This window comes from Lissotriton helveticus, chromosome 3_1 (assembly GCF_964261635.1).
Source record: "Lissotriton helveticus chromosome 3_1, aLisHel1.1, whole genome shotgun sequence".
NCBI lineage: Eukaryota > Metazoa > Chordata > Amphibia > Caudata > Salamandridae > Lissotriton > Lissotriton helveticus.
In genome coordinates, this window is record NC_136061.1 from 914,676,026 (window position 1) to 914,964,383 (window position 288,358).

The window sequence follows — 288,358 nt, forward strand, 5'->3', positions numbered from 1 at the left end:
AGCCGTCCAACCTCCCTTACAAATAGGCTGGCTGCATAGGCTATGGGCGATCATGGGGATGGAGAAACTATCACTGGCGAAGGCAGGGAAGGGAGAAGAATTTGCAGCACTTTGGCGGCCGTTCTTGACCCTGCTAACAGGAGAATTCCGAGAACTGAGTTGCCCCCGATACCTGCGATTTCTACGCCTCGCAGACACCCCGCTAACAGAACCTAAAGGGCAGCCACGCAAGCGCAAGACTCCGGGCGGATCTGCAACCTATGGAACCTATTAGAGAGGTGACGCCTTATAGTCTATTTCTTTGCTCTGTGGACAAGGAGGGGGGTGGTTGTGGGAGGAGGGTGGGGGGGCAGGGTTTTTATTTTTCTTTTTTCTTTTTTTCCTTTTTTCTTCATGTTATATAATCAATACAGCATGCACCCGCTTTTTAGCCTTTAAGACGCGGCCGGCCCGGATGGGTTGTAGGCGGCTTGCTGTGTTAACGCTCACAGTTGGAGCATCTCTTGGCCGTGTTTACGCTACAGAATTGTTCTCGACCGACTTGTGCCTATGGAAATACCATATTACCAGGTAGATCTACAGCTTGTTCTGCCTGGAGTGCTTTTCCTTAGGTTGGAGTCTCAACATGCAGATCCGAGCGAGCCACAGGTCATGTCATGGAGCTAAGGAAAAACACAAGCTTACACCTGCCAAAAGATCTACTTGAGAATGGCATATTGATTTGACTATGATGCATGCCACTTTGCCTTAGATTTTTACTTCTTGTGAAAGCCAGTGGAGTTCTCTGAAGACAAGGGGGATATAATACAACTGTTGAGTTCCTAATGTAAGCCTCACTTAAAAATGTTGGACTGCAGATGTCCGTGTGGACTTAGACATGCCCATGACCGTGGCCTTGTTTGTTGCAAATCAAACCTGACATCTGATAATTATCACACACCCTGTTATAAGAGCGGAAGTCTTCGTTTAATTTTTTTAAATTAAATATACGACTGGTGATATCATCTCCAAAACAGTGAGTTACATATATACAAAAGGTTCCAGTTTTACACCATGACTAAGTTCTATCGCAAGGAAGTCTTCATTTGAGAAGGATGAGGGAACAATCCTAAGACTAAAACAATATAAAATACACTCAAAAATATAGAGATGTACTGCCAAGACAAAACCATTTAAAAATAATAAGAACTTATTTTAAATCTACTATTTAGGGAAAAGGAAGGGTATCTGATGGATGAGTTCATTAATAGAGACAGAAAACAATGGATATAGTGGTTTAAATTTGGAGTGGGGCAAAAAAATAAGCATATCCATTTTGCACCATTTTGTTTACATCTGAAATAAGAAATGAACTGAACAGATTGGACTGTACTCCATATATCACATAATGATTTCTGCAACAGTGCAAACATTAGAGCATGTGAAAGTGAGCAAACTGGTATTGCCATTGCCTTGCGCATGGTCCAGTCGTTCACATTTAGAAAGATCAGCAACAGTTATAATGTAAACAGCCTCAAATGTGTGAAGTCAGCTTGCTCCAATTGTTGGCCTATTGCAACATTTTAAGGCATATAGTCCAGTTTGGTTATCCAGGTAAAACTGGGCTGAGCAGAAAGAAAATTACCACAAAAAGATGAGGGGAAGAGGATAAATCCCTACTCCAGCCTCCCTGTTCAGTCACTGATTAACACAGAGTGTGTTCGAGCATTTTAGGATCCAAGCGTAATTTACCGATTTATGCCCTTATATAAGTACAATTCACATTACCCTTATATAGGCATAGAAATCCTGCCCACGTTTAGACATAACCAATCCAATCCAAATACAGGCATGGCTATTTCCACTAGTACCAAAAAGCCACAATGATTTCTTGGAAAACTTGGCTTCAGCAGTCAGGGACATCCCCTTACTTGAATATTGATTTGTCCTAGAAATCATGGCATTTTCAAAGGACTACCATTCCCTTGGGGTTCTTTAGTGACGTTATTTTGTCCGACTTCACATCAAACTAGGCACCTTCAAGGTATAAATATGCCTACACTTGCCCTAGCAGACACATGGTGGTTCGGAGCAGCTAGACTATCTACTTGCCAGAGAAGCTGTCCTTTCTCTCGCTGAGAATTCAGCTCCAGTGTTTCCAAGCTCCCCTTGCGGGGTGTTGGGAAATCGAGTCCCAAGACAGAGATACCAGACCTCCGACATTCTAAAACCAAGGTATGGAGCTGATTAGACCCCAAGAGAAATCTTGGTTAGATTCTTGGCAAAGACTAACTAAACCTATGCTACACCTCACTTACTTCTTCCCTCATACTAGACTTAGGTTAGGTACATTGGGATAGACGTATTTTAGAAGCACCAGTTGAGTACTTTTAGCATTTGTTATTTATGTATGTATTTGTCTATGGCCTAGGAACCATACAATGCTTTTACAGTATTATTTTATAGTACTCTTCTAACTGTACACATTATACTTTGCAACCAGTATTACGATTGTAGCAGTTCACTTTACTTGCATGAGAAAGAAGACTGTTCAATAAATCCTTTTATTGAAAACGCCCGTCTCTCTATTTCTCTGCACCTCTGATGAAACGAAGCTTGCACGATTGACTGAGTGAAATATCTATCTATTGTTTCCACGACTCTGAAGATCAGTTTTATTCTTGGGGTAACAAAGTTGTCATGTTTATGCGGTTGTCAGAAACTAATCCCTTCTTGTTTATTCAAGAAAGTTTCTAGTGACCTCTGAGCTTACTGGCACTCACAATTAAGTCTAATATATTCGATAGAGACCTAGTAGACATAAGTCCTACGTCAAATCTATAGGATATATTATTCCAATGCGCAGAGCCTATTGGGAATATAGGAACTACACTACACGGCGCCCAATGTTTTGTAAGGCACTAAGTTAACGCTAGATACTAGAGTAACTCAGTCGTGCTTTTCACAGAGACCCCTATTTCCCATAAAATACTCCAATAGTTTTTTTTAATAACGGACAGGAGGGAGGAGAGGCAGTTAAAATGGGAGTTGGCAAGGTTAGTGAAGGAGAGGGAGGAGAAGAGGCTGGCTCACGAACTGAGTTTCAGAGAGTTAGACCTTAAGGCCCTGCAAATAGGGACTCTCAGTACTCCTAATGGTGGCAGCGAATCCAAAGACACAACCAGGGAACCCAGACCCTATCTACCCAAGGACGTAGTCGCCAGCTACAGCGCAGGGGATGACATTGCAAAGTGGCTGGCTTCCTATGAGGTCTCCTTAAGAGCCCATGGGATATTGGAAAAACACTGCGGGGTGGTTTGTACAAATACATGCCTCCTGCAGGAAGGGATACCGTTTTGGCCCTAGAGCAGGGAGAGCAGACCCACTACCCCACCATGAAAGTGGCGCTGATAAAACAGTTTGGGCTGACTCCGGAAAAATACCGACAGAAGTTTAGGAGTAGTCACAAACTAGGCACAAAGAATTGGGTGGATTTCCTAGACTATGCAAAGAAGGCCCTAGAGGGTTGGGTGCAAGGCAGCGAGGTGGGGGACTACGTGGGGTTGTATGACCTCATACTCAAGGAGCACCTACTCGAGAAATGTTTTCCCGAGCTGCGACAACACCTGGTGGACAGCAAGCTGACCAACCCCCGGAAGCTTGCTGAGGAGGCAGACATCTGGGCTAGTACCCGGGTGTCCTCAAAGGGGACTGGAGTGGATTCCCAAAGTACCAGACAGGGCGCTCCCCAGAAGAAAGAGGGGGGAGATAAAAAGAGGGAGTTCTCAAAAGGCCCCCAATACAATTTCCAGGGAAAAGGAACAGCATACAGTCCCAAGGCTAACCCGCCAAGAAACCCTCATCCTGGCCAAAGTCAGCAGCCAAGGGTTGTCCACTGCTATGAGTGTGGTGGAGTTGGGCACTATAAGGGAGATGTTAAGTGCCCAAAGAAATCACCCCCTCCCACTGGAGGAAAAGCCCCGGGAGTAGCTAGTGTTGTGCTCGGGGTGGAGTTGCCCTTAGATAAGGAGGGGGAGTGGGCGGGTGTCACCTTAGTGTCGCTGGGAGATCGGGAGATGGTTCCTAAGATCCAGGTGCCCCCAAATACTACCAAGTATGGGCAGTGGGTCACCATCAATGGCCAAAGAGGGGAAGCTCTGAGAGACACAGGAGCCAGTATGACCATGGTAAGGAGTCATCTGGTGTCTCCAGAGCAGGTGATTCCACATGTACTCCACCCTGCCGCGATGGCTGACGGCAGAATGGGTCACTACCCTGTGGCCGAGGTTCCATTTGAATGGGAAAGGGTTACAGGTCTACTTCGAGTTGCCGTAAGCCCTGCCGTGCCAGTTGATTGTCTGTTGGGGATTGATATGGAACACAATGCTTGGAAGGAGGTGGAATACCGGACTCCTTCTGAGATGCTGGGTACACCTGACTGGGCCTGTGCCAGCACAAGGTCCGTGACTACCCGGAGGGGGAGTTCGCTCATGCTGGAGCCTGGAACAAAGGCACAGCCACCTGCCAAAAAGGGAACGAACCGGGGACAGGAGGAGCCTGCCTCGACATCCCAGCCTTGTGAGATAGATAGGCCACCTGCGGTGGTGGACCTGAAGTCCACAGGGGGGGATGTTGTCTCACTGGAGAACCTACCCATCCCTGCTGAATGGCATGTGGAGGGAGGGCCTACCAGGGAGGAGTTTGTAAGGGCCAGAAGGAGTGCCCTACCCTTGAGGGACTAAGGCGACAGGCCGAAGCCCAGGCATCAGGTAACGTTATTGGGAACTACCACATTTACTGGGAGGATGGACTCCTCTACAGTGAACCCAAGGCACCAGTGCACGGTTCGTCACGGGCCTTGGTTGTCCCACAACGTTACCGAGCCTTTCCTTTGGAACTGGCTCATGAGATACCCTAGGCAGGACACTTGGGTCAGGACAAGACCTTTGCCCGGCTTGTCCCCCACTTTTATTGGCCTCAGATGAAGGTGGCATCTGACACTTACTGTAGGACATGTGGGTCTTGCCAAGCCAGTGGGAAAACAGGGGTGAAGCTGAAAGCTCCCCTGGAACCACTTCCTGTCGTTAGCACCCCCTTTGAAAGGGTGGGCATCGACATTGTGGGGCCATTGGATCCACCAACTTCCGCTGGTCACAGGTTTATCCTGGTTCTGGTGGATCGCGCCACACTGTACCCAGAGGCAATTCCTCTGAGAACCATTACTGCACCTGCAGTGGCTAGGGCCCTGATGGGGATCTTTACCCGAGTGGGTTTCCCCAAGGAAGTTGTGTCCGACAGGGGGACCAACTTCATGTCAGCTTACATGCGGGCTATGTGGAAGGAGTGTGGGGTTACCTACCGGTTCACCACTCCTTATCACCCACAGACCAATGGTCTAGTGGAAAGGTTCAACAAAACCATGAAAGGCATGATCAGAAGTCTGCCTGAGAGCCTGCGGAGGAAATGGGACGTCCTCCTACCCTGTCTGTTGTTTTCCTACAGGGAAGTGCCACAGAAGGGAGTGGGCTTCTGCCCCTTCGAACTTCTGTATGGGCACCCTGTGCGTGGACCTCTCAGCCTGGTGAAGGACGGATGGGAAAAGACTCCCAGGAAGCTTCCCCAGGATGTGGTGAGCTATATGCTGGCCTTCCGGAGCCAAATGGCTAAGTTGTGGAAGCAAGCTTCTGACAACTTGGAAGCCAGCCAAGCAGTGATGAAGGAGTGGTATGACCACAATGCTCACCCTGTGGAATTGGAGCCTGGCCAGAGAGTGTGGGTGATGGAACCTGGAGAGCTCAGTGCCCTTCAGGATCGCTGGACAGGCCCCTTTGAGGTGATTGAGAAAAAGGGTAAGGCCACTTATCTAGTGGATCTTAAGACCCCCCCGGCAGCCCCATCGGGTGCTCCATTCCAATCGCCTCAAACCCCACCATGAGAGGCCAGAGGGCATCTTAATAATGATGACTGATGGAGCAGAGGAAGAGTAAAGCGAGCCTCTCCCTGATCTTTTTTCGTCTCAGGAAAAGGATGGGTCGGTGGAGGGAGTGATTCTCTCACCATCCCTGACTCCTGAACAGCAGAGGGACTGCCGCCAGGTCCTGGAGCAATATTCCTCGCTGTTCTCCCTTGTCCCAGGAAGGACCCACCTGTGTACCCATGATGTGGACACAGGAGACAGCCCACCTGTGAAGTCTAAGATCTACTGGCTGTCAGACAAGGTGAAGGCCAGCATCCACAGTGAAGTCACTAAGATGCTGGAGCTAGGAGTAATTGAACCTTCAAGTAGCCCCTGGTCCAGTCCGGTGGTTCTGGTACCAAAAGCTTCCCCACCGGGCACCACTCCAGAACTGAGGTTCTGTGTGGATTACCGGGGACTGAATTCAGTGACCAAAACTGATGCTCATCCGATCCCTAGGGCGGATGAACTCATTGACCGGCTGGGAGCTGCCCAATACTTGAGTACCTTTGACCTCACTTCAGGGTACTGGCAGATCTCACTTACAGATGGAGCAAAGGAGAGGTCAGCCTTCTCCACACCTGAGGGCCACTACCAGTTCTGTGTAATGCCCTTTGGGCTTAAGAACGCCCCTGCCACCTTTCAGCGGCTGGTGAACGAGGTCCTCTCCAGGATGGAGGCCTTCTCTGCTGCTTATCTAGATGACTTTGCCGTCTTCAGCAGCAGCTGGGAAGACCATTTGTGTCATCTACAAGCTGTTCTCCAGGCCCTGAAACAGGCTGGCTTGACAATCAAGGCCAGCAAATGTCAGATCGGGCAGGGGTCGGTGGTGTACCTTGGCCACTTGGTGGGCAGGGGAACGGTGCAGCCCCTCCAGGCGAAGATTGAGGCTATCATGGCCTGGGAGCCCCCAAGACCCAAACAGAGGTTCGAGCTTTCCTGGGTCTCACAGGATACTAGCGTCGCTTTGTGAAGGGGTATGGCACCATTGAGGCACCCCTAACTGAACTTACATCCAAGAAGCAACCCCGACGGGTAGTCTGGACGGAGGCGTGTCAGCACGCCTTCGACACCTTGAAGCAAGCAATGTGTACGGCTCCGGTCCTAAGAGCCCCTGATTTTTCCAAGGAATTCATTTTCCAAACAGATGCATCAGAACATGGCATTGGGCAGTGTTATCGCAACTCAATGAAGAGGGTCTGGATCAACCTGTTGTCTTCTAGTCCAGAAGACTGCTTCTCCAGGAACAGAGGTGGAGTGCCATTGAGCGGGAAGCCTTTGCGGTGGTTTGGGCGCTGAAGAAGCTGCGGCCATATCTGTTTGGCTCGCACTTCCTGGTTCAGACTGACCACCGGCCCCTTCGTTGGCTGATGCAAATGAAGGGAGAGAATCCTAAGTTGTTGAGAGGGCCTATCTCCCTACAGGGAATGGACTTCCGGGTGGAACATCGGCCTGGAGCGGACCACACCAATGCAGACGGTCTTTCTAGGTATTTCCGCCTTAGTGAAGAGAACTCCCAAGGGGTTGGGTAGCTCTCCCCACTTTCAGCTGGGGGGGACGCGTGTTAGACCTGTCGGCCCTTTGGGTGGTTCCTCCTATTTATTATTTTTTTTCCTTTTTCTGCCTCCTAACCTTTGTTTTTTTTTCATGTCCACTGGAATTTTTGGTGTTACCTTTTTGGGGCTGGGTGCCATTTTATCCTTAAGGATTATTTTTCCGAGGCCTAGGTGCCTTTCTGACTGAATCCACAGGACCCACAAAATGGTGGCTTACAACTGCCACCTTTCTGGTTACCTCAGGATCTAGGGCCATAGGACTCTATTAGGAAGTTCCAGAACCTTCTGGCTGGTTCTAGTAGCCAGAGGCCAGCCTATAAAAGACCAGATCCAGGGCGGCCATTTTAGGAGAGGAGAACAGCTAGGAGTGGTCAGGAGTGGAGGCTACCTGTAGGGAGAGAGGTGCGCTGAAAAAGGAGAGTTGTCTAGTACTGAATGCTCTTGCCTTTTCCCCTGATGCTACCCCCTACTAGTTGACCGAGCCCTGAATCCTCTAACCTGTTTGGGAACACTCATTCCCATTGAGCTTTTTGAGGGAAACCCCGTAACAGACCTGATGTGAGGGACCTCTGACCCGAGAGAAAAGGAGGGTGGAAAATAGCCGGATTGCTGTGGGCTAAAGTTTTTACGATTCCCACCCGGGCTCACCGTCACTCGGTTGCTGCTCGGAGTTAGAGGACTTTAAGTCTGTCAAGATGTCCCCTATGTTATAACCTGAATTGAACTGCTGACATCGAACGAGGCAAGGAAAGGTGAGAGCTAAGTAATCACCACCAATGCCCCGGGACTGTGCTTGTCAAAACCCGGAGAAGGTGTAACCCTACCTTAGGACGATTGACCCGCTGAGATCTCCTCTGCTAGGCTGTGCCTCCGGTGTGGACTGGCAGCGTCCCCGGGCCCCGCTGAGAAGAGCTGGCGATAGATGAGGGGGCCTGGTTCTAGTGAGCAAAGTGTCAGTTCCCCCTGAGAACGCATCGCGGGAGTCCGTGTGTTCTGTCACCCAGCGAGCGCCGGAAGAAGGGGGCAGGAAGCTGAGGAGGCCGGACCGTGTCGCACCCACCCTCTCTGACGAGCGAGAGGAGGGCGGGACACCAGGCCAAGAGAAGTGCTGAGTGAGGCGGTGCAACTTCGGCCCGGTCAGCTGCTGGAATTCCGCAGCGTGTGGGCTGGAGACGAAGCATCGCTACAGAAGTACGAGTGGAGCTAGCGGACAGAGAGTTACCTGGCCGAACTCAGGTAAGACTGTGAAAGAGTGGGAGGGAGCCCCAGGCGCTGAGAGGGTCTCGCTGCCACCATCAGAGTTGAAAGGTTCAGCTGGAAAACACGGAGGAGCGTAACAGAGACTGGGGGAAGGTGTTATTAATTGTACTCCTTTTGCCCCGGTTCCTTACAGGAGGGAAGTCATTCGTCAGGGTAACACCCATTATGTGAGAACTGCCGAGTACATCAGGCTTGTTGGCGTAACTGAGAATAACTGTCCGTTGGAGTTAAAGTCCTGAAGAAAGCAATTTCTAAAACACCATAGTAACTTGAACTGAGCTACTTTAGTGTGTGTAGAACTTGTGCATGTTAATGTTAGAAGACTAGGCATGGTAACAGAGTTCAACAGAGCTGTCTAGAGTTTAACTTTACTTCAGATAAACAGAGGGGGACTTGCGAAGTGAGTTTGAATATATCATTCATCTGTAAATGAAATGTGTTGAACCAGCAAGGTTATTCAGAGAACTAAAAATTAATGAAGCTGGGAAAAATGACAAAAACAAATACCTCAAATGTACTGTCTGAATTGTACGCAGGATATTGATTTTGCAACCAAGAAAGATACAGGAAACTAACTAAAAAGGAAATATAAAGATTTTCTACTTTTCTAAACATGGTGTGGTGACTCCTTTTTGAGTGAACGGTCATTGGGTTACTACATGGGTTTGATGCAAGTGTAACACTATTGCCTTAGAGAAGGCCTTGTCCACTTAGTGCCAGGCTACCCTATGTGGACTGGGAACCCCCGGTCTAACAGAGGCTTATTGCGATTGCACTAGGAGCAGCTATAAAAAATATAGTAGCGCATTGGAGAGCCGTCCAACCTCCCTTACAAATAGGCTGGCTGCATAGGCTATGGGCGATCATGGGGATGGAGAAACTATCACTGGCGAAGGCAGGGAAGGGAGAAGAATTTGCAGCACTTTGGCGGCCGTTCTTGACCCTGCTAACAGGAGAATTCCGAGAACTGAGTTGCCCCCGATACCTGCAATTTCTACGCCTCGCAGACACCCCGCTAACGGAACCTAAAGGGCAGCCACGCAAGCGCAAGACTCCGGGCGGATCTGCAACCTATGGAACCTATTAGAGAGGTGACGCCTTATAGTCTATTTCTTTGCTCTGTGGACAAGGAGGGGGGTGGTTGTGGGAGGAGGGTGGGGGGCAGGGTTTTTATTTTTCTTTTTTCTTTTTTTCCTTTTTTCTTCATGTTATATAATCAATACAGCATGCACCCGCTTTTTAGCCTTTAAGACGCGGCCGGCCCGGATGGGTTGTAGGCGGCTTGCTGTGTTAACGCTCACAGTTGGAGCATCTCTTGGCCGTGTTTACGCTACAGAATTGTTCTCGACCGACTTGTGCCTATGGAAATACCATATTACCAGGTAGATCTACAGCTTGTTCTGCCTGGAGTGCTTTTCCTTAGGTTGGAGTCTCAACATGCAGATCCGAGCGAGCCACAGGTCATGTCATGGAGCTAAGGAAAAACACAAGCTTACACCTGCCAAAAGATCTACTTGAGAATGGCATATTGATTTGACTATGATGCATGCCACTTTGCCTTAGATTTTTACTTCTTGTGAAAGCCAGTGGAGTTCTCTGAAGACAAGGGGGATATAATACAACTGTTGAGTTCCTAATGTAAGCCTCACTTAAAAATGTTGGACTGCAGATGTCCGTGTGGACTTAGACATGCCCATGACCGTGGCCTTGTTTGTTGCAAATCAAACCTGACATCTGATAATTATCACACACCCTGTTATAAGAGCGGAAGTCTTCGTTTAATTTTTTTAAATTAAATATACGACTGGTGATATCATCTCCAAAACAGTGAGTTACATATATACAAAAGGTTCCAGTTTTACACCATGACTAAGTTCTATCGCAAGGAAGTCTTCATTTGAGAAGGATGAGGGAACAATCCTAAGACTAAAACAATATAAAATACACTCAAAAATATAGAGATGTACTGCCAAGACAAAACCATTTAAAAATAATAAGAACTTATTTTAAATCTACTATTTAGGGAAAAGGAAGGGTATCTGATGGATGAGTTCATTAATAGAGACAGAAAACAATGGATATAGTGGTTTAAATTTGGAGTGGGGCAAAAAAATAAGCATATCCATTTTGCACCATTTTGTTTACATCTGAAATAAGAAATGAACTGAACAGATTGGACTGTACTCCATATATCACATAATGATTTCTGCAACAGTGCAAACATTAGAGCATGTGAAAGTGAGCAAACTGGTATTGCCATTGCCTTGCGCATGGTCCAGTCGTTCACATTTAGAAAGATCAGCAACAGTTATAATGTAAACAGCCTCAAATGTGTGAAGTCAGCTTGCTCCAATTGTTGGCCTATTGCAACATTTTAAGGCATATAGTCCAGTTTGGTTATCCAGGTAAAACTGGGCTGAGCAGAAAGAAAATTACCACAAAAAGATGAGGGGAAGAGGATAAATCCCTACTCCAGCCTCCCTGTTCAGTCACTGATTAACACAGAGTGTGTTCGAGCATTTTAGGATCCAAGCGTAATTTACCGATTTATGCCCTTATATAAGTACAATTCACATTACCCTTATATAGGCATAGAAATCCTGCCCACGTTTAGACATAACCAATCCAATCCAAATACAGGCATGGCTATTTCCACTAGTACCAAAAAGCCACAATGATTTCTTGGAAAACTTGGCTTCAGCAGTCAGGGACATCCCCTTACTTGAATATTGATTTGTCCTAGAAATCATGGCATTTTCAAAGGACTACCATTCCCTTGGGGTTCTTTAGTGACGTTATTTTGTCCGACTTCACATCAAACTAGGCACCTTCAAGGTATAAATATGCCTACACTTGCCCTAGCAGACACATGGTGGTTCGGAGCAGCTAGACTATCTACTTGCCAGAGAAGCTGTCCTTTCTCTCGCTGAGAATTCAGCTCCAGTGTTTCCAAGCTCCCCTTGCGGGGTGTTGGGAAATCGAGTCCCGAGACAGAGATACCAGACCTCCGACATTCTAAAACCAAGGTATGGAGCTGATTAGACCCCAAGAGAAATCTTGGTTAGATTCTTGGCAAAGACTAACTAAACCTATGCTACACCTCACTTACTTCTTCCCTCATACTAGACTTAGGTTAGGTACATTGGGATAGACGTATTTTAGAAGCACCAGTTGAGTACTTTTAGCATTTGTTATTTATGTATGTATTTGTCTATGGCCTAGGAACCATACAATGCTTTTACAGTATTATTTTATAGTACTCTTCTAACTGTACACATTATACTTTGCAACCAGTATTACGATTGTAGCAGTTCACTTTACTTGCATGAGAAAGAAGACTGTTCAATAAATCCTTTTATTGAAAACGCCTGTCTCTCTATTTCTCTGCACCTCTGATGAAACGAAGCTTGCACGATTGACTGAGTGAAATATCTATCTATTGTTTCCACGACTCTGAAGATCAGTTTTATTCTTGGGGAAACAAAGTTGTCATGTTTATGCAGAAACTAATCCCTTCTTGTTTATTCAAGAAAGTTTCTAGTGACCTCTGAGCTTACTGGCACTCACAATTAAGTCTAATATATTCGATAGAGACCTAGTAGACATAAGTCCTACGTCAAATCTATAGGATATATTATTCCAATGCGCAGAGCCTATTGGGAATATAGGAACTACACTACATGGCGCCCAATGTTTTGTAAGGCACTAAGTTAACGCTAGATACTAGAGTAACTCAGTCGTGCTTTTCACAGAGACCCCTATTTCCCGTAAAATACTCCAATAGTTTTTTTTAATAACGGACAGGAGGGAGGAGAGGCAGTTAAAATGGGAGTTGGCAAGGTTAGAGAAGGAGAGGGAGGAGAAGAGGCTGGCTCACGAACTGAGTTTCAGAGAGTTAGACCTTAAGGCCCTGCAAATAGGGACTCTCAGTACTCCTAATGGTGGCAGCGAATCCAAAGACACAACCAGGGAACCCAGACCCTATCTACCCAAGGACGTAGTCGCCAGCTACAGCGCAGGGGATGACATTGAAAAGTGGCTGGCTTCCTATGAGGTCTCCTTAAGAGACCATGGGATATTGGAAAAACACTGGGGGGTGGTTTGTACAAATACATGCCTCCTGCAGGAAGGGATACCGTTTTGGCCCTAGAGCAGGGAGAGCAGACCCACTACCCCACCATGAAAGTGGCGCTGATAAAACAGTTTGGGCTGACTCCGGAAAAATACTGACAGAAGTTTAGGAGTAGTCACAAACTAGGCACAAAGAATTGGGTGGATTTCCTAGACTATGCAAAGAAGGCCCTAGAGGGTTGGGTGCAAGGCAGCGAGGTGGGGGACTACGTGGGGTTGTATGACCTCATACTCAAGGAGTACCTACTCGAGAAATGTTTTCCCGAGCTGCGACAACACCTGGTGGACAGCAAGCTGACCAACCCCTGGAAGCTTGCTGAGGAGGCAGACATCTGGGCTAGTACCCGGGTGTCCTCAAAGGGGACTGGAGTGGATTCCCAAAGTACCAGACAGGGCGCTCCCCAGAAGAAAGAGGGGGGAGATAAAAAGAGGGAGTTCTCAAAAGGCCCCCAATACAATTTCCAGGGAAAAGGAACAGGATACAGTCCCAAGGCTAACCCGCCAAGAAACCCTCATCCTGGCCAAAGTCAGCAGCCAAGGGTTGTCCACTGCTATGAGTGTGGTGGAGTTGGGCACTATAAGGGAGATGTTAAGTGCCCAAAGAAATCACCCTCTCCCACTGGAGGAAAAGCCCCGGGAGTAGCTAGTGTTGTGCTCGGGGTGGAGTTGCCCTTAGATAAGGAGGGGGAGTGGGCGGGTGTCACCTTAGTGTCGCTGGGAGATCGGGAGATGGTTCCTAAGATCCAGGTGCCCCCAAATACTACCAAGTATGGGCAGTGGGTCACCATCAATGGCCAAAGAGGGGAAGCTCTGAGAGACACAGGAGCCAGTATGACCATGGTAAGGAGTCATCTGGTGTCTCCAGAGCAGGTGATTCCACATGTACTCCACCCTGCCGCGATGGCTGACGGCAGAATGGGTCACTACCCGGTGGCCGAGGTTCCATTTGAATGGGAAAGGGTTACAGGTCTACTTCGAGTTGCCGTAAGCCCTGCCGTGCCAGTTGATTGTCTGTTGGGGAATGATATGGAACACAATGCTTGGAAGGAGGTGGAATACCGGACTCCTTCTGAGATGCTGGGTACACCTGACTGGGCCTGTGCCAGCACAAGGTCCGTGACTACCCGGAGGGGGAGTTCGCTCATGCTGGAGCCTGGAACAAAGGCACAGCCACCTGCCAAAAAGGGAACGAACCGGGGACAGGAGGAGCCTGCCTCGACATCCCAGCCTTGTGAGATAGATAGGCCACCTGCGGTGGTGGACCTGGAGTCCACAGGGGGGGATGTTGTCTCACTGGAGAACCTACCCATCCCTGCTGAATGGCATGTGGAGGGAGGGCCTACCAGGGAGGAGTTTGTAAGGGCCAGAAGGAGTGCCCTACCCTTGAGGGACTAAGGCGACAGGTGGAAGCAAGCTTCTGACAACTTGGAAGCCAGCCAAGCAGTGATGAAGGAGTGGTATGACCACAATGCTCACCCTGTGGAATTGGAGCCTGGCCAGAGAGTGTGGGTGATGGAACCTGGAGAGCTCAGTGCCCTTCAGGATCGCTGGACAGGCCCCTTTGAGGTGATTGAGAAAAAGGCTAAGGCCACTTATCTAGTGGATCTTAAGACCCCCCCGGCAGCCCCATCGGGTGCTCCATTCCAATCGCCTCAAACCCCACCATGAGAGGCCAGAGGGCATCTTAATAATGATGACTGATGGAGCAGAGGAAGAGTAAAGCGAGCCTCTCCCTGATCTTTTTTCGTCTCAGGAAAAGGATGGGTCGGTGGAGGGAGTGATTCTCTCACCATCCCTTACTCCTGAACAGCAGAGGGACTGCCGCCAGGTCCTGGAGCAATATTCCTCGCTGTTCTCCCTTGTCCCAGGAAGGACCCACCTGTGTACCCATGATGTGGACACAGGAGACAGCCCACCTGTGAAGTCTAAGATCTACTGGTTGTCAGACAAGGTGAAGGCCAGCATCCACAGTGAAGTCACTAAGATGCTGGAGCTAGGAGTAATTGAACCTTCAAGTAGCCCCTGGTCCAGTCCGGTGGTTCTGGTACCAAAAGCTTCCCCATCGGGCACCACTCCAGAACTGAGGTTCTGTGTGGATTACCGGGGACTGAATTCAGTGACCAAAACTGATGCTCATCCGATCCCTAGGGCAGATGAACTCATTGACCGGCTGGGAGCTGCCCAATACTTGAGTACCTTTGACCTCACTTCAGGGTACTGGCAGATCTCCCTTACAGATGGAGCAAAGGAGAGGTCAGCCTTCTCCACACCTGAGGGCCACTACCAGTTCTGTGTAATGCCCTTTGGGCTTAAGAACGCCCCTGCCACCTTTCAGCGGCTGGTGAACGAGGACCTCTCCAGGATGGAGGCCTTCTCTGCTGCTTATCTAGATGACTTTGCCGTCTTCAGCAGCAGCTGGGAAGACCATTTGTGTCATCTACAAGCTGTTCTCCAGGCCCTGAAACAGGCTGGCTTGACAATCAAGGCCAGCAAATGTCAGATCGGGCAGGGGTCGGTGGTGTACCTTGGCCACTTGGTGGGCAGGGGAACGGTGCAGCCCCTCCAGGCGAAGATTGAGGCTATCATGGCCTGGGAGCCCCCAAGACCCAAACAGAGGTTCGAGCTTTCCTGGGTCTCACAGGATACTACCGTCGCTTTGTGAAGGGGTATGGCACCATTGAGGCACCCCTAACTGAACTTACATCCAAGAAGCAACCCCGACGGGTAGTCTGGACGGAGGCGTGTCAGCACGCCTTCGACACCTTGAAGCAAGCAATGTGTACGGCTCCGGTCCTAAGAGCCCCTGATTTTTCCAAGGAATTCATTTTCCAAACAGATGCATCAGAACATGGCATTGGGCAGTGTTATCGCAACTCAATGAAGAGGGTCTGGATCAACCTGTTGTCTTCTAGTCCAGAAGACTGCTTCTCCAGGAACAGAGGTGGAGTGCCATTGAGCGGGAAGCCTTTGCGGTGGTTTGGGCGCTGAAGAAGCTGCGGCCATATCTGTTTGGCTCGCACTTCCTGGTTCAGACTGACCACCGGCCCCTTCGTTGGCTGATGCAAATGAAGGGAGAGAATCCTAAGTTGTTGAGAGGGCCTATCTCCCTACAGGGAATGGACTTCCGGGTGGAACATCGGCCTGGAGCGGACCACACCAATGCAGACGGTCTTTCTAGGTATTTCCGCCTTAGTGAAGAGAACTCCCAAGGGGTTGGGTAGCTCTCCCCACTTTCAGCTGGGGGGGACGCGTGTTAGACCTGTCGGCCCTTTGGGTGGTTCCTCCTATTTATTATTTTTTTTCCTTTTTCTGCCTCCTAACCTTTGTTTTTTTTTCATGTCCACTGGAATTTTTGGTGTTACCTTTTTGGGGCTGGGTGCCATTTTATCCTTAAGGATTATTTTTCCGAGGCCTAGGTGCCTTTCTGACTGAATCCACAGGACCCACAAAATGGTGGCTTACAACTGCCACCTTTCTGGTTACCTCAGGATCTAGGGCCATAGGACTCTATTAGGAAGTTCCAGAACCTTCTGGCTGGTTCTAGTAGCCAGAGGCCAGCCTATAAAAGACCAGATCCAGGGCGGCCATTTTAGGAGAGGAGAACAGCTAGGAGTGGTCAGGAGTGGAGGCTACCTGTAGGGAGAGAGGTGCGCTGAAAAAGGAGAGTTGTCTAGTACTGAATGCTCTTGCCTTTTCCCCTGATGCTACCCCCTACTAGTTGACCGAGCCCTGAATCCTCTAACCTGTTTGGGAACACTCATTCCCATTGAGCTTTTTGAGGGAAACCCCGTAACAGACCTGATGTGAGGGACCTCTGACCCGAGAGAAAAGGAGGGTGGAAAATAGCCGGATTGCTGTGGGCTAAAGTTTTTACGATTCCCACCCGGGCTCACCGTCACTCGGTTGCTGCTCGGAGTTAGAGGACTTTAAGTCTGTCAAGATGTCCCCTATGTTATAACCTGAATTGAACTGCTGACATCGAACGAGGCAAGGAAAGGTGAGAGCTAAGTAATCACCACCAATGCCCCGGGACTGTGCTTGTCAAAACCCGGAGAAGGTGTAACCCTACCTTAGGACGATTGACCCGCTGAAATCTCCTCTGCTAGGCTGTGCCTCCGGTGTGGACTGGCAGCGTCCCCGGGCCCCGCTGAGAAGAGCTGGCGATAGATGAGGGGGCCTGGTTCTAGTGAGCAAAGTGTCAGTTCCCCCTGAGAACGCATCGCGGGAGTCCGTGTGTTCTGTCACCCAGCGAGCGCCGGAAGAAGGGGGCAGGAAGCTGAGGAGGCCGGACCGTGTCGCACCCACCCTCTCTGACGAGCGAGAGGAGGGCGGGACACCAGGCCAAGAGAAGTGCTGAGTGAGGCGGTGCAACTTCGGCCCGGTCAGCTGCTGGAATTCCGCAGCGTGTGGGCTGGAGACGAAGCATCGCTACAGAAGTACGAGTGGAGCTAGCGGACAGAGAGTTACCTGGCCGAACTCAGGTAAGACTGTGAAAGAGTGGGAGGGAGCCCCAGGCGCTGAGAGGGTCTCGCTGCCACCATCAGAGTTGAAAGGTTCAGCTGGAAAACACGGAGGAGCGTAACAGAGACTGGGGGAAGGTGTTATTAATTGTACTCCTTTTGCCCCGGTTCCTTACAGGAGGGAAGTCATTCGTCAGGGTAACACCCATTATGTGAGAACTGCTGAGTACATCAGGCTTGTTGGCGTAACTGAGAATAACTGTCCGTTGGAGTTAAAGTCCTGAAGAAAGCAATTTCTAAAACACCATAGTAACTTGAACTGAGCTACTTTAGTGTGTGTAGAACTTGTGCATGTTAATGTTAGAAGACTAGGCATGGTAACAGAGTTCAACAGAGCTGTCTAGAGTTTAACTTTACTTCAGATAAACAGAGGGGGACTTGCGAAGTGAGTTTGAATATATCATTCATCTGTAAATGAAATGTGTTGAACCAGCAAGGTTATTCAGAGAACTAAAAATTAATGAAGCTGGGAAAAATGACAAAAACAAATACCTCAAATGTACTGTCTGAATTGTACGCAGGATATTGATTTTGCAACCAAGAAAGATACAGGAAACTAACTAAAAAGGAAATATAAAGATTTTCTACTTTTCTAAACATGGTGTGGTGACTCCTTTTTGAGTGAACGGTCATTGGGTTACTACATGGGTGTGATGCAAGTGTAACACTATTGCCTTAGAGAAGGCCTTGTCCACTTAGTGCCAGGCTACCCTATGTGGACTGGGAACCCCCGGTCTAACAGAGGCTTATTGCGATTGCACTAGGAGCAGCTATAAAAAATATAGTAGCGCATTGGAGAGCCGTCCAACCTCCCTTACAAATAGGCTGGCTGCATAGGCTATGGGCGATCATGGGGATGGAGAAACTATCACTGGCGAAGGCAGGGAAGGGAGAAGAATTTGCAGCACTTTGGCGGCCGTTCTTGACCCTGCTAACAGGAGAATTCCGAGAACTGAGTTGCCCCCGATACCTGCAATTTCTACGCCTCGCAGACACCCCGCTAACGGAACCTAAAGGGCAGCCACGCAAGCGCAAGACTCCGGGCGGATCTGCAACCTATGGAACCTATTAGAGAGGTGACGCCTTATAGTCTATTTCTTTGCTCTGTGGACAAGGAGGGGGGTGGTTGTGGGAGGAGGGTGGGGGGGCAGGGTTTTTATTTTTCTTTTTTCTTTTTTTCCTTTTTTCTTCATGTTATATAATCAATACAGCATGCACCCGCTTTTTAGCCTTTAAGACGCGGCCGGCCCGGATGGGTTGTAGGCGGCTTGCTGTGTTAACGCTCACAGTTGGAGCATCTCTTGGCCGTGTTTACGCTACAGAATTGTTCTCGACCGACTTGTGCCTATGGAAATACCATATTACCAGGTAGATCTACAGCTTGTTCTGCCTGGAGTGCTTTTCCTTAGGTTGGAGTCTCAACATGCAGATCCGAGCGAGCCACAGGTCATGTCATGGAGCTAAGGAAAAACACAAGCTTACACCTGCCAAAAGATCTACTTGAGAATGGCATATTGATTTGACTATGATGCATGCCACTTTGCCTTAGATTTTTACTTCTTGTGAAAGCCAGTGGAGTTCTCTGAAGACAAGGGGGATATAATACAACTGTTGAGTTCCTAATGTAAGCCTCACTTAAAAATGTTGGACTGCAGATGTCCGTGTGGACTTAGACATGCCCATGACCGTGGCCTTGTTTGTTGCAAATCAAACCTGACATCTGATAATTATCACACACCCTGTTATAAGAGCGGAAGTCTTCGTTTAATTTTTTTAAATTAAATATACGACTGGTGATATCATCTCCAAAACAGTGAGTTACATTTTTTTTTTTTTTTTTTTAATTTATTTTATTAGGAAAAAGCACCTCACAAAGTACAGAAAAAGCTCGCCTACATCCCATCTCGGGCCGGCATTAGGTCTCCGTGCAACAACAATGGCATATACCAGTATACTTTAACATCATAGAGTCCAATACAAGCGCTAGCCGGAGGTCGATGGATGGCAATTCTCCTCTGTAGGCTAGTACCATCTGCTGAGTAGCGTGCATTTGGAATAAATGTACAAAGCAGTAAATTTTTACGTTTTCTCCCAACCAAACTCTAACCCCGTGAACACCCCCCCTCCCCATAACTGGTCCCTCAGTTGTGCTCCCCGAGTAAGTCCTCAGGCGTCACTAACACCTGTTGTGTCTAGTGCGGCCTACCACTTTTCCTCCATCTAAGGTGTAGCCCTCCCACCTCACACTTCTATGGATGGGGTGATTCCTAACGCCTAAAGCGCGCTAGGTGTGCGGGGGAACACACCGGGCAGGTAAATCAGGTGGCTCTTGCAGGGCACTCTCCAGTTCCTCTCCCTCCCCTTCCTCCGAGACATCTCCGTCCGTCCTAGAGGACAAGTGGGTCTGGTACAGCCCCCAAAAGTTCTTGGGGCGGCTTCTGGGCGGAAGGAGCTCACTGTATGTATCCGCCTGTGTGTTGCAGTACTTCATATCGCTAGCCCATCGCTTGAGTGTAGGTAATGGCCCCCTCATCCAACATAGTGCAACTACTCGCTTCGCAAGGAGCATCCCCATGCCCACCAGCTTCCTAATCGAGACGGGCATCGATTTCGTATAGCCCATTAGGGCGAGGGCTGGGTCCATGGCCAGGTCCACCTCCACTATAGTGCTCATTTCAGCGAATACGCCTGCCCAGTATCTCTCGACCCCCGGGCAGGACCAGGCTAAGTGCAAGAAGTCCGCAACCTGTGCCCGACACCTCTCGCAGTGTGGGGAGTCGCGGAGGCCGTACCTGTGGAGTCGTTCCGGTGTGTGGTATACCCTTTGCAAAAATTTAAAGTGGACCAAACGGTGCCTCCCGTTCAGGGAGATGCGCCTTGTGGCCGCAGAGCAGTATGCCCACATGTCATCGTCGACGTGGGTGCCCAGGTCAGCCTGCCAAGCCAATCGCGCCCTCGTGTAGAGCAGTGCCGTGTGATCGTGTCCTATCCTGTAGAGCCTAGTGAGCAGCTTCTTTGGCGATTCGCTGTCTATAACATACACCAGTTCCGGGACCGCAGGGGGTTCCTCCATATCCGGGCCCAGTAGTTCCGACAGGGCACTACGGACTCGATGGTACTGAAAGCGTTGGAGTAACGTGGAACTCTCCCTCCGATGCGAGATCTGCGCCCACGTCTTCACCCTGCCATTCTCAAAGAGGTCCCCCATAGTGTGTGCACCTAGTTCGTGTAGGGCCCTGTGGACACCCGGTTCCGCCAAGGTCGGCAGCCAGAGCGCCCATTGTATAGGCATGTTGGGAGCGTACATCAGCTCCTTGTTTTGCCCCTGCACAATAGAATGCCAGGCGTGGTTGGTGGATAGCAAGGAGTCTAGAACGCCAACCCTACGGTCTCTGGGGCCGCATATGGTAGCGGGAAGTGGGGTAGGGTCTGCGAACAGTCGTTCCAGGATCACATGCGGAGTGGCTTGGTTGCCATGTATCCAAGTGTGGAGGTGGGAGGCCTGTGCGATCCTGTAATAGCGCTCCAGATCTGGGGCCGCCAATCCCCCCTGCTCGTACGGTAATTGCAGTACCCGCCATTGCACCCTAGGTTGTTTCCCGGCCCACGCCAATCTCACCAGGAGTTTGTTTAGAGTGGCAAAGAAGGCCTTCGAGAGGACAATCGGGAGATTGTTGAATAGGAATAGGAACCTCGGGAGAATGACCATTTTCATTAAGGCGATCCGTCCCATCAGGGACAGCGGGAGCTTAATCCAGAGTTCAACGTTATCCACGAGTTTGCTGTAGGCAACCCCGTAGTTCTCCCTCAGCAGGACGTCCGGGTCCGTGTGCAGCATAATGCCCAGATATCTTATCGGCTCAGAGGACCATTGGAGCGGGTAGTCCATCTCGAAGGGGACAGTAATTGGGGTCAGTGGGAAGGCGACTGACTTCTCCCAGTTAACCTTCAGCCCGGACAACGCGCCAAACCTCACAACCTCCCTCAGTACCGACGCAATGTTGTTGGCCGGGTCCCTGACGTAAAGAAGGGTGTCGTCCGCATACGTGGAAATACCCAACTTATAGGTGGGGTAATTGATGGCCTCGAACGAGTGGTATTCCCGAATTGCACACGCCAGTGGCTCCGCCACTAGGGCGTAGAGCAGCGGGGAAAGAGGGCACCCCTGTCTCGTGCCTCTGCTGATGGAGATCGGCTCCGAGACTGCATCCCCCAGTCTGACTCTGGCCGTGGGCTGGTGATAAAGGGCGCCTAGCAGTTGGAGGAAGGTCTCTCCCAGCCCCAGCTTCTGCAGTACTTTGCGCATGAAGGGCCACTCCACAGAGTCAAAGGCCTTCTCCATGTCCAGAAAGACCGCGATGGCTTTGGTATCGTGCCTGGTGTGTTGCATGGCTCCCATGACCGTGCGTATATTGTAAGTGAGGTTCCTAGCCGGGATGAACCCAGCCTGCTCCGGGGCCACCAATTGGGGCGCCACCAGGGCCAGTCTGGTCGCCAGTACTTTTGCATATAGTTTAGCGTCCACATTGAGAAGGGACAAAGGGCGGTATGAGCCCGGCAAGTCGCTGGGCTTGCCAGGCTTAAGTATAGTGACGATTAGCGCCTCCCGCATAGAGGGGGGCATAGCGCCATTTTTGCAAATTTCGTTAAAGAGGGTGGAGAAGTGGGGGAGTAGCTTATCTTTGTACACCTTGTAAAAGGCCACCGTCAGACCATCTATCCCGGGGGCACTGTCCGCTCTCATGGTGGCCAACGCGTCAGATATCTCCTCGCAGTGGATAGGGGCCATTAGGAATTCCCTCTGCCAGTTCTCCAGGAATGGCATCTTAATGTAGCTAAGGTAATTATCAATTTGGTCCTCCACCCCCGTAATTTTAGTGGTGTATAGCTCCTCATAGAAGCTCCTGAATTCCGCCAGTATATGTGTCTCCTCTGTGAGTAACACTCCTCCAGTGGAGCGCAGTTCCGCTACAGACTGTTTGCGTCTAGTGCCTTTCATAATCCTGGCAAGCAGTGCACCCGGGCGGTCACTCTCCCCATACGCGCGGGCCGTCGCATACTTTCCTAAATGTCGTACCTCCCTGTCCGCCTCCTCGTGGAATTCTTTCAAAAGTTCTTGCAGGGTGTCATCCCCAGGCAGGCTCGGGTCTAGGAGCTGGCGGCGTTCGTAGTCTGCTATCTGCCCCTCCAAGAATTTCAGTCTGTTTCTAATTGCCTTGAGGACCCCGGAGTGCTTAGCTATGACCACCCCCCGTACATACACCTTGAATGTCTCCCAGATTGTCCCGAAGGTGTCCACTGAGCCCAGATTGGTGGTAAAGAAGTTATCTATGTCCTCTCCTAGGTCCGCCCTGAATGCCTCGTCCAGCAGCGAGTAAGGTGGGAATCGCCACGTGAATGGCAGGATTCTCTGCAGGGGAGTGTGCAACTCCAGGAGCACCGGGGAGTGGTCCGACAGAGTGCGGGGAAGCACACTGCAGCCCCTGACCATGGAAAACAGGGAGTGTGATGCCAGCCAGTAGTCAATCCTGGTATGGATGTTGTGGTATGCTGAGTAGTGCGTGTACCCCCCCTTGGCGCTATGTCTTTCTCTCCACACATCTACTAGGCCCAGCCTCAACATTTCCGCCTGCATGCGCTGCGCCGCCGCAGCAGGGCGCCTGGCAGGGCCCGTGGACCGATCTAGATCCGGGCTGAAGGTGAAATTGAAGTCCCCTCCCCACATCATATTCCCAGCAGACCATTCATTACAATGTTCCGCTACCGCTGCGTAAAAGTCAGGGGAGTCATAGTTCGGGCCATAGACATTCACGATCAATAGGTTGTGTCCCTTGCCCGTGCACTTGCTTAACACAAACCTCCCCTCCGGGTCCGCCTTCACCAGGGCGAGGGATAGCTTAGATTTCGGGTTAACCCAGGTGAGGACCCCTCTGGCGTGTGTGGTGAAACCTGCAAAAGTGGAGTGCCCCTGGAGCCCCCTGTGTGTTAGCATCCTGCTGGTGTTAGGGAGGTGTGTTTCCTGCAGCAGTGCCAAGTCTATGTGGTGTCTCTGCAGGTAGTGTAGCACCTTGCGGAGTTTCCTGTAATCATTTAAGCCCCTTACATTCCAGGTGACAGCCCGTAAGGGTTCCGACTCCCGCAGGGAGTCTGCTCGAGCCGTGTCAGCCATTACCATTAAAAGAGGTCACCAATTGTAGCGTGGTGGCAGGGGCCACCCCCTTCCAGTATCGGCAGCCGCTCACCCACCTCGCATAGCTTAACCTGTGAGAGCACATGTCGGACCGTACCCCAAACATCCCAAACAACCCTGAATTCAGAACCCCCATTACCCCCCTCCGCCCACAGTCAACCAACCCCAACCTGGTGTGACCGAGATCCCTGCATCCACCCCCCCCACCCGTCTTCAAACTTCCCCAAACAGTCTCAAATAGAGCCGCAAGCACTGTAAGCGCCAGGGCAGAGGTAGCGCACACTATTTCCAAACCGACCTCAGTCCGGTCGTTCCTCCTGCGCAGTATAAGTAGGCCGCCCCCACGCCAGCGCCCCCAATCGCAAGTGCGGCTGTAGGATATATGAGCAGTATAGTGCTCGCCTTAAGGGGCGTCCCCCCCCCCCCCCCCCCCCCCCCCGGCCCCGTGTGGCTGGGCCCCAGCAACGCCACCTCAGGGCAGTCTAACAGAGTCATAGCAATCGCCGCCCCCCACCACAACCCGTGAGGCTTGTGCAGATCTCACCCGCAGCTGCTCGTGCAGAAGTCCGTTTGCCGCAGTGGTGCGCCCCGAGTGGGCTTCTCTCGGTTCCACCTGCAAGGAGCCTCGCAGGGGACAGTGTAGCCGATCCGCTTGAGGAAGCCACTGCATCCCCTCTCCTCGCTAGTCCTGCTCATCCAGTTCGCCATTGCCAGCACTCTCCTCCGCAGGCGCAGGTCGGGCTTCTCGATGTTCCTTGATCCATTGCTTCAGGGACTTCTGTAGTTCCTTGGGATCAGTGAAAAAATGTGAGTGGCCCTGCCTGTTGATGCGCAGCCGCGCCGGGTACAACATGGCATAGTCCAAGCCCAGGTCTCTGAGTTGCTGCTTGTAGGGGACAAATCGCCGCCTCTCTTCCTGTACCTTGGAGGTGAAGTCAGGGTATAACGAAATGTTCATCCCCTCATACTGCAGGTCTCCCTTCTCTCTAGCAGCACGGAGGGCGGCGTCCCTGTCCCTGTAGTTGAGGAGCTTTGCTATTATGGGCCTAGGGTTCGCACCCGGTGGAGGCCTCGGTCCCAGGGTGCGGTGCGCACGTTCCACTATAAACATAGGGGAGAAGGTATCGTCCCCCAGCAGAGATTTCAGTAGTTTCTCGACAAATAGCTCCATTTTCCCCGTCTGGGTCGACTCCGCCACACCCGTGACGCGGATGTTGGAGCGCCTGGAGCGGGCCTCTAAATCTTCGGATTTATCCTGTATCACCTGGAGCAGCCTTCCCAACTGCTTGCGGTCAGCGTCCCATGTTGTTTGCGCCTCCTCCGCCTCCGTCAGCCTGCGCTCCGCCATGTCCAGCCTCTCTGCGTGCTTATCCACCCTCTCCGTCATTCGATCCATCCGGTATGCCAGGGCGTCTATCTTGGTGCCAATGGCCGCCATGCCCTCCTGTAGGCCCTTCTCCATCGTGTTGAGCATACCTTTAATTTCTGCGCACAGTGCGGAGCTCGGGCCTGCAGCTGCTCCCGGGGTCTGGTCTGCCGGAGGGTCCGGCACCTTCTGTCTTCTCTGGTCAAACGACAGCTTAGTTTGAGTCCTGTCGCTCTTGCCCATCACCGCGGCGGAGAGCGAGGTCAGCGCCCTCAGTCCTTATTGAGCCGGTGGTCCCCCAAGGTCCCAGTCGTATGTAGGCCTGCCTGCCCAGCACCGCTGCCGGCCAAGACAGGCGCCCGCAGCTTTCACTCCCCCACTGGGCGCCTCGGTGTCAGGGGACCCCCAGCCAGATCAGGGGCGCAGGGCGCGTGCAGCGGGTGCACTATCTCGAAGTCGCCCGCCGCTCCTCAGGGCCTCCTCCAAGCGGACAGGCTGCCGGGTAGGCCACTCCGGTAGGAGATAATGTCGCCCGCGGCGAAGCAGAGTCCCGTCTGCGCCACGTGTGTCCCCCCGGCGGGTCCGCCTCACCGCCGGCGCTCGCTCTGGTCCCCCAAAGCCTTCAGGGTGTGCATTCGATGAAGCGGGAGTCCGCTGTGTGGGCTTGGGGCACCTCAGTGGTCGTGGCCGCCGCCGGTCACTGTGCGCGCGGGACGTCTCCACCCAGGGGCCGCACGTCGGGTGACGCAGCCCGGCCCCGCGTCTCAGGACAGCGCGGGGATCCCGGCCTGGTTTGCAGCTCTCCGGTCAGTGGCGTCGCCGGGGGAACCCGCAGTCGCAGCCCCACCAAAGTCGCGCCGGAGGTCCACGGGGGGGAGTAGGGACAGCCCCCGCCGGAATTCCACTATAATCGCCGCTCTGTGAGGATTATTGATGAATTGTTGGCGGCACTAGCGCGGAGCTACGCGCTTATGCGTCCGCCATGAACGCCGGCTAGCTCCGCCCAACAGTGAGTTACATATATACAAAAGGTTCCAGTTTTACACCATGACTAAGTTCTATCGCAAGGAAGTCTTCATTTGAGAAGGATGAGGGAACAATCCTAAGACTAAAACAATATAAAATACACTCAAAAATATAGAGATGTACTGCCAAGACAAAACCATTTAAAAATAATAAGAACTTATTTTAAATCTACTATTTAGGGAAAAGGAAGGGTATCTGATGGATGAGTTCATTAATAGAGACAGAAAACAATGGATATAGTGGTTTAAATTTGGAGTGGGGCAAAAAAATAAGCATATCCATTTTGCACCATTTTGTTTACATCTGAAATAAGAAATGAACTGAACAGATTGGACTGTACTCCATATATCACATAATGATTTCTGCAACAGTGCAAACATTAGAGCATGTGAAAGTGAGCAAACTGGTATTGCCATTGCCTTGCGCATGGTCCAGTCGTTCACATTTAGAAAGATCAGCAACAGTTATAATGTAAACAGCCTCAAATGTGTGAAGTCAGCTTGCTCCAATTGTTGGCCTATTGCAACATTTTAAGGCATATAGTCCAGTTTGGTTATCCAGGTAAAACTGGGCTGAGCAGAAAGAAAATTACCACAAAAAGATGAGGGGAAGAGGATAAATCCCTACTCCAGCCTCCCTGTTCAGTCACTGATTAACACAGAGTGTGTTCGAGCATTTTAGGATCCAAGCGTAATTTACCGATTTATGCCCTTATATAAGTACAATTCACATTACCCTTATATAGGCATAGAAATCCTGCCCACGTTTAGACATAACCAATCCAATCCAAATACAGGCATGGCTATTTCCACTAGTACCAAAAAGCCACAATGATTTCTTGGAAAACTTGGCTTCAGCAGTCAGGGACATCCCCTTACTTGAATATTGATTTGTCCTAGAAATCATGGCATTTTCAAAGGACTACCATTCCCTTGGGGTTCTTTAGTGACGTTATTTTGTCCGACTTCACATCAAACTAGGCACCTTCAAGGTATAAATATGCCTACACTTGCCCTAGCAGACACATGGTGGTTCGGAGCAGCTAGACTATCTACTTGCCAGAGAAGCTGTCCTTTCTCTCGCTGAGAATTCAGCTCCAGTGTTTCCAAGCTCCCCTTGCGGGGTGTTGGGAAATCGAGTCCCGAGACAGAGATACCAGACCTCCGACATTCTAAAACCAAGGTATGGAGCTGATTAGACCCCAAGAGAAATCTTGGTTAGATTCTTGGCAAAGACTAACTAAACCTATGCTACACCTCACTTACTTCTTCCCTCATACTAGACTTAGGTTAGGTACATTGGGATAGACGTATTTTAGAAGCACCAGTTGAGTACTTTTAGCATTTGTTATTTATGTATGTATTTGTCTATGGCCTAGGAACCATACAATGCTTTTACAGTATTATTTTATAGTACTCTTCTAACTGTACACATTATACTTTGCAACCAGTATTACGATTGTAGCAGTTCACTTTACTTGCATGAGAAAGAAGACTGTTCAATAAATCCTTTTATTGAAAACGCCCGTCTCTCTATTTCTCTGCACCTCTGATGAAACGAAGCTTGCACGATTGACTGAGTGAAATATCTATCTATTGTTTCCACGACTCTGAAGATCAGTTTTATTCTTGGGGAAACAAAGTTGTCATGTTTATGCGGTTGTCAGAAACTAATCCCTTCTTGTTTATTCAAGAAAGTTTCTAGTGACCTCTGAGCTTACTGGCACTCACAATTAAGTCTAATATATTCGATAGAGACCTAGTAGACATAAGTCCTACGTCAAATCTATAGGATATATTATTCCAATGCGCAGAGCCTATTGGGAATATAGGAACTACACTACATGGCGCCCAATGTTTTGTAAGGCACTAAGTTAACGCTAGATACTAGAGTAACTCAGTCGTGCTTTTCACAGAGACCCCTATTTCCCGTAAAATACTCCAATAGTTTTTTTTAATAACGGACAGGAGGGAGGAGAGGCAGTTAAAATGGGAGTTGGCAAGGTTAGAGAAGGAGAGGGAGGAGAAGAGGCTGGCTCACGAACTGAGTTTCAGAGAGTTAGACCTTAAGGCCCTGCAAATAGGGACTCTCAGTACTCCTAATGGTGGCAGCGAATCCAAAGACACAACCAGGGAACCCAGACCCTATCTACCCAAGGACGTAGTCGCCAGCTACAGCGCAGGGGATGACATTGCAAAGTGGCTGGCTTCCTATGAGGTCTCCTTAAGAGACCATGGGATATTGGAAAAACACTGGGGGGTGGTTTGTACAAATACATGCCTCCTGCAGGAAGGGATACCGTTTTGGCCCTAGAGCAGGGAGAGCAGACCCACTACCCCACCATGAAAGTGGCGCTGATAAAACAGTTTGGGCTGACTCCGGAAAAATACTGACAGAAGTTTAGGAGTAGTCACAAACTAGGCACAAAGAATTGGGTGGATTTCCTAGACTATGCAAAGAAGGCCCTAGAGGGTTGGGTGCAAGGCAGCGAGGTGGGGGACTACGTGGGGTTGTATGACCTCATACTCAAGGAGTACCTACTCGAGAAATGTTTTCCCGAGCTGCGACAACACCTGGTGGACAGCAAGCTGACCAACCCCTGGAAGCTTGCTGAGGAGGCAGACATCTGGGCTAGTACCCGGGTGTCCTCAAAGGGGACTGGAGTGGATTCCCAAAGTACCAGACAGGGCGCTCCCCAGAAGAAAGAGGGGGGAGATAAAAAGAGGGAGTTCTCAAAAGGCCCCCAATACAATTTCCAGGGAAAAGGAACAGGATACAGTCCCAAGGCTAACCCGCCAAGAAACCCTCATCCTGGCCAAAGTCAGCAGCCAAGGGTTGTCCACTGCTATGAGTGTGGTGGAGTTGGGCACTATAAGGGAGATGTTAAGTGCCCAAAGAAATCACCCTCTCCCACTGGAGGAAAAGCCCCGGGAGTAGCTAGTGTTGTGCTCGGGGTGGAGTTGCCCTTAGATAAGGAGGGGGAGTGGGCGGGTGTCACCTTAGTGTCGCTGGGAGATCGGGAGATGGTTCCTAAGATCCAGGTGCCCCCAAATACTACCAAGTATGGGCAGTGGGTCACCATCAATGGCCAAAGAGGGGAAGCTCTGAGAGACACAGGAGCCAGTATGACCATGGTAAGGAGTCATCTGGTGTCTCCAGAGCAGGTGATTCCACATGTACTCCACCCTGCCGCGATGGCTGACGGCAGAATGGGTCACTACCCGGTGGCCGAGGTTCCATTTGAATGGGAAAGGGTTACAGGTCTACTTCGAGTTGCCGTAAGCCCTGCCGTGCCAGTTGATTGTCTGTTGGGGAATGATATGGAACACAATGCTTGGAAGGAGGTGGAATACCGGACTCCTTCTGAGATGCTGGGTACACCTGACTGGGCCTGTGCCAGCACAAGGTCCGTGACTACCCGGAGGGGGAGTTCGCTCATGCTGGAGCCTGGAACAAAGGCACAGCCACCTGCCAAAAAGGGAACGAACCGGGGACAGGAGGAGCCTGCCTCGACATCCCAGCCTTGTGAGATAGATAGGCCACCTGCGGTGGTGGACCTGGAGTCCACAGGGGGGGATGTTGTCTCACTGGAGAACCTACCCATCCCTGCTGAATGGCATGTGGAGGGAGGGCCTACCAGGGAGGAGTTTGTAAGGGCCAGAAGGAGTGCCCTACCCTTGAGGGACTAAGGCGACAGGTGGAAGCAAGCTTCTGACAACTTGGAAGCCAGCCAAGCAGTGATGAAGGAGTGGTATGACCACAATGCTCACCCTGTGGAATTGGAGCCTGGCCAGAGAGTGTGGGTGATGGAACCTGGAGAGCTCAGTGCCCTTCAGGATCGCTGGACAGGCCCCTTTGAGGTGATTGAGAAAAAGGCTAAGGCCACTTATCTAGTGGATCTTAAGACCCCCCCGGCAGCCCCATCGGGTGCTCCATTCCAATCGCCTCAAACCCCACCATGAGAGGCCAGAGGGCATCTTAATAATGATGACTGATGGAGCAGAGGAAGAGTAAAGCGAGCCTCTCCCTGATCTTTTTTCGTCTCAGGAAAAGGATGGGTCGGTGGAGGGAGTGATTCTCTCACCATCCCTTACTCCTGAACAGCAGAGGGACTGCCGCCAGGTCCTGGAGCAATATTCCTCGCTGTTCTCCCTTGTCCCAGGAAGGACCCACCTGTGTACCCATGATGTGGACACAGGAGACAGCCCACCTGTGAAGTCTAAGATCTACTGGTTGTCAGACAAGGTGAAGGCCAGCATCCACAGTGAAGTCACTAAGATTCTGGAGCTAGGAGTAATTGAACCTTCAAGTAGCCCCTGGTCCAGTCCGGTGGTTCTGGTACCAAAAGCTTCCCCATCGGGCACCACTCCAGAACTGAGGTTCTGTGTGGATTACCGGGGACTGAATTCAGTGACCAAAACTGATGCTCATCCGATCCCTAGGGCAGATGAACTCATTGACCGGCTGGGAGCTGCCCAATACTTGAGTACCTTTGACCTCACTTCAGGGTACTGGCAGATCTCCCTTACAGATGGAGCAAAGGAGAGGTCAGCCTTCTCCACACCTGAGGGCCACTACCAGTTCTGTGTAATGCCCTTTGGGCTTAAGAACGCCCCTGCCACCTTTCAGCGGCTGGTGAACGAGGTCCTCTCCAGGATGGAGGCCTTCTCTGCTGCTTATCTAGATGACTTTGCCGTCTTCAGCAGCAGCTGGGAAGACCATTTGTGTCATCTACAAGCTGTTCTCCAGGCCCTGAAACAGGCTGGCTTGACAATCAAGGCCAGCAAATGTCAGATCGGGCAGGGGTCGGTGGTGTACCTTGGCCACTTGGTGGGCAGGGGAACGGTGCAGCCCCTCCAGGCGAAGATTGAGGCTATCATGGCCTGGGAGCCCCCAAGACCCAAACAGAGGTTCGAGCTTTCCTGGGTCTCACAGGATACTACCGTCGCTTTGTGAAGGGGTATGGCACCATTGAGGCACCCCTAACTGAACTTACATCCAAGAAGCAACCCCGACGGGTTGTCTGGACGGAGGCGTGTCAGCACGCCTTCGACACCTTGAAGCAAGCAATGTGTACGGCTCCGGTCCTAAGAGCCCCTGATTTTTCCAAGGAATTCATTTTCCAAACAGATGCATCAGAACATGGCATTGGGCAGTGTTATCGCAACTCAATGAAGAGGGTCTGGATCAACCTGTTGTCTTCTAGTCCAGAAGACTGCTTCTCCAGGAACAGAGGTGGAGTGCCATTGAGCGGGAAGCCTTTGCGATGGTTTGGGCGCTGAAGAAGCTGCGGCCATATCTGTTTGGCTCGCACTTCCTGGTTCAGACTGACCACCGGCCCCTTCGTTGGCTGATGCAAATGAAGGGAGAGAATCCTAAGTTGTTGAGAGGGCCTATCTCCCTACAGGGAATGGACTTCCGGGTGGAACATCGGCCTGGAGCGGACCACACCAATGCAGACGGTCTTTCTAGGTATTTCCGCCTTAGTGAAGAGAACTCCCAAGGGGTTGGGTAGCTCTCCCCACTTTCAGCTGGGGGGGACGCGTGTTAGACCTGTCGGCCCTTTGGGTGGTTCCTCCTATTTATTATTTTTTTTCCTTTTTCTGCCTCCTAACCTTTGTTTTTTTTTCATGTCCACTGGAATTTTTGGTGTTACCTTTTTGGGGCTGGGTGCCATTTTATCCTTAAGGATTATTTTTCCGAGGCCTAGGTGCCTTTCTGACTGAATCCACAGGACCCACAAAATGGTGGCTTACAACTGCCACCTTTCTGGTTACCTCAGGATCTAGGGCCATAGGACTCTATTAGGAAGTTCCAGAACCTTCTGGCTGGTTCTAGTAGCCAGAGGCCAGCCTATAAAAGACCAGATCCAGGGCGGCCATTTTAGGAGAGGAGAACAGCTAGGAGTGGTCAGGAGTGGAGGCTACCTGTAGGGAGAGAGGTGCGCTGAAAAAGGAGAGTTGTCTAGTACTGAATGCTCTTGCCTTTTCCCCTGATGCTACCCCCTACTAGTTGACCGAGCCCTGAATCCTCTAACCTGTTTGGGAACACTCATTCCCATTGAGCTTTTTGAGGGAAACCCCGTAACAGACCTGATGTGAGGGACCTCTGACCCGAGAGAAAAGGAGGGTGGAAAATAGCCGGATTGCTGTGGGCTAAAGTTTTTACGATTCCCACCCGGGCTCACCGTCACTCGGTTGCTGCTCGGAGTTAGAGGACTTTAAGTCTGTCAAGATGTCCCCTATGTTATAACCTGAATTGAACTGCTGACATCGAACGAGGCAAGGAAAGGTGAGAGCTAAGTAATCACCACCAATGCCCCGGGACTGTGCTTGTCAAAACCCGGAGAAGGTGTAACCCTACCTTAGGACGATTGACCCGCTGAAATCTCCTCTGCTAGGCTGTGCCTCCGGTGTGGACTGGCAGCGTCCCCGGGCCCCGTTGAGAAGAGCTGGCGATAGATGAGGGGTCCTGGTTCTAGTGAGCAAAGTGTCAGTTCCCCCTGAGAACGCATCGCGGGAGTCCGTGTGTTCTGTCACCCAGCGAGCGCCGGAAGAAGGGGGCAGGAAGCTGAGGAGGCCGGGCCGTGTCGCACCCACCCTCTCTGACGAGCGAGAGGAGGGCGGGACACCAGGCCAAGAGAAGTGCTGAGTGAGGCGGTGCAACTTCGGCCCGGTCAGCTGCTGGAATTCCGCAGCGTGTGGGCTGGAGACGAAGCATCGCTACAGAAGTACGAGTGGAGCTAGCGGACAGAGAGTTACCTGGCCGAACTCAGGTAAGACTGTGAAAGAGTGGGAGGGAGCCCCAGGCGCTGAGAGGGTCTCGCTGCCACCATCAGAGTTGAAAGGTTCAGCTGGAAAACACGGAGGAGCGTAACAGAGACTGGGGGAAGGTGTTATTAATTGTACTCCTTTTGCCCCGGTTCCTTACAGGAGGGAAGTCATTCGTCAGGGTAACACCCATTATGTGAGAACTGCCGAGTACATCAGGCTTGTTGGCGTAGCTGAGAATAACTGTCCGTTGGAGTTAAAGTCCTGAAGGAAGCAATTTCTAAAACACCATAGTAACTTGAACTGAGCTACTTTAGTGTGTGTAGAACTTGTGCATGTTAATGTTAGAAGACTAGGCATGGTAACAGAGTTCAACAGAGCTGTCTAGAGTTTAACTTTACTTCAGATAAACAGAGGGGGACTTGCGAAGTGAGTTTGAATATATCATTCATCTGTAAATGAAATGTGTTGAACCAGCAAGGTTATTCAGAGAACTAAAAATTAATGAAGCTGGGAAAAATGACAAAAACAAATACCTCAAATGTACTGTCTGAATTGTACGCAGGATATTGATTTTGCAACCAAGAAAGATACAGGAAACTAACTATAAAGGAAATATAAAGATTTTCTACTTTTCTAAACATGGTGTGGTGACTCCTTTTTGAGTGAACGGTCATTGGGTTACTACATGGGTGTGATGCAAGTGTAACACTATTGCCTTAGAGAAGGCCTTGTCCACTTAGTGCCAGGCTACCCTATGTGGACTGGGAACCCCCGGTCTAACAGAGGCTTATTGCGATTGCACTAGGGGCAGCTATAAAAAATATAGTAGCGCATTGGAGAGCCGTTCAACCTCCCTTACAAATAGGCTGGCTGCATAGGCTATGGGCGATCATGGGGATGGAGAAACTATCACTGGCGAAGGCAGGGAAGGGAGAAGAATTTGCAGCACTTTGGCAGCCGTTCTTGACCCTGCTAACAGGAGAATTCCGAGAACTGAGTTGCCCCCGATACCTGCGATTTCTACGCCTCGCAGACACCCCGCTAACGGAACCTAAAGGGCAGCCACGCAAGCGCAAGACTCCGGGCGGATCTGCAACCTATGGAACCTATTAGAGAGGTGACGCCTTATAGTCTATTTCTTTGCTCTGTGGACAAGGAGGGGGGTGGTTGTGGGAGGAGGGTGGGGGGGCAGGGTTTTTATTTTTCTTTTTTCTTTTTTTCCTTTTTTCTTCATGTTATATAATCAATACAGCATGCACCCGCTTTTTAGCCTTTAAGACGCGGCCGGCCCGGATGGGTTGTAGGCGGCTTGCTGTGTTAACGCTCACAGTTGGAGCATCTCTTGGCCGTGTTTACGCTACTGAATTGTTCTCGACCGACTTGTGCCTATGGAAATACCATATTACCAGGTAGATCTACAGCTTGTTCTGCCTGGAGTGCTTTTCCTTAGGTTGGAGTCTCAACATGCAGATCCGAGCGAGCCACAGGTCATGTCATGGAGCTAAGGAAAAACACAAGCTTACACCTGCCAAAAGATCTACTTGAGAATGGCATATTGATTTGACTATGATGCATGCCACTTTGCCTTAGATTTTTACTTCTTGTGAAAGCCAGTGGAGTTCTCTGAAGACAAGGGGGATATAATACAACTGTTGAGTTCCTAATGTAAGCCTCACTTAAAAATGTTGGACTGCAGATGTCCGTGTGGACTTAGACATGCCCATGACCGTGGCCTTGTTTGTTGCAAATCAAACCTGACATCTGATAATTATCACACACCCTGTTATAAGAGCGGAAGTCTTCGTTTAATTTTTTTAAATTAAATATACGACTGGTGATATCATCTCCAAAACAGTGAGTTACATATATACAAAAGGTTCCAGTTTTACACCATGACTAAGTTCTATCGCAAGGAAGTCTTCATTTGAGAAGGATGAGGGAACAATCCTAAGACTAAAACAATATAAAATATACTCAAAAATATAGAGATGTACTGCCAAGACAAAACCATTTAAAAATAATAAGAACTTATTTTAAATCTACTATTTAGGGAAAAGGAAGGGTATCTGATGGATGAGTTCATTAATAGAGACAGAAAACAATGGATATAGTGGTTTAAATTTGGAGTGGGGCAAAAAAATAAGCATATCCATTTTGCACCATTTTGTTTACATCTGAAATAAGAAATGAACTGAACAGATTGGACTGTACTCCATATATCACATAATGATTTCTGCAACAGTGCAAACATTAGAGCATGTGAAAGTGAGCAAACTGGTATTGCCATTGCCTTGCGCATGGTCCAGTCGTTCACATTTAGAAAGATCAGCAACAGTTATAATGTAAACAGCCTCAAATGTGTGAAGTCAGCTTGCTCCAATTGTTGGCCTATTGCAACATTTTAAGGCATATAGTCCAGTTTGGTTATCCAGGTAAAACTGGGCTGAGCAGAAAGAAAATTACCACAAAAAGATGAGGGGAAGAGGATAAATCCCTACTCCAGCCTCCCTGTTCAGTCACTGATTAACACAGAGTGTGTTCGAGCATTTTAGGATCCAAGCGTAATTTACCGATTTATGCCCTTATATAAGTACAATTCACATTACCCTTATATAGGCATAGAAATGCTGCCCACGTTTAGACATAACCAATCCAATCCAAATACAGGCATGGCTATTTCCACTAGTACCAAAAAGCCACAATGATTTCTTGGAAAACTTGGCTTCAGCAGTCAGGGACATCCCCTTACTTGAATATTGATTTGTCCTAGAAATCATGGCATTTTCAAAGGACTACCATTCCCTTGGGGTTCTTTAGTGACGTTATTTTGTCCGACTTCACATCAAACTAGGCACCTTCAAGGTATAAATATGCCTACACTTGCCCTAGCAGACACATGGTGGTTCGGAGCAGCTAGACTATCTACTTGCCAGAGAAGCTGTCCTTTCTATCGCTGAGAATTCAGCTCCAGTGTTTCCAAGCTCCCCTTGCGGGGTGTTGGGAAATCGAGTCCCGAGACAGAGATACCAGACCTCCGACATTCTAAAATAAAGGTATGGAGCTGATTAGACCCCAAGAGAAATCTTGGTTAGATTCTTGGCAAAGACTAACTAAACCTATGCTACACCTCACTTACTTCTTCCCTCATACTAGACTTAGGTTAGGTACATTGGGATAGACGTATTTTAGAAGCACCAGTTGAGTACTTTTAGCATTTGTTATTTATGTATGTATTTGTCTATGGCCTAGGAACCATACAATGCTTTTACAGTATTATTTTATAGTACTCTTCTAACTGTACACATTATACTTTGCAACCAATATTACGATTGTAGCAGTTCACTTTACTTGCATGAGAAAGAAGACTGTTCAATAAATCCTTTTATTGAAAACGCCCGTCTCTCTATTTCTCTGCACCTCTGATGAAACGAAGCTTGCACGATTGACTAAGTGAAATATCTATCTATTGTTTCCACGACTCTGAAGATCAGTTTTATTCTTGGGGAAACAAAGTTGTCATGTTTATGCGGTTGTCAGAAACTAATCCCTTCTTGTTTATTCAAGAAAGTTTCTAGTGACCTCTGAGCTTACTGGCACTCACAATTAAGTCTAATATATTAGATAGAGACCTAGTAGACATAAGTCCTACGTCAAATCTATAGGATATATTATTCCAATGCGCAGAGCCTATTGGGAATATAGGAACTACACTACATGGCGCCCAATGTTTTGTAAGGCACTAAGTTAACGCTAGATACTAGAGTAACTCAGTCGTGCTTTTCACAGAGACCCCTATTTCCCGTAAAATACTCCAATAGTTTTTGGTTTGATTCAACATTAAAGGATACAGTGTTCCAAAACATTGTGCACCTTATCTTTGTTTCCTTGAAACTTGCTCTGCAAACTTTCAGCCAACAAAATGGCTGAAAGCGAGAGCGGTGGGGCTGAAGCCCAACCGGGTTTAAACATTACAGGTTTCCAAGAAACCGACACGGATGCAATAATCATCCCGGAAAACCTAAGGAAAACCATCGCCATAAAGCTTATAATGAATGGCCTATCAACTAGAGGTGGTAGGGTAATTTTTGTCATAGAGGCACATGAATATCGGCAGACAGAGGTATTCTATTCATGGATAGTCTTCCCTGAAGCAAATGCAGTATCGCTTGTGTTTCACTTCTACAAAGTAGAGGATAATCCAACGGAATACGTTCCTTTCAAGGACATTGAAATTCCACTAACTTACCGAGAGCATCAGCTATGGTTTAAAGGCGCCCTACAACATCAAAATCACATTACCAGGCTCGGTCCACTAGGTAGACCAGGAGCAACATGGCCGGTACTAGCCAGCTATACACCTCATTCTGACATTGAAGAAATGTCAAGTGAAGAACTATTAGTTCAACTAAAACAACTAATTAAAATACATAGATAATTGGTTCAATATATCATGCGGACTCTAACAGTCCAACCTCCTATAAGGATTCCACAACAAACCCCTCACCAGGGGAACACAAATAAAATTACACCACAGACTATACAATCAGTCATTGGTAAATTGCCTGCAAAAAGGGAACAAATTCCATTCTGGATAGCTAAAAAAATTACCAACATCGAGGCAGTATTTCCTGACAGTACACCTCATGAGAAACACAGGATTTTAACAATCTGTTTACCAATGGAAATCGCACCACACCTGCAGGACTGCGACACTTGGGGAACAGTCTTTGCTGCAATATACACAAAAACACATGGTGTTCCGTCCATGGCAGTGATACCATACATCCTGAAACAGATTCAAAATAAATACGGGGCAGAGCCTGCTTTAAATCTGGGTATGAAATTACTGAAAGATTTCAGGTAGGTCTCAGCTATAATATCAGCTAATATTAAAGGTGAAGCAGCATCCGTGGCAATCCGCCAAAAAAATAAAAGAAATTGATATAACTGAGCAACCATATGAACTGGCCAGAATAATTGAAAAATCCTATGAAGAACTAGGAAGAGAGAGTTTGGGTGGGAAACCAGTAAAGCCCCAACTAACAGAAAATCCTAAAAAGGTATTTTTTAAAAACACTCACTACTCCTAAAAAGAAGTGGGAAAATACTAAACAAACTTCTAATGAGAAGCGTTCTCAGTCCCGAGGAAGGTATCCTCAAAAGGAGCCCTCTGAAAATAGGTATAACCTCAGCAATAGGGATAATTTGAGAAAACCTCGTAGATATCAAGATACTGATACACGTTCCTCTCGTACCTTTCAGAAGAAGAAGAGGATGGTCAGAACACAAGGAAGAACGCGTGAAGTCCAAAGACGATCAAGACGTTCCAAAAAGTAAGAAAACCCAATTCACTGAAAAGAAGGTAGCAGGTCTAAAAATCAGACATGCCGAGGATCTTGAGGGCACAACTCAAGAACGGGGAGTGGGCCCAGACAATGCTGGACAGCGCAGCAGAAGTCACCGTAGCTCGCAAGAACTTGAAGGATCATCTGGAGACAGTGGACTTGATTGAGTACATTCAAGTTGAAACTGCCGACACCAGGGTTAGTGTACCCCGTAAGTTATATGAAGTAACGCTCTGGATGGAGGGGGACATAACTAGGAAAATAATAGCACTCTTTTGGGAGAAGCTCTCTAAGGGTTATGAAATACTTCTAGCTGAAAAAGACTGGCCACCAAAATGTCAGGGCGTGCCCACACGGTGAAGACATCATTATGCCAGCCTTCTCGAATCATATTCCAATTCACTTAAAATACATGTATGCCAGAAAATGGGCTGTAGCCCAGGCTCCAGCATTATGTAAAAATCATGTGAGATGGGATGAGGATTCTCCTCACCACAAAATCCAGTTAAAATCACAACCAACCGCACAGAGACAGTATCCAGTTAAGCAAGAAGCTAAAAAACAGGTCAAGGAGATCTTAGATCAACTTGAATACCAAGGGGTGATTGAAACATGCACCCCGTCAATGAACAATCCTTTGTTTCCGGTCTCCCAACCAGACAATACATATTGTCTTGTTTTGGACAACAGACATTTAAACTCTTGTTGCAAAACCTTTGCAGTACAAAATGCACACAGTGCAGCACTGATGAATAACATTGTGCGCAAAAAATATAAAACCACATTAGATATTTCTAACCGTTTCTTCTGTCAAAACATTGCACCTGAAAGCAGGAACTTGACCACTTTCTCAATTATGGGGACACAGCGTCACTTCTGTCGTCTCCACCAAGGATTCTATAATAGTCCGGGGTTATTTTCAGCCAGAGTAACAGAGTTACTACAAACGTATGATGATGAGGCATTATCTTATGTCGAAGACATCTATCTAACAGAAGATGATTTGGACAGGCACTTGAACAGGGTGAACACCATAATACTTGGCTTCTTTAAAAAATCAAGACTTGCCACCTCAACGTCCTATTCTTGAGATACGAGTTATCAAGTGAAGGCAAAAGCCTGGCAGCCAACTTTTTAGAAAAGTGTGCGCTGCTCCAACCTCCAAAAATGCTGAAAAACTTAGTAAATTCTAGGTTTCCTGAATTTCGGAAGAACTTACATTCTAAACTACGCAGAAAGGGTTCAACCTCTCTACGAATTAATAAAACCTGATTTCAAAACTACTAATTGGACTCAAAAATACACAGAAATTTTGGGTTCAGTGCAAACAGACATGTTAGCAACATCACATTTACAGACACGCGTAAACATACGCAATCTTGTAATCAGAATAATCCCAGGAAGATGCGGATTTAGGTACTTAACCTTTAACCCCTTCGACGCTCATGACGAGCTCACGTCATGAGGTACACCTCTCGTATGCTCATGACGAGCTGAGCTCGTCATGAACCGCGGGATTTGCGAATCTTTAGCGCACAGCGGGAAAATGCGCAGCGCCGATGGTGTTAATGAAGGTTAAAAGGTACAGATTGCTTACAAATCACACTTGTACATACAAGCTGAAATGAAATTCACTTCAACAGAAAAAAATCTGACAGCTGTTTAAACTGCAGTAGCAAAAGAGAGACCTCTAGCACAGGGTAAACGCATAATGGTCGTTACTCCTGTACCTGCCTTAGAGGCAGTGACAAGAGCAAGCATTCCGAATGCTAAGGTTTTACATCCAAGATGGATACAACGGGTTAACTCTCTTGCTGCAACAGACGTTGAATACATTTTTGACCCCTACTTGAAAACACAAGAATTTCTACAATATGAACAAGAATGTCCTCTGTCCAATGAGATTCTACCTCTAGAATAGTACAAATGTATAATTTATACAGACGGATCACACAACCCGCAATTGAGGGTAAACAAGCTTATAGTGCTGCGTGCGCAATTGTTAAAGGTCGCAGGCGAGATGGTAAATTCCGAACTATGGTCACAAAAACATAATCTCTCGGAGACCGTACAGCTCAGCGAGCTGAACTACAGGATTTAAGATTGCGCTTGAAAATACCGATCGCGAATTCCCCACACTCAGTGTGCGATTCGTATTACTGTGTCCAGTCTTACAATGAATACTTGCAGAACTGGGTTCAAAACGGCTTCAAAGATGCAAAAGGTGGCACAATCAAGCATAAGTTGCTTTGGGAACAAGTAGTTCAATTACAGAAAGAACTACAAAAGACTCATGTGATCCACACACTGAGTCATCAGAGTGATGGCGTTCAGTTGCAGGAATTCATTGGCAGATGAAGCCGCGAAGGCAGCTGTACAAATGGCTTCCGTAGCTGAAATCACTCGTCAAAAAACAAAAATAGACAGCTAAACAATGCTAGCTGTCAAAACCACAAGCAAAGGCAGGGGAGCGGCGTTAACTCTAAACTAGCCACTCGAAAATGCATACAAAATTGATGCCAACTCAGTCCCTTTTGCTCGAATCCCTGGAGTGGAGGATAGAGGAATACCAAACAGGAGACGTAGAGGAGCTTTGATACAAGAAGCACATATGGGAGAGGGTCTGATACATCAAGGGATCTCTAAATCCATTCTGGAATTAAAAGAGACATACTGGTGGCCAGGGATGAATGCCCACATTCACGGGTTTGCAATTAATTGCCATGACTGCAACAGAGAACGCAGGAGAGAACGCCACAAGATACCAGACTACAGTATAGCCAGCCCAGTAAACACACCATTGTTAGACAACATTAGGCTTTCTACCCACAGACGTCACTACGGACGAATGCGGTCCCACAACTATTAGGACAAATTAATTTGGATGTGGCCTCAGGGCTCGGCTGACACCCGAACTGTTATAAAAGAATTGCAAGTCTTTATCGGCTCATACGCAATCGTTACGCTACATTCTGACCAGGGTCCTGCGTTTAGCTCCAAAGCTTACAAAGAGGCCATGGCCAATCTAGGTGTTGCATTGTGGTATTCAAGTCCATTCCATCCTGAGGGAAATTCAGTAGTGGAAAGAAAAAAACGGGACATAACGCAATCTATAACAGCTAGGGTATTAGGCTTGGGTGACGGGTGGGTCAAACATCTAATAAGTGTCCAACTTAGTTTAAATAATCAGCCAATAAATTCTCTGGGTGGAATCACTCCATATGAAATCCTTTTTGGTACTAGAATGCTTGTCCAGGACCTCGATCATCACACTTCAGTGGTGGAACAAAAACCCTTTGATATCAAATACCGTTTGGCTGTTTTGCAGGACTTAAACAAGAAAAGGAGAAGTCAAAGCAACACAATACATGCATTTTGTGGGGTAAGCCTCACCTCGCCCGGCTATTGCTCGGTGCTGGAGGTCCCACTCTTTCCGTCGGTACCTCGTCGCAGTCTGCGAGCAACACAATACAGAAGCCAACGACCACTGAAGGAGAACCACCCGTCGCAGCAAGGCCTGTCTGGATTCCAAATATTGGGGTTCTAGTCAGAGAAAAGATTGCTGATAAGAAGGAATTTGGGCCTTCTTACAGAAAACCAGTACCTGTGCTAGCAATCCACGGATCAAGAACAGTGTTACTGCCGCCCATTGCTGGAAGGAAAGAGAACAGGTTTGTATCCATCGACCTGGTCAAACCACATGATGTGACCGATAATAAGTAGTAGGCCCAATGGACTACAACGATGTAGCAGAAGATCAAATCTTGCTACTATCCAAGAGGCTCAGACAGAGACTAATAACATTTGAAGACTCTGCAGCACAGAACAAAGGACTAAGCAATAAAGCTATGGAACTTGTGCCTCTTGAAACCCAAATTACAGTTCGTCAAGACACTCCCGTCTACAATGATATAGCATCGGACTACACTAATATGGCAAAGGATCCGGTAGCCCCAGCGATTTCAGACTTTGGGGATGCTGATAAATGGAAAATATAGTAAAATGGACACAGCAAGTAAGTACATCAACTTGCTCCTGAAGCCACACAAATCATCTCATCGTGAACAAAGAGACTTGACATCAGTAAACATCACAGCCGTTCCTATACCTTGTGGTATAGCATGGGATAGAACTGGTTATGACATTTATGGTCCGGCAGAGCTGCTGAAGATTCTACATCAATTTAAGGTTTCCTTGAGTGACTTTGTTTAACAAAGCATGTTTTCTGATGATTGGGCTTTGAGACTGTTCATAATATGATGTCAGATTTAGAGAGGTCTGCTAAATTTTCAAAACATGAATACTTGGAAGGTGCATCAGATTATGCACAAATGTATTGTTATAATCACTATGGTCTTCGTTACTTGCACAAATCTGCAAACCCTAGAAATGTTTATACTTTCAATCAATGGGAACATTGTCCAACGCCACCAAAAGGTAGCTCAAAAACATTCTATGAAAAATGTCCATACTTCTCAGGTTTTAATAACACAAATCCCGAAGCATTTTACTTTAGAATTATTAATAAGACAGGAATGAAAAATATGTTAACCAATACAAAGCAAATGTATTCAGCAGCCTTTTATTCCCAGCTGTCCTCATTAGTTTTCGACTTTTGGAGAGACAACATAGAAACAAAAACTGTCTGGGGCTCAAAAGACTGGCAGGTACAGGGAATAGAAGCTTTATTTCGAGCCTGCATTATCCCTGAACAAATAATGTTTTTGAATGACACTGTTCAACAGACATCCTTCCTTGGCCTAGCCAAGATAAAAGACTTGAACAAACAGTCTATACCTGCACCTACATCTGATAGCAAAAACACTTCAGATGGAGGGGTCGACGTAAAAACTATTTTACTTAAAAACAGAACTGATCCGGATTGGAAAAAATGGTTAACCTGGCCCACAGACACGAATAACTGTCAAGATAGATTCCTGAACAAGACACAAGAGTTTACAGTAACTAGGCCAGATCCAAGATATGTCCAGATATAACATCCACGGATAGTAACAACATACAATGTAGGAAAACTATGCCTTGAGTGGCTATAAAAATCTAGGTTGTGCGAATTGACGTCATAAACGTTTCATATACACAGGTATATTTGCCATTTATAATGAAACTTGGAAAGAGACACAGGCAGAGACTGCAGAAAGAATACGAGAAATTGATTGTATTAATTTAGAGAAAGCACTCTCTGTAGTTGACAATGGGTTAACGACCCTGTCATCCAGAATTTATTCTTTGGACAGCATAGTATCCTCTTCCATTGACATAATGGTACAGGACTTGCTCATGCTACAGCATGGACAGTCACAATTACATTCTATAATACTTTTAGGCTGGATGTTACAAAATCTTCGTTCTGGATATGTGCCACGGCGTCTAATCAACACCACGTCATTGGGCACAGAAAGGAGCAGACTATACGGTGCTGGGCATTGAAAAACTGGAAAGATTACCATTAACTGTTTCGGAAAAGCCTGCAACAGAATGGATAATAAACGGGATAATCACTCTGCCTGCCACAATTTTCAACTTTCAATACTGTTTGAAACATATACCAGCTGCCGTGTATGAAAGGTTGGGTAAGGAATACATTAAGTCAAACTGGGAATTACCATATACACAGATGTTGGAGTGGGGGAAAAGAGGTATTTCTTAGTGGTACACAATGCAAAAGTGCACTAAGTGGTACACTCTTACGTCAGGGTATTAATTTACACGGGGCCTGTGAAGGTTCTTCGAACAACTTATCCTGCCACCTGCAAGGTTCTCCAGCAGCTGTGATAGATCCAATTTTTCCTAAAGCTAAGACATACGGAGAGTCGCCGCTATGGCCTTCACTGAACATCTCTTCTATTCGAATTGAGACTTTAAGCAGAATGAAAGCCATTCTTTTACATAAAACTGTGCCACGGACCTCATCCAAAGAGACATATGAACTACAAGTTGCAAGGTCCTCTGCAGAGATACATGCACTTTTATCTACAAACTGTCCAATACATTTCGTAGAAATATTAGGTTGTATCTTGTACATGTCTGATACCAATGGTATTGTACATGTTTTTAAGAAAGTTTTTTCGGGACTGTTAGCACCTTTTGAAGCAGTCCTCTGCATTTTTCCAAACTTCGTGCACTCTGTGTTCGGCGGCCTGCCTCTCATTTTGGGACTCGTAGCAGGAATACTATTCTTGTTTCTTCTACTCCGATATGGCAAGTCCGGTCAGCAACGACACCCAGATTACCATCGAGAACACTCTCCTGGCAATGAAGTGTCGTGAGCGCATGATACAGATCCTGGGCCTGGCTCGGTTAAGAGACCTGAATACCACGTGATTTCTATCATTCCAACCAATCTGGCAAGACTGCATCTTACCTGTTCTACGATGCCTGCTATGTGAACAAGAATGCATGCTGGATGTCTGTCTAACACTTCCATCAGCACTGCCAACGGATGTTGATACCCTGCCTGGTTCGGTAACGGCCCATGCATCGTGTGGTCCCCAGCGGCTACCAATCCGGATGACGGCATTCAGGGAGATCTCACAGACGCAATCTGCTGACGGTGAGATACGTGGATCGACAGGCACAAGGGTACCACCTTCATCTCCATCTCCGACGAACATTGCTAATGCAGCTAACGCTTAGCCGCATTAGCGATGCTTCCCATTTTTGTGCTATCGGTTTACTTAATGAAGTGGTCCAACTTTCACCTACTGTGGTAGACGATTTGTTTGCCAGCTTAGAAGATTTGATGTTTTCTCCTAACAACGAGAATGATTTTTGAAGTTAGCACACAGCGTTCTATGGGACTCTGTATTCGACCTTCACTTTTCAAAACAAAACTTCCAACTTTAAGAACTTTTTTTTTCTACGATTAGACTTTTCCAAAATGTAACTTTTTTTGGCACAAAGTAATCTGCTTATAGTAGAACTATTCTTCGAGAACAAGAAGTCTTTGAAACACTTCCAAGAGACAATATTTAACCTTGCCCACAACCTAAACAGTATATTCTGTCATTGAATGGTCTCGAATTTTTTTCTTCTGTATTTAAGAGCCATTTCATAAATGTTATTTCATGACTCATTCTGATAAGCATTTTTCAATGTCACACTAAATGCTTTGAATGAAAATATTGCTTTTTTTAAAGGGGACAGCACAAATGCTCATCTTTCATGTACAGCCATTTCAAATGCATTTTATGTAGTTTGGGAGGGATTTCTCACACATCATGCTTTAGATAAGTTTAAAAATGCTTAGAATTTAGTAATATCGAACATAATAAAGTGGAGTGGGTGTTGTGGAGCATTTTAGGATCCAAGTGTAAATTACCAATTCATGCCCTTATATAGGTACAATTCACATTGCCCTTATATAGGCATAGAAATCCTGCCCATATTTAGACATAACCAATCCAGTTTAAATACAGCCATGGCTACTTACACTAGTTCCAAAAAGCCACAACAATTTCTTGGAAAACTTGCCTGACGCAGATCGCTACAGCCAGTGCCGAAGGAAGCAGACCCTGACGCACTGACAGAGAAGCTGTCCTTTCTCTTGCTGAGAAACCAGCTCCAGTGTTTCCAAGCTCGCCTCGCGGGGTGTTGGGAAATCGAGTCCCGAGACAGAGATACCAGACCTCTGACATTCTAAAACCAAGGTACAGAGCTGATTAGACCCTAAAAGAAATCTTGGTTAGATTCTTGGCAAAGAGAAGCTAAACCTATGCTACACCTCGCTTACTTCTTCCCTCGTACTACACTTATGTTATGTACATTGGGGTAGGCATATTTTAGAAGCACCAGTTGAGTACTTTTAGCCTTTGTTATTTATGTATGTATTTATCTATGGTAAAGGAACCATACAATGCTTTTACAGTATTATTTTATAATACTCTTCTTACTGTACGCATTATACGTTGCAACCAGTATTACGATTGTAGAAGTTCACTTTACTTGCATGAGAAAGAAGACTCTCCAATAAATCCTTTTATTGAAAACGCCCTTCTCTCCATTTCTCTGCACCTCTGATGAAACGAAGCATGCACAATTGACTGAGTGAAATATCTATCTATTGTTTCCACGACTCTGAAGATCAGTTTTTTTCTTGGGAAAACAAAGTTGTCATGTTTATGCAGTTGTCAGAAACGAATCCCTTCTTGTTTATTCGAGAAAGTTTTAGTGACCTCTGAGCTAGCTGGCACTCACAATTAAGTCTAATATATTCGATAGAGACCTAGTAGACATAAGTCCTATGTCAAATCGATAGGATATATTATTCCAATGCGCAGAGCCTATTGGGAATATAGGAACTACACTACAAGAGGAGTAGGAAAGAGGAGAAGCATATACATTGTGTACATAAGGAACAAAGGCATGTGTTCCGTGTAAAAAAAACTGCCCTCACTCACAGAATTGTGACATGCTTCATCATAGGGAGTGCCACAGACACACCCACGCAGACCAATGCCTGGGGTGGGGAAATAGGGAGGGGAAGACAATATAAACAAATACACAGTATTGGGATCACCAAAGGAAAATTGCAGCTAGGGAGGATTAAAACTAGCTCAGATGTATACCCACTGCCAAATTTATTCCGGGCCATCTGGCTAGATTAAAAACATGAAGGCGAGAGGAGAAAATTAGGATTTCTTCACCCCTCCTTTACTACCAAAGTGTCGAAATGTTTCTGCAGTTGGAAGTGTGCCCACAAGAAAGGGTCACTCGGTATTCATCAGGACTCTTTGGGACCCAAAACGGGAGGACCCCTCCAATTCTACCTCCAGTATCTATGGAGAATGCTCCCAGTGAAGCAGAGATACCTTGATCAATACACTAATTGTGTTCGAGTTTCATAGAATAATTCTCTAGAACTGGCGAGGTGTGGGGGTGACCACCTGTAGTAACACTTACATCAAGGTTGGTGTACCACCTTGGAGAGTTTCCAGGTCCTCACCACGTAGGTTCTTATGTATACACAATTTATATACTTCTCATCTCCACTACTCCTCTGTGTGTTGAAGAAAAAGAAAACCTGTGGATTGTGTTTTGATACTATATGAACCTTGAGAATCTATCAATCTGCTGTAGAGTAAAATCCTGTTGAAATTGGTTATTGATGTCTAATGGCATCTATAGGTTTCAATCAGTTCTCTTTTTTTACTTCAATTCTGTTGAGCTCCATATGGATTATAAGCAGTAGAACATCCTCCATTCATTCTGCTGGACCTTATGTTGACCACTGTCTGAAAACCAATATTCTGTAAAAGCATCTAACACATGCCATTGGTAACTGCTCAACTGGAAATAGCATGTACAAATGAGAAATACATGCTGATATTTTTATTCATATTGGCTTGGAAAATTACAATCTATACTTTAGGATTTAATCCCACAAGAAATGAGATGCAATAATTATAAGAGAAGACAATGCTGTATACATGTTGGGATGAAAGCAGTACATACATTCTATAAAAGGAATACGTTTGATATGTTTATCAGAATGCGAAGAAAACAAACTGGGAAAGATTAACAAATAAGTACATTTCCATATTAACCATGTCCAAATTGTGCACAGCAGAAAATTAGCATAGAAATGTATGTGGAGAAGTGTGGCTCAATGGTTAGAGCGGCAGACCCTGATGCAGAGGTCTAGCCCGGGACCAGGGTTCAATTCCCCGCCTCGGCGGGTCTTGGGCTCAAAATTCCACGGACCTGATAATTCTCGCCTCGTGCCTATTCCAATCATGGAGTCCCACTCTGCAACTCTGGGCAATAGCTTGCTTAATCTCCACAACAACCCCCACAACACCAAGGATGCCTGGCCTCCACCTTGGGGGTTCCCAGGAGTGGACACCTCACAGGGAAAGCCAGGATGGGTTCCACAGCGGTATTCGTACAAGCGCCTTGAGACCCTTGCGGGTGAGTAGTGCGCTATACAAGTATCAATTTACATATTTACATTTATGTGAATCACATAATTTGACATTTTACTCACAACTGTCCTTGATCCACAGGCTGGAGAGTACTCAAAATTAAAAATATTTTTAAGAAGTTAATTGACAATTTCTTGACAAATATTTGTTGCTGTGACTGGAGGAGGGGAGTACATTTTTGTAAGGTTCACTCGTTTTTTTTTTTACTGAATAGGTGGTATTTTTGGTACAAATGGAGAGTGCTTTCTGGAATGCCGGAGCATAAAGCGAGGGAAGTGCTGAAAATTAAGTGCAGTGACAGATGGTGAACTTAATAGTAATATGGGCTAATGTAGACACCAAATACTACTCAATCACTTTATGAAGTAGTCTGTCTACCACTTGGGAAACAGAATGCTTCTTCAATTTGAAGAAAACCATAGGAAACTGTTGAAGGGTGCAGAGACACAATATTGAATAAAAAAATACTGACAAATATCGTGGGTCAGAAATATCGACAACAAGAATATTGTGGTCAAGAATATCGACTGGAAGTAAGTAATATACATTTTAAATCATTGAGGTGTTCAATATCATTTACAAAAATAGTTGTTAAAAATATTGTTTGTTTATTTGTTTAAGTGATGTTGTCAGTAGCCTGCAGGCTCTACCACTGTGATTCGAGTTGGACACTAAGTCATCTTGTTTACTCCCACAGACTCCCCTGAGATCTCTCATGGGATTAATGGTGATCTAAAGACCCAGTTTTTCAACCCTGAAACTCCAGTTTAAGCCTTTTCAAGTAACGACTGCTTTGGCCATATACCAGTGTTTCAATCCAATATTTATGTTTATCAGAACAGACCCTGATTGCGATATTACTTTTTCAGGAATTACCTGTGATAAATTAAATCCTCTGATCATGACAGTTGGTTTAAACAGTTCATCCTCTTTAAGTAAGTCAGACTTGGTGCATATTTAACCATAAAGACAACAAAGAGGTCCCATTGTTTCCATCTCAGTTTCAATGGTAATCATATGATTGTTCATTTGCAAATTTACTCAATGTGCGGATATTATAGATTAATAGCTGTCTCTTCAATTCCCTTGTTAAAATACAAATCGAAATATTGCTGAGAAATATCTTTGTCTTTAATATGAAAAAATATGGACGCCACACCACCCTTGACAATTCTGAATGTGGAGCTGCAGCCCCATGTCCCCTTGTTTTAATCATAGGTGTTAATAGAATCAGTATTACAAATGAATGCTCAATTTATGAACTATTTTGCAACACGGAATAAACACTACCATTGATTGTTGATTATGTTACTTTTTAGGGGTCATCGGTACATATGTAATAAATTCGTCCTGATGATGGTCACTTTGATTTGTCTTGATAAGACCGAAACATCGACCTTCACGTCCACTTCTGTCACTACCGACATCCTGCGTTCAGTTACTTACTTCGAGTTTAGCAGTAGTCACTGCATCAATTGTAACAGTTTGGACTTTTTCTATTGTACTGTTGGATAGATTGATATATTCCTTGTACATTAGAACTGTATAACATGTTTTAAGAACTGATGAAGAACCCTGATAATTGTTTTAAAATATTAACAATTTTGATACATAAATATCCTGTGTTGCGCTTTTTTGTTCTGGCTAGTGTGGTAGCTGATATTGAGACCTTTGTGCTTTGGTCTAAAATAATTAGACATTTGAATAGAATACAGCAACTGATGCTCACAGTTATGGTCTAAAAACTCTTTTTAATAGAGATTCCTGGTGCTGTTGAAAAGATTGTTAAACAAATCCCTTGCTGGCAATTTAGTTTTTTAAACGTATGGCTGCAGGTAGATTTAACTACCTTTTGTCCTGTGCTAATGTCACCCATCAATGAAACGATGGACAGCATGTTGGGGATGGTTAAACATAGCGCTACTAGCTTTACATCATGACTTTCTCGTGACCTAAAATAGCTTCTACAATTTAAGATGCCTGGAGTAATCCTGCCAACTCTTGCTTAACTGTGTGTATTACAGGCAAACACTTAGGGGCAGATTTATGAGGCCCTTGCGCCTCTTTGCGCCGCAATTACGTCACTTAATTTGACGCAACGGCGGCGCAAACTATGTGCCCTATTTACAACGTGACGCATCTAGGAGATGCGTCAGGTTGGAAAGCCCTGCGCCATAAGGAGGCGTTCCTGCGCAGGGGGGGGGGGGCGTTCCTGCGCAGAAACGCCTCCTAAAATTGGCTGAGTGAAATCTATGAGATTTCACTCAGTCACTTTCTACGTCAATTCCTTACGCCTGCTTGAAGCAGGCGTAAGGGTGATGCACCATGCATTGTAGGGGTAGCCCCTGTGCATTGCAGGAGTCATGTCGCACTTGCGACATGACTCCAGCAATGCGCCGCCCATACGCCGAAAGATGGGTCACGCATCTTGCCTGCCTTGCACCATGGTGCGCCGCATTGTAAATGCGGCGCACCATGGGTGGCGGAGCTGTGGCGCACTGTGGCGCACATTAACTGGCGCATCCCTGGGGATGCGCCAGTTAACATAAATCTGCCCCCCAGAATGCAAATCTGGTGCAATGGTATTTGTCAATACTTGTTTGCTTTTAACCAAACTATGAGGATATGCTGTGTTAGTTTGTTGACGTGTGTAGAGGAATTTTCAAATCGCATAACAGAGCTTTCTTCTGTAATCTAGACATTATCATACTGAATAGCAAATTGTCCAATATAAATCATCTTCACCAAAATATATGCAACTGAAGAATAATTATATGAATCGAGATTTAAAAAAATACCCTAAATGGAATTTAAAATAATGAACAAAAATATCTATGAAACGGTTAGTGATGTTTTTTCTATTCTTCTCTTGTGAAGCTGTAATTGACGAAGATAAGTAAGCCCAGCCTAAACTGTGATTTGTCCCTTGTTCGTATTGTTATTACCCCACATTGTGTCACTCTACATTATTTTAAGAACCACCGAAGAGCCCCGGGATCTGAGGCATGTAATTTTGTTTTGCCTCCTGTGAGTCTGTTCTACGGAACATGATCTTTGTCCTACGAAAGACTCAAATAGGTAGACTGTATGTCAGAAAACGATCGTCAGAAATAGTCTTACATAAATATCGCATCATAAATTCACAAAAATATTGCACCAATAGGTGTAGCTTTCCTATTATTTATGTAAGAAGGTATTCTGGGAACTTTTTTTATATCAGAATATTACATACAGAAGCATAGGTTGCCATATAATCGTTTCTGAAATATGGTTTCCAAAAATATTGTCCTATTTCGTGTAGATGTTCTATTAACTCCAATTGAGCTATGCTTTAGGACACAATATTTGGACAACACATTTATGTCAGATGATAGTCTAATAGCAAAACAAAATTCTGGCACCACAGCTCGAGAATTATATTCTGGTACGACACCAAATAGGAGTGACATGGACCAAACCAGGCAGAGTGATGTGTAGTTGTGGATGTATTGGTACTACAAGTGAACAGCAAAAGTGCTTACCTTTGTATGAGGCAACCTCCCCAGCCAGCTTATAGTCTCTGCTTTTCACCCATTTCCCCTCAGGGACATTTTGTCCTCCTTTGGGGTTTGTGACTCTAGATTCCTTTAAGAGCTACCTTGACATTTAAATTAATGGTTATAGTGTGTTAGGCTAGTTATCCAGCTCCAGTATTTCACTACCTAGCCAGAAGGTTTCTTATGTCCTTGGCTTCCTCTTCTGGGACATCCTTATGGGTGCACTTAATCATTGTTTAAGTGATGGCATGCAAAGTTGCTACCTAGAGGAGCTGTCCCCTTGTCAAATAAAATACTAATAATATAGAGCAACCAGAGTCGAGCCCCAGAGACTCAGAAGTCTGCAAAATATTCACACTAGTCAACTAAGAAGTCAGTCTGTAACAACTCCATTCAACACAGTTTGATGTAATGAGACACATTTCTCTTTAACACCATTACCTTTTAAAAACGCCTACATTTTCTCCGACTATAAGCATTCCTTTTACTGGGAGGAATTTTGTTGCATTACCTTCACGCCATGAAGGCATTTAAAGTACCATCTGACAATCTTTTCCAAAATGTTATTCATCCCTTGCCATTGGTAATCAAATCTCAATTTTCAGTTCATCTTGGCGATTTCTTCAGTGCGTCATTGCAACCACTTTTTGATGGCAAAGCATGGAGTGGTAGCAACTCCAGTCAAAACAGATTTTTCAAACACAGCTTCTCTTGCAGTGCCAACTACCTTTCGAGCTCTTCTCTAAACTCACTCCTGTCCGACAAACCTTTCACACCCACTCTCCAATCGCTCATAATACCAAATATGTTTCTGACCTCCTTTATCGAATCACCTTTCGCCAGAAAACCCATTATGTCAATGCAAACTCTTTCCAACGTCTCCTCACTATCTCCATCTCTTTGACCACTGGAAAACGCAATTCACAGTGAGTGATTCACTGGGTAAACTCCACCCAGAATCTATGATCCTTTGCTTTTAGATATTTATGCTATCTCATTCACATTTCGTTACTTTTGTGTGCCGTTTACACATGTTCACAATGATGATGCCAACATCCTTTACAATGTGGTGTAATGACCCCTCAAGCTTATGATCAGGAGTAGTTGCGTTTAACTCTCTGGTGTTTGGGAACTCACTGACAAAGCAACTAAACCTTGCTTTGAATTGATGCTTTCTCTTTAACCTTTTTCTCTTTTCTTTCAATGGAAGACCCCATCCTGAAATTTGGCCAAAACACTGTTAAAGTGTTCCTTACATTCCTGCATATTCTTGCCAGAAACAAAAACATGATTTTGAGAAGGTTGAATTTCTAGAGGGCATACAAACATATGTTCCAGAATCCTTTGAAACACCAGGTGCTGAGTACTCTGGACCACTAAATCAAACTCGAGGTATGGAAAAATGGGTGTGAACATCCACAACCATATGTTTGTAGGCATTCCCAAACTCCTCTCCTTCCCCTTTCCATCCTAGAAAGGGTCAGATTTTTACACCGAACAAGGACTGGTATAAATCCCTTTCCATTGTGGGAAGGGGGTTCTCCATGAGAAAGACATTTCTTATGTACAGAAAAAAAATGTGCATTTGCACAAGAGATCTTCATTCTCTGTGTGAGAAGGTAATCAAAAGTGAGTATGTATAATAAAACCGATTCAATATCTTTATTCGGCAAATTAATCACCATAAAAGAATACATATGCAATATACAGTTCCAATTCTCCATAAAAATTATTAAAATACGAATAAAAGAAAGAGGTGCACCACAGTCACTAGTTTGCTACCAGCGGGTACAGCATCAGACCGTAGGTCCCCCCGAATGCAATTTCAGTAAACGTGAGCGCGTCATCCACGCACTACCCAAGAATTTTGCCACCCCGCAAATCATGATGGAAGTTGAAGAGTCCGTAGAAAGTACACGTAGTGCCTGGCTATGGCACCTCAGCCCCAGTTCCCTGCAAACAGGTTTCAACCAAAATTTCCGAGCCCCTTTGTAAGCTGGACAGGCAAAAAATAGATGGGCCACAGACTCCTTTGGTGCTACACAACCAGGACATGAACGCAAGGGGGCACCAGGGTTTGACCACCTCACCGTGAAATCATGCACCGGAAGCGTCCCATATCGCAGTTTTAAATATAGCGCTCGATCTAAAGGTTTGGTTATCAGGTCAAGGAAGGGCTCCAATTTTCTCACACATTTAAATAACAAAAATTGGTCCGTGAGTGAGCCCTTATCCGTAACCCTCAGCGCGTTACTCTGTACCCAGTCCCAATATAGCTTTTTGATCACTTCCTTGGGTGGCGGCGATTGTGACTCCCATGCATCTCTTAGCCCCAGGTTAAGAGCCAGGTCTTTCAATTTGTTCAACCATCCTATTTTTTTACCCGTATCCAGTAGAAGGAGATCGTCCAACCCTTCAGCATATTTTGCAAGCTCCTCAGTTCTTCTTAAACGAGTCCAAAAGAGCAACGGGCGTAACCTTACCAAGTCCTTTAGTGCTCTTCTGCCCAGATCTAGTCTCAGGGGGATCAGTGGGGTGGAAGTAGGAAGAGCCACCACCTTCCTTAGGAAATTGTTTTCCGCTGTCGATAGTTCTGAGACATTTTCAAACCCCCAAAGTTCGGAGCCATATAGTGCCGCAGGGAGAATCTGACCCTCATAGATGGCCATAGCCGGGGAGACAGGTTTACTACATGATTCGCGGAGCTCCCTCAAAGTCACCCCAGATACTCTTTGGTGACTGAGTAACATTTTGGCCAAATGGTCCTTCCAGGTCATGCGACTATTTATCCGAACACCAAGATAGTCAAAGGACTCGACCAACTCCAGAGGAACACCATTGAGCAAGAAGTTATTTTTGAATCTTTTAGAGGGGGAGAGTGCCATCAATTTAGTTTTCGAGGTATTGATGGTTAAGCCTCGGATGGTACAGAAGGAGCTAAACCAGTTCAAGAGTTTTTGCAAACCCACTGGGGATTTGGAGATTAATATGGTGTCGTCGGCGAAGAGTAAAGTGGGGATTCTTTCCCCGCCAGGGATGGGGCATCCGCCTCCTCCCCCTTCAGATGGTCCACCACTCCATTCACGAATAGGGAAAAAAGGGTCGGAGCCATAACACAGCCCTGGCGTACTCCTCTCCTCACAGGGACCCTATCTGTTAACTGTCCCTGGGATCCCCATCTGACCCTCGCGTAATTCCCCTCGTGGAGCTTTACGATTAGGTTCAGGAGTCCACTGGGAAATCCCATCTCACCTAGGATTTCCCATAATTTTGCGCGGGGGACCAGGTCGAAAGCCGTTTTGAGATCTATGAAGGCCATATATAAACTGCCTTTCTTGATGGTAACTGCCTTCCAATAGATAACAAAAAAGCGAAAGACCTGGTCCATCGTGCCTACCTTTCTTCTAAAACCCGCTTGTAGGTGGGAAAGAATACTGGCCTCCTCCATCCAATCTCCTACTCTTGAAATGATGACCCTGCCAACCACTTTCTGAATTATATCTATCAGACTGATAGGTCTGTAGTTCGCAGGGTCATCTCTTGCCCCCTTCTTGAACACGGTTACTACCTCTGCCCCCTTCCAAGAATCTGGCACCTGGTGACCCCTGGTAATCAAATTCATTATTATAGCTATTAATTTGGCCCAAACTTGTGGCTCCGCTATCAACAGATCTCCAGGAATCCCATCCTGCCCGGCTGCTTTCTTGGGGGTCAGATGATTGATCGCCATCACAACCTCTGTGGTCGTAAAAGGAAGGTCGTCCACCCCTAGGGAATCCCCGTTACCCAAACTATCTGCCCCAGGGCTGGCTGTTTCCTCAATGCCTCCATATAGGGATGAGAAGTGATCAAACCATTGCTGACTAGTTATGTGTACAGCCAATGGTTGCGATTTCCCCTGCCTAGTTCTATTGATCAGATCCCAAAAAAGGTTCGGGTTCCTACTACTCACAGCATTGGATAGGTCCTGCCAATGCTGTTCCTCCCACTTGCGTTTGGCCAGTGATAATGCTTTGAATTGATGCTTTCTCTTTAACCTTTTTCTCTTTTCTTTCAATGGAAGACCCCATCCTGAAATTTGGCCAAAACACTGTTAAAGTGTTCCTTACATTCCTGCATATTCTTGCCAGAAACAAAAACATGATTTTTAGAAGGTTGAATTTCTAGAGGGCATACAAACATATGTTCCAGAATCCTTTGAAACACCAGGTGCTGAGTACTCTGGACCACTAAATCAAACTCGAGGTATGGAAAAATGGGTGTGAACATCCACAACCATATGTTTGTAGGCATTCCCAAACTCCTCTCCTTCCCTTTTCCATCCTAGAAAGGGTCAGATTTTTACACCGAACAAGGACTGGTATAAATCCCTTTCCATTGTGGGAAGGGGGTTCTCCATGAGAAAGACATTTCTTATGTACAGAAAAAAAATGTGCATTTGCACAAGAGATCTTCATTCTCTGTGTGAGAAGGTAATCAAAAGTGAGTATGTATAATAAAACCAATTGCACATTCTTTTCGTATTGTTCTCCTCCTGCGAATACGGTAATCAAGCTTATGCGAATATATTTGTGGTATTTAATCACAGAAGTTGGTCATTTCAAGTGTAGTTATTATTATAAAACCAAAGAGTATTTAGACGGTTGATAATTGTGTGTTTCATTTTGTTGCCTCTTCAAAGGGACACTGTCTAATGCAATGAAAATAGCTGGAAATAGCTGAAAGTCCACGATACCACGCATTTTTAAAATATTTACACGGAAAGTCTTCAACAAGCTTCCAAATAATCTTATAAAAACTGTATACAAAGAGCGATGAGCGAGTGACGATCTTCATGTCTGGCTATAATGGGGACAGGCATAACTGAGGGCTGCTGGAAGCCAACAGCCTTCACTGGGTGTCTAGCTGGCTGCTTTGGCGATTGGCTAGCTATCTGACTTGGGTTGGCACACTGATGGAGTCATTAAAGCCAGGGGGTCTAGAAAACCAAACTCTGCGACTCAAGAAAATCTACAAAATGTATCAATGGTATGATACCTATAACTCTAGTCCAGCTAGAATTGAATAAACATACAACCATTGCGGTATGGCCCAAGTGGCGTTCTTCTGATCCTCTGCCATCTGTTTGGGATACAGGGGAACTTTGGGAAGGTTAGGAAAGCAGAGGGTGAACAAGCTGAGACATCAGCAATGGAGAACAGAGCTGGCAATGACAAAATATGGGATAAATAAATCCGGGTAGATGAAAGGGGATGGAGGTAAGAGAAAAGTATAGCCTGAAAGAATAGGGAGGAGTAACGTGAATGGGTAGAGGGTGGGGAAATCGCCTGAGAAGGTGAAGAGAGAAACATCCATTGTGGACGAAGAAAGTGTAGAGATATTAGAATGGGGTCCACAAAATGTACTACAATTCATATGCCAACAACAAAAGGGAAGAGTGCATTAACCCCTTCGCTGCGGGGGATATTCCCCCGCTGTGCTGGGGGGGAGGGGGCGCGCACAGCGCTCACATGCTCATGACGAGCTCAGCTCGTCATGAGGCACGGTGCTCCTGTGCTCATGACGAGCTCAGCTCGTCACGGCCACACCCGTTCCCGTGGAACGCTCAGCACAACAGGGGAATTATCCCCGCATGCGAGCGTTCCATGATGAGCTCAGCTCGTCATGAGCATTCAAGGGGTTAAAGGAGTGCAGTCGAACAATACCAGAGCAACTGTGGCAAAATAGTCAATGTCAGTCCTGTCACATAGTATCAGTCACTAACCACCAGATGCAGACAAATGTGTTCTCCGCAGACAGATAGTTGACGTGAAATGAATAAAGGAGGCTCCTCATCAGCTCCAGTTGAGGGGAGGAGATCGATCAGAATCGCTTAATTGGATGTCGAGTATTCTTGGAGTCCACCAAGAAGTCAATATTGACAAAAGGGGCTGACCTGAGGTGAAGATCAGTGGGTGCTGTTCAGAGTAGGTTTTCCCACATATGCAAGCTGGCGTTTGCAAGTCAATTATTCGATTTGGTCATTTGACCTTCAAAAAATGTAAAATCTACTGTGTTTATAAATGTAAGTATGTATACAGCTACGCAGTTGGAGCCACAAATACAATAAGGAAGTCACCAGGAGCATACTGTTAGGTTCTCTTCTTTTGTCAGTCATACACGTGCCCATTTTCTTTTGGGACGGGCTACACTACTGAGATATTGTGTTTCGGAACAAAGTTCTGAGAGGAACAATCCATCAATGTACTTCCAGGGCACAAGGGGTCGAATCAGAAACGATACCAGCTTCCGAGTTATTCTGATCATTGGCCCCTTCTCGGTTACAGCCTGGAATCCAAAGGTGAATACGGAGGCACGACAGGCCCTTCTTCAGCCTATGCCACATGTCCCTGCTCCTCAGTGAGTAGACAATGGGATTGACCAGGCAGCTCAAGAGACAAAGGTTGCTACAGAAAGCAAAAGCACTCATTATGCCTTCAGTAAGGTTATCAAACAAACTGTACATCATAAGAAGCAAAACCGGGGCCCAGCATAACATGATTACTGCGAGAACCAGGACTAAGGTTTTTGCAAGCAGGACGTTTATTTGCATTTTGACCTGCTCAGGCGTCTGCCCGGCTTGCTGCCTGTGGTGGTTCATGCACACAACCTGCTTGTGGGCTTTCAACAAGATGTGGCTGTAGCTATAGACAATAAAAGCGAGCAGTAACATGACCAGGGAGATCCAAAATGTCAAGTAATTGTTATCAATCAGGGGAAACAGTTCTGAACATCGAGAGTTTAATCTACAACAATTCCACCCCATTAAAGGCAAGTAGGCTATAAGGACAGCGAGACACCACGTCACAGCGAGAGCCACCAATGCTCGTTTCTTTGTGACCACGGACTTGTATGCAAAAGGCTTGTGTAGGCAGATGTAGCGATCGAAGGCGGTGAGCAGCAGGCTGCCAAGCGACACTGTGAAAGAAGCAGTGACACCGCCAAGTTTCAGTAGGAAGACGTTAGGCGAGCCCGCTCCTCCAAAAACATGAAAATCCACAAAGCTGTAGGTGAAGCAGATGCTGGCCAGGAGGTCTGCCAGGGCCACGCTGGCAAGGAACAGGTAAGAAGGCTTTCTCCTGAGGTAGGCGGATGAGAGGATGACGCACAGCACTACAGAATTTTCTATAATACACAAGGATCCGACAGTGCAGCTGAGCAGAGCGAGAACGGTTTTCTGCCAGGTGGTGTTCAACACCATGTAGTTTTCCAGGTGCTTGATCCTTGAGGCGCAGTCTGTGGCATTTTCCACCCTCCGTTCATCCATTCTCTTTTGTGGGGTAGGGGTTCTCTTACACAGTCCCTTCACTTCAGAGTTTACATTCAGAGCTGGAAAAAAATAAATATAAAATATTAGTAATATCTGCTAATTCATAGCTAAATCATCCTGAATGAAAACACCAAATCCCTGAAAAAGTGAATGGAAAATAATATAAAAAATTAACATCTTGTTGCTTACATATACGTTTCTACATTGAAATACTACTGTGTTACTTCTGTGGATTGGTAGTGTGCAATATTTGGTGCATAATCAGGCGCACTGGGGTTATGAGATTCTGCAACTGTGTGTTCTTCAAAGGTATGAATTCACTGTCTTTGCCACTAAATCCACATTCTGCTGCATAACTAGCAAATTGTTTCCAACTGAATGGAACAAATGTTACAAAAAAAGGACCACAGGTGGTTCTGCACAGTGACAGTCCCTTTGCAAATGTTAACTGTTAACCCTTCAGCTGCTGACTGTTCTATTCAGATGTTAAATCGGTACTAATGGGATGAGACGTTTGCCCAGACAACATTGTGTTGTAAATTGTCAAAACTGTCAGCTAATACGGCAACAAAATATACGGTAATATGTTGTATAATTTGACTTTACTTTGTGCATAATGTAGTCACCATTGCAACATAATTTGGCTCTCCATTGCTGCATGATTCTAGTGGCCCAGTGCATAAATCAAAAGGCTGGAGGTGTCGTAAATCGCGGACCCTAGGCCCATATAGAAATAATGGCACAGACACTGTGGTGATGCTTAGTGAACTGGCCACAAGCACGTCACTCAGGCCCTTTTATTAGCAGGCCCACGTCGCTCTGTCTACTCACTGCCTGTGGTTGATGGGCGTGGGGTGTACGTGTCTGGCCCTCAAGAGTGTGGCTGGTAAACTTGTGCCTGCTGGGACACTAGCAAACACAACAGTTGATGGACAGAATGCAGAACAATGTCATACATTCACCCCAGTACAGAGATCTGGGCCTAAATCCATCGTTGTTTTGCACTCTACACCACGCCAGTTCAGACATGGCCATATGCAAATCAGCCTTGACCCTGTGCATCATGGGAACAGTCCAGCCCGAACTGCCAAGCCATGTCTTCCCTGGACCGGAATGAAGCATCCTAGGACCGGTTTCTGGCTATCAGCCGTCATCAACCAGGATAGCTTAAATCCAGTGGTGTGGAGAGCACGGGACTCACATCTGAGCATACCCATCCCACTCGGGATGACAAATGCAAAAACAGTTGATGGACAGAATGCAGACATTAGAACATGTCCAGCAGGACACAACAGTGTCCATCACTGGCTTATGAAAGCCAGATTATACAATATTTTAAACATAACAACTATGTAAATGATTTGCATTTCGAGGTAATGAATACAAATTTAGCCCATGGTAATAGCATGAGTTTTTGCACTGATCTGGCCCTCTTGGACGAACGTTGTAAAGACGAAAGCCAAGTGTTGTAAACCACCAAAGGCCCTGTATTTTTTTTAAATCAAATTCATCCATCAGTTTATTACATATTTGTACATTATGTTTGTTATTCATCTCAATTTACAGAAATACAAGAATTCGAAGGTGCCCAGCCTGTATTTTAATCAGCTGTGGCCCAAGAGTAATTTATGATGACCTCATCACTAAGCTTCGGAAGGAGCATGTGCGCCCTAAACATGGACGGATTGCAAGTAGGATCACTGGAACTAACATTTAATTCGGGCATCGAGGCCATTGACGGTTGTTTGGCGGCCTTCTCTTCCACCCCTAACTATTTTCTCTACTGATGAGGGAAGTTATCCCGAAACCCGAGCCATGTCTCGGGCGATATCCAAAAACCCGGGACATGTATCGGGTCTAGAGATCATCAGTTTTACAAGTACCTACTTGCACCCACATGGGTGAACCACTCAAGAACTCCATGTACCAGATTCCCGAGGGGCGATCCGGAGGAGGGGCTAGCGGTGTGCGCTCCATTGCGATTGCTTATTTAACAATATAGTTTATGTTCTCCAGAATAAGGCTCGTGATCTTGGAACAATCAGACTACAACCAGAGTCTTGGGCCATAAAGTTTTGAATGTAAAAATCAAAATTTTAAACAAGTCTTGAATAACAAACCATTTTGATAATGGGACACATCCAATTCCAGCCAAAAACACACACCTGCAAAGTAGCAGAAACTAAAATCCTTTTGCTCCTAAGGCCTCCTTACAAAAGTGTGCTCTTGTTTGTGTTTTGAGTGATGTGGATGTATGTGTTGAGGGTCTTAAAATTACCTTTGGAGCTGTGATATTTAGCTTTAAGTGTGTATGGTTGGCAGTGGTCTTGACATTTTTTACCAATGGTGCCACTATATATATCAGATGGTATTTGTCATTTTTATCAAAGACTATAGACTGCAGTGTCTTGTCTATGTCGTAGTAGATATAGCAGAAAGTAGTATTTTGCTATGTTCATTACGAACAGTGTAGCAAGTTGCAAGCAATGGTTGTAAAATAAATAAAAAAATCCCTGTACTGCCCAGCGGGCGCCTACCCTCTGATAAGTACTTGAAATCTCCCATCACACTTTTTCAGTATTTGAGTACCCAAACAGGTTCGCAAATCTCTTCAAATCATAATGCCAAAGCTCCCAGCACTACTGCCCGTCTCCACTTCCTCTTCTAGCGCCAGTGCCACCCACAGACCAAGCCTTAGCTTCTAAGTTCACCTATTTAGTAAAACATGTAATTTAGTGATGGAACAGGTCCAAAAATGGTCCGTAGATACGAGGCAAAGCGGAGGAGTCACTTCTGCATTATTTCATGGACGCTACTCATTTGTACCACAAGTCGGCAATCTGTACTAAAACATTTTATATCACGTTAATTGGTGACAAGAGATTAGTGTGGATGATGCAGAGGTGGATCTATATTCAGGACCCCATTCACGAAGGTTCTTCGGTATAGTAAAGTTACGGAGTCTCTGTACTACAGTCATTAGCATGGGAGTAGCTTTAGGACAGGGGGTGTTACACCCTCCTTATAAATGTATTTTCTGATAAATATTTGAGTAGAGGTACTTTCAGACAGGTATTGTGAGAAGTCAGCCGTATTTCACCAAGATTTTGTACATACACAGAAAAAAAACCACTACCTCTCTGTTTTGAAAGTCCTCAAACATATTGGTTATGTTACATATTATTTTGTTTTCTCTTAGTACTCCTATCAATCCGCTATCCTCTCCCTTTCCACTGTCCAAAAGGCCCCTCTCATGCACCCTGCTGGTGGTATAATATATTTAAACATGATATGATAAGACTGAATATCGGAAAATCTGAAGCACACAACCCAACCCTTACTAGCTACACCCTTGGTCCTCAGTGCAGAGATTCCGCCACAAGTATGGAGATTTGCCAGGAGTATGGAGTCTCTGCACTCATAACTTTACTACAGGTAAATACCTTCATGAATCGGGCCCCAAGTGCGTAAATTGAGTGAGTACTACCAGCACTCTTTTTTGGGGGACTGAAACTTATTTTTGAATCATCAGACCTTGTCTGAGAACAAGCGAGAATGGCAGCAAAGTTGGAAAGGAGAAAGAGGAAAAGAGTCATAGAAAAACAGTGACGAAGAGAGAATGTAAGGATGAAAAACTGTCTGTATACTGGTAGAAGAAAGAGACATGAGGAGAAATACAGGGGGGGTGTAGCTTGGTCATTCAGATTGGGGCTTGTGAGCTTCAGATTTTCCGACAATCACGGTGGCATATAATGTTAAAATGCACTATACGACAATCAGAGCACATGAGAGGGTTAAAGAAGCAGTGGAAAGGGAGATGAATGAGTTCTGGTAGAGGTAATAAGTGAGAGTAAGCACAATATTTTGTATAATAAGCATTTTTAAAGACTTAAAAGCGCACACACACACACACACACACTCTCTTCCCCCTCTTTGCTTTCAGTTTGTTTTGCCTTGGTATTTGGCAATACAGTCGCTCGGCAGCGGCGCCTGCGGGCTGTTGATAAAAATTACAGACTGCCAGAGCTTTAAGTGGGCCCGGTCCTGCCGGTGCTGACCATGAGCAGTTTTTAAACGGGGGACCTCAAAACGGGTGCCTGTTGGGCTCTGTTTTATGGCCTACCACTAGCGGTCCGTTTTTTTTGCAGACTGCAGTGAGAGCATGCACAGCAATGTGCACATGCTCATTTTGTGGAAAAGTGGAAAAGTCACAGCATGACATCATGCCAGGTGATCATTGTAGCCGGAAGGAAAATCCCTTAAAGAGGAGCTTTTTCTCTATGGATTTCCCTTCTCTTTTTGCAACACTTGAGCAACAACTTTGTCGTGGTGCCAGCCATTGGAGTGGGGAAATCGCAAGAAGAACCACCGACGACTGGACCAGCACTTGCTTTAAAAACTAGAGTCAGACAACCAGCGCAGTCAGCCACCAGCAGGAGCCTTGTCTAACCTTTTAAAGTGAGCGAAGAGCATGGAGCCTGCAGTGTAATCCAGCCACAAGTGAATCATTTCTCCCTCCTCTTCTAAAGGGGTTTGCAGAAGAATTGGTCTGCTTGATCCTGCCCCAGTCCTAACGGCACCAGCAAGTTTAAAGCCTGCTGAACGTGAAATCCACCTAAACTTAACGTTTTGGAAGCTGTATTTTCTGAAGGTGGGATAATTGGAGGGGAGATAATTGGTTTTGTTTTACTCCCTTGCTAACTCCAGCACAACAAAACAGGCTCCATGGTTTGTTTCCTAGCTAAACACCAAGCCAGCAGTAGCTTGTTTACCAAAAACGTCTGATTACATAGAGGGATGGGGTTGGGGGGATGAGGGTGAGAGGGACTGGTCCTCATATCACCTCTATGCTTTACAATGTTGGTGCAGACAGGAAGTGTGAAATGTTGCAGGTAGCGAACTTGAGCGATGAAACTTTTATATTTGCGAATGAGTTTGTTCAAAGTCCATCGCAAAGAAATAAATTATCAGAAGTAAGGGCCTTCTACTCTTGAACAAAAGTGGGCATTAAATGATGAAATCAGGTGTGAATTGTGAATCGATTGTAGCACATTCACTGTGGTCAGAAGTAAACAGAGTTTGCAGTTTAATTGTTTGTCATTCCCAGAGCTACTGCTTATCAGACATAATGCTGGCCAGGACAAGGGAGTCATTGTTGGACCTGTGATTATCCACTACCCCATACTGCATGAATGGTGAGCTGCTGTTCATGAGCAGTGGAGGGTCAGTGTACTGCAATTAAACTAATGTATAGCAATCACTGTTCAGTCTTGCTTTGGCTGTAGTGTAGTTCCTATATTCCCAATAGGCTCTGCGCATTGGAATAATATATCCTGTAGTTTGGACGTAGGACTGACGTCGACTAGGTCTCTACCGAATATATTAAACTTAATTGTGAGTGCCAGCTAGCTCAGAGGTCACTAGAAACTCTCGAATTCACAAGAAGGGATTAGTTTCTGACAACCGCATAAACATGACTACTTTGTTTCCCAAGAATAAGAAATCAATCTCTAGAGTCGCGCAAACAATAGATAACTATTTTACTCAGTCAATCGTGCATGCTTCGTTTCACCATAGGTGCTGAGAAAATAGAGAGACGGGCGTTTTCAATAAAAAGTATTTATTGAACAGTCTTCTTTCTCAAGCATAATAAATGTACTGCTACAATCGTAATACTGGTTATAAAGTACAGGTCATATAATACGAAAAGTATTATAAAGTAGTACTGTAAAAGCATGATATGGGTTCTAAGCCATAAGTTGCCTAAAACGCATAAAATACATACAGTGATAAAATAATGACTAAAAAGTACTCAACTGGTGCTTCTAAAAATACGCCTACCCCGGTGTATCTAACCTAAGTCTAGTACAAGGGAAGAAGTAAGTGAGGAGTAGCTTAAGTTTAGTATTTCTCTGCCGAGAATCTGTCCAAGAATTCTCTACGGGTCTAGTCAGCTCCGTACCTTGGTTTAGAATGAAGGAGGTATTGTATCTCTCTCAGGACTCGATTTCCCAGCAACCCGCAAGTGTAGCCTGGAAACACTGGAGCTGGATTTCTTGGCAGAAGAAAAGACAGCGTCTCTCAGTGAGTCAGCTGGAGGGTCGGCTTTCTTCGGCACTTGCTGCTGCAGGGCGTCAGGCAAGTAGTTAGTCGATCTGCTCCAAACCACCATGTGTTTGGGCATATCTAGGCATATTTATACTTTGAAGGTGCAGAGTTTGATGTGTGATTGGACTTAACGTCATCAAGGACTCAGTTGTTCAAAAACTCCATGATTTCCTAGATAAATTAGTATTCAGGCAAGGAGAAGTCCCTAGCTGCTGAAGGCGGGTTTCTCTAAGAAATCGTTGTTGATTCTTGGAACTTAGTGGAAGTAGCCATGCCGTATTTGGGCTGCATAGGCTCAGTCTAAATATGGTAATGATTTCTATGCCTATATAAGGATTGGATAATCTATACCTATATAAGGGCATGAATCGGGAAAAATTACACTAGGGTCCTAGATTCATTTACAACATGGCAATTTATGAAATCGTTAAAGACACAAAGTGATATCACCCCCACTAATAGTGATAAGCTATGGAGGAATATATGATTATACATATTGACACTTAGCCCTACTCTATCTATAGGATGTTCCCAGTTTCAGTAGTACAATTTTATAAATTGAATTATTGCAATACGGATCGGTGCTGACTATTTTGGCATTTGTAAAACTGAGCAAATACTGTTAAACTCCACATCTCTACTGTGTGCATTGTTTACTAATGTCAGCGACCTATTTTAGCCTGTTTGTCGTTATTTTAGGTTCTAGTCAATGCAGAGATGGAAAAAAGTACTCCTGTTACCATGCTGTAAAGAATTGAGCCATTATACTGAGGCGGTTGGAAAGACTCTGAACATTTGGAAATGTTTTCTGTTTTAGGAGATAGGGCAAATATAGTTCCTTATTTCTTGTCTTTTTTTATAAACAGATTTTATAACCGCCTATTTTGTTGTTTGTTTGAATGTCGGTGAATAATTTAAATAAGAAAAGAATGCTACCTGTTTTTTTGTTCCTCCTCAAGAGGTGGATGTTGCTTTTTGGTTTCTAACACCATTAACTAGCAGTCTGTACGTAGGTCTATGTAATTTAGTTCTGTAGTTTATATAAACAAAGGGTTTAGTGGTGAAAAATAATGGGACAATGTTCTTGTTGAAATGCATTAGGACAATTGTCAAACTAAAATGCTGCTTCCTTAGTTAACCAGGCAGAAAGACAACTACTAGCAACAGACTTCTTTTTCTGCTGCTCTTTGCAATGAGTGACCAATAAAGACTATTTAAAGATAAAATAAAATTTCAATCAAACTTCATTCAAGTGCTAGGTTCAGCAAAGAACCCAGACCATTTCCAGCACAGCGGATTTCCAGCTCCCCAGGATCAGACAGTGGTACACCGTCCTCACTCACCTCAAACCGCGACTCCACCAAAGACTGCCCAAGGCTCAGCTCCATCCTGCACCAAGGCTCAGCAACGCCAGACTTGCAATCCTCCAAACCAGGTATGATGCAGGAGAAAGCCTCAGTAATATTTATTCATAGAGTTGTGTCCGAATAACCAGCATGCCCTGTAAAAATAAAATGAGGCTCTCAGCTCCTTTGGCCTTTTGGAGAGATCTGGACAATAGAATTGGAGGGCTCGGTCAGAGCCAATCTCATCTTGGGAAACTGTATAAAACCATGTGCAAACCAGACCACTGAGGGGCTGGTCCCCCCCAACATGGGAATACTAAATTACTAAGATGTGTGCAGGCTGAACTGGCAAATATCGATCGTGATCTGCAGTTTGGGAAACACTTATTTAGAGTGAAGTTATGAAACTATACATGTCCATTTGTTTTAAGTGCCATTGTGTGACGAGTCTGGTTACAAGTATTGGCATATGGACTTTTAGAGCACCGGACAACACATGTTTTAGGCCTTCAAGATCAGGAAATCCTTACAAATTTGGTCAATAAAACAAAATGCTAAAGCTGCCTGGCGTTCCTCAGCCAAAAAAGAACAAAATAAAGATTGAACATGCCATTTCTTTTTTAACTTGCTATTTTTCATCTTGTATCACCAGTGTATTAAGTTGAATTGTTTGATCAGACTGCTTTTCCTTAGACCATTAAATTAATTATTTCAACCTTAACTATTAAACGAACAAAACTGAGCAATAGCGACACTGCTAAATGCTTGTTCAAATGATCAACTCAGTTCCTAAGGTGGCAACAATTAACTGCATTGAGGTATTTGACACAAACTCCAGATGGCAGGTATAATCACATAACTGGCAAACAAGTAAAAAAAAAAAAAAAGTTCTGGGATTGTCCATTTAGGTTTTATCCACAAAGTTGAAAAAATTAGCTGCAAGGGTTTTGCAAAGCTGAATAGTTTTCTCCTGAAATGTTTGAGGTCATATGCACCGTTTAGTCCCTGAAACTTCATTAAAGATATTTTAAAAGAAATATGTGTTTTGTGTAAAAATTGTACCAGTACTTCAAAAGCTACACTCTGTAAACTGAACAAAAAAAATGTTCTGAGTCTGTTGATGTAAATTAGCAGGGACTCCAAACTACTAGTAAGACTAACTAGCTTTCCTTGCCATTGACAGGGTGCTAAAACTGTTGAAAGAATTTTGTAAGAAACTCCACTACACAATGAGATCCTTTTAGGAGCAGCACAAAATGAAGAGGAACATTTGCTTGCCAGATGGCACTTCAATGTTTAATTGATCACTGGAGTAAACTATAAACATTTTGTTGCAGATAAGAAGCCAAATATTCTTATCACCTGGAAACAAAAACCAGTGGAGTATGATTTTCTTTTCCGGATACACCAGTCCAGCCTTCAAGCAGGAAGTTCTAAATTTAACATGGCTAGTAGTGGCTTGTCTGCTTCCTCTTTGAAGCACAAGTCTCTGCAATCTAAAATGTGTGACTTCCTACCATCACTGAAGTGGCAGCGTATTACAGGGGAGGCATGTCCAGAGAAACCAACTAGCGAAGAGGCAAGTAAAGCTCTGCAAGAGTCTGCCAAGGACTGTTCACCTTTACAAGGACTTCAACGTGTGCCAGAGACAGACACTGCCAAACACCCTGACTGCTGGACCACTAATCAGTGGTATTACTTTCAAGATGAATATAAATGGTTGCATCTGAAGTCAGGTTGTTCTTCGTGCAAACAGGCTAAATCAACACGTCTTTCAGTACACAATACCCAGGGCATGTGCATAAGTCAAGTGCATGTGGATGGCAATGTTGGTTCTTCTGGTGATAGAAAAGCTTTTTAGGCAGAAACAGGTCACAAATAAGATTACGGAGCAAAAAGCGAGTGCTGCTCATTTGGCATTCTTGTACTTTCATCACCAATTTATTCTGCTTAGCTGTAAGAATGTAATGCAAAACACATGAAGAGCACATGCAGGGTATCTGATAATGCCTACTACTTGGCAACAAAAGATCGCCCTTTCGCAGACCACCCTGAACTAATTATCAGTCATACAAAGATCGGCAGTGCAATGGGCCGTGTATTGCACAGCAATGTGGTAGCAACTGAAATATTCAAACATATTGCACTGGAAATACAACATAGGTTGGGTTGGTCTGTCATATCAGAAAACACAAACCAAATATCATGGTATGAATTGATGAGAGCACAACTATTAACACTACTTCTACCTTAATCATCTACCTCTGTAGGATTTTTGGAGATGAAAGTACCCCAGTGACCATCTATTTCAGATAATGGGAGCTGGCGGAAAAAAATGCCCTTGGCATAAAGGCAGCTCTCCTAAAGCTACTTCGAAAAGGTTGGACTCATAAAACGTCTGTTACATGACATCTTGATTGTGGTATGTTCTGATAGAGCAGCATTAATGTTTGGAACAGGAGAAGTAGTAGCATTGCTGAAATCACAATTTCCAAATCATGTACGGAAATGGCACTGTCTGGCTCACAGTCTAGAACTTGCTGTGACAGATACAGTTGATGAGATGGTGGGGCTTAATCACATCAAGAATTTCATGAACTTGTATGCCATATTCAGCAGGTCATCAAAAATAGCAGAGCTCTAATTTTGGCCGCCAGTGAGCTAGATAAACAGCTTCAGAAAATTGGGAAAAGGCTCGATACTAGATGGGTAGCATTCAGCTACAGATCAGTGAAAGCAGTTTGGAACTGCTTCCCTGCCTTATGTAAACATTTTGAGGATGCTTCTAAAGACCCATCCAGATCCATAGGAGACTGGATTAAGTGTGGAGGTCTCATAAAAAAAGCTTACATTCTATTCTTTTATCGGAGATTTGGGGGTAATGTGTGATGCACTCCAGGAACTCAAAGATTTTTCACTCTCCTTACAGAGGAGGGACATTGCAATTGTTCATGCCCACAGACTTTTGGTGAGTCAAGTATGTATATTTAGAGCAATGAAGGACTCACCAGGTGCGTTTGCTTCTGCGGCTCAGTGAGCAGTTGTCAAGGGCAAATTCAAGAATATTTCTTTTTTCTCTGTTGCTCTTAAAATCAGTTTTACCAAAGTCAGTCTGTAAATATCAATAAACAATGTGCCCCGGATTCTAAAGAAAGAACTTACAGCCAGCTTCAGTGTGATAGATACAGGCAACTTGCCTGCTGGTAATGAATGCATTCTTTATGGTGAAACAGATATACAGATGCGGTGTTCAGAGTTTCAGCTGCCTGCAAGAAAGACTATCCAAGCTTTTAGACTTGGAAAAGATTTTGGTGGGAAAAAAACCCTGAAGCATTAAAAAACAATTAGTTGCTTGCATGGAAGCCCTGCCAGTAAGTAAAGCAGATTGTGAAAAAGGTTTTAGTGCAATGAAATTAATTGCTTCTCCAACTAGTGCCTCTCTTCTTGTAGAGACCATTTCTTCATGCTTATGGGTAAAGCTCAATGGTCCTCTATTTGAAACAAAGCTGTATGTAAAGAGTTTGCTGGCAAAAAGTAGAAGGTCTGCTGAAGAAAATTGTTGTGAGAAACCCCATCAAAATATGCAGAATGAATATCTTCAAGCGTTTTGGGAAATCCTGCAATAGATTTCTTTGTAGTGTAAATATTGGCTGGAATCACCCACTTTGAAGATCAACTGTAAGTAGTGCTATGCAGCACCAGCACAAGTGGCCATGTGCAGGCACCAGAATACAGCATGCATTGGCCAATCCAATAAGCCTGGTGTGTGAAGGTTAATTTAATTTTTATTGCAAGAATGTGCACAAAAAAGAAAAGTAGAAAATATGTGCCCATCTAAATATGGCTGCTATGTGCGGTCATTAAACCTTTTAAATTTAAAATGAATTCATTGTTGTGGCCGTTTTACTAGTTATTTTACATAGCAAACTTTCTATTGTGCCATGCACTTTTATTATTATTTGTGAAAACGACAAGAATAAATCACCAGCTAACTTAGCACTCAAATTGCAGTCAGGTACAATGTCACCTAAACACTTTATAGCTTGGGAAACAGTGACAAAAAAAAATCCATATTTAACTGGGGACCCAAAGTGCAGGCAAACTAAATAACTGCTATTTAAAGTTAAGATTGAAAAGAAATACAAGGAAAAAGCACACTTTCAACCCGGCTTATCTCTGACGAGATAGGAACTATTTTAGGTGGATGTGAACAATGTACACAGATTTTGTGCAGTCACTCAAAGTGAATGGAGCCAGCAGGTAAAGTGGACTAACTGGTGGGCGGAAGCATAATGAGGACAACAATTTAACAGACCAATTGGCGATAGGGGAAGCCTGCTGACCAAAAGCCCCACTATGTATGTATATTTTTTAACAGTTTTTGGGAAAACAATAGTCCAACGAGACAGCTAAAGGTAACCCAAAGACCAGACCTAACAATGTAGAATTAGTCACTCATAGCGAAAAGGGTAATCAAAAGAGAAGCAGATAGAAACCTGGGGGGAAAGGGACAACGAAGGGAGAGGAAGAGCACTATTTTGAAATTTGAAATTTAAACTTTATTGTTCAGTTAATTAAAACCATAACAATTTAATAGATAAAAACACATCCATTATATAAAAAGAAAATGTTTTGTTTTGTTTTGTAAAATTACGTTAAAATTAGCAATAAAACGTCTATTATAAGGCAAAAAGTAAAACTCAAAGATTTCCGATCAATATTTACATCATTGTGCAATAGTTCAAATCGTTAGCATTAGATATCTTCATGGTGTTTAATGCGTTTCTCAAATGCCTGCAAGAACTTCACCAGCTTACAATGTAACCGAGGAGCAATTGTGTCCAGGCATCCAATAATAGCAGATCTACATGTTCGCAACCTCTTAATCTGAAAACTACTCTTTAAATAATATGTCCGTTCCTTAGACAGCGTCTTACAATGGCAAATTATGTGTATAAGATCCTCTTTGGAGCTGCCACACAAACGACATGAGACAGCTACCTGCTGTTTCCAGGCTGGTTCATCAGCTAATGTTGGAAAGTTACCAAATCTCAATGACATCAGCTTTCCTTTAATAAAAATGGAGTAAGTTGTTTCCAAATACAGTGCCGGTGTCAGTGTCTTATAGCCATTTATTACAGTCCAAGAGTGCGAATGATGAGAAAAAATTTCTTTATCCAAAACAAGTGAATGAAGTTTAGCTGCTTTATTTAAAATCTGTTTTAATAAAGCAAATGACAAATTTGTATCCCATAAAGTTTTTGAGCTTGTGGCCTCCAAAGCATACATAAGGAATTGATTGGCTTTGGATTTTTTTTGGGATTGAAGTTCTTGCCATAAATAGGTATTGAGATTGCTATTAACTGCTTTTTGCTTTATTTTATACCACATCTTAATGTATGAGTATAGTCTGCCCAGGGCTTCATTTTTTAATCCAAATTTGAGTCGCATTTGCGCTGGTGATGTCATACTGGGTAATCGTAAAACCTTTTTATAAATTTTGGTTGTTAAACTATTCAATAGGTCCGCATCCGTTCCGTGCATTGCCACACTTGCATAGGTCAGGGTTGGGAGAACTTTATTGGCCATCACAGTTAATAAGGGTTTGAGTGATGGACCTTCCAGTTTTTTTGTCAACGTACTTAAACCAAATATCAAGGCTCCCGCTCTTTGAGTCAGATATTTCTTCTGTTCTTTTAAATTAAGCTTATCGTCAAGGTAGAAGCCCAGGTATTTGTATGCTGGAACTTTCTCTAATGGTTTTCCTTTTAACCAAATAGCGTGATGTGATCCGCGGCGATTGGTTATCAGCATAGTTTTTGTTTTTGCGATGTTTAAGGCCAGTTTATTTGCCAGCAGGTAAACCGAAAGTTTGTTTATTAGTCTGGTTAGACCCACCTTCGTTAAACTCATAAGCACTATGTCATCGGCATAGGCCAGATGGTTGAGCTGTAAATCACCTAGTTTCGGCGGATGAGCATTGCAACTATTCAATAGCCCCGATAGATCCGAGATGAAGAGATTAAATAAATGAGGCGCAAGAACACATCCCTGTTTGAGACCAATCGTTGTAGGGACTTTTCTCGATAGCCGGGTGCCATCACCTATTTTCACTTGCGACCATGTATCCGAATAAAATAGGAGCAAACCCCTTAAAATACTTTCCGGAATGGCCCATGCTCTCAATTTCATCCACAATAAATTACGATCGACACTGTCAAACGCCGCCTGAAGATCGACGTAACACATGTTTAGATCCTGCTTTTTTCTCATACACTTCTCCGCAATCATGGTGATGGATAGGATGTTGGCAATAGTTCCAATCCCCTTCCTGAACCCCGTTTGATTAATGGGGATCAGCTCTTTTTCATTTGACCAGGTAACCAGATCGTTTAGAAGTAGTGTTGCAAAATATTTTGCCTCAACATCCTGCAACGCTATTAGACGATAGTTGTTTGGTTTGGATCTTTCACCACCTTTATAAATTGGCATGAATATTGATCCTTGCCAGCTTTCTGGGACTTGGTTTAAATTTTGGACATCTGAGTACAGTTCGGCCAGGCAAGGCCCCCAAAATTCCGGTGAATATTTGTACACAGCTTGTGGAATGCCATTCGGACCTGGCGTCCCATTTGATTTTGCTCTTTTAATAATTTTAATTATCTCTTCCGCTGTGTATAGATTGGTCTGAAAGTCTGTACTCAGTTCATTACTGTTTTTATTAGTCCTCGATTGGCTCACTTGATATTCTGCGGGGCATATTGTTTTTAGACTTTTTGGACAAAGTTCACTACAGTAGCTTTTTAACGTGGTGTCCGTAAATTTTGAAGCAAGGAACGATGCCCGCTCTGATTCCTGCACATTTGAAGTTAAGACGTTACGGGGTCTTGTTAATTGATTTATAGTTTGCCAAAATGTATTTGTGTTCTGTAATTTTGAACTATAAATTATTTGTGACCAAAAACTATCATTTGTTGACCTTTTAAGTTTCCAGATCATATTTTTATATTCCTTTCGCTGAGCACGGAAGCTGGCCCATTGGTTTGTACCATGGTCTGCCGACTTTAACGTCTTTTGGGCTTTTCGAAGTTGTTTTCTCAGATCTTGTAGCTCTTTCGGGAGCTTACTCCGTGGACCTTCATTGCTGGATTTTATGACAGGCAATTTCATTTTTTGTTTTAATTTTAACAGAAAAAGAGACCATCCTTGGATCGCATTTGGGACATTCCCAATCTTTGTCAATGTTTCCTTCATTGTTGAATCCCACTCTTGATCATTTGTGTTGGACCAATTTATACGTTTCAAGTTAACAGAGTTCAACTGACCTTTCAATATATATGACGATTGCAATCTTTCCTTGTTAAGGTTAAATATGATGTGTTGCATTGCATGGTCACTCAGCACTGTAAACTCGATTTGAAAGCTAGTTACCAAAGGAAAGATTGAAAGACTAACCATTGTAAAGTCCAAGGTGGATTGTGAGAAAGGACCAACGTATGTTTTGCTGGGGGGTTGATCTTCCGGGAACCTCCCGTTCAGTACACGCAGCCCAAGGAACTCTAACTCGGTCACTAGTTGGATTGCCTGTTTGTCCTTTCGTGTTCCTACACTACTTTGTATCTGTTCGGGAACACCCCAGTATGCATTATCAATTGTTAGTTTATCATCCTCTACCGGAGTTAGGATCAGGTTGGAAGTAAAGTCACCAGTGATTATTATATCAGCTAATGGTTCAATCGAGCGTAAGTTCGTGATGACTTTTCACAATATCTCGTTCTTTAACTTTTGTTTCTTAATTTTCGGTTGTGTGTAATAATTTACAAGGACTATTGGATTGGTTTTATTGTAATCTGTTAGTTTGATTAACTGAATACTTGAATCTGGTGACTGTAATTGTTCTGAATTAATCTTTAGGGATGAAGACACGTATACTGAAAGTCCACCTATGGCCCGGCCATAGATCTTACATTTTTCCGCTGCTACACTATGGTGTGTAAACCCGGCAAGGGCAATTTCTTCTCGTAGCCAGGTTTCTTGTAGAGCAATTATATCACAACCTTGCCATTCATCCAATGGAAAGCCTCCCTCCAGTAAACGTTTTGCACCAGCAATATTCCAGGATACCACATGTATATCCTTTTTTGTGTCTTGTTTCAGTTTCCATTCAATTGGTCAGACCTTTCTTTTTTCATTTAACATACCAGGGAGCCATTTCCAATTATCTGTGGAATTGTCTGATTCCCCATTTCCCATTTTATTTCTTCATGTTCTGACATGGGTTCACTTCTACCCTTAGCATTAAATAATATTGAATATACTGTTTTTTTTTAATTTTATTTAAAGATACATCGTCCATTTTCTGGGAATGTTGAACTCCACCCTGCCTCTCCAATGGAGCAGGGTAGCGTGGGGAAATTTGATGCGATATCTGGATGCCCCATGATTGAAAGATATCGACTTTCCCCATAATTGCTTCTGCTATTTGTGTTGATTTCCAGGTTGTCAAGGTTTGTTTTGCTGAAGTATCAATCGTGCCTTTAAGAAATTGAACCCGCTCAAGATCATCTGTACAAATAACCTTTAGGTCTTCAAATTCCGTCAATAGCTTCAAAATGTTGCTCCTATTTAATATGTCATGTGCCCCCTGAGACTTGTACTCTGGTATCCAGATTATTTTGTGCAGCTCCAATCCAGCTTTGTGATTGACTGACTGCTTAGGGATGCCTGATTCCATATTTACCTGAGTACTCTCTGGATTCTTTACATGGTATTTCCATGTTTTCTCGGCCAGGGCACTATGCTCCCAATCCAGTCTTTGACGCTCATGGATCGATCGATCCTCTCTAGTTACAGTCACAAGCTCTATTGATTGTATGGAGGAAGCTGGAGTTGCCCTTTGACATTCGTCACTATCCACTGACATTTGTACGAGTTTATTTGAACCTTCTAGAGGAGTAATTTTGTCTGTTGAGTGACCATCAGGAAGAGCACTAGTTAAGGCACTGAAATGAGGGACTTAGACCCAGTGACAGAGTGAGAGACACGGAAGAGTCTGAAACGCCCTTGTAGCATAGGTAAAGGCAGGCAGAGACCAAGTTACCTAACATCGGGCAGCAGACAGACTACACACACCCAGTAATATCAGAAGAGCTTTGAGAAGGAAGACAGATACACCTGTTGACAAAGGTACGGGGAGAAGAGGGTCAAATAGAAAGCTTCATACAAAACCTAAGAAAGGTGGGTGCCCACCAACAGACAGAGAGAGAGCAAGCCATGGGATGGCAGAAAATGACAAGATATCAAGGAGTAGGGACAGCACTATATCGAGACAGCTAGTTAGTCATGGATAAAGTAGCAGAGGGCAGTATAAAAGATATTCACTTGCATAGGAAGAGACAGGGAGGGTCAGACGGATTCCACCGGAGAAAGGAAAAGGCAAATGAATAATAGCTATGAACTGAAATAAACATGTATGGGGCATATTGACACCTAAACACAGAGAGCCAGGGGAGAGACAGATTTACACACATTAACACAACGATGAAGAAAGAAATAGATGTGCCAACCGACACAGAGTGGTTCCTGGAAGAAGAGGGAGGTAGAAAACAGGCACAGATGGTGACAGGAGAGAGAGATAGCCTGGCACGCAAAGGCAAGAGGAGAGAAAAGAAAGAGAAAGATAGGCATCCCAAAAAGTGTGAGACAGTGAAGAGACAGCCAGACAGCAGAGGGCATCCAAAGAGATAGAAACAGACATAAAGACAGTCAGGCATATGCACACGTTGAGAAATGGAGAGACCGAGACAACTATTGACTGCTTAGAAACAGTGAGAGGCAGACACCATACAAGACCATGGGAGACGGTGAGAAACAAAGACTAAGTTAAAACCATAGATGGGAAACCGATATACAGGGACACGGTGAAACATGAGTGAAGGATATATGAACATTTCTTACAAGAATCGGAGGAAAACTGAGAAGTTTCCAGAAAAAAGGAGAGACTTACAACAAGGACAAGGGGATCAATGAGAAGGGTGGAGACAGAAATAAAGGCAGCAACATTTGAGAAGAAACAGGCAGACAACCTGGGATACAAATATGGCTGGTGATGAGATAAATGCATTGTTTCAGTGCTTCTTGGATAGCTTTGGGGACATAGAACAAGAGGGGTTACACAGGATGAAAAAAAAGAGAGATTAGCGTTTGCCTCCTTAAAAAGGTTTCTTTCAAAATGGCAAATGGAAATCTCATTGAAAAATAATTACTCCTCATTCTTGTTTGTGGAGTAGTGTGGCTCAGTGAAGTTGTGTGGCTCACTGGTTAGAGGCGGCAGACCCGAGAGCAGAAGTCAGCCCGGGACCAGGGTTCAATTCCCAACGCGGCAGGGTAGTGGACCTTGGTCAGCGGACTCGATAATTCTCGCTTCGGTGCTTACTCTAATCTGGGGTTCCACCTGGCAACTCTGGCCATTAGCTTGCTTAATCTCCACAACGGCCCCATCAATTCTGGGGATGCCTAGCTCCACCTTGGGGACTCCCAGCAGGGACCATCCCACAGGGAAAGCCAGGATGGGTTCCCCAGAGTTATACAGCGCCAGGAGACCTATGGACGGGTAGCAGTGCGCTTTACAAGCTCAAATACATTTACATTTACATTTGACCGCAGCATTCCGTTAAGTGAAGTAAAGTGAAACAAAATTGGAATTCCGCAATTCTGACAATATTGGGAAATGTTTGTTTTAAAGATGGCCACCACGTTTCCTCACTCATAAGGCAGCTTCTTGGGCGTCAAACCACTGCATCTGGAAAGTGTCACTATTCGAGCAGCTAAAGGTCTCTTGCCTCCTGTGGCTCACAGCCTGCAGCTTGTGCAAATACCAGGAAGTTTATCCTGATTGTGATCCGGCTTCAAATATGCTAAAATATCCAAAAAGCATAAGCACAATCCCTGACACACAGATGATTAATGCCACCACTCACAGTGATGGAAACCAATGGCTCAAAGTGGGTTGACCAACTGCCTCATACTCTATGTTGTGTTGGGCGGAAGCAAAAAGGAAATGAGATATCAACGGATCAATGGATTAAGAGAGCTAGCTGAAGTCCACTGTAGGGAAGAATATTATAGATCATTTTTTAGTAAAATCAAAAGGTCTTGACCATCACCAGGTCTAAAAATATGTCTCAAAATGGCCTTGTTTCCATGGGAAGTAGAGTACCAAAAGAGCAAAAAGTTTATATTGCCTGTAGCTCTGACAATCCTTGCTCCACAGCTGAGTTGAAGACCTTTCTACAAACTCCTGCTTTTGACAGAGGCGGTCTCCCAAAACTTTCTTTTCACACCTAGATATGGTTTTCCCTTTCCTTAGTGGTGGCTAAGGCAGGAATACTACAACACTAAGATTCTTCAGCTGCACACAATGGATGATGATGTTATCAAGGATAATTTGTGCATTGTAAGATGAGTATGTGGATATGCTTGCCATTCTGCTTAGTATTATCGATCTCAATAAAATAAATATTTTAAATGAATCTCCTACCTTTGCCTTGAATAGGTTATATTTCGCATTTTGTTTTCTGGAGAGGATTAATGTAAATTATTTTGTGGTATATACACAGGTTCTCCCCCCCAAAAAACATTTAATCGCTGTACCAATCCATCACATTTGATGTGGTAGAGCATGAAGCGTGGTAGCAAGCATCCCCAAGCCATTGCCAATATGGTTAAGCATTTTGGGTAGCCCTACAGCTAATAGCTTTGTGGATTCCTCAGCATGTCAGGAGCAAGAGTCTGGCTTTACTGCCCGCTGACTGTCAGCCTGGCAGTATCAAGAAAAGAGGAGAGGTCTCTCTTGTAGAGCACACAGGGCCTGAAGGAATGCATTTAACTATTGTTTGGCAACTAGGTAGCATCGTTTGCAACATGCAGTCAAGGGAAATATAACATCTATGTTGAATGTTTAGTGTAAACATGACATTTTGCACTGGTCGATTATTTCTCATGCCATTTATGCTCCAGTTATTTGGTGCAAATGGCGGGGCACAATTTCCCAGCACATGTACAATCTATGTAATCAACTATCTAATTAGGGACAGTGCTTGGATCGCTCTTTTGCCTTGAAAGGCATTTTGCTACCTCCTTCAATTATAGAACAAAATATGCTGCTAAATGGCTCTCAGGAGCCCTCCACTGTTAGTATATTAGACAACTGCTTGTCATTGCTTTGCCTGTGAACCCCATTGTGTCAGTGGATCCAGGTGGTGAACACTAGCGCTCATTTCTGGGGATCAGGGCATGTTTTACATTATCAGACCAGTGGCAGTTCGTGTTCAGCATCTTCAAGGCACAGCCCTGCCACCTTTGTGGCACCACAATGTGATGTTTCACTTGCACTGCTGATTAGGCTTAGCAGTGTTCACGAAAACATGGCTTGTGTTTTCATGAACACTGCCAGTGAGCCTCTGCTCCAAGCCCCCGATCACAGTAGTAGGAGGAGGGGGCTGAGGTAACTGAGCAAGGATCCATTTGCATACCGTTTAAAAACAGCACTCTGTAGATGAATATCTGGATTGCACATGCGAGGGGTGTTGTTCAACTACATACTCTCACACAGGCACACTCCATTTTATTTACCAGACATACTCCGCTTGCCTAAGGTAGCAGAGTATATCTGCTAGAATGAGGATATCAGGGACAGATGAGTGCATCCCTGAGGCCAATGAGTGGACACAGAAAACAGCAGTGGCTGGATCCTCAGCCTTGTCCCTGCTTCTGACAGGGCTGGGCTTCGAGTCCTTTTCAAAGAGCTGGGAAAGTGCTCAACGCGGCCCCTCCTTAATCCTTGGCCCTGCTGCGCTATGTGCCTCCCTTGTTGGGAATCATGGCTTGTTGGTTCCGATGGCTAGCACTAGACTACTGCTCTGCTACGGCCATGAATGAAATGAAATGAAATCGTACTTGTATAGTGCACTTATACCCTGAGGTGTCTTGGCGCTGTACGCATACCGCTGTGGAACCCTTCCTGGCTTTTCCCTGTGAAATGCCCTCTCCTTGGCACCCCCAAGGTGAAGCCAGGCATCCCAGCGCTGATGGGGCTGTGAGTTGCTGTGAGTTGCCAGCAAAAGCAGAAAGTTAAGCAAATAACAGTGCTGTTTTTCTGTGCATGTGAGTGAGAACTGTGTTTGTGAGTGATTGAGAGAGTGTGTGTTAAGTTAGCATGTTTGTGAGTGTCAAGGAGAGTTAAAGAGCATCAGAATCAATGTGAGTGAATGTGAATAAGTGAGAGGGAGTGTGTGGGAGTTAAATAGTGTGAGTATGTTAGAATGAGTAAGTGAGGAAGATTGTGAGTGCAAGTGAGTCAGGGATGCTACTAATAATAGTGCAGCAGGTATAGTGACACCAGGGTCCAGAGTCCTGAGGAGCCTGCTGAAACATATTTATTAAAGCAGAACACATGCACCCCAGAAGTTAAAGTCCGAGCCTCTATACAGCAGTAGTTGTGAGTGAGGGTCACTGATTGTGAAAGAGTGAGTGTGTGCAAGGGTGTTTGTGAATGAGTGAGGATATGGGTACATTTGTGTGAGTGACAGTAGGTGGAAGGGAGTATGAATCAAAAAGCAAATGAGTGCCTGAGGGAGTGAGGGAGGAAAGGGAATAGGAGTAATATTGAGTAAGTGTGTGGACGTTAGCATATTTTATGCTTGTGAGTCTGCTGCTGATCTTAGCATAATTAAGATATTTCTTGGCTCAGGGGTCACAAAAGAAAACTTACTGTCGCTGGCATTCAAAAGTCATTCTTGGCATAAGAGATGCTACCCATCGGAAAATGTAGGCCCTGGTATAATATTTGTAATTCGTGTCATTATGGAGGAATCTATGGTAATATGATGGTGCCGACATGCTTGGGGTAATCTTCAGCTGCCATGGCACATTTGGGGATTGAGGTCTCTTCAGGGCCAAAAAAACTTTGTCTGAGAGATTTGGGATAATTTATGACAGATGGGTCACCCACAGAATATAGGTGATATCAATGACAAAAATGTGGTGTTGTCATAGTAAAACAGCGGGGGTTGGAGAGAGGTTCACTGCTCATGATGGCTTGGCTGTAATGAGACGGACGGCCAAACCATCATGCGCAGTCAAGGGAGTGCACCACCCCTCCCCTCAGTGCCATCACCTTCTAGGTCCCACCCCCAAGACTCAGCAGGAAAGGAGAAACAATTGTTTTTTTAATCCTATCATTTCTCCACCTCAGGATTTACTGGGATTAATGACTGGAAAGTCCTAGATGGAGCATAGTGGGAAAACCCCTATTACAGAAAAAAATGATCTTTTACCATTAACTACTTTGCAGCATGTGCAGAACAGTGAGTGTTTCACAATATGCAATCAGTGCAATGTCGCTATGTGCCTAGGAACGGGGACACACCACAGAAGTTCACGCACTAAGCGAGCTGCAACATTTTGGTTAAATTGAAACTAAGTGTTCTTTTTTTCATGATATATGAATAAATAAATATATGTCTATAAAAGCATGCATTATTATTTAAACTTAGGTGGCACTATAGCTAAAAATAGTCACTGCTTGGAATTCACAGTAGATTTATGTCTGGTTTAAAAACAAATGCATGCATTATATAAATATACTAGCAGCCCGTCCCGACCTTGTCCGGGTGCAACAGGCTTCCCCGGCCCTCGCCCGCCCCGACATTGTGCAGCAGCCCGGGCCCCCGCCCAGCCCGTCCCCTGCCTGCCCGACTCCCGCCTGCCCCGACCCCCGCCTGCCCCGAGATGGGTCCCCTTACCTGAGCCGCCGCTCCTCCCGCCTATCCGCTGCTCGCACCGCCGCTGGCCTGTCCGCTGCTCCTCACGTCACTGCTCCTCACCCGCGCCATGTCCGCCGCTCCCTTACCTCAGCCGCCGCTCCTCCAGCCTGTCCGCTGCTCGCACCGCCGCTGGCCTGTCCGCTGCTCCTCTCGTCACCGCTCCTCCCCGGCGCCATGTCCACCGCTCCTCGTCGCGCTCCTGGACGCCGTTCCTCCTCAAGCTCCTGATGTGAGCACGCACGTCGCGGCCGGCGCTACTTCGGAGGGACTACCTTTTTTTTTACTGTAAATTTTTTAAATCACGTTTTTTTTTTACATTTATATAACCTATAACCATCTACACACCCTAAAGATTCCAACGGTGTATCGAGTGTGTGGATTGGCGCTGTGGTTCCCGAGTTTACCCGCCTCAAAGACTGAAAGTTCTTCCTTTATTATAGTAGTATAGATTTATATTCAAATGGCATGCACAGCCAACAGTGCATCTCAACTTTGACTTTAAAATAGGTCCATTTCCATTAAAGCGAGGGGTATGATGGGACAGTAGGATTATTTCCTGCGACATCACTTCCTCGGATGTCACTCAATGTGACATTATTGTGTATTGATTATGCTAATTAGCCCCACCTGCACTACTTTTTTATGGCTTGGGCCCTGGGAGCAGGGTGATATTAGCTCAAAGTATTTCTGAGCATTTTTAGTGCATGTACGTATTGTTAAGTGTGCTGAATTTGCATGTAGATTTACTACTTGCAGTTTAACCACATTTCAATTTCGCATTTTGATTTTGTCCATTTCCGCAAATGAGGTGGTACAAATTTTACCTGTGTTACCTACAACAGTATTTTATCATTACTTCCACTACCTGAATGAGATTTTCAATGAATTTATAACAAAGTGCTGTAGGTCAAAAATGGCCTAATGTTGTGACAGTCAAAAGTACGACAGGGCTAGGTAATTGTTAATCCATTATAAAACTGTGTACTGCGCCTGGAATTAAAGGCTATTTCAATTAGGCTAATTATCTGTTGATTATATCTCGACCATATCAGGATGTAACAGAGTGCTTGTATTCTTGGCTTGCTATGCCCAGCTATGAAGAGCAAATTACTACACCACTCAAAGCCATCAATGTCCAATACATTGAATCATTAATAAAAACGTTGGTATCCCTCTGTGGGGCCTATTCACAATCTGCATTTTGTTGTACATAGAGTAGTACTATGGTAATACTACCCTCGTATTACAAAATGCTATTCACAAACCTATATGCAGAGACGTCTGAATCCAACTTTACGATCTTTTTTTGTGGGTATCTGTCAAAGTGGAGTCGATTTTTGCACACAAGTCTAAAATGTAGGTGTAAATGTAGGTGTAAATAAGGGCAGAACAAGGGGGAGCCGTTGGAAAAAGTTGAAAACGTACTACTAAATGTGAGGTGAGGTGATTAGGTAGGAGTTAGGAGGGGTAATGAGATGTTAGGGAGGGACATATTAATTCAAACATCCATCCACAAAAAAGTAGGAGCATTTCTATTCACAAAATAGACTTCCAAGGGTACAATAGCCCAAAATGTCACATAACCGTAGTAAATGTACGCCTTCCCGGCCTTAGAGTAAGTCTAGAACACATGACCGCTCAGATACTGCAACTCACTTCCATAGAAAATAATGGAGGCACATGTAAATCTACTTTTGTGAGAAGGGTCATAATTTGAAGCTATTACCAATTTGAACATTCGTTGTTGTGAAACAACCCCACAACCAGAGCTGGGTGCACACCCTAGCATTCTCTGATTCACAAAGTACAGTTAATTACGACAAAAACATTTCATGAACAACATTTTTGAGGTAGAAAATCTGCTCGTAATGTGTTCAGTCCTACAATTCAAGTACCCTTCTGGCTTTCTGGGTGTTCACAAAAATCTATAGGAAGTCTCATGGAAATCTACTCAGGTCAAGTACTTCTTCAGGTGCTCCTACTGCCATACTGTTACCGCCATGGATTGTTGTCTGGGTAGACAATCTTCAATTGTAAGAATGGCACAAAATGTACATTAGTACCCGTGTGGCAGCCTTTTGTGTCACTACTTGTATGTTGAGTGTGATAACCACTGTGAAGGTCTGTGAAAAGCAGTAGTTATGCCTTTGTGAATATTCACCACCTTCCCTGTGAATACCCCCACTGTTGCCTGGGAGTACCCATGTTCCTACTCCACCCTTCAAAACGTAATAGAATGGAAAATTCCATCTGCTCCCAGATATTCATTCTGTGAATAAGGATCAGCCATGTGTGCAGGCAGATCATTTTTGTTGCACCCGTGTTGCATTAAGGTGTACAAAAAATGGACTTGGACCTAAGAGAGTGGCTCCTAATCTTACCTGCTGCTGTAAAAACTGTTCTGGCTCCTTAAAGCAAGACCAGAATCTCGCCAGTCACTTTCCTGCTTGACGGTCCCCCCTGCCGCCGCTAGGAACATCGCGGCCGCAGAGCGGGGACCACAATCCCCAGGAACCTCCACGGCACGACCCCGCCCACTGACGCCCCCGGAAGGCGCTTGAAAAGAACGTTGATCCTTCGGTGGAGCGGGTGGCTCCTAATCTTACCTGGTGCTGTAAAAACTGTTCTGGGTCCTTAAAGCAAGACCAGAATCTCACCAGTCACTTTCCTGCTTGACGGGCCCCCCTGCCGCCGCTAGGAACATCGCGGCCGCAGAGCGGGGGGACCACAATCCCCAGGAACCTCCACGGCACGACCCCGCCCACTGACGCGCCCGGAAGGCGCTTGAAAAGAACGTTGATCCTTCGGTGGAGCGGGTGGTTCCTAATCTTACCTGCTGCTGTAAAAACTGTTCTGGGTCCTTAAAGCAAGACCAGAATCTCGCCAGTCACTTTCCTGCTTGACGGGTCCCCCCCGCCGCCGCTAGGAACATCGCGGCTGCGAAGCGGGGGGGACCACAATCCCCAGGAACCTCCACGGCATGACCCCTCCCACTGACGCGCTCGAAAGGCGCTTGAATAGAACGTTGATCCTCCTGCGTCGCGGGACGCGCGCGGGCAGTTGCCGGGCTGAGCCCAGACAGAGGGCGGGCCATCTGTGGCCGTCAGGGGCCGGCCAGGGCTGGGCTGGGCCTACTCTCTGTCTCGGACTCCTTCGGATACATGATCGGGACTCCATAGTAAGATAAGACATTTATAATTTGGTGCTATTTTGTACTTATCATCATTGTATCTATAAGCACAGTTTAGTCAGAAAGTCTGTTAGTCCTTGGAGTGTTTGTTTGTGCTTACTGACTCGATAACCAATATGCCCTCTCGCCTTCCTAGGGGTAGACCCTCCCTAGTGGGAGGGTCAGTTAGAGGGACTCTGGATAGTTTTATTACCAGAGCAACCTCAGTCCAAAAAGGGAGATAGTTCTAGCGGAACGACGCTTGTCTGCAGAACATCTCAGTAACAAGCGTTCGTCCCTGGGCCCTATACAGCAGGCAATTACACCAGATACCATCAGGCAAGCAGATTGCTCAGCTCATAACTCATCAAGTGACATTAGCATTCCCCGACTTTTGCAAGACAGATCACCTTCAATTAACCAAAGCATGGACCCATCTAGCCCCCTCTCCAACTTTACCCCAGCTGTGGTTGTTTTATCAGGAGATTCCATGCAAAAGGTAAAGACCCCACAACCCGAGGTCCAGGAGACCAAAAACAAAAAATCAGACCAAGGACCTCCGTCGAAAAAAAGGAAGAGGGGGTCGGGGGGGAGTTTTCACAGTAACTCTGGTAAAACACCACAAAACCAGAAGGGCCCATTAAAAGACTTACGTGTAACACCCAGACCTGCTCAATCTGAACAATATTCGGAGACAGACACGTTAACTAAGAACTTACTGGGAAACATTGAGAAATTGCTGAGATCTTTATTAATGCCACTAGTAGAGAGAATGAAGAGGGTAGCGGAACACCTGGGGACACTAGAGAAAGCGATTGGAAATAATACTTGCCTAATTAAGAATCTTCCAACATCTAGCACAACACACACACCAAGTTCGATTCCTACTAAATCAAACACAAACACGGAAGCCCCCCAAACTAAGAAAGTCCATGAAAGAGATCCTTCCCCAGTTAATTCTAAGACACAGAGGCAGAAAGAGACAACAGGGACAATGAATAAAGAGACAGAAGCTAGAGTACAATCTTGTGCTCCAAAGCCCCATCATATTAATACGCCTATAACCCCTTTCTCGGGTTCGATCACTGGGGGGAAAAGGTTTGTGTAGATCTACCACCAGAAGCAGCTCCATTAGTCGTGATACTAGCAGGGGTACCAGTTTTAGAGAATGGGGTGAAAAAAGGATTCCACCAACTAAAGAACAAAGTCGTATTCTGGTTATGACAAAACAGACTACTACCCCTAAATATTAATGGAGAAATCCTTAACGTACGACGGATAGACTGAGTGGGACGTAGACCCAAAAACACTCAGGGAGATCTCATTATCATTAATTTTAGGGACCACAGGGCAGTTTCTCACATCACTGACTGGTTTCAAGAAAAAGGTACCAATGGTATTACACCGTATGATTTGACATACTTTTACCCTAGGGCCCACCTGAGTAATCCCCACACCCCCCGAGTTCTGCCTTTACTTAACATACAAGGGCATACCTACAACATCCCCACCTATAATCGTTATCTTCCCCTCTCGGGGTTGGAGGGAGTAGATTGACTCCCTTCAACAAAGGATATGAAGAGAGCCATAGACACCAATCTTAGGGGAACACACACTAGTAACTCTCCCAAAGTCCCTTTTGAAAAAAACATAGGACACCCTAAGCCCGTACAAACATCAGAGTATGACTTAAACCTATCTGATGGGGCAACGGTACTCAGTACAAAAGAAGCCAACGCCCCTTTAAAATCGAGTACGGGTGATACAGGCCATCATTAGTTGACCCCTCCTTCGGGGTTACCAAATTCATTTAATACAGAACTAGCTCAAATATTATCTACAGCTTCCGAGGGGTGTAACAGCAAAGGAAATAATTCTCAATTGGATTTTCTATTTTGGAATATTGCAGGACAGCGTTCTAAAATAACAAACGATGTTTGGCTTGACTTTACCTGCAGGTTTATAATATTATGCTTCCAGGAGACCTGGGCCGTAGAAGAGCTCCATATGGAAGGCTACAAAACGTACTTCTCGCCAGCTCAAAGAAGTCCATCAGGAAGAGCAAGGGGAGGCTTAACGATTTACATATCACATTTACTACAAGCACTTGAAATAAAACCCATTAAATTGGAACTTAACTTCCAGGTCATTGAGATCTGTTTAAATAAAACAGATACCTTCCTCTTGGTAAATTTATATAATAATCTATCGGAGGGAGAATCAGCTAGTTTAATAACCCTTATTGGCTCATTACTATTATCCAAAATAATGAGGATACCAACAAAAGCTATAATCATCTGGGGTGGAGATTTTAACTTGGGCCCCTGTCAGGACAGTATTAGAAACACCTGTGGCATCCATGATGAGAGCAATAACCCAATTCTACATTTTAAACATACAACTTTAGGCAGCCGCCTAAATGAAACTATGTTTGAATTAGACCTGGCAATACCAAATAAACCCACCACCACAGATACAGTGATGGCTGCTACTTTTCATGGGCGGGGCTTTCAAAGTTCCATTGACCACATCCTTGTTTCCAATGGACCTAGGAACACAGATACACTACTAACTGTACATACAACTGCGCTGGGCGACCACTATCCCCTTAGCGTTGGTTTACCGATGGCACAAAACTTTAACTTTAGCCTCGCTAGAACCCTAACACAAAACAACCTGACATTGGCGAAGCTTATCAGATACTCGCTAAAATGGACAAAGATTGACCCTGTAGAAATTACAAAAACAGTGATAGCAAATACAATCCTTCCCATCCAGAAATGCTTGGATTTGGACACACCAGATGTCGAGGTTATTGCTAATTTCGATGAGGTGATAAAAGCAATAAATAAAGCACTGTGGGTAAAAGGTAAACAATCGGCAAGGAAGAGGAAGGGTTGGTTGGACCACAGTTGCACGGTAGCCTATTCAAAGTTGAAACAGGCCTTGCGGAAGTCACACAGGGTCCCTCATGAGATCACTAGCCTAAGAAAAAAAATACAATTCCGCAATAAAGACTAGAAAACCGAGTTAAAACAGCAACTCTGTGACCAACTCCATGATAGCTGCACATACAAGAACAGTGCCGCCTTCTAGTTAGTAGTTAAGTCCCCTTTTTTGAATAATGACGCAGATTTACCAAGACTAGAGGTAGCCATTGATAAAAAAGAATGGATAGAGCACTTTTCCAAGATTTTTTCTAGGGCGACTGAGGTCGTAAACACCCATGAAGCAAAACCTAACGATCAGGTTTCTACCCCGTACGCCATCAATTTGGTAATAACAGTAGATCAGTTGACCCAAGCTTAGTAAGTAATAAGAGCGGGAAGGCCCCAGGCCCAGATGGGGTGCCCGTAGACTTTCAAAGCTCAGATGGAACTCTGGGCTCCTCTTTTGACTAGGGTCTTGAATGCATCATGTGCGGTGGGTCTCATGGAGTCATGGTCTAAGTCAATCTTGGTCCCTATTTTTAAAAAAGGGGATCGGGGGTCGGTAACTTGTTACCGTCCCATCTCCCTTTTAGACACCCTTGGCAAAGTGGCGGGCCGTATAATCCTTGAGCACCTACAAGATTGGGCGGAGGAGGACAGGGTCATATCAGATCTCCAATATGGGTTTCGTGAGGGAATGGGGACTAACGATCAAGCCCTTAACCTATCACTTTTGATAGATAAATATGTAAATATTAAAGGAGGAGATCTCTATATGATTTACATGGACTTATCAGCAGCGTTTGACTGAGTTTGTCACGCTAAATTGTGGTCCGCCCTTGTTTAGAATCGAACCTGGTAACCTTCTTAAGGGAATTGTATTCAGATGCGACTGCAAGGGTGAGGTATGGCCTTAGGTGAGAGCTAACCGCGTCGTTCAAAGTGGAGCGGGGTGTCAGGCAAGGTTGTGTCCTGGCCCCCTTCCTCTTCACACTTTATACCAACGGTCTGGAGAAGGAAATGATTAACAGGTGCCAGGACCTTCAGATAGTAAACAACCGCCTGATCCCCGCATTGCTCTCCGCGGACGACGCGGTGATACTAGCCCATACTCCCCTTGAACTTCAAAGGGCACTGAATAGATATTCCGCCTTCATGGCAAGTCTGGGCCTAAATATTAACATCGGAAAAACATTTGTCATGAAGGCAGGGATAAGACATAAACGCAAAACTAGGAGTATATATCTAAACCAGGAAAAACTAGCGACCACACAAAAATACCCCTACTTATTAGTAATGATTGATGAAAAACTTACTTGGAAACCCGCAATAGAAGCAAGGAAACTCAGTTTTATGAGAACTACAGCAGCCCTTGTTAACTTCACATGGAAATTGGGGAAGAGACCTCCCATGGAATTGGCTAAGATTTACAAAGCCAAATGTCTCTCGGTGGCACTGTATGGGGCAGGTGTCTGGGGTCACGTAATAACAGACGCCTTACAGAGGGTGGAAAACACTTTTCTAAGGTACCTCTCATCGGTCTCAAAGAGTACGTCCACTTTCTCATGCCACATAGAGCTGGGACCTTCCCACGTGTCTTATATAGTGAGAATTCAACCACTGTTATTGTGGCGCTGTATCTGGACATCAGACAAAGCCACACTCTCACAAACGATAATTTCAGACTGTATGGCCATGGAGAATGCTCATAAATCTAGGTGGTACAAAAGGGTGTGGCTATTACACATAAAGAAGTCTTTGGCTGACATAGGATGGGAAAAATTCTATCACGAACCTCTTTTAGTTCGTGAGGTAACAAGAAAAGATTTCCAGGCAAAATGCCTTAACCACCTTGAAGAACTTCGCACTACGAGTGAAGTCATGAAACTAGCGGGTAGACATATTTTGGGCATTCAAACCACATTTGAAATTTAGCCTTATCTTACCTATAACACCACCAGCTATGAACGCTTTCTTTTGGTAAGGTTTAGGCTGAATTTTTTTAATCGATTAATTACCTTCCCAACAAAAAACAACTGGGCAAGAGATCTCCCCCCTGCCCGTTTGACGACACATCTAACCAAACCAAAATTCAAACCATTCTTTTTTGTAAGTTTTACAGCGAGTTCTGGAAAAAAGGGCTTCTATTATTGTTAAAGTCAATGGGGTTCAGAAAATGTCGCCCTGCATTCCTCTTTTTACAATTTCTGGAGGGCGAAAGACTTGTTATTATGATTGCCAGTCTTCTGAAATGTATTGTCAGTCACAGAAATAATTTAGAATGAGCAAGAGGGTCTAAGAATTTTAAGGCATCTATATATCTGTGGATTACTATGTCTTTCCCTTGTTTTTTTTTTTTTGTTTTTTTTTCCAAAACCTTTATTGCACTTAGCATATTACACAGCGGATCGCCTACAACCCCACGGGCCGGCCGCTATATCGTGTAAGTTAGACATGATTCAAATTTGCAATGTAATGAAGAAAGCAAAATTGTTGTCAAGTGTCCAGTAGAGCATATTACACAGTAAAAGTGCATTCGATACAGCATTATCAATGTTAGAAGTGGTTTTGGTGGCATTTTGTCTTTTTTGAAAAACAACAAACTCCAAACCTAAAACAGTAGGAATGATAGTACGATCCGACTTAGGTCAACGCAGTTCCTCTCGGGAGAGGTATATTCCCTCCCCTTGCTCCAGTGTGCTAGTGCCCCAGTTCACCCCCCATTTCCGTCCACCCTCCTCCCCATTCAGCATGTCGAAAGAGGGGACGCATGCAATAGCCCCGCTCGCTCTCCTGCCCATCCACTGCAACCCAGGTCACCCCCCCTCTTCCTCATCGCCAGAGTCCTCTGGTTCGTCGTCTTCTAAAGGATCACAAATGTCCCCCCTGTAACCATTCCATTTCAGCCACACTTTGTTCCATTTCCTCGGGCAGGCTCGACCGGAGTACACCGCCCTCTCGGTCACCATCACCGCATCCATGTGTAGACACCATTGGGATTTGGACGGGAGGTCTGCCACCCCCCATCGCTGTGCTATGTCTCGCTTTGCCATCATTAACCCCACCGTGACCCAGAGTTGTTCATACCTAGACAGGTCAGTGGGTTCCCAAATGTTAAGTAAGCACCTCCGCGGGTCGGGCAGCAGGGACCGATTCAGTGTTTGGGAGATCGTACGTAGTATTTGTTTCCAATATTCCTGTATCCTGGGACATTCCCATATAGTGTGGAAAAAGGTGCCCTCCTCCCCACACCCACGGAGGCAATATGGATGTGGCGCCCTATGTATGCGGTGTAGCATGTACCTCGTGTAATAAACCCTGTGCAGTACCTTGAACTGCACCAGGCGCATACGCGCTGAGATGCCCACCTCTTTGGGGGAGCCAAGAGCTGCATTCCATTCATGTTCATCCATGTCCCCTACGTCCTCTTCCCATTTCCCTTTGAGTTGGAGTGTTGGATCCGGGGAGTTATTAAGCAATTTACGGTACGTGAGCGACGTCGCCCTTTCTAGCATGTAGTCAGTGAGGAGGCGGTCCTCCAGAGGCGAGGATTCGGGCAGAGATGTGTCGGGGGGTAGGGCCGCGAGCAATGCATGTCGTATTTGAATGTATCTATAAAGCTCCCTGTCACCCAAACCATACAATTCTTTTAAGCGGTCGAAGGGTATCACAGTATTCCTCTCCCATAAGTCACCCACCGTGGAAATGCCTATCGTGTCCCAGTGCTCAAAACCCTTAGTGTTCCTCATATTACCTAGTGCCCGCGAGTCCCATAGCGGAGTCAACCTGGTGAGCCTCCCCTTCCAACCCAGTGCCGCTGTCGCCGTGTGCCATAATTGAACAGTTAATTTAGTGGGGCCCACTAAGGCCCGTACCTTACGGCGGTCGTACAACGGACCCAGCAAGGTATCCATGCCCAACTGATCCCTATCCAACTGGAAGGCAGGTTCGGTATGCGGGGCGTGAATCCATTGGTTTATTGGCTTCAGGTGTGCAGCCCAGTAGTGCAACTTAAGATTTGGCAGTGCAATACCTCCATCGTACCAATCCCTATGCAGCTTCGATTGCGCCACGCGCGCAGGGAGGTTACCCCACAGAAGGGTCGAGACTAGAGCAGCTACTTTCTGGAAGAATCGTGGTGTCACGGGATAGGGTGTATTTTCGAGGACATACAAGAAACGCGGCAGTGCCATCATCTTATAGAGCGCTGCCCTGCCCAAGAGTGTCAGCGGCAGGTCAGACCAGAATTTGACATCTCGTTTCAGCCTGTCCAGGTGGGGTTTCAAGTTTTTATCTACAAATTCAACCGGATCTCTGGTGACGTGGATCCCTAGGTATTTAAAGGAAGAACCCGCCTGCTTCAGCGGGCACGTGTCGGACAGAATCGGGGCCGGGCCCCGCAAGACGTACAGCTCAGATTTGGTCCAATTCAACGCATAGCCAGAAACGCTGCCATACGTATCACAGATATTTAGCAACGCCGGCACCCCATCCACAGGGTCTGTCAGGTAAAGCAGCATATCATCTGCATATAATGACAGACGGTCTTCCCATCCCCCCCTCCACCTTATGCCCTTGAGAAGCGGTGAGGTTCTCAGAAGGGTCGCAAGAGGTTCCAAAGAGATTGCAAACAGCAGGGGCGAAAGAGGGCACCCCTGTCGTGTGCCCCTCTCCAACGGAAATGTACGTGATATATGGCCGTTAGCCACCACCTGTGCCACCGGGTCGGTGTACAGTAGTTTGACCCATGCAATGAAGCGAGGGCCGAATCCCAAACGGCTCAATGTTTCAAACAGGTATTCCCACTCTACCAGATCAAAAGCCATTTTGGCGTCCAGGGCCAAAATCACTGCTGGCGTGTCGATAGTGTCCGCCCTAGCCAATATCCCGTGTAACCGCCGTAGATTTAGTGAGGTGTTTCTATGTGGCATAAAACCGGACTGGTCCGGATGTATAATTGACGACAGATGGGGCAGGAGCCTTTGTGCCAGGAGTTTAGCCAATATCTTCGCTTCGGCGTTAAGTAAGGAGATAGGCCGATAGGAGGAACACTCATCCGGCGGTTTGCCGGGTTTAGGGATGGCCACGATGGTCGCTGCCCGCTGGTCTGGCGGGAGGAGACCCCCCTCCAGACAATCCGCATACATCCCTAACAGATGCACACTGAGGGTCTCAGGCATTGCTTGGTACCATTCAATGGGTATGCCATTTGGGCCCATTGCTTTTCCCGGATGTAGAGCCTTAATTGCCATCTGGATTTCATCGACAGTAATGTCTGCCTCCAGCTCATCTGAGGCCTCCTGTGACAACGTCTGGACCTCTATCGGAGCCAAGAGGGCCCTGGCCCTTTCAGCGGTGACCACACACTCCGGGGTGTATACTCGCTCAAAATGGGTCGCCAGCAACTCTGTGATTTGCCGCGGATCCGTATGTATCACCCCTCTCTCATCTTTCAGACTTTGGATTCCCCTAAAGCTGCCCTCTCGCCTATCAAGCCACGCCAGCATTTTTCCAGCTTTTTCTCCCACCTCATAAATTCTATTACGAGTGTCGGCTAAGTGACCCTTCACCAGCTGACGCAAGTGATCAGCATATAATTGTTGCTGGAGGGTGAGGGCGTGAAGGCCGGCGGGAGAGGGGTTATTCTCATGGGTTTCGGTTTGTTCCAGCAGTGCCACCTCCAGCTCGTCCAGTTCCCGCGACAGCTGCCTTCTATGCCCCGTGATGGAGTTGATTGCTTGCCCTCTTAGAACCGTTTTGTAGGCTTCCCAGAGTACTGCCGGGGAGTGCACCGAATGTATGTTTTCAAGGAAGTACTGCTTCGTTGTGTTTGTAAGAGCCTTACGGACCTGTGGGACCTTGAGGTATGTAGCACTAATGGGGTAAATGCGTTTTCGTGCACTAGTCTGTGAGGAGAGTGACAACGTGAGTGGTGAGTGGTCGGAAATCCCCCTCGGGTGAATCCCCATTGCATCAACATAGCGGAGGCCCTCCCCCAGTGATAGGAAGTAGTCAATGCGCGACAGGCTGCCATGCACCGTAGAGTGGAAAGTGTATTGTTGCGCGCTGGGGTATAAGTGTCTCCAGATGTCAGTCAAACCCATGGATGCCGCGAAGCGCCGGAAGTAGGAGTCCCCCCCCTGTGGAGCAGGCGCGGGGTGTTTGTCCAATTGCGCGTCCATGACAGCATTAAAATCTCCCCCTAGAATGATCTCACCCTCGGGGAGAGTCAAAAGGAATTCTCCCAGGTTCGGGAGGTGGACCGACCGCAAAGCTGGTGGAATATATACAGACACCACATTGAAGAGCCTCCCCTCCCATTGCCCATGCAAGGCTGCGAAGCATCCCTGGTCATCGGTCTTAGTCGACAAGGGAAGGAATCGGGAGTTCTTTTGTACCAATATACCAGACCCCCTGGATCCCGACGTAAATTCAGAGTGAACCCACATTTTATAGCCGCGTCTGTCCAGGGCTTTCGCTGCCCCCCCTACCAAATGGGTCTCTTGCAGCAGGGCCAAGGCTGGTCGCTGGCGCTTAATTGCAGTCAGTACCAACCCTCGTTTAACCTTGTCACCCAAGCCTCTCACATTCCAGGACATTAAACATAAGGGAGGGCAATGTGAGTCAGTGGACCCCACGTCCACTACCGGGCCAGTATTATCAGCCATCAGTGCTTAGAGTGTTCGGGGTGTATCGGTTGAAAGGCTGAATCGCATTCATGGCCGTGCCCCTGCACAGTAAAGAAGAAGGGAACATTACGGGGGCATAGTATCGCTGTCTTTCCCCAGCAACATGCACTGGCGCACACAAGGGTTAAAGCAGTGACCCCGACCGCTTGCACACATTCCTAACAGTAACAAAAACAGTTCAGAACAATCCCCCCTCCCTGCCCCCCTGCCAAACGGACTTCGAACTGCCCGCCACCCCAACCAAGCAGAGTGCTTTACCCTTCCCATAACCAGAGTACTTGCGTGTAGGGGGGAGAGTGTCTCCCCGGGCTGGCGGCCTCCCTGTAGGCTGTTGGGGCGGCCATGCCAGAGTCTACGTGCAGCAGTTCAAACAGCAATTCACATCGGGAGTCAGTAATCTTTAGTGATGCAGAGTTCGGGGTAGGAGTCATTCGGCCCCACCTCCTCCTTCAAATCCATGGGACGGAGACCGCTCCAGTCTCTCTCCTCGACCAGACGTCTGGGAGTCCGTTCTGCTGCCACCCCTACGATCGTGATCCGGCCTATGCGTCTTGCGTTGTCTCCCAACAGTGTGCCAGCCCTCCAGCCAGTCCCGGGCCGTTTCAGGGTTATCGAAAAACCACACCTTTTTGTCCGCGACCACTCGAAGTTTAGCCGGGAATAACATGGAGTACGGCAGTTCCTTCTCTCTCAGGGTCTTTTTCACTTCTAGGAACGTTCTCCTCCGTTTGGCCACTTCCGCCGTGTAGTCCGGAAAGAAAGCAATCTTTGAGTTATGTCTTTCCCTTGTTAAAGGAGTTTTGCCCCCCACAATCCTGAATTATTTGTCACACCTAACTTTTACCTTATTGGTTAGTGTTTCAATTAAGTATTATAAGTTGCAACAACCCTAACGGAAGGAATACCCAAATGAGTTTGTATTTACTTCCAAATGCACTGAAACCTCATTAATGACTACAAAGAGGTATATAATGAATTTATAAATATTTTAAATGGTTGAATAGCGCGGAGTGACACCTTTGATAATTACTTGTGTCTTCCCCATATTTTACATTGTAATACTGTAATTTTAACTTTATTTTAATTGTATAGATCAATTTTATTGTATAAATGTGAAAGGATGTATGCTTTTATGATTTTGCAACTTAAAGTCGAATAATGCTTAATTGAATTGAATGAGCTACAAAAATATCACCTTTTGCATAGCATTTATTTTTTATATTTTTATTGGAGAAGGATTCTTCATTGCAGAAATAATCTCAAGTCTGCAATATTATAAGCACTCCAGAAAATATGAGGAAATATCTCTAGTAAAAAAAAACAAAGAAAAAAGAAAAAAAACACACTTAGGCCTGTCTACACCAACTCATAGAAAAACAAATTGAGTACCATATGACTGCCACCACTACCACCACCACGAAAAGAAAAGAGAGAGGAAAAGAGGGTTGGAACAAATCGAAACAGAATTCCTGGTCTATAATCCGTAACAGAGCTGGGTAATATTCGGTTTATTTGCCAACTCTGCAAAGTGTGTTAAACAAGGGCACCCATCATTATGACAAAGGTCACTGTCCTTGAATAAAATGTACTCCCATACTATTTCAGGACAGAAAAAGTAAAAGTCCAGATTAAGAAACACTTTGTGTTACTTCTCTAATGCAAGTTCGACTCAAAGTGTTCAGGTTAGATTTAGTAGTTAACGCAAATCGGGATTTGCCTTGGATAGTAACCGAGAGCAACTCAAAATTGCTCAGTGCTCTGACTTATGTTACTTCGCATCAAAGTGGCATTCTATAGGTGGTGCATGGGTGTTTCCCATGCAACCACCCATGGGTCTCGACGTAAATCCCTATCTACAAAGAATTGTAGATGGATTTGCACTAAAAACTTAAACCTCCTTGAGGCAAGCGCAATGGCTGACTTCGACACAGCTGGATCCCAGCCCCACAGTTTGGCCACAAACCACAGTGATGGCTCAGTTTCTTGACATCCTGCAGGATAACCTTCTAGCCTGCAAGGTTCAAATGCAGAAACATGGGGCCACTGGAACCATTCCCTGGCAAGTCAGTCTTCCAAGCTGCAGGTTCTGCCATCCATTCCGGTTGAATGGGGTTGGCCAAATGAGCTTTACATCTCCCCCTCTAGTGGTGATATGTCTTTCCATGTCCTCCAAGTCTCTCTCGATTGTAGAGTCCTCAGATCTGTTCAGCTCATGGTGCCCTCAGGCGTGCCAACATGACTAAGTAAGGATTCGCCCTGTGTTAGGGTGCAGTGCTTTAAGTGGGCCGGTACTCACTGGTACCAATTCTCTTACTTTTGAACTATCTCCTTTGGAGTACCAGAACTTTTCCTTGGTCTGGGAGAGTACCAGCACTCTTGGGGGCGGCCAGGCAGGACAGGCTCGGCGGCATTGCTGACTGCACAGAAAGTGCTCTGCTCAACTGTTGCAAAAGAAAGAGAAGGCCATCAGGGTGGATGAGTGAGCGAGTATAGCAATGAACGGAGATGCTGGTGAATATTTCAGCAGCGGCTCATTTGCATTACTTTAGGGCTGTTTGGGGGTTTGGATACCCTGCGATCGTCCGTGATTGAAAGTGCAGGGTCCAATCAGAACCTGTGCAGTCAATCGCACAGTTTTTTTACAACCGTAAAATAAAACACTTAGAATTATTAAAAATGTAAGTTAAAACAATTTCACAATAAAGTACATCATTAGGTCAGGATATGTATAATTTTTTTTCCCCCCAAACTCATTAACCATGTTCGCAGGTTCAGGATAAAGTGCATCATTAGGTCAGGATATGTAGAAACATTTTTTTTCCCCCCAACTCATTAACCATGTTCACAGGTTCACAATAAAGTACTTCATTATGTCTGGATATGTACAGGATTTTCCAGCTCATTAATAGCCAAGTTCACAGGTTCAAAATCCGCTTTTCTTAAGAGTGTGTCCCCTGCCTTGTCTGAGGCAAAGCGGGGAAAAGAAATCCACTTTATTTACAAGGTGACACCCAAGTCAAGAGTGTATCTTCCAGAAGGTGCCTGCAGGCAACAGAGGAGGGGGATCACCCGCTGCCTTGCCCTGGCTGATCACCATTCAGCTGGGCATTTAAATGAGGGACAGGCAGGGAATTCATTTTCATGCACACTACGGTCTCTACCCGTCTCCCACCTTTGTCTATTTCGCAAGTTTGACGTAATCATCCAAACTACAGTATTTATTATGGTTAAGTGGCATGTGCGCTGACTGGCTTTTCAAGGACCAGAGCGCACTAAGGCAACCTGGGCCTCCACTACATTTTCCGAAACATAACTTAGAGATGGTGTAATCCCGATGGCCTTGAGGTTCCGAGGATAAACGGAGCCTGCAGTTATGGGGCTAATTCTTTTAACTAACAAAAGGTCTCATTTGGGCAGTGAGTACTCGGCAGACAAGTATTTTATGTTATGATGCCCACCTACTGACAAAGCTGTGAAATTAAGTTCTCCTACCCATAAGATCAGTGGTTGAATGTCTTCAGTTTAGCTGTGAAAAATGAACTCCGTCCTCAAGTTTGTTATCTGTAACCTTGTCTCATGTTTGTGAGTCTTCATTGTGTGCATGAAACTTACTTTTTCTGACTCTCCAAAGTTTACTGTGCATAAGGGGTGTCCAACATATGTCTAAAAGGCCCAGTTCAAGTCCAGGGGCCTCATTTATGAGAAGTGACGCATCTCTGCGTGAAAGCAGCGATGCGTCACTTCTCAGTACGCCCTCCTTGCGACATGATTGATGCGTCATATTTGTAATATGACGCATCATGTCGCAAGGACTTACAGATACGTCAGTATTTCTGACGTATCTGTATGGCGCAAAAGTGACGCATTGCTGGAGTGTATCACAAAAGTGACGCAACTCCAGCAATGTGTCCTATCACATGGGGCAAGCCCCATGTGAAAGGGCCTGCGTCAGTCTTACCCCTGCTGTGAGGCAGGGGTAAGATATTGACGCATTTGCGTCCTAGAAGTGACGCAGTGAAATCTCATAGATTTCACTGCGTCACCTTTACGACCCTTTCTTTCGTCAATACGCCCCCCTTGCATACATTATACCTGGCGCAGGTATAATGTGGCGCAAGGGTTTACAAAGTGACGCATCTACCTAGATGCGTCACTTTGTAAATATGGCGAAACAAGGTGCATTTTTTACGCCACTGGTGCGTCAAAAAAAGTGACGCACCGGCGGCGTAAAAGTGACGCACAGCCTCATAAATGAGGCCCCAGGTTTTCCCTTTTCCGGCTATCCACATGAGGTAAGTGTGCAACCTATGTATCTGATAGAAACTGTGTGTGAGTGGTTGTGAATGTGTGTGAGTTTTTTTATGAGGTGGGTGAGTATATGTGAATAAAATCATTAAAAAAACTTTCGATTGAGCTTCAAGATCATAACAGATGAGCAAATTAAGTTCATCTTTGCAAAATACATTACAATATTATTAACCATTAACAACGTTCTACAGATTTAACAATAGCTGTTCTCCCACACACACACTTTTATTAAGTTGAGGCTATTCCAAGGCCATACTTCACTACATACATTATGTAATTTCATTCAGAAACCCCATTTAAATGTGTGAAAACCATATTTAAACGCTAGGCGAGACCTAAAAAGGCATTACATTTTTTTTTGGATCTATTCCTGTAAAAACGTTGCCAAATTTCACTATACACTATTTCGCTTCTCGACGAGGAGAGAGTGTTGCAACAGTAATATCCAGAACCTAGGAACTGCTTCTTTCTTTACAGATATCCACTTTAAGTCAACACAGAAAGTGAGCAACAGTTAAAAAAACAAGCATTGGTAATGCAATAGGCCTCGCATTTCTTGGAATTCGACCTACTGGCATTGTTTTTTACATATGTGTTTATGGAGTGTATGTATGTGGTGTGTTGTGGAATTAGATTAGTTCGCTGTGTTATTGTGCGGTGTGGATTTGAATACGTGGCATACGTACATGACAACACATCATAGGTCACTATACCGGTTTAGGTTCGGTATAAATTAAATTACAAGCAGAAGTTTTGGATCAACATAAGAACTAAAAAACTCCACATGAGGACAGTAATTAGTCAAACTCTCTAGAACGAAAGACCAAGTAAACACGCAGAGAAACAATCCTCCGACTACTACTGGAAAGTAAAAAAAAAAAAGTGAGAATTCAGCTGTCTAATAATTTACAGGAAAGAGAATAAATCTGGAAAACGGGTAGCTTGCTACAACTTGACCAATATTATTTAATTGCAAAGTCGATCGTGGCTATAAATAAACAGGAAAACTGTAACAGAAAAGAATGCAAAAAAATATATATTTGGAGACCTACTGAGATACACGTGGGTAGACGGTGTCCACACACTATTTTCACAGGGTGGACGCCGTCCACCCTGACAAGAACTTGGGCCCCACTGTAAAAACATGCTGAATTCGTCCCGGTGTAATTTGCAAACACCGGGACACATTCAGCAGCAGCTGCATTTTGATGTCTGCTTTGATCCGCAACAACGTACAGGCGGTGACGGGGCTTTTTAGGTCTCGCCTATTCTATCCCGTAGGGATTGAATAGGTGAGATTATAGTAAGCGGTCCGAAAAGTCTACCTAGCTGTGGATCGAGTACAGTTCATGTGAGTCAGGTGCATGCACATCATCACCAGCCACATCCCACACCATGCCTCTGCATCAGACTTCAAAGGAAGCCGCTCGCACACCACCATTGGTCTGAGCCTTGGCATCAGATTTCAAAGGAATCTGCTCCCAAGCCGCTCCCACGCCCCCCCACCCTCCTTCAGCCTCACCCCTGGGCCCAGACCTCCTCCACCACCCCAGTCACTCCATCGCACCCTCTGCCCCTCTCCCTAGCCAGCTCCCCCCCTCAGTCTTACCACCCGGCCCCATGCCTCGTTCTTCCATCACTGCTGCAGTCATAGGCATCTGCCTTGTGCTCGCTCCATTTCCGGAAACCCTCCCCTCCCGCTCCGCTTTTCTACATTCTTGCTTCCCTACCACCCGGGCCAGACATCTATCGACGTCTTCTCCTCCTCTCCCACAACCCTCAAACCGCTCCCCATGGCACTCTCTCGCCCCTTCTCTAACCACAGGCTACGAGACCTTTACAAATGGGCTGCCCAAATACACAAAACGTAACATAGCGTGACATAACGTAACGTAGCAGAACATACCATATCATAGCGTAACGTAGTCGACTCTGTGGTTGCGTTCTTTCTATTCCCTTTTAATATTATGCTTGCATTATTTCCCATTTTTCAATTCATCGCCATTCCCTTCTTTTCTTCTTCCCTCTCTAACCTTGTCTCCGCTTTCTCTTCTGATGCCCTTCCTCTTTCACTCCATCTCGTGCTCAGCATTCTGTTCTTTCTCTCCTTTCTCTTTACGTAACTTCCCCTCGCATCACCCCTTCTCTACTTCTCTCAATTCACGTCTTTCACGTTCTGCTTTCTCTTCCTTTCACTATTATCATCCATCTCTTTCTCTCCTTGCCTTTATCTTCATATTACTTTCCCTCACACTCGTCCCATTCTTTGCATTCTATTGACTCTACCTTATATTAAAGTTAATCCCCACTTTCCCGTGTCTTAGCCCCTCTCATCCCTTTCACTCTTCTCTCGCCAGTTTCACCTATTCTTTTCTTTTACCCGTCTCTTCCCTTCGCTTTCGACTTTCTTTCCCTCTCTTTTGCCTTTTCCCTTTTTGTGAATTTCCCTATTCTCTTCATATCATCATTTCCTGTCCTGTCTTCGTCTCTCTTCATTTTATCCCTGTATCATTATCCTGCACTTTTTTCCACTTTCACATTTCTCTATCACATTTGACTGAATTTGACCACTTCTTTCCTTTTCGACATCCGTCTTTTCACACTTCCTCATTCTTTTCCATTCACTTTTCCTTTAGTCTCTTTCCTATTTTGTAATTTATTCCTCTCTCTCTTCCTCTGTCTCCCCCTTCACATCTCTAACTTCGCTGTACTTTCTGATATTCTATTGCAGCACCTTTCCTCCTTGTCTCATTTTGAGACCTTTTCGCATCGCTTCCATTTTCAGCTCCTACCTATCCCCCTATCTCTTCCTTCTGCTCTCGGTGTCTTGTCTTCCGCGCTACATTCTCCGGTTACCCCTCTGTGACTCACTTCTCTTCCCTTCCCTTATATTTTTGTATTTTATCTGCCCTTCTCATTTTCTTATTTCTCGTAACTTCAAATCTACACTTCCTGTCATTTATCATTTTGCTCCGCTTTCCTTCTCTTTAGGTCTCGTTGAGATAACGCGCATGCGTTCTCAGTGAGTTGTAAAATGGCATTCAAAAATGCTACCAAGCAGGCGGATTGCCTACATTGCATGTGTGAAGGCGCATGCACATCGAACGGCAGCCTGTGAGCCTCTCTCCACACTCACACTTCAAAGGAGTTCTCACACTTCAAAGGAATTCGCTCCCCCGCCCCCCTCCACGCAATGCCAAGAGCTTGTTGTTTACACACAACACCCCAGCTACTTTTGATCCGCAATAAACGTAAAATCTGTAGTGTGAGCAAACAGGCCACTGATCTGTTTACACTTTGTTGCAAGCACATACTTTAAGAAGTTGTCAATGTATGGTAATATGAAGATATATTCTCACATTTTCTTGGTGAATTAAGGAAGTGTAATGAATAAGTCATCTTAGATAAAGGACCTCCTTAACTCTCTCTACACCTCTCTCTCTACACCCTCCTCTCTCTACACCCTCCTCTCTCTACACCCCCTCTCTCTACACCCCTCTCTCTCTACACCCTCCTTTCTCTACACCCCCTCTCTCTACACCCCTCTCTCACTACACCCCCCTCTCTCTACACCCCCTCTCTCTACACCCCTCTCTCTACACCCCTCAATCTAGACCCCTCTCTCTAACCCCCCATCTCTACACCCCTCTCCCTACACCCCTCTCTCTCTACACCCCCCTCTCCCTACAACTCTCTCTCTTTACACCCCCCTCTCTCTACACCCCTCTCTCTCTACACCCCCTCTCTCTACACCCCCCTCTCTCTACACCCCCTCTCTTTACACCCCCCTCTCTACACCCCTCTCTCTAAACCCGTCTCTCTACACCCCTCTCTACAACCCCCTCTCTACATCCCTCTCTCTACAGCCCTCTCTCTCTACACCCCTCTCTCTACACCCCCTCGCTCTCTACCCCACTCTCTCTACACCCCTCTCTCTCTACACCCCACTCTCTCTACACCCCTCTCTCTCTACACCCCTCTCTCACTACACCCCCTCGCTCTCTACCCCACTCTCTCTACACCCCTCTCTCTACACTCCTCTCTCTACACCCCTCTCTCTACACCTCTCTCTCTACACCCGCTCTCTCTACACCCCTCTCTCTCTACACCCTCTCTCTCTACACCCCCCTCGCTCTATACCCCACTCTCTCTACACCCCTCTCTCTCTACACCCCCCTCGCTCTCTACACCCCCCTCGCTCTCTACCCTACTCGCTCTCCACACCCCTCTCTCTCCACACCCCTCTCTACACCCCCCTCTACACCCCCCTCTCTACACCCCCCTCTCTACACTCCCCTACACCCCCCTCTCTTCACCCCCTACCTACACCCCGTACACCCCCTCTCTACACCCCTCTCTCTACACCCCACTCTCTATACACCCCACTCTTCCTACACCCCTCTCTCTCTACATCTCTCCCTACACCCCTCTCTCTCTACACCCCTCTCTCTACCTCTCTCTCTACACCTCCATCTGTCTATCGACCTCACTCTATGTATCTATCTATCTATCTATCTATCTATCTATCTATCTATCTATCTATCTATCATCTATCTATCTATCTATCTATCTATCTATCTATCTATCTATCTATCTATCTATCTATCTATCTATCTATCTATCGCCCTCTCTCTATCTATCTATCGCCCTCACTCTATCTATCAATCGCCCTCACTCTATCTGTATGTCTATCTTTCTATTGCCCTCACTCTGTCTATCTATCGCACTCACTCTATCTATCCATCACCCTCACTCTATTTATCAATCGCCCTCACTCTATCTATCTATCTATCTATCTATCTATCTATCTATCTATCTATCTATCTATCTATCTATCTATCTATCTATCGCCCTCACTCTATCTATCGCCCTCACTCTATCTATCACCCTCACTCTATCTGTCTATCTATCGCCCTCACTCTATTTATCTATCTATCGCCCTCACTCTATCTATCGCCCTCCCTCACTCTATCTATCGCCCTCCCTCACTCTATCGCCTTCCCTCACTCTATCTATCGCCCTCCCTCTATCTATAGCCCTCCCTCTATCTATCTATAACCCTCACTCTATCTATCGCATCACCACAGCATCTCTCAGCACCACCACAACATCACTATGCACTACCACAGCATCACTGAACGCCACAGCATTACTCGTCGCCACCACAACATCACTTAGCGCCACCACAGCATCAATCTGTGCAAACATTCAACAACAACGGGTTCAAATATGTTCTCCCAATGTTTCAAGCTTTATTACAAATGTCACAGAAAGATGTTAATATTTCACCTCTGTTCTTGGATTTTCGTCACAATAACATACACTGAACATAATCTTCACAAAAGTAATTTACAAAAGTTTAAGCTATTGCCATTATAAATTACAATAACTTTCATTTAGCATTAATTATTTAAAAAAATTAAAAGCCATTGTTATTTGTAATATCAACACATCTAAGTCATGTAAATACAGCACATATTGCAGTACAAATGCTATAGGTGTCACATTTGCGAAAGTTAAAACTATTAGCATTGTCAATGACAAAGCTATTAATTTCGCTATTTTCAAAACCAACACATTAATAAAAAAATTGTCATTTACAATACCAATAGCTCAAACTTTCCTAATGCGAGACCTATTGCATTAAAAATGCTTGTTTGTTCAGCTTCCTGCTGGACCCATAACAAAGGCCGAATCTGAGGGGTCATCAGGCCTCCTTTTGTTCAAGTCTCCTGGCTGGCAGCAGTCTGGAGCCTCACACCTAGAAGCAAATGCAGCAGAGGGGAAACAAAGGCTCACACCTTGTTAGCGCTTCACACCATACTTAAGAGAGGCAGCTTTTCACTTTGTTCAGACTCTGTTTAGGTCGATATGAATGCACTGTAAGAAAGTCAGAAGTGTTGGTCATTCCCAGTATTTACACAAAATAAATGTAATTTATATAGTGCTTACTACCCCGAGGACGGTACAAAAGGGGGTGGTGATGGAAGGAGCATCTGAATCAATCAAACACTCACACCCAGTCAAAAGATCTGGGTTTACTCCATCACCGTTCTGTAGCCCACTCTGCCACCCCAGTTCAGACATGGCTATATGCAAATCAGTCTGACCCTGTGCCTCATTGGAACAGTCCAGCCCGAACTGCCAAGCCATGCCTTCCCTGGACCGGAAACAAGCTTCCGAGGACCGGTTTCTGGCATTCCAGCCGTCTCCAGCCCGGCTTGCTTGAATCCAGTGGCAAAGTGAGCAAGGGACTCACGTCTGAGCATACCCTGCTACACTTATGGCGGCCAAAAGCGGTAGGTGATGGAAGGAGCATCTGAATCAATCAAACACTCACACCCAGTCACAAGATCTGGGTTTAATCCATCACCGTTCTTTAGCCCACTCTGCCACTCCAGTTCAGACATGGCTATATGCAAATCAGTCTGACCCTGTGCCTCATGGGACAGTCCAGCCCGAACTGCCAAGCCATGCCTTCCCTGGACCGGAAACAAGCTTCCGAGGACCGGTTTCTGGCATTCCAGCCGTCTTCAGCCCGGCTTGCTTGAATCCAGTGGCAAAGTGAGCAAGGGACTCACGTCTGAGCATACCCTGCCACACTTATGGCGGCCAAAAGCGGTACAAAAGGGGGGTGGTGATGGAAGGAGCATCTGAATCAATCAAACACTCACACCCAGTCAAAAGATCTGGGTTTAATCCATCACCGTTCTTTAGCCCACTCTGCCACCCCAGTTCAGACATGGCTATATGCAAATCAGTCTGACTCTGTGCCTCATGGGAACAGTCCAGCCCAAACTGCCGAGCCATGCCTTCCCTGGACCGTAAACAAGCTTCCGAGGACCGGTTTCTGGCATTACTACCCCGAGGAGGCGTTGAAATAATTTAAGTACCACTATTAGGTATTGAAATAATTGAAGTACCACTATTTTTTCTTTTAAAGCACTATGTAGAGATAGTTAACGCTGACAAAAGACACATTTTTTTATGTGTAGGTTACAAAGGTATGAATCTTCTGCCTAAATCAGGAGGGTTTCCCTATATACCCGAAATGTGCTCCAATGTACTCATGATGGACATGGTAAACATATATGTGAGCCAGCTTGTCCGGCTATCCACATGAGGTAAGTGTGCAACCTATGTATCTGATAGAAACTGTGTGTGAGTGGTTGTGAGTTTTTTATGTGGTGAGTATATGTGAATAAAATCATTAAAAAAAACTTTCGTTTGAGCTTCAAGATCATAACAGATGAGCAAACTAAGTTCATCTTTGCAAAATACATTACAATATTATTAACCATTAACAACGTTCTACAGATTTAACAATAGCTGTTCTCCCACACACACACTTTTATTAAGTTGAGGCTATTCCAAGTCCATACTTCACTACATACATTATGTAATTTCATTCAGAAAACCCATTTAAATGTGTGAAAACCATATTTAAACGCTAGGCGAGACCTAAAAAGGCATTACATTTTTTTGGGGATCTATTCCTGTAAAAACGTTGCCAAATTTCACTATACACTATTTCACTTCTCGACGAGGAGAGAGTGTTGCAACAGTAATATCCAGAACCTAGGAACTGCTTCTTTCTTTACAGATATCCACTTTAAGTCAACACAGAAAGTGAGCAACAGTTAAAAAAACAAGCATTGGAAATGCAATAGGCCTCGCATTTCTTGGAATTCGACCTACTGGCATTGTTTTTTACATATGTGTTTATGGAGTGTATGTATGTGGTGTGTTGTCGAATTAGATTAGTTCGCTGTGTTATTGTGCGGTGTAGATTTGAATACGTGGCATACGTACATGACAACACATCATAGGTCACTATACCGGTTTAGGTTCGGTATAAATTAAATTACAAGCAGAAGTTTTGGATCAACATAAGAACTAAAAAACTCCACATGAGGACAGTAATTCGTCAAACTCTCTAGAACGAAAGACCAAGTAAACACGCAGAGAAACAATCCTCCGACTACTACTGGAAAGTTAAAAAAAATGTGAGAATTGAGCTATCTAATAATTTACAGGAAAGAGGCTAAATCTGGAAAACGGGTAGCTTGCTACAACTTGACCAACATTATTTAATTGCAAAGTCGATCGTGGCTATAAATAAACAGGAAAACTTTAACAGAAAAGAATGCAAAAAATATATATTTGGAGACCTACCGAGATACACGTGGGTAGACGGTGTCCCAACACTATTTTCACAGGGTGGACGCCGTCCACCCTGACAAGAACTTGGGCCCCACTGTAAAAACATGCTGAATTCGTCCCGGTGTAATTTGCAAACACCGGGACACATTCAGCAGCAGCTGCATTTTGATGTCTGCTTTGATACGCAACAACGTACAGGCGGTGACGGGGCTTTTTAGGTCTCGCCTATTTTATCCCGTAGGGATTGAATAGGCGAGATTATAGTAAGCGGTCCGAAAAGTCTACCTAGCTGTGGATCGAGTACAGTTCATGTGAGTCAGGCGCATGCACATCATCGCCAGCCACATCCCACACCATGCCTCGGCATCAGACTTCAAAGGAAGCCGCTCGCACACCACCATTGGTCTGAGCCTTGGCATTAGATTTCAAAGGAATCTGCTCCCAAGCTGCTCCCACGCCCCCCCATCCTCCTTCAGCCTCACCCCTGGGCCCAGACCTCCTCCACCACCCCAGTCACTCCATTGCACCCTCTGCCCCTCTCCCTAGCCAGCTCCCCCCCTCAGTCTTACCACCCGGCCCCATGCCCCGTTCTTCCATCACCGCTGCAGTCATAGGCATCTGCCTTGCGCTCGCTCCATTTCCGGAAACTCTTCCCTCCCGCTCCGCTTTTCTACATTCTTGCTACCCTACCACCCGGGCCAGACATCAATCGACGTCTTCTCCTCCTCTCCCACAACCCTCAAACCTCTTCCCATGGCACTCTCTCGCCCCTTCTCTAACCACAGGCTACGAGACCTTTACAAATGGGCTGCCCAAATACACAAAACGTAACATAGCGTGACATAACGTAGTAGAACATACCATATCATAGCGTAACGTAGTGCACCGCAACATAGCATACCAAACACAGCATAGCGACACAGCACACCACAACACAACACAACAAAGCACAGCATAGTGTAGCGTAACATAAAACCTAACTTTTAGAACGTCTGAGTTATCCGTCCTTCAATTCCTACTTATTCTCCTTCAAATTCAGCCCTTTCTCACCTTCATATGCTGCCCGTTGCCAGGCGGTGCTTCTTTCAAAGCCCCCCCACCCCCCACCCCCCAGCTTATTATCGGGTTTGGAATCTGCGGTGTATGAAAACCTCCGTAGTCTCTTCTTCACGCCCCTCCTTGTGGCCCCGGGGACGAGGGGTGCTAGACGCTGAGAGATTAGACAGCCCCCCCAAACGCCCCCGGCACCTCCATAAACACAATTTTGCTACCTCTTGTTTCTGGGGCGTTGCCTCAGCACAGGTGCCATTCTGACAACAGGGTACCTCTTCCAGCAGGTGTGGGGGTTGCGAGTCTACCCCCCCTTGGCCACGTGCCTTTTAAACTAACGCAGCCCTCACAGAGAGCTCCATGTCCTGCAGACAGAGATTGATGTGCCTTGCTGCGCACCCAGCAAATGCAAATCTCCGGTTTCTCCTCACCTTCACTTCAACCCCCTCCTTGGTGCCCCTTTGTTGTTTGCTGTCTCCCTCGCCGAGCACCCTTTTCTCTCTCGCTGTCCCGTCGACTCTGTGGTTGCGTTCTTTCTATGCCCTTTTAATATTCTGCTTGCATTTTTTACAATTTTTCAATTCATCGCCATTCCCTTCTTTTCTTTTTCCCTCTCTAACCTTGTCTCCGCTTTCTCTTCTGATGCCCTTCCTCTTTCACTCCATCTCGTGCTCAGCATTCTGTTCTTTCTCTCCTTTCTCTTTCCATAACTTCCCCTCGCATCACCCCTTCTCTACTTCTCTCAATTCACGTCTTTCACGTTCTGCTTTCTCTTCCTTTCACTGTTATCATCCATCTCTTTCTCTCCTTGCCTTTATCTTCATATTACTTTCCCTCACACTCGTCCCATTGTTTGCATTCTATTGACTCTACCTAATATTAAAGTTAATCCCCACTTTCCCGTGTCTTAGCCCCTCTCATCCCTTTCACTCTTCTCTCGCCAGTTTCACCTATTCTTTTCTTTTACCCGTCTCTTCCCTTTGCTTTCGACTTTCTTTCCCTCTCTTTTGCCTTTTCCCTTTTTGTGAATTTCCCTATTCTCTTCATATCATCATTTCCTGTCCTGTCTTCGTCTCTCTTCATTTTATCCCTGTATCATTATCCTGCACTTTTTTCCACTTTCACATTTCTCTATCACATTTGACTGAATTTGACCACTTCTTTCCTTTTCGACATCCGTCTTTTCACACTTCCTCATTCTTTTCCATTCACTTTTCCTTTAGTCTCTTTCCTATTTTGTAATGTATTCCTCCTCTCTCTCTTCCTCTGTCTCCCCCTTCACATCTCTAACTTCGCTGTACTTTCTGACATTCTATTGCAGCACCTTTCCTCCTTGTCTCATTTTGAGACCTTTTCGCATCGCTTCCATTTTCAGCTCCTACTTATCCCCCTATCTCTTCCTTCTGGTCTCGGTGTCTTGTCTTCCGCGCTACATTCTCCGGTTACCCCTCTGTGACTCACTTCTCTTCCCTTCCCTTATATTTTCGTATTTTATCTGCCCTTCTCATTTTCTTATTTCTCGTGACTTCCAATCTACCCTTCCTGTCATTTATCATTTTGTTCTGCTTTCCTTCTCTTTAGGTCTCGTTGAGATAACGCGCATGCGTTCTCAGCGAGTTGTAAAAGGGCATTCAAAAATGCTACCAAGCAGGCAGATTGCCTACATTGCATGTGTGAAGGCGCATGCACATCGAACGGTAGCCTGTGAGCCTCTCGCCACACTCACACTTCAAAGGAATTCTCACACTTGAAAGGAATTCGCTCCCCCGCCCCCCTCCGCGCAATGCCAAGAGCTTGTTATTTACACACAACACCCCAGCTACTTTTGATCCGCAATAAACATAAAATCTGTAGTGTGAGCAAACAGGCCACTGATTTGTTTACACTTTGTTGCAAGCACATACTTTAAGACGTTTTCAATGTATGGTAATATGAAGATATATTCTCGCATTTTCTTGGTGAATTAAGGAAGTGTAATGAATAAGTCATCTTAGATATAGGACCTCCTTAACTCTCTCTACACCTCTCTCTCTACACCCTCCTCTCTCTACACCTTCTCTCTCTACACCCCTCTCTCTCTATACCCTCCTTTCTCTACACCCCCTCTCTCTACACCCCTCTCTCTCTACACCCCCTCTCTCTACACCCCCTCTCTCTACACCCCTCTCTCTACACCCCTTTCTCTACACCCCCTCTCTCTAACCCCCCTCTCTACACCCCTCTCCCTACACCCCTCTCTCTCTACGCCCCCTCTCCCTACAACCCTCTCTCTCTACACCCCTCTCTCTCTATACCCCTCTCTCTCTACACCCCCCTCTCTCTACACCCCCTCCCTCCACACCCCCCTCTCTACACCCCTCTCTCTAAACCCATATCTCTATACCCCTCTCTACAACCCCCTCTCTACATCCCTCTCTCTACACCTCTCTCTCTCTACACCCCTCTCTCTACACCCCCCTCGCTCTCTACCCCACTCTCTCTACACCCCTCTCTCTCTACACCCCACTCTCTCTACACCCCTCTCTCTCTACACCCCCTCGCTCTCTACACCCCCACTCTCTCTACACCCCTCTCTCTACACTCCTCTCCTACACCCCTCTCTCTACACCCCTCTCTCTACACCCGCTCTCTCTACACCCCTCTCTCTCTACACCCCTCTCTCTCTACACCCCCCTCGCTCTATACCCCACTCTCTCTACACCCCTCTCTCTCTACACTCCCCTCCCTCTCTACACCCCCCTCGCTCTCTACCCCACTCGCTCTCCACACCCCTCTCTCCACACCCCTCTCTACACCCCCCTCTACACCCCCCTCTCAACACCCCCCTCTCTACACTCCCCTACACCCCCCTCTCTTCACCCCCTACCTACACCCTGTACACCCCCTCTCTACACCCCTCTCTCTACACCCCACTCTCTATACACCCCACTCTCCCTACACCCCTCTCTCTCTACATCTCTCCCTACACCCCTCTCTCTCTACAACCCTCTCTCTACCTCTCTCTCTACACCTCCATCTATCTTTCGACCTCACTCTATGTATCTATCTATCTATTTATCTATCTATCTATCTATCTATCTATCTATCTATCTATCTATCTATCTATCTATCTCCCTCACTCTATCTATCTATCTATCGCCCTCACTCTATCTATCTATCGCCCTCTCTCTATCTATCTATCGCCCTCACTCTATCTATCAATCGTCCTCACTCTATCTATATGTCTATCTTTCTATTGCCCTCACTTTGTCTATCTATCGCACTCACTCTATCTATCCATCGCCCTCACTCTATCTATCAATCGCCCTCACTCTATCTATCTATCTATCTATCTATCTATCTATCTATCTATCTATCTATCTATCTATCTATCTATCTATCTATCGCCCTCACTCTATCTATCACCCTCACTCTATCTGTCTATCTATCGCCATCACTCTATTTATCTATCTATCGCCCTCACTCTATCTATCGCCCTCCCGCACTCTATCTATCGCCCTCCCTCACTCTATCGCCCTCCCTCACTCTATCGCCCTCCCTCACTCTATCTATCGCCCTCCCTCTATCTATCGCCCTCCCTCTATCTATCTATTACCCTCACTCTATCTATCGCATCACCACAGCATCACTCAGTACCACCACAACATCACTATGCGCTACCACAGCATCACTGAACGCCACAGCATTACTCGTCGCCATCACAACATCACTCAGCGCCACCACAGCATCAATCTGTGCAAACATTCAACAACAACGGGTTCAAATATGTTCTCCCAATGTTTCAAGCTTTATTACAAATGTCACAGAAAGATGTTAATATTTCACCTCTGTTCTTGGATTTTCGTCACAATAACATACACTGAACATAATCTTCACAAAAGTAATTTACAAAAGTTTAAGCTATTGCCATTATAAATTACAATAACTTTCATTTAGCATTAATTATTTTAAAAAATTAAAAGCCATTGTTATTTGTAATATCAACACATCTAAGTCATGTAAATACAACACATATTGCAGTACAAATGCTATAGGTGTCACATTTGCGAAAGTTAAAACTATTAGCATTGTCAATGACAAAGCTATTGATTTCGCTATTTTCAAAACCAACACATTATTAAAAAAATTGTCATTTACAAAACCAATAGCTCAAACTTTCCTAATGCGAGACCTATTGCATTACAAATGCTTGTTTGTTCAGCTTCCTGCTGGACCCATAACAAAGGCCGAATCTGAGGGGTCATCAGGCCTTCTTTTGTTCAAGTCTCCTGGCTGGCAGCATTCAGGAGCCTCACACCGAGAAGCAAATGCAGCAGAGGGGAAACAAAGGCTCACACCTTGTTAGCGCTTCACACCATACTTAAGAGAGGCAGCTTTTCACTTTGTTCAGACTCTGTTTAGGTCGATATGAATGCACTGTAAGAAAGTCAGATGTGTTGGTCTTTCCCAGTATTTACTAAAAATAAATGTAATTTATATAGTGCTTACTACCCCGTGGACGGAGCATCTGAATCAATCAAACACTCACACCCAGTCAAAAGATCTGGGTTTAATCCATCACAGTTCTTTAGCCCACTCTGCCATCCCAGTTCAGACATGGCTATATGCAAATCAGTCTGACCCTGTGCCTCATGGGAACAGTCCAGCCCAAACTGCCAAGCCATGCCTTCCCTGGACCGGAAACAAGCTTCAGAGGACCGGTTTCTGGCATTCCAGCCGTCTTCCGCCCGGCTTGCTTGAATCCACGGAATCCAGTGGCAAAGTGAGCAAGGGACTCACGTCTGAGCATACCCTGCCACACTTATGGCGGCCAAAAGTGGTACAAAAGGGGGTGGTGATTGAAGGATTATCTGAATCAATCGAACACTCACAACCAGTCACAAGATCTGGGTTTAATCCATCACCGTTCTTTAGCCCACTCTGCCACCCCAGTTCAGACATGGCTATATGCAAATCAGTCTGACCCTGTGCCTCATGGGAACAGTCCAGCCCGAACTGCCAAGCCATGCCTTCCCTGGACCGGAAACAAGCTTCCGAGGACCGGTTTCTGGCATTTCAGCCGTCTTCAGCCCGGCTTGCTTGAATCCAGTGGCAAAGTGAGCAAGGGAGTTACGTCTAAGCATACCCTGCCACACTTATGGTGGCCAAAAGCGGTACAAAAGGGGGGTGGTGATGGAAGGAGCATCTGAAACAATCAAACACTCACACCCAGTCAAAAGATCTGGGTTTAATCCATCACCGTTCTTTAGCCCACTCTGCCACCCCAGTTCAGACATGGCTATATGCAAATCAGTCTGACCCTGTGCCTCATGGGAACAGTCCAGCCCGAACTGCCAAGCCATGCCTTCCCTGGACCGGAAACAAGCTTCCGAGGGCCGGTTTCTGGCATTACTACCCCGAGGAGGCGTTGAAATAATTTAAGTACCACTAGTAGGTATTGAAATATTTGAAGTACCTCTATTTTTTCTTTTAAAGCACTATTTAGAGTAAGTTAACGCTGACAAAAGGCACATTTTTTTAATGTGTAGCTTACAAAAGTGTGAATCTTCTGCCTAAATCAGGAGGGTTTCCCTATATACCCGAAATGTGCTCCAATGTACTCATGATGGACATGGTAAACATATAATATGTGAGGCTTAAGATCTGATGTCACTTCTTATGATGGCACTTACTGTGATGTCATACACAGTGATGTCACGTACCACGATGTCACGCGCCGTGATGCCACTTGCATTCTGATTAACTTGGTTAGTCTCCCCACTTCTTATTTTAGTCCTTGTGCCCTGCATTATACCATGGTGTCTGTGTGCTTTTTCTAACTGTATGGGGCCTAGGCCCCCAACTCTTACATTGGAGACGAGTGAGAACTGCCCAGCGTGTAGGAAGGCTGTGGCCAGGGCGGGACTGGCTACCAGGCATTTTGGCATGCTGCCGAGCTGGGGGCTGATTTCGTTGATGGGGACCTGCGTGTGCTGAACAAAATTAGTTTTGCTTTGTTTATTTCAAAACACACGCAGGTCTCAATCAACAAAATTAGCCCCACCGCAGTGACATCAGCCCCCAGCTCGGCAGCATGCCAAAACGCCCAGTAGCCAGTCTGACCCTGGCTGTGGCCCCGAAATGCTGCATGGAGGGTAAAAGAATGAACCATGCCAGAGGCACCACCACCAGCTTGTGGCCTTCTGAAATGCCAGGATGATGGTTCCCGCATTGGTGGTGCACCTGCACCCTCAGTTCAGCAGAGGGGGCCAGCGGTGATGAGGATACTGGCAGGAGGTGGTGGAGGATGACAGAGCCTGGCGCCGTGCATCGCACTTTCATGGGCGCACAAAGAAATTGCCTGGAGAGACGGTTGACTGAGCACAGCAGGCTGCCAGGTAAGCATGACCACCTGCGGACAGGAGGGAGTGGATGTCTCAGGGAGAGTAAGAGTGTTCTGTCGGCATCCCAGCTGTGTGAGAGCTGGACAAAATGAGCCCCCTCTCTCCTCTGTATGGATGTGGGGCAGAGTTCGGCAGCTGTCGTTTTGAACTGCAATAAGACACTAGAGCAGAAGGAGGCACCGCTACCCTGCGGGAGGTCTTCCGCTGCCCACAGTCAAGTGGCAGCCTTTAGAGATGGTGCCCCGCCGCATGTGAAGAGAGGGCGTGGTCAGGAGTGAGGAGGCAGCCCTGGATGGGCCTAGCACTCGCCAGGCAATAGAGATGCGCCGTGAGGGAGAGGCCACGTGGTGCCCATGCTACTATGTCACGGCAGCCCGGCCTAGCTACCTGGGGAGGGGGGGAAGGCCCGATAAAGAAAGAGAGGGAGAGCGTGGAGCCAGTGGAAGCCTGCTGTGGCATCTAGCGGTAGCTCAGTGCTTCGCGCCAGGGCTTCACAAGTGACTTTAATGGACGGCCGCCCAGATGACATTGGGATGGCTCTGAAGAAAAAGAAAAAGGTATTCACCCTGTCACTTAAACAAACCCCTTGATTGGAAGGGGATGTAGTCAGAGCAGGCATAAGCAGAAAGGCTTGCAATATTAGGTACGTTGAACTCTGAGGAATAGTGAGGACTGTATGTGTGCCTTGTGTTGGGCCAGGCAGGAGAAAGAATGCCCTGCAATGCCACCAAATTAACTATATTGGTCTAGGCAAAGGCGAGAGGTTGGGCATCCCCGAGAAGAGTTCAAAGAGCCCCAAGCTGGTACCCCGATGCCCCTGCCAGAGGAAATAAAAAGGCTTCCAGGGCCTATGAGGAGGGCTGCAGTGACACCTAGTGGCCATGGGCGGTTTCTGCAGCAGCAAAGTACACCTGTGAAACAGGAAAAGGCCAACAGCGCTTAGAAGGCTGCCCAGCACATGGTTGAAGCTGTGAAGCTGGTGGCAGCTCCCAGGAGCATGAACTGTGAAGGGGTGAGAGACGATGTATCCCAAGGCAGAGAACCCCAAAAAGCTCAAAGCAGCTAGCCAAGGAAGGTGCATGAGTCCACAGATGCTAACAGCAGCCAGGCAGCAAGTTCACAAAGGAAGGAAGAATGTGTGCCTCATGTCTGCCCCCAGTGGTTGTTGGAGGCCACTGGAAGAGAGGAGATAGCGCAGTGTGCCCCAAGTGAAGACGGACACACATGGCGCCAGCAGAGGGTGCTCCTCAACAAGACAGAGAGCATGAAGGATCAGAGGTGTGCAGAGGGCCGTATCTGTAGTTCGGAAAGGACCAGCAGGAGCCCGGGAGTGAGAGAGCCCTATGAGGAAGAGGAAACATTTTGTCACAGGGTGTGACAGACCCTACAAAGCCTGCCTGAGTTGAGGAGCAAGCACTACAAAGGTGTAGCCATGAGGCCCAAGGAGTGCATCCTCAGGTGAACATGAAGGGGAGTCCCGTGAGAGGTCCACAAGGGGGAGACCCGTGAGAGGTCCATGAAGGGCTCCACGAAGGGGAGTCCCGTGAGAGGTCCACAAGGGGGAGACCCGTGAGAGGTCCATGAAGGGCTCCACGAAGGGGAGTCCCGTGAGAGGTCCACAAAGAGGAGTCCCGTGAGAGGTCCAAAAGAGGAGTCGGGTGAGAGGTCCACAAAGAGGAGTCCCGTGAGAGGTCCACAAAGAAGAGTCCTGTGAGAGGTCCACAAAGAGGAGTCCCGTGAGAGGTTCACAAAGAGGAGTCCCATGAGAGGTCCACAAAGAGGGGTTCCGTGAGAGGTCCACAAAGAGGGGTCCCGTGAGAGGTATACAAAGAGGGGTCCTGTGAGAGGTCCACAAAGAGGGGTTCCGTGAGAGGTCCACAAAGAGGAGTCCCGTGAGAGGTCCACAAAGAGGAGTCCGGTGAGAGGTCCACAAAGAGGAGTCCAGTGAGAGGTCCACAAAGAGGAGTACCGTGAGAGGACCACAGGTCCACAAAGAAGAGTCCTATGAGGGGTCCACAGGTCCACAAAGAAGAGTCCTGTGAGAGGTCCACAAAGAGGAGTCCCGTGAGAGGTCCACAAAGAGGAGTCCCGTGAGAGGTCCAAAATGAGGAGTCCTGTGAGAGGTCCAAAAAGAGGAGTCCAGTGAGAGGACCACAGAGAAGAGTCAAGTGAGAGGTTCACAAAGAGGAGTCCCGTGAGAGGTACACGAAGAGGAGACCTGTAAGAGGTCCACAAAGAAGAGTCCCATGAGAGGTCCACAAAGTGGAGTCCCGTGAGAGGTCCACATCGTGTTTTTAAAAACCAAGACTCACCGCCACTTAGATCTCCTGAGCACAGACATCCCTGCACAGCGGATTGAGCGCTGTCGCGGGCGGGTGTATTCTTGGCCTGACGCCATTGCCGGAATCGCGGGACACGCCCACTTGTGCTGACCACGCCCCCTCATCAGCTACAAAACGCGCGCTGACTGCAAGCGTGGCGCTTGTAGTTTGGAACCTCCTGAGGCACAGCCGGGAGTAGGAATACCTGGCATTTTAACCTTGTAATACTGTGTTTTCAATTTTGTGATATCGTGTTTTTAAAAACCAAGACTCACCGCCACTTAGATCTCCTAAGCACAGACATCCCTGCACAGCGGATTGAGCGCTGTCGCGGGCGGGTGTATTCTCGGCCGGACGCCATTGCCGGAATCGCGGGACACGCCCACTTGTGCTGACCATGCCCCTTCATCAGCTACAAAACGCGCGCTGACTGCAAGCGCGGCGCTTGTAGTTTGGAACCTCCTGAGGCACAGCCGGGAGTAGGAATACCTGGCATTTTAACCTTGTAATACTGTATTTTCAATTTAGTGATATCGTGTTTTTAAAAACCAAGACTCACCGCCACTTAGATCTCCTGAGCACAGACATCCCTGCACAGTGGATTGAGCGCTGTCGCGGGCGGGTGTATTCTCGGCCGGACGCCATTGCCGGAATCGCGGGACACGCCCAGTTGTGCTGACCATGCCCCCTCATCAGCTACAAAACGCGCGCTGACTGCAAGCGCGGCGCTTGTAGTTTGAAACCTCCTGAGGCACAGCTGGGAGTAGGAATACCTGGCATTTTAACCTTGTAATACTGTGTTTTCAATTTTGTGATATTGTGTTTTTAAAAACCAAGACTCACCGCCACTTAGATCTGTTGAGCACAGACATCCCTGCACAGCGGATTGAGCGCTGTCGCGGGCGGGTGTATTCTCGGCCGGACGACGTTGCCGGAATCGCGGGACACGCCCACTTGTGCTGACCACGCCCCCTCATCAGCTACAAAACGCGCACTGACTGCAAGCGCGGCGCTTGTAGTTTGGAACCTCCTGAGGCACAGCCGGGAGGGTGTATTTTCGGCCGGACGCCATTGCCGGAATCGCGGGACACGCCCACTTGTGCTGACCACGCCCCCTCTTTCACGTCTACCCCATTCCCATAAAGGATGTGCTTTCACCGGAAGCGCAGCGGACGAGCGCAGCGGGCGCGATGATTGCGCGCTGAAGGCGCGCTTAAGGCAAGCTTGTCTGCGCTCGTCCGCGCCGAGTCCGGGCCTAGTGCTACCCCCCTTGCCCGACCTACTCCGGATACTGAGGCCCATAGATATAGTAGGGAAGCATTGATGATGCTGGATCCACTGGCTGGCAGAGCAACTTGCCCAAGCCTAGCCCCCAATATAACATCTAAGGACAAGGATCCTTGCCCAAACTGCTTAATGTGCTTGCCGCATATTAACCCCCTCCCACTTGAATCACTACTTAAAACTCATCAGACCTCAGGAAACAGGCATATCCCGCTAAAGGACGCAGAACATAGACATACACCTAAGGAAGAATTAATAAGTGGGTTATTAAATGTTAGATCCCTCCCAAAACATGCAACCGAAATACAGCTTCTGATCGAATCCAATAACTTGGATATTCTGTTTCTGACCGAAACATGGACGGTGGCTGGGCTAGAGTCAGAGCTGGGGCCGGCGTGTCCGGTAGGATACAAGATTATTCATAAACCCAGGGTCATGGGACGAGGGGGAGGAACAGGAATCATTTTCCGGGAAGACTTAAATATTGTAACGCTGGATATTGATATGATCACATGTGCTGAAATTCTCGGGATTTTGATTAGACATGACTCAGGCCATTGCCTTACGGGCCTAATCTGCTATAGGACACCGGGGCATATCAACGCAACGCAACAGCAGGAACTGATCACTGTCATTAATAACCTGTCAATCTCGCATAGTAGACTGCTGGTACTGGGGGACTTTAACTTGTGGACTAACGGCCAATTTAACACGGCCTTTCATAATATCACACAATCCTGTACTAATTTAGGATTAAAACAGTGGATAACTACCCCCACACATAAGGAAGGAAATGTGCTGGATTTAATATTTGCTGCAGAGGATCTTATTACCATTGGGACAACACTACCTGTAGGGTGGTCCGACCACCATCTCCTACTATTTAACATCCATACTTTGGTTAACTCAGGACCAGCAATCACACAGACCAGGACCTTCATTAGCCGCGACTGGAAGGGTCTGCTAAAAAGGAAAGAGAAAGGGAAGTCTGACCTCCTTCAAGTGGGGGACTCGTTCAATCTAGGAAACGATATTACCACAAATTATCACCTACTATGCAATGAGATAACTAGGAAACTGGATTATATTGCACCGTTGAAGGCAATCAGAAAAAGAGGAAACCCTTCCGCACCCTGGTACTCGAATACACTGAAAAAGCTGAAAAATGCCTGTAAAAAGGCGGAGAGGCATTGGAGGAAAAATTACTCAGAGCAGGAGAGACTGCCCTGGAGGCAGACAATTGTTCAATATAAAAAAAAGATCACCATAGCCAAAGCAAATTATTATGCAGACCTAATTTTAAATAGCTCCAACAAATCACGCGATATCTTTAGGATAGTTAAAGAGCTGTCCCATCCTGAATGTGCTAATAGCCAAATCAAGACCTCACAGGAACTATGTGACGGTCTTGCGTCCTTTTTCCAGGAATAAATTACTAAGATCATTAAGGGCATGAAGGATCCCCCCCCCCTCTAGCGCAGTATAACAGCAACACCGAGAATGGGGAGAAGAACGAGGGAAATATAAGACACCCCACACCAAAGGCTATCTTGGAGAATTTCGAGACTCCAACAGAACAAGAATTCGAACAAACAGCCCTTAACATAACATCGGGATCTCCTTTGGACCCTCTACCTCACAAAATAGTAAAGGAGTTCAGGGACGAACTCTTTCCAGTACTTCGACAACTGTGTAATCAATCTCTTAGCACAGGTATTGTACCAAAAGATTGGAAATTGGCAGTTGTCACCCCCCTATTGAAGAAATCAAACTCGGACCCCAACTGCCATAAAAACTATTGACCTATATCGCTCCTGCCATACCCAATTAAGATCATGGAGCGGCTGGTCAGCAGATCATTGTCCCTCTTCCTGGAAACTAACAACATCCTTGAAGAGGAGCAATTCGGTTTCAGACCAGCTCATGGAACCGAGTCAGCTCTACTGACGGTTCTGGACGACCTGCGAATGAGGGCGGACAGGGGGGAATCAGCAATCTTAATTTTGCTGGACCTGTCCGCCGCATTCGATACGGTGAGCCATGATATTCTGCTGACAAGGCTGAAGAGCATTGGAGTTGGGGGTGCTGCGCTCGACTGGTTCCGCTCCTATTTGACGGACAGGTGGCAGGCAGTAGCACTACCTCCATACCAGTCGGAGTTCGCCATAGTTCCACATGGGGTCCCACAGGGGTCTGCAATTAGTCCGATACTCTTTAATGTGTACATGCAACCCCTGATGGGCATCATCAAGGCTCACGGCATTAGCGTGATCAATTATGCGGATGACACGCAGCTGATGATCTCTCTTGATGGTGCCCATGCAGATTCACTCGAGACCTTCCACACTTGTATGATGGAAATGGCATCCTGGCTAAATAAGAACTCACTACAGTTCAATAGTGAAAAAAACGAAATAATGCATTGCAAAGTAGGTAGAATCACTAGAAGCCTGCCCGCTGACTTTTGGCCTCTGGAGCCAGGGGAGCCACTATCACCAGTGAAATCAGTGAGGAACCTAGGAGTCAGTTTCAATGAAAATTTGAGTTTAGAGACCAATGTCAATAAGCAGGTGAGCAGCTGCTTCGCTTTAATGCGAGGACTTCGAAAGCTGCTCCCCCTTCTACCAGTACAGGTTAGAGCCACCATAGTGAGGAGCACCATTCTCAGCCGCCTGGATTATTGTAATGCTCTGTTACTGGAATCACCTGCTTACCTGATTTCCAGACTTCAGAGCATCCAGGCGGCAGCAGCTAAAATGGCACTTTCCCGAGGGCGAAGATCCTCCACTACTCTTGCACTGGCGGAATTACACTGGCTGCCTGTACACCAGAGAATCCTCTTCAAATCCCTATGCACCGTCTTCAAGGCAGTGCATGGGATGGGTCCCCTACCACAACAAAACAAATTCAAGTGGTATGAACCCACTCGGACTCTTCGATCCTCCTCCACTAATCTCATCAGTATACCCAGGATCAGGAAAGCCACTTATGGTGGCAGAGCCTTCAGTATAGCGGCAGCCCGTCTGTGGAATAGATTGCCTATTGCCATCAGGAAAACAGAAGAACTGATGGCCTTTAGAAACAAAGTAAAAACATGGCTTTTCCCTAAAATTTAACTGCCCAGAAACAAAGGACCACCCTCTACTCAGGATGCACAACGTTCCAACTATATTCATGCAGCGCCAGGATGCCCGTAGGGTTGCAGAGCGCTTTATAAATACTATAAATAAATAAATAAATAAGTGGAGTGCCGTAAGAGGTCCAAAAAGTGGAGTCCCAAGAGAGTTCCACGAAGAGGAGACCTGCGAGAGGTCCACAAAGAGGAGTCCTGTGAGAGGTCCACAAGGAGAAGTCCTGTGAGAGGCCCATGAAGAGGGGTCCTGTGAGAGGTCCACAAAGAGGAGACCTGTGAGAGGTCCACAAAGAGACCTGTGAGAGGTTCACAAAGAGGAGTCCTGTGAGAGGTCCACAAGTAGAAGTCCTGTGAGAGGTCCACAAAGAGGAGTCCCGTGAGAGGTCCACAGGTCCACAAAGAAGAGTCCCGTGAGGGGTCCACAGGTCCACAAAGAGGAGTTCCGCGAGAGGTCCACAAAGAGGTGTCCCATGAGAGGTCCACAAAGAGAAGTCCTGTGAGAGGTCCACAGGTCCACAAAGAGGAGTGCCATGAGGGGTCCGCAGATCCACATAGAGGAGTCCAATGAGAGGTCCACAAAGAGGACTCCTGTGAGAGGTCCACAAAGAGGAGTCCTGTGAGAGGTCCACAAAGAGGAGACCTGTGAGAGGTCCACAGGTCCACAAAGAGGAGTCCTGTGAGAGGTCCACAAAGAGGAGTCCTGTGAGAGGACCACAAAGAGGAGACCTGTGCGAGTTCCACAGAAAGACTTGAGTCCTACAGAAATAACATGACACAACCAGGATGGTCCCTGTGAAAAGAAGATCACAGCGAGAGGCCTGACAAGGGAAGAAAGAAGAGCAGGTGGTAGGACGTGACCAGGAAAGTCCAAATTAAGTGCACGTCACTTGGAGAGGTCCGGTCTGAAGGGAAGAAAAGAATATGTAAGAGGAGAAGAAAAGTGGGGCACGAGATCACAGCACTGAAGCACGAAGAAAAAAGCAAATTACAAAATAAGAACTGTGAGTGTTATCGCAATCAAGTACATCCCTAAGAACATCCAAGGAACACTAGACATCTAGAGTGGAGCCCTATGCCCATGAAACACCCAGAAGTCAATGAGGCACATTTGGTGCTATGGGAGACTGGCCACCCAGGAAATAGCTGTGTGCAACGGTGAACCTGGCGCTTGCTGGTGAGAGCAATCTCGAGCATTGGATTATCCACCCAAGGGATCTCACGTGAGGCTTGGACATGTCCCTGTTGGCAGTTCTTCAATGACCCCTTGGCAATACCTATGAGACGCCTGCACAGCCCATGCAGTCCTGTGGCAATCCAGGGGCAAGGGTCTCAAGGGATTCCCGTGAGAGGGGAGAGGGGAGTCCCGCCAAGAGATGTGTCAGCAGCCACTCCACAACAGGTATCAGGAAGCAATAAAAGCACGCATAGAGAATGGGTCACCCCAAAGACTCTCCTGTAGATGCCTGTGCATCAGAGTCTGGATGGCAGGAGTACACCAACCTTTGAAACAACTACCCTTGAGGTGGATCGAGTGACTGAAGGTGGGACTGATGACGATTTCCCCATGGCCCTATGCTGTGGCATGGAAGGTACACTGCACAGTCCACATAGTCCTGTGGAAGCCCGGGGAAGAGGGCGGTGAGAGGGGAATCCTGGTAAGATAGTGGAATCCTGGTAAAAAAGGGAGGCCTGAAGTTGCTCCACCATGGGGCACCTGGAAGCACTGCGGCATCATAAGAAGGCTCTTCAACAGTCGCCGGGACGTTATCTGACCTTGGAGGATTGCTATACATGGAACCAGGGCACCTTTGAAGAAGTATCAGCAACAGACTTCACTATTGCTCCACATGCACCCTCACAGTGAACATTGTAAATAGACTTCCATGCAGTGAGATCAGGTGGGACAGGACACACAATGCCCAGGTGAACTGTGATAACCAGGACTAGTGAGCAAGAACTTCAGACTTTATCTACACTGGGATTCATGCCCTTCAGAGTAGTCTGGTTAAAACAACGGAGGCGTACCGTGATGCCTGGTGCTCCCAGATGCACCTGTCCACTTATCCTGTTCTGCAAGCAACCTGAACTTGGTGGAGTGTTTGTTTTCATTTTGGTCTTTCCCACAACTTGGACTTGTCCCATTTTTAACAAAAATTTGTGAGGGATTTAGTGACTATGGTCTAGTGTTTCCAGAATATGTGTTCTCAGCAGCCGCTCCTTGAGGGCTGGCTTCCACACTCACCCCACACTCATCCATCACAGGTAGCACTGGTCAGGTGACTCAGCTAATAAAGGGGCCCGGATGCAAGTACACTGGGCCAGTTCCAGCGTATAACACCATGGTGTCTGTGTGCTTATTCTAACTGTAAGGGGGCCTAGGGCCCGACCCTTAAAACACTGTCTTTTCAACAGCATTGCAAACAAAATGTAAAAACAAACCGCATACGCGGGGATAGGTGGGGGAGGGCATGCAGACACGGGAGGAGGTGGGAGGGACGAATGCTGCCTTAAAAATGCAAGTAGCTACGGGCGCCACAGCTGAATACAGGCAAGCAGTAATAGGAGCAGGAAAGCAAGAAAAAAATAGTCCCCCAAAGAACAAATAAAGAAGGAAAGCGTAATTAAAGAGTAGTTAGCCCATGCTTTGTGGGAAGGAAGAAAGAGAAAATAGGAGGGACAAAGACGCTGTACTGAGAACCAGCAAGCAAGGAATTTTAAAGGACATGGAAACAAACAAATGGAAAGTAAGGGGATAGCGTTAAGCTCACAAGAGAAGTTACAATAGGTCTCAAATGCTCGACCTAGAATGACCTCATTCAACATTAGCCAAGGATTTAAAGTACATACTCATAATAGTGGACAATAGAGTCAACACTAGCAAGACCAATATCACCTATTTTAACCCAAGTAAAAAGTACAAGAGATTACAACCATCCTACCCCATTAGTTAGAAAGTGCAAAAAAGAATAAAGTGCAGTTGGAGTATTAAAATGAGTATTCTAAATGGGGTTTTCCAGTCTAAGGAACAAAGGGCCAGATGTAGGTCCGTCGGTAACGGCCAAAAATCGGTATTTTCGGCCGTTACCGACCGGTATGTACGAATTGGTATGTAGGGGCATATTTTTACAGAATCGGTAAATTTACCGATTCGGTAAATTTACCGATTCTGTAAAATACCGAATCAGTATTTTTACCGATTCGGTAATTCCCAGATGTGGGTGGGACTCTTCTGAGTCCCAAAGGCCCTACAAATTCGGTATTTTAACACACAATCCAATTGGGTGTTAAAATACCGAATTCAGGTGTGCATGCACATGTGTGCATGCACACCTAGCCATGTGACAGACAGACATGCCCTTAGGGCATGTCTGCGTGCCACATGGCGCACATGCCTATTTTTGGGGTGCCAGAGGGTGTCAAAGTGACACCCCCTGCACCCTTGCCAAATTTGGTATTTACCGATTCTGTAATTACAGAATCGGTATTGCCCATTGATTCCTATGGGCTTCAAGGCCCATAGGAATCAATGGGCAATACTGATTCGGTATTTACAGAATCGGCAAATACCGAATCTTAAAGATTCGGTATTTACAGATTCTGTAATACCTACATCTCCCCCTTTCATATTTACCGACTCTTAAATACCGAATCGGTAAAATTCGGTATTTAAGAGTCGGTAAATATGAATTACCTACATCTGGCCCAAAGCTCTTTCAATATATCAGAGCAATACAAATGTTTTAACAGCACAACCACTTCGCTTAAAAAGCGCAAGGTTACAAACATAGTAAAGTGCAATTGCAGTTTAAAACATATTCCAAGTAATATACTTTGAAGTGATGAGACACAGTCAATAGCAGATAGATCCACACGAGTGCAAGTTAGCACGGCTTAACCCAAAAATGAACTCTATGTTTTATGATCTCTAAAATATATTTTAGTACAAAAGACCATAGGGCCAACTATGTTAGGTACTTGGTGACAACAGCAACTCACTGCCTTGGATATACTTATGTCGTCAAATCCATACTGTTATCAGACATTTGGCCATAGAATAGACCACCACTCTAGAGGCGTCAGTACTTAAAATCCTAAAAGCCTCCATGTGCCATCTAGTTCTCAAGTTCCTACATGATGGAACCATCCATTTTACACTTTGAGTCCGTTAAACTGGACAGAAGAAGAGGTTATGGGTTAAGGATTCATGCACCCTTACACAAGCAGAGCAGAGATCGCCCCCAGGATGGTCCAATGACCATTTGCTACAAAAACATTTTGTTGCGAGAGTCGTGTATCTGAACTGGATATACAATTTACAAGCAAGAGGAGGAATAATTAAGTCACTTGTGGGTTTGTATGAAAAACATAATTTTACATTTACGAATTCCAGTGATAATGTTCTTCTGAAGTGGGTCACTATTTGGACAGCTACATACTTCTAATAAATGTTGTTTTAGTCCTGATTTTGATGTGGCACACATCTCTAAGTGGAAAGACCTCAATTTCTCCAAGCCCAGTTTCCCCAACAGTGATTTAACACAGGTCAACCATGGAATTATCCTAACTCATTTCGAAGACAAAAGATCTGCAAGACCCACCCTATATAGATCTAGAGCTGTTGAAGTCCATAGACTATGCCAGAAGCTCAAAAGTCTAAAGTCTATCTTCTGAGATACACCCCTGTGAACCAAATCAAACCCATTGGGATCATTGGTTTGCTAATTCGGAGACCCAAGAGAGATCTATAAACGTATTTTCAACTGTTGACAAGATCTTGATGTTTGCACCCCCCCAAATTTCTGATCCACACAAAACAGCTGCTTAGGGCCTTAATATTATATATCTCAAGTGCAGGTGACACCCTCTTAGCTGTTGTCTGTCTAGTGATCTTGGCTATGCTCACCATGTGGTGGATTAGTAGACTGTGAGTTTTTTTTTAACTTAGGGAAACCAATTGAAATTTTGCACTAATCTTACTCCTAGGCCGTCAAAAGATTATACTGGGTCAATTGGGTTATTTCCCACATACATCCTACTTTTCTGTTTTTTATGGAACACGCATGGAATAGCATAAATGTTGTCTTTGAACTGTTCAGCTCTAGGCCTTTCCCAACACAGAAGTCGTTACATTTGTTTAACAGCGGTTGTAGACCCCCAGGTGACTTAGAAAGTAATAATGTGTTGTCAGCAAATAGTAAAGCAGGCACACTCCGAGCATCCACTTTAAGGAGTTACACCCATCCCTAATAAATAGTCAACCACCCCATTCATGTATAGTGAGAATAGTGCGGGGCAAGGACACAGCCTTGACTTACTCCACATTGGATCCTAAAGGGCTCAATTAGTTGGCCATTGGCACCCCACCTAACTTGGACATAATTTTCAAAATGTACACCCACCAAGATATCTAATAGATTTGTGGGGATGCCCATTGCATCTGTGACCCTCCACCACATGACCCTAGGGAGTAGGCCCAAGGCAGCACGATAATCAATAAAGGCAACATACAAATAACCCCTGTTGATAATTAAAGTCTTTCAATAAATACAGTCAAAATTAAAGACCTGGTCCATGGTGCTGACCTTACTTATAAAGCCTGCTTGGAAGTCAGATAACACCTCATTCTCAACACTTCAGTCTTGTAGGAGGGCAAACACTTGTTTAAAAAATATCTTTTTTTAAAGAATCCAACAAGCTGATTGACCTGTAGTTCCCCGGGTCATTGTGTTGTCCTTTTTTTAAAGACTGGCATAATCTCAGCAATTTCCAGGAGTATGGAATCGCCATGCCTAACAAGATTGAATTAGATATATGGTTAATGTAAGGGCCTCATACTTCTGAGTTAGCCATATACAAATCATTTGGTATCTTGTTCGGGCCGGGGACTCTAGAAGCAAGAAAGCTGGGAATAGCTGTGATAGTTTTTCTTAAATCATTGTAGCCCACCTATGTAATTCAAATCAACTTCTAGCAAGAAATCCTCGCTCTCCTGCCACAGATCTATGCTAGATGAATAAAAAACTACTGAAGTGAGTAACCCACTTTTGGGGTTGGACACAAAACTCCAGATCTCACCTTTGGTCCTATGGCACAGAATGAGGCTAATTTCCAGAAAGATTTGTTGGTCTTCCTTGGAGCGCATTGCATAGGTTTTCCTAAAGGCTACTCTCCCAAACCCTCTTGGCTTTTGCCAATTCTCTCCTATTGAGGGTTCTACGTCTCACCAACTCAGACCTACATTTTGATTTGGCTGCTGCTAATAGTTCTGTTTTAGCTGGCCTACATTCGTTAGTATACCAAACTACCTCCCTGGGTTTCCCACTGGGAGCCCTAATGCCATGGAATAAGAGTCACCTGATTTTCGAATAAAACGCTTCACAAATTTTATGCAATGTAGATATTCTAGGTTCTAGAGCAAGGGTGTTTAGGTTCTCTACCTCCTCCTTAACTTTTGAGAGAACAGAAGCCAAGGCTGGGGGGTGTTTAACCACCCAGTCCAAGCTTATGGCTTTACCATTATTTGAATTTGCAAGCTCTCCTAGGTCTGGTCTAGCTATGTTTGGGGATTTCTGTGCCAAGCTGCCGCTAGTGTCATGCACAAGGCATTATGATCACTATCAGTCCTATCCACTGCTCCCTTAGCCATCAGATTAGGCAAGGCAAAGGTTTAGGCCAATTCGAACAGAGTCAATTCGACTCTTACATTTTGACTTGCCATCCCTATCTGAAAGTGTTCTACTATTGGCGCATGCAGGTCGCAATTTAGTGTAAGGGCCAACACATGCGCTACTCTAGGAGACCATTTAACAATAGAATGTTTAGTCTGAGGGATATTACACTGGCCATCTTGGTCCGGTGACATATCATAGGGGGTTATTGACATGGGTGCAAAAGTAGTATTTAGATGCCCAGCCACTTCTCCATGATATCAATTACCGATGACTACGTGTTGCGAGTTTCCACCCTAGTATATATGTTAACATTTTTCAAGGGCATACCTTATGAGACCACCAGACTAATTGCTAGTACATCTAACAAGTTGATGGGAATATGACTATTTATACACTGACATGAGATTGTGACCCAATTTGTTAAGCCCCCGGAAGGTCTACCCCTGCCTGAGTGTACCAATCAGCACAGAAGGACGCATACCCATTCCTGTAAATAGGAGTAGGACACAAAGTCTCCTGAAAAAGGCAAATATCACATTGATCTAGAAACTGACCCCAGACTGCTTCTAGGAGCTTGTTGCTAATCCTTGCAACTCTACAGAACAAAAATTTAATCTGGTCCAGAGGGATTTCAGACCAGAGATCAGTTACCCATCCAAAGGTATGCCCCAGATAGCCTCTGGAGTATATCCCCTAATAGTCCCCCTATTGTCTATCCCTGAGGGAGGGATATCCTTGCTACATCCATTCGAGGTACTAGATCTTTCTTTGAGTAGGTCTGTCGGCATAGTTAAAACCCCAGGCTTCTGGTTCAACAGTTCCTTCACAGGGCTAATCTTCCCCAGCTTGAAACTAGACCGATTCTGTGCTCCTAATTATACAGTTTTGTGGTCTCCCTTGATTCGGGGTTACCCTGTTCTTCAGTAGTGATATCATTTACCCAGATAGATTGGGCAGGATAAACTCCTTGGGGTCTATACTTGGTCAAAATTTGAATTTTGGCATTGCATGTTTTTAGTTGGTAAACAGCCAATAGACCCTCTACAAGCCCTGTGTCTTATAAGACTACCTTCACCATGTTAAATGGACCCCCTCCCAAATCAATCCTCTCAGCTCTGATGATCGAATAACTGGGCCTAATGTCCTGGATCCAAAGTGTGACTTTATTAATTAGGGAGTCCTGATTTTCCCTTGCACTGCATGCCAGTTTTGGAACCTGGGTTAAATAAATGGCTGTGTTATTGGTGTTTTTGAGACTGTGGGAGTAGATCCCTTTATGAACCACCCCCTAATAAAGGGGCGGTGGGGACTTTGCATTTAGTACCTCTCAGGGTTATGTTATCTCTGCCTCAATCCACTAGACACCCTGTCAAGGCCCCTACTGGGATTGTTCCTCATGTCACCTTAGGATTGGTTGCTAGAGATTTCACCCCTTCCTTCTAGTACTTCAAATGGGAATTGTGTGGAAGCAATTGGAGTTGAGAGGATTGGAGGTTTATGCACAATAGGGTTTAGGACATTGGGAGCTCTTGTATCAATAACTAGGGACTCCCGATTTAACCATAACCATCTATGCACAGGGAGGGATAATGATTTTAACATTCTATAACTACATCTGCTTGTTCAGTTGGCTGTGCCCCAGAGGTGGGGACACACAGGAGACTTATGAGTGTTTCCTCCAGCACTGTGCACGGTCGGTAAGGCCCCTGCCCTTAAGGCTCATGACTGGGTCCAGAGCATGGGGGGGCTCTATCGGTGAACTTTGCAGGGGGGGGGGACTCAAATTTCGTCACACCACTGCAATGTCTACGCATTTATTATCCTGAGGAATGTGTTAGCAGGCATCCAAATGCTAGAAAATTGAACAAACCTCAATGTTGCATCGCTCTGATGCCCAGGATGACTGGTCCACCCTACAAAAATATTTTAAAAACCTACGGCTTCCTGACCTTTCATGTGCCCACTAAACATACAATGTTCTGGATTTATCCAGCCTGTACTTGTCTTGCACATATTGTTATTACCTAATGCATGCTTGCCTCTTCCACAGACCCAGATTACTTGCTTTTCTCAACTGGTAATCATCTTGACCTCTATGTTCCCACCTGTGTACGACTCACCCGCCCTATATTTACCTTGCCAATTCTTGCTTACATCATAGAAGCTGTGCTTGGTTCTTCCAAGCTGCACTGAACGATCAGGCTTGATTTACTCAAACTCCGTTAACTGACCCATCATTCTTCACCTCACTCACTTATTACTCACCTGACTCAGCAGGTTGAAGGCTCATTTGCCCTATGCTTGCCTCAGATACTCTGTGCAAGCCTTGCTTACAGTGGTGACTCCCACGTTATTCATCTCATTCCTTTTATGCTGACATATGCTAAATCAACTCACCCATTACATTCATCTCAGCTATTTACTTAAGTCCTTGATCACTTGTGGTAACACTAGTTCCCTGTAATCACTTCACTTACTTAGTGCTTACGTCAGGTACCTTAAGGTTCCACTGAAGGAACTGTTGAGGGTTTGATTGGCCATGGTGGGTGGGTGCTGTATAGGAGATGAGGACTGACACAGTGGTCTAGTCTGCATTGTGCTGAAAACCAAATTGAAAATGTTCCTTTTTATGTGGGTTGGTTCCAGGGGCGGCTGCTGCCTATCCGAGCTGGGGGGAGCGAAAACATTTAAATAAACGATTATTAAAAACAAGTAAACAGACCTTTGCAGCCAGCCAGGCGCCACGATCTTCTGCTCCTGTGCCACGATGCTCCTCTGCTCCCGTCCCAGCACTACCCTTCCCATGAGCACATGCTCCCAGACCCCACCCTATCCCCACACTTCTCTTAGCATGAGAGTAGCACTGGGGTTGGGCAGAGGGGGGCAGTTTTGCACTCCAGCAGGGTCAAGGAGCCTGTGTCCCTGAGCACTAGGATATCACAAAGGAACAGCCTGAAGATATCCAAGTGCGCATGTTGGTTTGGCAGTCAGTGAACGGCCAGCCAAACCGACATGCGCACTTTTAGTGTTGTGTAGTTCCGATATTCCTAATAGGCACTGCGCATTGGAATAATATATCCTATAGATATGACGTAGGACTTAGGTCAGTAGGTCTCTATCAAATATACTAAACTTAATTGTGAGAGCCAGCTAGCTCAGAGGTCACTAGAAACTTTCTCGAATACACAAGAAGAGATTAGTTTCTGACAACCGCATAAACATGGTAGCTTTGTCTCCCTAGGACTGGAAAATATCTTCAGAGTCGTAGAAACAATAGATAACTATTTTACTCAGTCAATCATGCATGCTTTGTTTCTACAGAGTTGCAGAGAAATAGTGAGACAGGCGCTTTCAATAAAAGGTTTATTGAACAGTCTTCTTTCTCATGCAAGAGAGGTGAACTTCTTCAATCGTTAGACAGAATGCAAAGTATAATTCGTACAGCGAGGCTAGTATTATAAAATAATACTGTAATAGCATTGTATGGTGTCTAAGCCATATAAAAATACATACATAAATAACACAGGCTAAAATACTCAACAGGTGCTTCTAAGATACGCCTACCCCAATGTACCTAACCTAGGTCTAGTGCGAGGGAAGAAGTAAGTATTATTTAGCATAAGTTTTAGTTCTGCCAAGAATTGCCAACGGTTTCTCTAGGTTCTAATCAGCTCCATACCTTAGAATGAAGGAGGTTGGTATCTCTGTCTCAGGACTCGATTTCCCAACTCCCCACAAGGGGAGTCAGAAACACTGGAGCTGGATTCTCGGCAGAGGAGGACAGCTTCTTGTCAGTGCGTCAGCTGGAGAGTCGGCTTCCTTCGGCACTTGCTGTAGCGAGCTGCGTTGGGCATGTTGGTCATCGAACCGCACCGAACCACACCGTGCTTTGCTATAGCAAGTGAAGGTATATTTATACCTTGAAGTTGTTTAGGAATGCCAACTTTGATGTAAAGTCAGGCATATGAAAGTCATGGATGAACCCCTAAGGAATAGTTGTTCATGCATAATAATGAGTTTCTTGGAGAAATCAATATCCAGGCTAGGGGAAGTTCCTTCTGCTTAAGAGTCTGGTTTTCCAAGAAATCGTTGTGATGTTTGATGAACGGATGGAAGTAGCCATGTCTGTATTTGGGTAGCATGGGCTATGCCTAAATAGGGGCTTGATTTCTATACCTGTATACGGGCAACATGGATTGTACCTATATAAGTGCGCAAAGCAAGGAAAATTCATGCGGAATCTAAAACGCCATACAAGACCCACTCCACTTTCTTATGTACGACATTACTAAGTTCTAAACACGTAAAACATATCTAAGTATGATGTGTTAAAACCCACCCAAAACACATAAAATGCAATGGTACTGGTTGTACACAAAAAAGGGCATTTGTGCTATATGCATTAAAAGCAATGTTTTATTTTAAGCATATATGTTGACATTTGTAAATGCTGTCTGAATGAATCATGAAAATATACAGTTATGAAATGGCTCGTAAATACAGAAGAACAAATACCGAAACCATTTCATGTCAGATTACATAAAACTGTTTGTGTATGTGGACAAGGTCAAATATTGTCCATGGAAATGTTTTCAAAGAATTCTTATTCTCTATGAATAGTTCTACTTTAAGCAGATTACTTCATGCCAAAAAGGGTAAAAATACAAATTTGGAAAAAAAAATTAATCATAGGAAAAAGAGTCCCAAAGTTAGAACTTTTTTTTAAAAAATGAAGGTCGGATTCAAAGTCTCTCAGAGCACTGTGACCAGATAAAAAGTCAGTGTTATTGTTGGGAGAAAACATCAAATCTTGTAAGTCTGTAAAACAGTCAACTACCATTGTAGGTGAAAGTTAGATTACCTTGTTTAGAAGATTAACTGCACATAGATGTGAAGCATTGCGATCAGCATTGGTCGCATTAGCAATGTACGTAGTGGATGATACCTGTGTGCCTGTTTCCTCTCGTACCTCACCGTCAGCATTTTGCGTCTGTGAGACCTCAATGAATGCCCGTCATCAGAATTGGATCCCTTCCACACAAGACACCAAAAGCAGACCAGGTACTACTGATGTGTGCGTTGGATTGAATGTGAAGTCGAGTGTTGCCCAATGAGATGACTGATTGAATGGTTTAGACTTATGTTTTTCAGATTGAATGCTTACACGGTCCTGAGGAGAATCCCATCATTCTTGTGGATTCGAAACGCGTTGACCATTTCTTTGTCTTAAGCCAATCATTTGGAATGTTGAGCAAACTTATGAATTTTTTGATGGCTTAAAAAATCGATTGTTTCAAAAAAAGATATTTTTTCTAAATATAGTTTTTGTGGTTATTACCTGCCAGATACAATTAGGATCAGTGCAGGGCTTCTATTTCCACCTAATCCACATTTCTTTCCTTCCTTTTTTCTTTTCACTCACAGATGCGTGAATGTTTGCCTGTTTGAGGTTGATGTATGTTCTTGAGTATATCATCACGCTTATTATTTACTCTCCAATTTCGTTTTCATCTTTCCCATCACGCACTTGTACATATTCACATATAGATTTTAGCGTTAGGAGTCTCCCCTCCTATGTATTTATAAGAGAGACTTTGAATTGAAGGAAAACGAAAAACGTTCTAATCTCTTGCTTACCACATATATATAAAAAAATTTAAGAATTCCAACCAACGGTTGAAATAAAAAGAATAATAAAATATTTTTGAAGATTCAATTCTGGACTGAAAGAGTGGTCTATAGAAATGAGAGATCTGATGCTCATTGTTCTATTCAGTTCTTAAGTTATTGAGCAGTAATGGCATCCTGTTTTGTTGATCATATAATTGGCGCAGCCTTACTGCGCTTAAGCCAAACCTTTTGTTGTTGTCTACTGTCATCAGAATTGGTAGCCGCTGGGTACAACACTGTGCATGGGCCGTTACCAGGTCCAGCAAAGTATCAACATCTGTTGGCATGACTGATGGGATTGTTAGACAGATGTCTAGCACGCATTCTTGTCCGCATAGCAGGCAGCGTAGAACAGGTAAGATGCAATCTTGCCAGATAGGACGAGGCGCTCACGACACTTCAACTCCAGTAGAGTTGTCTCCATGGAGAACTGGGTGTCGCTGGTGAATTGGCTTGCCATATCGCAGCAGTAGAAGCAAAAATAGTATCCCTGCAGAGAGTCCCAAAATGAGAGGCAGTCCGCCAAACACTGAGTGCACGAAGTTTGGAAATATTCCTAGGACTGCTTCAAAAGGTGCTAACAGTCCAGAAAATACGGTCTTAAATACATGTATAATACCACTCGTATAAGCCATGTTTAAGATATGATTTAACATTTCTGGGAAATGTACAGGGCAGTTTGTAGTTAAGAGGGCATGTATCTTTGCAGAAGTCCTTGCGGCTTGCAGATCATAGGTCCCTTTGGCCGAGGTCAGTGGCACAGTTTTTTGCAAAAAAATGGGTTTCATTCTGCTTAAAGTATCAATTCGTATAGAAGAGATGTTCAGTGAAGGCTATAAAGGCGACTCCCTGTCTGTCTTGGTCTTTGGAAACAATGCTTGCATACAGCAAGTGACCCTGGCTGACACAGTTACTAGATAGGGTAAAGCTGACAACATGCCACAGCAGCTGTGATCATTCAACATGAGGTAACTTCTATTGGAAAGTTGTCCAAAAATTGGATCAATCACTGCAGCTGAGGAACCTTGCAGGTGGCAGGATAAGTTGGTATAGGAACCATCGCAGGCCCCGTGTAAATTAATACCCTGACAAAGGAGAGAACAGCTTAGTGCGTGTTCACAGTTTTTACCACTAAGAAACACTTCCCTTCCCCCACTCCTACATCTGTGTGTGTACGGTAATTCCCAGGATGTCTTGATGTATTCTTTACCCAGCCTTTCATATGTGCCTGCTGGTATGTGTTTTAGGCAATACTGAAAATGGAAAATTGTAACAGGCAGAGTGATTGTTCCATATATAATCCATTTAGTGGCTGGATTTTCAGCGACTGTAATTGACAATCTTTCCACTTTTTCAATGCTCTGCACCATATAGTCTGCTCCCCTTTGTGCCAATCTGATCTGTTTATCAGTGAGATTGAATTCTGAAAACAGTGACGTAGTATTGATTAAATGCCAAGGCACATAGCCTGAATGGTAACTAGACATAATATCGACTCCACAATATCGAATGGAGAAAATATCGAGTTAAAAATATCGACAATACAAAAATATCGATAACAAAAATATCGTTGGTAAAAATATCGTTTAAAATAATGATAAAAAATATCGAGTACAAAAATATCGACTCAAAAAAATCGACAAGACAAAATATCGATATATAGTGGAAGTAAAAAATATCGATAATATGTAGAAAAAATGTAAAAAAAAAAATGTTTTATTAATAGTAATATAAATTGTATTTTATGTTTAGGAGCGGGATGTTGGGTTAATAGGGGATAAGGGTGGGGAGTAATTTAAAATAATTAATTAATTAATATATGTTTGTAAATTAATTTTATTATTAATTAATTGGTAAATAATTAGTTAATTAATTAACTTATTAATTAGTTAATTAATAAATATAATTTTGTACATATTTTTAATTAGTAATTAATTGTTAATTAATTAATATTAATTAGTTAATTAATTAACTAATTAATATTAATTAGTTAATTAATTATTATAATTTTGGACATATTTTTTATTAGTAAGTAATTGGTAATTAATTAATATTAATTAGTTAATTAATTAACTAATTAATACTAATTAGTTAATTAATTTAGATAATTTTGTACATATTTTTTATTAGTAAGTAATTGGTAATTAATTAATATTAATAAGTTAATTTAATTAATTAGAGGTTTTTTTATATATGTTATATTTTGTTATTGTACATTAATTATTTTGGAAAAATACTAATAATTATAACATTAAATTAATTACAGGTATTGTGCTAATAGATTAATTTTATTTTTAATGTTATAAATTGTAGTTAATGTTTAGGAGCGGGATGTTGGGTTAATAGGGGATAAGGGTGGGGAGTAATTTAAAATAAATATTTAAATAATATATGTTTGTAATTTTAATTTTTTATTAATTGGTAAATAATTAATATAAATTAGTTAATTAATTAATATAATTTTGTACATATGTTTTATTAGTAATTAATTGGTAATTAATTAATATTAATTTGTTATTTATATTAATGAGAGTCTTTTTTCTATTTTTTATTTTTAGTTATAGTTAATTAATTAATTAGGAAAAATTCATATTAATTATTACAATAAATTAATTACAGCTAATGTGCTAATATATTAACTTCTTTGTTATTGTAAATTAATAATTAATTGGTAATTAAATAATATTAATAATTTATTGGTAAAGGAGTATTTGTAGGGTTCAGGGTCAGTTTTGGGTTTTTGGATAAAGGGGTATTTTTAAAGGGTTCAGGGTCAGTTTTAAGTTCTTGGGTTAAGGCTTTTTTTAGGGTTCAAGGTCAGTTTTCAGTTCTTGGGTAAAGGGGTATTTTTAGGGTTCAGGGTCAGTTTTCAGTTCATGGGTAAAGGGATATTTTTTGGGTTCAGGGTCAGTTTTCAGTTTTTGGTTAAAGGGGTATTTTTAGGGTTCAGGGTCAGTTTTGGGTTTTTGGATGAAGGGGTATTTTTAAAGGGTTCAGGGTCAGTTTTAAGTTCTTGGGTTAAGGGTTTTTTTAGGGTTCAGGGTCAGGTTTCAGTTCTTGGGTAAAGGGGTATTTTTTGGGTTCAGGGTCAGTTTTTAGTTTTTGGTTAAAGGGGTATTTTTAGGGTTCAGGGTCAGTTTTGGGGTTTTGGGTCAAGGGGTATTTTTTAGGGTTCTGGGTCAGTTTTCAGTTCTTGGGTTAAGGGTTTTTTTAGGGTTCAGGGTCAGTTTTCAGTTCTTGGGTAAAGGGGTATTTTTAGGGTTCAGGGTTACTTTTGTGTATATAAAGTGTGCTAAAAAATATTAAAAATATTACAAATATTTGAAAAAAATGTAGTGACAAAAAGTTAAACATTTTTATGCTAATAAAATATTTATGTACTACTCAGCTAAAAATATAATAAAAATATATGTAAACAAAATTATTAAAAATGTCTACATTTTTTTTAAATTTGTTAAACAGTAACATTATACTAAAGTAGCTATTCTAATTTATACATGGTCAGTGTCCAGCACCTTCCCTGATATTAGCTACACTGGAGTTGGAATAGTAATATAATTTTTTTCTGAATCCAGCACCTTCCATGATATTAGCTTGACTGGAGTAGGAATAGTAAATAATTATTGGTCAATGTCCAGCACCATACATTATATTAGCTTGACTGGAGTATTAATAGTAAATATTAATTGATCAGTGTCCAGCACATTTGCATATAATTGTACATTACCATGTTATTATATTACAAAACAATGCAAAATGGATGTTTTCACAAAACTTTATTACAATGTTTAAATTTTTTAATGTGTACTACAATACCATCACAATCACAAAGAACATAACATTTTTTGGAAATGTAGTATTTGCAGATTAACACATTAACATTTATGTACATGTTGTAATTTTTCACAAACATATATTTAACAAAATTTTTTCTGTAAATAAAAATATTTATCATCATTAACTTTGAGTAACAAGTATTTATATTGAAATAAATAAACAACCAGTTTTTTTTCTGCTTCTTCCTTTTATATTTAATAATGTTAATATTATATATTAATATTATTAAATATTTAATTTAAACACTTACATTTTTATAAAGTAACTTGACAATTATTATATTTGCTCAAGATATGGAAATACAAATTAAGACATTTTTTGGCACATATTTCAGACAATGTTGTTTTTAAATCAAAAAGATAAATATATTATGTTGTTAACTTTGTAACTGTAAAGGGGAATAATATGTTTAATAATAATATCTGGTATTGGCAAAAGATTATTTATGCAATTATATACTTTTATAATACTTAGAAATTATTATAAAACGTTTTTTAATAATTAATAAAAATAATAACAAATATATTTATTATTAATTATTAAACTTAAACATTTATCTCTTCTTTTCAGAAAAACATACATTCAGAGAAATAAAAATACATTATTTCAGGGTATTATTTATATACGAAATGGTTCTAATTTTTTTATTAATAACAATAAATAAGTTATATTATTTATTATTATTAATTATTAACATAAACAATTATAATGTTTAGTTATAAACAAACACAAACTTATTCCTATAAATGTACACAATAAGAAATTATTTACATATATCATTTCAAGTGTTACAATATTTTTTAATATTATTAATATATAATAATTACTATATATTATTTAATATTAAATAAATTTATAGTTTTTAAACTGTTTAAATTTTAATGAGTCTAGTGTATTAATTTGTTAAAATAACAATGTGTATGTAATATATTTTTATACTATAACATTGTATTTTCTATAATACCTTTTCAAAAATGGTTTAAGGGGACTACTTTTTTACCGCGTAAGGTTATTGCGCTTCATTCAGGACTGGAGAAGCTCGCGGTTGGGAGTTGCTTCGTGTGGAGAGAGGTAAGGTTAATTTTACATACAATTTATAACTGAGTGGTAATGTTTGAGGGTATATTCGAACTGTGTAGTGTTTTTGTGTGTATGTATGAATTGTTTATGTAGCTTTTAGGTGAAATGTCGTCGTTATAGATGCGTCGTGTATGTTTTAGTTCTAGTGTTATTTTAAGTGTTAGGAAATGTCTTCTTACATGGTTAATGTTAATTGTGAGTTTATTTACAAATGTTATGGGCTATTTGTGGGTGGGTTTCGTTATGTATGTTTTTTTACAGGTTCCGGTTCCTCGCATGAAAACTACATGGAAGGAAGCGTGTTTTTTTCCTGAGATACTAATGTATGACTTATTATGGTTATATTTTGACGTGTATCTCCTATATTTCGTGTTTGCCAGGAGCGGATTTTAATTTTTTTAACCTTTTTTCGGGTTTTTGGAGGGTTTCGTATTGGATTGATACATTGATATGCGTGACCGTTTCTTAAAAGTTGTGTGTATATCACTTTAAATACTAAAGTGTCCACACTACTGTTTTTGGGATTTCCTGGAGCGTTTATTTCATTTTTACATAATTTTCGGGTTTTTGATGGTTTCCCATATTGGAATTATCCTACATTGCAATGGATTGTATGGATTGTATTTTGCTTCATTACGTCTTTTTCATCTACAAAAATTGTAAGTATTTAAAGTACTTTTTTTATTGGGTGGGAAATGTTGTAATGTGTATGTGTGATGTAATTATAAATATTGCATATTTGTTCAGAAATAATGTCCAAATTTTTGATAAGTTTGTTAAACAAATATGTATTATTTATAATTATTAAAAAAAAATTATGATTTTTTATGTACCATTATTGTAAGAAGACATTAGTATCTTTTGTAGACATTTTTATAGTAGGCTTTTAGCTATTATTGACAGGTATTCTAATCCTCTAGTTGTAGGATATAGTGTGACTTGACTTTGCAGTAGTCGGAACATTTGTTTAGTTTGTTTTGTTAGTTTTGGACCAATTTGGGTCACTGATTGTTCCATTCTAAGTTCTTGATAGCTTTGTTCTTTTTTCAAAGCTTCTAGTAGGTTATGGAATGTGGGTCTGGCTTTGCTTGTGGTAGCTTGGAAAGCATTATGCCACCCTTCTACACTGTTGTTTGTTTTAGCCTCTTGGTTTAAAGTACTAAGATAGACATTCCACCAAGTGATTTGGAATTTGGGTTGGTGTCGATGTCCAGATCTGTGCAACCTTCCCACCCAAGTATCTTCGAAATAGTCCAGTAATGGGGTTAGTTTTTCTTCATTCCTCTTGTAATATGTGCTGTCAATTAATAAATTGTAGTGTTCCGCTACATTGGTAACAGGAACGTAGGCCAGTGCTATCAATTTTTTAATTTGATAGGCAAAGGTGCTATCTGTTGAGTATAGAATACTTAAAGTTGATTTCTGGAGATGTCTCCATATGCTCTGATTGAAATGATAGTAGCAACCCTGGATTGCTGTGTGGGGAAATGTTCTCAAAATGCTATTATTCATAGCTAATTCGAAATCAATAATTATTTTTTCTGGAAAATAATTATTGATTTCATTTTTGAGAACATTTAATATTTCTGTGTAAGTGTTTTGCTGTTTGTTTGGTAGCAAACAGTAAATGAAAGGGATGTTATAGTTATGGTATAAACCGTGGATGGAATATAGTTGATAAAAAGGTTTTGGACATGGTTTAAATGTTCCATCCATCATCCATTGGGGACACTGTTGGAGTTTTCTTACATTACTTGCAGTTGCAAACATTATGATTCTGTTTGTACTGCTTTCATTGTCAAAAAGGATAAATTTGTCTTTATTGTGTGTGATGGACATTTCTGGTGAAATAATAATTTTCTCAAAAGTAGTAGGGTTGGGTGGGGTTGTGGAAGTGTGTCTTTTAGTGTATGCAATTGTGCGTTTTAGGGAGTCAATAGAGGGTAGTTGACCGGAGCATGGGCTGGGACTTTTAACAGTTCTTCCTTAAGGATTTGTGTTGTTGGTTTATCACTTTGTGTGCTAGCAGTTTTTATACTTTCTAAAGCATCTCTTATTTCAATTTCTGTGACATTGGGGGGATGATTGTGTTCCCTGGTAAATAACACATTAGTTTCCTCAGTAGTAGCCCTTCCATAACATTTGTTTGAGTAATATTTTGTACATTTCCAGAAAACTTTTCTACCACTTTGTCTTTCCTGATTATAAACATAACCCATATAACATAACAGTAATTTATTTTTCTGTGACATAACAAATTCTGCACCTTCTGTCATTTTGTTTTACTTATTCTAGGAAAGAGTAGAAAGAAACAAAATCAAAAAACATATATTTCACTTTGTGGTGCTAACATAATTAATGATGTATTTATACTTACAGTTACTAAAAGTAGTAATCCCAAATGCAGAACTGTATTTTGAAGGATTTTCTTGTATGTATTTCTTTATTTACTGTTGGTATGAAAATATAGAAATGCTAAGTTAATGTTTACACATAACAAACGTTTTTCCTAGGAAAAAGCAGTTTTTAATTTTGCTTAGTACTACATTTGATGTGAACATTACATATACTTACTTGTTTAAATAGTTGACTTGTAGTATTTGGTGGAGTAGATCAAGGTAGTAAAGTTCAGATCTATAGAGAAGATAGAATAAATAAATGTAAAATATTATTAAAAATTTATGGAACTGTTGGGAAATTGGAAATATTTAAAAGTATACTAACTTCTAAATAAGTAGTTTTGTTTGCTGTAGGTAGAATAGATGTATGATGTATTCAGAATATCTGTAGAGAAAATATAAAATACATAACATGGTGTTAAGAACATAGTTTTCATTTTTTTCCGAAGTTTTAGACCAATTACAAGTATACTTACATTTTTTACAAGGGTAGTCTTGTCTTTTGGTATAGTTGATGTTGGATGTTATTATTGGATCTGTAGGGAAGATGTAATATGCAAGATATGTTGTTTAGAAAATAGCATTTGTAATATTGGGGGTTTACTAACAAAAACATATATACTTACATGTTTAATTAGTCTAGTTTTATACATTTGTATTGTTGAAATAGGAAATTCTCTGAATATCTGTGAATAAAATGTTTAAAATAAAGAATGAATCTTGTGAAATAGTGTTTAAAAACAGCAGTTGTTGTATAACAGAGCATTAATATATGCTTACTATCTGATTTTCCAGGTGAAGAAATAGGAGCATGTATTATGAATTTATTTGTAGTAGTTTCTATCAGAAATGTAGGAGGAGATAAAAATAAAATAAGTGCAAGAGTTAGGAGATATAAGTAAATTAGTGCACTACTAATTTAGATTTCTACATAATGCACTGTAACTTACTTGATTAATTAGCTAGTGAGCTGGATCTTTAAAGATGTTTGTTCAGGAACAAAATCTTCAGAGTGTTGGCATCTTCTTTCTATAGAGTTAGCAGCAGCAAATGGTATAATGCATGTATCCCTTTTATAGTATGTGTATTTTGTGTGCTTTGATTTGATTGGTTGTAGGATGAAAGGAAGGATTTTATAGGCTAGTTTGATTTTTTATTTTGTTAATTGGTATGTTTGTTGATGTGAGAATGGTGGTATGTGGTCATTTCCGCATTAAAGCAAGTTAGTTGTTAAATAAAATAGATGTGTAAGTGGTAAAAAATAAGGAAAATGTTAGTTAAATGTAAAGAATATTTTCCACAAGATAGAACGCATTTAATAGAATGTATAGCAAATGTAGATAAATAGTAATGTTATAAAAGTAACAGGTATTATATGTAAAATGTTTTTTGTATAGAGCAATGACTTTTATAGACGATTAATATGGTATTTTAGACATGAAAGGGTACAAAAAAGAACTCGATATTTTTTTTTTTAACGATATTTTAGTACTCTATATTTTAGTAGTTGATATTTTTGTAGTGTTAGGGGTAATTTCATGAACAACGATATATTTGTAGTCGATATTTATTAAGGCGATATTTATGTACTCGATATTGTAAATACTCGATATTTTTGAGTCGATATTTTAGTGGTTTGTGTAATAAGTATACAAAGTCGATATTTTTGTAGTCGATAATTTTTCAACGATATTTTTGGTAGTCGATAATGTGACCGTCGATAATATTTCAGTGATCCAGCCTGAATGTAGGTTTTGTAACGTCCAGCCTAATAGCATGATAGAACGTAATTGCGACTGACCATGTTGCAACATGACCAAGTCCTGTTCCTTGATGTCTATGGCAGAAGACACTATGCTGCCCAATGAATATATCCTGGACAACAGAATCGTTAACCCATTGTCAAACACAGAGAGAGTTTTCTCTAAATTATTACAATCAATTTCTCGCATTCTTTCTACAGTCTCTACTTGCGTAATCTTCCATGCTTCATTATAAGCAGCATAGATACCGGCATATGTAAAACGTTTATGACGCAGTGTTCTTGGTCCTAGCAAGAATTCCCTAAGATCAGCGTCATCTTTAAGTAAAGATAAGTGTTGTTTCACATCCTTGAGTGTAGATCTATGTAACCATTCAAGGCACAGTTTCCCTATACTGTATGTTGTTACTATTCCAGGATGCTGTCTTTGAACATATCTTGGGTCTGGCCTAGTGAATGTGAAACCCTTTGTTTTGTTCAGGAATCTATCTTGACAGTTGTTTGTGTCTGTGGGCCAGATCAATCATTTGTTCCAATCTGGATCTCTTCTGTTGTGATGCAAAATAGTATGTACGTTGACCTCTCCTCTGAAGTGTTATTCCTATTAGGTGTAGGTGTAGGTATGGACGGATTGTTCAGTCTTTTATCTTGGCTAACCCAAGACAAGACGTCTGTTGGACAGTGTCATTCAAAAACATAATTTGCTCTGGGATGATAAGGCTCTAAACAAAGCTTCTACACCCTGGACCTGCCGCTCTTTTGTGCCCCAGACAGTTTTCGTGTCAATGTTGTCTTTCCAAAAGTCGAAACCAAGTTTAGACAATTTAGCGTAAAGGGTTGCAGAATACATTTGTTTGATATTTGTCAACATACTTTTCAAGCCTGTTTTGTTTACAATTCTAAAGTAAAATGATTTAGCATTGGATACATTGAACCCTGAAAAGTACGGAAATTTGCTTGCAAATGTTTTTGAGCTACCCTTTGGTGGTGTAGGACAATGTTCCCATTGGTTATACATTAATACATTTCTAGGATTCGCAAATTTGTACAAGAAATGGGGACCATAATGATTATAACAATACATTTGTTCATAGTCTGATGAACCTTCTAAGTATTCATGATTTGTAAAAACAGCAGACTTTTCTAAGTCTGACAACATATTATTAACAGTCTTGAAGTCCCAATCATCAGAAAAGGTACTAGATGAAACAAAGTCATTCAAGGAAATCTTGAACTGGTGTAGAATCTTCAGCAGTTCCGACGGGCCAAAAATGTCATAGTCAGTTCTGTCCCACGCTATACCCCCAGGTATAGGAACGGCTGTGATGTTCACTGTTGACAAGTCTCTTTGTTCACGATGAGATGATTTGTGTGGCTTGAGTACTAAGATGATGTTCTTACTTGCATTGTCCGTTGTGACATATCTTCCATTTATCAGCCTTCCCAGTATTATTACCAGAGTCAACCAAAGTAGAAGAAAAAGCACACCCAACACAATCCAAAGTTCAATCCATGGTGAAACCAGAGAAGTCTTTTACAGGTGATGAAAAAGTTCTGTTGCTTGTTCTTTGAAAGTTCTTTTAGCTGGCGTCCTTTCAGGTTCGCTTGGATCCTCAGAAAACATATCAAAGTTAATGAAGTAGCCAGAGGCAGTTCTGTCAATGGTGGGGATTGCATCCGGATTTGTTGAAATCGCTGGAACCACTTGATAACTTGTTACTTTGTCGTAGACAGGTGTTTCTTGACAACTGTTATTTGGGTTTCAAGAGGTACAAGTTCCATAGCTTTGTTCCTTAGTCCTTCATTTCGCACTGCAGATTCTTCAAAGGTGATGAGTCTCTCAGTTTGAACCTCTTGGATAGTAGCCAGATTAGGGCGTCTGCTACTTGGTCGGAGTCCACTTGGCCTACTGCTTATGATCGGCCACATGATGTGGTTTGACCAGGTCGATTGACACAAACCTGTTCTCCTTTTTACCAGCAAGGTTAGGAATCCAGACAGGCCTTGCTGGGATGGTTGGTTTCTCTTCAGCGATAGTTGGCTTCAGGAACGTGTTACTTTGTTTCGTTCATATATCATTTAAGTCCTGTAAAACAGCCAAACGGTCTTTGATATCAAAGGGATTTTGTCTACCACTGAAGTCTGACAATTGAGGTCCGATACTAACATTCTGGTCCCAAAAAGAACATCATATGGAGTCAGACCCCCTAGAGAACCTCTTGGCAGATTATTAAGACTACGTTGGACACTTATTAGATGTTTGACCCACCCGTCACCCGAGCCTAATACCCTAGCTGTTATAGATTGCTTTATGTCCCGTTTTTTTCTCTCCACAACCGAATTTCCCTCAGGATTTCCGCAATGCAACGCCCAATTTCGCCATGGCCTCCTTGTAAGCTCGAGAGCTATACGCAGGACCCTGGTCAGAATGTAGCGTGCCGACTGCGCATGTGCCGATAAAGACTTGCAAATCTTTTATAACAGTTCGAGCGTCAGCTGGGCGCAGAGGCCACATCAATCAATCAATCAATCACTGTATTTATAAAGCGAGCTACATACCCGCGAGGGTCTCAAGGCGCTGGGGGGGGCTGCTACTGATCGAAGTGCCAGGTCTTGAGAAGTCTTCTGAAGGTCAGCAGGGCCTGGGTCTGTCGTAGTCCGGTAGGGAGAGTGTTCCAGGTCTTGGCGGCGAGGTAGGAGAAGGATCTGCCACCAGCGGTGGTTTACCGGAGACGAGAAAATGAGGCGAGGGCGAGGCTGGCGGGGTGGAGGCTGCGGGTGGGGGTGTGGAAGCTGAGTCGGTTGTTGAGGTATGTAGGTCCGGTGTTGTGTAGTGCTTTGTGTGCGTGGATGAGGAGTTTGAAGGTGATCCTCTTGTTGACGGGGAGCCAGTGTAGGCCTCTCAGATGGGGTATGATGTGGCTGCATCGGGGGACGTCGAGGATCAGTCGTGCCGAGGCGTTCTGGATTCGTTGTAGTTGTCTCAGGAGCTTGGTTGTTGTTCCTGAGTAGAGTCTGCTGATGACGAGGGCCTGGGTGACAGTTTTTCTCGAGTCGGGGGGGGATCCATTTGAAGATCCTGCGGAGCATTCGGACGGTGTTGAAGCAGGACGCGGAGAAGGCGTTAACTTGCTTGGTCATGAAGAGGGCGGAGTCGAGGATGACCCCCAGGTTGCGTGCGTGGTCAGTGGGTTCTGGGGTGGTGCCTAGCGATGTGGGCCAGCAGGAGTCGTCCCAGGCTGATGAGGTGGGTCCGAGAATGAGGACCTACGTTTTGTCTGAGTTCAGCTTCAGTCTGCTGTCCTTCATCCAGCCGGTAACTGCCTTCATTCCTCTGTGGAGATTGGCTTTGGCGGTATGGGGGTCTTCGGTGAGGGAGATGATCAGCTGGGTGTCGTCAGCGTAGGAGATGATGTTGAGGCTATGTTGTCGTGCAACGTGGGCGAGCGGAGCCATGTAGATACTGAACAGCGTTGGGCTGAGGGAGGATCCCTGAGTGACGCCGCAGATGATCTCAGTGGTTTTTGAGCGGAAGGGGGGGAGGCAGACGCTCTGGGTTCTGCCGGAGAGGAAGAATAAGGACCAGGCCAGGGCCTTCTCTTGGATTCCGACGTCATGGAGGCGTGTTGTTAGGCTTCGGTGGCAGACCATGTCGAAGGCTGCTGATAGGTCCAGGAGGATGAGGACGGCTGTTTCTCCCTTGTCCATCAGGATCCTGATGTCATCGGTTGTGGCGATGAGGGCGATTTCGGTGCTGTGGTTGCTGCGAAAACCGGGTTGGGAGGGGTCCAGGATGTTGTTGTCTTCGAGGTAGCGGGTTAGCTGTTTGTTGACAATCTTCTCTGTCACTTTTGACGGGAGCAGGGAGATGGGCCGGAAGTTCTTGAGGTTCTTGGGGTCCGCCTTGGGTTTCTTCATCCAAATGAATCTCATGCACGCATTTACTGCGACCATGATATATTTATACTTACCATTCTTCTGTTAGGAACCGCAGTGATCCAGGTAAACGCAAGCTATTGGTTTATCTGAAATTAACAGGGGTGTCTGCGCAGGACGTTTCACGGTAGAGACTTTCATCTTTTTGGCATATTTCACATTCCAAAACATAGTTTGTGGTGTGCTTCCTCATGCGCGGCCACCAGTATCTCTGTTTTGATAATGACACTGTGGCTGAAACACCTGCATGTGCAGAGGCAAGCCCTTCATGTGCTGCTAAAATTAGTCCAAATCTATGTTCCATGTCTGTAATTACCCTATCCCCCACTCCAGGGATTCGAGCAAACGGAACATTATTCGCATCAGTTATATATGAGTATTTGAGTGGAAACCCTTTAGGTAATGCTTTACCACTGTCTTTGCTTGTGGCATTGACAGCTTGCATTATTTCGCCGCCTATTTTAGATTTTGAACGAGTGATTGCAGCTACAGAAGCCGTTTGCACAGCTGCCTTCGTGGCTTCATCAGCCAATGAATTCTCATCCTACATGATTTTTATATAATTCAGGAGCCTGGGCTACTGCCCATTTCCTGGCTTAGGTATATTTTAATTGAATTGGAATGTGGTTGGAGAAGGCTGGCATAATGATGTCTTCGCCATGTGGGCACTCCCTGACAAATTGTGGTAGCCAGTCCTGTTCAGCTAGAAGAATGTCAAAACCCTTAGAGAGTCGCTCCCAAAAGAGTGCTCTCACTTTTCTTGGTATGTCTCCCTCCATCTGGAGTTTTACTTCATATAACCTATGTGGAGAACTAACCCTGGAATCTGCAGTTTCAACTTGAATTAGTTCATTCAAGTCTCCAGATGATCCTTCAAGTTCTTGCGAGCTATGGTGACTTCTGCTGCGCTGTCCAACATTGTCTGAGCCCATTCCCCGTTCTTGAGTTGTGTCCTCAAGATCCTCGGCAAGACTGACTTTTAGACCTGCTACCTTCTTTTTGGTAAATTATGGTTTCTCTTTTTTCTTTGGACTTCACACGTTCTTCCTTGTTTTCTGACCATCCTCTTTTTCCGGATTTCTGTGACAAAGTCTGAAAGGTACGAGAGGAGCGTGTATCAGTATCTTGATATCTATCAGATTTTCTCAAATTATCCCTATTCCTGAGGTTATAACTCCTTTCAGAGGGTTCCTTTTGAGGAAACCTACCTCGGGATTGAGAATGCTTCTCTTTAGAAGTTAGTTTAGTGTTTTCCCACTTCTTTTTAGAAGGAGAAGGAGTGTTTTTAGAAAAGATCTTTAACTATGTAATTCTACTAATCTTTGTATATTATTAAGTAATTGTTTATCCGACCTTGATGATTCAATGTCTAGGTCAGGTCTGTAGTTGGCTAAAGCTAGTCATGTTGCTCCTGGTCTACCTAGGGGACCGAGCCTGGTAATGTGATTTATACGTTTTAGGGCGCCTTTAAACCAGAGCGCATGCTCCTGGTAAGTTAGTGGAATTTCAATATCCTCGAAAGGAATATATTCCTCTGGTGGTTCATTCTCTTTGTAGAAATGAAACACATGTTACTGGATTTGCTTCAGGGAAGACTATCCACGAATAGAATACCTCTGTCTGGTGATTTTCATGTGCCTCTATTACAAAAACGACCCTACCACCTCTCGGTGTTAGACCATTTTTTATAAGTTTTACAGTGATGGCTTTCCTTAAACTCATAGGAATGCATATAACATCCTCGTCGGTTTCATTAAAACCTGTTGTGTTAAAAGCTGCATTGGTGGGATCAGCCGCAGTTTCACCGGTTTCGGTGTTGTTGCCGTTATTCGACATTGTTTAATGAAAATTACAGAGCAAGTTTCAAGGACCCAAAATTAAGGTGCACAATATTTTGGAACACTGTATCCTTCAACGTTGAACAAACCAAAAAGCTAATACATTGGATTTTCGTCGTACTCAGCTATGGCGGATATTATCCCTTTACCCACTCCAGACGTCTATTGGAGTATTTACGGAAAAAGGGGTCCTTGAGAAAAGCACGACTAAGCTACTTTAGTATCTAGCGTTAAATTAGAGCTTTACCAAACGTTGGGCGCCATGTAGTGTAGTTCCTATATTCCCAATAGGCTCTGCGAATTGGGATAATATATCCTATAGATATGACGTAGGACTTGGGTCAGTAGGTCTCTATCGAATATACTAAACTTAATTGTGAGTGCCAGCTAGCTCAGAGGTCACTAGAAACTTTCTCACATACACAAGAAGGGATTCGTTTCTGACAACCGCATAAACATGACATCTTTGTCTCCCTAGGGCTGGAAAATATCTTCAGAGTCTTAGAAACAATAGATAACTATTTTACTCAGTCAATCGTGCATGCTTAGTTTCTACAGAGTTGCAGAAAAATAGAGAGACGGGAGATTTCAATAAAAGGTTTATTGAACAGTCTTCTTTCTCATGCAAGAGAGGTGAACTGCTACCATCATTAGACAGAATGCAAAGTATAATGGGTACAGCGAGAATTGTATTATAAAATAATACTGTAATAGCATTGTATGGTTTCTAAGCCATATAAAAATACATACATAAATAACACAGGCATACTCAACTGGTGCTTCTAAGATATGCCTACCCCAATGTACCTAACCTAGGTCTAGTACGAGGGAAGAAATAAGTATTGTTTAGCTTAAGTTTTAGTTCTGCCAAGAATTGCCAAAGGTTTCTCTAGGTTCTAATCAGCTCCAAACCTTAGAATGAAGGAGGTTGCTATCTCTGTCTCGCGACTCGATTTTCCAACACCCCGCAAGGGGAGTCAGAAACACTGGAGCTGGATTCTCAGCAGAGGAGGACAGCTTCTTGTCAGTGCGTCAGCTGGAGAGTCGGCTTCCTTTGGCACTTGCTGTAGCGAGCTGCGTCAGGCAAGTAGGTCGTCTAACTGCACCGAACCACACTGTGCTTTGCTATAGCAAGTGAAGGTATATTTATACCTTGAAGGTGTTTAGGAATGCCAGCTTTGACGTAAAGTCGGGCATATGAATGTCATGGATGAACCCCTAAGGAATAGTTGTTCATGCATAATAATGAGTTTCTTGGAGAAATCAATATCCAGGCTAGGGGAAGTCCCCTCTGCTTAAGAGTCTCGTTTTCCAGGAAATCATTGTGGCATTTGATGAACGGATGGAAGTAGCCATGCCTGTATTTGGGTAGCATGGGCTATGCCTAAATAAGGGCTTGATTTCTATGCCTATATAAGGGCAACGTGGATTGTACCTATATAAGGGCATGAATCGAGGAAAATTCATTCGGAATCTAAAACGCCATACAACATTAGTGCCTACCACCACTCCCACCCTGCTGTAGATGCTGCGACTTAGTCTCATCCTTCACCTCGACTCGGAGGACTAGAAGTAAAAATAAAATGCCAATAAAATAGATTTGCAATTTTATTTTTCATCTTACTGTTGCATTTCTTTAGAGGGGCGACGCTCCTCCGCCATAGCGGGGGAGCTGTCCCAGTTTGGTACAGTGACTTCAGTTTTGATGTTTAATCAGTGAAAAGTGGGGGAGGTAACAGAGAGAAAAGAAGATGCAAAGATGCAAGGAGGAAGGTATATCCTAAAGAATGGAGGCAAAAATGGATTGACACATCCGTATCCAGGTTTTTTCCACTCAAATTGCGCACAGTATCTGTTGTTGTGCACAATGAGAAAATAGATATAAACTTAATGTTTCATATGTGCAGAGAGCAAGAGACAATCACCATTGGTATGAAATTACAAACATAATAAATGTATCCTTTTGCATACTGGAAGAGAAGGAAATACCCTACAGATGGAGGAAATATTTCTGTATTATCTTGCACTACTCCCCACCAAGAAAATGCCTCTCCCATGAAATGCTTGCCTCCTTGCTCTAGCCCCGCCTCAACTGCCCCCCATTTCCCCATTCACTGCTCACATTGATGAGTACCTGTACTTATGTTTTCCATTTAAAGCTCTGGATAATTCTTAAGGTGCTGCTTTGGGGGCGCTCCTGATATCCAATCCCAGCATGAGAACTCTCACAAGTCCAAAGGTGCCTTTAAATGTCACAGGCTTCTCAGTCTATCAGCTGACTGTCATTTTACCAGCGTGGGTATGAGGACACTCAGAACAAACTCGGGTTTCAGATGGGGCTGAGGACACTGTGGCACCCTTGCTAGGGCTTTTTTTTAGAAACAAAAAGAGGAGTATCCCCTGCAGATTATAAAGTCAATAGTCTGGAGGGTAGACTGGATGGCATAAAAGGAAAAAATCTCCTTTTATTTAAAACCCCTCACTCACCAACCTGGTGGTGACATGCTTCATCATCGGGGTCCACCCTGGTGGCCTAGCGTCACCAGGGTGTGCTTCGACACCTGAACTACAGTGGAGCGGGTTGTGTCTGTAGGTGCAAAAAATGAATTATGTTAAAAATTGTCCTGGTTTAACTCAAAGAATAACTTTATTATAGAGTAACTGAACAATGTTTAAAAAATAATTGCGAGATGGTAGTGGGCAAGTTACGACCGGTTCATCTCTATATGTGTTGGTATGTGTTGGTCGACATGTTTCTACCAATGGGACAGTGCCCGGTTTCTTCAGGACCAAAATACAGGTGGACAGGCGGTGTGGGCCCCCTAAAAGGCTCACCCTACCCTGATCCCCTGTTTAACCCACCGGCAAAATTGCTAGGGGTGTGAACGCTCATCTGAATAAGTGAGCATACAAAAGAAAAAAAGTAAAAGAGACTGAATAGAGAGCTCTAGTCTGCTTCATCGGACAGGGCGTAGGCTCTTCGCATCAGGCGAACATATTAGTTTGCAGGCAAAGCGATCGGCCAGTAACCTACTGCCTTTGGTCCTTGTCCGGCTAGCCCTGTCCGATGAAGCAGACTAGAGCTCTCTATTCAGTCTCTTTTACTTTTTTTCTTTTGTATGCTCACTTATTCAGATGAGCGTTCACACCCCTAGCAATTTTGCCGGTGGGTTAAACAGGGGATCAGGGTAGGGTGAGCCTTTTAGGGGGCCCACACCGCCTGTCCACCTGTATTTTGGTCCTGAAGAAACCGGGCACTGTCCCATTGGTAGAAACATGTCGACCAACACATACCAACACATATAGAGATGAACCGGTCGTAACTTGCCCACTACCATCTCGCAATTATTTTTTAAACATTGTTCAGTTACTCTATAATAAAGTTATTCTTTGAGTTAAACCAGGACAATTTTTAACATAATTCATTTTTTGCACCTACAGACACAACCCGCTCCACTGTAGTTCAGGTGTCGAAGCACACCCTGGTGACGCTAGGCCACCAGGGTGGACCCCGATGATGAAGCATGTCACCACCAGGTTGGTGAGTGAGGGGTTTTAAATAAAAGGAGATTTTTTCCTTTTATGCCATCCAGTCTACCCTCCAGACTATTGACTTTATAATCTGCAGGGGATACTCATCTTTTTGTTTCTAAAATACTTGCCCTAGGGGAATAGGAGTAATCCTGGTCCAGAACCGGTTTTGTGGACAAACCCTTACTCTCTCCTTTGATCATCTCACACCCTTGCTAGGGCACCACACACCTCCCTCTGCCGTGGACTTGGCAAGCACCAGCCCGATACAGAATCACCCCTCCCACACAGTAGCTGAGGTCGGCCGCAAAACTCAAGCTCTCAGATATTGTGGTTTCTCCTCTGCCAGGCAAACTTCATAGTGTACCAATAAAGCAAATACCAGCTCAGTTTGTCCACTAATACACCCTGGCATCTACAGCATAGTGGGTTGTTTTATTGGATTACTGATTCTATAGGTAGAATTTTCCTCCTTTCTGTTTTGACTTATACCCTCATTAAATTCCCCCGGAGGACATGCTGGTGGACACCTTCCATCCGTGATTAAGTGATATGCTCTTTTGCAAATGCCAGAATCGCGAAGTAGATCAATTTTACTGTTGCAAGGGACAGAATTACAGTTACCTGAAGCTTGAGTGGTCATTTCCTCTCATAAAGGAGTTGGGTCTCTGACAGCTGTCCTAAGACTGTCTAGTTTCAAACGTGCTGGCTCTATACCAGGCTGAGGAAGTCCAAGTCGATGTTCATTCGGGATTCAGCCTGAGCAGAGACAGAGAAATGGCCTTACAGGTCTCCTAATAGTACACTGTATTCATCATTTAGGCCAAGTGCATTCATAGAAGACCAGTAGTTAATGGCTGTTAATCTTTCAGGCCCAGATATACAAAGCCATGTAGCATTTCTTAACAGGCCGAGTTGCTATTTTAACTCGTTAACAAATGCTAAATGTACTTTTCAGATGTACAAAGGGCCAAATCCTGTCGCAATTTGTGACCGCGAATTACGAATCGCAATTAGGGATTACTTATTTGCGGTTCCTAAAGCACATGTACAAAGCATTTCCTAAATGCGAATTGGGCATTTAGGAAGTGCATTTTAACATTGACTTCAAGTCGCTGGTAATCATGTGCAAAATAAAAAACTGCATTAAAAATTTGGTTTTTTTTAAATTGTGGCATGAAGCGCACATATGGCCATAGGGCATATATGCCCTTACATGTGCACTAGGAAATTCGGGATACCCCTGGGGGGGCCTTCAGCCCAGAGGCAACCTTGGCTTTGCATTTCTTAAATTGCGATTTCCTATTAGAAAATCGCAAGTTAGGAAATGCAAACGATTTCCTATCACTCCTATAGGGGGTAATGCACTGTAATTTCCTATTTACGATTCCCTAATAGCATCTCCTAATCTGTAGGAATCGCTATTAGGAAATTGCAAATTTTGGACAAATTCTTGTACATTTCTTAAATAGAGATTCTCACAGAGTCGCTATTTAAGAAATGCAAACAGGAGCCTTTGTACATCTGGCCCTCAGTTGCTTTCATTGAAGTAGTACCAGAATGATGTTGTTAGAATATCTTGCAATATATATATGTATATATATCAAGCTATTCTAACAACATCATTCTGGTACCACTTCAATCAAAGCAACTGAGGGCCAGCTGTACTAAAGCTCCTGGTTGCATTACTTAGATAGATATATATGTATATATTCCTAAATACTTCCTACAAGGATATCACCCCATTGTAGTTAATTATAGAAAAACAAATCTAAATGTTATGATATTTTTTGTAATTGATATGATAGAGAGTCATGATATTTTGAAAATCGTAGGGGTGCATCCTAATCATGGATAGTCCGCACCCACATATATTCTTGTGTTGAATTAAAAAGTGATCATTAGAAATGTAAACGTAATAATTTGTGTTAGTTGAGAAGGTAAAACAACTTTGAAATATAACTGCTTATTGCAAATGCCTACTGAATTAGATTGTGTGTAATATAATGCATTAGATTTAAACATGCATAATATTAAATTTTATATGTGTAGGGATGATCAAACATATATTGAATGTAATGAAATATAGTGCTTGCAGATGCAACGTTTATTAATGTGTGTAATTTTTGCTGTGTAAAGGCCTGAACGAATGTTCACGTTTTGCTGTGAAAGGCCTATTCTTATGTTTGCTGAATTGTGTAGGCCTGAAATTTGCTTTCTCTGGAAGGGCTCTCGGTTGAAGGCAGTCAGCAAAATTCATGTGCGTGCAAGGCTGTTTCGTTCACAGACTTCTGTTGCAGGTGCAAGGACATTGTTCTTGTTAGTTAGACTGATGCTCTTTGTTTTAGGAGTTAGGTATGGAGGAGACCTGCTACATAGTTTCCAAGAATGCCAATAATTGAAAGCCCACTGAAGTAGCCTGAAACACAAGGACATACCAACCGTTGCTGGACTGAGTACAAGTTTAGGTGGAAAGTTACCTACGAGAGGTGCCTGGCCAGAGGAGGTGAAACAGGGGCGTGTTTTATTGAAAGATCATTTTGTATTAGGCACAGTGCCCCGAGGGAAGAGTTAGCAGAGAGCCGTTAGGAGGGTAGCAGAAGGGATCGATTCTTAGAAGGAAGACATAGCTTTGGCTACTGACCCTTGAAACGTGAGTGTACTTCTTAGGAAGTCTTCACGAGCTGGCACCTTTTCTCAATCTTGCCCAGGAGATGCTAAGTATGGATGTCATCTTAGTGCTAGAGTAGGGACATAATTAACGGATTTTTCTTTGTAGCCATAAATGAAGACTGTTTTAGATGTTGGAGCAGTTGTTGCCTGTTTAGTATTTTTGGAGTTGCTTATTCTTTTTACGCTACACAGGATCAGATTGGTGCGTAGGGTAAACTTTGTATTAGTGCCCATGTATTTCTTTAACCTCGTCATGAGGTGCCTGTATGTCCGTTTATTTTTGGCTTTGTAACAAAACCCTTAAAATTTAAGTCAGAGTTTCTATCTGTGCTGTACAATGCAGCATACATTCAAAGTTGGAAAAACAAGGAGAATTGAAACCATTTCTCCTCGATATATCTGCCTCGAGAAAGCATACGAATTTGGCACACATTTCTGTCTACCAACGTTTGTAGATAAGGATTTGCATCAAAATCCACGGGTGGTTGTATGGGAAGGCCCTTGAACCACCATTGAACGCCTCCTTGACCCAACATAATGGAAAATAGAGCATTGTGCAACCCTGTGTTACTTTGGGATACTATCCAAAGCAAATCCTGGTTTGGGTTGGATAGTAAATCCCACCCTTACACTTTCCACTGGGTTTGTGTTACAAAAGTGAGGCACACCCCGTAAAAAGCATTAATAAACCTGGGCCTGTGTGTCAGTAAGTATAATAGAGTGAGAATGAGTGAGATTAAGAGTGAATGCAAGTGAGTGAGCAAGAATGAATTGGAATGAGGGTAAGAGGGCGTGAGTGAAAATAAATGAGTGAGTGAATGAGTGAGTGAGAATGTCAAGTGAGGTTTCCAAGTTTGTCGTTGGTCCTGGCATACTGACGGTGAATAGTGTCTCACAGAGATATCCAGAGCAAAATACTAGTGCTGACATACTTTTAGCAATTTTTAGCATGACAGACACCTGTGATAAACTACTGGTACAAGAAGGGCACCAGGTGTAAAATGTGGATATCAGCATACTAAAGGTAATTCATGGAATATAGAGCATTCATAGAAAAATATTGGCATGATGAAATTCTAGGCATGTGGACACCAGTAGCAGAATGCTGGTACAAGCATAATGGAGGTAAGTCTTGGAGGGGGAGGGGCAGGATTGGGGGTGGCAAACTCCAGCTTACGGTCGAACGAAGTTAAGTTAAAAACTAAATAAATAAAACAAATTACATTGCGTGCGCTACATAATCATTTGGCATTGCAGGGCATGCAATGTAATTTGTTTTATTTACTTTACTCCGTACAGCTGTAAGCCTGAGTCGACTATGCCCCGACCTGCACCTCCCCAACCCCGCCCCACCACCCTGCAGCACTCCCACGAGAAGCCGCCACTGGAGAAGGGGATAGTAAAGAGGGAAGAAGAGAAGGGAGAGTTTAGAGTGATGTGTACTAAATACTGAGATTATTGTATTGTAATTGTATTTGTATAGCGCTTACTACCCCGGACGAGATGTTGAAGGGCTTTATGCCGGTCATACGAAAGGGTCTCCTGATGAGGTTCAGGGTAGGTTAATATTTTGCCGGTATAAGTCCACTTTAGGCCACAAAAAGGCAAGAAGACTTTTTATTAAATGATTATGTAGAAGCTTGTCAGCAATCCTGGTAAAGCATACCAAAGCCCACCAAGTATGGTATGAGTTGTTATAATTTTTCCAATCAGCAAGGATCGTTTTAATGTCCATTGCAAGCAAAATATCAATGAGAATACAGTCCCAAGACGATAGTGAGCTAGGTGTGACAAGTCGGATGCTGCAAGAATACCCAGAAAAATTATGGTACATGATAAAGGAATTTTTATGTTGAATATGTTTGATAGGGGAAACAGCCTAAACCACATAGTCTGTACTACGCGTTGATAAACACCGCAGGCATAACCATGGACATCAGAACCACGCATGTGCCTTTACCACGTATATGCATGGTTCAGACGTCCGTGGTAGTTAGCGGTCTAGTCAGCGGGTCAGAAGAGAGCTAGGCAGAGGGTCGGAAGTGAGCTGGTGAGTACCTTTGTTTTTAGGGTAGGGGGTTTGGGGGTTCATGTGTAGTTTTGTGGGCTGGGAGGTGAGTCATGGGTAGTTTTGTGGGCCGGGGGTGGGTCAGGGTAGTTTTCTGGGCTTTGTTTTTAGGGGGAGGGCTGGGGGTGTCGGGGTAGTTTTGTGGGCTGAGGTGGGTCAGGGGTAGTTTAGGGCTCAGGGCGGGGGCTGGGATGTTTTTAAATATGGGGTCAAGGCGTTAGGGCTTAGGGCAGGGGGGATAGGGCTCAGGGTTGGGCTTGAGGGCTCAGAGCACAGGAGGGCTGGGGTGATTTTAGTGCTGGGGTGTGATTTGTTCTTAGGCCTGGGGTACATTTTTAGGACTTAGCGCAGAGTGTTGGGCAATTTTTCGGGCTGAAGTCGGGGTAGAACTCAGGGCAGGTGACTGGGTTTTAGAAGTCAGGGCGGGTGTTAGGGCATAATCTTAACCACGCATATGATTTTACCAACTATGCTATTACAACTAAATTAGTTGTAACGGCATGAGGGGTAAAGGTATGCGTGGTTAAGACGCTGTTGTTATAAAGATCACGTTGTTAAAGCATGCGTGGTTAGGCAGTTTGTGGTTCCAACATACAAGCGTTTGATAGTGCAGCTTGAATAGATAACCAGAAAGGGTTAATGTGTTTGTAGTAAACAGCAGATGTTATAGATCACCAGTGGGGTTTGTCAGCACCAACAAGCAGCTGTATATATAAGACCACGCTTATTTAGCCGTTCCAGACTCCAGAATGCTCTATATGTTGTCCAACGTTTGCAGTGTAAGATGAGAGGCGAGACTTTATGAAGTAGCAAAGAATTCTAAATACTTAGCCATTGTGATGGTAGTACGGGATCAATGTTATATTTTAAGCAAGACACTTTCCATGATTTTTGGATCTCGTCTGTTAATGTTGAAGATGTTTTTTAAAGAACTTTTACAAATTATGGAGACTTTATACTTTTCGGATAGAAGGTTTTGAAGGAAATTGTGACAGTCTGCGTTGTGTGTTTTTCTAAAAACTCTAAGATCAACTTTAAGGGACAGAAAATTATGAAAATATATTGTTTGGAGAATGAATTTAGATGTTAGTGTGGCAAAAGGTAGTGGGTTTTCAGGGGAAATAGTGTATTTAACATATGGTATGCCAAGAGAGGCCCCTCTTTCCCAGTAAGAGGGGTTAGGATAAAGTTTTATGGATGGGTTGAACCATAGCTCAGAGACTCTGATTCTGTGAGGGAAGCATTTATCTAATTTTTTGACCACAGAGACAGAGTCTTTAATAATTTGGTAAGAATTAGGTACCTTAATATGTTTTGTTGTTAGAATATTTATAGATGAGAGAGGGGAAATAAGGTCCAACTCTAAGTCCAGCCAAGAAGGACGGTAAGGAACTTTTTGACATAAGGATCATTTATGGTATAAGACGACATTGATTCCAAAATTGTGGCATAGGCATATAGTATGTCATTTTTAATATACTGTTGCACCCATAGAATATAGGGGCACCCTTGAAAAAATGTTGACTCTGGCCCAATAGAGGTAATTTTTGACATATGGTGGCATCTTCATACCACCTTTTGGGGAAAAAATGGGGTAAAATGCAGGACATCAGGTTTCATTGGCTTGTCACACCATGAAATGGTTTTATTATTTGATGAGTGCTTTTTCAATGCCTATGCATCTTAGCACAATTGTGTGAAAATAGTGCTTTAAAATGTAAATTTTCCCTGCATTCTTTTCAAAGTTCTCGTAGAGGGGTCTAGTTCACTCACTTTTCTTATTCATTACAATTATGGGGAAGTTTTCTGCCCCAGAACTTTCAAACATCAAGTCACCATTTCTAATATAGGTGCTATCTAAAACAGACTTTTGTTTGAGTTATTCTGTTATACTAATCATGCTGTTATCATGGAACTTTAGTGATGTAAATTGTTGTAATGCTGGGGTCATGTGACTTGTCTTCCAGGAAAAATCAGAGTCAAGGGTCATATTATGTCACTTCTTGCAATGTCATTAAGGTCAGAGTGTATGTGATGTCACTCTTGCTACCATTTTGGTAAATCGACGCCCAGGGTGCTAGGTCTCAAAATCAGGCCTCGCAATTAAAGTGGTTTGTTTTGATTTATTTTACTGAATGGTGGCAGAATGTTTTGTGCGTGCAAAATTGCCACATCTTCTGTTCCACACTGCTCCAGCGAAAGGGAATTTCCAATGTGCTTGCTTGATGCTAGCAGTGGCTGCAGATGCAAAATAAATCTACTCTACATGTTGACTTTGTAGCAGCTTCAGTTCTGCGATAAAAGGGGCTCAAAGTTGCAAGAAGCTAAAGCGTCAATATCTCCCAATGTTTCAAATGAAATAATTGTTTTCAGCTTTATTTTGCTGACATGGGTTCCAAGCAAATATGCCTCACCAGCTAAATAGACATAACAAGGAGGAAATGGTACAGAAATGTTTCCCAATTTTCGGAGGGGCAGAGAAAAAAGGATTTCTGGGAGGCATGGGTGTGGTCTCTTTCTCTTTACCCTGCAAGTTTTTCTGACAGGGCGTTCCTGATTCTAAGCACACCTTCGTTTCTGTAAGTACATTTCTAAGGAGAGGGCAGCAATATCTGCCATTTTCCTTTTTCTCTGTAAAGGCAGTGATTTCCTTTGTGGATAAGAAAAATATTGGGTGTGGCTCCCCCAAAAATTGGGCTGTCATGTAGCTAGTACTAAACATTTGCACCACTGTTTTGAGACCACCATATTTTTGTGGGTCACATCCACGAGTGTTCCTTTACCCCGAAAAGGTAGCGGTCTTTTTGGGGGGCTAAAGACATCTTCATGATGTGACCCCTATAAAAAGGATTCTCACAGCTCCTTGACTATAGCTCTGAATGCAATAGGTTCTTAAGCCAAGCCCAGTGCTAGGATATCATGTTCCCGCTGAAGGAGAGACACAGGCAAATCTACAAAGATAGAAACTGCTGCATGTTGCTGCCATAAGTGACATATTTGCTTGTCCATTCACAACTCTAGAGCAAAAACCACCTCTGGAATCTCATTCATCTGTCTTAGATCATGGCTAATTTCTGATCAGACACTACATTCGTCAAGCACAATACACACAATAACGACATGAAAATGCTGTATCAGCAGAGAAGACCAATCAGAGAAACCTTCCACCTCATACCCATCGAAAGTAAAGAGAGATTAAGCACTACTCTATAAAAATAAAATAAAAATATATCTAAAAATAAATAAACTTGAAAAAAAAGACAAATTCAGAATGCAGTCTTTTGTGACAATCCATCATCCCTTACAGCCGCGGCCGGCAGTGGGAGGAAATGCAGGGCAGTGACGTGGGGAGGGGGAGGGGCAGGGTGGGGGGTAGTAATGTATGGATTACGGAGTTTTACAGGTAAGTAAACATTTAAATAAATAAAACTAATTTTGTTGCGTGCACTGCATCGCATTTTGGGATGCAGTGTACTCAACGGTATTCAGAAAGTATTTTAATGATCGTTCTCCAAAACAACTTCTTTCGCAGCTAACACGTGTTTCGTCATATGCTAAATACATGCATCAAATGACTTCATCAGGGCTCAAATAAATCATATCATGTCCATCCTTAGACGTGTAATAGATAAGTTCAGAACAAAATACGAATCTGAAACAGAATCTCATCTGTATCGCGGGTGAATCGCTGTAATCCAGTCTCCAATATTCCAAAATCACTAGTAACCACTCAATACTATTCAACAAGATCCTATGTTAACACGAGTACATGTAACTGTCTTGAAGCACAATTAGACCCGTGATCGCGGGACTGATTGTGCTTCCTCACTTGTGTGGGTGGGCCAAAGGCCTGTGACTAGGATGACCCCAAAACAGTAGAATTCTCTGTGCTTTATTTGTCAATCCCGAACGCTGCAATTTCTTAAAAATACATTTTTAGCCTGTTCTGCTTTGGACACCCACAAAAGTGAGGTATCATTTTACTCAGGAGAACAAGGGGAACGCTGGGTGGTAGGACATTTGTGCCGGCATGGAGATCCCACGCAAAAATGTATGGAAATGTGTTTTTTTTACCTAATTTTAAGGTTTGCAGGGAATTCGGGGTAGGAATACGTTGGGGGACAGACGCATGCCATACCTCCCTGGACTCCCCCGGGTGTCTAGTTTTCAGAACTGTTTGGGTTTGGTAGTTTCTCAAGTTTGCCGCCGAGCCCTGGGCCAAAAACTCAGGTGCCCCCCCAAAAAATAGGGTAGTTTTGCTATAGGTTATTTTTAAGTCTCTACCATATGATTTGGGCCTTTTCCTGTTGCAGCCACTATGCCTACCCACGCAAGTGAGGTACCATTTTTTTTGGGAGACCTGGGGGCACTCTGGGTGGGTGGAAATTTGTTGATCCTCGCAGATTCAGCAACTTTCCACCACAGAAATGTGAGGAAGTGCGTTGTTTGTCAATTGTTTAGCTTTGCAAGGGATTCTGGGTAACAGAACCTGGTGGGAGGCAGTTGAGTCACCCCATCCTGAATTCCCCTGGGTGTCTAGTTTTCAAAAATGTATAGGTTTTCTAGGTTTCCTTAGGTGCCGGCAGAGATAAGGTTCAAAAACTAAAGGCAGGCACTTTGCCAAAAAAGGGCCAGTTTTCATTGCGAAATTGAGGTGCGACCACGTGGCGTTTTGCGCTGTTTCCTGTCGCAGGCACTAGGCAGACCCAGGCAAGTGAGGTACCATTTATTTCGGGAGACCTGGGGGAACGCTGGGTGGGTGGGAATGTGTTGATCCACGCAGATTCCAGAACTTTCCACCACAGAAATGTGAGGAAAATGCTGTTTTTTTGGCAATTTTTTAGCTTTGCAAGGAATACTGGGTAACAGAACCTGGTGGGACGCAGTTCAGTCACCCCATCCTGAATTTCCCTGGGTGTCTAGTTTTCAAAAATGTATAGGTTTGCTAGGTTTCCATAGGTGCCGGCAGAGCTAGGGTTCAAATACGAAAGGTAGGCACTTTGCCAAAAAAGGGCCAGTTTTCACTGCAAAATTGAGGTGCGACCACATTGCGTTTTGCGCTGTTTCCTGTCGCAGGCACTAGGCAGACCCAGGCAAGTGAGGTACCATTTTTTTCGGGAGACCTGGGGGAACGCTGGGTGGGTAGAAATTTGTTGATCCACGCAGATTCCAGAACTTTCCACCATAGAAATGTGAGGAAAATGCGTTTTTTTGTCAATTTTTTAGTTTTGCGAGGGATTCTGGGTAACAGAACCTGGAGGGAGGCAGTTGAGTCACCCCATCCTGAATTTCCCTGGGTGTCTAGTTTTCAAAAATGTATAGGTTTGCTAGGTTTCCCTCGGTGCCGGCAGAGCTAGGGTTCAAAAACGAAAGGTAGGCACTTTGCCAAAAAAGGCCCAGTTTTCACTGCGAAATTGAGGTGCGGCCAGGTTGCATTTTGCGCTGTTTCCTGTCGCAGGCACTAGGCAGACCCAGGCAAGTGAGGTACCATTTTTTTCGGGAGACCTGGGGGAACGCTGGGTGGGTGGAAATGTGTTAATCCATGCAGATTCCAGAACTTTCCACCATAGAAATGTGAGGAAAATGCGTTTTTTGTCAATTTTTTAGCTTTGCAAGGGATTCTGGGTAACAGAACCTGGTGGGAGGCAGTTGAGTCACCCCATCCTGAATTTCATTGGGTGTCTAGTTTTCAAAAATGTATAGGTTTGCTAGGTTTCCCTAGGTGCCGGCAGAGCTAGGGTTAAAAAACGAAAGGTAGGCACTTTGCCAAAAAAGGGCCAGTTTTCACTGCGAAATTGAGGTGCGACCACGTTGCGTTTTGCGCTGTTTCCTGTCGCAGGCACTAGGCAGACCGAGGGAAGTGAGGTACCATTTTTTTCGGGAGACCTGGGGCAACGCTGGGTGGGTGGACATTTGTTGATCCACGCAGATTCCAGAACTTTCCACCACAGAAATGTGAGGAAAATGTGTTTTTTTGGCCATTGTTTAGATTTGCAAGGGATTCTGGGTAACTTAACCTGGTGGGAGGCAGTTGAGTCACTCCATCCTGAATTCCCCTGCGTGTCTAGTTTTCAAAAATGTATAGGTTTTCTAGGTTTCCCTGGGTGCCGGCAGAGCTACGGTTCAAAAACGCAAGGTAGGCACTTTGCCAAAAAAGGGCCAGTTTTCACTGCGAAATTGAGGTGCGACCACGTTGCATTTTGCGCTGTTTCCTGTCGCAGGCACTAGGCAGACCCAGGCAAGTGAGGTACCATTTTTCTCATAAGACTTTGGGGAACGCTGGGTGGGTGGACATTTGTTGATCCACGCAGATTCCAGAACTTTCCACCACAGAAATGTGAGGAAAATGCATTTTTCCCAATTGTTTAGCTTTGCAAGGGATTCTGGGTAACAGAACCTCGTGGGAGGCAGTCGAGTCACCCCATCCTGAATTCCCATGGGTGTCTAGTTTTTAAAAATGTATAGGTTTGCTAGGTTTCCCTAGGTGGCAGCAGAGCTAGGGTTCAAAAACGAAAGGTAGGCAATTTGCCAAAAAAGGGCCATTTTTCGCTGCGAATTTGAGGTGCGACCACGTTGCGTTTTGCGCTGTTTCCTGTCGCAGGCACTTGGCAGACCCAGGCAAGTGAGGTACCATTTTTTTCGGGAGACCTGGGGGAATGCTGGGTGTGTGGAAATTTGTTGATCCACGCAGATTCCAGAACTTTCTACCGCGGAAATGTGAGGAAAATGCGTTTTTTTGTAAATGTGTTAGCTTTCCAAGGAATTCTGGGTAACAGAACCTGGTGGGAGGCAATTGAGTCACTCCATCCTGATTTCCCCTGGGTGTCTAGTTTTCAAAACTGTATAGGTTTGCTAGGTTTCCCTAGGTGCCGGCAGAGCTAGGGTTCAAAAACGAAAGGTAGGCACTTTGCCAAAAAAGGGCCAGTTTTCACTGAGAAATTGAGGTGCGACCACATTGCGTTTTGCGCTGTTTCCTGTCGCAGGCACTAGGGAGACCCAGGCAAGTGAGGTACCATTTTTCTCATAAGACTTTGGGGAACGCGGGGTGGGTAGAAATATGTTGATCCACGCATATTCCAGAACTTTCCACCACAGAAATTTGAGGAAAATGCATTTTTTCCCAATTGTTTAGCTTTGCACGGGATTCTGGGTAACAGAACCTGGTGGGAGGCAGTCGAGTCACCCCATCTTGAATTCCCCTGGGTGTCTAGTTTTTAAAAATGTATAGGTTTGCTAGGTTTCCCTAGGTGCCGTCAGAGCTAGGGTTCAAAAACTACAGGTAGGCACTTTGCCAAAAAAGGCCAGTTTTCACTGCGAAATTGAGGTGCGACCACGTTGCGTTTTGCGCTGTTTCCTGTCGCAGACACTAGGCATACCCAGGCAAGTGAGGTACCACTTTTTTCAGGAGACCTGGGGGAACGCTGGGTGGGTGGAAATTTGTTGATCCGCGCAGATTCCAGAACTTTCTACCACAGAAATGTGAGGAAAATGTGTTTTTTGTCACTTTTTTAGCTTTGCAAGGGATTCTGGGTAACAGAACCTGGTGGGAGGCAGTTGAGTCACCCCATCCTAAATTTCCCTGGGTGTCTAGTTTTCAAAAATATATAGGTTTGCTAGGTTTCCCTAGGTGCCGGCAGAGCCAGGGTTCAAAAACGAAAGGTAGGCACTTTGCCAAAAAAGGGACAGTTTTCACTGCGAAATTGAGGTGCGACCACGCTGCGTTTTGTGCTGTTTCCTGTCACAGGCACTTGGCAGACCCAGGCAAGTGAGGTACCATTTTTTTCGGGAGACCTGGGGAAATGCTGGGTGGGTGGAAATTTGTTGATCCACGCAGATTACAGAACTTTCCACCACAGAAATGTGAGGAAAATGCTTTTTTTCTCCCAATTTTTCAGCTTTGCAAGGGATTCAGGGTAACAGAACCTGGTGGGAGGCAGTCGAGTCACCCCATCCAGAATTCCCCTGGGTGTCTAGTTTTCAAAAATGTATAGGTTTGCTAGGTTTCCCTAGGTGACGGCAGAGCTAGGGTTTAAAAACTCCAGGTCGGCACTTTGCCAAAAAAGGGCCAGTTTTCACTGCGAAATTAAGGTGCGACCACATTGTGTTTTGCGCTGTTTCGTGTCGCAGTCACTAGGCAGACCCAGGCAAGTGAGGTACCATTTATTTCGGGAGACCTGGGGGAACGCTGGGTGGGTGGAAATGTGTTGATCCACGCAGATTCTAGACCTTTCCACCACAGAAATGTGAGGAAAATGCTTTTTTTCTCCCAATTTTTCAGCTTTGCAAGGGATTCTGGGTAACAGAACCTGGTGGGAGGCAGTCGAGTCACCCTATCCTGAATTCCCCTGGGTGTCTAGTTTTTAAAAATTTATAGGTTTGCTAGGTTTCCCTAGGTGCCGGCAGAGCTAGGGTTTAAAAACTACAGGTCGGCACTTTGCCAAAAAAGGGCCAGTTTTCACTGCGAAATTAAGGTGCGACCACATTGCGTTTTGCGCCGTTTCCTGTCGCAGGCACTAGGCAGACCCAGGCAAGTGAGGTACCATTTTTCTCATAAGACTTTGGGGAACGCGGGTGGGTGGAAATTTGTTGATCCACGCAGATTCCAGAACTTTCCACCACAGAAATGTGAGGAAAATGCGTTTCTTTCCAATTTGTTAGGTTTGCAAGGGATTCTGGGTAACAGAACATGGTGGGAGGCAGTCGAGTCACCCCATCCTGAATTCCCCTGGGTGTCTAGTTTTCAGAAATGTATAGGATTGCTAGGTTTCCCTAGGTGCCGGCAGACCTAGGGTTCAAAAACTGCAGGTAGGCACTTTGCCAAAAAAGGGCCAGTTTTCACTGCGACATTGAGGTGCGGCCACGTTGCGTTTTGCGCCGTTTCCTGTCGCAGGCACTAGGCAGACCCAGGCAAGTGAGGTACCATTTTTCTCATAAGACTTTGGGGAATGCGGGGTGGGTGGAAATTTGTTGATCCACGCAGATTCCAGAACTTTCTACCACAGAAATGTGAGGAAAATGCATTTTTTTCTCCAATTTTTTAGGTTTGCAAGGGATTCTGGGTAACAGAACCTGGTGGGAGGCAGTCGAGTCACCCCATCCTAAATTCTCCTGGGTGTCTAGTTTTCAATAAATGTATAGGTTTGCTAGGTTTCCCTAGGTGCCAGCAGAGCTAGGGTGCAAAAACTACAGCTAGGCATTTTGCCATAAAAGGGTCAATTTTTAACTGCAAAATTGAGGTGTAACCATGTTGCATTTTGCGCCGTTTCCTGTCGCAGGCACAAGGCCGACCCACACAAGTGAGGTACCATTTTTATCAGGAGACTTAGGGCAATTCAGATTTGTAAATCAACTGTTATTACCTATTGAGTTTTCATGCAGTTCTCCCTTCCCAATGAAAGACATTGTGTAAAAAAAACATCATTCTGAAAAATGACCAATAATTCTCATGCTAGTATGAGTATTCCCAATTTTGAAAATTTGCAAATATATACTGTTTCTAAACTCTATGATTTGTACCCAATTCAGAAATACATAGGTGTCTTTCATACCGATTTTTCCATGTATACATTGTCCAAGAATAAGTGCTCTATACCCAGTAAATAATAAAATACCATTGCAACTTGCTGCTCAGTTTTTGGCTCTGGGTTCGTCGGGTTCTTGGTGAAACTACAAGTCCTATATATCCCCACAACCAGGAAGGTGAAACGGATGTAACAGTATATTGCTTTCAAAGAGCTATCAAAATTACAAGAAGTTACAGGTGAAAACGTTGAGACAAAAGGCTGTTTTTTAAAACTAATTTTCAATTATTCCAATATTTAACTGTTAGTTTTTTATAAAGAAACCTTCATGGATTTAGACAAATGACCCCTTTCTGAATTCAGAATTTTGTCTAATTATCAAAAATGTATAGCTTTCCAGGAACCATTATTGTTTTCAAACTCATTTCTACCATTAACTGGAAGGAGGTTGAAAGCTCTAAAAATAGCAAAACTAGGCTATGTCCCAGAAAAATGCCAAAACTGTGTGAAAAATGTTGGTTCTCTGACAAAAGACTGTCATTCCCTAAAAGCTGAGAAAATGGAGATTTCAGCCTCACAAACCCTTTTTTGATAACATTTGCTGGGAAAAACCCAGAGGCTTTCATTTGCAGCCCGTTTTCCCATTTTCTGAAAAAAAACAAAATTTTTACTGTATTTTGCTTAATTTCTGGGACCCCTCCAATGGAATCCACAAACCCTGGGCACCTTTAGAATCCACATGATGTTGGAAGAAAAGGACGTAAATTTGGCGGGGATACCTTATGTGGTCAAAAAGTTACAGGGGCCTAAGCACGCACTACCCCAAATCGCCAAAACAAGGCTTAGCACAGGAGGGGAAAAGGCCTAGCAGCGAAGGTGTTAAGGGCATCATCCTGCTCTTCTAATGACTGTAATATAGCCTCAGTTGTTGTAACACCTAAACTACTGGGATCCCTACAATCAGCAGGGGGTTCAATCAGGGGTACATGGGGCATCGCAGGTAGGCTACCCAAACCCAGCGAAAGTCGACTTTCAGCCCTATCGATTTCATCATTAAGTACACTTACAGCTTTAACAAGATAAGTATCAATAGTCGCTCCAGCATGCTCAACAGGGGTTTTATTTCCCTTACGCTTAGACATTTCCTAAAATATCTGATTAAATTGATAAAATCTCATAAACCGCAAAGACAAAGCTTATATATTGAATCATATATTACTCGAACAATAAACTGTCAATCCAAGTCCATAAAAGGCTTTTAGGAGACCTTACCCACAGTGGAAATGCGTACATATATTGGGCAGGCCAACCACTTAATATCCTTTCAACTTATCCTCGGACAGGCTCAGTGACCCATGCACCGGGACCCGTGCACCGGGACCCATGGCCCGGTGCACGCCCGCGCGTGTCCCGCGTGCGGGGGAGGCCGCTTGATTATATCCACCCTTGACTTATGGGAGCGGCTGCCGTTGCACGCTCCACTTAATATCCTTTCAACTTATCCTCGGACAGGCTCAGTGACCCATGCACCGGGACCCGTGCACCGGGACCCATGGCCCGGTGCACGCCCGCGCGTGTCCCGCGTGCGGGGGAGGCCGCTTGATTATATCCACCCTTGACTTATGGGAGCGGCTGCCGTTGTACGCTCTGCCCGCTATACTCTGGGGCGTGTGGTCCGCGCTGTATCAGGCCCCCGCTGCAATGATGAAGCGTCTCCCCGTGTCCCGTATTCATTCCAACCAGAAAGTGTTGACCGTGGTTTTTAAACCCACAATATACACAACCCACCACTAGTCAAAAACAATTTAACCCCGTGATTTGCCATGGAAAGTATGTGACAAGAGCGTATTTACTGATATCACACAGTGCGCCGATCAACTTAACGCTAAGACGAAGCAGTGACAAAATAAAGACCGTGGACCATATGAATAAATACTTAGATCAGCGAACAGTATGTACTTTGTATAAAATCAATGTGCAGTGGTATTCATACCTCATGCTTCCGTGAAGTTTTCAAACAACCAGTTCTTTCTAATGACGGGGATTTCTTAGACCAATCGAAACTACATTGTCTGACCGCAGAGCTTACCACAATTAGAGCAAAGTGCATTATAGTCCCAATGCTGCAAGTGCCGAAGTATTATTAACTAAGTGCGACGCGAACAAAACACTTCATGTTACTCAGTAGATCGGAGATAGGAGCGTGTGAGCAGAAGTGACAGCGGTGAAGGGGTTAGAAAAGTCACAAGTCAACAGAGTCAGGAACCAGTGGGGTCAAAATGGAAGGTGAGTGGAACGAGAAGGCGTTGGAGTCCGCGAAGTAGAGTCAGGAGTCGGTGGAGGAGCAAGACTGAAGTCAGGAGTCACTGGAGACAGTGGCTTTGAGCTGGAAATCAGCGGGCTGTGAACTCAGTGGATCCAGGAAAGAAGTAGAAGGGTGGGGAAGAGAGGCAATAGAATCAGGAGAGTTTATGCAGAAGATTTGGCCAAGAATCAATGGAATTAGGAGCCAAGGGCAGGAATGAGAGAACTTGAATAACAGTGGATTAAACGTAGATGAGCCCGTTATCAGTGGACGATGCTAGGAGAGAGGAAATACGAATCAGTGGAGTTAGGAAAATGGGGTCAGGAATCGAGAGAATGGTCCGGACATCAGTGGCGTCATCAGAGCCAGGAATCAGTAGATTTGGTGGAGTCAGGAGCCAGGTAACAAGAACACATTATTGCAGTGCTTAATTTGTAAAAAAAAAAAAAAAAAAAAAAAGTCCCTGGGCCAAAATATGTTGGATATGCAGTGCGCGGGAACACATCGTGCAGCACCATGCCCGGCTGCCAGGGCTCTCTCGCTGCATACATAGCCCAGCCTGTTAAACGAGGCCCTGTAGGGAGGTGACAGAAAGGAAGTCACTCGCCGGAACTTTCACAGTGAATTCCGTCCCAAAGGCCCCGCTCCGAAGCACTACCCTGCAATAGAGAGCCAACTTCGTTCCAGACTCTCGCTTGCCAAGTCTGCCTCGCCGCAGCTCCGCTATGAGGCAACCCCACCACCCCGCTATAATTATCCAATGGGTAGGCCCTGGCGTAATGACGGCAGCTCGGCTCGAAAGATACCCCAGGAAGAATGCATTGCCCAACCACCTGCATTGATGTTTCAAAAAATCATCTATCAACTCTGCTGCCCCATGACAGAAATCTATAGTACCGGTCCTGTCTAAAAAGTGCCGTTGCTGAGCACCGGAAACAACCGGCGCAAATTAAGCACTACCCTTCCGCTTTTTGTCAACATCCTGTTGCCTTTTTAAACGGCCTGTATCACTGCCCTATCTTGTGGAATATTTCAACAGCGATCATCTCCAAGGAAACTATGGAGACATGACACCACACGTCACCAGATTTAGGGGTTTTGGGGCAGCGCTGTCCATAAGGGAGTTTGAAACCATACTGCATTTTTAACATAGTAAACCCAAATGTGCTGTGCTGCCGGAAAGTAATCTCTCCATGTTCTCCAGAGCATAGATAGTCACGGTAGCTTTTGCCCTCCCACCCACTAACCACAGTGGATACTAGAGTGTTCTATGGGAACCGCCATAAACCCAGGGATGCTTCGCTCTAGCATCCTGCTGCTTCCACGAGTAAGCGCATAGACACACAGCCTGCACACAGAAGGACACACACACCCTGCATCAAGTACATTAAATCACTAAGCCATCTTAATTGCTCAGAAGCCTATAACTTGTAAGTGATGAGCAGAATACTGCAGCAGACAGGTTTATTCCTGACCTATCGCTTTGGGACTGAGAGCCATAAACCTGTAGTGTAAGGGTGTGTCATGTTTTCGACGCAGAGAAGTATTCACTAAAAGCTGTTTTCCAGTTCTTATTTTTTACTAGGCTCGAGATCTCAAAGCTGGGATAACGTCGCACTGCTACCCTCAAGATCCCTCCAAACTTCCACTCTCCCGATGCCTACTACAAACTCACTCATCTAACTTTGTTTATGGCGCTCTCGCTTTTTAGTGGGGCACACCTGGCAACAGTTTTGATATCTAAGGTTTACGCAGTTGGACTTAATGGCATATGAGCTTTAAAATACGGCATAGAATCCGAACCGCCTGAGCCTGTTGCCAACTTTAGAGCCTTTTCTCCCAAAAATGTTTTATTGCTAAAAACACGATGTCACAGAAGGACAAATACATTTTTTAAGGTGCTGTTCGAGGTTGTGCCTTTTTACTCAAAAATGGTTAGTGAGTGAATTCTCTTTAATACTTTACAGATATTTCAACTGTACGATTTCAGAGATACAATTATAAAGAAGCTCTTGTCTTTTTTAAAGGTATCATCAAATATACATAAAACATCATAGCCTCTATATGACAATAGTTTGGAGCAACTCAGATCTCAGATACAGTGCAATAAAATGAGTACTTCGTCAAACGACTTGCAAAGAAATCTTTAGATGTGAGTTTAAGTTTTTCAATGGTTAAAACACAAAAATTGAATTATTTTCCTTTGCGAACATAAATACTCACTCTTTTCAGGTACATGGAGTAGGGTGCATGTTCTTTGTTCGTCGGTCTCCGAGTTGTTAAGCTTTCTTTTCAAAATATCTTCTGCTAAGGGCAGTGAATGAGATCACTTTCAGCCCCAAACACTGTCAAAGGGATCTCTTATTGCAAGTTTGCCTTCTCATCCCATACTATACGAGCAAGACACCATGCACTGGATGTTCTGTCGAAGTTTGTTGTAACAACCACACTAACTTGTGTCGCAACTTCCTCTTTGCTCATCTGTGGTTAATGTTTTCCATTTGAGGTTAAGATAGTCTCAAGATCAAAGAAATGTAGCTGCAGATTTTAAAGACAAAATAGTTTTTTTTAAATAGCTGCTTATTAGGCTTTAACATGACATCTGTCACACGTTTATACAATTGTACATACATATAAAAGCAGTATGATCCTTGTTGATATGTGGTGGATAGATTGATGAATGTCAGTCTTGAGCTATAATACAAAATAGGAGTTCCATTACAAATTATCCCTCGCAATTCCAATGTGTCCAGGAGCGGCCCATGTAGGTAAGAGTGGTGGGGTGGGGTGGGGGGAGGTTCTCGACAGACGGCGACAAGGGGAAATGAATTAATTATTTATATCATTTTTCCTCATCATCGTCTGTCGAGTCCCCCACCTCCTCCGTGCCACCGATTTTATCTGCACTGGCCCTCCTGAATGTGGTTTAATTCATCGTACTATTACGCATCCCTTCAGTGTCAGGCTAATCACTCTCTTCGTGCATTCCCCATATCTCGTTTATGACAACCCATACTTTTGTTAGATTATGTAATGAGAATTTGTACACCGCACTTATCATCACAAGGGGTATCCAGGCAGTAGAGCAGATATGGAGACTGATTGGAGCTCCTTGTTGAATAGCCAGGTCTTCATTGGTTCTTGACTGTCTGACATTCTTCGCGGGTGGGGGGGGGGGGGGCAGTGTCTGCCCAGCCTGTGATCCAATTATTGAAGGTTTTGATGTCTGTTTGCAGGTCTCCCGTGAGATCTGGTTGGTTGGCTCTGGTGGTGTTGGTCCAGTCTGCTTCCACTAATTGTTCTAGCTGCGTCTGGGGTTGCTAGTTGGCTTCGGTGTGGGGAGTTGGGGTGCAGCAATAAAGTGGTCAGTCCAAGTGATTGGCTGTGAAGAAAGGATCGAGGGTGTGTTCTCATTGTGTGTTGGACCTTGGATGAGCTGGCTGATTCCGAGGTTGTCAAGGCTCACAAATCAGGCAGTGAAGTTAAAATCTGACCACCGAGTAGGATGAAGCTGTTTGAGGTGAAGGCGATGGGGGCGATGAAGTTGGTGAGGAGGTTGCAGAAAGTAGTGAGTGGTCCGAGGGGTTCAGCAGCGAGGGTGCATTTGATGGTGGTGTAGTTGCTGGCTTGTAGACAGAAGTACATGTGCTCCATGAACAGTGTGTTCTCATCGGTGGAGGTGGTGCAGGTAAGGGAGTCCTTGTGAATGAAATATTGGCCTTTTCATTGTTTGCTGGGCTTGTCTGGGTGGGAGAATTTGTATCCTGATGGGAAGGCCATGGCGATGAAGGGTGTGGATAAGGGGTTGAGCCAGGTTTGGGTTAGAAAGAGAATGTCAGAAGAGTGCCTGTTGATTATGTCACAGCCCTCGGTGGCGTGTTTGCAGAGAGATCTGATGATGAGAAGAATGCATGTCAATGGGGTGAGGCATGTGTGGATGGATGAAGTAGGAGTGCTGAGGAAAAGTGGTAGTGAGCGCATCACAAAGGTCCTACCATTGAGTAAGATGTTGCGCAGAGGCAGCTGTCATGGCGGTGTCCAGTGTTGAGTGCTTGCAGGTTGGAGGATGTTTAGTGGTGGTGTTTGGACGGGCCAGGGTCTATAGCGCTGGCATGGTCAAGCCATGGACGCCCGCAGACAGGCTTGCATTTGGCGCACCTTTGGCAGTCGTGCAGCGGCCACCAGTCAATCAGGTGACTTGTAAAGCCCGACTACTCACCCGTAAGGGTCTCAAGGCACCGGTGGAGAGGACTGCTGACCTGTAAAAAGGCACTTTGGTTCAGTCGAAGAGCCAGGTTTTGAGGTCCTTCCTGAATTGAGGCAGTGATGGTGATTGCCTGAGATGGAGAGGCAGGACGTTCCAGGTCCTTGCTGCGAGGTAACTGAAGGATCTTCCTCCTACCGTGGTCTTGCAGACATGTGGGACGGCGGCCAGGGCCAATTGGGCAGAGCAGAGGTCTCTCGTAGGTGTGTGGAATATGAGGCGGTGGTTGAGGTTCGCAGGTCCTGCGTTGTATAGAGATTTTTAGGCATGTGTGAGGAGCTTGAAGTAGATTCTTTTGTTGACTGGGAGCCAGTGGAGGTGTCTCAGGTGGCCAGTGATGTGGCTGCAGAGGGAGATATTGAGAATGAGTTTAGCTAAGGCATTCTGAATGTTCTGCAGTTTCTTGAGGAGTTTCTGGGTGATGTTGGTGTAGATTGTGTTGCCGTAGTCGAGTCTGCTGCTGATGAGTGCATGGGTGACTGTCTTTCTGGACTCAGTGGGGATCCACCCAAAGATCTTTTTGAGCAGGCATAGGGTGTGTAAGCAGGATTATCAGATGGCGTTGATCTGGCTGTTCATAGTGAGCGAGGTGTCCAGGATGATGCGGAGGTTTCGTGCGTGGTCTGTGGGTGTGGGTGCATGGTCTGTGGGTGTGGAGGGGCAAGATCTGCAGGCCACCAGGAGTCATCCCAGGTGGTGGGGGTGGAGCCCAGGATGAGGACTTCCGTCTTCTGTGAGTTTAGTTGAGGTGGCTCTTCTTCATCCAGGTGGCGACAGCCTTCATCGTCATTGAAGTTGTTCTTGGTGACTGTGGATTCATTGAAGAGTGGGAGGATCAGCTGGGTGTCATCAACGTACAAGATGATGTTGAGTCTGTGGAGATGAGAGGCCATTAAGTAGATCCTGGGAGAGTGGAGGAGAATGGGGCAGAGGATGGGGCTAGGGCAGGGCATGGCACAGAAGGTTGGAGAAGGCACACGAGGAAGACACAGGAAAACAGGTAAGGAGCGAGGGAGGTGGGAAAGCATGGGAGGGAGAGGTGGGAGAAGGGAGAGATCAAGGAGGAACAGAGAGAGAAAGCATTTCTGGAGATGTCAAAGGGGAAACGAGACTAGAAAGATGAGCAAACAGGAAACAAGGGGCGAGAGAGTGTAAAAGGAGAAATGGGCAAATAGTCAACATGAGTGAGACAGGCAGTAAAAGGAAAAATGGGCAACAAGTAACGAGTGAGAGAGAGTAAACAAAAAACAGACAAAGAGGCAACAAAGAGTAAGAGGAGAGTTATCGAAAAACTGGACAAACAGGCAACAAAGACTAAGATGGAGACTAAAAGAAGGGCAAGTGAAGTAAAGAGCAACAAGGAGTGAAAGCTAGAGAAAGAAGGAGAGCAAGAAACAAGGTAGGACGTCCAGGTAAAGGGCTTAAGGCTGGTCGGAGGACCAGTCCAAGTAAGTGGGAGCCGGGGCTTAGGCACCAGTATAAGAGGTGTATCTCGGCGTTGTGCGAGTCAGTCTGCTTATGTGCTGCCTATGTGTGGGTCCCCTTATTCCACTCATCCATGCATCTAAGTTGGGGAGTGTTTGACCTGACACCATTGCCGTGGGTCTCCCTTCCATTTTTTGCTGTTGCCTCTTATGTTTTTGCTGGTTTTAGATGCTTTTGGCACTGTGCCACTGCTATTCAGTGCCACAGTGCAGTGCTCCCTATAGTCAATAGATGTATGGATTAGTGACTCCATGATTGGCTTATTTGATTTACTTGTCAGACCCTAGTACAGTGCACTGCGTGTGCCCAGGGCTTGTAAATCAAATGCTGCTGGTGGGCTTGCAGCACTGATTGTGCCACCCACCGGACCAGCTTGTAAAGTGTGTCTCAGGCCTGCCATTTCAGAGCCTGGGCGCAGTCTGGTACTGCTCTGTGGACTTGGCAAGTGCACCCACTTGCCAGTCCCCAAACCTTCCCTTTTCTACATATCAGACACCCCTAAAGTAGACCCAAGGACAGGGTGCATTGTAGGTAAAAGGTAGGACATGCCCTGATGTGTGTGGCATGCCCTAATAGTAAATTACAGCCATTTTCGTTTTTCACTATTGCAAGGCTACCTGCTCCCATAGGCCAGTATAGGCAGTTTGTCCTAACTGACCCCGGGAACATGGTAGGAAAACAAATTTAGTGTGCCTGAACTCAGAATGATAAAATACATATTTTAGTGAAGTTGGTTTTAACATTCTGTGTTTGAAAATACCACTTTTAGAAAGTAGGTATTTTTTTGCCTAACCATCCAAGCCTGCCTCTGCTAGGTTGTATATTCCATGTCTGGTTTCTGAGTGACAGGGGCTGGGGGGTTTCAGGAGACAGGGTGAGTCAGCACAAGACTGAATAGACCTATCTGTATGAGGAGTGGTGGGAGGGAAAGCACCTGGGCCTGGAAAGAGCTGTGCCTGCCTTCCACAATGCTGGCTCCACCTCCTGTGGTGTGTCTGATGATCCTGGCCCACACTGTCAAAGGAAAGAAAGAGTACTATAAACAAAGTGCTTCAGGACTGCACAGAACTGGTTTGGACTAGGTACAGAAACTCTCCGCCTTCAGAGACAAAGGGTTTTGGTGTATAAAAGGGGAGACCCAGTCCCCAGAACTTTAGATCACTTCTGGGAATCAAGACAAACTTTTGCTTAGGAGAGGAACCAGGAAGCTACCCATGTGCTGTTGGTTTGGGGGTTGGCCTGCCGTGGTTGCTTTATTGCCAAAGAAAATAGAAGAGGACTGAGTGTGCTTTTCATCAACTTGAAGAAGAATCTCCAAGGGCTTGAACTTGAGCTTGACTCCTGCCTGAAGTCTCAGGTATACAAGACTTCACCCCCAGCGCCCCCCTGAATTCCCTTGCTGGGAATTGAAGTGCCTGCTGTTGTGCTGGGCCTTCCGAGAGACTGCGTGTCGCTGGGAGCTGGAAGTGCGATTCAACGATGAGAAGCGTGCATCCGCCGCATCAGTTCCCGTCGCATTGTCGAAGCAGTGTGTCGCCGCTGCCGATGTCGGCATCGTATCACCGAAGCACATTGCATCACCGGAAAAGCGTGCCGCCGCCGCAGAGGTTGCCGTCGCATCACCGGAGAAGCGTGTCTCGCGGCCTGTCGCAGCTCAGAAGATCATCGAATTGCCACCCGGCCATCGGGCATGCATGCATCGCATCAACGTTGTCGCATCGTAACCAAGACGCCATTTTGTCACATCGCACCGGAGAGAAGTATCGTATCGAGGCGCCATCTTGTCGCATTGTACCAGAGAGCAGTAAGAAACCAACGCATCACCTCCCTACACAGTAAGGAAGCGAGTATCAACTTCCCTGAGCAGCTGTAAGGAACTGACACATCACCTTCCCTGCAACCCTTTTGTTTGCTTTGCGTTACGCATTCAAGGTACATTGAGAGTAAAGTGTTGCATTTACAATCTTAAGAGAACTGAGCTATTTCCTACCATTTTAAAGTCTATTGTTGAGTACAGTATTGTGGATTTTTGTCATTTGGTCTTGTGATAAGTCTATATAAAAAATACTTATTTTTATAATACAACCTGTGTGGTGTCCCTCTGTAGTGTTGTCGCCGTATTACTGTATGTGTTCACAAATGCTTTACACACTGCCTCTCAGATAAGCCCGCCTGCTCGTGCCAAGATGCCAAGGGGGTGAGCAGGGGTTATTTTAGGAGTGTAGCCCCTTACCCTGACTAGATGCAAGGGTCCCTATTTGGTCAAAGGTACCTACCTATGCCAACTAGAGACCCCCAAATCTAACAGGGTGAGTAGTGTTTTCCACCTAGATCTCATTGGTCTCAGTCCAAGTCATGCATAGTATATGGCATTTCAGCATGTGTCATGGTTAGTTATTCTCAGTCAGTCCCTCCTCAGGGGGGCCCCTCGTATGATTATGTTTGTAGTGTCATGAGTAACGTGTCCCATTTAGTTAACGATGTTCTTCTCCCTATCTGTTTATGTATGTGCAGTTGAGTTGCAATATAAGTCTTGTAGCCCTCTGGCCACAGTTGGAGGCACAGATGCCTTCCAGTGCATTGCTATGTTACACTTCCCCAGGAGAAAGGCCAAGTTGAGAAATGTATACATGTGTTTGGCTTTCGTTGGTGTAGGGAAGCATCCCACAAGGCATGCTGCCATCGTGAGTGGTCCTATTCGGACCATCAGGTCTGTCAATATGCCTAAAATGGCTGTCCAGCATGTGTGTATGTATAAGGTTTGAGCCACATCTGTTTGGCATCTAGGTCACATTGATGGCATTCCCAGATAAATATTGGCTAGTCGGGCTGGAGAAAGATATGTGTAGTGTATATAATTAAGTTGCGTATATTTAAAACAAGGGTTCCTGCTGACCGTTTTCATATACTCTAATACCGTGGTACTCAAAGTATGGCCCGCGTGCCGCTAGAGGCCCGACCGGCCTGTAACGTCCTACATTTCTACATTTCCAGTGAGTAAATACAGAAGATGGCCACAGGCGCATACGTAGTGATTACGTATTCAATATATATTCAGTAGTTATGCTCCTGCGGCCATCTTAAAAGTCTGCTGTAAGTGTTTTCACAGATGACTTTTACGGGGCCTTTCGGGAAGCTTCCTGTTTCCTTCTTGCTGATGACGTCCTCTTTGCCCGCAGCCTCTTCTCCACCCCGCAGCCTCTTCCCTGCCCGCAGCAGCTTCATCTCTGCCCACAGCTTCCATTTCAACTTGGCCCACAGTTCCTTCTCTGCTTCGACTTGGTCCATAGCCCCTTCTATGCCTGCAGTTTGGATTTGACCAGCAACAGCTCCATCACCGCTCGCAGCTTGAACTCCACCTGCCTGCTGTTCCATCTCCATGAACAGCTTGATTTCCATCACCCTGCAGTTACATCTCCGCCCTCAGGTTGTTCTTCTCAACCCTAGAGTTAAGCACAGGATCATATTTAAGGATCCTATGTAAGGGTCTCTCATCTGTTTCTCCATTTGTCTCTTCCTTACTTTCCTCATGTGTGACTCTTTCACCTTGCACCTTCACTCTGGCTCAAGACACTCATCATCTCTCTCTTCCTCATTCTCCTTTTTCCTTTTTATATTTCTTTCTCCACTCTTGCTGTCCACCCTCTGCATATTTCTATCTTCTCTGCCTTCCTCCCTGGATCTGTGTTACTCAAGTCCACACCCCCTCCAATATGTTTACGCATGAGCCAAGTCTAATAGAGAGAACCAAGCCATTTGCAACTAACAAAACTGCAACGGAGAAGATCCTTGCCAAGTTAGGGGTCAGAAACCCTATAAAAGGCTACAATGTTATACAATTCAAAGGGCAAGTGAAAGGATCTTTGCTAGTGCAAACTAGCCAAGCTCATTGTAGACAAGCAATGCCAAAGACAATTGAGAAAAACAGCGCTAATAAGCTAAATAAGAATCAGATGAGGCATTAAAAGGATAGGTGCAAATAGAAAGCTTAAAAGGGTGGAAAAGGGCTAAGAGGTTAAGCATAACCATATTGGGAACGCTCGGCTCAAGTGAATGCATGCCAAATGCAGCAGAGCTCAGTTGAGACAAGTGTAAGGGAATTAAGTCAAAATGAGTTGGACCCAAAAGAGTTAAAAAAAAACCAATAAGCTAGGTCTAAACAGCGGTAGGGCTACAGGCCACCTAAAAACAAAGCAGAGCAACTCAAGGACAAAGGTGCAAACTGACAAGGAGCACAAGCATACCACTTGTGAGAGAAAACACTTTCTCGGCTCAGATTACAAGACTGGGGAACATCTGAGGGCCAATTTATGTTTTCAAAGAAGGATAGATTTAGGAGTACGTGGAAAGTCCTGGAGGAGGCACAGTGTCTAGTGAGTAACAGTGTGGAATTCTAGACCAGAAGCCTTTGGGCAGAATCTTCTCTTCCTCCTAGAACTCAGGGTAAGTAGACACTACAGCTCTCATTACGAGTCGACCAGGAAATACACCAGGTTTTCCCCAGTTTTGGAATTACAGGTACCAGAATTACAGGTAACTCCAGGGTAGGGAATATCAAGCCCATTACGAGTTGGACCCTGAGAGTCCTCTAAGAATGAGGCATTACCAGATCAATGGTAATTCCGGGTAAAATTTAATTCTAATTCCTCATGTTGGGTCAGACTTCCACCCAGAATAACTCTAGGTGAAAATAGAAAAATTGTCATTCTGATAGGGTTAGTAACTGCTGATACCACCACCTTCAGAATCACTATTTAGTGAGTTTTTTTGTAACTTGGCTGGCATACAGCACATAATAATAATAATAATAATAATAATAATAATAATAATAATAATAATAATAATAATAATAATAATAATAATAATAATAATAATAATAATAAAAATAATAACAATAATAACAATAATAACAATAATGATCAAGCATGGAATCATGTGGGGAATCACATTTTGTTAGAAGGGACCTCTCTTCTTTCAATCATTTTTTGGGCCCTGGGGACCCCATCGCCCAGGACCTGATCTGTTTAAGAAAAAATAACAATTAAAAAAATCAGGAAGGGGGCCACGCGGCCCTCCTCCTTAGGCTGATTTCGGCCTCGGGTCCCCATCCCTCAGGGCATGGCCTCCTTTTATTGTATAATATATATATATATAGTATGCATCTTAATTAAATACGCCGAAATCGATAGAGTCGAACTAATGTCCCAGATTGAAAAGCTTAACCTTGAACTGAATGCCATGGAACATCAGGAAGCGATAACTAAAGGGCGGGAAGAGATAAAGAAAACGCCTAGATAAATATGAAGAGACTATCAAATCCCACAAAGCATTTAAGTTCGCTAGAGACAAAGCCGATTATGAGAATGGGAGGATATTTACATTCTCTAGGAAGTTTGAATCAGTCAAAAGACAAGCACTAACTTCATCTGTGCCAGTGTCAGTAACTACATCTCAAACTTTACAAAATCAACAGGCTGCAGCCCCCGAGCAATCTGATACTGATCTGAGTTCTGTTTACAGCACTGGGGGTTCTGACGATGAAACCAATGAACAACAAGTTGGGGTTAGCAGTTTCACTCCATCTGAGGAATTGGTTTTGATGGTGGAAGATCGGCGAAACACCTTAAGGTCGAGGGGAATACAACAAGCAAGAGGAAGAGGCGAAACAAATCCCGTAAAGAGAGGAGGAAACGCCAACAACTACACAAAAAAGAGAAGAGGAAGGGGGAATGCCCAAGCGAAATCATAAGCAAAGTTTTGAGTTCTCCCACCACATCATTTTCAGATGACATAACTTCGTTTACTGAATTGGTGATTAATAATGATGAAAATGAAAAAAATTGAAATAACCTTGAAAAATCAAAAAAAAAAAACGACAAATCTACAGAAAATGTAAAATCTCATTCCGTTGATACTGATGTAGAGAATACTGTGATCAACTTGACGGAACTTGACCTTAATGCAGCAGAAACCCAGCTTCTATCTTTGGGACTTTCTTTTTGTCCTCACAATGGATTCAAATATGTCCAAGCGAGAATTGACACCTTTAAATTCATTAGGAAATTGAAGCTTCTCAAATTTCATACCACCAATAAAAAGAGTGAAAAAGCTAATAAGATTTTGAATGAATCTCAGAGTAACAAGAATTTTTCCATAGCTGATACTAAAGCTTTGAAAGTTGCTCATTCTCTGGCCAATGATGAAAATGACTCCGCTACTAATACCCAGGAAGTTTTGGGTTCTATGGGTATCAACAGTGGAAGTGCTGGGAATAGTCCTTTTTGTCCCAAATCTACTTTTGTCCCGTTGATGCCTAGGGATGCCATTGACATTTTTAGCGATCGAGTCATTGATGACTTAAAAGAACTAAATCGGACTGTGGCTAAGAGTAAGAAACAGAGAAGTTTTAGAGATAAACAATATTCACAGTTGATTCGAAAAATCAAATCCAATGGCAATATTATTGTCAACAAAGCTGACAAAGGTGGAAATATCGTTTTGTGGCCACGTGCAATGTATTTACAGGAAGCTGAAAGACAATTAAGTGACTCTGCTTGTTACAGGAAAGCCTCATTCAATGAACTCAACAAAGTAAAATTGTTGGTACATACTAATCTGGCATCTTGGAAAAGGGAAGGATTGATTAGTAAAAAGGAATTTGATTTCCTCAAGAAGGATTTTCCTATCACTCCCACACTATATCTATTACCAAAGATCCATAAAGGCATTACGCCTGTACCCGGGCGACCTATTATCTCTGCCCAGAATGAACTTTTGGAACCCCTTTCCAAATATGTCGATTATTATCTTCATGACTATATGGAGGCCTTACCTAGTTATTTAAGAGACACTGGTGACTTACTGGTAAAATTGAAAGAAGTTGTGTGGAAACCTAACTATGTGTTTCTCGTTATGGACATCACGTCTCTTTACACTTCTATTAATCATATTGATGGAATAAATGCAATTGAATATTTTTTGTCTACAAGAGACATCAAGTATTATGAACACAGTAAAATGCTTATCACCATGATTGATTTATGCCTTAATAACAATTTTTTCCTATTTAATAATGAGATCTTCCAGCAGATGCGTGGCGTTGCCATGGGTGCGTGCTTCTCCCCCAGTTACGCGTGTTTACACGTGGGCTGGTGGGAGAGGCACGTCCTTGGTGGGCTTCGCAGCTGTCTGGAGGAGGAGGAAACAGGCATTGTTAAAATGTGGCGTTTTATTGATGATGTTTTCATAATTTGGCAAGGTTGTAAATCATCAGCTGAAAACTTTGTCAGTAACATCAATAACAACTCTTTAAATCTTGAATTTACTGCCAACATCAGTGATACGAATGTAAATTTCTTAGACGTTGAGGTCTATATCAAAGATCATAACATCATGACTAGAATGCATAGGAAGTCCACTGCTGGCAATTCTATTTTACATGCACAGAGTAACCATCCTCATCATCTTATTAAAAGCATCCCGTATGGGGAGTTTTTAAGAATTAGACGCATATGTAACAATGAGATTGATCTTATCAACTGTCTCAATGGATCTTTTCAGAGATTCCTATGTAGAGGCTATGAAAAAAGTACCCTCATTAGCTCTCTTAAAAAGGTGATGTCTAAACAGACAGTAGTAATTGCTGAGGATTTAACTGTAGACTTACCAGAGGAGGTTATTGTCAAGACTGACAAACCTATTATCCGTCTGATTACCACCTTCAATAACCAAGAAAAGAGGATCAAACAAATCATGAAGTCTAATTGGCCCATCTTGAAAACTGACATTATTTTAGGCCCTCTATTGGAAGACAGACCCAGTATCACCTTCCGTCGAGCACCCTCGATGAGGGATGCTCTAGTAAAAACTAGTCCTGAGACCATTGTAAAAAATAATTGGTTTTCTAATAAAACTGGATTTAGGAAGTGTAGTTCTTGTAGGGCCTGCAAGTTTGGTGTCAATACCACAGAATTTGTTGAAGGCTTAACTGATGCTGTGATCAAAATTAATAGTCTGTACACCTGTAAGACTGATCATGCGGTTTATGTTTTAAAGTGTACGTGTGAGTTGCTATACGTGGGCAGCACGAAACTACAAGTATACAACCGCATTTTGCAGCATCTTCGTGCCATAGTAAATTCTGACCCCAACTATCCTGTGGCCCGCCATTTCAAATTGGTCCATAACAACAATTTAAATGATTTACAATATTTTGTTATCGATGCGGTCCCTCTCTATAAAAGAGGAGGTGACAGAGAAAAGAAACTGAGACAGTTGGAGAGCCACTATAAACTTAGGTTAAACAGTAAGATTCCTAATGGCCTCAACATTCGGGAAGATCTTAATAACTTCTTGTAAATATTTTACTCTATCATATGCATAGTTTTTTATATGGATTTTATACCTATTTATATGGTTTTTATCTATATTTTTTTAACTATGTTGAGGATATTTATTGACTCCATGAATTGTAAATCTCTGTGGTTTTATTGATATACTATATTGAGGAACATATCGTCTGTAAAGTGTTTAGATAGGATGTTCTTAAGGTCTCGTCCTATTTTTGCTTCTGAAATGTCATTCGTCACTTTATTCTTACAGTAACTCTGCACTTTATCTTGATGTTTAAAATAATATGACTCCTTCCCCCAAAATGTTTACTAAATTGCCGTATTTTGAACTTTTTTGCACTCTGCACTTTCTTCACTCTAAGATACATCTTGTCACAGGTTATATGCCTGAACATTATATTGCTCTCTCCCAAATATTTGGGATAATGTATTTTTGCACTATATTTATGCACTATTTTAGGATGTGGTTTTAACTTTTTTCTACTGGTTTTATACTATGGCCCGACAACTACATTTCATACCATTTTATCTTTTGTGTAGTTTGCATTGGCGATATACAAAATTGGGCACTTGCCCTTTATTAACAAAGATTTGTTCTAAATGTTTAGTTTGTATATAATTTTTACATTCTACATAATTTTTGTATTTATCAGCCAAATTTGTGATTAATGGTAGTATTTTTTCTATGTTGTTTGCAATATGGGAGGAGCCTAGTGTGAATGTAACCAGTATTTAACCACATGAATCTCTGGGTTTGTCATGTGATCAAGTCCGGGTTCCCCGGACGAAACGCGTCATGTTGCCGTCTCCATCGATGGAATAAAGCACATCATTCACCTCTAATCCTCGTCTTGTGGTCTGTGCCTGTTTCGTGTCTGTGCGCTGTTGCTGGCACTCAGGATTGTGGATTCTTATATATATATGGTGGCAAACTGGTGTTGGGCAAAATAAATCTTTAAGAAACACCAAGAATTGGGTCTCGTCCCGTCTCGTCTTTGACAGAAACTGGCTGTTGGCGCTACATACCGCATATATATATATATATATATATATATATATATATATATATATATATGTTACACCAAATGCGCTCCAGCGCTTCAGAAAAGGCTCACCACCACATTCTCCAGCCGAATGGCTGACACTTGGCTCCCGAGCAGTTGTGCAACCTTCCCCCAACATTAATACCTTGAGTCCGACGGGTTTCGGGGCCAAAACTGCCCCTTCATCATGGACATTAACGTGTCGGACTCAAGGTATTAATGTTGGGGGAATGTTGCACAACTGCTCGGGAGCCAAGTGTCAGCCATTCGGCTGGAGAATGTGGTGGTGAGCATTTTCTGAAGCGCTGGAGCGCATTTGGTGTAACATATGACAGACGGTCGGCTCGGACCGTGGAAGCGAGCTCCACTTTGAACAGGGGTGCGGTGAAGTCACGCCGGCAGAGACTGGGGAGAGATGACAGCGTTTTTCCCAACAGCGCGACATTCTCAGGAAATATGCAACCGTGCAGCTTACCCTCCACTTCCTACTATAGGATTGTAATGAAGGATTAAATGCAGACATGGAGGCACACAACCTACTATAGGCTATTAAACTTACCTGCAAGACTACAGTAACCAGCATGCCTGGGGACGATCTTCTGTTAACCACGCCCACTGAGGGAGGACTCTTTCAAATAAACCGCATTTGAAAACAGCAGGTGAGAGTGGTGTGCCGCTTCTGTGTAAATGTCCATGATGATGGGGCGATTTTGGCCCCGAAACGCGTCGGACTCAAGGTATTAATGTTGGGGGAAGGTTGCACAATTGCTCGGGAGCCAAGTGTCAGCCATTCGGCTGGAGAATGTGGTGGTGAGCCTTTTCTGAAGCGCTGGAGCGCATTTGGTGTAACATATGACAGACGGTCGGCTCAGACCGTGGAAGAGAGCTCCACTTTGAACAGGCGTGTGGTGAAGTCACACCGGCAGAGACTGGGGAGATATGACAGCGTTTTTCCCAACAGCGCGACATTCTCAGGAAATATGCAACCGTGCAGCTTACCCTCCACTTCCTACTATAGGATTGTAATGAAGGATTAAATGCAGACATGGAGGCACACAACCTACTATAGGCTATTAAACTTACCTGCAAGACTACAGTAACCAGCATGCCTGGGGACGATCTTCTGTTAACCACGCCCACTGAGGGAGGACTTTTTCAAATAAACCGCATTTGAAAACAGCAGGTGAGAGTGGTGTGCCTCTGTGTAAATGTCCATGATGAAGGGGCGGTTTTGGCCCCGAAACGCGTCGGACTCAAGGTATTAATGTTGGGGGAAGGTTGCACAACTGCTCGGGAGCCAAGTGTCAGCCATTCGGCTGGAGAATGTGGTGGTGAGCCTTTTCTGAAGCGCTGGAGCGCATTTGGTGTAACATATGACAGACGGTCGGCTCGGACCGTGGAAGAGAGCTCCACTTTGAACAGGCGTGCGGTGAAGTCACGCCGGCAGAGACTGGGGAGAGATGACAGCGTTTTTCCCAACAGCGCGACATTCTCAGGAAATATGCAACCGTGGAGCTTACCCTCCACTTCCTACTATAGGATTGTAATGAAGGATTAAATGCAGACATGGAGGCACACAACCTACTATAGGCTATTAAACTTACCTGCAAGACTACAGTAACCAGCATGCCTGGGGATGATCTTCTGTTAACCACGCCCACTGAGGGAGGACTTTTTCAAATAAACCGCATTTGAAAACAGCAGGTGAGAGTGGTGTGCCTCTGTGTAAATGTCCATGATGAAGGGGCGGTTTTGGCCTCGAAACGCATCGGACTCAAGGTATTAATGTTGGGGGAAGGTTGCACAACTGCTCGGGAGCCAAGTGTCAGCCATTCGGCTGGAGAATGTGGTGGTGAGCCTTTTCTGAAGCGCTGGAGCGCATTTGGTGGAAGGACTGGGCTATTTACGACCCAGCGGTGCCAGGGAACAACACCTAAAACCTTCGTGGGATACCTGTTCTGGCGCACTAAAGACAGAGACACGGGAGCCTTCCTTCGGCGTCAAAGATCAGCGTTTATTACTGCAGGGAGGCAAAAGTCACAAGAAGTACAACAGAGTGTAGGTTCTGAGAGTCTGCTTCAAATTGCATATGTGGGTCGCTCTCTTTTATACAAAGTTTTGCCATTGCACAACATGTGAACAAAAGGTTACAACCCAGTTCCCACAATAAACTTCAAAAAGGGTCGCTTTCATGTTTTCAGAACCCCGGAACATAATCACAGTAACATTACCGGTTCCCAACTGTAAAAGCACATCTTCCCACCGTTAGGCACATTCCACTTGAGTTGTAAATGAGCAAGAGGAAAGAGACAAGAACAGCTGCTAGGAAGTCAGACACACGTAGAGAAAAGAGTGTGGGGGTAATATCGGAAACATGGTCATAGGATCAAAGGGCTTGATCCCAGCACATGCACGGCTGAAACAATAAGCCGGCACGGCAAGATTACCCTCAAGCTGAGCCATTTGCCTCTGCAGTGTCATTCATCCGGTCATAAAGACGCACAAAAGGAATATGCGTTTTCCGTAAGGCTTGGGAACTAAAGGTCACGATGCGGACAGTGGCCTGTTCGCTGACTATGTGAGGGCAAGAAACAAAATGGATGCCGTATCTAAAATGGAACCCAAGGGTTCAGATGTAGAAACACGTAAATAAGGCGAACCATGCCAGGTAGTGTAGCGAAAACGCGTACACTTACTGAGCACGTCATTTACGGTTCATAGATACCTTACTTGCTCATATTCGTTCATGCCCAAAACGTCGTAACTATTTTTACGGAACCTCAGACGCTCCTTTTGCCCTCATGTAGGCAAGAACTAGTCGAAGTCGGAGTCGACCTCGATATTCATCAGATCATTCAGATGTTGTTGGAACATACTTCTGTCCATCAATGTCTCCTTGGAAACGGGTGGCCTTCTTATACACGTTGTAGCACAAAGGCCACATAAGGCAGGACCACACTGTACACAAAGACAACACGTGAACAGAAATGTCACGACAACCCCTAGGATCATCAGAATCTTCCAACCCCAAGTCGACATTAGACCCCAAAACCATCCTAGTAGCGTCCAATCTCCCTCGTCCTCGTGTATGGACTCCGAGATTTTGTGCAACTTGGAGATGGCTTGATAAACCGTTGGAGCGTTATCAGGTATGAATATGCAGCAGCTCGAATGGATGACCTTACACACACCACCTCTATCCGCTAGAACAACGTCTAGAACCATACGGTTCTGTAACGTCATAAGCCTATCCGCTTGAAGCTCTGCTGTCAGATTACCAAGGGCGCTTGCAGTTATGTTAGCAGTTGACTCTACTACACGAGTTAACTGTCTCAGATTTCTGCTATTGACCATGGGGCCCCAAAACGGTAGAAAACCCTTGAAGAAGTCTCCTGCTTCTTGGCCGGAAGTATCCTCTTTGCTAATGACACCTCTCACAATTCTGGTTTTGTGATAGTCGGCAGCAACAGTGAAAGTCGGGGGCAAGAGATTTGCAATATAGCAGGTACCTGAGAAGTCATGTGGTAGCCACGTATATGCTCGGTCATAACATACAAAATAGGTACCCTTGGCAGTCAGAAAGACAGGGGAAGAGAGCATCGGTAGAACGTAGGTATCCACGCAAGCACTCCTCCCAAGCTGGGCTCTTGGATTTCGGCCACGACCTTGCAGACAAAAGTGGCCTAGGTGAGGTACAATCCAGATTGGAGATGAGCTTTTAAGCTGCCTATCACCCACTGATATACTATACTCAGCCTCACTAAGGTACTTATAGGTTTGCACCTCCTCTTCTGGGATAAGTGACGTATCGAAGATATCTCTATCTAGATCGGCAATAGCTACCATTAGAGACTTGTGATACGGGCCAGGACCAAAGTTTGCTGAGCGTGGCTCTCGATGGGGGTAGGAATCTAGTGCACTACGGAACATGGTTTGGAATGCCCGAGCTGACCCGTGGGGGCTGTACGGAAGAACCAAATATGGGATACCCCTGTCCATGGTATGTGGCATTAGCCCACACACCCAACAGTTTGTAGTATTTACCACCAACTGACGCTGATGCAAAAGTTGCACAAAGGACATGTTTCTAAATTCCGCACGTCTGACTTGTTCATGTTGAGGCAGTAGGTGAAAAGAATGTGGAGAAACAGTAGAGACGAAATTTAGATCATGAGAAGGAGGAGTAGGTGAAATGGAAGGTAATAATAATTGAATCCCAAAATATACCCCACCCACCAGTAGCATCGAAACGGTTAGGAACAACATAAAGATCTGAAATAGAAAACATTTTGTACAAAACACTTTTGATCTTTGCGCCAACATTTTCTCTCTTTCCGACAGCTTCGAGAAGTCCATCCTCTAAAAAACCGTCCGTGACGTTCTTGACGCACTTCGTTCTGAGTAGCGATTGCCAATTCCCAGGAGTTCCCAGAAACTGACAAAAGAAACCGACCTATTGTCGATAGCTGCTAAACAGAAGGAAGTACCCGCACGGCCCTACGGCCAACCCAGATGATAGGTTAAATGAATTAGAATTCATTCAATAATAGTCTCTTAGCTGCATGAAAAGAAAAAGGTAAACACTATATATAATGTCCACAATGTTCATGACAACAGTAAGGGGTAGTGTAAAAAACAAACAGAACTCTTTTATTTGTCCTTAACACGCGGTCGAAGAAAGTAGCGACTTCGCCCGGGTTGAGTCTGGTCTTCAAACAGTGGAGTGGATGGCGAAAGAGTGTTCGATTGTCCAGGCAATTGTTCAGTACTTATATTCCCCAACGTTGAAGGAAGAGAAATTGTTTGAGGGGAATCAACAGGGATGTCAGATAACACTGAAGTGTTCCCTATGGTCTGAGCTTCGCTAAATGGAACAAAGCGCTGGGGAACGTCAGTTTCAGACGAGGAAAAACCTTTACGTATCCATGTGTCTGCCGGCAGAGGAAGCGGAACCTTCTTGGTGTGGGTGGCATGCACCCAGTGTTTCCGTCCCTCCAGTCGAACCGCCGTCCTCGTTGCTAGTAGCACCTGGAAGGCTCCCACAAATCTCGGCTCAAGATGGCGTTTTCGTCCGAAATTTCTAGTGAGGACCCAGTCCCCTGGTTGAAGCCGATGACCAGGACCCTCTGTTTGTGACGGCAGAGCCTCAAAGACCTGTTGATGAATCAAACTCAATTTAGCAGTCAGATCATATAGATAATCAATTAACATTGGATATTCAAGTCTGTTCAATTCTTTAGGTCTCGGAACCCCCCAAATGTTCGCAGGGCGGCCGAACACAATCTCATATGGGCTAAGCCCTACTCGAGAGTGTACAGTAGCCCTGGTCGATAAGAGAGCTAGAGGCAAAGCGTCAGGCCATGATAAACCAGTTGTTGCCTGAATTTTAGCAAGTTTTAGTTTCAGGGTGCCATTGTATCCCTCCACCAAACCCGCTGACTGAGGATGATTAGCACTATGGAATTTTTGGGAGATTCCTAAACCACGACACACACTCTTCATCGCGCTCCCCACAAACTCACTTCCGTTGTCCGACCATACAATCCGAGGCATGCCATACCTGGGGAAATACTCTTTTAGCAGAATTTTAGCTGTGGATAGGGCAGTATTATCCTTAAGGGGGTAAGCCTCAATCCATCTGGAGAACGCACAAACCACAACCAGCACATACTTTAAATTATTGCATCTCTCCATGTGGATGAAGTCCAATTGGATAACTTCGAAAGGACATGTAGGAGGGGCAAAATGACCAGGTGGAGTGTGGGTGCCCTTACCGGGATTATGCATCAAACATACCATACAATTCTTAACCACTCTCTCTGCACATTTAGTAATCCCATCATTCTTCCATACGGGAGACAACAACTTGCATATGCCCTTCGAGCTAATATGTGCTGTGCCATGGGCCATTGTAACAACAGCAAGCACATATGCATCCGGTAACATCCATCTCTGTTTCTCTGACAAATCAACCCAACATCCATCCTCATCTAATTTTCCCGTGCTTTCTTTCCACTTAGTCTTCTCCATTTCAGTGGCCTCATTCTGTATTTCCTTCACACTCTCCACTGTGTCCTCACACATACTAGTTTCCGCAGGCCATCTCACTGAACTTGTAACATACATTCGATTTGTCAGATCTTTCGCTGTCTCTTTAGCAGTCTCATCTGCAAACGCATTACCACGACCAACATCATCTGTCACTTTTCAATGCGCACTACATTTAATTATGGCCACCTGTTTAGGCAATGTGAGTGCCTCTAAAAGGTCATTCACAAGCTGTCCATGCTGAATCTTTGTGCCATGCGACGTTAAGAATCCTCTTTCTTTCCACAATCGCCCAAAACTATGTGCCACACCAAAAGCATACTGACTGTCTGTGAACACATTCACCCGTTTTCCTCTGGACAACACACACGCTCTCGTCAAGGCGATCAACTCAGCAGCCTGAGCCGAGTTCTGATTTAATCTCGTAGATTCCACAACCGTTCTCAACGTCACTACAGCATACGCAGTCGTCACATCACCATTCGGTAACTTAAAACAGGAACCATCAACATACAAAGTACCATCGGGATCTACCAATGTAATATCCTTTAGGTCAATACGACCCTTCGTCTCTTTTTCGGTTCTTAGATAACAGTCATGTGGTGCTACATCACTTGACTCCGTGTTGATCGGCAACAATGTTGCTGGGTTCAACACATTACACCGTTTTATCCTTATGTGACTAGCCAGTAACGTCAGCTCATACCCAGACAACCTTGCGCTCGTCAAATGTTGAGTTTTCGTTCGGTTCAAGAGAGTGTCAACTGCATGCGGAACCATCACCGTAAGCATATTATCCATGACCAGACCTGCGGACTGTCGAATGGACGCCGCAGCTGCCGCTGTTGCTCTTAAACAACTCGGCAAAGCTCTAGCTACTGGGTCTAAGGTCAAAGAAAAATATGCGCATGGACGCTGTTTGTCGCCGAATTGTTGTGCCAGAACACTCAACGCACAACCATCCCTCTCGTGAACGTACAGTGTAAACGGCTTACTGTAATCAGGAGTACCTAACACAGGAGCCGAACACAACGCATCACGTAATTCAGAGAAACTTTTCTGACACTCTTCAGTCCATGGTAAAGGAGTCGGAATATCCTTGCACGTGAGAGCTAACAATGGTTTCGCCAATAGAGAAAAATTTGGGATCCATTGTCTGCAGTACGACGTGATACCTAGAAAGGCACGTACATCTCTCTGAGTTTTTGGCACAGTCATTCGAGTAATCGCTGCAATCTCTCTGGGGTCAACCTTCTCCCTTCTTTTGATAATAAGTGACCTAAGTAGGTTACTTCTTGGCAACAATATTGCAGCTTGGAAGGTGACACCTTGTGATGTAAGTCACATAAATGCCGCAACAATGATACTGTAGCAGTTCTACAAATATCTTCGGTATCAGCGGCGACCAACAGGTCATCAACGTACTGAATCAAGGCTGCGCCTGCCGGTATTATAAATGAATCAAGTTGAGTTTTAAGGGCTTGACTGTAGATCGACGGACTCTCACAATAGCCCTGTGGTGCGCGTTTCAGTCTAAAACTGCGACCACCTAATGAGAATCCGAATAGATCTCTGCTTTCCTCAGCAATCGGGATACTAAAGAAAGCATTCTTTAGATCGATCACCGTGAACCAGGAGGCAGAAGCTGGAATCAGGGTCAACAAAGCCGTTATATCAGGGACCACGGGAAACTGTGGGATCACGATTTTATTCACTTCTCTCAAATCAATTATGAAATGATACACAGTAGGTTTAGATGGATCAGTGCGTTTTAAAATTGGTAGTACAGGACTATTACACACATTTCCTCGAGTTTCTTCAACGACATCCTTTTTGATCAGGTCGTGTACAATCGCTAATAGCGCCCGTTCTCCCTCAATGGAGATACAATACTGTGGTATACGTGGCAATCGCACATTTGGCTTCAGCTTGATTACATAAGGTGGGATGTCCAAGAGACCTACGTCATTGGGACCTGTGGCCCATAGAGACGCAGGAAGGGAGCTCAATTCCGGTGGGAATTTATCGATCGACAAGTACATAGGAGAGATTACTCTCCGACCTAATGTAAGCTCCACTCCTTCAGGAGAGCAATACAAAGTCGCATATAACCGTTTTAGCAAATCCAGACCCAAAAGATTCTCACCACAACCAGTAGATAGAATCAATGGAGCCTCCAGCTCACGAGGGCCAATAGTAAGGGGCAACGGGCTAGAGACAGGATTGCTAACCGGGGCGCCAGAGAATCCAACGGAAACATTTGTTAAGCCAGACAAAGGTGCGCCAGGGAGTTTCGAATGCATGATGGAACTTTTCGTCGCACCGGTGTCTAACAGAAAAGGCTCAACTACGCCAGATGTAGCAACTGCGACGTAAGGCCCACTCTGATCAACCGGAACTGATACTACTCCCTCTCTCTGTCGGTGGCTGTCCTAGTAACGGTCGTTTACAACAGTCTCATGTTCAACGTAATAGTCGTCCGCGTAATACTGCGCTGATTTATCGGACGTTATATTTCGCTGGTCAAAACAATTATTCGCGTCCGAGGACGTATTAGGGCGCTCAGTCTGATTTTGGAAGGTACCGCGACCTCTACCTCGAGATGCTTGTTGGGGACCACCACCACCCCGTCGTGCCGATACACCATTAAGGCGGTCACGCAAAGCGGGACAATCATATTTTATATGTCCCTCTCTTCTACAATATGCACACTGGTTATACCCAAGCATAGATCTAAATTCAGAGGAGTCAGGACGTGACTGTATTCTGGAGGGTTGCGATTGTGGTCTATATTGTTGTTGCAAATCAGTGTGATTTGAACGCGGAGGATACGCTTGTTGCAACAAAACCTTCGTTTTGAGCTCCTTCGTTTTCTTATCTACACGATCACTTTCTTCTTTTTCCCTATTCTCATAATATTGAGCCGTCGCTAATATTTGAGCAGTAGTGGAAACAGCCCAGGCACTTTCTGAATTTTTCAATTTGTTGCATAGTTCAGGCAACAAATTTAATATGAATTTATCGACAAATAAACGTTGGCCTCCCTCAGTGCCCATATCCTGACCGCTATGATCGACAAATGCCTCTTCAAATCTAGTGAAGAAATCAGAGACACTCTCATCCTTCTTCTGTTTACAAGCTGATAATTTATCCCAGTTTACTCTCATCGCCGGCATAAGCGTTTTCATGAACGTAATTATTCTCTGGGGCAGGTCCGAAATTACCTGCTCAGGCTTAGCCCCACCAACTTGTCGGCCATCAGCCGCTATTATTGCAGCCCAATCACCGCCTAACTCATTCGCATGATTTTCCTGACGAATTTTCGCCCAAACCGGCTGTGGTACAACATTGCCGAACAGCATGTCGATGTCGGCAAGGTTCATAATAGTAGCCTCTACCAATTGAGACAACTCCTTATAGTAACCCGCCGGATTCTTGCGTGGATCAGGCAAGGACTGTTTGACCTGCAATACTTCTGATCTCTTCCATGGGAGATGTATCCAGACTCTCTGGAAATGTGGAAGGACCGGAGGAGCAGCACCAGGATCACCTGGCATCCATACTGGCGGAACCTCCCTCATAGGATACTGACCAGGAGCCGCTTTCCAAGTTTCTAAGTCGTCAGCATTAAATGACACACGAGAAGGCACTGTGGATCTAAAGGATAACAATCGCTCTAGGGCACGTCGTACATCGCCACCTACAATCATACCGTTTGAAAATTGACTCTGAAGTTCAATCATATCGGGCGGTACGTTATCTAAATTGTCATTATACCATTGTTCCCTCAAAAAGTTACACATTTCTTCAAACACGGATCTCTGCGTAGGCTCATTAAACTGAGAAAACGTCTCGAAAACCATGCGTGGAGGGTAGTTGGCAGGGTGTCTTATCCACCTACGTGCCATTGTCACTAACGTCTCTTTTTCCCTTCCACTAGGGATCTGACTCCGTCTCTGGGGAGTTTCAGAAAGATCAAGTGGAAATAACTGACCAGTAAGCGGTGAATAAAGGGTAGCAACAGCATTAGGGATACGGGTACGAACAGAAGGAGAAGAAGGAAAAAGAACAGGAGCAACATTATTAGAAGTGAACGTAGGAACAGCAGAAACAGGCAAGATAGTCGGGGTAACGGAGACTGGAGTTTGCGAAGGCACAGACAAAGGAGCAGTAGGAATAGAGACAGGTGGTGCGACAAACGTAGGACTAACAACGGGCTGACCAGCAGCCGCCGGAACGACAGGCGGGACTACAGGAGGAACTACAGGGGCTGTAGCACCCTGTGCATAAGGAGGTGGCGATTTCATCAAATACGCTAACAGGGGATCCTCCTTTGAGTCCTCTTCTTTCTTATCAAGACTAGCTGGTAAAACCGGATAACATTTGTCTATCCTCATATGATGTAGTCTAGTGGAAACTTCTATTTCTTTCTCTTCTTTATCTCGCTGACATTGTTGTACAACTTGCATTATCGGAACGATACCTTCTCTTCGATCCTTTTTAAGCTGTTTGATTTCTTTCTGCTTGGCCTCTTTACGCCACAACCGAAAAGAATCAAACATAGCTGGCCTAGCTTTCTTTTTAAATAATTTAGCTTCAAGATTATCTAAAATCGTAAGTTCAAAACTTCCATGCGGTGGCCAACTAAGGACACCATCTTTTTTCGTGTAACGGACCCAATATTTATTATAAATAATAGGACCCACACCATGTCGACTATAGAGCTCATATATCGGAGTTCCAACTGGAGGTATCGGACACGAGTCCTCCAACCGGGAATCCTTGTTGCAACATTTAAGGAAACCAAGAAAACCACTATGGCTAGGCATCGTGCACACTAACCTAGTATCAAACTTCAAGGGTTACCGAAGCACCAATTCTTCATGAAAGACAAAACCCTCGGTTTTTGGCAATTGCAATTGTCAAATAACAACTAAGGACCAACAACTAAGAACCACAAATGCAATGGAACCATGCAATACAACAAAGCTTCAATAAGCTGCAACAACCACTAAGGACTGGGAGCGACCCACAAATACTTAACTGAAAATATAATGGCGTCACCCGGAAGGCCCGTCTATCGTCTCGCTTGTACGGAAGGTCTACGCCAGGCGTCGAAAACAGGTCGACAGTCGGGGCATCGGTCCGTCGCAGCAGTCAGGAGGCGGGAATCTTCGCGGGAAAAATCTTCGGACCACTTATTTCGACAACAGGATCGATGAAGCGGGGTGCACCTTTTCCTCGGAGATTTCACACGAAGTTCCTCACAATCGTCAGGCTTTGGACCGGTACCGCCGATGTCGCCCCACGTTGGGCGCCAACTGAAGGACTGGGCTATTTACAACCCAGCGGTGCCAGGGAACAACACCTAAAACCTTCGTGGGATACCTGTTCTGGCGCACTAAAGACAGAGACACGGGAGACTTCCTTCGGCGTCAAAGATCAGCGTTTATTACTGCAGGGAGGCAAAAGTCACAAGAAGTACAACAGAGTGTAGGTTCTGAGAGTCTGCTTCAAATTGCATATGTGGGTCGCTCTCTTTTATACAAGGTTTTGCCATTGCACAACATGTGAACAAAAGGTTACAACCCAGTTCCCACAATAAACTTCAAAAAGGGTCGCTTTCATGTTTTCAGAACCCCGGAACATAATCACAGTAACATTACCGGTTCCCAACTGTAAAAGCACATCTTCCCACCGTTAGGCACATTCCACTTGAGTTGTAAATGAGCAAGAGGAAAGAGACAAGAACAGCTGCTAGGAAGTCAGACACACGTAGAGAAAAGAGTGTGGGGGTAATATCGGAAACATGGTCATAGGATCAAAGGGCTTGATCCCAGCACATGCACGGCTGAAACAATAAGCCGGCACGGCAAGATTACCCTCAAGCTGAGCCATTTGCCTCTGCAGTGTCATTCCTCCGGTCATAAAGACGCACAAAAGGAATATGCGTTTTCCGTAAGGCTTGGGAACTAAAGGTCACGATGCGGACAGTTGCCTGTTCGCTGACTATGTGAGGGCAAGAAACAAAATGGATGCCGTATCTAAAATGGAACCCAAGGGTTCAGATGTAGAAACACGTAAATAAGGCGAACCATGCCAGGTAGTGTAGCGAAAACGCGTACACTTACTGAGCACGTCATTTACGGTTCATAGATACCTTACTTGCTCATATTCGTTCATGCCCAAAACGTCGTAACTATTTTTACGGAACCTCAGACATGGAGGCACACATCATACTATAGGCTATTAAACTTACCTGCAAGACTACAGTAACCAGCATGCCTGGGGACGATCTTCTGTTAACCACGCCTACTGAGGGAGGACTTTTTCAAATAAACCGCATTTGAAAACAGCAGGTGAGAGTGCTGTGCCTCTGTGTAAATGTCCATGATGAAGGGGCGGTTTTGGCCCCGAAACGCGTCGGACTCAAGGTATTAATGTTGGGGGAAGGTTGCACAACTGCTCGGGAGCCAAGTGTCAGCCATTCGGCTGGAGAATGTGGTGGTGAGCATTTTCTGAAGCGCTGGAGCGCATTTGGTGTAACATATGACAGACGGTCGGCTCAGACCGTGGAAGAGAGCTCCACTTTGAACAGGCGTGCGGTGAAGTCACGCCGGCAGAGACTGGGGAGAGATGATAGCGTTTTTCCCAACAGCGCGACATTCTCAGGAAATATGCAACCGTGCAGCTTACCCTCCACTTCCTACTATAGGATTGTAATGAAGGATTAAATGCAGACATGGAGGCACACAACCTACTATAGGCTATTAAACTTACCTGCAAGACTACAGTAACCAGCATGCCTGGGGACGATCTTCTGTTAACCACGCCCACTGAGGGAGGACTCTTTCAAATAAACCGCATTTGAAAACAGCAGGTGAGAGTGTGTAAATGTCCATGATGAAGGGGCGATTTTGGCCCCGAAACGCGTCGGACTCAAGGTATTAATGTTGGGGGAAGGTTGCACAACTGCTCGGGAGCCAAGTGTCAGCCATTCGGCTGGAGATGTGGTGGTGAGCCTTTTCTGAAGCGCTGGAGCGCATTTGGTGTAACATATGACAGACGGTCGGCTCGGACCGTGGAAGAGAGCTCCACTTTGAACAGGCATGTGGTGAAGTAACGCCGGCAGAGACTGGGGAGATATGACAGCGTTTTTCCCAACAGCGCGACATTCTCAGGAAATATGCAACGTGCAGCTTACCCTCCACTTCCTACTATAGGATTGTAAGGAAGAATTAAATGCAGACATGGAGGCACACAACCTACTATAGGCTATTAAACTTACCTGCAAGACTACAGTAACCAGCATGCCTGGGGACGATCTTCTGTTAACCACGCCCACTGAGGGAGGACTTTTTCAAATAAACCGCATTTGAAAACAGCAGGTGAGAGTGGTGTGCCTCTGTGTAAATGTCCATGATGAAGGGGCGGTTTTGGCCCCAAAACGCGTTGGACTCAAGGTATTAATGTTGGGGGAAGGTTGCACAACTGCTCGGGAGCCAAGTGTCAGCCATTCGGCTGGAGAATGTGGTGGTGAGCCTTTTCTGAAGCGCTGGAGCGCATTTGGTGTAACATATGACAGACGGTCGGCTCGGACCGTGGAAGAGAGCTCCACTTTGAACAGGCGTGCGGTGAAGTCACGCCGGCAGAGACTGGGGAGAGATGACAGCGTTTTTCCCAACAGCGCGACATTCTCAGGAAATATGCAACCGTGGAGCTTACCCTCCACTTCCTACTATAGGATTGTAATGAAGGATTAAATGCAGACATGGAGGCACACAACCTACTATAGGCTATTAAACTTACCTGCAAGACTACAGTAACCAGCATGCCTGGGGATGATCTTCTGTTAACCACGCCCACTGAGGGAGGACTTATTCAAATAAACCGCATTTGAAAACAGCAGGTGAGAGTGGTGTGCCTCTGTGTAAATGTCCATGATGAAGGGGCGGTTTTGGCCCCGAAACACGTCGGGCTCAAGGTATTAATGTTGGGGGAAGGTTGCACACCTGCTCGGGAGTCAAGTGTCAGCCATTCGGCTGGAGAATGTGGTGGTGAGCCTTTTCTGAAGCGCTGGAGCGCATTTGGTGTAACATATGACAGACGGTCGGCTCGGACCGTGGAAGAGAGCTCCACTTTGAACAGGCGTGCGGTGAAGTCACGCTGGTAGAGACTGGGGAGAGATGACAGCGTTTTTCCCAACAGCGCGACATTCTCAGGAAATATGCAACCGTGCAGCTTACCCTCCACTTCCTACTATAGGATTGTAATGAAGGATTAAATGCAGACATGGAGGCACACAACCTACTATAGGCTATTAAACTTACCTGCAAGACTACAGTAACCAGCATGCCTGGGGACGATCTTCTGTTAACCACGCCCACTGAGGGAGGACTTTTTCAAATAAACCGCATTTGAAAACAGCAGGTGAGAGTGGTGTGCCTCTGTGTAAATGTCCATGATGAAGGGGCGGTTTTGGCCCCGAAACGCGTCGGACTCAAGGTATTAATGTTGGGGGAAGGTTGCACAACTGCTCGGGAGCCAAGTGTCAGCCATTCGGCTGGAGAATGTGGTGGTGAGCCTTTTCTGAAGCGCTGGAGCGCATTTGGTGTAACATATGACAGACGGTCGGCTCAGACCGTGGAAGAGAGCTCCACTTTGAACAGGCGTGCGGTGAAGTGACGCCGGCAGAGACTGGGGAGAGATGACAGCGTTTTTCCCAACAGCGCGACATTCTCAGGAAATATGCAACCGTGCAGCTTACCCTCCACTTCCTACTATAGGATTGTAATGAAGGATTAAATACAGACATAGAGGCACACAACCTACTATAGGCTATTAAACTTACCTGCAAGACTACAGTAACCAGCATGCCTGGAGACGATCTTCTGTTAACCACGCCCACTGAGGGATGACTTTTTCAAATAAACCGCATTTGAAAACAGCAGGTGAGAGTGGTGTGCCTCTGTGTAAATGTCCATGATGAAGGGGCGGTTTTGGCCCCGAAACGCATCGGACTCAAGGTATTAATGTTGGGGGAAGGTTGCACAACTGCTCGGGAGCCAAGTGTCAGCCATTCGGCTGGAGAATGTGGTGGTGAGCCTTTTCTAAAGCGCTGGAGCGCATTTGGTGTAACATATGACAGACGGTCGGCTCGGACCGTGGAAGAGAGCTCCACTTTGAACAGGCGTGCGGTGAAGTCACGCCGGCAGAGACTGGGGAGAGATGACAGCGTTTTTCCCAACAGCGCGACATTCTCAGGAAATATACAACCGTGCAGCTTACCCTCCACTTCCTACTATAGGATTGTAATGAAGGATTAAATGCAGACATAGAGGCACACAACCTACTATAGGCTATTAAACTTACCTGCAAGACTACAGTAACCAGCATGCCTGGGGACGATCTTCTGTTAACCACGCCCACTAAGGGATGACTTTTTCAAATAAACCGCATTTGAAAACAGTAGGTGAGATTGGTGTGCCTCTGTGTAAATGTCCATGATGAAGGGGCGGTTTTGGCCCCGAAACGCGTCGGACTCAAGGTATTAATGTTGGGGGAAGGTTGCACAACTGCTCGGGAGCCAAGTGTCAGCCATTCGGCTGGAGAATGTGGTGGTGAGCCTTTTCTGAAGCGCTGGAGCGCATTTGGTGTAACATATGACAGACGGTCGGCTCGGACCGTGGAAGAGAGCTCCACTTTGAACAGGCGTGCGGTGAAGTCACGCCGGCAGAGACTGGGGAGAGATGACAGCGTTTTTCCCAACAGCGCGACATTCTCAGGAAATATGCAACCGTGCAGCTTACCCTCCACTTCCTACTATAGGATTGTAATGAAGGATTAAATGCAGACATGGAGGCACACAACCTACTATAGGCTATTAAACTTACCTGCAAGACTACAGTAACCAGCATGCCTGGGGACGATCTTCTGTTAACCACGCCCACTGAGGGAGGACTTTTTCAAATAAACAGCATTTGAAAACAGCAGGTGAGAGTGGTGTGCCTCTGTGTAAATGTTCATGATGAAGGGGCGGTTTTGGCCCCGAAACGCGTCGGACTCAAGGTATTAATGTTGGGGGAAGGTTGCACAACTGCTCGGGAGCCAAGTGTCAGCCATTCGGCTGGAGAATGTGGTGGTGAGCCTTTTCTGAAGCGCTGGAGCGCATTTGGTGTAACATATATATATATATATATATATATATATATATATATATACATATATATATATATATATATACATATATATATATATATATATATATATATATATACATATATATATTACCTACTGGCGGTCGCCAGTAGGTATATATAGTTAGGATTTTTTCTCTATGGGTTTTTTGAAAATTCTATGTCTAATAACTTTGGCGTTTGTGGACGGAATTGGCTGAAACTTTCAGGAAAATGGAACATTTTGTTTCTGAGCAGCCCTTGAAAATTTGGGGGGGGTTCGTCAAGGGGGGGCTGAGAAAAAAGGGGGGTCCCAAAACGTGTTTTTAACATTGAGTTTTCCATAGGGCGGTTGGCCTCACTTTTAGCCCGAACGGGTGAATGGATTTGCACGAAACTTGGCAAAATTGTAGGGACTGGTAGCCCGATGTGCCTTTTGTAGGTCTCAATATATGTGCTACAGTGGATTTTGAGAAATTAACGTTTAAAAAAAGATATATATCTGTAACAGCGGACCGGGCAGCGCTCCAGGACGCGTACTTTTCGCGCAACGGAGCTTTGTGAAGCGAAGCTGATTGGTTCTCCGGCGTCTGTCAACATTCCAAACAGTCCGTAGCGGCCGCCATCTTGTCTCTCGGTAGGATCGAGAGACAAGAGGAGGCCAAAGCGAAGGGGCAAATGACCATAAGGGGGAATAGTAGATCCTCGCTGACCCCCTACGTTTGATGTGGAGGTTTTAAAAGGGCTCCGCGGGGCAAAAAAAAAAAAAAATAATAATAATCGAACGGCTGAATGGATTTGCACGAAACTTGGCAAAATATTAGGGACTGGTAGCCCGATGTGCCTTTGCTAGGTCTCAATATATGTGCTCCAGTGGATTTTGAGAAATTAACGTTCAAAAAAAGATATATATCTGTAACAGCGCTCCGCTTCGCGTACTTTTCGCGTTATGGAGCTTTGCGAAGCTGATTGGTTCTCCGGCGTCTGTCAACATTCCAAACAGTCCGTAGCGGCCGCCATCTTGTCTCTCGGTAGGATTGAGAGACAAGAGGAGGCCAAAGCGAAGGGGGAAATGACCATAAGGGGGCATAGTAGATCCTTCCTGACCTCTTAGGTTTGATGTACCATTTTGTCAAGTTTGGTGTAATTCCGTTCAGCCATTCAGGCTGTAGACGTATGTAAATGTCCTATGGAAAATTGCATGGGGAAAACACATTTGAAAGTGTTGAAATTTAGAACCAATTAAAATGTTACTTTGGTTTTGTATTTGTGTGTGATGAAAGTTAATTGGTTATGTATATATGTCAAATGAGAGGAAACCACAGCCATTTTGTGATACTACTGTCTGAGGTACATTTGTGAGGAATTTTTGGTGGTGAATTTCTGGTGTTTGATTTACACAGTACTAACACTTCTGCTACTTTTAAAAAGGTGAGTTGTTAATTTGTAAGGGGAACTATGTTGTACACTTGAAGATAATTTGAAAAATGTTTTCTGTTATTTATTTGCAGTCCTTCTGTTATACTAAATACTTGATAAAGTTAGTTTTATATTATGTATTACTAAAAACGATAAATGAAAGTGATTATTTTTTTCTGCAATTTACAGCAAGCAATTTCAAAATAAAATGGCTCACAATGAAGAGACCGTGGCAATTTCTTTTGAATTGTCCACTACATTGATTGAAATTGAGAGCACCAATAATGAAATATTGTCACAAGGAGGACATGACTTGTATGATTCCATTAGATTGATTGAAATGGACAGCACCAAGAATGAAATATTGTCACAAGGAGATGACTTGAATGATTCCACTACATTGATTGAAATTGAGAGCACCAATAATGAAATATTGTCACAAGGAGGAGATGACTTGTATGATTCCATTAGATTGATTGAAATGGACAGCACCAATAATGAAATATTGTCACAAGGAGGAGATGACTTGAATGATTCCACTACATTGATTGAAATTGAGAGCACCAATAATGAAATATTGTCACGAGGAGATGACTTGAATGATTCCACTACATTGATTGAAATTGACAGCACCAATAATGAAATATTGTCACAAGGAGGAGATGACTTGAATGATTTTTTTGATCAATCTCTTGATGGCGAATTTATCGAGTGTTTGGAGACCATAGAGTTACAAGAATCATCATTGGAGACTTTTAATGAGGACATTGCTGATGAGGACATGTTACTAGTTCTTTCAAATTTAGAAAATTCTGAAGAATAAATTTATATTTAGAAATCAAAAATTGTTTGAGACATTATTCATTTTTATTTTTAATTTATGAGGTTGTAGCGAAGTGATTGTAGTATAAAATGAGACTTATAGTATAGAGTGCAACATTTTTATGTTACATGGTAAGTTTACTCATATTTACTTCCCTTCTGCCACTATATTATCTCCAATGTGTATTTGACATCTCTTCTTCATCTCCGGCCTCCTTTCTCTCACTGTGTGTCTCCGATGCATCTTATCGCTGCTATTTTGTGTAATTACAGAAGAGAGTAAAATAAAATAGTTCGGAACGTGAAAAGGGGGCAAAGTACTCCTCACCCCCTAGGCCTTTTTAGGCGGTCCCAAAAGGATCAGTTTCTGCTTTCCTGAGAGATTATGGTATGAGTTCCATATACCACAATAACTTGCATTACAACATGCAAGATATCTATCTCCTATTACCAACTTTTGGAGATATTCGCGCTAAGCGCGAATATCTCCAAAAAGTAACACCTGCCCTGAGCAGTTCTTAGCCATGTTATCCAATGGGAGGTGGATAACATGGCTAAGAGCATTAGCTCGGTAATGCATGAATATCGCTGAGTTTTTAGCGATATTCATGCATTGCGGCCGTTTATTATCGCATTTGCGATAAACCTTGATAATAGCAAGGTTTATCTTCGATAATTTCTGACGATGCTTAGTGGTAAAAAATTGGTTGGTAAGCATCGTTAGCGATAAATATCGCTTAACTTTGGTAATATGCCCCAACGTCTGTTAACGTTCGATTCGAAGGAAATGAGGAAGTGTTGAAAAACATTGTCTGCGCCATCTTGCCTTTTTTGAAATGCCACACTTTTGTCGTGCACGGCAGCCATTTTAGATGTCTTGACCAGACCCACTCTCTGCACGCTGTCGATTCGTAGCATGGCTCCTCACCCACGCAAGCATCTTCCCTAGGCACTGGTCACCACCGCTCTCTGTCTTATGCATGGGCAATAAACCTCCCCCCATCTGCGCTGCTCTTCCCTGAGAATCACACTCTGTGCCCGCCCGACACCTCCCTTTCGCCCTATTCACTACCGCACCCTCTGACACTCCTCTTTCTCTGTGTCCGATTGTCCAGGCTATCAGCTAGCCCTGCAGATGTAGTTTATGGCCCCAGCTGTAAAGAATCACCCCTCTTCAAAGGAGTTATAGTAGATCAAGGCCCACACCCGATGAGATCCGTCACACCACACGTGTTCCTACTATCTGAAAACCATCCTGTATTGTGATTGGGGAGGGGACCGAGCCTGAAGCGGAAGATTCCAGGAATGACTCTTTGTACATCAAAGTTTTTACAATTATGTGTCACATTAAAAATATATAGCACTCCAACAAAGTAGTAGGAATATAAAACTTTAATAACATATAAATATATACAAGAAAACAAAAACAGTAAAAACATTTAAACAACGAAGAGACCGTGGCAATTTCTTTTGAATTATCCAATAGATTTATTGAAATTGACAGCACCAATAATGAAATATTCTTGTCAGTAGCGGTCTGTTGTGCGAATAGTTCCAAGGCAGCAGAACGCGCTGAAATCTAGATGGCACGAAAGTGATGTCTAGTAAGTTGCCGCCCAGCAAAAAACGGCGTGGGGCGCCGCGGGGGTGAGTGAGTCCAGTAGGCACCACAGCTATTCTTACCGGCATTGCAGAATTACTGCTGGGGACAATGCCTGTGCTGTAGCAGGGTCACAGCAGAAACAAAAAGGATTCTGTTGAAGATGTTGTTGGTTTTCAATTTGAAAACAGTTCTGGTGTCAACTGCTATGCTAATGTAGTGGTTAATGTTTTGTTTTCTCTAGAAAATGTAAAAGAGGGGGAGGCAGTCCAAAGTTCCGTTAAAAGGGCAAAGGAAAGGATCGGTGGTTTGAACTATCAGTCAAAAAGGGGAGGGGGTGCAATAATTTTTCCTACCGGGTCACACTGTGCTTTCACCGGAAGTGAGGTCTGCAGGATTCTAGTAATTCAAAGTGAGGCTGGCGCCAGCATGGGAGCGCCGACGTCCCGCGGATACAGTTTCGTCACTCCACGGGCGATCATGGCAGTCATTCCCCATCGGGGGTCGGAGACTCCCGCGGCTCCTCTAGAATCTTCAAGGTCGTGGAGGACTACGGTGGTGGAGTCAACCAGTGACCGGGCCATTTCTTTATGCTGGGCCCGCTCTTGCCAGGTCGACCGCCATTTTGAGAGTTCGGCAGCTACCGGCGATCGCGGGGTCACATGAGCGGACGGGCTCCACCCTGCCGGGCGAGACGTTGCAGCATGGCCACAGTGGAAGAACCCTTTTCCGGGCGCCTGGAGCGCTGAGGGTGCAGCTGGGAAGCCTCCACCTGGGGAGGCGGGAGAGGCCTGTTCGCACCGTCTCTCCCTCCCAGTGCACCCCACGGCATCTCGCTTGAGATTTGTTATGGCCGGACCAGGCGATGAGGACGAGGGGGGGGGGGGGTCGGAGGCATGTGCAAGACATCCCCCCCCAGTGTTGTCGCAGCCATTATAAAAGAAAGAAGTGTCCCGTCCGTCTTCGGGCCGGGCTTCCGGTGGATGTCGGCCGGACGCCCCTGGCTCTGGCCCCATGAACGGGTTTCTTGGTTTATCGGCTGCAGCCGGATCCCGTCGGCCTCGGCCCCCCGACCGTTGGTGGCCGGACCGGAAGAGCATGTGGCGGGACTACCTGCAACTCTCAAGGGCCACCGCGGCCGGACTGGGAGAGAGAGGGGAGGGTCGAGGAGACATTCCCCCCCCCTGCAACTGTTCAGCGTTGTAAAGGCAATCCCCTGGTCGGGTCCCGCTGGCCTCGGCCTCTCCTCCGGCTACACCCTACGTTAGGATCTCCTGGCCGAGGCGTGGCAGCAGGACCTGCCTTATATGGGCTGCTCCCGGCTGGGCGTAGCCGGAACCCTGCCCCACCTTGGAAGTTTCCAGAGTGGGGGCGGATGTTCTACTGACTTGCATTTTCCCTAGTCTATCGATTTTTTTGGCGTGGCAGGCGGTGGGACAGCGAGGGGTGATTTGGTTTCTCTTACTGTTTTTCTGGTCTCTCACCACTGGCATATTTTAACGTTTTCTTGTTTCTAGGACATTAATAGGTTTTATCATTACGTTATGTTATCGTTTCTTTGTTCGTTGTTTAATAAAAGTTCATGTTCATCAGTGGCCTACTGATTTTCGTTTTCCTATTTTTTTCTTTCCAGGTTGTTTCATGGTAAAGTTTCTGTTAACAGGATACAGTGATCACTTCGTTATTATTGCATATGTCCTTTTCACTAGGGGTGCTCTCTGGTCGGGCCAGATGACGTATCTCTAGTAAATGGTCCGGGTGAAAAAGGTGCATCAATCAGTGGGGAGTAGATAGGCATGACAGATTACAACGGGGGAGAAAGGTCCGCATTACGTACCCTTTCACTACTTGCAAAGATTTTCCTACGTTTATTTGCAAACAGGGAATACCTCCAAAAAGAACTAATTCCCAAACAGTCAATGTTCGGACAATCAATCAATCAATGAGGAATGAAATAGGTACGACGTGTTAAAGGCTTGCGTTACCTACCCTTCACTATCTGCAAAGGGAGAGAGAATATTCCTATTCTTCCTCGTTTGCAGGTAGAGAAGATCCTTAAGAGAATTAACTTCGAACAATTCAATGCTCGATTGAAACAATCAACAAGGGGTACTGTGAACACAAATGAACGCCGCTTATGTACATACGCATTGCTATTTTCAACAGGTTGTTCCTAATGTTTCTATTTTAGCGAGGTCAAAAAGAGATCCCATTAGTGGCCTACTGATTTTGCTCGATTCCTTTTGTTTTTTTACACGATTTTTCGCTATCTGCAAAGACTAAACAGAGTATTGCGACTCTGTGCTTGTTTGTAAATAGAGAATGAACCAAAGAGAACAATCAATCAAATGGAGAGAGAAGCAGGCACGACGGATTACAAAGGGGGCAAAGGGCTGCGTTAACTACCCTTCACTATCTGCAAAGAGAGAGTACTCCTAATAGAAATGAGGGGTGGGGGGCAGCATTCAAAGCAGATCAGTGTGCATAAACACGAAAATGTTTTTACTTACCACGTACTTGACATTCGACAGCTTATGATATTTGCTATTAAAAAACCATTGAAATTCACTGAAAAAACCATAGGTTATAGACCATATATAGTTAGGAATTAGCATTTACAAAACCTTGAAAATTCACTGAAAAAACCATAGGTTATACACCATATATAGTTAGGAATTAGCATTTAAAAAACCTTATTTTACTCACACAAAACCATTGAAATTCCATATATAGTTAGTTGCACTAACTATATATCGCGCACCCGCAATCCACTGCTGATCATGTCACATATTACATCATTCATGACATGGTCAGTGACATCACTGATGACATCTCAAATGACATCACTGATGAGATCACTGATGACATCATCCAGTGACTGTGTGTTTCTGTAAAGTTTAAATATGTTTTACATATTGAAGAATGAGTAGATGTATAAGTGTCTGGACGAAGGATTTAGTAGGTGCATGACTGAATGTATGAGTGAGTGATTAAATGTGTCTCACTGAGTGCATGGGTTAGTGACTAAACTGTCTTAATTTGTGCATCATAATGTCTGTTGTTCTGTAAACTGCTGCATGTGTTGATCAGTAGCTATATGATTAACTATATGGGTTATTGATTGATTGTCCAAGTATTTGTATAGGAGACTGAGTGTGTGTGTGGCTGGCTGGGAGGTGTGTGACTCTGTGCAGATCAATGTGTACTTGTATCAATGATTGTATAAGAAAGTAAGTATGTGTTAGTATATGTTTGAAAATGTAAGGTGCTCTATGTTTAACTGTATAGACAAGAAAATGGAAGTGTGATTGATTCTTTACAGGACTGACTAGGTGTGTGAGTAACTCCATGGATGAGTGGCAGAGTGTAAGTGTCTGTATAGGTGTATGAGTGCATATGATAGTGTTGTAAAGATGAGTGATTGTATGTATGAATGATTGTATGGGTGAATGAGTGAATGTGTGTGTAGACGTAGGAATCAGTGAGTACGTATGTAGTAACTAGTATTGGTGTGTCAATGGTTTCAAAAATTATACTCTGTATTTAACACTGGGTGAAACAGAGGTTATATTAAAACGTGAGGAGATGCATTGTATTGTCACATGAATGATATCATCAGTGATGTGGTCATTGATGTCAAATGAGATGTCATCAGTGATGTCATCAGTGATGTCACTGACCATGTCATGAATGATGTAATATGTGACATGATCAGCAGTGGATTGCGGGTGCGCGATATATAGTTAGTGCAACTAACTATATATGGAATTTCAATGGTTTTGTGTGAGTAAAATAAGGTTTTTTAAATGCTAATTCCTAACTATATATGGTGTATAACCTATGGTTTTTTCAGTGAATTTTCAAGGTTTTGTAAATGCTAATTCCTAACTATATATGGTCTATAACCTATGGTTTTTTCAGTGAATATATATATATATATATGTAGTCATACCAATTGTTTGAGTATGTTCTCAGTGTTCATGGATTGGTAACGCCCTGATTTGTCAATTGTGCACAGTATTTAAACACCATTATTGGTTCCTAATGTCGTGTGATCAAGGCTACTGTGACGTAGCCGAAACGCGCCATGCTGGCGACAAGGGGTAAATAAACCACCTTTGAGTTCATTTACAGCGCTGTGGTGTGGTCTGTACCTGTTTTTCTACGTCGGAATCCAGATCCGAGTGGGAGGTGTAGCAGGAGTTTGGATCGTATTTCATTTGGGAGGTGCACGGCCGTTGCCTCCCTTACAGACCCTCCGTTCAGTCTGGGCTGCCGTGCTATGCGGCCAACACGCGGAAGCGACCTCACAATTGACCCGGAAGGAGTAAATTGAGCAGACAGCCCCCCGCATTGGTTCAACGAGAATCCGTTTGCCGGAGTGCCCAGAGACATCGATGGTGAGATTTCGTAGGAGTCGGGGGACGCCGATGAAGTACCGCTTGAAGATCTCTGTCGTAAGCTGGCGAAGGGTGTTTTGTCGTCATTTAGGCAATTTGACCATTTAAGCGGAAGAAAGGATTAAGCGCTTTTCGATATAACCAAGCAACGCCAGTATTGGTAATTTTTGGTGGAGGAATTGGTTTTATTGGCCCTAGAAAATGTCGACACCAGCAGAGGCTTTAAGGAACCGGGAAGCTATGGCGGATGCCATGTTTGTTAATTTACCGGCACTCAAAACAAGAAATGACATTACAAAGCCTGGTGATGTAGCCACAGATTTAAAAAGTAAATTGAAGAAATTGGAGAAGTTGCTGAAAACTGAGATCACCAAATGGTGGGAAAAACGCTCACTGGAGAAGTACAAAGAAGTGGGTCGTGTTCCAAGGGGATTGAGGGTTCTTATAGCACCATCTTTTGAGAACCCCAATCCCCTGATGCTCAAAGAATGGGCTTCTGGGAATCTTGATGCTTCCATGAATATGGTCTGCCTTCTAATTAAATATGCGGAAATCGATCGGAATGAAATCTTAAAAGAAATTGAACAATTGAATAAAGAACTGGACGAGGAGGAAGACAAGAACTTTATAAAAAAATATAGAGACGAAATAGATGTGAGATTGGTTAAACATCAAGAAACTATCAGCACTAGGAAGCAATACAAATTTGCGCGTGATAAAAACGATTACAAAACAGGAAGAATATTCACGTTCGCGCGTAAATTTGACAATGCAAAGCGTCAAGCCTTGGTACCTAAGATTACTGATCAAACATCGAAAAAGAATCAAACTGCAGAGTTATTCGAAAAAGAACTGAGTTCGGTGGCAAGTAGCTGTGACTCAGACGATGGAGCCGTGGGGATCTCTAATCAATGCCAAGTACCCACAAAATATACCCCCTCAGAAGAGCTGGGTTTTCTCGTCGAGGACAGATTCAAGACACTGCGACCGCAAACTCGACAGCAGCGGAAATTAAACGAAGAGCAGACAACAAAAAGCGCAGTGCAAGGAGGAAACTCAGGAGGCAGAGGGTCGTCAATGAGAGGCAGGGGAAAGAAATGGTAATAACTGCGTCTCCTGCTGAGCCGCCTGTAATCTGCAATGATATTGATAGTTTGATGTCAACCAGCACAGAAGGAGTACCAGAGAAATCTGATGAAAATACTGTGATTAATCTTTCAGATACCATCTTGAACAAGGCTGAGCTTCAGTTACTCTCTTTAGGTCTCTCCTATTGCCCCAAGAACTCTTTCAATTATGTTCAAACACGTGTTGACGTGTTCAAGTTTATCCGCAAACTTAAACTTAAAAAACATTTTAAATTATCGAATGCTCATGTTAGATCATCTGAGATCGTTGGAAATTCACAACCTTCCAGTGTGTTTCAAATATCTGACACTGAGGCTTTAAGAGTTGCTCAGGAGTTGGCTCTCGATGAGGAAATTGCAATTGGTACCACCCAACAAAATCTTTCAAATATGGGCATTACAACAAATCGACCTTGTGCCACCAAGTTTAAACCACCATCAACGTTTTATCCTATGATGCCTAAGGACAACATAGATGCTTTTGGTGACATAGTGGTGGAGGACCTGAAAAAGCTTCAATGCACCATTTCACGGAGAACCAAACGAATCAGACATATGGAAAAACAGTATAACAAACTGATGAAAAAACTAAGAAGCACTCTAATTTAATAATAAATAAAGCCGACAAAGGGGGCAATACTGTTATATGTCCCCGCACACTATATATGGAGGAAGCGGAAAGACATTTGAGCGACACGGCATGTTATAGAAAAGGCAGTCTCAATGACATTAAGTGCCTGAAGGACACTGTCCACAAGGAACTAAATCAATGGAAGCGTGACGGCTTACTGAGCAAACAAGAACATGCTTTTAAAAAAAAATGATTTTCCGATCACACCTTTTTTTTATTTGATCCCCAAAATCCATAAGCAGATTTCACCGGTCCCTGGCCGTCCTATAATTTCAGCTCAGGGTAGCTTATTGGAATCTATCTCACGTTACGTGGATCATTTCTTACATGAATATGTGGAGGCCTTACCATCGTTCATCAAGGACACTGGACATTTTCTTTCAAAAATCAATAACATTGTTTGGGAGAGTGAGTTTGTGCTGATAGCCTTAGATATAGATTCACTATATACAAGCATAGCCCATATGGATGGATTGAATGCCATTAAGTATTATTTGGGGAAACGCAGCATTGCATTTAGTCAACATAGTAGTATGCTGTTGAAAATGTTGGATTTATGTCTTAACAATAATTATTTTTTGTTTGACAGGGAAATCTACCAACAGTTGAGAGGAGTGGCTATGGGGGCATGCTTCTCCCCTACCTACGCATGTTTACATGTGGGGTGGTGGGAGGAGCATGTCCTCATGGGTTCACTTGCTAAATCATTCCCCAATAATATAGCATATTTCTGGCGCTTCATTGACGACATATGTATGGTTTGGAGGGGTTCGGTAGCATCTGCTACGGAGTTTGTCAATAAAATCAATGACAACCAACTGAATCTGAAATTCACATCACAAATCAGCACCACCAAGATCCAATTTTTGGATGTTGAAATTTACATCCTGGATGGTAAATTGCAAACCCGACTCCATAGAAGCCTACGGCGGGCAATGCGATTTTGCACGCCAAAAGTTTGCACCCGGGTCATCTGGTCAGAAGCATCCCTTATGGGGAATTTCTGCGGATACGTAGAATTTGTAGTTTTAAGTCAGATTTGGAGAGATGCCAGAATGATGCATTTTTGAGATTTTGTGCAAGAGGTTATAATGCCTCTTTATTACAGGAGGCTATGGATAAGGCTAACAGTCTGAATAGAGAAGAATACTTCACTTCTATCAATGCTAACCCCATGTACAATGTGCCAGAGTTAACAGAGGAAGCCCATGACAAGGTCAGTTTAATCACAACCTTTAATGGTGAGAAAAGGAAGGTGAGGGGGATATTGAAAAAACATTGGCCTTTGTTGAAGATCGATATCAGTGTGGCGCCTCTGTTACCAGATGAACCATCCATTGTTTTCAGAAGAGCACCCTCAATGAGGGATGCTAGGGTTAAATCAAGCCCTGAGGTGGTTATAAAGAAAAACTGGTTGTCAGACAAATCTGGGTTTTTTAAATGTATCTCTTGCAGAGCATGCAAATTCGGTATGAACACCAAGGAATACTACTCTGCATTTGATCCTATGCCTATCCAGATTAAAGGTCATTTTACTTGCCGCACAGACTTTGTGGTCTATGTGCTCCAGTGTACGTGCGGGCTTAAATACATTGGGAGCACAAAATGACAGGCCTTCAACAGTATCCTTCAACACCTAAGGGCGATTGTCAACTCTGATGAGAATTATCCAGTTGCGCGCCACTTTGGATTGGTCCACAAGAAAAACTTGAATGATTTTAAATACTTCATTATCGATGCAGTGCCCAAAAATCTCAGGGTGGGTAACAGAGAGAAAGCTTTAAGGCAACTAGAAAGCAAATATATTTTGCTTTTAGACACTATGATTCCTAATGGAATGAACACAGGGGAGGACCTGCATTGTTTTTTATAATTTAGGGTTAACAGAAGGGTGGCAGACTTCTAGTCCCTGTATAGTACCCCTGTAGATCTTATGACCGAAAGGATCCTGTGTTGTTTGTGCTTTCTTATATCATTTATGATAGTTAAACAGCTATATGCTGGTTTTGACCTCTGATTTTAACATCTAGACTCCTCATTTTGGTGATGTCAATTTCAGCACTTTATCTCAGTCTAAACTGTGTTAGCTGCATATGTTATGATAACATCGAATGTAGTAAGAGCTTCGATAGACAGCGTTGTAAATATAGGGGGTAACGGGCACTATGCCAAGAGATCCTTTCCTTTATAAGCTGTCAGCAAAGTGATTTGTTGTCATTTTCTAGTATGATGTGCTGCTAAAATATTTGTAAAAAATAGAACATGTAAACCTTCATAATAGGGGTAACATGCTTTATTGTATTGCTTTCCCATTTTTATTAATTAGCTGTTGATTTAAGATTATATGAGTTAGGCAGTTTTCCTATCTCTAAGTCACGGTTGATTTTGTAATTTGCACATTGCACGTTTTGCACTTTATTGTAGATTGTGGCACTAGCACTTTTTCAATGACTTTGGGGCGTCTAAAACATTTATATCATCCTTGAGTTTATAGACTGTTTTTACTATGGTTTAGTTATAACCGGAATATACTCCGCCCACATTATTTATGAGGTATCAGTGGTAGGACATGTATATCTTTTTTGTGCTGTCCGTGGTGAAATGTAATAATGAATTATGAATAGTTTTACAATTACTGAATTTTATAACACATGGATTTATCCTTGTAGTGATACCAATTGTTTGAGTATGTTCTCGTGTTCATGGATTGGTAACGCCCTGATTTGTCAATTGTGCACAGTATTTAAACACCATTATTGGTTCCTAATGTCATGTGATCAAGGCTACTATGACGTAGCCGAAACGCGTCATGCTGGCGACAAGGGGTCAATAAACCACCTTTGAATTCATTTACAGCGCTGTGGTGTGGTCTGTACCTGTTTTTCTACGTCGGAATCCAGATCCGAGTGGGAGGTGTAGCAGGAGTTTGGATCGTATATATATGTTTTGTTTGTTCCTCATTGCGGGACTTGGTGTACTGTGCCCGAGGTCTCGTGGTTGGGATTACAGCGACATTTATCATCGGGTGAACTTTCCCTGTCTGCTTTTTACATCTATGAGTCCCAGCCAATGAGAACACTCGGTGTATTTAAACAGCAGCCCCGCGATATGATTCACCTTGACACATTCAGCACTTACCTGGCACTGATGAGGCACACGCCGAAACGCGTCAGGCACACGCCGAAATGTGTCTGCCAGACGCTGTAATTGTGGACATCGCGACGTTTGGCAAAAGTGCACCGGTGGCATTAAAACTCAGTTTGGCAACCTGAGCATGTGTCAGACCTGTTTTTACTGAAAGCAGGATTGGAGGAATATATATATATATATATATATATATATATGTATATATATATATATATATATATATATATATATATATATATATATATATATATTCACTGAAAAAACCATAGGTTATAGACCATATATAGTTAGGAATTAGCATTTACAAAACCTTATTTTACTCACACAAAACCATTGAAATTCCATATATAGTTAGTTGCACTAACTATATATCGCGCACCCGCAATCCACTGCTGATGATGTCACATATTACATCATTCATGACATGGTCAGTGACATCACTGATGACATCACTGATGACATCTCAAATGACATCACTGATGACATCACTGATGACATCTCATTTGACATCAATGATCACATCACTGATGATATCATTCATGTGACAATACAATGCATCTCCTCACACTTTAATATAACCTCTGTTACACCCAGTGTTAAATACAGAGTATAATTTTTGAAACCTTTGACACACCAATACTAGTTACTACATACGCACTCACTGATTCCCACGTCTACACACACATTCACTCATTCACCCATACAATCATTCATACATACAATCACTCATCTTTACAACACTATCATATGCACTCATACACCTATACAGACACTCACACTCTGCCACTCATCCATGGAGTTACTCACACACCTAGTCAGTCCTGTAAAGAATCAATCACACTTCCATTTTCTCATCTATACAGTTAAACATAGAACACCTTACATTTTCAAACATATACTACACACATACTTACTCTCTTATACAATCACTGATACAAGTACACATTCATCTGCACAGAGTCACACACCTCCCAGCCAGCCACACACACACTCAGTCTCCCATACAAATACTTGGGCAATCAATCAATAACCCATATAGTTACTCATATAGCTACTGATCAACACATGCAGCAGTTTACAGAACAACAGACATAATGATGCACAAATTAAGACAGTTTAGTCACTAACCCATGCACTCAGTGAGACATATTTAATCACTCACTCATACAGTCAGTCATGCACCTACTAAATCCTTCATCCAGACACTTAAACATCCACTCATTCTTCAATATGTAAGACATATTTAAACTTTACAGAAACATAAAATTACTGGATGTTGTTTTCAGTGATGTCATCAGTGATGTCATTTGAGATGTCATCAGTGATGTCATCAGTGATGTCACTGACCATGTCATGAATGATGTAATATGTGACATCATCAGCAGTGGATTGCGGGTGCGCGATATATAGTTAGTGCAACTAACTATATATGGAATTTCAATGGTTTTGTGTGAGTAAAATAAGGTTTTGTAAATGCTAATTCCTAACTATATATGGTCTATAACCTATGGTTTTTTCAGTGAATTTTCAAGGTTTTGTAAATGCTAATTCCTAACCATATATGGTCTATAACCTATGGTTTTTTCATTGAATTTCAATGGTTTTTTAATAGCAAATATCAAAAGCTTTAAAATGTATTTTTCTTTAAATCGAAAAATATATTTTATATGTTTTTAATACAATTTTTTTATATATTTTTTTTTTAATAATTTTTTTTGTTTCGCTTCCGGTCCGCGAACCGGGTAGCTTCCCGTTAGCTCAATTTGCTGCCGCGACCCGGTCCGCGAAACGGTAAACGTTCCGTTTGCCCAACTGCCGCGTTAGAAAACAACATCGTAACGCGTCGCGTAACCGCGATGTATCGCGTTGTCGCGTAATGCGTCTTATGACGCGCCGCGTTAGCGCACCCGGAAGTGCTCCGGTGCGCGAAGCTTCCCGGAAGCGATCCGGGACGCGGCGCCGAGCGCGTAACGTAAGCATAACAGGTCATGTGACTTGTTAATAACACTTTTCATTGGTTCATTTCACTTTTGGTTTCCTAATGATGTACGGCTAGGTCATGTGACCTAAAAATAACACTTTTCATTGGTTTAGAACTATTTTTTTTCCCAAATGATGAAAACCCCTCCTTGTTTCCTCACTCTGACTTTCATCTTTGTGAGAGGAAGACCTTTTTTCATCACTTAGCAATGGCAAGTGTTGTAGCTTCAGCTGGTGCACCCCCACCACCACCACCACCTTTTAGGAAGAGAGGACCACCTCCTCAGGTTATGGTTGAGCAAGAGGAGGAAGAAGAGGAAGAAGAGGAAGAGGAAGAAGAGAGGCATTTTTTGCGAGAAGAGCCTAGGAGGTCCCGTGTCAAAGTGAATTTTATTTGGCAATTTTTTAAATATCCCCAGGGCCAAAAAAAAGTGAATGCTCGGTATGTAACTTGCCTTATTTGCAAGAAAGATCTGTTCAGAGGGACAGATAAAAAATATAGTTATGGCAATTATACGATGCATTGCCATATGGAGAGGTGGCACCCTAACAACTACAGTGCTGCGCAGGTACGTGACCTGCAGGATAGCCCCCCTCCTGTGGCCAGAAGATCAAATGTAGAGGAAGTGACGGGACCAGAGGCGAGGGAGACGGTCCCAAATATACAGATGAGGTTCGGGACAATCAAACAAGTGTGCGTGCGTTGCGGTTAGTTGATTTGCTACAGAGAAAGTAGCATCAATTTAATCAACTTAGCAATTGACAATCATGATTGTCCAAACCGGCACAGAAAATAAATTATCTTTTTTTTTTTTGTTGCTCCTGTTGAGCCCTTTAGAATGAATCGTTTTCGTTTCCCCCCCCCAAAAAAAACCCAAAAAAATATAAAACCGTTCAAAAAATACAAAAAAAGTAAAAAAATGTTCAGAAAAATAATAAAAGAAATATAAAACAACAAAAATAATAAAAAAAAAGTTCTTTTCAGAACTACCTCCCCTTTATAAAAAAATTGCTAGAATTTTTAGCACTCTGGCAACCTCTATTTCTTTTGGTTCGCTTCCCGGTTCGCTCGCCGGTACGCGAACCGGAAGCGAACTAAAAAAAAATTTTTTTTTAAAAAAAGAAGAGGAAGTATAAGGGAAGGAAACAGAGAGTAATGTTAAAAGAAAGACAGCTATAGGGAGTAAACCAGAGATACTGTTTAATAGATCTATTTACCGAAGAAAAGATGGAAGAGGGTATAATTGTGAATAACAAAATAGATAAGGAAGTGAAAGAAAAAAAGGAGAGTAGAAGAATAATAAACAAGAGTTTCTTAGAGAATGTGAGTGAATGTTCAAAATAAGATTAAAACATGTGGAATAACAGAGAGAAAAAACAGAAAGCAGAAAAGAAGAAGTAACAGAAAAGGAATGATTGAAACAGCAAAGAAATGTAAATAACATAGGGGCATATTATCAACATAGGCGATAAAATTATCGCTGCTTTTATCGGCAGAAATCTGCCGCTAAAGCCGCTTTTGCGGCAGAAAACTGCCGCTAAAGCCGCTTTTGCGGCAGTTTTCTGCCGATAAAAGCAGCGATAATTTTATTGCCTGTGTTGATAATATGCCCCTTAGTGTGCTTGAACTACAGGGAGAAAGCATAATGAACAAGTAGTGAAAGAGTGATCAGTCAGAGACAGTGAGAGTTATAGAGACGGAGTGAGTGAACAAGAGTGAGGAACTATGAGAACAGAGGGACTGAGAAAAGGAGTGGAAGGAGTAGAGTAAGTAAGTAATAGAGAAAGGAATGGGGGAGATAGCAAACGCAGGAAACTGAGGGTTTAAGAAATGAAGCAGTGGAACTAATAGAAGTTAAATGTGATAGAAATGTAACGAAAAGAGTACAAAACACTTACCTTATAATTGTCGTTAACTTAGTCACTTGTTATTTTTATACTTTCAATCTGTGAAAAAAAAAATAATTGAAAAATATTAAAACATGTATTTAAAAATTAGAAAAGACAAGGGAAAAGATTGACAATCATCCAATTTTACAAAGAAATAAAGTTAGAGATAAACATGCAGAAAAAAAGAGAAAGAAACGGTGATAGACAGTCAGACACAAAAAGAAATTTAAATAGAGTAAATTACTTAGAGAGAAAAAAAGAAGATACTTTCAGTGACAGAAAAGAAGGATAGAAGAGTAAACTAAATTGAAGTTCTGTAAACTACTAAAAGAAAGTGAGTAAGGTAAACTATATAAGGAAAGGGTGAATAAGGAAAAGAGAGTGAGAGAGAGAGAGGAGACAGAGGAAGTGAAGGAAAGAGTGTCAGATACAGACTGAGTGAGGCATCTACACAATGTGATTCGTAATGTTAGGAAACACAGGTAATGTATTTGAAAAACGTGCAATTTGTTTTGCTCAATCCACAATCACATCACTTGTGTTTCCTTTGCTTAGGTATCTCATTGTGCAGAGTAGTCTAGCATATGAATGAGTACGCAGAAGGTGAGCACTGTATGCAACAACTTTGACACTTACAGAAGCCTCAGCTTCTCCATGCCCCCTACACAGTCCTAAATATATATATTTTAAAGTGACGGTATCTTGTTGCAGATGAAGTGAGGCCAATCTTGCAACATGGTGCATCTTTTGCACTGCTGCTGCGTCACAAAAGTGACGCAATGGCAGCGCAAAAGAGGCGCACGGCCATCATAAATCTGCCCCTAACATTTTAAATGATTGTTTAAGGATGCCGATAAGGTGTGGCCTATCCAGAGATTTGTTTGAGGTGAGGCCTACTCAGGGTTGCAGATGAAATTTAGGCTTATTTAAGAGTACAGAGGAGATAATACATGTGCAGGCCTACCAATGAAGTGAGTCATGTCCACTGCACTCTTGAACAAAGGCCACACCTCCTCTGTGTCCCTGGACAGGCCTAAACCTCATCTGCACAATGTGATTCGTAATGTTAGGAAACACAGGTGATATAATTGAAAAACGTGCAAATATTTTTGCTCATTTCACAATCACATCACCTGTATTTCCTCAGCTTAGGTATCTCATTGTGCAGATTTAGTCTAGCATATCCAAGAGTACGCAGAAGGTGAGGACTGTATGCAACAGAGCAATGTACATTACTCACCTCCCTTGACACTTACAGAAGCCTCAGTTTCTCCATGCCTCCTACACAGTTCTAAATGTATATCATAAATACAAAAAGGTACAGAAATAATTATACATGTTAAATGGTTTATTTTTGCTGTTCTCAGAATATATCAAATTTCACTAAAAACAGTGAGTTGAAGGTATTCATCATATAACAGCGGGGAAAAAAAACACAATCAAAATGATTGTGTTTAAAAAACCCATATAACATAACCAATCAGAAATCAGAACTCCTGAAAAGTAACTTACTTTCCATGACGTCGAAGGATGTCCTATGAACAGCTTATACTCTGTTGTGCTGTTATTATTTTCTGCCCGCCACTTTCTGAAAGAAAAGCTCCATCGTATTGACAAATATGTTACATACAATACATGACTTCTCGCTCTCTACGGCACTTCTCCTCAAGGCCAAATCGTGTAAGAGCCATTTATAACTCTTGGAATTCTTCTAAGCAAATCCCGTCATTTTCTTTTTCCGCAACTTTCAGAAAGAAAACGTCCAAGATCACTTTCACAATCCTGTACTAGTAATATCTCACCCTTCTTGCTCACTCATGTTCCACATTAACTTTTCACTCTGTACTACACTTATCCTCAAGGCCAAATAGTGTAGGAGCCATTAGAACCTCTTGAAATTCCTCAGCGCAAATCCCAAGATTCCTACCCTAAAATTTTGGTTGTAAAAACACCAGGTAAGAATTTTTAAGGTCAAAAGGCAATTTTTTTTTGAAAGTTAAAACAGAATCATTGCAGAATGACCAGCCGTGTCTAGACTTCAAATAAGCTGTGTAATGTCCTGATGTTGTTGAAGGACCGTCATGATATATAATTGCTGCAGTTACAAAAGTCCTTCCTGATATTGACAACTGCGAAGCCACAACATTTTTAATTAAAGTTGTCAATTTTGTTCCATCAGGCCTACATCGTTGGAACATTAAAATGACATACTGGCCATATGTTCGTATAAATAATGTGGAGAACATTGCAGACTTACATTGGCTACACTCCATGTTGTGATCAGCTGCTTTTACTAGCTTACTAAAGGACACTGATTTACTGTCTGGCAAAGTTAAATATATAAATCTTTCAGACTCTACACTAGTAGTACTTGATGCCCTACAGTTCTCGCAGTCATGCTGCCATTGATAAGAAAGGCCAAACAGATGATCTACATCTACACCTTCATCTTGCAATACATCAAGCATATACATTAAAAACTCCTGACAATCTTGCTGAATATTTTGAGAGAATTGCATTTGACCTGAACATTTGTCTAACAGATTTTGAATTTCAGACACACTTTCTATTTTTGTTCTATCAGTGCTACATTTCTCTAACAAAGAATTAAACAAACTGCTAAATCTTTGATCCGAATTGACCACAATCTCTTCTTTTAAAGTTTCTAGAGAAAAGACAACATTAACCACTTCATTAGCATAGCAGTTGACACCAGAACTATTTTCAAATTGAAAACCAACAACATCTTCAACAGAATCCATTTTTTTTCTGCTTATAATTTCAGGTTCATCGACTTTTCATCTTTTTGCTACAACCTCCCTACTATTGGTCACATTTCTTCGTTTCCGGCCTACCACACGTTTCTCAAACAAAGGATATTGAGGCAAATGTGGCGCATACTCTCTTCTTAACCTATTGTATTTGTTAACACAATCTAGATCCGCACAAATGTTTGTGACATCACACTCAATCAAGTACAATCCCGATAAACTTCTGACTCGTGACAATGCCACATATGCCATACCCTCCTTGAACACAGAACTGCCAATATTCACCAATGCACTGTCTACACTTAAACCTTGTGATTTATGGATTGTCACCTCATATGCCAAGCAAACAGGAAACTGCTTACGGCGAACATATAAGTCTTTTACAAGCAAAAACCTAGCAGAGCAACGACCAATTAGCTGTACTTCCTCAATGCCATAAAATTTAATTTTTAAAAATTCAATTCCATCTCTATTTCTGTATTTCTCAAAATCAACAACATTACCCATTGATCCATTTACCAGACCTCTTTCAACATGTAAATTCCTTCTTAAAATTATACGGCAATTTAAGCACACATTCAGAGTCTTTTCAAAACCTGCAGTTTTAGATATAGTCTTCTCTAATGAATCCAATTTTGATTTCAAATTCTCAGACAAAATAATTGTTGCTCCCATATGCTCTACTCTGTCAATAGCTTCCAGTTTCACAATCTCTTGGTTTTCTAAATGCAACATTTTGTTGTTGAAGATGGCACATTCTGCAAAAGTTGGCATCAAACATATTCCAGATTTCTTCTCAGTAATTTTCCGAAAAATATTCTCAGGCACAACGTCTTCTTCTGGATACAAATTTGACAGTAATCGTGCATGTAAAGCTTCTTTCCCATGCTCGGTCACTTTTCCGATTCTAACATCTTGTAGAATATTCTTATAATCTTCATCCTTCGCTTGACGCATATTTTCACGCAGTTCAGCATAATTGAAGTTTAACCATATATTGACGTTGCCAATGCTCCCTAGGCACTTCCTGGTATCTTCATGTGTGAGCATTTTGAACACAGGTTGTCCTTTCACTGGTGTCAGCTGCAGAAGATCACCGAAAACAATGATGTGTTTGCCACCAAATAACACATCATACTCTGTTTTGAGAACTTCTTGCATTCTCAAATGCACAAAGGCAAGCATGACATTGGAAACCATGCTTACTTCGTCAATGATATGAAGTTTCATTTTCCTCAAGACTCTTGAAACTTCACAACAAGCATCTCCAGATTACTTGTGGTATTGTAATTTGTTATCATGCTCCACTGGCAGCATCAGTAGACGATGCAAAGTAATACCTTTAATGTTATGTGCTGCCAGTCCAGTTGGAGCAGTGACAACACAAGACAGCGATGACTCAGTCCTTTTCTGCAAATAACATGAAATTGCTTTAATGAGGAAACTTTTTCCAGTTCCCGCTTCTCCACTCACGTACAGTCGGACAGGCTTCAATGACGTACATGAGCACTCTTTCTTCTCATGACTTAATCCATGATCAATTTGGTTGGTAACTTCATCATATATTTTCCTCTGCTCAACGTTGAGTTGTCTTTCCAAGTCTTCTAAGTTAACCGCATCCTCCTGAGCATGTGCCATGGCTCTTTCCACTTCAATCATGGCAGTGGCAGCTTCATTTTCGATAACTGGTCCTCCTAGTGGATCCTGACTCAATGAAACAGAACTCTGACTGTCCTGAGAACTGTCTCTAGCAATCTCGGCTGCAATCATTGCTTCCTGCTCGATTTCCGCATTCAACATTTCTAGATATTTGGGAAAAACAGGACATTCTATGGTCTCCTTGGCGGCATTGAAAGAGTCTTCGTAACAGAGGAAATCTCCAAGCAGTTCCTCTTCTGCACGCCAAGGCTTGAAAAGTTGCAAAAGAGCTATATAGAAAACCTCTTTTCTTTCAGGAGATTCGCCACTCAATTTTCGATAGTTTACCAATTGTCATTTTCTTTGCTTGACCAGACATCCCTCACTTCCAATTACAGCATACACTCCTTTATCAATATCTTCTTTGATGTTCCTCTTGAATATATAATTTTGTAGAACCTCATACAGACAAAAATTCTCGAGGTGACTGCTTCTATTTGGATAATATGTATCCAACATGTTAGTCTTCAAAATATCGGTACTGTTTGGCTCCTTTTCCGCCAAATACTCAATTTCTCGCACAGGTTTCAGAACTCGATTACGCGTTGCAGCAAGACCAAGACTCGCCCAAATGATACTCCTAGATTTGGCATAGAGACTTGCTGAAGATAACCGGTCAGAACATTCGTAAGCTCTGATTTCTCGATGCGACAACATCTTCAGACTGAAACTGTACAACTTCTTACTGAGGCTTTTTTCATGGGAAATGTCCTCCCACATATCCTTCAATTCTGTCTTTTCTTTTTTAGTGATGTAAGATGTCACATACCGAGCCACAGCCATACAGTTATCAGCCACAAACTGTATATCCATGTTAGCATTCCACATGGACAAAATCACTGGGTTGTAGTCGTTGATGTACTTGGACTCTTTGTTCCTTTTCAAATTGTATGTGTTTTTGGGTGATTTCCTTGTCACATTATGTCGCAGCGAAGACATCAAACTGTTCACTCTTCCTTTAGAAATCACCGGTCGTGGAAAGCCGAAACGACATTTTGTGTAGAACTTGTCCTTGTTTCTGAATTTACGACGACAGTACTTTCCGCAACGATGGCTTTGGATGCGTAAAACTTGTTCTCTTATGCTTTTGTCTTCCTTTGTCTTTGGAACAGCACATGTAGAATACTGTTCTATGAAACTCATCACTAAGTCATCCGGATATGTTCCAAATTTGGGTGCATCTTTGATCCATAGCAGCATATGTATATGAGGAGCACCTCTTGCTTGGTACTCCTTTCTCCAGAAGAAATCCAACACCTCTCCAAGAGGTGGATTTTTCTTGTTCATGATGAAAGCCATCATAGCTTCAAACCTATGATTGAAGTACCTGCATACATTCACTGGATCCAAAGAGCACAGTTCTCCGGGTGTCTTGAATTCGATATTTTCAATGTTTCCATTTGCCTCTCGGAGAAATTCAAGTAAGTCTTCCCAGCCATACTCGGCACAGCTGAGAGTGAGGAACCATGTGGGAGTTCCTAAGTTCCTCAGCATACATTTTAAATCACCATGACGACGGTACCAGTACTCATTAGTACCACGCTGACACGCCATGAGATTAATCAGGTGAGAATCCAAAATACTGTCTTGCACATTGACTTTATCCATAAAGTCCCTTGCCGAGATATTTTGCATCTGTACACCACTTTTCAAGATGTGGTTCACTGCATATGACAGTCCAGACAGATCGCTTTCAAACAGGAGATGAAACAAATAGGGAATGCATTGACGAAACCTAGGATCTTCTGCATACAACCGTAAAGTACGGTATTCAGAAGCAGGAATTTGATCAGGTCGCTCATCATATCTTCCTCCTTCACCTGTTGGAAATAGCTGTGGGAAACACCGAGCTTCCAAACTTTCCTCCCAAACACTAATGGGACTCCCTTTGGCTTGTTTCATTTGAAACAACTCAATAGCATTCCCCATTACTTCCTTGGAATACAAAGGATGAACACTATAATGTTCATATATTCCTTCATTTTTAGAGGCTTCTACTTTCTCAATTTGACCAGCACACAAATCGCTATCCTCTTCTTCACTTACTTCCTCTTCTGCAACATATACATTCTTATAGTACTTATTTTTTTTCTTCAAATACAATGTTGCCTTTTTGACTTTCCTAACATCCACTAAATCTTGCCATATTTTCTTACTCTTTGTCGGAACCCCATTAACTAAGATAACCAGAGGTTCCTCTTCCACTTTCTCTACTCCAATTGTATTAATGTTTTTCTTCAAATCTAGAGGCAAATAAACAACTCTTCCCTTTAATCCTCTCTGTAAATCTGATGGAGGCAATTTCCCTGTCTTTGGCTCCATTCGTACAATAGCCTGAAAGGGATGGACACTTTGAATCAAAATAGATTCATAAGTATTTAAATCCTTCAATTCAGAAGGAATCTCAACCAATTTCAGATTATTATGAACCGCTCTAGCAGGCATCCGGTTTTGATTTAATTTGTTACAACAATAAGTACACACACGTTGATCCAATCCCAAATCAAAACAATTTTCTACCATCAAGTATGTTGCGAAATCCTTCCATTCACTATTATTTTCTCTTTCACTTTTTGCATATAAATCCACTAACTTAGTCTGATTCTTATAATAAGTGCGTCGACAACACACACAAGTGAAATTAGGCCTCTCACTTGATTTCACCTGAAACGTGGCAATTTCCTTCTGAAAATTATCTGTACTGGAAATCTGTACACTCTCTTCCACATTACCTTCTTCTTCTGGGTCAATTTCAACATTCTCCTCTTTACTTGCAAAGTAACAAAACTCAATTTCTGCACAAATATTCTTCACATCTACTTCTGAACCATGCAAAAGAGCAGTGCATAATTGTTTAAGCATAATTGCTGGACTCTTAGCATAATACAACATTCTAACTAATTTCCTCACTTTATTATGATGCACTGCTAGCATCCTGAAATGATGAAAAAGCACTCTGGCATACTCTCCTGGAAAGACAAGCCAATGAATGACCATGCAAACCTGTCAGTTCTCTCAATCTGCAAGGATCTAAGTCTTGCAACAACTTAGTTTTTTGTTTCAGACTTTTCTTACTATATGTACGTAAGAAATTACAAAACAAATCAATTGATTCCTGTCGCACACTGCAAATACTACTACACTTCCAGGTGTACACTGGACCCTTAGGACGTCTCCCTAAAACTTCATCACCTAACACCTCTTCTGCCTCTGTTGTCACAAGTTTTTCTTTTTCAACCACACATCCATCTTTCACCTCATATGCTCGACCACTGGTGTCAACTGCATGCACCAAATCATTATCCTGGAAATAACTCTCCTCATTAAAAAATGCCTCACAACTTGAACTATGCATCCATTCTCCTGTAAAAACTTCACAAAAATTACTACGATTAACTGTTCTCTTCCATCTACTATTTGATTTGAAATCATAAATTGCCTTGTTTAGTTTCCTAATTCTATTGATTATCAAAATAAATAACTTTCGCTTAATTTCGAAAGCCTGATGAATAATTTTCTCTACATCTTTCTTTTTCTTATAAAAAGCCACTTTCTGTTGACTTTTCTTAATATTTTTTAACAAAATGCCAATTATCCTATTGCGGAACATTCGTCTACGAATGTCCCTAAACTGATTTTTCCTTCTACTACCATGCACAGAGTTATCTCCTGCTCTAGCAGTAACATTTTTGAGTGGCCTTTCCTTCCCATTTAAATTGGCTCTCTTTTTCTGGACTAAAACATGTTCTGTACTGATACTTTTTCATCTGCAAATGTTTCTTAAAAAAGATTTCGTTGTCTTACCCGGAGCTTTCTTGGTAACTTGACAAGTTTTTATTGTAGAGGACTGCTGCAAGCATTTAGTAAGCTGCTGTGTTTGACGTTTTGTAGCCTTTTTCCTCCTGTCCTTCGAAGGCATCGTATAATTTTGAAATGATCTGCAGTTGAATCTGTGGTAAAATATAATAAAAATGTTATTAACCACTATTACCAAACAGTAAATCAATAACAGTCGTCAAAAAATTAGCAGACTAGTTGTCAATTCTACATTCAATAATTTTTAGTGCATTAGCAAATTTAAAACTCACAAATAGTAGCAAAGAAATGGAATGCTTCTACATTTGACCTGTGCTCTTTTATATGTGAATCTGAACTAATTTTATTAGCATATTTCACTATTTTAATAAAGACACTTAACACAATCTGTTTTTGAAGTTGTATTTAATTTTAAATAAAACGGTTAACATGGTTACTTTTCATTTCGAGTAACTTAAATTTATTTTAAAAAGTCTTTATAGGTTAATAGGCTCGAGCAGGTCAGCTGCCCACCCTATGGCATACAATTCTGACAAATCTGCATCCTCATCATATTCTTCCTCATCCACAGGATATAAATCATCCACGGGATCTACTTCCACTGACGTTTCAATAACAAGTTCAATGATAAGATCGAGATCAACAGATTGGTCATTATCACTCATGCTTGATGTTGTCGTGATCTTTAAAAAAAGAGAACAACAATGAGATGTTGCAGAGTAAGAGACAAATCTCAGAGACTATAATAGTAAAATTGTTTAACAAGAGTAACATTTTGCAGATATTATTTAACCATGTCCAGCGATGCTGAGGAGGTGAGGCCTATGTCCAAGTTTTCAGTGAACAGGACTCATCTCTTCTTAACCTTGGATAAGCCTCACCAACACTGTGTCCCCTGCTAATACTTAAATTTAAAGGAGCAGATTTATGTTAACTGGCGCATCCCCAGGGATGCACCAGTTAACGTGCGCCACTGCTCTGCCACCCATGATGTGACGCATTTACAATGCAGAGCACCATTGAGCAAAAACAGCACAGATGCCTCACGCATCTGTTCCACAAAAACGGCGCATTGCAGGAATCACGTCATAAGCGCGACATATCTTCTGCAATGCACAGGGGCAAGCCACACATTGCATGGTGCATCACTCCTTATGCCTGTTTCAAACAGGCGTAAGGATTTGATTCAGCAATGCCATAAAGGTGACTCAGTGAAATCTTCTAAATTTCACTGTGTTAGTTTTACAGGGCTTTCATGCAAATGACTGCCCACCCTACAACAAAACACTCACATGAAACCTGACGCAGGTTTCATGTGGCACAGGACTTTACAGCATGACACATCTGCCTAGATGCATCAAGTTGTAAATATGTCGCAACATAGCACATCTTTTGCACCGCCGCTGCGTCACAAAAGTGACCCACAGCGGCGCAAAAGAGACACACGGCTATCATAAATCTGTCCCTAACATTTTAAATGATTGATTCAGGATGACGATAAGGTGTGGACTATCCAGAGGTTTGTTTGAGGTGAGGCCTACTCAGGGTTGCAGATGAAATTTACGTTTGTTGAAGAGTACAGAGGAGATAATAAATGTGCAGGCCTACCAATGAAGTGAGTCATGTCCACTGCACTCTTGAACAAAGGCCAGACCTCTTCTGTGTCCCTGGACAGGCCTAAACCTCATCTGCACAATGTGATTCATAATGTTAGGAAACACAGGTGATGTAATTGAAAAATGTGGAATTCTTTTCCTCATTTCACAATCACATCACCTGTGTTTCCTTTGCTTAGGTATCTCATTGTGCAGATGGAGTCTAGCATATCAAAGACTACGCAGAAGGTGAGCACTTTATGGAACAATTCTGACATTTACAGCAGATTCAGCTTCTCCATGCCCCCTACACAGTCCTAAATGTTTACAGTTTAAACTGACGGTATCTTGTTGGAGATGAAGTGAGGCCTATCTTGCAACATGGTGCATCTTTTGCATCACTGCTGCATCACAAAAGTGACGCAACAGCGGCACAAAAGAGGCGCACGGCCATAATAAATCTGCCCCTAACATTTTAAATGATTGATTCAGGATGACGATAAGGTGTGGACTATCCAGAGGTTTGTTTGAGGTGAGGCCTACTCAGGGTTGCAGATGAAATTTAGGCTTGTTGAAGAGTACAGAGGAGATAATACATGTGCAGGCCTACCAATGAAGTGAGTCATGTCCACTGCACTCTTGAACAAAGGCCAGACCTCTTCTGTGTCCCTGGACAGGCCTAAACCTCATCTGCACAATGTGATTCGTAATGTTAGGAAACACAGGTGATGTAATTGAAAAATTTGGAATTTCTTTTGCTCATTTCACAATCACATCACCTGTGTTTCCTTTGCTTAGATATCTCATTGTGCAGATGGAGTCTAGCATATCAAAGACTACGCAGAAGGTGAGCACTGTATGGAACAATTTTGACATTTAAGAAGATTCAGCTTCTCCATGCCCCCTACACAGTCCTAAATATTTACAGTTTAAAGTGACGATATCTTGTTGGAGATGAAGTGAGGCCTATCTTGCAACATGGTGCATCTTTTGCATCACTGCTGCATCACAAAAGTGACGCAACAGCGGCACAAAAGAGGCGCACGGCCATCAAAAATGTGCCCCTAACATTTTAAATGATTGATTCAAGATGACGATAAGGTGTGGCCTATCCAGAGGTTTATTTGAGGTGAGGCCTACTCAGGGTTGCAGATGAAATTTAGGCTTATTGAAGAGTACAGACAAGATAATACATGTGCAGGCCTAACAATAAAGTGAGTCATGTCCACTGCACTCTTGAACAAAGTGATTCGTAATGTTAGGAAACACAGGTGATGTAATTGAAAAATGTGGAATTTCTTTTGCTCATTTCACAATCACATCACCTGTGTTTCCTTTGCTTAGATATCTCATTGTGCAGATGGAGTCTAGCATATCCAAGAGTACACAGAAGATGAGGACTGTATACAACAGAGGAATGTACATCACTCACCTCCCTTGACACTTACAGAAGCCTCAGTTTAATATTTCTCTGTTCAATATTTATTTAAAGAAGCAGACACCAATATGACCTTCTCATAAATGTGAAAAGTGTTTTTAAAAAAAAAAAACTATTTTCTGGTCATAATTTGAAAACACAACACAGGTCCTATGTAGAAGCACACCCTGTCAGTACTTAAATTTGCCAAGCACACATGGGGGCGTATTTACAAGGACCTTGCACCACGGGGAAATGTCTTAAATTAAAATGGGAAAAATAACATCAAAGGGACTCAAAGGCCTTGTAAATATGCCCCAAGCAACCTATGAAACTCTAGCAGTACATATGAAGAAACCTAATTGATTTCAAAAAACGTTTTTAAACACATCATGTTAAGCAATTATATACCTACATTCATGGGGAAGTGACTTAAAATGCCCTAAGACACATGAAAGCGTATTTTTAAGGCCCTTGCACCATTTTTGCGTCACTTTTAACATGGCTATGTAACTCAAAGAATCAAAATCTAAATTTGCCAAGCACACATGGGGGCGTATTTACAAGGACCTTGCACCACGGGGAAATGTCTTAAATTAAAATGGCAAAAATAACATCAAAGGGACTCAAAGGCCTTGCAAATATGCCCCAAGCAACCTATGAAACTCTAGCAGTACATATCAAGAAACCTAATTGATTTCAAAAAACGTTTTCAAACACATCATGTTAAGCATTTATATACCTACATTCATGGGGAAGTGACTTAAAATGCCCTAAGACACATGAAAGCGTTTTTTTAAGGCCCTTGCACCATTTTAGCGTCACTTTTAACATGGCTATGTAACTCAAAGAATCAAAATCTAAATTTGCCAAGCACACATGGGGGCGTATTTACAAGGACCTTGCACCACGGGGAAATGTCTTAAATTAAAATGGCAAAAATAACATCAAAGGGACTCAAAGGCCTTGTAAATATGCCCCAAGCAACCTATGAAACTCTAGCAGTACATATCAAGAAACCTAATTGATTTCAAAAAACGTTTTTAAACACATCATGTTAAGCAATTATATACCTACATTCATGGGGAAGTGACTTAAAATGCCCTAAGACACATGAAAGCGTTTTTTAAGGCCCTTGCACCATTTTAGCGTCACTTTTAACATGGCTATGTAACTCAAAGAATCAAAATCTAAATTTGCCAAGCACACATGGGGGCGTATTTACAAGGACCTTGCACCACGGGGAAATGTCTTAAATTAAAATGGGAAAAATAACATCAAAGGAACTCAAAGGCCTTGTAAATATGCCCCAATCAACCTATGAAACTCTAGCAGTACATATCAAGAAACCTAATTGATTTAAAAAAACATTTTTAAACACATCATGTTAAGCAATTATGTACCTACATTCATGGGGAAGTCACTTTTAACATGGCTAGGTAACTCAAAGAAACCAAATCTATTTGTAAAACACTTGACACAAAGCAACATTTTAAATACACAACTTTCTTCATAATTTTCTCCTTAAAGCATACTAATCTCTATTTACATTAAATGAATCTTTTCTCACCTTAGCAAATACTTTTTGAGTTTCAAAACAGTCTCAGACACACACCAATTTGTCTTCAGCAGAACAAAGGGTATGCACTCCAGAGGCTGCAACCAACAATGGCACAGAAATGCTGTAATTCATCACACATATCTCTCATGTCACCCAATCAAAACTCTTCCCTCACTTTTTTCAAATCAACACCCTTCCCCCTCTGCCCTTTCTGCCTTTTTTGCATAGCAACCACCTCCTGAAAGACCTCTCATGTTTGCAACTTCACACAACAATGTTTCAATTGAACTCTGAACTCTCAGTACACCTGCGTATCCAGTGCAATCTTTCATAAAATGATTTTTTCTTGACCATTCAAATTACATCTTTCAAAGAACTCATCCATGCACCCTAACTTTCTGTTTCCAGCAATCAAAATCCACCAATCACTGCTACTGATTCATTAGCACAGAAACTCCACAGTTTTTTTCATTACATACTCCTACGGTTTCAACTGCCATTTCATTACCACACTTCATCTGACTGCAGCAGAACCTCCTCTCACTATGTTTTCTGTCTGGATTGTTGGACATAGTTAAATCCATTGGGCTCAAAGGTATGCTGATAACAGAAATTTACACAACCTCAATTTACAAAATGTGGAAATCAACTGGATTGGCCACAGAGGATTAAGATGTCACCAATTGATACCATTGGTGAAAACCTTTTTGCATTTGCCAAAACCTGACCTGTTAATTGTGCACTGTGGAGGAAATGATTTGGGCACTTTGACTGGGGTAGGTCTGGAAATGCTTTTAAAGGACACCTTTGAGCAATTGATGGCACTTTTTCCTCAAACTGCCTTGGTATATTCAAATATATGCCAAAGACAGAAATGGAGGTGGTCCAAGCAATTTTCTCCACAAATTGAGAAATCGAGTAAGCATGTAAATAAGTCTGTTTCAGCTTACATGAGAGACCATGGAATGGGCTCCATGACAACAATAACTTGCGTTACTACATGCAAGATATCTACAGAGAAGATGGAGTTCACTTCTCAGATGAGGGGAACAGACTTTTCATCCTGAATTTAAGACTATGTATTGGTACCTACTTATAAGTACCTAAATCTACCACAGACCCAAAAGCTCTTCTCAGACCTACCCTTACTATGATCACTATAAACAAATTTTAAATGTAACTTTTTTTGTACTAATTTTCACAATTTACGCTTTCCGGAGCGCTACCCGGTACGCGCACCGAACGCTAACCGCGCGAAATTTTTTAAAAAAATGTTTTTTTTTCGCACATATGGGCCTCCTCAGCCACCCTCAGAAAACCTAGGGGGTCAGGATACATCTACCGTGCCCCCTTCTACCCATTCTGAACAATATTTGCCCTCCATCTTGTATCTCAATTCTACCGAAACACAAAATGGAGGACTCCCGTAACGCTGCCGGTTCGCGTACCGGGGCGCGCACCGGGAAGCGCTCGCTGACAAAAGGTGGGAAAGTAATTCACAGAAAAACCACTGGAGACACTTTCACCAAATATAGATTAGCTCATACTACATACCAATCCCTACCATTTTCACAAATTTGATTGGAATTCCTTTTAACCATTTAGCCTGTAGACCTCTCTAAATACCCTGAGGTAAATTACTTCACAAAACACATCTGAAGTGTTGGAATTGACAACCAATTAAAATGTTACTTTCATTTTCTACTTTTTTTTACCTGACATTTGATTGGTTATGTACCTGAATATATATAAAGAAAGAGAGAGAAACACAGCCATTTTGACTACTACTTCCTGAAGTACATTGCAAGAGCATTTTCACTGACAACTTAATCTTGTTTTTAAAAGGTAAGATGTTATTTTGAAAACTAAAGTATATTGTGCACTTTAAGTTAATATGGAAAACTTTTTCTGATAGTTATATACTATCCCTCTGTAATAGTTATAGATTTAGATAGACTTTTCTGTTATAGTTATGGATGGATTTAGGCTTGTCTTGTATAATTATGAATGTACTAAGGTTTCATCACATACACATTTTTATATTTCTACTACCAGTCTGACACTATACACTGCCCAAAGATAAATTCACTGTTAAATTAATCCCAACAGTGCCCTATCTCTACTGATATATATTTTTTTTATGCAAATTTCAGGCAAAATGGAAGGAGAACAAAAAGTGTCATTTGAAATTGTCTGTCAAGGATCCTCCTCGAGAGAGGAGGCTGTTCATCCACAGGAGCAAAGATGAAATGTCCCACACACTTCCAGACACCAACGACCCAAGCGAGAAGAGAAAACTCGCTCAAAGCCAGCTGCTACCAAAAAGTGTGGGGGGAATTTTCCCAAGGAGTATACCACTCTCCCCCAGCAAGGAAGATGTAGCTGCAGTCTCGATGGCAGGAGATGGCTGTAAATAAAAGTACAACAACACTAACCTCACCAACACTTTACAGGACTGATACATAAGTGTTCAACATAGTATTCCACTTACCTCACCAGGTGAGAATCAGGGCTTCAGAGCTAGCAGTCAAGGCGAGTACCCAGAGGTACCAAGGGAACTGGGGTGACTACCAGCAAGGGTATCTTCAAGGCAGTAGATACACAAGGGGTACCCACCAGTCTGTCTCATAAACTGAAGACAGAGCAAGACTGGGGCCACAAACGCAGCTGATGACAAGCTTGTGCCACTTATAGAGCTAAAGACAAAGTGACACAGAAATTCCCACTTCCAACTCGTAAACTTAAGACAGAGCGGAGTGAGAAACAAAGAACACACTACGAAGACAATCCCCACTTCCTGCTCTTAAACTTAAGACAGAGCGGAGTGAGGAACGGATAACACACCATACAAACAATTCCTACAAAATACACACCGCGTCCACTCGAGGGGGAAAGAACGGAGCGGAGCGGGTGTATCTAGAATACTAAACGGAGCACGTAACACAGACAAACAAACAAGCCCCGTTGATCAATCTGCACAGACAACAGAACGATCTACGAGCAATAACAAGTCTGAGTAAACAAGGAGCGAAGGAACACTGGGGACACAAAGCGGGAGGGAGAGAAGGCACCGGGGAAGGGCGTGCCGGGAAAGGAGCAGGTAGCGGGAATGAGCGGGAGGTATTGACCACGGGCAGGAATCGGGCAGGGGAAGGAAATACCGTAACACAAGAACGATACCACAGAGCATAAACGGGGTCAAGAATGCATAACAGAATCTCGGAAAGATACAGGAACCTCACGGAGCAGGACGCTGAGAAGAGGGGGCGTGGTCACTAACAAACCAGTAAGCCAAGCACTGATTCGCGGGTGAAACTTCCTTTTCTGTCAGTTAGGGAGCGTCACCAAATACCCTTGTAAAGGATTGTTAGAGAATTAGGGAATGTCTCAAAAGAGGCTCAGGGGCACTGAACAATTGTAACAAGGAACAGTCTACGCCGCCCTGAGGAATCTACGTTGAACACTCATGAATGGGGTCAAATCTGACCACCCCTAACATTGTCCTTGAAGAGACCAATCAAGAAAACATTGAACCAAATGACATTGAATTCATGGATGAATCACAGGACCATGAACTACTACAATGTGTACAATCTGTAGATTTCCTCCTTCAAAATGAGGACATGTTGCAAGTTATGTTCACTCAAAATAAGGACATTTCGGACACTCAAATGTTGGAAGTTATGTTCACTGAAAATGACGACATTTCGGACAGTCAAATGTTAGACGTTCTATTAAATTTTGAAAAACAATCACAACAAAAAAAAACAAAAAAAAACGAACAATCAATAAACATACAATATTTGAAAAGTCTATCATTCTTTTTTCCTCATAGTACGCTCCCCGGACCGCTTCCCGGTGCGCGTACCGGGCGCTCCCCACGCAAAAAAAACGAAAAAAATGTTTGGGTTTTTTTTGCCCCGCGGGGCCCTTTTAAAGCCTCCACATCAAACCTAGGGGGTCAGGGAGGATCTAATATGCCCCCTTATGGTCATTTCCCCCTTTGTTTTGGCCTCCTCTTGTCTCTCGATCCTACCGAGAGACAAGATGGCTGCCGCTCCGGACTGTTTAGAATGTTGACAGACACCGGAGAGCCAATCGGCTTCGCGAAGTTCCGTTACGCGTCAGGTACGCGAACCGGGGCGCTGCCCGGAGCGCTGTTACAGATATATATATTTTTTTGAACCTTAATTTCTCAAAATCCACTGGACCGCATATATTGAGACCTAGCAAAGGTACATCGGGCTACCAGTCCCTACAATTTTGCCAAGTTTCGTGGAAATCCATTCAGCCGTTCGAGCTAAAAGTGAGTCCAACCGCCCTATGTAAAATTGCATGGGAAAAACGCGTTTTGGGACCCCCCTTTTTTCTCGGCCCCCCCTTGATGAAACCCCCCTAAATTTTCAGGGGCTGCTCAGAAACAAAATGTTCCATTTTCCTGAAAATTTCAGCCAATTCCGTCCTCAAACGCCAACGTTATTCGACATAGAATTTTCAAAAATCCCATAGGAAAAAAATCCTAACTATTTATACCTACTGGCGACCTCCAGTAGGTAATATATATATATATATATATATATATATATATATATGTTACCTACTGGCGGTCGCCAGTAGGTATATATAGTTAGGATTTTTTCTCTATGGGATTTTTGAAAATTCTATGTCTAATAACTGGTAGCCCGATGTGCCTTTGCTAGGTCTCAATATATGTGCTCCAGTGGATTTTGAGAAATTAACGTTAAAAAAAAAAATATATCTGTAAGCGCGCTCCGTGCAGCGCCCCGGTTCGCGTACCTGACGCGTAACGGAACTTCGCGAAGCGAAGCTGATTGGCTCTCCGGTGTCTGTCAACATTCTAAACAGTCCGCAAGACAAGAGGAGGCCAAAACAAAGGGGGAAATGACCATAAGGGGGCATAGTAGATCCTCCCTGACCCCCTAGGTTTGATGTGGAGGCTTTAAAAGGGCCCCGCGGGGCAAAAAAAATAAATATTTTTTTTCTTTTTTTTTGCGTGGGGAGCGCCCGGTACGCGCACCGGGAAGCGATCCGAGGAGCGTACTATGAGGAAAAAAGAAAGACAGGGTATAAAAATGTTAGCAATTTTGTTATAAATGGAAGGTAGTTCTGAAAAGAACTGTTTTTTTATTCTTTTTCTTTTTTTTCTTTTTTTATTAATTTTCTGAACAATTTTTTGATTTTATTTTGATTTTTGAAAACTATTTTGTGTTTTTTTGTGTTTTTTTAGGGGAAATAACAAAAAAGCAGGGTTTGAACATGTCTCAACAGGAGCAAAAAATAAATAAAAAGGATTCATTGTTTTCTCATCTTGTTGCATTTATGATTTTCTCCAGCTCGGTTAATCAAAGTAATACTCTTCTCTCCATAACAAATAGTTCCTCCACAATATATACAAACTATTTTGTAGTGTTCAAAAGGAGCTTGAATATTGTGGATTATTTCTCGGCCTTCTGGTCCGGCGAATGAGCTTTGTCCACTGGAGGTGCTGGGGATGACATTTGGGGGGTTGGCAGCAAGATCCCTTACTTGTGCTTGGGAAAGATTATTAGGATGCCATCGCTCCATGTGGCGAATCATTGTATGATTCCCAAAGCTGTATTTCTTGTTGGGGTTGCCACGAGAAAGTATATTTTTACATATCAAACAAGACACCTGGGGTGCATTGACCTTCTTTTGTCCAGGTGGAATTTTAAAAAATTGCCATATGTAGTGCTCTTTAATATTGCTCTGCCTTGGTGTTTCTGGCAGGAACTGCCTTACTTGCTCTTCCTCCTCCTCCTCCTCTTCGTCCTCATTATCTTCCTCTCTACCAAAGTCCAGTGTTGGAGGTGGTCCTTTTGGTGGTGGTGGTGGTGGTGGCGGTTGCTGAGAAGCACCAGCTGCAGCTATTACAGAAGCCATTGTCAAAAATAGGTCTTGCTCTCTGGAAGTAGAAAGTAAGAATGAGGTAAAAACAAGGAGGGGTTTTCATCATTTGGGAAAAAAAAATAGTTCTAAACCAATGAAAAGTGTTATTTTTAGGTCACATGACCTAGCCTAACAACATTAGGAAACCAAAAGTGAAATGAACCAATGAAAAGTGTTATTAACAAGTCACATGACCTGTTATGCTTACGTTACGCGCTCCGCGCCGCGCCCCGGATCGCTTCCGGGAAGCTGCGCTTTGCGCCTCGCTTCGCGGACCGGAGCGCTTCCGGGTGCGCTAACGCGGCGCGTCATATGACGCATTACGCGACAACGCGTTACGCGACGCGTCACGATGTTGTTTTCTAACGCGGTAGTTGCACAAACGGAACGTTTACCGGTTCGCGGACCGAGTCGCGGCACCAAATTTTTTTTACGTTTTTTTTTAGGGAGCGCCCGGTACGCGCACCGGGAAGCGGTCTGGGGAGCGTACTATAAGGAAAAAAGAATGATAGACTATGATATTTTGAAATATTGTATGTTTATTGATTGTTCTTTTTGTTGTTTTTTTTTCGTTTTTTTTAATTTAAGTAGCAGTATTTATGATTATTAAATATAAATTTATTTTTGGGATTGTGCACAGTATACTATAAGTCTGACTTTACATTATAATCAATTTGGTACTAGTTTATGAATTACATATAAAAATGATTAAAGACTCAAACAATTTTTTAATATTAAATATAATTTTATTTTTCTGATTATTTTTCAAAATTTAATAGAACGTCTAACATTTGACTGTCCGATATGTCTTCTTTTTGACTGAACATAACTTCCCACATTTGACCGTCCTCATATTGAAGTAAGAAATCCACAGATTCTACACATTGTTTAAGTTCATGGTCTCGTGATTCATCCATGAATTCCAAGTCAATGGGTTCAATGATTTCCTCATTGTTCATGTCTAGGACAATTTCAAAGGAAACGTTCTGTTCTCCTTCCATTTTTGTGCTGAAATTTGCATAAAAAATAAATATATCAGTAGAGATAGGGCACTGTTGGGTTTCAAGTTCAGACAGGTACTTTTGAGGCGTGAAGTAGTACTATTAAAAAGCGCCTGTGAAAAAGCCTAAGTAAATTCATAATTATACCACAGAAACCTAAATCAATCCATAATTATAATAAACAAGCCTTTTTCAATGTCTAACTCTTACAGAGGGATAGTATATAACTATCTGAAAATGTTTTCAAATTTATAAAATAACATCTTACCTTTTAAAAACAAGTTTAAGTTGTGAGTGAAAATGATCTTGCAATGTACTTCAGGAAGTAGTAGTCAAAATGGCTGTGTTCCTCTCTCTTTCTTTATATATATTCAGGTACATAACCAATCAAATGTCAGGTAAAAAAAGTAGAAAATGAAAGTAACATTTTAATTGGTTGTCAATTCCAACACTTCAGATGTGTTTTGTGAAGTAATTTACCTCAGGGTATTTAGAGAGGTCTACAGGCTAAATGGCTAAATGGATTTTCAATCAAATTTGTGAAAATGGTAGGGATTGGTATGTAGTATGAGCTAATCTATATTTGGTGAAAGTGTCTCCAGTCGTTTTTCTGTAAATTACTTTCCCACCTTTTTTTAAATGAGCGCTTCCCGGTGAGCGCTCCAGTACGCGAACCGGCAGCGTTACGGGAGTCCTCCATTTTGTGTTTCGGTAGAATTGAGATACAAGATGGAGGGCAAAAAATTTTCAGAATGGGTAGAAGGGGGCACGGTAGACGTATCCTGACCCCCTAGGTTTTCTGAGGGTGGCTGAGGAGGTCCATATGTGCGGAAAAAAAAATAATTAATTTCCGCGCGGTTAGCGTCCGGTGCGCGTACCGGGTAGCGCTCCAGAAAGCGTAAATTGTGAAAATTAGTTAAAAAAAATTTACATTTAAAATTTGTGTATGGTGATCATAGTTAGGGTAGCTCTGAGAAGAGCTTTTGGGTTTATGGTAGATTTAGGTACTTATAAGTAGGTACCAATGCACAGTCTTAAATTCAGAATGAAAATTCTGTTCCCCTCATCTGAGAAGTGAACTCCATCTCCTCTGTAGATATCTTGCATGTAGTAACGCAAGTTATTGTTGTACATGGAGCCCATTCCATGGTCTTTCATGTAAGCTGAAACAGACTTATTTACATGCTTCCTCGATTTCTCAATTTGTGGACAAAATTGGTTCGACCACCTCCATTTCTGTCTTTGGCATATATTTGAATATACCAAGGCAGTTTGAGGAAAAAGTGCCATCAATTGGTCAAAGGTGTCCTTTAAAAGCATTTCCAGACCTACCCCAGTCAAAGTGCCCAAGTCATTTCCTCCACAGTGCACAATTAACAGGTCAGGTTTTGGCAAATGCAAAAAGGTTTTCACCAATGGTATCAATTGGTGATATTTTAATCCTCTGTGGCCAATCCACTTAATTTCCACATTTTGTAAATTGAGGTTAGGTAAATTTCTGTTATCAGCATACCTTTGAGCCCAGTAGATGTAACTATGTCCAACAATCCAGACAGAAAACATGGTGAGAGAAGGTTCTGCTGCAGTCAGATGAAGTGTGGCAATGAAATGGCAGTTGAAAAAAATAAGAGTTTAAAATGAAAAAAACTGTGGAGTTTCTGTGTTAATGAAGCAGTAGCAGTGATTGGTGGATTTTGATTGCCGAAAACAGAAAGTTAGGGTGCATGGATGAGTTCTTTGAAAGATGTAATTTGAATGGTCAAGAAAAAATCATTTAATGAAAGATTGCACTGGATATGCAGGTGTACTGAGAGTTCAGAGTTCAATTGAAACACTGTTGTGTGAACTTGCAAACATCAGAGGTCTTTCAGGAGGTGGTTGCTATGCAAAAAAGGCAGAAAGGGCAGAGGGGGGAAGGGTGTTGATTTGAAAAAAGTGAGGGAAGAGTTTTGATTGGGTGACATGAGAGATATGTGTGATGAATTACAGCATTTCTGTGCTTTTTATGGCTGCAGCCTCTGGAGTGCATACCTTTTGCTCTGCTAAAGACAAATTGGTGTGTGTCTGAGACTGTTTTGAAACTCATAAAGTATTTGCTAAGGTGAGAAAAGATTCATTTAATTTAGATAGAGAATAGTATGCTTTAGGGAGAAAATTATGAAGAAAGTTGTGTATTTAAAATGTTGCTTTGTGTCAAGTGTTTACAAATAGATTTTGTTTCTTTGAGTTACATAGCCATGTTAAAAGTGACGCAAAAATAGTGCAAGGGTCTTACAAAAATGCTTTCATGTGTCTTAGGGCATTTTAACTCACTTCCCCATGAATGTAGGAATATAATTGCTTTACAAGATGTGTTTAAAAACGTTTTTTGAAATCAATTAGGTTTCTTGATATGTACTGCTAGAGTTTCATAGGTTGCTTGGGGCATATTTACAAGGCTTTTGAGTTCCTTTGATGTAATTTTTCCCATTTTATTTTAAGACATTTCCTTGTGGTGCAAGGTCCTTCTAAATACGCCCCCATGTGTGCTTGGCAAATTTAGATTTTGATTCTTTGAGTTACATAGCCATGTTCCATACAGTGCTCACCTTCTGCGTAGTCTTTGATCAGCTAGACTCCATCTGCACAATGAGATATCTAAGCAAAGGAAACACAGGTGATGTGATTGTGAAATGAGCAAAAGAAATTCCACATTTTTCAATTACATCATCTGTGTTTCCTAACTTTACGAATCACATTGTGCAGATGAGGTTTAGGTCTGTCCACAGACACAGAAGAGGTCTGGCCTTTGTTCAAGAGTGAAGTGGACATGACTCACTTCATTGGTAGGCCTGCACATGTATTATCTCCTCTGTACTCTTCAACAAGCTTAAATTTCATCTGCAACCCTGAGTAGGCCTCACGTCAAACAAACCTCTGAATAGGCCACACCTTATCGTCATCCTGAATCAATCATTTAAAATGTTAGGGACAGATTTATGATAGCCGTGTGCCTCTTTTGCGCCACTGTGCGTCACTTTTGTGACGCAGCGGCGGTGCAAAAGATTTGGTATGTGGCGACATATTTACAACTTGATGCATCTAGGCAGATGTGTCATGCTGTAAAGTCCTGTGCCACATGAAACCGATGCAGCAGTGATGCAAAAGATGCACCATGTTGCAAGACAGGCCTCACTTCATCTCCAACAAGATACCGTCAGTTTAAACTGTAAACATTTAAGACTGTGTAGGGGGCATGGAGAAGCTGAATCTTCTGTAAATGTCAAAATTGTTGTATACAGTGCTCAACTTCTGTGTACTCTTTGATATGCTAGACTCCATCTGCACAATGAGATACCTAAGCAAAGGAAACACAGGTGATGTGATTGTGAAATGAGGAAAAGAAATTCCACATTTTTCAATTACATCACCTGTGTTTCCTAACTTTACGAATGACATTGTGCAGATGAGGTTTAGGCCTGTCCACAGACACAGAAGAGGTCTGGCCTTTGTTCAAGAGGGAAGTGAACATGACTCACTTCATTGGTAGGCCTGCACATGTATTATCTCCTCTGTACTCTTCAACAAGCCTAAATTTCATCTGCAACCCTGAGTAGGCCTCACCTCAAACAAACCTCTGGATAGGCCACACCTTATCGTCATCCTGAATCAATCATTTAAAATGTTAGGGACAGATTTATGATAGGTGTGTGCCTCTTTTGCGCCACTGTGCGTCACTTTTGTGACGCAGCGGCGGTGCAAAAGATTTGCTATGTGGCGACATATTTACAACTTGATGTATCTAGGCAGATGTGTCATGCTGTAAAGTCCTGTGCCACATGAAACCGATGCAGCAGTGATGCAAAAGATGCACCATGTTGCAAGACAGGCCTCACTTTATCTCCAACAAGATACCGTCAGTTTAAACTGTAAACATTTAGGACTGTGTAGGGGGCATGGAGAAGCTGAATCTTCTGTAAATGTCAAAATTGTTGTATACAGTGCTCACCTTCTGTGTACTCTTTGATATGCTAGACTGCATCTGCACAATGAGATACCTAAGCAAAGGAAACACAGGTGATGTGATTGTGAAATGAGGAAAAGAAATTCCAAATTTTTCAATTACATCACCTGTGTTTCCTAACTTTACGAATCACATTGTGCAGATGAGGTTTAGGCCTGTCCACGGACACAGAAGAGGTCTGGCCTTTGTTCAAGAGTGAAGTGGACATGACTTACTTCGTTGGTAGGCCTGCACATGTATTATCTCCTCTGTACTCTTCAACAAGCCTAAATTTCATCTGCAACCCTGAGTAGGCCTCACCTCAAACAAACCTCTGAATAGGCCACACCTTATCGTCGTACTGAATCAATCATTTAAAATGTTAGGGACAGATTTATGATAGCCGTGTGCCTCTTTTGCGCCACTGTGCGTCACTTTTGTGACGCAGCGGCGGTGCAAAAGATTTGCTATGTGGCGACATATTTACAACTTGATGCATCTAGGCAGATGTGTCATGCTGTAAAGTCCTGTGCCACATGAAACCGATGCAGCAGTGATGCAAAAGATGCACCATGTTGCAAGACAGGCCTCACTTCATCTCCAACAAGATACCGTCAGTTTAAACTGTAAACATTTAGGACTGTGTAGGGGGCATGGAGAAGCTGAATCTTCTGTAAATGTCAAAATTGTTGTATACAGTGCTCAACTTCTGTGTACTCTTTGATATGCTAGACTCCATCTGCACTATGAGATACCTAAGCAAAGGAAACACAGGTGATGTGATTGTGAAATGAGGAAAAGAAATTCCACATTTTTCAATTACATCACCTGTGTTTCCTAACTTTACGAATGACATTGTGCAGATGTGGTTTAGGCCTGTCCACAGATACAGAAGAGGTCTTGCCTTTGTTCAAGAGTGAAGTGGACATGACTCACTTCATTGGTAGGCCTGCACATGTATTATCTTCTCTGTACTCTTCAACAAGCCTAAATTTCATCTGCAACCCTGAGTAGGCCTCACCTCAAACAAACCTCTGGATAGGCCACACCTTATCGTTATCCTGAATCAATCATTTAAAATGTTAGGGACAGATTTATGATAGGTGTGTGCCTCTTTTGCGCCGCTGTGCGTCACTTTTGTGACGCTGAGGCGGTGCAAAAGATTTGCTATGTTGCGACATATTTACAACTTGATGCATCTAGGCAGATGTGTCATGCTGTAAAGTCCTGTGCCACATGAAAGCAATGCAGCAGTGATGCAAAAGATGCACCATGTTGCAAGACAGGCCTCACTTCATCTCCAACAACATACCGTCCGTTTAAACTGTAAACATTTAGGACTGTGTAGGGGGCATGGAGAAGCTGAATCTTCTGTAAATGTCAAAATTGTTGTATACAGTGCTCAACTTCTGTGTACTCTTTGATATGCTAGACTCCATCTGCACAATGAGATGCATAAGCAAAGGAAACACAGGTGATGTGATTGTGAAATGAGGAAAAGAAATTCCACATTTTTCAATTACATCACCTGTGTTTCCTAACTTTACGAATCACATTGTGCAGATGAGGTTTAGGCCTGTTCACGGACACAGAAGAGGTCTGACCTTTGTTCAAGAGTGCAGTGGACATGACTCACTTCATTGGTAGGCCTGCACATGTATTATCTCCTCTGTATTCTTCAACAAGCCTAAATTTCATCTGCAACCCTGAGTGGGCCTCACCTCAAACAAACCTCTGGATAGGCCACACCTTATCGTCATCCTGAATCAATCATTTAAAATGTTAGGGACAGATTTATGATAGCCATGTGCCTCTTTTGCGCCGCTGTGCGTCACTTTTGTGACGCAGCGGCGGCGCAAAAGATGCGCTATGTTGCGACATATTTACAACTTGATGCATCTAGGCAGATGTGTCATGCTGTAAAGTCCTGTGCCACATGAAACCTGCGTCAGGTTTCATATAGGCGTTTTGTTGCAGGGTGGGCATTCATTTGCATGAAAGCCGTGTAAAACTAACACAGTGAAATTTAGAAGATTTCACTGAGTCAGCTTTATAGCATTGCTGAATCAAATCCTTACGCCTGTTTGAAACAGGCATAAGGAGTGATGCACTATGCAATGTGTGGCTTGCTCCTGTGCATTGCAGTAGACATGTCGCGCTTACGACGTGATTCCTGCAATGTGCTGCTTTTGCGGCACAGATGCGTGACGCATCTGTGCTGTTTTTGCTCAATGGTGCTCCACATTGTAAATGCGGCACACCATGGGTGGCAGAGCAGCGGTGCACGTTAACTGGTGCATCCCTGGGGATGCGCCAGTTAACATAAATCTGCCCCTTTACATTTAAGTATGAGCAGGGGACACAGAGTCAGTGAGGCTTATCCAAGGTTAAGAAGAGATGAGTCCTGTTCACTGAAAACTTGGACATAGGCCTCACCTCCTCAGCATCGCTGGACATGGCTAAATAATAGCTGCAAAATGTTACTCTTGTTAAACAATTTTACTATTATAGTCTCTGAGATTTGTCTCTTACTCTGCAACATCTCATTGTTGTTCTCTTTCTTTAAAGATAACGACAACATCAACCATGAGTGATAATGAGCAATCCGTTGATCTCGATCTTATCATTGAACTTGTCATTGAAACGTCAGTGGAAGTAGATCCCTTGGATGATTTAAATCCTGAGGATGATGAAGAACATGATGAGGATGCCGATTTGTCAGAATTGTATGACATAGGGTGGGAAGCTGACCTGCTTGAGCCTATGGAACTATAAACATTTATTTTTAAAAGTTACTGGAAATGAAAAGTAAAAATGTAAACCGTTTCATTTAAAATTAAACACAACTTCAAAAACAGGTTGTGTGTAGTGTCTTTAATAAAATAGTCAAATATGCTCATAAAATTAGTTCAGATTCACATATAAAACAGCACAGGTCAAATGTAGAAGCATTCCATTTCTTTGCTACTATTTGTGACTACTAAATTTGCCAATGCACTAAAAATTATTCTATGTAAAAATGACAAGTAGTGTGTTAAATTTTTGACGACTGTTATTGATTTACTGTTTGCAAATAGTGGTTAATAACATTTTTAATTATATTTTACCACAGATTCAACTGCAGATCATTTCAAAAGGACATAATGCCATCTAAAGAACGAAACCGAAAGGCTACAAAACGTCAAAGACAGCAGCTTAATAAATTCTTGCAGCAGTCCTCTACAATAAAAACTCGTCAAGTCACCAAGAAAGCTCCGGGTAAGACAACAAAATCATTCATAAGAAACATTTGTAGAAAAAAAAGTAGTACTACAGAAAATGTTTAATCCAGAAAAAGAGAAGCAATTTAAACGGAAAGGAAAGGCCAATCAAAAATGTTACTGCTAGAGCAGGAGATAACTCTGTGCATGGTAGTAGAAGGAAAAATCAGTTTAGGGACATTCGTAGACGAATGTTCCGCAACAGGATAATTGGCAATTTGTTAAAAAATATTAAGAAAGGTCAACAGAAAGTGGTTTTTTATAAGAGAAAAAAAAAGTTGAGAAAGTTATTGATCAGGCATTTGAAATTAAGCGAAAGTTATTTATTTTGATAATCAATAGAATTAGGAAGCTAAACAAGGCAATATATGATTTCAAAAGAAATAGTAGATGGAAGAGAACAGTTAATCGTAGTATTTTTTGTGAAGTTTTTTCAGGAGAATGGATGCATAGTTCAAGTTGTGAGGCATTTTTTAAAGAGGAGAGTTATTTCCAGGATAATGATTTGGTGCATGCAGTTGACACCAGTGGTCGAGCTTATGAGCTGAAAGATGGTTGTCCAGTTGAAAAAGAAAAACTTGTGACGACAGAGGCAGAAGAGGTGTTAGGTAATGAGGTTTTAGGAAGACGTCCTAAGGGACCTGTGTACACCTGGAAGTGTAGTAGTATTTGCAGTGTGCGACAGGATTCCATCAATTTGCTTTGTGATTTTGTACGGACATTTAATAAGAAAAGTTTGAAGCAGAAAATGATGTTGTTGCAAGAATTAGATCCTTTCAGAGTGAGAGAAGTGCCAGGTTTGCATGGTCATTCACTAACTTGTCTTTCCAGGAGAGTATGCGAGAGTGTTTTTAATCATTTCAGGATGCTAGCAGTACATCATAATAAAGTGAGGAAATTAGTTAGAATGTTGTATTATGCTAAGAGTCCAGCAATTATGCTTAAACAATTATGCACTGCTCTTTTGCATGGTTCTGAAATAGATGTGAAGAATATTTGTGAAGAAATTGAGTTTTGTTACTTTGCAAGTAAAGAGGAGAATGTTGAAATTGACCCAGAAGAAGAGGGTAATGTGGAAGATAGTGTACAGGTTTCCAGTACAGATAATTTTCAGAAGGAAATTGCCACGTTTCAGGTGAAATCAAGTGAGAGGCCTAATTTCACTTGTGTGTGTTGTCGACGCACTTATTATAAGAATCAGACTAAGTTAGTGGATTTATATGCGAAAAGTGAAAGGGAAAATAATAGTGAATGGAAGGATTTCGCAACATACTTGATGGTAGAAAATTGTTTTGATTTGGGATTGGATCAACGTGTGTGTACTTATTGTTGTAACAAATTAAATCAAAACCGGATGCCTGCTAGAGCGGTTCATAATAATCTGGAATTGGTTGAGATTCCTTCTGAATTGAAGGATTTAAATACTTATGAATCTATTTTGATTCAAAGTATCCATCCCTTTCAGGCTATTGTAAGAATGGAGCCAAAGACAGGGAAATTGCCTCCATCAGATTTACAGAGAGGATTAAAGGGAAGAGTTGTTTATTTGCCTCTAGATTTGAAGAAAAACATTAATACAATTGGAGTAGAGAAAGTGGAAGAGGAACCTCTGGTTATCTTAGTTAATGGGGTTCCGACAAAGAGTAAGAAAATATGGCAAGATTTAGTGGATGTTAGGAAAGTCAAAAAGGCAACATTGTATTTGAAAAAAAACAATAAGTACTATAAGAATGTATATGTTGCAGAAGAGGAAGTAAGTGAAGAAGAGGATAGCGATTTGTGTGCTGGTCAAATTGAGAAAGTTGAACCCTCTAAAAGTGAAGAAATATATGAACATTCTAGTGTTCATCCTTTGCATTCCAAGGAAGTCATGGGGAATGCTATTGAGTTGTTTCAAATGAAACAAGCCAAAGGGAGTCCCATTAGTGTTTGGGAGGAAAGTTTGGAAGCTCGGTGTTTCCCACAGCTATTTCCAACAGGTCAAGGAGGAAGATATGATGAGCGACCTCATCAAATTCCTGCTTCTGAATACCGGACTTTACGATTGTATGCAGAAGATCCTAGGTTTCGACAATGCATTCCCTATTTGTTTCATCTCCTGTTTGAAAGCGATCTGTCTGGACTGTCATATGCAGTGAACCACATCTTGAAAAGTGGTGTACAGATGCAAAACATCTCGGCAAGTGACTTTATGGATAAAGTCAATGTGCAAGACAGTATTTTGGATTCTCACCTGATTAATCTCATGGCGTGTCAGCGTGGTACTAATGAGTACTGGTACCGTCGTCATGGTGATTTAAAATGTATGCTGAGGAACTTAGGAACTCCCACATGGTTCCTCACTCTCAGCTGTGCCGAGTATGGCTGGGAAGACTTACTTGAATTTCTACGAGAGGCAAATGGAAACATTGAAAATATCGAATTCAAGACACCCGGAGAACTGTGCTCTTTGGATCCAGTGAATGTATGCAGGTACTTCAATCATAGATTTGAAGCTATGATGTCTTTCATCATGAACAAGAAAAATCCACCTCTTGGAGAGGTGTTGGATTTCTTTTGGAGAAAGGAGTACCAAGCAAGAGGTGCTCCTCATATACATATGCTGCTGTGGATCAAGGATGCACCTAAATTTGGAACAGATCCAGAAGACTTAGTGATGAGTTTCATAGAACAGTATTCTACATGTGCTGTTCCAAATGCAAAGGAAGACAAAAGCCTAAGAGAACAAGTTTTATGCTTCCAAAGCCATCGTTGTGGAAAGTACTGTCGTCGTAAATTCAGAAACAAGGACAAGTTCTACACCAAATGTCGTTTCGCCTTTCACCGACCGGTGATTTCTAAAGGAAGAGTGAACAGTTTGATGTCTTCGCTGCGACATAATGTGATGAAGAAATCACCTAAAAACACATACAATTTGAAAAGGAACGAAGAGTCCAAGTACATCAACGACTACAACCCAGTGATTTTGTCCATGTGGAATGCTAACATGGATATACAGTTTGTGGCTGATAACTGTATGGCTGTGGCTCGGTATGTGACATCTTACATCACCAAAAAAGAAAAGACAGAATTGAAGGATATGTGGGAGGACATTTCCCATGAAAAGAGCCTCAGTAAGAAGTTGTACAGTTTCAGTCTGAAGATGTTGTCACATCGAGAAATCGGAGCTTACGAATGTTTTGACCGGTTGTCTTCAGCAAGTCTCTATGCCAAATCCAGGAGTATCGTTTGGGCGAGTCTTGGTCTTGCTGCAACGGGTAATCGAGTTCTGAAACCTGTGCGGGAAATTGAGTATTTGGCGGAAAAGGAGCCAAACAGTAACGGTATTTTGAAGACCAACATGTTGGATACATATTATCCAAATAGAAGCAGTCACCTCGAGAATGTTTGTCTGTATGAGGTTCTACAAAATTACATATTCAAGAGGAACATCAAAGAAGATATTGATAAAGGAGTGTATGCTGTAATTGGAAGTGAGGGATGTCTGGTCAAGCAAAGAAAATGCCACTTGGTAAACCATCGAAAATTGAGTGGCGAATCTCCTGAAAAAAAAGAGTTTTTCTATTTAGCACTTTTGCAACTTTTCAAGCCTTGGCGTGCAGAAGAGGAACTGCTTGGAGATTTCCTCTGTTACGAAGACTCTTTCAATGCCGCCAAGGAGACCATAGAATGTCCTGTTTTCCCCAAATATCTAGAAATGTTGAATGCGGAAATCGAGCAGGAAGCAACGATTGCAGCCGAGATTGCTAGAGACCGTTCTCACGACAGTCAGAGTTCTGTTTCATTGAGTCAGGATCCACTAGGAGGACCAGTTATCAAAAATTAAGCTGCCACTGCCATGATTGAAGTGGAAAGAGCCATGGCACATGCTCAGGAGGATGCGGTTAACTTAGAAGACTTGGAAAGACAACTCAACGTTGAGCAGAGGAAAATATATGACGAAGTTACCAATCAAATTGATCATGGATTAAGTCATGAGAAGAAAGAGTGCTCATGTACGTCGTTGAAGCCTGTCCGACTGTACGTGAGTGGAGAAGCGGGAACTGGAAAAAGTTTCCTCATTAAAGCAATTTCATGTTATTTGCAGAAAAGGACTGAGTCATCGCTGTCTTGTGTTGTCACCGCTCCAACTGGACTGGCAGCACATAACATTAAAGGTATGTGAGGGGGTGGGCGGTGGAGCCTGGTCTGACACAGGTACAACTAGTGGGCCCAAGAGGGTATCAAGGGAAGCAGAGTCGGCATAGGCAGGAATCCTTTTCAAAGAGGGTTTTATTTTGATTGGCACAGTATATGTTTTCCGTTGGTGGCTGGTTAGCCTTTCCCTCGCGAAGGCGGCAGGGTCGTAGGTGGTCCGGGCAGGATCCAGGGTGTCAGGGCCGGTGGTCCGGTCGTCCCCAGAAGGCAGCTCCGGCCGCAGCGAGGAAGGAAAGGAAACCGGAGGTTAGTGGCTGCTTTCTCAATGCTATGCAAGGACCAGGGGTGAGGGACACCAGTGCACTCGTGTGTTATATTCAAAGGCAGACAAGTGTTCAGTCGGTGCTCGTGAGGTCGGGGTTAGGGGATGCGGTAACAGGGACACGCGTGCAGGATGCTTTACGTGCTAGGGGGTAGCGGACTTTGTCCCAACCAACCCGCCATACGCCCCCGTACCTGTTTGAGCCACACTCCTCCCGCGGGCGTGTGGCAGGGCGGAACGTGTCTCCTCGGCTCTCCTGGCCGCTGGCTTGCTTCTCCTGGGCTCCTCGAGGACTCGTCTTGTGGGCTCGTCAGGGAAGGTACAGCTGGGCTCGTCCGTGGTTCTCCTCCGCCGGGGTTACTCCTGGGAAACGCCTCGCGTCCTCTCGACTCGGGGCTCGCGTTCTCCGCCTCTTCCTCCGTCCAGGGCTCTTTTGAAGTTGCCTCTTCCTGTGCAGGGGGCGGGGCTACCGCGCCGGTCTCCCAGGCCTTAAAGGAGACGTGCTCAGCCTCCGGGTTCATAGGCCACCAGTATTCCGGGTCACCCGTCCTCCATTCCTCGGGGTCCAGATCGTCCTGGGGCTGCATGGGGGCAAGGGAAGAACGTAAACCAGGTGCGGTGGTCCACCAAGGGGTCATCGGCTCACCGTCCACGGGGTCAGTTGCCCCCGCCCCGTGACACACCTCCCCCCCTGGACTCTCCCGATCGGGGAGAGGCTGAACCCTTGACAAGAAGTCCGCATTCCCATTGTCCGTCCCCTTGCGGTGTACAACTGTAAAAGCATAGGGCTGGAGGGAGAGGAACCATCTGAGGACCCTGGGGTTGTGACTACCTTGTTGGTGCATCCAACGGAGAGGGGCATGGTCAGTATGAAGGATGAATGGCCGGCCCTCAAGGTAATATCTTAGCTTCTCTATCGCCCACTTGATGGCGAGACATTCCCTTTCAATGGTGGAATATTTTGTCTCCCTGGGGAATAGCTTGCGGCTGATGTACACTACCGGATGTTCCCTCCCGTCGGCCCCTGTTTGTGACAATACTGCTCCCACTCCGGTGTTAGAGGCATCAGTGGCCAATGAAAAAGGTTTGTCGAACTTAGGGGATATCAAGAGGGGGGCCGTGGTCATGGATCTTTTGAGCATGTGGAAGGCCTGTTGAGCCTCAGGGGAGGGAGAGGCTATGTCCCTGGGCCGGACGTCCTTCCTTAGCAAATCGGTAAGCGGAGCGGCCACTTCCGCGAAGTTGGGTATGAACCGCCTGTAATACCCTATGAGCCCTAAAAAGGCTCTCAGCTCCCTTTTTGTGGTTGGGTAGGTTACCGCTGTTATGGCTTGTACCTTGGCATCTTGGGGGGCTATCTGGCCGTCACCCAGAACGTATCCCAGATAATTCACCTTTGTGAACGCCACTCTGGATTTCCGGGAGTTGACATGTAGTCCGGCTTTCTGTAGAGCCGCTAGCACTGCTCCTAGATGTTCAAGGTGCTCTTCCCAACTACCACTGAATATCACTATATCATCCAGATAGGCGGAACAGTAACGAAGGTGGGGCCTTAGGACTTGGTTCATCAGGCGCTGGAAGGTTGCGGGGGCCCCGTGGAGGCCGAAAGGTAGGACGGTGAACTCATACAACCCCTGATCCGTTACGAACGCCGTCTTCTTCCGGTCTTCCTCACGGAGGGGCACCTGCCAATACCCCTTCGTGAGGTCCAGGGTGGTTATGTAGACGGCGTCCCCGATCTTCTCGATCAGTTCGTCCACCCTTGGTATGGGGTATGTGTCAAAGGTGGATATGGTGTTCAATGCCCGAAAGTCCATGCAGAACCTCTTCGTCCCGTCAGGTTTGGGTATCATCACGATGGGCGAGGACCACTCGCTGGTCGAAGGCCGAATCACCCCCAAGTCCAGCATGGCTTGGACTTCCTTGTTCACCGCGGTTCTTCTTGCCTCGGGGATCCTGTAGGGTCTCTGTTTTACAGTCTTCCCGGGTTCAGTATTGATGTGATGCTCTACCAGCGAGGTTTTACCGGGGAGGTCCGAAAATATGTCCGAATAAGAATGTAGGGCTTGCCTCAGCGAGACTTCCTCTTCTTTGGTCAATGCGGGGTTCACTACCAGTTGGGGAATGGTCGACGTCTCCGCATGGAGGACTCCCCGGGGAGCCGGTCCCAACCACTCCTTCAGCATGTTGATGTGGTAGCTCTGGGTCTTCCTGGGGGTCAGTTGTAGGCGATACGTGGTGTCGCCGAGGGCTTCCACCACTTTGTAGGGACCCTGCCACTCCCCCTTGGATTTCCCGCTCATGGAGGGCATCAGGACCAGGGCCCATTTCCCCACCGCTATGCTTCTCAGTCTTTTTCCCCGATCGTAGTACCTTTTTTGTTCATGTTGTTTCTGTTCGAGGTTCGAGGAGGCGAGACCGCGTAGTTTCCCCAGTCTGCTCTTTAGGTGCCTGGTGTATTCGAGGACGGATTGCTGTTCCTGTATTTCCTCGGCTTCCCAAAGGTCCTTTGTGATCTCCAATAAGGTTCTGGGGTGCCTTCCATACAACAGTTCAAACGAAGAACACCCCAAACTGCTCTGTTTTTGGGACCGTAAGACATAAAGGGCCAGGGGTAGCAGGCGATCCCAATCCGGTCCTTCTGCTGTCATCATCTTCTTTAAGACGTTCTTTAGGGACTGGTTATATCGCTCCACCAGTCCGTCGGTCTGGGGGTGATAAACCGACGTTTTCAGATGTTTAATGTTTAAGGCCTTGCAGACTTCCCTCATAAGCTTGGAGGTGAAGGGTGTCCCTTGGTCGGTCAGCACCTCTTTCGGGAAACCCACTCTAGCAAACAACTCCACAAACCGATCCGAGATGGCTGCGGTGGTGGGTGCCCTCAGGGGAAATGCCTCCACGAACCTAGTGGCATAATCCACGATGACCAAGGCGTAGACGTGTCCTTTTGCTGTTTTGGGCAGGGGCCCTATGAGGTCCATGCCGACTCTCTCAAAGGGAGTGCCCACGATGGGCAAGGGTCTAAGGGGCGCGGCACTCGGCCGGTTGGTGTTCCTTCGCTGACACACTTCGCAGTGGGAGCAGTATTCCTGGACCTCTTTGTATATGCCGGGCCAGAAGAAATACCTCAGGATGGTCTCTGTGGTTTTCTCCTTGCCCGTGTGTCCTGCAGTGAGGTGGGTGTGCGCATAAAAAAGTACTTGTTCCCGGAAGGAGCGGGGTACGACCAACTGGGGTTGGCAGTCCTCCCGGGGAAGTCGGTACAGGAGCCCATTCCGTATGCTGAAAGTCGGGTACTCGGGGCGGTCTGGGCTTTGGGGAGCGTGAGCGCTTTCCCAGGCGTTAAACAGGGTCCTGTCTTCGGCTTGCGCGAAACGGAAACTGTGGTCCGTGGTCCAGGGCTCAGGAGCTATGTAATGCGAAAGGGGGTTAGTCCCTGACCCAGGGGACCGGTTTAGAGAGTCCCTGAACATCGAGAGGAAGTCGGGGTTATCCACTCCCACAATCACGTCTTCGGGTAGGGTGTCCACTACTCCCACCCTTACTGTGCAGGGGGCTTTCCCCTTGGGGGTGAGGGTGATGGTGGCCAGGGGGTAGGGCTTGACGTCGCCGTGAACACACCTGATGTGGACTACGGCGTCGGGGATGTACTGCCGTGGAGTGACCAGATGTTTCTGCACTACGGACTGTCTGCACCCTGAGTCTAACAGGTCCCTTATGCGCAAGCCATTCATCCACATACTCACATAAAATGAGGAGCCCATCTCCGAGGAATAGAGCACCGCTCTGGGCAAGTATCCAACCTCCATCGGTTCTTCCGGGGGCGGACGTTTCCGGGGACACAGCCTAGCGATATGGCCCCACTCGCCGCAGTCGTAACACTGAGGTCCTCTCATCAGGGGGGCTATCGGCCCCGGTGGTTTCATCCGACCGTAATCCCCACCGGTTTTCGGTTTCTTCTCCGTCTTCCCCGCCAAGGGTGTTTTCAGGGCCTTCTCGTGTTCCCACGGGAGAGCCTTGGGTTGGGCTCTAGCGAAGTTGGCGGCCATGTTGATGGCCTGTTCTATCCCCAGTCCGGAATGTTGCCTCAGCCACCTTTGTGAGGCATATGGAAGAGCTTCCATGAACTGCTCCAAGTACACCTTGTGTAGGATCTCCTCTTTGGTGCAAGTGTCTGGGGTGAGCCACTTGTCTGCGGCCATCTTGAGGCGGTAGAACAGGGTCTTTGGGTTTTCTCCCGGGATGCCACGCTCTTTCCTGAATTTGACTCGGTAGGCCTCCTGGTCCAGCCCCAAGTGGTCCAAGATCACCCCCTTTATAGCCGCATAGGGAGTGTTCCCCAAGGGATTCGCGGCCTGGTAGGCGGACTGTGCCTCCCCAGTCAGCAAAGGGGCCAGGAAAAACGGCCATTTGTCTTCGGGCCATCCCAACGCCCTCGCGGCCCTTTCAAAATTCATTAGAAATGCATCAGGGTCTTCCCCCTGCAGGTATTTCTGTAGGGCGATACCTGAGGGGTGGGGACTATGGACCCTTGGTTCGCTCGTAGGGGTCAAAGAAGGGGGGGGCCCGCTCTTCATGCTCTCCAGCTGGGCGGAGAAGGTGGACTTAAACAGGTCTCTGTCTGCCTGTGCGGAGGTCAGCTGCCTCTCCACTGCCCATTCCAGTTTTTCTTGTCCCTTGATGAGATGCTGGATGAGGGCGTCCATCTCGGTGTCACAGATGGACTGGTCTACCGATCCCACTTCTGACACCACTTGTGAGGGGGTGGGCGGTGGAGCCTGGTCTGACACAGGTACAACTAGTGGGCCCAAGAGGGTATCAAGGGAAGCAGAGTCGGCATAGGCAGGAATCCTTTTCAAAGAGGGTTTTATTTTGATTGGCACAGTATATGTTTTCCGTTGGCGGCTGGTTAGCCTTTCCCTCGCGAAGGCGGCAGGGTCGTAGGTGGTCCGGGCAGGATCCAGGGTGTCAGGGCCGGTGGTCCGGTCGTCCCCAGAAGGCAGCTCAGGCCGCAGCGAGGAAGGAAAGGAAACCGGAGGTTAGTGGCTGCTTTCTCAATGCTATGCAAGGACCAGGGGTGAGGGACACCAGTGCACTCGTGTGTTATATTCAAAGGCAGACAAGTGCTCAGTCGGTGCTCGTGAGGTCGGGGTTAGGGGATGCGGTAACAGGGACACGCGTGCAGGATGCTTTACGTGCTAGGGGGTAGCGGACTTTGTCCCAACCAACCCGCCATACGCCCCCGTACCTGTTTGAGCCACACTCCTCCCGCGGGCGTGTGGCAGGGCGGAACGTGTCTCCTCGGCTCTCCTGGCCGCTGGCTTGCTTCTCCTGGGCTCCTCGAGGACTCGTCTTGTGGGCTCGTCAGGGAAGGTACAGCTGGGCTCGTCCGTGGTTCTCCTCCGCCGGGGTTACTCCTGGGAAACGCCTCGCGTCCTCTCGACTCGGGGCTCGCGTTCTCCGCCTCTTCCTCCGTCCAGGGCTCTTTTGAAGTTGCCTCTTCCTGTGCAGGGGGCGGGGCTACCGCGCCGGTCTCCCAGGCCTTAAAGGAGACGTGCTCAGCCTCCGGGTTCATAGGCCACCAGTATTCCGGGTCACCCGTCCTCCATTCCTCGGGGTCCAGATCGTCCTGGGGCTGCATGGGGGCAAGGGAAGAACGTAAACCAGGTGCGGTGGTCCACCAAGGGGTCATCGGCTCACCGTCCACGGGGTCAGTTGCCCCCGCCCCGTGACAAGGTATTACTTTGTATCGTCTACTGATGCTGTCAGTGGAGCATGATAACAAATTACAATACCACAAGTTATCTGGAGATGCTTGTTGTGAAGTTTCAAGAGTCTTGAGGAAAATGAAACTTCTTATAATTGACGAAGTAAGCATGGTTTCCAATGTCATGCTTGCCTTTGTGCATTTGAGAATGCAAGAAGTTCTCAAAACAGAGTATGATGTGTTATTTGGTGGCAAACACATCATTGTTTTCGGTGATCTTCTGCAGCTGACACCAGTGAAAGGACAACCTGTGTTCAAAATGCTCACGCATGAAGATACCAGAAAGTGCCTAGGGAGCATTGGCAATGTCAATATAGGGTTAAACTTGAATTATGCTAAACTGCGTGAAAATATGCATCAGGCGAAGGATGAAGATTACAAGAATATTCTACAAGATGTTAGAATCGGAAAAGTGACCGAGCATGGGAAAGAAGCTTTACATGCACGATTACTGTCAAATTTGTATCCAGAACAAGACGTTGTGCCTGAGAATATTTTTCAGAAAATTACTGAGAAGAAATCTGGAATATGTTTGATGCCAACTCTTGCAGAATGTGCCATCTTCAACAACAAAATGTTGCATTTAGAAAACCAAGAGATTGTGAAACTGGAAGCTATTGACAGAGTAGAGCGTATGAGATCAACAATTATTTTGTCTCAGAATTTGAAATCAAAATTGGATTCATTAGAGAAGACTATATCTAAAACTGCAGGTTTTGAAAAGACTCTGAATGTGTGCTTAAATTGCCGTATAATTTTAAGAAGGAATTTACATGTTGAAAGAGGTCTGGTAAATGGATCAATGGGTAATGTTGTTGATTTTGTGAAATACAGAAATAGAGATGGAATTGAATTTTTAAAAATTTAATTTGATGGCATTGAGGAAGTACAGCTAATTGGTCGTTGCTCTGCTAGGTTTTTGCTTGTAAAAGACTTATATGTTCGCCAAAAGCAGTTTCCTGTTTGCTTGGCATATGCGGTGACAATCCATAAATCGCAAGGTTTAAGTGTAGACAGTGCATTGGTGAATATTGGCAGTTCTGTGTTCAAGCAGGGTATGGTATATGTGGCATTGTCACGAGTCAGAACTTTATCGGGATTGTACTTGATTGAGTGTGATGTCACAAACATTTGTGGGGATCTAGATTGTGTTAAGGAATACAATAGGTTAAGAAGAGAGTATGCGCCACATTTGCCTCAATATCCTTTGTTTGAGAAACGTGTGGTAGGCCGGAAACGAAGAAATGTGACCAATAGTAGGGAGGTTGTAGCAAAAAGATGAAAAGTCGATGAACCTGAAATTATAAGCAGAAAAAAAATGGATTCTGTTGAAGATGTTGTTGGTTTTCAATTTGAAAACAGTTCTGGTGTCAACTGCTATGCTAATGTAGTGGTTAATGTTGTCTTTTCTCTAGAAACTTTAAAACAACAGATTGTGATCAATTCGGATCAAAGTTTTTGCTGCTTGCTGAATTCTGTGTTAGAGAAATGTAGCACTGATAGAACAAAAATAGAAAGTGTGTCTGAAATTCGAAATCTGTTAGACAAGTGTTCAGGTCAATCGCAATTCTCTCAAAATATTCAGCAAGATTGTCAGGAGTTTTTAATGTATATGTTTGATGTATTGCAAGATGAAGGTGTAGATGTAGATCACCTGTTTGGGCTTTTTTATCAATGGCAGCATGACTGCGAGAACTGTAGGGTATCAAGTACTACTAGTGTAGACTCAGAAAGATTTATATATTTAACTTTGCCAGACAGTAAATCAGTGTCCTTTAATAAGCTAGTAAAAGCAGCTGATCACAACATGGAGTGTAGCCAATGTAAGTCTGAAATGTTGTCCACATTATTTATACAAACATATGGCCAGTATGTCATTTTAATGTTCCAACGATGTAGGCCTGATGGAACAAAATTGACAACTTTAATTAAAAATTTTGTGGCTTCGCAGTTGTCAATATCAGGAAGGACTTTTGTAACTGCAGCAATTATATTTTACAACCAAAATTTTAGGGAAGGAATCTCGGGATTTGCTCTGAGGAATTTCAAGAGGTTCTAATGGCTCCTACACTATTTGGCCTTGAGGATAAGTGTAGTACAGAGTCAAAATTTATTTTTGAGTTTTAAGTAGTTACTGAAAAAAAAAAGGTTTTCTTACAGAAAGTGGTGGGCACGGATTAGTTAAAGGACAACAGAGTATTTCCCAAAGCAAACGGTGTTCTTACCATAACACTTGATGTCATGGAAAAATAACTGCACTTTGAATGAGTTCAGAAAAACTGTTTCTTTTAATAAGCTAATTCAAGCAGCCAATCAAAACATGGAGTAGAGGTAATGTAAGTCTGCAATGCTGTCGACATATTTTGAACAAACTTTTGGTTATAATGTCATTTAAAAATTCCAACTATATAAACCTGATGAAAATAAGTTTTCAACTTTAATTACAAATGTTGTGGCTACACAGTTGTTGATTTTAGGAAGAACATTTCTAACTGCAGCTATTATATGACATGATGGTCCTTTGACAACATCCACTGTGATCAAGAGAATTAAATAATTGTAGTAGTCATAGAGGTAGTGTAATGTGCCTCATAGTAAGCAGTATCAGTGTCATAGGAAATGTGGAACATGAGTGAGCAAGAAGGGTGAGATGTTACTAGTACAGGATTGTGAAAGTGATCTTGAACGTTTTCTTTCTGAAAGTTGCGGAAATACAATATGACGGGATTTGCTTAGAAGAATTCCAAGAGTTATAAATGGCTCTTACACGATTTGGCCTTGTGGAAAAGTGCGGTAGAGAGCGAGAAGTCATTTATTGTATGTAACATATTTGTCAAAACGATGGAGCTTTTCTTTCAGAAAGTGGCGGGCTGAAAATATTAACAGCACAACAGAGTGTAAGCTGTTCATAGGATATCCTTCGACGTCATGGAAAGTAAGTTACTTTTCAGGAGTTCTGATTTCTGATTGGTTATGTTATATGGGTTTTTTAAACACAATCATTTTGATTGTGTTTTTTTTTCCCGCTGTTATATGATGAATACCTTCAAGTCACTGTTTTTAGTGAAATTTGATAAATTCTGAGAACAGCAAAAATAAACCATTTAACATGTATAATTAATTCTGTACTTTTTGTATTTATGATATACATTTAGAACTGTGTAGGAGCCATGGAGAAGCTGAGGCTTCTGTAAGTGTCAAAGTTGTTGCATACAGTGCTCACATTCTGCGTAGTCTTTCATATGATAGAGTACATCTGCACAATGAGATACCTAAGCAAAGGATCACAGGTGATGTGATTGTGGAATGAGCAAAAGAAATTGCACGTTTTTCAATTACATTACCTGTGTTTCCTAACATTACGCATCACATTGTGTAGATGAGGTTTAGGCCTGTTCCAGGAGACAGAGGAGGTCTGACATTTGTTCAAGAGTGCAGTGGACATGACTCACTTCGTTGGTAGGCCTGCACATGTATTATCTTCTCTGTACTCTTCAACAAGCCTAAATTTCATCTGCAACCCTGAGTAGGACTCATCTGAAACAAATCTGTGGATAGGCCACACCTTATCAGCATCTAGAAACAATCATTTAAAATGTTAAGGGCAGATGTATGATGGCCGTGCGCCTCTTTTGCGCCGCTGTTCCGTCACTTTTGTGACGCAGCAGCAGTGTAAAAGATGCACCATGTTGCAAGATAGGCCTCACTTCATCTCCAACAAGATACTGTCAGTTTAAAATGTATATAATTAGGACTGTGTTGGGGGCATGCAGAAGCTGAGGCTTCAGTAAGTGTCAAAGTTGTTGCATGCAGTGCTGCACTTCTGCGTACTCTTTCATATGCTGGACTACATCTGCACAATGAGATACCTAAGCAAAGGAAACACAAGTGATGTGATTGTGAAATGAGCAAAAGAAATTGCACTTTTTTCAATTACATCACCTGTGTTTCCTAACATTACGAATAACATTGTGCAGATCAGGTTTAGGCCTGTCCAGGGAGACAGAGGAGGTCTGGCCTTTGTTAAAGAGTGCAGTGGACATGACTCACTTCATTGGTAGGCATGGACATGTATTATCTCCTCTGTACTCTTCAACAAGTCTAAATTTCATCTGTAACCCTGTGTAGGCCTCACCTCAAACAAACCCACGGATAGGCCACACCTTATCGGCATCCTGAATCAATCATTTAAAATGTTAGGGGCAGATTTATGATGGCCATGCGCCTCTTTTGTGCCGCTGTTGCATCACTTATGTGATGCAGCAGTGATGCAAAAGATGCACCATGTTACAAGATAGGCCTCACTTCATCTGCAACAAGATACTGTTAGTTTAAAATGTATATATTTAGGACTGTGTAGGGGGCATGGAGAAGCAGAGGCTTCTGTAAGTGTCAAAGTTGTTGAAAAACTGTTTGTCCTTCAATCTTTTCCCTTGTCTTTTCTAATTTTTAAATACATGTTTTAATATTTTTCAAATTTTTGTTCTTTCTTTCACAGATTGAAAGTATAAAAATAACAAGTGACTAAGTTAACGACAATTATAAGGTAAATGTTTTGTACTCTTTTCGTTACATTTCTATCACATTTAACTTCTATTAGTTCCACTGCTTCATTTCTTTAACCCTCAGTTTCCTGCCTTTGCTACTTCTCTCATTCCTTTCTCTATTACTTACTTACTCTACTCCTTCCACTCCTTTTCTCAGTCCCTCTCTTCTTCTCAGTCCCTCTCTTCTCATAGTTCTTCACTCCTGTTCACTCACTCCGTCTCTATTACTCGCACTGTCTCTGACTGATCACTCTTTCACTAATAGTTCATTATGCTTTCTCCCTGTAGTTCAAGCACACTAAGGGGCATATTATCAACACAGGCAATAAAATTATCGCTGCTTTTATTGGCAGAAAACTGCTGCAAAAGCGGCTTTAGCGGCAGTTTTCTGCCGCAAAAGTGGCTTTAGCGGCAGATTTCTGCCGATTAAAGCAGTCATTATCGGCAGAAAACTGCCGCGAAAGCGGCTTTAGCGGCAGTTTTCTGCCGCAAAAGCGGCTTTAGCGGCAGATTTCTGCCGATAAAAGCAGCGATAATTTTATCACCTATGTTGATAATATGCCCCTATGTTATTTACATTTCTTTGCTGTTTCAATCATTCCTTTTCTGTTACTTCTTCTTTTCTGCTTTCTGTTTTTTCTCTCTGTTATTCCACATGTTTTAATCTTATTTTGAATTTAATAGCAACAAGGGACCCCAATTTTAGTCTGTAGGGACCATGGGGAGCATACTTTTGAAAAACAACAGTGGTCCCAAACAAAAGTAATAATGAAAGAATAAAATATAGACAGAGTCAATCTATATTTACAGGACAGACATGTCCAGCCGGACAGGGGTCTTCCAGAGATTTTACTCAGTATTTATGTATTGAAGTCACATAGAGAATACCTTCCAACAATCAACCAAAGTGGACAACAAGCCTGTGTCCAGTACTGACAGAGCGAGTACAAGCGGTGATATAGACAGCAGAGAAGGGCTTTGTAAGGCAAACCAACGTTACTCTATAAACAGTACAATTGTACAGAGTATAACATAAATGCACTAGACATTTCAGTAGTAATCACATTTCAGTTCAAGTGCATAAAAGGTCGACGGCGTTTCGGACCCCTATAAAATATCAGGGACCATCATCAGGACAAATACAATGAAAAGCCTTAGATTAATTAAGCCTCTAAATGCCTAAAAGGGGGGAGAGAAAGAAGATATTCAAAACATATACAAGGGATAAAATTCAATAGCTTGGTGACATGAGTGGGATCAGTGAACAACGACGTACCGGTCAACCGAGACACGTGGACTATAGTGCTGGTGATGTGCACTAATAACTGTGACCCGGATGATGGAGACTTGATAAGGACAGAGAGAGTGTCTTCGAGATGCCGCAGTGACTGATAACAGGATCGCTGTATTGCGTGTAAAAGTGATTCCGAGCAAACGCGTGGGCGTGTGGAGATATCGGCGCAAGTGGTTTCATAAAAGCAGTCAGGAGTGAAGGGAAAAGTAACAATGGGTGAAGACGATTTGCATATGCGGCGGGCGTGTGGACGTGAAGGGCAAGCGGCGCGGACTATTTTAAGGGTTTCAGGCTTACCGAGTCGCCTCATGAAGGAGAGGCTGGCTCCTCAGGCAGATGATACAACCGCGAGCCCTGCAAGAGTAAAAGGGGGTCAGAACCAGGAAGGCGCGGTGCTTAAAAGTGAAGAGCCGCGAGGGCTCTGTCTCGGCGTGCAGCCACTCACCAGAGTCGGGTTGCGGGAGCCGCGGATAAAGTATTTTCCGTCGGCTGGCCAGGATACCTGTCAAAAAGGGGGGGCGCATCAGTACTATGCAGAAATTAATTAACCACGGAGCCGATGGGAGGGAGGAGGGGTGCACTTACCGGATTAGTCGGCTTGAGTGATTTCCTGGCGTCCAACACGCAGGGTAGCCAGTGTCTAATATGCTTAGACCGGATTGGTCCAAGGATTAGGCATAGAAATAGAAGACGGACACACATAGGTGCCATCTTAGAGTAATGAAAGGACAGGACAGGGCATAGAAATAGAAGATGGACCCACATGGGGGCCATCTTAGGGCAGTGGACGTGAAGGGGTGAGGGCATGCTTAAGGAACCCGGCGCGTTTAGGAGAAGACCAGTGTTGTGAAAAGAATTACAACAGACGTACATTTTAACAGTTGAATGACACCAGCATCCAGTACAAAATGATTACTTCAGAAAGGCACATAATTGTTATTGTACAGGCACAGTCATGAATTGTAAACAACCCTGTCTAACCAAAGACCAGAGGTGTCAGATAAGGGCAGTCCATTCATCTTGGACGTTGAGCCCCGAGTTCAGACTATCAGTCTTTAAAATCCATTTCAGTTCCTCTCTGTTCAAGAGGCGTGTCAGATCTCCGCCCCTGGGTGAGATTATGACTTGTGTAATAACAGTCCAGTGAATGTCGTTCTCGGAGTGTCCTTTCTCCACAAAGTGTTCCACCAAAGGAGCGTTGGGTGTTTTACACCTGATGCGGCTTCGGTGCTGGGAAATCCTCAGTTTGACCTTCTGCTTGGTTTGGCCCACGTATATCAGGTTGCATGGGCAGACGATGGCATATACAACATTCTGACTGTTACAGTTGGTAAAGGTTTTACGAGCATTTCTTGCATTGTTGAACACAAATTCTTTGCCATCAATTGAAAACTCACATACAACGCACGCCCCGCAGCGGGCGTGCCCAAGAAGTGGAGGTAATTGCCAATGGTCATTCAGGGTTACATTTCTACTGGATGGTAACGCAGCCCTAACCAATTGGTCCTTGAGATTTTTGTTTTTCTTAAAGGCAAACAAAGGAGTGTCCCAATTCAATATGCCTGAGTTTAAAATGTGCCAGTTCTTTTTGACACATTGTCTCACCCTACTGGAGACCGGGGAATACGTTGTTACACAGACCAATTTCTCAGTGGTCTTTTTGGGTTTGGGTTCCAGGAGGGTTTCCCGAGGACAGTACCAAGCTCTCTTCATAGAATTCTTGATGAGACGCTTGGGGTATCCTCTAAACCTCAGTTTACTCGATAGTATGTTAGCCTCACAGAAATAGTCTTCCTTTTTGTAACAATTTCTTCTCAGTCTCAGGAACTGAGAATATGGCAGACTGTCCCTCAGAGCCCTGGGGTGACAGCTGTCATATCGTAGCAGTGTGTTTCTCTCCGTAGGTTTACGGAAGAGGGAGGTGTACAGGGTGCCCTCATGATGTTGAATATTCAAGTCAAGGAAAGAGATGCTGCTTTGGCTGTGAGCAATTGTGAAGGTGAGACCATTGCAGTTGTGGTTCAGCCAGTGTAGGAGCCCATCTAGTTCAGGGATAGTGCCAGCCCAGATCAAAAAAATGTCGTCTATGTATCTCTTCCAATTTTTTAAACCTTGATGAAAGGGATTCGTGGGACACAGGATGGTATTGGTCTCTAGCCAGTCCATGTAAAGAATCGCCAGCGTGGGAGCAAAGACAGCTCCCATAGATGTCCCACGTACTTGTTGGTAGTACTGTGAGTCATACATAAAGAAGTTTTGAGTGAGGCAGATTTCTAAGAGTTGGATGATAAATATAGTTGGAACTCTATGGGGGCTGGGTCGGGTGTTGAGAATGCTCTCCACCACTAGCAAGGAGTCCCTCTGTGGTATATTGGTGTACAAGGACTCGACGTCTAGTGTACATAGAGTCTCGATGTTAGGGTCAAAGGCATGATTTTCTATGATATTTATCATATGCATACTATCCCTAATATAACACTGGGTTGTTGATACAAAGTCTCTTAGGAAATAGTTGACATAGAGGCCCAGTGGTTCAAGAACTGAACCGCATCCCGAGACGATAGGTCTGCCGGGGGGATTATCCAATCTTTTATGGATCTTCGGTAAGGTGTATATCACCGGTATTCTGGGGTTGGAGGTGTTTAGAAAATTGAATTCATGTTGGCTGATAATGCCCTTTGACATCGCATCAGTTGTCAAATGTCTGATGAGAGTCTGTAGTTCCTTGGTGGGATTGCAGGGTAACCTGCAATAATGATCAGTGTTGGAAACCTGACGCAATAGTTCATCTTTATAATTCCCAATGTCTTGTAGGACAATCCCACCACCCTTATCAGCAGGTTTAACTACGAGCTGGTTGTTATTTTTCAGGGTTGAGATGGCATTCTTTTCTTCAATAGTAATATTAAAAGGTATGAAGAGATGGGATTTCTCTAACTCAGAGATCTCTTTCAAGATAACCTTCTCAAATGTAACAATCTCTCTCGGTATCATGCTGGCTGCCGGAGAGAAGGTCGAAGGTGGTCTAAAGGGTGTGACAGTGGTTTTAGGCTCAGAGGGATTGAGTTCGAAATAGGAACGTAGTCTTAACTTACGAAAAAAGACCATCAGTTCAGATTGAAGATCCAAGAAATTGGGGTATTTAGCAGGGACAAAGGAAAGTCCTCTTTGGAGGAGTGACGACTCACATTCAGTGAGTACGTGATTCGAAATATTGAAGATGGGTATCCGGTTGTGGACACAGTTAGGCGTTACCATTGGTAAAACTTGTGCCTCGTCTGGCGTTCCCCAGGGGGATTCTGCCATCTCTGTTGTTGTTTCACTTTGCCTCTCTTTTGGGGTTCTGGGTTGCCTCTGGATAAAAAATGAGAGGGATTGCGTTGATTACCACTTGTTCCTTCACCTGTGTCCGAATTGTCAGATGAGCCAGCTGACGAGTCTGTGAACCCAACCACTGTGTTCCTTTTATTGAAACGTCCCCAAGGTCTAGGGGTCTGCTGGTTTGGATTGAAGTTGCGGTTAAGATAAAAATCTTTTTGCAAATAGGGATAGGTACGTTCCAAGGAAAAGAATTTGATGTCCTTCTTTACCTTGTTAGATTTTTTGTTCTGTTCTATCCGGTGAAATTCGGCAACTGTTTTATCAATTTTCTCCAAGAGGGACTTTGTATCAACAATAGTTTTGTCGTCTATGATTTGTTTCTCCAAATCCTTAATAATATCGTCTAGTTTTTTCAATTCCTCAATAGCAGTATCAATCCCAAGAACTAACCAGTGGCGCGAACAGGTAGTACCAATCCCGCTAAACCCTGTGATGTATTTGGGGTTGTCAGTGAACACACCCGGAATGTTTCTCACCTGTAAGCCAAGGGGTATAGTGTTAGACTTGAGATACTGCGTCAGCATGAGCATCATCAGTTCTAGGCGTGCATGTTTTTTCTTGTATTTCTCTAAATCATCTGGTAAGCTGGTGTTACCGGTTGGAGATGGTGCATCAGGGGTGTCAAACAAGGAAGGGCCTGCACAAATTTTGTTTATGTATTCAATGGAGTATAAGGGTGCTGGGTCAGACATAACAAGGGGAGGGGAAAAGGTACCCAGCTGTAGGTGCCGGAGGGCAAGGACCACTTAGGAGAAGTGGAGGGAACAAAAACCCTTGCAATCAACCGACTGCGCAAAGTGAATTTAATAGCAACAAGGGACCCCAATTTTAGTCTGTAGGGACCATGGGGAGCATACTTTTGAAAAACAACAGTGGTCCCAAACAAAAGTAATAATGAAAGAATAAAATATAGACAGAGTCAATCTATATTTACAGGACAGACATGTCCAGCCGGACAGGGGTCTTCCAGAGATTTTACTCAGTATTTATGTATTGAAGTCACATAGAGAATACCTTCCAACAATCAACCAAAGTGGACAACAAGCCTGTGTCCAGTACTGACAGAGCGAGTACAAGCGGTGATATAGACAGCAGAGAAGGGCTTTGTAGGGCAAACCAACGTTACTCTATAAACAGTACAATTGTACAGAGTATAACATAAATGCACTAGACATTTCAGTAGTAATCACATTTCAGTTCAAGTGCATAAAAGGTCGACGGCGTTTCGGACCCCTATAAAATATCAGGGACCATCATCAGGACAAATACAATGAAAAGCCTTAGATTAATTAAGCCTCTAAATGCCTAAAAGGGGGGAGAGAAAGAAGATATTCAAAACATATACAAGGGATAAAATTCAATAGCTTGGTGACATGAGTGAGATCAGTGAACAACGACGTACCGGTCAACCGAGACACGTGGACTATAGTGCTGGTGATGTGCACTAATAACTGTGACCCGGATGATGGAGACTTGATAAGGACAGTGAGAGTGTCTTCGAGATGCCGCAGTGACTGATAACAGGATCGCTGTATTGCGTGTAAAAGTGATTCCGAGCAAACGCGTGGGCGTGTGGAGATATCGGCGCAAGTGGTTTCATAAAAGCAGTCAGGAGTGAAGGGAAAAGTAACAATGGGTGAAGACGATTTTCATATGCGGCGGGCGTGTGGACGTGAAGGGCAAGCGGCGCGGACTATTTTAAGGGTTTCAGGCTTACCGAGTCGCCTCATGAAGGAGAGGCTGGCTCCTCAGGCAGATGATACAACCGCGAGCCCTGCAAGAGTAAAAGGGGGTCAGAACCAGGAAGGCGCGGTGCTTAAAAGTGAAGAGCCGCGAGGGCTCTGTCTCGGCGTGCATCCACTCACCAGAGTCGGGTTGCGGGAGCCGCGGATAAAGTATTTTCCGTCGGCTGGCCAGGATACCTGTCAAAAAGGGGGGGCGCATCAGTACTATGCAGAAATTAATTAACCACGGAGCCGATGGGAGGGAGGAGGGGTGCACTTACCGGATTAGTCGGCTTGAGTGATTTCCTGGCGTCCAACACGCAGGGTAGCCAGTGTCTAATATGCTTAGACCGGATTGGTCCAAGGATTAGGCATAGAAATAGAAGACGGACACACATAGGTGCCATCTTAGAGTAATGAAAGGACAGGACAGGGCATAGAAATAGAAGATGGACCCACATGGGGGCCATCTTAGGGCAGTGAACGTGAAGGGGTGAGGGCATGCTTAAGGAACCCGGCGCGTTTAGGAGAAGACCAGTGTTGTGAAAAGAATTACAACAGACGTACATTTTAACAGTTGAATGACACCAGCATCCAGTACAAAATGATTACTTCAGAAAGGCACATAATTGTTATTGTACAGGCACAGTCATGAATTGTAAACAACCCTGTCTAACCAAAGACCAGAGGTGTCAGATAAGGGCAGTCCATTCATCTTGGACGTTGAGCCCCGAGTTCAGACTATCAGTCTTTAAAATCCATTTCAGTTCCTCTCTGTTCAAGAGGCGTGTCAGATCTCCGCCCCTGGGTGAGATTATGACTTGTGTAATAACAGTCCAGTGAATGTCGTTCTCGGAGTGTCCTTTCTCCACAAAGTGTTCCACCAAAGGAGCGTTGGGTGTTTTACACCTGATGCGGCTTCGGTGCTGGGAAATCCTCAGTTTGACCTTCTGCTTGGTTTGGCCCACGTATATCAGGTTGCATGGGCAGACGATGGCATATACAACATTCTGACTGTTACAGTTGGTAAAGGTTTTACGAGCATTTCTTGCATTGTTGAACACAAATTCTTTGCCATCAATTGAAAACTCACATACAACGCACGCCCCGCAGCGGGCGTGCCCAAGAAGTGGAGGTAATTGCCAATGGTCATTCAGGGTTACATTTCTACTGGATGGTAACGCAGCCCTAACCAATTGGTCCTTGAGATTTTTGTTTTTCTTAAAGGCAAACAAAGGAGTGTCCCAATTCAATATGCCTGAGTTTAAAATGTGCCAGTTCTTTTTGACACATTGTCTCACCCTACTGGAGACCGGGGAATACGTTGTTACACAGACCAATTTCTCAGTGGTCTTTTTGGGTTTGGGTTCCAGGAGGGTTTCCCGAGGACAGTACCAAGCTCTCTTCATAGAATTCTTGATGAGACGCTTGGGGTATCCTCTAAACCTCAGTTTACTCGATAGTATGTTAGCCTCACAGAAATAGTCTTCCTTTTTGTAACAATTTCTTCTCAGTCTCAGGAACTGAGAATATGGCAGACTGTCCCTCAGAGCCCTGGGGTGACAGCTGTCATATCGTAGCAGTGTGTTTCTCTCCGTAGGTTTACGGAAGAGGGAGGTGTACAGGGTGCCCTCATGATGTTGAATATTCAAGTCAAGGAAAGAGATGCTGCTTTGGCTGTGAGCAATTGTGAAGGTGAGACCATTGCAGTTGTGGTTCAGCCAGTGTAGGAGCCCATCTAGTTCAGGGATAGTGCCAGCCCAGATCAAAAAAATGTCGTCTATGTATCTCTTCCAATTTTTTAAACCTTGATGAAAGGGATTTGTGGGACACAGGATGGTATTGGTCTCTAGCCAGTCCATGTAAAGAATCGCCAGCGTGGGAGCAAAGACAGCTCCCATAGATGTCCCACGTACTTGTTGGTAGTACTGTGAGTCATACATAAAGAAGTTTTGAGTGAGGCAGATTTCTAAGAGTTGGATGATAAATATAGTTGGAACTCTATGGGGGCTGGGTCGGGTGTTGAGAATGCTCTCCACCACTAGCAAGGAGTCCCTCTGTGGTATATTGGTGTACAAGGACTCGACGTCTAGTGTACATAGAGTCTCGATGTTAGGGTCAAAGACATGATTTTCTATGATATTTATCATATGCATACTATCCCTAATATAACACTGGGTTGTTGATACAAAGTCTCTTAGGAAATAGTTGACATAGAGGCCCAGTGGTTCAAGAACTGAACCGCATCCCGAGACGATAGGTCTGCCGGGGGGATTATCCAATCTTTTATGGATCTTCGGTAAGGTGTATATCACCGGTATTCTGGGGTTGGACGTGTTTAGAAAATTGAATTCATGTTGGCTGATAATGCCCTTTGACATCGCATCAGTTGTCAAATGTCTGATGAGAGTCTGTAGTTCCTTGGTGGGATTGCAGGGTAACCTGCAATAATGATCAGTGTTGGAAACCTGACGCAATAGTTCATCTTTATAATTCCCAATGTCTTGTAGGACAATCCCACCACCCTTATCAGCAGGTTTAACTACGAGCTGGTTGTTATTTTTCAGGGTTGAGATGGCATTCTTTTCTTCAATAGTAATATTAAAAGGTATGAAGAGATGGGATTTCTCTAACTCAGAGATCTCTTTCAAGATAACCTTCTCAAATGTAACAATCTCTCTCGGTATCATGCTGGCTGCCGGAGAGAAGGTCGAAGGTGGTCTAAAGGGTGTGACAGTGGTTTTAGGCTCAGAGGGATTGAGTTCGAAATAGGAACGTAGTCTTAACTTACGAAAAAAGACCATCAGTTCAGATTGAAGATCCAAGAAATTGGGGTATTTAGCAGGGACAAAGGAAAGTCCTCTTTGGAGGAGTGACGACTCACATTCAGTGAGTACGTGATTCGAAATATTGAAGATGGGTATCCGGTTGTGGACACAGTTAGGCGTTACCATTGGTAAAACTTGTGCCTCGTCTGGCGTTCCCCAGGGGGATTCTGCCATCTCTGTTGTTGTTTCACTTTGCCTCTCTTTTGGGGTTCTGGGTTGCCTCTGGATAAAAAATGAGAGGGATTGCGTTGATTACCACTTGTTCCTTCACCTGTGTCCGAATTGTCAGATGAGTCAGCTGACGAGTCTGTGAACCCAACCACTGTGTTCCTTTTATTGAAACGTCCCCAAGGTCTAGGGGTCTGCTGGTTTGGATTGAAGTTGCGGTTAAGATAAAAATCTTTTTGCAAATAGGGATAGGTACGTTCCAAGGAAAAGAATTTGATGTCCTTCTTTACCTTGTTAGATTTTTTGTTCTGTTCTATCCGGTGAAATTCGGCAACTGTTTTATCAATTTTCTCCAAGAGGGACTTTGTATCAACAATAGTTTTGTCGTCTATGATTTGTTTCTCCAAATCCTTAATAATATCGTCTAGTTTTTTCAATTCCTCAATAGCAGTATCAATCCCAAGAACTAACCAGTGGCGCGAACAGGTAGTACCAATCCCGCTAAACCCTGTGATGTATTTGGGGTTGTCAGTGAACACACCCGGAATGTTTCTCACCTGTAAGCCAAGGGGTATAGTGTTAGACTTGAGATACTGCGTCAGCATGAGCATCATCAGTTCTAGGCGTGCATGTTTTTTCTTGTATTTCTCTAAATCATCTGGTAAGCTGGTGTTACCGGTTGGAGATGGTGCATCAGGGGTGTCAAACAAGGAAGGGCCTGCACAAATTTTGTTTATGTATTCAATGGAGTATAAGGGTGCTGGGTCAGACATAACAAGGGGAGGGGAAAAGGTACCCAGCTGTAGGTGCCGGAGGGCAAGGACCACTTAGGAGAAGTGGAGGGAACAAAAACCCTTGCAATCAACCGATTGCGCAAAGTGAATTTAATAGCAAAAAGGGACCCCAATTTTAGTCTGTAGGGACCATGGGGAGCATACTTTTGAAAAACAACAGTGGTCCCAAACAAAAGTAATAATGAAAGAATAAAATATAGACAGAGTCAATCTATATTTACAGGACAGACATGTCCAGCCGGACAGGGGTCTTCCAGAGATTTTACTCAGTATTTATGTATTGAAGTCACATAGAGAATACCTTCCAACAATCAACCAAAGTGGACAACAAGCCTGTGTCCAGTACTGACAGAGCGAGTACAAGCGGTGATATAGACAGCAGAGAAGGGCTTTGTAAGGCAAACCAACGTTACTCTATAAACAGTACAATTGTACAGAGTATAACATAAATGCACTAGACATTTCAGTAGTAATCACATTTCAGTTCAAGTGCATAAAAGGTCGACGGCGTTTCGGACCCCTATAAAATATCAGGGACCATCATCAGGACAAATACAATGAAAAGCCTTAGATTAATTAAGCCTCTAAATGCCTAAAAGGGGGGAGAGAAAGAAGATATTCAAAACATATACAAGGGATAAAATTCAATAGCTTGGTGACATGAGTGAGATCAGTGAACAACGACGTACCGGTCAACCGAGACACGTGGACTATAGTGCTGGTGATGTGCACTAATAACTGTGACCCGGATGATGGAGACTTGATAAGGACAGTGAGAGTGTCTTCGAGATGCCGCAGTGACTGATAACAGGATCGCTGTATTGCGTGTAAAAGTGATTCCGAGCAAACGCGTGGGCGTGTGGAGATATCGGCGCAAGTGGTTTCATAAAAGCAGTCAGGAGTGAAGGGAAAAGTAACAATGGGTGAAGACGATTTTCATATGCGGCGGGCGTGTGGACGTGAAGGGCAAGCGGCGCGGACTATTTTAAGGGTTTCAGGCTTACCGAGTCGCCTCATGAAGGAGAGGCTGGCTCCTCAGGCAGATGATACAACCGCGAGCCCTGCAAGAGTAAAAGGGGGTCAGAACCAGGAAGGCGCGGTGCTTAAAAGTGAAGAGCCGCGAGGGCTCTGTCTCGGCGTGCAGCCACTCACCAGAGTCGGGTTGCGGGAGCCGCGGATAAAGTATTTTCCGTCGGCTGGCCAGGATACCTGTCAAAAAGGGGGGGCGCATCAGTACTATGCAGAAATTAATTAACCACGGAGCCGATGGGAGGGAGGAGGGGTGCACTTACCGGATTAGTCGGCTTGAGTGATTTCCTGGCGTCCAACACGCAGGGTAGCCAGTGTCTAATATGCTTAGACCGGATTGGTCCAAGGATTAGGCATAGAAATAGAAGACGGACACACATAGGTGCCATCTTAGAGTAATGAAAGGACAGGACAGGGCATAGAAATAGAAGATGGACCCACATGGGGGCCATCTTAGGGCCATCTTTACATGGACTGGCTAGAGACCAATACCATCCTGTGTCCCACGAATCCCTTTCATCAAGGTTTAAAAAATTGGAAGAGATACATAGACGACATTTTTTTGATCTGGGCTGGCACTATCCCTGAACTAGATGGGCTCCTACACTGGCTGAACCACAACTGCAATGGTCTCACCTTCACAATTGCTCACAGCCAAAGCAGTATCTCTTTCCTTGACTTGAATATTCAACATCATGAGGGCACCCTGTACACCTCCCTCTTCCGTAAACCTACGGAGAGAAACACACTGCTACGATATGACAGCTGTCACCCCAGGGCTCTGAGGGACAGTCTGCCATATTCTCAGTTCCTGAGACTGAGAAGAAATTGTTACAAAAAGGAAGACTATTTCTGTGAGGCTAACATACTATCGAGTAAACTGAGGTTTAGAGGATACCCCAAGCGTCTCATCAAGAATTCTATGAAGAGAGCTTGGTACTGTCCTCGGGAAACCCTCCTGGAACCCAAACCCAAAAAGACCACTGAGAAATTGGTCTGTGTAACAACGTATTCCCCGGTCTCCAGTAGGGTGAGACAATGTGTCAAAAAGAACTGGCACATTTTAAACTCAGGCATATTGAATTGGGACACTCCTTTGTTTGCCTTTAAGAAAAACAAAAATCTCAAGGACCAATTGGTTAGGGCTGCGTTACCATCCAGTAGAAATGTAACCCTGAATGACCATTGGCAATTACCTCCACTTCTTGGGCACGCCCGCTGCGGGGCGTGCGTTGTATGTGAGTTTTCAATTGATGGCAAAGAATTTGTGTTCAACAATGCAAGAAATGCTCGTAAAACCTTTACCAACTGTAACAGTCAGAATGTTGTATATGCCATCGTCTGCCCATGCAACCTGATATACGTGGGCCAAACCAAGCAGAAGGTCAAACTGAGGATTTCCCAGCACCGAAGCCGCATCAGGTGTAAAACACCCAACGCTCCTTTGGTGGAACACTTTGTGGAGAAAGGACACTCCGAGAACGACATTCACTGGACTGTTATTACACAAGTCATAATCTCACCCAGGGGCGGAGATCTGACACGCCTCTTGAACAGAGAGGAACTGAAATGGATTTTAAAGACTGATAGTCTGAACTCGGGGCTCAACGTCCAAGATGAATGGACTGCCCTTATCTGACACCTCTGGTCTTTGGTTAGACAGGGTTGTTTACAATTCATGACTGTGCCTGTACAATAACAATTATGTGCCTTTCTGAAGTAATCATTTTGTACTGGATGCTGGTGTCATTCAACTGTTAAAATGTACGTCTGTTGTAATTCTTTTCACAACACTGGTCTTCTCCTAAACGCGCCGGGTTCCTTAAGCATGCCCTCACCCCTTCACGTCCACTGCCCTAAGATGGCCCCCATGTGGGTCCATCTTCTATTTCTATGCCCTGTCCTGTCCTTTCATTACTCTAAGATGGCACCTATGTGTGTCCGTCTTCTATTTCTATGCCTAATCCTTGGACCAATCCGGTCTAAGCATATTAGACACTGGCTACCCTGCGTGTTGGACGCCAGGAAATCACTCAAGCCGACTAATCCGGTAAGTGCACCCCTCCTCCCTCCCATCGGCTCCGTGGTTAATTAATTTCTGCATAGTACTGATGCGCCCCCCCTTTTTGACAGGTATCCTGGCCAGCCGACGGAAAATACTTTATCCGCGGCTCCCGCAACCCGACTCTGGTGAGTGGCTGCACGCCGAGACAGAGCCCTCGCGGCTCTTCACTTTTAAGCACCGCGCCTTCCTGGTTCTGACCCCCTTTTACTCTTGCAGGGCTCGCGGTTGTATCATCTGCCTGAGGAGCCAGCCTCTCCTTCATGAGGGACTCGGTAAGCCTGAAACCCTTAAAATAGTCCGCGCCGCTTGCCCTTCACGTCCACACGCCCGCCGCATATGAAAATCGTCTTCACCCATTGTTACTTTTCCCTTCACTCCTGACTGCTTTTATGAAACCACTTGCGCCGATATCTCCACACGCCCACGCGTTTGCTCGGAATCACTTTTACACGCAATACAGCGATCCTGTTATCAGTCACTGCGGCATCTCGAAGACACTCTCACTGTCCTTATCAAGTCTCCATCATCCGGGTCACAGTTATTAGTGCACATCACCAGCACTATAGTCCACGTGTCTCGGTTGACCGGTACGTCGTTGTTCACTGATCTCACTCATGTCACCAAGCTATTGAATTTTATCCCTTGTATATGTTTTGAATATCTTCTTTCTCTCCCCCCTTTTAGGCATTTAGAGGCTTAATTAATCTAAGGCTTTTCATTGTATTTGTCCTGATGATGGTCCCTGATATTTTATAGGGGTCCGAAACGCCGTCGACCTTTTATGCACTTGAACTGAAATGTGATTACTACTGAAATGTCTAGTGCATTTATGTTATACTCTGTACAATTGTACTGTTTATAGAGTAACGTTGGTTTGCCTTACAAAGCCCTTCTCTGCTGTCTATATCACTGCTTGTACTCGCTCTGTCAGTACTGGACACAGGCTTGTTGTCCACTTTGGTTGATTGTTGGAAGGTATTCTCTATGTGACTTCAATACATAAATACTGAGTAAAATCTCTGGAAGACCCCTGTCCGGCTGGACATGTCTGTCCTGTAAATATAGATTGACTCTGTCTATATTTTATTCTTTCATTATTACTTTTGTTTGGGACCACTGTTGTTAATCTTATTTTGAACATTTACTCACATTCTCTAAGAAACTCTTGTTTATTATTCTTCTACTCTCCTTTTTTTCTTCCACTTCCTTATCTATTTTGTTTTTCACAATTATACCCTCTTCCATCTTTTCTTCGGTAAATAGATCTATTAAACAGTATCTCTGTGTTACTCCCTATAGCTGTCTTTCTTTTAACATTACTCTCTGTTTCCTTCCCTTATACTTACTCTTCTTTTTTTTTTTTTTTGGTTCGCTCCCGGTTCGCGTACCGGCGAGCGAACCGGGAAGCGAACCAAAAGAAATAGAGGTTGCCAGAGTGCTAAACATTCTAGCAATTTTTTTATAAAGCGGAGGTAGTTCTGAAAAGAACTTTTTTTTATTATTTTTGTTGTTTTATATTTTTTTTATTATTTTTCTGAACAATTTTTTACTTTTTTTGTATTTTTTGAACGGTTTTATATTTGTTTTGTTTTTTGGGGGGGAAACGAAAACGATTCATTGTAAAGGGCTCAACAGGAGCAACAAAAAAATAGATAATTTATTTTCTGAATCGTTTTGTACAAACATGATTATCAATTGCTAAGTTGATTAAAGTGATGCTACTTTCTCTGTAGCAAATCAACTGACCGCAACGCACGCACACTTGTTTGACTGCCCCGAAACTCATCTGTATATTTGGGACCATCTCCCTCGCCTCTGGTCCCGTCACTTCCTCTACAACTGATCTTCTGGTAACTATATTTTTATCTGTCCCTCTGGACAAATCTTTCTTACAGATAAGGCAAGTTACATACCGGGCATTCACCTTTTTTTGGCCCCGGGGATATTTAAGAAATTGCCAAATAACATTTTCTTTGACATGAGACCTCCTGGGCTCCTCAGACAAAAACTGCCTCCTCTCCTGCTCTTCCTCTTCTTCCTCTTCTTCCTCCTCTTGCTGAATGATAACTTCAGCAGGTGGTCCTCTCTTCCTAGGAGGTGGTGGTGGTGGTGGGGATGCACCAGCTGAAGCTACAACACTTGCCATTGCTCAGTGATGTAAAAAGGTCTTCCTCTCACAAAGATGAAAGTCAGAGTGAGGAAACAAGGAGGGGTTTTCATCATTTGGGAAAAACAATAGTGATGTCATTTGAGATGTCATCAGTGATGTCATCAGTGATGTCACTGACCATGTCATGAATGATGTAATATGTGACATGATCAGCAGTGGATTGCGGGTGCGCGATATATAGTTAGTACAACTAACTATATATGGAATTTCAATGGTTTTGTGTTAGTAAAAAAAGGTTTCTTAAATGCTAATTCCTAACTATATATGGTCTATAACCTATGTTTTTTTCTGTGAATTTTCAAGGTTTTGTAAATGCTAATTCCTAACTATATATGGTCTATAACCTATGGGTTTTTATGTGAATATATATATATACATATATATATATATAAAATCCAAACAGTTGCTTCCAAGCAGACGCGCACTCAGAGGATTGAAGTTGCTGCAAAATTTATTGTTAGCAACCGCTACGCGTTTCGACACCGATTGTGTCTTGATCACACAATGTCCATAAGTTCCACTAAGGCATTTATAAGTAAATAAACAGTAAACATAAACGAGGTACCATTATAAGGTCAGGTGACATAAAATCATGGCAGACATCTTGTAATGGGTAATACTTGATATGCAATCCATAACGTTCAATACATGAAACAGTGACATGCAAATACGTTTCCAAAACAAAGTAATATACATGATATAAATTATTATCCTTCGATATTTAGAATCCAGGCTGACATCGATATAAAATATTGACCTGTATAAAATCACATGCTCCATATTTAAGCATTGGTGTATGATTAAGCTTGTTGCATTTAATGCGGTCTAGTGCCACGAAAGAATGAAAGGCTTTTAACATCCTACAATACCTTGCAAATTTGAAAAAGTCAACAACATCTGATATGGCAGATATGGCCCTCCGATTTTCCCCGGCCACTGTCGAAGGGAGGCCCTGTAAAAAATCTAGGGGTTTGGTTTGGGGAGGATCTTAGATTCTCTGATCACATCAAGAGACTTACAGGTGTTTGTTTCGGCACACTCAAGTCACTTAGTCGATTTTTCCCTCTGCTTCCTCAGCCAGCCAAGGAAATGGTGGCTCGTGCACTTATTCTGTCCCGCTTAGATTATGCAAATGCGCTCTCTTTGGGCATTCCGGGCTATTTAACGAACAAACTCCAACTGATTCAAAATGCGGCGGCCAGACTCTTATTTAACACCTCTAAGAGAAACAGCATAAGGGCCCGCCTCAGTGACCTCCACTGGCTGCCTGTGGCCTAGGGAGTGCAGTTTAAGGCCCTCACTTTAGCGCACAGAGCCCTGCACGACTCGGGACCCTGGTATATTAGGAAACGGTTGTCCTTTTATACTCCCCAACTCTCTTTGCGTTCTGCTTCACACCGTTTGATGGCCACCCCCTGCTTCCGACGCTCTAGATTGGGGGGCCAGTCACTTTCGGTTAAGGTAGCTGTGCTTTGGAACAGTCTTCCAGTCGCTTTACGACACACACAAGATCTCGGTGTCTTTAAGAGACTTCTCAAAACCCACTTCTTTAAGCAAGCTTTCCTATAATTTTTCCCTTTCACACGTTTGAGTCCGTTTCGTGCCAGGATACTCCAGAGTAGTTGTGCGCGTTATAAGTCTCTTATAACATATAACATAACATATAGGAACGGTTACACATGAATTGTAATTGATCAACCCACAGAAGGTTAAGCGCAGCATGTCACTGTAGAACTAACATGAGGCAAGGATGTGCAATGTTAGTCAAGGATTTCTTACGTCGGAAACTCCAAATTGAATATTAATTACTCATTCTACGAGGTCTGGTGCCTGTATCCTCTTCAGAGATTTCTGCCACAAAGACTAATTATGTCTGAGAAAGTAATCAAGGTAAAACCAACCAAATATAGTCCAAGTGTTTTCACGATGTAAAATATACAACTGTCAAATTGCATATAGATGATATTTATAACTGTGTGTCCTAAAAGTTTGACCATGATACGCCACTCATTTGGTTAACATACTCTGCTGGTAACCTCATATGCATGCTCATAACCACATGAGAAAATGTCATATACCAAAAAACGCGCACGCGTGAAAAAGTGAAATCTCTTATCTTTCCGGTGAATCAGTGTCTTCTAGTCAAAATGAAGAAAAGGGTAGGGAAACGGTGAAGTGCTCAAAAAAGTGACGGGCCCCTTCCTTTCCTCCTACAGAAAGAACATACAAGAGATAATATTAAAATCAACAGTGAATTAAAATACAGTAGAATATAAATCTGTGTTACTGTACATTACGGCAAAAATCTGATTATTAAATTATTAAACGTTATCTTTACAATGTTCGGAGATGACAGGTAAGATTAATGACTCAAAATACTGATGCTGTTATTCTTCGTGTAAATGAGTTGCTAGTTCCTCATCAAGAGGGCCACTTTTGGCCCCGGGGACCCCATCCCCTGGGGCATAGCCTCTTTAAAAAAAAAATATAGGGATATGTATATCCCAACACGTATACCGCCTTAAGTTTGCCGCTCTCCACACAGAGTGTGCTTGTGCAGCTCACAAAGGCAGTCTCGTGAAACAAATTACACCGCTGGTCCGAAGACAAAGCTGCGCACTCAGGCTAATAATTGATTTCAATGTTTTTTATTCGTGCCACTCGAAAAACAAACTGACAAATGTGTTTCAGCCTCCTGGTCTTTGTCAATGTCAGTTAGTGCTCATGAAGTTAAGCCTTATAACAACAAACAGATTCATTGGATGGCGGCACATATTGGAAATAATAAAAGGACCAAAAGAAAGGTGGTACATTGAAATATAAATGTCGGCCATCTTAAAATGTCGCTGAGATGCATCTCAAGTATATACATATACTTTTATATCTGCTGGAAATTTCATAGGTTTTTGTGCACTGATTCCTTAAAGGTCAAGAGCTATTTACATTTTCTCATTGTAATATTTTGGATAGCACATTAAACACACAATACACAGCAAAACAGTTTTGTGACTCAAGACAGCTCTGATCTTATGCATGCCATTTATTTCAAATCCCTATTGATGACACATTTCCTGTATAAACCACTGGCTTTAGGAAAGCCTCCAGTTTTTCATTTGCATTTGTACGCAGTTCTTTGTATGTTTAAACAAAACATTACTTTTGTGTTGCCAGGCGTGATGTCGGACCATCAGTTGTGAGGCAGTCGGTCACTCGGTCGTGGGGCGTGTCGGTCCATCGGTCATGGGGTGTGTCGGTGCATTGGTCGGCAGGCGGAAAATCAGATTCCTGGTCCTTGTTATTTATTGCACAGTAACAAAAAAGTTGGATAGCTCCCCAATGCCTACAGTCCAGTTTCCAAGCTTTTCAAACAACCCAGATCGATACAGATTGATACAGAGCGAACACAGGATATTCCAGGCGGCATGGGAACAAGAGTACTTGTTTGTTGAATTCCCAAAAGAGAATGCCACCTGTTTGCTTTGCAAAGAGAAAGTAAATGTTCTTAAGAGGTATAACTTGGAACGGCACTCCAAAACTCGACACTCCGGATACACTGAGAACATCCCATTGAACTCAAAACTGCGTTCTGCAAAAGTGACATTGTTAAAGCAAGCTCTTTCCCAGCAGAAGATCTTCCTTTGCTAGATGAATGAATCTAAGGCTGTTACAGAAGCAACTTTCAAAATATGCTACTTGTTTACCAAACACAAGAAACTATTCACAGAGGCAGAGCTGGTGAAGAAATATTTCCTTTCAGCAACTGAAATTTTATTTGACAACTCCATTACTAAAGCCAACAGTTTGAAGGAAATCAGTGCTTTACAGCTATCAAAGTCCACGTGGTCACGCAGAATATAGGCAATGGGTTAAAACATCAAGGAGCAGGTGATCAAAGCAGTCAGAGAGTCACTGTTCTTCAACATTGCCATGGATGAGTCCACAGACATCGGCGATGTGGCCCAGTTATTAGTTTCGGTGAGGTATTTGGACAAATCACTTCATCCCAAAGAAGAGCTCCTGTGCCTTCTACCACTGCAAGGGCACACAAGAGGAGAAGATATAATGGACAGCATGTATAACTACTTTGGAACAATTTATATACCACTGAACACTCTTATCACCATTACAACACATGTGGGTCCTGCCATGGTAGGCCATGACAGAGGCTTCATATCTATGCTTAAAAAGAAGCTCATAGGACAGACTGTGATAGACTACCACTGGATTATTCACCAAGAAGTATTGTGTGCAAAATTAAAGCATGGAGAACTGAATAATGTCCTAAAAGTTGCAGTGAAAATTGTTACTTTTATCCGTGCCAAAGCCCTTAACCATAGACTTTTTAAAGCAATGCTGGAAGAATTTGAAGCTGAATATACAGACCTCTTGATGCACAATGACGTGCGTTGGCTAAGCAAAGGGAAGGCTCTAGAGCAGTTCATGGCATTGCTTCCTGAAATTGAACTCTCTGTGAACAGTAGAGTTCAATCATTCCCGGAACTAACAGATGTGAAATGGCTTCTTATGCTTCATTTTCTTTCAGATCTATTCACACATTTGAATGCTCTCAATTTGACCCGGCAAGGCAAACAACAGCTTGTGTGCTCCATGGTGAATGATATTTGCACATTTGAAAGTAAGCTTGTGCTATTCAAAGAACAACTGGATGATGCTGAACTCACCCACTTCCCAAAACTGTTGGTTGTGATGCAGAGGTTTCCAGATGCACAAGAAATTCTGTTAAAGCTAGACCTTGGTGCATGTCTTGAAGACATTTCTGGGGAGATCAAGGGGCATATGTACAAATACCTTAATTGCGATTCTCAAATAGCGATTTTTAGAGAATCGCTATTTGAGAATCGCAAAACGGAATGTAATAAAAAATTTGTGAATGTTTTGTGATTCCTTGGCATTCCTTAATTGCGGTTCGCAAATTGTGAATCACAATTAAGGATACCTTCACATTCATTTCTTAAACGCAATCGCAAATTTTGCGATTCTCTAATTTGCGATGCCCTTTTGAGATGCTACATCCCAAAAGGCCTTTTACCGTTCACAAACGGGCCAATTCTGAGAATAGGCCCGTTTGCGAACTGGAAAAGGGCTTGTTACATATGCCCCCAAATGCCCATTTTCTCAATTCAGAGCCCTCGCCCCTCTGTTCAGGCTAGTTGAAAATCCCTGGATAGTGATTGCACAAAATCTTGACGTTGTTGCCCTTATTGGCATGGAAAGAGCGCACGCATAAATGGAGCTGATTGACATGCAGCACAATTCAGCCCTCAAAACATCTTTTTTGGGGCAAGCACCAGAAGAATTCTGAAAAATTGTGCTTTCTGACAAGTTTTCTCTTCTTTTTACAGTGGCCCAGAAGGTCATTTGTATGTTTGGGTCAACATATGTTTATGAAAGTTCGTTTTCCACAATGGGACTGTTGAAGAGCAAACTCAGAAATAAGCTTACAAACATACATCTGGATCAGCTCTTAAGGCATGCCATTTCAGACATAGTACCACATTACAGAAAACTAATTGGTGACATGAAATGTAAAATAAGTTTGTCGGGTTTCTGTCTTTAACATACCTATTTTTTTTTACTCTGAAGCCTGTGCTGCGATGGGCCTGTGCTGAATATCCGGTTAATGCAAATTGCCGTGCAATCCCTCTTAAGATTGCTAATGTTTGATAATTACATGTTTTATAAAAATGTGCTCCTTGTAGTTACTTCAGCTTTGGCAATACAGCATTGTCTAGCAATGTTTTGAAACTGTAGTGATTTTTTTTACTCTAGCCCGACCCTACTGACCCTGCCCCCCCCACTAACCCTGCCCCCACCGGTGCGGCCCTCGGCCACAAACAACCCACTGTAAATTTGGCCCCCGAGAGAAATTTTGTGAGTTCCCATGATCTATTATGTGGTCCCATTGTTAAACTGTCAGCTCTGTTCCTATTTTCAATTCCCATATGCACTTCAGGTCTTGCCTGTCAGCAAAGTACACTGGGGCTATGGTATGCTGTAAACAGGTGCATTGTATGTCATATGTCAGTATGAATGTGAGAGCTTCTGAGGTCGGTTGTTCATTCTACCCTCCTCCCCAGGTAGTATGTATGGACTTTTTCAGGGCGTTTTTAAAAAATTGTCCCAGATACAGGCCACACTCCTCCCTCAGGGCTTCGAACGTTAATAATCTTTATCTATGTATATGTGGCTCATTAACGCTATTCCAGCTTGAAACCAATTGTGCGTAGTGTCATTTTTGGCTATGGGTTCTATATTGGGGGTTAACAATATAGGGAGCTCTTATGTGTATGGGGTAATTTTCTTGGTTCTTTTTAAATGTGTCCAAGCAAGTCTTAACAGTGCACAGTGCCCGTGAGTCAATGTGTTTGTGGGCCCCAACATATTCTTGATGTCTCTACCCTTGGGGTAATTCTCCACTGCAAATCATCTGCCGAGCCACGTGAACTGGGCCACTATATAATAGGTGTCTGTGTTTTGAAATCACATGCTGCCACATTCAATAGGGCATATCACCTTTGCCATAGCTAGACATCTACGGTGTGTCCCCTATATCAGCACAGAGAACATGATTTTTAAGTCACAAAAAAAGAGTTCTGGAGTGTAAGTGGGAGAGCCATAAAATGTGCAAAAGATGTATCAGGAAAATCTGTTTCAGTATAGCCACAGGGCTGATCGCGTCTAATTGGAGTGTAGGGCTTGACGTGGTGTTATGGCTACACATTTGTTTACATTCCCCTCATGGAGGTTGCTATCCAAGTGGTGGATCTGTATGCCCAGGTATTTCAAAGTATATGGCTTCCATTTCAGGGGGATGGTCAAGTGCGGAGGGCTATCATTCGGGTGTGTGCGTTTAAGGGGGGTAGAGATAAGACTTCCCCAGTTCACCCTGAGACCCGATATTTCTCAGAAGTCGCTAAGCAGAAGCTCCTATTGGGGTAGGGTATGTTCGGCCTCCAGCAAAAAGATCAACCCTTCATCCGCATTCCACGCTACTATATGTTATTTCTTTCTCACTTAGATCCCCGAAATTGGGCCCTTTGTCCATATCACACATGCCAGGAGTTCCTCTGCCAGGACAAACAGTATAGGGGAGAGGGTGCAGCCATGTTGGTACCTCTGAATAACCACCGTCTATGTGAGAACACCCAGCCCAGACAAACCCAAGCCAGGGGCTAGGCATAGAGCAGGCGTTTCGATCTCAGGAGGCATTCATTAATCTCCATGGCAGTTAGTACTTCACACAGGTAAGGCCAGAGCAAGGTGCAGCAGGCCTTTCCTATAGGCAGGGAGACCACTGCTAGGTCCCACTGTTGTGGGCCGACTTGGTCTATGATATCCAATAGTCAGTGAATATAAGTATGTGTATTATGGCCCAGAATAAAGCTGTTATGATCTGGATGGATCAGGCTCAATAAATATGTAAGTGATCTGTTCGCTATAACCTTCCTCAGGTTTTCTCTATTCCATAGATAGGAGAGCTAGTGGCCAAAATAATCATACATCCAGTACTTTGCACCTCTGTTTTGGGAGAGCTACAATGGCAGCCTCTCTAGCAGTCTCCAGCAGCTGTCCTCTAGTCAGCAGCTCTTTATACATCGTGTGTAGTCTGTTCACAAGCTGGGAATGATAACTGATATCCCAGGTTTTTTCCTGGTGGCCAATTGAGATATGGCCACTCTCACCACCTGAACCCCCAAGTCAGGATTCAGAGAAATCATTTGTGTTACGTAAATTTAGGAATTTGTGTTTGAGCATCAAAATAGGATGCATGGGCATGGTGAGCTTTCTGGGTTATTACATATCATGTAGGGGTGGGCAAAGAATTTTACTCCGTCAGCGGAGTATGTAGAGTTTTTTTCTCTCAAGCGGGTCACCAAAGTTAAGCTGGTGAGCGCTTATGAGAAAAAATCATGCGCTAGACCACCTCCCGGCGAGATTAGCAGCAGGTCGCAACCCCTCTCATTGAGAAATCATCCGCTCGCGTTGAGGAAGCTGCTGCTCAAGTAGAATGACCAACTTGAGTCAGAGAAAGCAGCAGTGCCCTCCAGGGCGACTCGTGGAGTTGTTCGTGCAGATTTTACACCGCAGTACAAACTCCCATCTCTAAAAATCAGTGGGAGCAGCATGATTTAACAGACTCCTCAAACTCCGCTCAGGCCTAATATAATGTTTTGTAAGCACAGTTTCTTCTCATAGGCACGGGGGCGTTACCCCCTGCCCCCGGGCACCACTTTAAATTTTTTTATTTGCTGCAGAAGTGCGTGGTATGGTGTGGGCAAAGTTTGCCGTTTTGCACTACTCAGAGGTAAGGGCAGCAGAGTTCGAAATGGTTGCGGGTGTGGCTTAAATGGTTGAGTGACACACACAGCTGAGGCTCCTTGGGGGAGAAGTGTGCATGTCGGTTGGACGGGTGCTTACCACTGCCCAGCCCGACATGCACCCTCTCCTATCTTCAATGATAGTAGCACAGAGTGGATTGCATCAACAGCCCAGAATTGTCCAGAGGAGCGTTGCAAGCCCCTGGACCAGCCAATTATTGTCCTGCTGTCATCAGCAACGTGGCAGCACGAGGATTGGCTCAGGCGGTGGGAGTGGGGACGGGACGGGAGGATCCTAATCGGTGAACAGTGAACCGTGCGTGTGTGCGTCCAGTGTTTTCAGTCAGTGTTTCTGTAGGGCACTGTTCTGTTTATTGATACATAGCCTGCACCCCCACCCCCTGCCTGGGAGCCGTTTCTTTTAATATGTTCCCTTAAATGAACATTCCCTTTGATAAGTAGTTTTCTGTCTCAGAGAGCACCTTCGGCACAAGGGGCCCGATTCACAGAACTAACTTAAGACAACATCCTAAAATTACTACTATTTACTCATTTTGGTATTCACGGAAGCCACCTACTCATTTTGGTATTCACAGAAGGCACGTACTCATTGATGAGTAAGTGCCTTCTGTGAATACTCAGGCACTTACTCATTGATGAGTAAGTGCCTTCTGTGAATACCAAAAGGAGTAAGTGCACTGTCTGTGAATCGGGCCCAGTGTGCACAGGGCTTCATTCAAGAAGAATCGTTCAGAGAAGTTAAAAAATGTATTTAACTGTGGGTGATAACGCTTCGAGAGCCACCAAGGGAAGTGGTGAAGGCCAGGCGCTTGTTTGCATGCAAAATCGGCCTGGATAACTTTATTGCCACCAAAGTTACAGCATTTATGGCTCTTGCTTTAAAATGTGAATAGGGTTGCATTGCATCACACCTAATGGATATTAGTAGGGAACTACCATGGTAGGGAAATACAAGCATTTGATATTTTCTGCTGTCAAATTATTGCCAATTAAATTATTTCAGAAGTGAAACTAAACACCTTAAATTGTTCAGTGTGGGCCCATTTCTTCCTTGCACATGTGATGCACTGGCTGTACCTCTGCATGTGTGGTGCGCTGAGGCAAATTACGCCATTTTAGACTCCTTCTGCTATTTGCGCGCTATAAATAAGGTAGTGGCAAGCTGTAGTTTAGCTAAGTTATCCGAGTATCAAATGCAGTGAATGTACTGTTGGGAAATTAGAGCATCGTTTCGAGAGTGCAGTAAAATACCCAGTTACTTACAATATTTATGTGTACAACATTTTGCATTGTTCACATAGTTCACCTTTTAAATTTGTTCATATCCGTGGCTGTTTACCATTCTAATCTTCTAACTGGGGATGTAAATGTGTGAAAACTTAAAGGTGCCATTTTCTTACCATTTGTAATTGTAGGACAAATGTGAAATGGTTTAATGTGAAAAACACAATTTTTTAAACGTGACTGTACGCCATAAAGTTAAGTGAATAATTTACCTAGACAACAACCTTCCAGTAAGCAGTTCTACCATTCCTATTTGTTCCTTTACCCCTTCCAGTGCTTAATTTAAAAAATAAAAACAAATAAGTGGCAGGGTTCTCGTCATGAGGCCACTGGAGCTTGCACCACACATTGCCCCTGCCATTCTGCCCTTGATAGTAACAATACAGCTACTAACCATGAAACTCCCACAAGTGTGACAATAAGGAGTATTCCAGCCCCCTAAAGCTACAATAATGGCCTTGGCTCCAGCTAATAGTAATTTGTAATGTATATTGAATTTTACGCCTTACCATTTTCAAATGGCATCGGCCGCCACTGTTATTTACATGACACTTACCTGACCTCCTAAGTGTATTGGTCAGATTTATAATGGTGCAACCATCCAATACCCAAGATATGCCATACCAGAGGTACGTTTTCTGTACATGATCTGGCACTGCACAGGACTCTCTCGCTTCAGGGATGGAGTACTACAGACCCTAACTGACATCACAGGCATACTGATGCCCAGAAATCCTGTCAGAACATGGCACTGGCATCACAGCTTTCACCCTAGCAATCACACTCATCCAAAATGCCTGTACAGGCGTACAGTACAATGCTAAATGTAAAAAAGAAGCCACAGGGTGTTTGTATTGGGGGCAGTTCGTTGGCCAAGTTGGATCCATTTTATGAAGACCAAAGGAGTTATGCATGTGAGGTGCAAAAATGACAATGAGTAAGTTTGAATCTGGCATTACTTGAAATGGATTTTAACAGTTCACACATATTATCCCACAGTGTATCTTTGATTTGCCTCGTTAGATCACGGTCCCAGGCCGGATGTGTGGGGGGACGAGTGCGTGTATGGTCTGCTGGCTTTGTAGAATAGGGAGTCCAGATGATGCCCCTCCACCAGCTCTAAAAAGGCCCCGGTAAGTGTGTGATGTGCTCAGGGCAGCAGGGTACGAGGTCCATATTTCATTAACAATGGCAGGAAGGCTAGGGTGCTGTAAGAACTGGCCCGCGCCCAAGTTGAAACTTCCCTGGGCTTTGGCAAAAAAGATAAATTTCTCGTTAGAGGATAGATCCCCCAACGTCTCAAAACCACCCACCAACCAGGCAGACATGCCCATTGAGTCCGCGAGTAACGTAAAGGCCGGCAAGTCCCAGAATGTGAACTCCCTGGCAAAGGGAGCCTTTTTCAAAACCTCTTTCACTGCATTATGTAGTAAATTGGTAAACAGAGTACATTCATAAGAGAAGAAGTGTATTCCAGATACAGCTTAGACATCCACAGTGCAACCAAGTCAAGTTCCCTCTGCCCAACTCCCACACAAAGAATGTTAAAGGACAGAGATACAATAACAATTCTAAATGAGTATTCTAACTAAGAATACTACACACCTTCCCCCTTTTAAAAAAAAACAAAAAACACAAACAAAAAAAAATAAAAAAATTAATGAACAAAATCTCTCAATTTGACAGAAATATGTTTGATACGAGAACTTTTCCTCAAATTGACATTACTGTAATCTGAAACCACACTACCCACATTTTTATCATTGTCATGCGATACACATGAAGTAGAATCATGAACAATACCTGCATTAACAGAAACAGGCACAGCAGTATCTGACATTGATAGATCATAACCAAAAGTGTCTAACATAGCGGGGTAGCTGTCATAATTATCACAAGACTTGGATTGAGGAACATCCTTAAACTTTACAGCTTTACATAACAAGATACGCCTAAAATTCCAATTTTTACCACCTTCTACTCTTACTGCCTTACTAAAAACTTCTAACACTTTGCATGGATCAGACCATTTAGCCCACGTATTGCCACGAACACCACCAAACTTGATACAAACAAAATCACCTACTCTAATCTTAGAACCATGACTAGCCACTTGCAAGGAATTGCCTCTCATCTTTTCTTGATACTTCAGAACTTTGTCTCTGACCTGAGAAAGATCTAATAAAGACTCACAAGGAAAATTAACTTTCATCCACCACGGTAAGAGTTTAGATCTGGGTTTCCTACCTCGCAACATTTCAAAAGGAGATAAACCAGTCACAGAATTGGGAGAAGTACGGTATGACAACATGGTCGCACGTAACGCTTTTTTCCACTCCAAACCACTTCTAACTGCAAGTTGAATAGACTCTTTAATTACTTTATTAAAGCGTTCTATTTGACCATTGGCTTGAGGATTGTAATTGGACACTCTTTTATGTACTATGCCACAACGTTCAACAAATAAACCAAACTCTCTGCTGATAAACTGGGGACTATTGTCCGAAACAATTTCCGCAGGAATGCGCTCTCTACAAAAAACCTCATCCAAAAATTCAATTACCTGTGTAGAACCAATCCTATCCACCACCTTCAACTCAGGCCATTTAGAAAAGTAATCTATTAATACCAAAGCAAATACATTTTTGTTGGCAGATAAATTGAGCGGCCCAACAATGTCAATGCCAAGTTTCTTCCGAGGACTAGCAACAAATTCAATGGGAAAAACATTAACAACCAGAGGCTTAACAGATTTATCACTTTTAGCACAAGGAGAACACGAACTAACCCACTTGTCAACCATCCTGTCAATCCCAGGCCACCAATAGAATGCTCGAATACGCCTTTTGGTACTGGACATACCCAAGTGACCCTCATGAGCCACAGAAATAATTTTATCTCTTAGCTTAGATGGTGGAACTATCTTATCACCCCTAGTTACAAAGCCATGGTCAAACATGAGTTCATCTTTTATTTTACAAAAAGATACGAGATCACCAGATAACATCTGTTCCTCAGGCTAACCCAGTTGCATTAATTTCATGACATCAGACAAATAGCTGTCTTCAGACATAGCTGCTTTCCACTCAGTTTCAGAAATAATATCGGGCAAAACTTTAGAATTCTCACCATTGACATCTTCAATAGAAAATGCAAGATCACCATCAACTCCAATGTTGGCAATGTCAAGTGTGTTGGATAACGGCAACCGAGACATACAGTCGGCATGTACATTAAGACGACCAGGAACATATTCAACCACACATTGAAATTCCTGTAATTTTGCAGCTAGACGTGCTAACCGAGCAGTTAAAGTCCTGCCACCGCCAGCTGCCAACATATTAATCAATGGCTTGTGGTCAGTTCGTAAACGAAATTTAGTGCCCCACAAAAACTGTCGAAAATGCTGCACAGCCCAAGTGCACGCTAACAATTCTTTCTCAATAGTAGAATAATTGTACTCTGCACCCCGGAGAGTTCTCGCAGCATATGAGACTACATATTCCTCACCCAAATTCCTTTGCATAAGGACAGAGCCTAACCCAACATTCCTGACATCTACAGACACAATACAATCTTTGCCAATCTCAAAAGGTCTTAAAAAAGGAGCATTTACAATTTCTTTCTTGAGTATTTCAAAAGCAGACTGTTGCTCTTTGTTCCATACAAATTTCACATCTTTTTTTAACAAAGATCTTAACGCGTGAACCTTTGAAGAGTAGTCCTGTACAAATTTACTATAAAATTCAGTAAGCCCTAAAATTGATACAAGTTGTTCCTTTGTTGATGGAGCAGGAGCATTAGATATACTCCTAACATGATTAAATTTGGGCTTAATACCTTGGGAAGAAATTTCGTTACCAAGATATTCAACCTTACTCCGTCTGAATTTACACTTAGAAAATTTCAAAGTTAAACCTTTTCCCTGTACACATTGTAGTACTTTTTCCAAATTTTTGTCATGGTCCTCAAAATCTTTACCAAAAATTAAGATGTCATCCTGGAATGCAATGGCACCAGTACATCCCTCCAGGACCTCCTTTATGAGTCTCTGGAAAACAGATGCGCGCTGGCCAAGCCAAATGGCATACGGCAAAACTGAAACATACCTTCAGTTGTAATAAATGTAGTTAGAAATTTCGATTCATCATGTAAAACAACTTGATGATAGGCACTAGCCAGATCTATGGTGGAAAAAACACTAGCCCCTGATAATGTGCAAATCAACTCATGAATATGGGGTAAAGGATGCCTATCAATCCAAATTTCCTTATTTAAACTCCGATGGTCCACACATAGACGGAGATCGCCATTGCTTTTGAGCGATAAAACCACTGGCAAAACGCAGGGAGAGGACTCTGTAGGTTCAATGATTTTCCTAGATACCAGATCAGGCAAAATTAATTTCAATTTATCACGATATGCCAATGGAACATTTCTGACTCTGTGTCGAACAGGAATAGCTCCCTCCTTGAGGATAATTTTCTGTTGAAAGTTAATACATTTCCCTTAATCATCAGTAAAGATTGAAGGAAACTTATTTCTAATTCTAGTTGTGAACTCATTATCCTCAGGAGATACAACAGACACCGGCGGGATGCATTAGGATCAAGCTTAATGCCCATTTCCTGTTGGTGAGGCCAACCAAGAATGGACACACCTTTAGTGGCAACATAAACCTTCCCTCTCGTTTTCCTGTTTTTAAATTCAAGATCAGCCCATATAAAGCCATCAAGGTCAATTTTGTGGCAAGAATAACCGCCCGGTTGAACGTCGGTGGTAATAATTTTGTAGCACTCCAGAATTTGTCGAAAATGTTTCTGCCAATAATACTGTACCAAGCACATGAATCAATTAACATGGAAATTTCCTCCCCGTTTATCAGAATCTTATCACTGGGAAAACTCTTGCACTCTATATCCCCAACACACAACAGACTATTCACCAAAATGGGGTCGCACACTGCTAATACACCAGCGGGATCGCCCCTAAGGACCATGGTAACTGTAGTACTGTTCTCTGCGATGCATCTTCTTTCGAATTCTCGCGTATCTTCAAATCTTCGCCATCCCTGTACACGTGTTTCGGGGTATTTACCCCTCATCAGCAGGGATTAGGCCATCTTCTTATCTTCTGGGGTTGCTGCGTGCTGCCAAATATTACCAGGTATAGTACCACACAAAGGCGCG

General features: G+C 43.9%; 1 protein-coding gene across 2 annotated transcripts; it reads right to left on the minus strand.

Moving 5' to 3' along the window:
- Positions 1-57,193: 57,193 nt before the first annotated feature.
- Positions 57,194-170,268, minus strand: CNR2 (cannabinoid receptor 2). Of its 2 annotated transcripts, XM_078683796.1 has the most exons (3): positions 170,112-170,268; positions 66,340-66,497; positions 57,194-58,947 (listed from the first exon to the last, which is right to left on the minus strand). In XM_078683796.1, the coding sequence occupies exon 3, from the start codon at positions 58,883-58,885 to the stop codon at positions 57,818-57,820; it is 1,068 nt and encodes a 355-aa protein (XP_078539922.1). In that variant the 5' UTR covers positions 58,886-58,947; positions 66,340-66,497; positions 170,112-170,268; the 3' UTR covers positions 57,194-57,817. The 2 variants fall into 2 exon arrangements, with proteins under 2 accessions (XP_078539922.1, XP_078539923.1); XM_078683797.1 differs by lacking the exon at positions 66,340-66,497.
- Positions 170,269-288,358: the final 118,090 nt, after the last annotated feature.

Bases quoted from the DNA above. Each gene is read 5' to 3' on its own strand.
- CNR2 (XM_078683797.1), bottom strand. From the start codon at position 58,885: ATGGATGAACGGAGGGTGGAAAATGCCACAGACTGCGCCTCAAGGATC.